Source organism: Strigops habroptila, chromosome 2 (assembly GCF_004027225.2).
Source record: "Strigops habroptila isolate Jane chromosome 2, bStrHab1.2.pri, whole genome shotgun sequence".
Lineage (NCBI taxonomy): Eukaryota > Metazoa > Chordata > Aves > Psittaciformes > Psittacidae > Strigops > Strigops habroptila.
This window is the reverse complement of record NC_044278.2, coordinates 113,941,334-114,220,520: the sequence shown is the minus strand read 5'-3', so window position 1 is coordinate 114,220,520 and position 279,187 is coordinate 113,941,334. Positions and strand designations below refer to the sequence as shown.

Genomic DNA, 279,187 nt, shown 5'->3' with positions numbered 1-279,187 from the left:
ACAAGAAAACATCAAGAGTTTTAGGGGTGCCTCTGCAGAATAATCTTCCAACATCTCACTATTCATGTTCCAGGGGGTTCCTTAGAGTCAATGAGTTTTTTAATCCTTGAGGTGTTTTCCCTTCCATTGATTGTCCATCACTTCAAGAAACGTAGACTTTCAGTGTCCACTACCACCACTGGTAAGAAATTCTACAGCTGAACTATAGATGAACAAATATTTTCTTCTCCTGCTTAAGACCACTTACTTACCAGTTTCATCTGACATCTCCTGTTTATTGTTTTAGACGTACAATTGTTCTGTGCTAATTTTTACCAAAGCAATCAGGATTTTGAAGACCTGTGTGTACCCTCCTCCCTAAAGGTATGTTTCTTTCTGTGCACTACCCCAGAATTAGTTATTTGTGAAACTTAAATCATTTTGGTTATCTTCTCTGTTGTCTCAGTCGTAGTATAACTGTTTGGAAAGGGATGGACACTGTGTAGCACTAGTTCAGCAGAGCTCTGACATTGCTTCTGGACTCTATAATTCGAATATACATAAGGAACAAAGGTTTACGTAGGAGAAACTGAGAATTTTAGAAGTGCAATAGATATGTATAAACAACAAAGGCGATTGTCAAGTTTGGTCAGACTAGGACCTATTAACAGCTTCATGAGCAAAACCAAGAAAAAACTAATGTAACATGTAAATCTTGTACTGCATATGCAGAGAAAAAAATTATTAGAAAACGTGGAAGTATAATGTCACACTGTATGTCAAATTTATGAAACGAACAATTGGAAATAGAAAAGAAAAGCCTGTTTGGCTTATTTTTTTTGTGTTGACTAAACTAGAAAAGATATACATTAACGTATAAGTAACATCAAAGAGCTGCAGGTGATGGAACAAATCGATTTGGAGTCATTAAAAGATGCAATGATCTAAGTTACAAACATTTTGGATTATACTGAGCCACTTAGCTACCTGCTAAATCCCATCCGGAGTCTTACTTATTAGTGATGGTACAGTGTGGCCTAACAGGAGAAAGTAAAGAAACTCTAAAGGAGATGAAGCCTTAGAAATAAAGAGCAATGTCAAAAAGTATTTGGAAGTAGAAACAACCTGCAAAAAGAGACATTATTGAAGAAGGATGGTACTTTGGGATGTCACAAAAGAGGCTGAAGAAATCATTTGTGAAAAGATGGTGAGGAGTGACATGTTATTGACAGCTTGGATGAAGCTGAAGTATGACAGCCTCCAATCACATAGTCGCACAGAAGAAAGATAACTAAACACAGACCTGGAAAGAGAGGAAAATGGATATGATTTAATTATCTCAACAGAGCTGTGGTTTTAGCCACATGTGAAGAAAAATAGAAGAAAGGTCATATGAAAGAATGTGAAACTGCTAAGAAACAAAAGAAAATGGTAAATAATGTTTTAAAAAATGAGAAATGGGAATAAGGAGAGGAAGAACTCCCAGTCCTTGTCCTTACTAAACAGGATTTTGTTGAGTTTACTTCTGTAAAACATTCAAACATAATAAACTCCACAGAAAACATAAAAATCAAGGATGATGCTGCTGCAGAAGTTCAAATAGTGAGTCATCAGGCCTGGCCCCTAAAATCAACCAAAAGTTGCAGGCAGGAGAAGGAAACTTTCAAAAGATTCAGCAAAGCCACCCTAAAGACTGCCTTGGATTTCTGTATCCATAACTTGGAATGAGGGTTCTTCTTGCAAAGCCAGAGACACATCAAGGATTGTAAGATTATTAAAGTCGACAGATAAATAATTTATGTTATGATCAGTTATTATGAAGCCATACAAAGTTTCACAGGGCAAATCACATTGGAACAGGAGAAAATCAGATCAGGCTGTAATGCAATTGACTTCATAGTAGGAAGGTCATCCTGAGGTAGAAAGCAATCCAAACCTCACTGCTTTTCAAAATGCAGTTCAGATCCAGACAAAAAGAGTGGATTTGTCCTCACAAAGAATAAATTTAATAGAAGTCATTGTATAATAAATCTCCATTGTTGTGGAGGAAGAACTGAGAGTTCCTTGGAACTGCTCTAAATTCTCATTTGCATTCAATACCATCTTATAACCCTCATGCACAGGTGGAAAATGGAGTGAGAGCAGCCTCCAGAGGCTCCTGGAGATGGAAACCTACAACTCTGAGACTGCAAGACATCAGTAATGTATTTCTGCAAATTATGCCTTCCTGTTCCTAGGGTTTTCTTTCAAAATGGTGTTTCTAATTTCATAGCCAAGAACTGAATCTCTTGCTTTGCTACAAATCAAACTTTCTGTTTGCATTTTGAGCTTTATTTAAAATGCATTTAGGTGAATCTTACCAGTAAAAGGCATCTTACTTTTGAAGTGGCAACCAATTGCAATAATATATTGCTATAGGTGTATTCTCCCTCTGCTTCATGTAATCCCCACTGGGTGGCACATCTTTATTGCAGTGGCAGAGGAAATGGTCGATACACAAATGGCAGGAATAGAGGTAGGACATGGCAGAAGGCAAGTGGCAACTTTAAAAAAAAAAAAGAATGCCTTAAAAGATGCAGCAGGAAGAAGAGAACAAGTGGTGTCCTTCATCATTTACTGTGTCCATAATGCTCACCTTAGGATATTGTAAAGCATTTCATGCTCACTAAATCTTGGCAGATAATGATACTGGCTACATATCAGCATCCTCAGCATCAACAGGAATTCCTACAAATCATTCTGCATAATTTTATTTCTTCCAACAACATGCATCTGAGGAAACACCTCTTCTGTCATTGTTTGTATAATTTGTGTAATATTTGTATTCACATTATTCAAAAAGATGAGTTTCAGTGGTCCTTTCCTACTCTATTTCCACAGCTAGCTCCATTCTTGTAGGAGTTGCTCTGAAGTATTGGAATTCTTTTCATTTGATTGGAAGGAGAGAAGGCTTAAATCACAGTCCCCAAAAGCAGATGCCGTTCGTTGGCCAATCATGATTTACAGAGGTCTGATTGAGAAATTCTTTCAAACCTGATGTATGAGAGAGTAGGGATTTCAACAGCAAGTACTTCTCAAAAAGCATTTGAAAAGCAATATACACTTAAGTTCACCCTGCCTTACTTTCAGAGTATCACAGGTTAAAGAACTTTATTCCTACAGTGAGTATACAGAAGAAATATTAGATGCCAAAGCTATATTTCTTAAAGATACCCACTCTCATTTAAACACTCAAGTGGTAAATAAAAAGTCTTCCACAGCCATTGGTAATATTTCTTAGCAATTTACTAACATTCCTGTTCAAATATTTCACTCCATTCTCAATCTGAATTGATATGTCATCAATTTCTAGAGACTGCATCTCAGGCATATCTTGTTCTCCTAGATCTAAAATCATGTACTTTCAGGTTTCTTCTGTTGGTGCAGTCAAAAGGTACCTTCATCAGCTTTGTAATATTTCTATTTTTTGAGAAGTTAGGTCAGTTATCACACTTGAAACAAGACTTCAGTTCTCTATTCCAGTAGTGGTCTTCTTTGTTCTGCGCTTGACTAAAACACCTGATTGTTCTAGCTGAAGTTCCTGTGGTGGTAGATTCAAGTACTGTGTTCGCCTTCAGCTACACCACCATACTTGAAATTTGCACTTGATTTGCTATGGGTCATACCCCAGCTCCTACCTCAGAATCACTTTTTCAGGACACAGTTCCTCACCATATGTATATGTCCTTTTTCCATGGTATTCCCTATAACTTTATTAAAAAGCCAATTATTCACAGGTACGTTCCATATCAAGCTGTAGAAACTTACTGGTACAATTGACCTGTCCTCCAACTTGCATGTTATTTGCAAACTGGATGTGTGTTCATTTTATGTTTTATTTCGAGTCATAATAACCAGCTCTGAAGCACTGAGCCAAGACTATCATGCGAAAAAATCAGATGTTTGCTGTTTTGTTTAAGGAAAATAAGAATAATATTTTTATCATTCAATATGTGCTATGCTTGTGCACGAGTGCAGTTTCTTAACAAGTCCTCAAGTGGTTAAAATTTATTAATACATTAAACTTAATGTATTAATTGGTATCATTGCTTCCTTGGAGACAGTCTTAGCAAGTTAATAAACTTGCCCACTGAGCAATTTTGAAGACTAAGCTAAGTGTCTTGAGTATTTGTACTTCAAGATTTAGGATGTTTAGCTATTCCTATTGCTTGAAGTTCAAATATTGTTATGAAGTTTTTTAAACTCAAGTTGGAAAAGAGGAAACAGCCAAAGAGCAGAAGAAAAACACTCATCAGTCATTCCAACTGAGATAAACAAAGACTGAATAACCAAGTTTTAATATCTTTTTTTCCCGGCAAGATTGTCTGGTTTTAATTTGCTTGACCAACTTGCTGATTTTTATTTTTTTATTTTTTTATTTTTTAAATATTTGCCTGTCTGGAGAGAGATGCACATGAACCTTAGGGAAAAGATGTACTCAAAACAGTAGCACAGCATAAAATGTTCAGACACTAGGAAGAGATGACTTCATCCTATTTTTGCCTGAGTCGGCTGGTTGTAAGAAATGAGCTGGCCATGAACTTGTTCTTTGGAGAACTCAGGTTCACCATTAAGAGGGTAATGCAATTCATCTTCCTCCATATTAATGCAGTCAGTATTTTTGAACTTTAAAATGCACAAAAATTAAGGGAAACTGAAAGGTTAGTTCTACCACATAAATATTAAGGAGGAATCATGATTAACATCATAAAGGAATATATTGCAGTATGTACTGTAAACAGTAAGAGAAACTAACTGAGATATTTTTTGCAATAGGGAAAATTATGAACAAATCAGAGCAAGTCAATTCAGTCCTGAATGCCTATACTCTTCTTAGGACACCATTTAACAAGAGCACTGCTTTTATTTTCTCTTCTAAGAAAAATAAAGGAAAAATCTGCTTTCACTTAAAAAATGAAACTAAAAATGAAAAGGATCTAATTTAAAATTAATTTTGTAGTCAGGGTGTCTCTGCAAGTTTATCTTGTGCTGTTCCTATTCTTGTTTCCTTTCCTCCAGCATACTTAGGTAAGTATCCCAAACCCGTGAAGCTCCACACAGCATACAGCTTTATTGATTATCTCTCATGACAGAGTCATGCCATGCTGGTCCAAGCCTTAACTTACATCTCAATCTGTTTTCCTCTTAGCTCTTTCTTCAGCTTCAGCAAACAAGCGACATCCTTCATCTGCTTCCCAATAAAAACCTTCTCAGAGTAACCAGGATTACCTTTCTAGCAAACTTGGAGAAGGCCATACAATATACTAGCCAAAACAGACTTAGTTGTAGTTACACACTATGTCATCTGCTCACACGTACTGATTCCAGACCAAAGCTATTTCCCCACCAAGCTGGGACATAGATTTCTTCTTTTTTAAAGGAAATGAGAAACATAGGGGTTCCAGACCTCAATGAGGCTACATGTCTTTCTCCTTGTTGCAGTGAGGTGTAGGTGCACATACACACAAAGATAACCTCTCTCCAATGTTTTGACAGAACACGATAGTGAAACTTATTTCCCCAAAATATTTTAGGTTTGCAATTTGTATTTTCTGTGAAAGGAAAAAGTGAAAAGTTAGTTCTATTCCTGGAGGGGTTTATTTGGGGGCTTTGGGTTGTGGTGGCTTTTTATAATCAAGACAACATTGTGTGGCCTATAAATGTTTTCTTCTTGGCAGCCCTTTATACATGAAAAAAAAAAAAAATGTTGGAGATTTAGGGAAAAGATCTGTAAGTTTGGAGCTAAATTCTGTTACATTTTTTTAAGTCTAATCCAAAACAATTTCATTAAACTCAGTCTCATTTCTTTAGATTACAGCAGTGCAAATGAAATTCAGTTTGGTTTCAAACGTCTAACTGATGTTTGCAGTGTACACAGCCACTTGTGCAACCAAATCTCTTTCCTCTTGCCATAAGGGTTTACACTCACAGCAAGATAGTACCTGAGGTGAAGGTAAAGGCTGCATATTCTCATCCAAAGTGTGTGTGACAACTTCTCACTGTTTGCATAATAGCTAATAAATTTTGATCTTTTTTGTTTCCCCTGAGAGTTTTAAGTACCTCATTCAGCACATCCGTATCACTAATAGTGAAAACTGGTCTTCAGCCATGCGATGCTGCATGTAATGGAAGAGGTTTACACTACACATAAGGTTTCTAGGTTACACGAGCTCAGTAATGACAGTGAATCACCTTCTAGACCATAAAGCAGAAAGCACGATGGTTTCCTCCAGAGGAAAGAGAGAACATTTTATGCACAATGCGTAGCCTTGTTAAACTGTTTCTCCCAAGGGGGCAATAAAAGAGTTCTGAGAAGTCACAGAAGGAAGGAAAATGTTGCATTCCCTTTTTGCCTTTTCTTCAGAAATAGCAGCTATGCCAAAGACATGAAGGGGTAAGAAGTGTTCAGAAGTGGAAAAATGAGCAGATTTAGGCTGCTTTAATTCAAACTGTAATAGAGAACATCATAGCTACCTTATAGAGACACAAGAATTATGAATATGAATGAGTGAATTTTATATATAATTAATTCTACTGAGAAGCATAATTACTTAATTGTATGATGGGAGGGAGATTGCTCTTTCCTATACACTCCTGTGCAGCAGGGTGCCAGACACCTTGATACACCCTTACAGGAATTTCTGTATTATAAGCAACTCAGTTGCTTTACAGAGATGCTACCCTCTCATCCTAATCTTACAATGGTGTAATAGCAGGCATGGCATCTTTTCCACCTCTTTTCCTCTCACAGGAGGAGGTATCATACCTCAATTTAGAGGTGGCAGAGCCTTGCTGAGGACCCTTTGTGCCTTCAGTCTCTGTACCAATCACATATACCAAAAGAGACTTTTGCACTGACCTGAATATATCTCTTCTCTATATTATTAAGTTTCCCTGGGAGTTCAAGCTACATTTTCTTAGCTTTGGGAGAACTGTAAGATCCTCTGCATTTGCAAAAGTTGTCTTGGCCTACAATGCACATTTTCATGGAAATTCATGGGGTACTTTACTGTGCTTCAATTTGCTTTTGTTACATTTTCCAGTTTAAGTGACTACAAATAAGGTTCTACCTTCCCTTCAGCAAACAAAACCTCAGCTTGTTAATATTGGACATTTAATAGATCCATTCTTGGCAACTCTTTGGAGTTTTATATTTGCTTTTAAGGGCTTATCAACAAAAAGATACTTCAGTGAGCAGCAATATTCCTGTGGTATCCTCTGTACCACTGGCTTGTTGGCTGAGTTCAAGTACAGACAAAAAAATGCAAGTGGAAGATCTCAAATGTCTTTTAAAGTTTCTTTACAGTCGTTCAGAAGCAGAAAGTTCTGTTGATAAGTAAAAATTCCTCAAGCACAAGACTTGACTTAGCAGTCAAACCCCTGTGTACACACTGATGTTACTTCTTGGTCTGACTGTAAAACAAATTATTTCAGTTTTGTGGACTTTAATTGGTTCATTTCATGGAAATAAGGAAAAATATTTTTGCCTTTGATTTTAAAGAAATGTCAGGTCCTTGAGCAGAAAAACTGCAACTACTTAGCAGGTCATTCATGGTTTGAGAAATTTTAACTGTCCCATCATGGTTTGTTTATGATACACTTCTTCATCGTAGCTCATGTTAGTACTCAAAGAGATGTTGTTCTCTTTAGCAGAGAATGATAAGTTTAATGTTTTTTCTTTGCCTTTGTATTAGAAGGAGACACTTGGGCCAGTTAGCATTTTGCTCTTAGTAAATCTTTATCTTGGCTGTATACTGCTGCTTTTATTCTTCAAATGTTGCAAGAAGGCACCAGAAATTGTAACCTTCTGGGAGGCTGGCAGACAGGAAAGGGTTTTTAAGATAGGTTTCTGTGAAAATAGGTACAATCGTCTATTTGGAGCAGAGAACATAATTTTGCATTGTGTTGACTTTCTGTATATCACAGTGGACAGTCTTGCCACAACTCAATAATGGAAAAAGATCTGTCTTCACAAGCCATCTATTAGCCAACTAATTCAGCATAACATAAACATTTGTCATTATTCAGGGGAACATTAAATAGTCTGAAATGTTCTGTGAGAAACCAAAGGACACAGTAGAAAACAATAGACCATATACAAGTATGAATTGGAAGCAATACTTGTTAGAGTTTCTGAATAGTCTTGTTCTCTGTCAAAATCAATCCATTCTTGGTCCATTAAAAAACCCAATATGACTGGGAGGAACCCCTTCAGTCAATGTACTCAGACCTTTGAGGAACCACTCAGGGAAGTTTATTTCATAAACTAATTAAACTCTGTCTTAAATGCAATTCTAATTTCAGTTCTGCTCCTCTTGTTACTACTGAATGATTATCACACATCTTCATTCTTCAGATACCTAGATACTTATGTTATCCAACTTAAATGTATTTATATTCTCTGAATTCCATCCTGAATTTGTTCCAAAAGTCTCTTTTAGTTTAATTTCTCTTTATCTCAGTTGTTCCTTCCCAACACCATGACCTGTCCACTTAAGCTCTGCTTTCCTAAGCCAAACACGGAACAGGGATATTCTCTGGGGTAGTTTCAAGTCTTGCATCCCAGATGTGTATGAAGGCTGGGTTATGACTCCTTGCTGGGAAGAGACCACAAACACAGGCAGGTTTCCAGAGCCATGGTTAATGATATTAATACTTCCTTCTTTCTGGTGGAAATATGTTGTCCAATATATCACAGCATTATGTTTGTTGTTTTAAAGTTCTTTACTGAAGCCAAGATAAGGGAAATTTACTGCATCTCCTTTATATAGCAAAAACGAGAAATCTTATCAGGGCAGATGGTTGGGTTACTGAATATTGTTTGCTCTTAGGAAATTCATGTTGCTTTTTCTCCATTTCCCATACAAGGATAAGGATACAAGGTAAAGGATTTTCTTCTTCAAATTACATGGTAAAGTCTTTCATATAACTAACTCAGTCTAACATATTCAACTTCTGTTTTGTTCTCCCTAAAAGACTCACATCTACCCTTCTTTCCTGACCATTTGGCAATAATCCTCATGTTTAATGCAGTCAGAACATCAGAATTCGGGAATGAAATATATCTCATTCTCCCCATACAAACGCTCTCTCCCTTAGATGCTAAGCATCTTGAGATTAGCTTCCACTTCAGTTCCTGAAATTTTAATTTTCATAACTAGTTCAATCAAGATATTGATTGAATGGAACTTGAGCTCTGTCTGTTTGTAAAGTAATACCTAAGCTTATACTTTGAATTTCTGCAAAAAGGAAAACAAATGTTTCCCATGCCAGGAAGCAGCAAGAGACAGGCTGGGGACAGGACTAGAGACAAGTCAACAAGATAGATAGGTCCAAATTCAGACAAGAGACAGGGCTAGGAATGTATACATACGGTATAGCTCAGGCAAGGCATAAAGACGCAGCTTGAGCTTAAACAGAGCTCCTGGAGAAATGGATAGAGGGTGCATGGAGCAGAGGCCCAAAGGTGAGATCAGTCAGGATAATTAAGACCTGCTGGTGCACTTAAACATCATGATGGTACTGAAAAGCAGTACCTGCCCTACTTACAATCATTGCATGGATTTGACAAAAAGAAGTCCTAGAAAGGGAAAGGATAAACAACATAAACTCGAGCAAGAGCCTGAAAATAGTGTATCTACACAAATAATTCCTTGACTTTGACCCTTTCACAGACACCCATTTCTGCAGGCAACCAGCAGACAGAAGGATTCCTTTACTGTTTTTACTAGTCTTAGAGGCTTTTAGGACTCTCACTAGGAAAATATCATGACAATAATTTGTAAAATGACGATAGCAAACCTGTAGCCTCAGACAAGAACTTAGTATTTTCATTAGACTATAACTCCCCTGCCTCCAAATAAAACAAAGCTGTGATTTATCAAAGCTTTACTTCATTTTTGCACCAGCTTGACCAATTTGAGTTTCCATTAAGCTCAGGTACAACCTGCAAAGAACTCTACTATCCTATTAGGGACTTGCTGCACAGCAATGCATCTTGATAAAATAAAAGTTTTAAAACCTCAAGATCAATGACAATTTCTAAGAGTCACCTCAGTCTTCTGCCACTTTCTCTTTTTAAATTTGCAAGCACGTTTGATGCCATTTCTCAATTTCCAGTAAACGTAGGGGCTGGCTTAAGTTCTTACTGTCAGGAGAATCTCACCAAAGGTAGTACAAGGTGAAAATATTGTGACAATATTTTCTAGTTTGATAATGCAGCAGAAGATAGACAGAGGCTGTAATGACAAGGGTTGCATATTTGTGTTTTGAAAGATTCTGGGATTTACAGGTGGAAAAGCACCTAACAAGTAGGTAGATATTCAATTCCCAGCCAGGGAAGGCCATTGGCAACTGCTGAAGTATGTTTAGAAGAGAGGGTGACTGCGACTGTAGTCCTGTCAGGTAATCGTATCTCCAAAGAGTATCTTTTTTCCCTTATTAGCTTATACAGTAACATTGATGGGTTTTGGTTGGTGCCTCCAAATCTCTCTACGTCTTTTTCTCTGTTTCATAATCCCTCTTTCCCATTTTCTGTTGACTGTGCTGACACAAGTCACTGAGAAGTGTTACTATAAATTTCATCACTGAAGTATTTTACATGAAGTACAAAATCTGATGACACAAACCTAAAGCAGGACTGCAGTCGCAGTGCTTTACACATTAAGACAAGGTTGATGAGGGAACAGTTTTCTCTCAGCTCACAGACTGCACAAAGTCTACGTTTTGTAGCTGGCTACAGCTTCTGACAAGAGAAAGCAGTTGGGGATTCATGATATTTTCATAGTGAGAGTCCTAAAACACTCTAATAGTAATAAAAACAAAAAAACCCCTAATGATATACAGACTGCTAATACTTCCCCTGCTGTGAGACACAGCTTTAATTAAATATATTCACAGTTAACTAACTGCAGATTGGAAGGAGTACTGGGACTGAGAGGTCACCAGTGAAAGATAAACAATGACAGCCAACAGCCACATTAAAAAAGAAAACAAAACAATAAACCTGCCTCTTGGGCAGTGCCTGGGAAAAAACACAATTTCTCATAGATAATCTGCAAAGTACTCTCCATTTCTGAAACTTAAAGCATAAAATATCACTCAAATATAAATTAATGCCACCAGCAGCACCCAAGGATGCCAAATTTCATATGATGGAGGCTTCATCTGCAGGGTAGAAAAGGTTCCCAAGACAGTCTGGCCCTACTTTGAACTGTTGCCTCGCTATTTTTATTTAGCTTTCTTTGGGACCTGCCAAGCCCAGTAGCATTCCTCCTGAAGAATTTTTGATATGCCAAGGAGTTATTCCCAAACGGAATGAGCCTTCATTAGGGACCAAAAAGGGCATCTGGTGCAAATCAAATCCTGGATCAGAGAGCAGCAATATTTTGCCTTTACTGATACTAGACTTGTGCAGTTTCCAGGGAACAGAATGGGGCACTGAATGCCAATTCAATTAAGCAGCACTGTTGTTTCCTTTAACTCCAGCAGGGAAGTTCGCTGTTGCAAGGCAAAGACTCCTGGGAGCCACTAGTTCCTTTCTATGTGACCTTGGGCAAGATTCTTCATATTCTCATACCTCAGTCAACTGGCAAAAGTGTTGAAGTCTTAATTAACATGGGAGAAACATGGAGGCTACCGTAGAAAAAGTGCAGTTTTGCCATTATTACGTTCACATTTGCACTAGCTGATGCATCTCTGCTCCTATTGATCACCTACCAGACTGTTTCAGTTTTAAAGAAAACAGAGTGGCTGTTTGAATATGCTCATTTATAAAGTAAGAGTTATACTACAGCTAATCTAGTCAAATCCAGAGTAGTGCTGAAAGAAGCAGTTTGGACTCCCATCTCCTTCTATGCTCAGGTGCTGCCTTGTGCTCATCCTTCTCTGAGTGCTCCATGAATACGTAGTGCTTACTAAAGGCAGGGAAAAAGACATCTACATACATGAAATGTTGGAGTTAGAGTACAGACCTGGCTCAGTCACATCAGATGAGCTCTTGAGACAGCACATAGGGAATAGCAGGAGCACGTTTCCAGAGAGGTGGTGTGGGGTGGAACAGGGAATGGCACCTCCAGCCTGACAGCAGTGACCTCTCCTTGTCCCACCTCAGCCTTGTCCACCAAACTAGGAGCGCGAGGCCAGTAAATGTGAGTCTCTAGAAACAAGGGGAACCTTCAGAAGTTATGAGGCCTTAAAAGTCAGGAAGAGTTTTAAAAACAAGCTCACATATGCCTGCTTGGCACCCCGTGGTCCTGGAAGACATTTCTCATGCTTTCCTTTGCTTACTTCTTTCAGAGCTCTGTCCAGAGAGACATGCAGGAGACTGCAGGAGTTGTACGGGAAAGTATAAGATTAAATTTAAAGTCTCTAATAAATATTTAGACCATTCCTTCATACTATGGCATCAAGAAAGCTTGCATGTTGACTAGAGCAGATGAAGGGTAAAGGAGAAGGAAGGAATTCAGTGGCATGTTTCAGAGGGAAAAAAGTTCACATTTTGCTCAATTTTCATCTGTCCATGTTTTTCCAGTGACAATTGTTAAGGAAAAAGAAATATAAAGTGGAAGAAAAATGTTTGCTTTTTCTTTCAAAATAGAATTCCAGCTGGGTAGTTTTCTTCCTTGATTATTCTCCCATTTTTTTAATATTGATCAATCCTTTTCCAGCAAAGGTTTCAGGGCAAAGTAAAAGGAAGATATAAATTTCCAGTTCACTACAAAAATAAAAAAATTGTCTTCCATCTGTTGATCATTTCAAGAGTTGGATTTTTTTTTTTTATTTAAAGTTATTTCACAAAATCTGGATATTGTTAGTATTGCAAAGTCACCTAGTAGAAGGGACTAGAAAGAAAAACTGCTTCAGTAGTTGTTTTGACCCAAGGCATATTCGTACTCTGTTATCATATTTGTAAAGACTTCCCAGTAAAGGAGAAAAAAATCCTACCTCATCCAAGCCTTCTCTGATCTTACTTGTTACCTGGAACTCAAACTAGCTCCTACAACTACTGACGAATCAGATTAATAAACCTACAGTGTGCAGGCATACTATCACATGAATCTCTTTCTTTAGCTCCAGATTAAGAGTTATGATTTGTTATCCTGTGATATTTAAAAATTAGAAATGGTTCCTTCTCATGCTCTCCCTTGCTGTTAGAGGAAGCCTGATGAGAACCTAACTATATTTCCTTGAATTTTTTTATTTTTCTTCTTGTTTATTCTTTCTTCTTGTTCCCACCCTTTTTGGAATCCTCTGAAGTTGGAACTTGTCATACTTGTTATATAATAATTGAGTAATCTTCTATTTTTACTACCCTTAATCCTTATTTTTAAGGTTCAGCCACTAAGTGCCGTAAAGAAAAAAACCAACAAAGCTCTCACTTCAGAATAGGCACTTCAGAATAGAGTTGATAAGTTGAAAGGGCCTGTCAGGCAACACTGCAAAGACAATTCTATGCTTCACCTTAAAATAGCAGATCTAGGACGTATTACCAAAAAGCCAGTTAACATGCATTCACACTAATTGAGGGAACAGAAGGAATGTGTCCTTCAGAGATCTGGCCTGTCATCTTCAAACCTCTGTTTGAAATTAAGTTTAATTAACCCCAGAGGATAAATCAAGACATTTAGCATTGTACTAAATCCATCATTAATCCCTTGGAATGGAGGAGCTAGCAAACATATCCCAAAATTATGTACTTTTGTCTTTCAGCTGGGACAAAGGGAGCAGACATTGCCTGACCCATATGAACAATAGTGTAACCTCATCCTCAGAAACAAATATGGTATGTTATCCAATTATGTGTGCAATGGCTCAGGTCCATTGGATGCTGACCAGTTGTCCTACAGTGAACGTAAGGATGTACCCGCTCTGTTTCTGGTGAAGCAGGTATATTTTCTTTCCATGCTGCGCATCCACCCCAACCCAGATGGTGCTGCATTGCTTTTCAACTGCTATAAAGTCCTTGTTCTGAACTGGGGAAAACCAGAAGCAGAGCTAATCAGTGTAGTCATTACTCAGGAGAAATGCTTTAAGGCTACTGTTCACATAGGTATTAGTAAAGACCTTTCTCATAGAAAAAGGGAATAGGCTATTGATCTGTTTCTGCAGCAGATTCTCAGCAGGAATACAGAATCATAAAATCATAAAACGGTGTGGGTTGGAAAGAACCTTAAGATTATCTAGTTCTACGCACCCTGCCACTAGACCAGGTTGCTGAAAACCGCTGGATGGAGCATTCACAACTCTCTTATGCAGCCTATTCCAGTGTCTCACCACCGTCACAGTAAAGAACTTCTTCCTTATATCAAACCTAAGTCTCCAATATCAACTAGTCAAGTGTCAATCTGTCCTTATGCCTTTTCCTGCTCTTTTCTGAGTGCTAGTTGCACAGACTTCTGGAATCTGAAACTTTTATGAGACAGAATTCATTCAGGACAGAATGGAAGCAGGGGCTGTTACCCTTAATGACTAATCCAAGCCACCATAATAACTGGGACTTTGAACTCCAGCTCAACTGTGTGTAAACTATAGAATTTTTAGGCATATGTGTATTTATTTTTTAGTTTTTTTCCCCCTTTTCCCTTCTTAAAATTATACAATCTCTAAAATTCCAGTGGTAAATCAAAGTAAAAACAAAACCAAACACAAAAATGACACTGAACCTATTAGCATGCACTTTGTAACACAGAATGAGGACAGTTTTTAAAAGATATGGAAGATGTTTCTAAATTTTAATCACAGTGTCAGGCTTGCTTGGGCCTGACAATGGTTATGAGATCAGCAAGGTTACAGTCTCAACCATGAAGCAGGACAAAGACTGAAGTTGTTTGCTTGTACAGTGATGAGCCCCCTGCTGCTCTGGTAAATTGTTCTTTGTACTTCAGCTAATTAGGTGAAAGCAGGAACAACAGCATTGACTAGGTCAGTGCTTCCATCTTCACTGTCCCTTCCATCAGTGAGGTGGCCCAATAACTCATTAGCCTCATGCATTAAGAAGACAATTTACCTTTAATGTACTTAGAGTGATAGAGAGAATCCATGAATAGCCCCGTCCCCTGTGGGTCAGGGACAGAAGGATAACTGGAGGCAGTAATTTCATTACTGTCTCAAGCTTTGCCACACTGCACTCAGCTCTGGGACCCCCAGCATAAGAAGGACATTGGCATATTGGAGTGAATCCAGAGGAGGCCACAAAGATGCTGCAAGGGCTGGAGCACCTCTGCTATGAAGATGGGCAGAGAGAGCTGGGCTTGTTCACCCTGGAGAAGAGAAGGCTCCAGGGAGACCTTAGAGAAGCTTCCAGTGCCTAAAGCTTTGGGGCTGACAAGAAATCTGGAGAAGGGCTTTTTATGAGGACATGTAGGGACAGGACAAGGAGGAATGGCCTTAAACTGAAAGAGGGTGGATTTAGATTAGACATTAGGAAGAAGTTCTTCCCTGCGAGGGTGCTGAGGCGCTGGCACAGGGTGCCCAGAGAAGCTGTGGCTGCCCCATCCCTGGCAGTGTTCAAGGCCGGGTTGGACACAGGGGCTTGGAGCAACCTGCTCTAGTGGAAGGTGTCCCTGCCTGTGACAGGGGGTTGGAACTGGATGATCTTTAAGGTCCCTTCCAACCCAAACCAGTCTGGGATTCTATGATACTCACTCACTCTCTTTGGGACTGTATCACTGTATGTGATTTTCAGTAGGTCCATGGACAGCCAAGGGAATCCACACACAGAAATGTCCAAGACACCTGAATTTCATTAATATGTTTTCTGTGTATAAAGCAATTCACAGAATTGCAGAACCAAATGTATCTTTCTAACACATGGCTTTTAAAATGTGGGAAGCTTTATAGTGTTTTAATGCAATTTTACATTGAGATTTTATTTATAAGGTGACTGGAACACTGTGATTGCAATCAGAAGGGCTTCTTTCTTTTTAAGCAGGCATATTTGGAATAAAAAATGCTTAACATTCATTTAATCATAGTCTTGGTTACTATGACCTTGAATGACTCATGTTTACAAGTATCTGTTATTCTCTAGGCCACCAATTAGCTTTTTTGCAGTTTTTGAAAGGTGCCACAATTTGCAAATTTTACTCCAATATGAAGTAAGAAACCAAATCTCCCCTAACTACAGACAACACCACTTTAAAATGCCATTAACATTACAGTAATGTTTTCTTGGATTCACAATATGATGAAGCATAGGTCAGGAGTTTACAGCCTCTGGCCACCCAGGATGGGTCAAAGCTTCCTTTTAATTTTTAAAAACCTATCAATAATTCATATTAATGTACTGACCATTCATTTGTTGTAATAAACTTCAAAATCAGAGTAAATTTAGCAGATGCTCAGATAAACATCTGTAGCTCTTGCTAAAATAATAAAAACAAAATTTGTTTTCTGGGAAGGTCAGCATAAATGTCGTCTTCTGTATGCCTTACTCTGGAAGTAGAATTTCTTTAGAGAAACAATTCATGTGAAACTGTTTTGTGCCATAAATTCCCAGTCCCAAAACTACCAAGAGTGTCTCCTGGCTGAATATCATACCTGGCTCGCTTACTGATATTCTGATGTCTCATGCTTTAGGAAAAGCTTTGCAATTATTACCTTTGTATTTAACATTAAAAGAAACATGCATCAATACTTTTTTAAAAAAATGAGAAGGACGGGTGCTACTGTGAAAAATAAGCACTTATATTGTGCTCTGCTTAAACATATTTCGTATATTGAAAAAAATACAATGTGCAAAAAGAACAGCCTTGGTAAGGCTGTATATACAAAAGTGATTTTATTCCTGCAGCAGAACAACTTATTGCTTGTTAGTCATAAAACTGAGGTAATTCACTTCTCAGTTGCAGACATTTAACGCTGGTTATCCAGCCTATCACCAGCCTTCAGCAGCCAGGTAGAAACCACAATAGAACCAATCATTTTTAATTGTACGTCCAGACTTTCAAGAACCTTGGCACAAATTTTGAGGCAAGCATTCCTGTGGTCTCAGCAGCACATCTACCCTGCACTCTGCCAGTGAGTGTACAGAAAACAAGTTAGCTTGCCTGCAAGAAGCAATGTAGTCATAGTAAGTCAGAGCTTGACACAAGCTAATTTCTCCTGCTGAGAATCTGAATACAGCCTTAGAAACAAAACAAGCTGTGTTAGTTCAGATCTCTTATCTAAATTACTTTGGATAGTTTGAGGTTCCAGACACCTAGAGTAGGTCTAGACAAATGAATCAATACATAGGATACTCATAACTCTCCAGATGCCAGCAAGTCTTTTTTTACTTTGATTCTTTATTTTATTGTTTTAATTATCCCAGCCAGACTATGATGTTAAAACCTGTTTGATTTATAAGGGTTTTTAAATTTTTTGGCATATACAATAGTTTAAAATATTTCAGATTATACCAATGGGACAGTATAAAAGGGCAATATTTTTCTATTTTTGTTCTTATTTAGGTTGTCAGCTTACTGGTGAAGAAGGAAGTATAATATCAAGCCCATGGGGATCCTGATCTAATCAGAGCTTTGTAAGCATTATTGTTGTACAAATAATGAAATAATGTATGAATCTCTTTGGAATTTTGGAATTGCTATTAGTTATTTTATTTAAATAATAAAAGTCTTAGAAGGCCTAACTGACCAGACTCAGTTATTTTAGTGTCATTAGTAAATGGATGAAAGCATCCACAGATCCATTACCAATTCTGCGTAGTTCATTGCTGCAGTATTCCTCTTGTACTCCACAACTGTTCAAACACCCCAAATATACATCCCATTTCTGTCATAGTGTATAAACCAATATATTTCTAGCAGTTTCATGTTTCTTTTTGAAGAGAGCTACCAAAAAGAAATGCAGTTTCAAAGCCATCTTTTGTCCCCAGTGCAGAATACATGTTTGGGGAACACCTTCAGGATTCATTTTAAGCAGTCTTTTTAAACACATGCTGCCAGCAACAACTAATACCATGATGGTAGCAAAGTTGTCAGTGCAAAGCATTTTGGGATGATGAGTGAACTAAATAGTTCAGTTTTATTACAGAAAAGGGCTTTAATAACTATTCATATCAAACAGTAATGCATAAATTGGGACATTAGTGCAAAGGTCTTATCAGCATTAGAAATACACAACATAAAATACCATCTCAGTGTTTGTCAGTTAGGATAACACTTAATGAAATAAGCAGAGAAAACAGAAATAAGGATATTTACCAATATAAAGTAAGTGAACCAAAGAGAAGTTCTTTATTGACTTAATTTCTTAGCTCATTGCAACCTACTAACCACCTTCTCAATTGCTATGTATTAAAAACACACATTAAAGTCAGGAGTGCGACTAAGAATTGAAGCTGGATTTTAAGGCTAGATAGTGCTATGCTCCTTTGTTTTGTGCCTTCTGTGCCTTCTGCAATATTTTACTTGGCTCTAACATCAAATAACTAAAAATTAGCCACCTGGATTGGAATGCAAGCATCATCAACAGCAGTGCTAGTATTTAGTTTGCAGAAAAAGAAGTAGAGATCGAAGTGAAAAGTGGTAAGAAGTACAAAATTGATTTTACGGTAATGCGGCACACTTACTGCATACCCTTCACAATTCTTACTACAGAAAAGAGCCAACACAAAGCATTCTCAGGGTATAATTCAGCAGTGGCTTTTATTGCTGTCCATGTCTGGCAAGGTAGGTTGAGGCAGTATATCCAACTATCTAGCTGCAGTTCAGTTCTATGGGCTCTGGGTGATAAATTATCACCCACTGGTATTATTCCAACTCAGTGGGAACAACTTTGGCCAGAACGTCTGCTCCCCTTTGCCCACAAATGCATCCTAAATCATTATCAGATTATCTATCCTTAATGGGCAATCTGTTGCCCTGAGCAGGCAGCATGTAATTTGTCTGCATAATATTCTGAGGCCATCTGTGTGACTGATAACATGAGCTCTTCAGATTTTTCCAGTCTTTTCCTGGGCTGTTCCATTAAAAAGATACAACGATTACAAAGATGTATGATTTAGGACAAGTAGACCATCTTGCTGCCTTTGTGAGGTACAGTTAATTTAGATAAACTAAAGTTTAGGAGGTTTATCTGTCAAGTATATAAATATTTTTTACCTGGGATATAAAATATAATGCAAGTTTGTAAATGGAGTAAAAATATTTATAATCATATTAACAGGGGGTGGTGATATTCAGTGGCCAGGCAGTCACTTACTCTTTTTAAGTTCTTATTCAATTGGCATCTTTCAGTCAACAGCTTCCGAAGCACATTAGAAAGAATAAATCCAACATAAAATCATATAAGTAGTTTGTGCTTCCCTGGAGACACGGGATTGGCACTGAATCTTGAAAATCTCAAGAAAAGAACCATATAAAACTAATGATTAATGTTCTGCTTGTCTTTTGATTTTCTTTCATTGATCAAAGTCAGTCCTTGTTGCAACTCCAAATGCCATGGATTTTGACAGATTCACAACAGAACATTTGATCCGTGAGGTTTTCATAAGCTTTGCTGGATGTGACCTGGGGAAATAATCTTTTTTAAGTGTGGTGCCACTAATCAAATGTAGAAATAAAAAGATAGTTGTTGATGCAGTTACAGTTTAAATAAGCTGGATTCAAACCAAATATCTGAGATCTGAAATAGAATAGGAACTAAGTAGTACAGCTGAATTCATGGAAGTACTTACATTCATGCTCTCCCCCAAATCTTTATAGAATTCTAGTTTCACCTCTTGTACATACTGCAGACCACTCCCTGTGCGATCAGAATCACCAAACAGATATATTAGTTCTAGCACCAACTTCGAATTCCTTAATTCTAGCTCTAATTATTAAATGGTTTGGCCTTTTTTGCATAGGATATTCTTGGTTCAGTCTCTGCGATGTCAGTGTATATCATGGTAGTCACACATTCATGAAAATGGAAAATGAAGTTTAGGCCAAATAGAATAGCTCTGTAGTAGCTGTTTTAATTAACTCAGAGAAGACAAGTTTAAAAAGGGCCCCAGTGTTAAACAGCTAACCTTCCAGAGCATGGCTGCTTATCCAGTTTTGTTTTGACGGTGATTTATGGCTGTGATTCTTGCATAGCGAAATAACAGCAATACTGCCCTAGGCCATATGTTACGAGACTTAAAGAAAACAAGGCTGTCCATGAGTTGTATTCCGCTATGTTCCACCACAGATGTGAATTCAATAGCAAGATAAAATACATATTAAGTCATACATACCTAGCTACCTCACCTCCTCACCTCCTTTTCAGCCTGATACTCTTGTTTCCACTCTGACACTCCTTTTATTACCTTAAAATGTGGAAGATGCTCAGCATTCAGAATAGGCAAGGATCAATCCTAGCATAAAAGGTATCTCTTTCATACTCTGTGCCTTTTTCTTGAAATATAACTCCTTGCACACTTGCAAATGAGAAACTAGTTTGCCATTACCATGGGAAAAAGGGCGATGCCCAGCTTGCATCAGAGCAGACCATATCCTGAAGAGATACCATCAGTGTGTAATACTTTGACTGAATATGCAAAAATTTATATATTTATCCATTAATATTATTTGATCCCAATTTCACTTCCTTACAACATTCACTAGTTATGATATGTAATAATGACTGAAATATTATACACTTCCCTGTTCATCGCAGAAGGATGCCTGGGTTACATGCTATAAATCAAGGGCATGTTGAAGTGGTAAGTGGGAGAAAAACACAGCAGGTTCAGAAGAGAGCAGAGCAATAGGTCTAGGACTAAAGAAAGCTGTCCTTGTCCAGAGAAAGGAAGCAATTATCTTCAGCACTCTGCAGGCAGACAGACAGAGCACTGTTATTCACTCAAACTCTGCCTGTGCTGGTAAGGCTTGTTTCCAGTTCCCTGGAGATCAACATTCATTGCTCAGTAGAGACATGCCTATTGAAACTGTTTTATTTGTAAAAGTAACACTTTTGCAACTGGAAACAGTAGAAAGAGTTAGGTAGCTAAAATACACTCAGTATAATAGAAAACAGATGTTATATGAAGTAGACATATCACAAGACCCAGCTGTAAGATCAGGGGACATTGCCTACCTTCTGCATTGCCAAGTTCATATAGTTTCGTAGATTATCTTTAAATTGAGCAGTCATCCAGTTATCGCTATTGTGCTTAGCTTTCTAAAAAATATAATTTTGTAGATAATATTAATTATAACAATAATAATTCCCCTTGGAACTATTTGTATGTCCATGACATGGGGCTGAAATAACAATGATGAAGGAAAATACGAAAAGACACTGTTCTGTGTTTTTAGTCTTATTGCTGGACTGCCTTGCTGCTAGGGAGAGAAATTCAGTGAATGCTTTCCAGGTGTCTAAGCTCCACAATCTTGGCTACTTTCAGTACACAGTTAGTTTGTTCTTCCTCCAGTCCATTGCCCTAAAATATGACGATGTATACACTCTGAAGAGAGGTTCCCTTTTTTTTAAGTAAATGGCCAAGTTCTGTCCTCACCTACCACAATATAAATCAGTCAAGTACCTGTAGACTGATAAAGTCTAAATGAATAGGGTTGTTTCTATCTGCCGCCACTGTGTTTAATTAGGATTTACGTAGTGCATAGACTTCATTATTGTTTTCAGCTGAGAAATAGATTTCCAAATATATCACTATGAACCATTGTTCAGACTTGTAATTTCATTTTAATTATTCTAAACAGACAAACACAATGTAGGAAGGATGTTTATTTTCTTCTAAAATACTTATAGAAGATCTTTAATGTATCAATTGTCTAATTTTGAGACAGCAGCTGAACATTGTTAGAGCAATAAGCCATCTATTTCCGATGCACTGTTGATTTTGCAGTACATGCATACATCACCTTCGCATTTAATGGGTTTCAGAAAGCTAGGAATGATCCCAGCGCTATGAATCTATGGACACAGGTTTGTGTCAGTTCAGGTAATAACTTCCTTCTCTCAGACTGAGGGGAATAATCAAGTTCTGCCTTCAAAGGAAGAGACTTTCAGCTTTGGAAAGCAAGAGCAACACACATGAGGAGATAAAACCAGATTCCCTGTCCCCAGGCAGCCTTTTTCCAGTAACCAAGTATGCTTTGGAAAGCAGGCAGTTCTGGTAAAGGGCCCACCTCACTACTCTGAACCATACTCTCCCTCATTGTTCTGGGTTTGGGAGGTATCCTTTGGAGTGATATTCCATGCACAACCCAAGGTGTTTTTTTCTCCCCAAGCACATGATCCAAGTGGCAAGTTGCATTTAATAGATTCCAGCCCTTTGACATTTCATTCAAAGATACATGGGAGTTAAGAATGCAAGCCCTTTTTTAAATTAATTGTTTTGGACTACAGCAACACTGAGGAACTGCAACTTGGAATCATATTCTTTTTGTTACTGTACTTCACATGTACAGAGGTATCATCACTCACATTGCAGTATTTTATGGAGTGTAATCCATAGGTATCTTCACAAAACTTAAACTTGAAGGAAATTTTATAGTCTCCATTTCTTCTAAACCAGTAATCCCTCAGAGACAACAGTTTAGTTATTTTAGAGGGAAAAAGAAAGTTCACCTTCCCCATCAGTTCCCCTTTAACCTAACTTTGCTTCAACTTAGGCTCCTTCCTAAGAGCAGTCACCCTGGGGGCTGTTACTCCTCTGAAGAAAGGTGACAGCTCTGAGGGTTCTGAGGTACTTCACACAAAACCTCAGCAGCAGAAGCACATCTAGCAGCACAAGTGGCTGCTAGAGAAGGAACTTGGAAACTGCCATGTCTGTCCTTTGTCACACCCAATTGTTTCTTGCATCATTTCTCCAAGAATGTCTTCCAACCAAGGAGAATAGGAAACTACATATCCCAAATAGTAAAATCAGCCCCCAGCAGAGGAACTCTGACTTTCTCAGGAGAGTGTGTTATAAACTGAACTTCAGAGCTAAAACTAGTATTCAGTCTACTGCATCCAGAAATTCAGTAGCTGCTCAGGTTTTCTTGTTAAATCAAACATATTAATGAGTAATTTTTTAAATCAAAGAGCCGTCCCCAGGATGCATCTCAGACCGGGGAACTGCTGAGATAAATCAGGTTAAGAAAACTAATTGTTTCTCTTTTTACCACATATCAAAATAGTCTAGCTTTGCACCAGGGACTAATTCCACAGTAGTTAACTTATGACCACGTCAAAAGTGGTTTCAAACTCTGCCAAGAAATTTCAGAAATGAGTGACATCCAACTCTCTATCCCATTTAGCAAGAGATCAGTTTTAAACCTGTTTTGATGTATAAAATGTTCTTTTCCTGGTTTAAACATTATAATATTATTTTGATTTTACCTTTTGATGACAATTCTGCTAGTAGAAGATTGCCAAACTTGAGCATTAAAAATACATCTATGAGTCAGCTCCAAAGAATGCAACTGGGGGAAAAAAAAAGTAATTAAAAAGGACAGATTTTCACATTTAAATATGTAGGCTACTTTGAACATGGTTTTGAGAATTAATCTATAAACAAGAGGTACAGTCTCTTTTTTCTTTTGAAGGGAAAAATGCACCAGAATTGAGACTTTTACACTGAGCAAAATGTGATCTGTTTAATCAAATTCAGAGCTGACAAAAGGTTAGTATCGAATTCCATATAGACTTTCCATGGCTAACCATTTCTACCATCGAGTTCATTTAAGCCTTAATATATTTATCCTCACGTAGTTATCCCTCTGAGGCAGGGCAGTAATTACATCTGAGTTTCCCAATGTCTCACAACAAGTCTCAGAACAGAACTCTGGCATTGTTTGCTCTGTGATAGCAATTTCTTCACCAGGACACTTTTTCACATTATACAGTTATTTTGTTTTCAGCCCCACAGCACTGATTGAGCCAGACTTTGTTTACAGTTTATTCATCAGAACTGCTGAAACCAAGGCACAGGAATAACCACTCAGACAGAACTGAAGATGTACATCAGTCAGAACTAGATCTCAGGAATCTTGCCTTCCATACATACACTTTATCTTCAAAGCAAGCATCCTTCTTGTCGTAAGAGGTAATAAAAATCATCTACAACAAGGTATGTCCTACTAACATGCCTGTTCATGAATAATATCACTGAGTAAACAAGATGATTTCCAGCTGAAGAGTGTGTCAATATTACTGTGTATAGAAATAATTGAGAAAATCAAGAGTATTTAGGGAGACAAATTGATATCTAAAGACATTGGCTCTAGTTGTATGTCCTGCACAAGTGTAGCAAGGCATGCTGTCTGCTTGCAAACTTCAGTTGTCTCTCCCAAAACAACAGGAATTGTGAAACTTGTCTGGCATTGAGGAGTTCTTTGGCAGCTGAAATTGGGAAATGCTACACAAGGAAGAGCAATGTGTTCAGTTATGAAGCTTTTTTTCATAACCGAAATGAGTGTACTCACCTGGGAGATAGGAAATACATACTCTAAATGAGGTCTTGCGTGGACTTGGATTTCCCCACATCTCAGACAACTGGCCTAATCTCCAGATGAACAGCTTTATCTGTAATATTATTATTTAAATTCAATTCTGGAAATGAGAAAAGACAGCTTTATTGAAACTATTATTTCAGGAAAGATACTGGTTTCAGACAATAAATATTTATGGCTCTCTGCCTTCCTACTCTTCCATTACCTTTTCCCTCAACAAACCTTACCCTATTCTTTAGCAACAGCAAGAGCCTAATTTCCAGTTATGACAAGGGAAAATGACTATTCTGAGAAGGCCATTTAGGCAGATGCCAAAGTTTTAAGTTAAATAATGCTAACAATAACAGACATAGACATCTGGAAGGGTTTGATTCCATCCTCGTGAAGTTTTCTTAACAACTATTTTTCTAAGAATATTTAAGGATGAAACTTTAGAGCTAAGCTTCAAAAGCAAAAACCACAAAACTGCAGTTTCATTGTAAACAGATGCTTTCAAGAGCAAGCTATCAAATTCATCAGTTAAGAGAACTCCCAAATCACATCTACACACCTTGAAAGCCTTTCACGGTCCACTTCAGTAACTCAAACACATGCAGAGTCCAAAGCAGAGATGGCTGCCCAGATTTCAAAGCATAAATGTGTTCAGAACAGATGTGTAGGGGACGTGTCCCCAACTTCTGCTGGGCCACAGTAGTCTATGCGTTATCTGTGTGCTTTCACCTCAGAAACACCTAGGCAATGCAGAAAGGTAGGGAACTATTGAGTCACGTCGGCCTCTGCTGATACACAAGCTAGCGCATGTCTGCACCATTAATATGAGTTTTCTTCAGCACAGAGAAACTGTAGCATCACTAATCAGCTGCTAGCATTGCTCCTTGAAGAATAGAGTTAAGGCTGAAGAAACAATGTGTTTGCACTAAGATTTTTCAGCTTGTGTGATGCTTTTTTCAAGCTTTCACATTCATCCTCTCACTCTAAATCACCAAGCATGCCACCAAATCAAGAAGAAAAGCAGAACAGCAGAGTAAACGTAAATTCATGACTGCAGCAGTATTTTATGTAAAAGAAACCCAAATCTCAGGAGAACATGAGAGAACCCTAAAGTTTTGTCTTCTGTTCTGCAACCTTCCTTGTCACTGTTGAAATAACAAACCTGTATAAGAAAAAGGGTTTCAGGAGATGGTGATTTGGTTGCCCCAAAATAAAACAAAGAAATGATGAATACCTACTTAGGATCAAGGAGTAACTAAAATAAATCCCTTTCTTTGCAAAACAGATAGCCCAGATATGAGGAAATATGTCTAGATTATTCTTGACTGTTGAACCAATAAAGAAATGAAAGGAAGAACACAAGAGCACTGAGATTTTAAAGAGAAAGGTCAGAACAACTAGTGAACAAGCATGAGTTCCTAGAATCCTTAAATCTGCTGGAAAACAAAGAAGAAAAATCAATAATAATAATAGAATCCAATGAATCAGAAAGTCTAATATTAGAAAAAAGTAGGGAAATGCTATAAGGAAACTGAAAAACATCAGGAAAATTATATAAAAAAGAAATCTACCTACAGTCACTAGCAGCTTCTAGAGCTTGTGCAAATAAAAACAAATATTAGAATGCTATCATCTAAATCACAGATGAGTGGCCTACCCTTAGCAAAGAACTTGGTAATATCAAAAAGAAAAGGTAAAGAGAAATGCAGCACGAATTGAACAAATGCACTTCTGGAGAGGAACTGAGAATATAAAAGTGAATCACAGGAAAGAGAACAAACTAACAGAATCACAGAATCACAGAATAGTTTGGGTCAGAAGGTACCTTTAAAGATCATTTTGCCCAATCCCCCTGCAATAAGCAGGCACATCTTCAACCAGAGAAGGTTGCTCAGAGCCCGTCTAACCTGACCTTGAATGCTTCCGGAGTGGATATCTACCACCTCTCTGGGCAATCTGTTCCTGAGTTTCACTACTCTCATTGTACAAAATTACTTCCTTACTTCTAATCTGAATCTACTCTCTTTTTAAAAAAAATAAAAATAAAAAAAAGCCATTCCTCCTTGTCCTATCACTACATGCTCTTGTATAAAGCCCCTCTCCAGCTTTCTTTTTAAGCCCCTTTAGGCACTGGGAGCTGCTCTAAGGTCTCCCCAGAACCTTCTCTTCTCCAGGCTGAACTAGCTCAGCTCTCCCAGCCCGTCTCCAATAGGAGAGGTGCTCCAGCCCTCTGATAATCTTTGTGACTCTGCCTTGGCCTTGCTCCAACAGGTCCATGTCTTTCCTGTACTGACTCCAGAGCTAGACACAGTGGTCCAAGTGGGGTCCCACGAGAGCAGAGTAGAGGGGCAGAATCACCTCTATTGACCTGCTGACCACTACTGGCCACAACCTCATGAGGTTGCTCAGTAGAGCAAATTTCTTCAAGGTAATTGAAGTACACAGGAACCAGTGCTCAAACCAGCTACAAAACAAAGGAATGCTTATCCACAGCTGATCTCACCCAAGGCAGAAAAATGCTACCACTATTAGTAAAATATCCTTGACAGTGCAGTTCACCTGCTCCAAAAATCAATAGCACTCATATTCATCTTGCCACATTTAAGCTACCCAGCCATTCTCTGCTAAGTGAGGTGCATGGGGTGGAATGCAGTAAAAATAGAAACTCTGCCCAATTTCACCAAAGTCACACTTGTAGTGGAGGGTTGAACAGTGTTCAACACTAACACATCTCTATGCATTCTGTGAAGCTGCTTTCTGGGGAGAACAGCAGAGGTTGTCCACATCACTTCCCTGTTTAAAAGCTTGGTGGCTGGTTTGGACTGAGTGACAGCTCTGGACCCGGCTGAGGGAGAGTGATTGACAGAATGTTTCCTCGCAGAATGTGAAACTCAGCCTGGAAACAGAATATAGGAGTCAGTCATGCTGTCACTAACAAAGAAAATCCCATCTATGACCCTAGCCACATCAAGACAACTGGAAGTGATGGAAAAAAGTGCCTAAATAGGGATACACATTATATCCAATGGACAGAAAATGCTACAAAAATAGTTCTCGACTTTAACCAAATTTTTTGCCTAAAAACGCCAAGTGACAGCTCAGGAATTTTTCTATCACATTCATTGTGGTTTTTGTCGATTATTTCTAAGAAGTAAAGCCTGTTCTTTCCTCTAGGTCAACACTGGCAAATAAGATATGTATCCAGATACTTCAGCTCTTTCTAAAGCTGTTAACAACAGACATTCAACACCACAAACATCCAAATTCCTCTCTCTCTCATCTTGTAAAAAGAACTTGTGATCTAATTGATACCAGTTCTATGAAGCAAAGAAGAAAACTTTGAGTTTTCATTGTGGTCTTCATTAATTCATTTGCAGTAAGTGCATCATGTTACCATGAAGACGTTTGTAAGGGCTTTTAGAGCAAGACAGGACAGTGCATTTTAAACTGATTGTTGGAAAATAATATCTTTAACGCTGCCCTAAGAATGCCTTAACTGTGGCAGAAGGGCTGGATCTCATATAGAGTTCTATATATGATTCATCAATGTTGAGTAGTGTTCTACGGTCTTAATATTCACTGAACAGCTGAAAGGATTGATTACATAGAAGCCTCTTGTATTTGGTGTTTGAACTGAAGAACAACCATCAACCAGAGTTGCTCTAGCCACTCCACAGCAGACTGGGCTAATGGAAAGACAGCATCATTAAAAGGCATCTGAACAGAAACACAGTGAGGAACAGGCCTAGGCAGAATATTTCTTTTGCTGTTAACCTAGACGACCAACAAGAAGGTGCCTGTGTCAACACTGCTCAGCCTCTAGCCAAGCGCAGCTTATATTTACACTAGATTTATACCAGCCAAAGAGGATAATATGGCTCATATTTCCAAGCAATATTCACAGCCCCCAGATTGGAACTGGCTCAGATTCACTCTCATAGATTAGGTTCCTACTGCAGTTGATACAAACATTATCAGTGTAGTCATACCAATGTAATCAGTTATAAATTTAGACTTCCAACCCAAGATTTCCTTGGATTATTTAAGGCGGTGCTTAGTTGACAGGCTGTGGTACCCCAGGTAGTTCTGTGTATTTGAACAGGGCTCATTAAAAGAAATAAAAAGGGTATCACAGTAAGCCCCATAATAAACAGACTACTAAAATCCTATTTCAGCAGCAAGAAGCAGAGTGTCCCTTCACACAAGTACCCTGTGTTCTAATAATCTGGAATATTCATTGGCAAATCAAATTAAAGCAGATTGAGTCCTAAGATAAACAAGTAAGAACTGAATTTCGTTGTATTCCCTTCAAATCTCTGAATCTGGATCTCCAGATCTCTGCAAAAAGTCTTTACATCACGATAAACAAGAGAGGAGGCATGAAAGAGAAAAATTTGGCTCTGGATGAGACACGTATCTGTGATGAAAAATTTAGTCCATCCTCCTGTATGTGTAAGCAGAATTCATTTTCGATTTTTTGCTGTCCTCAAAAAAAGGACAATGTAGGGTCATATTTTGTTTTATTTTTAGATTGCCTGCAATAAGGATGGTTTAGTTGTGGCCATTCTCAGCAGAAACAGCTTTTTGTTGAGGCCATAATGTGTTCTATCAGTCCTCACAGCAGCCTTTCTTTCCACACCTTTAGGAATGCACATCCCATTAGAGCTAGAGAGCTCTCAGCTACAGTTCTGGAGTCCTGCAGTTCCCTCTGCTCTCCCCATTGATTTGCAGGACCAAGAAGGCATTGCACTGCCCAGGTCCAAGGTACTAGCCCCCTCAGTGGTAGCAAGGTGGCTCCCTTCTTTAATGATACAACAGAGATAACACCAGCTACAGAACCTAAGGAGCTAAGAAGAAATGAACTGCTTAACAAAATTAGCGTTTGAGAAGACACATGCTGAGATGAGGATTGACCTGGGGATCTTCACTCCATCCTTCGCTCTGCACCACAACATTTGGAATCTAAGGCATCTCAGATTGCTAGCAGTGGGAATCACTTGCGTACATGCCAGTCAAGCATGGATTTAACACTGTTTTCCCTTTCGTAATACTGTGTAGGACAAGGCAGCATCATATCACTCTAGCAAAGTACTGCACTGCAGATAAATTTTGTCCCAGCTTGACATTCTGCTAACTATCTGATCTTCCAAAAACATAACTTTCTGAATTCCTGAACTATGAAATTTGACAATCAAGAGATTAACAACTTGTGACTGTATTTCCTGAAAGAATAAAATTAATGAAAGCAAAACCGTCCATGTCATTTCTGGGTTTGAGGGTTTCTTTGGGTTTTGTTTGGTTTTTTTATACAATCATGCAGGGGAAAAACTTCAGTTAGACAGAAAACAGCCGTTGAAATTTCTGGATTATCTGAAAGTTGGGAATCTAAACAGCAGCAAATATATCATGAAGATGACTGAGCAATATACTTTTGCATGGTCCTCATTTAACTGTTAGCAGTTGGACAGAACATCTGGTGCTGGGAATTCATCAGCTATTCTTCATCAGCATGCTTTCTAACAGACTGGTCCAGGGGTGATTGTGAATGCTGATCGGTTTTCCCTAGATTCCAAGGAAATCACAATGTGTAAGTGGAATATAAAGAAGGAAGAGAAATAAGGCAGGGCTCTAAACAACATTAAAAAACTCCCAAACAAACAGTAAAAGGATTGTTGGAGGCAGGAAGAGGCCAGGTAAAAACATAAATCAATTTGACATATTTTAATATCAGAAACCCTAAACTGATACGAAAATGTGCAAACTCACTCTATTAGCTGCTTTTAGCAAATAAAAGCTCCACAAAGAGTAGTATAGAACCATCTACATTATAGAAAACTTGGGTATGCATGTAATATTACTCCTGCAAAACTTTCATTACTGCAGTCTATTCTGGCAGCTTTGCAATCAGTGTCTCAGCACCACTTGCACCTCTGCAAAATATGGATAAAAAGCAAGTGACAACTCTCATGCTGAGTATGCTCATATCCTTGAGAAATGAATTCCTTTCTTTTCTACTTAAGCCTTAAAGAAGATGTAGGAGTTACCATGCTTGTGCCTACACTCACTTTTGACTGGAAGAGCAGCATTACAGTTTCATCAACCATTTGGCAAATCACTCTGCAAAATCCTAAGGATTTGATACAAGGGGCTCCACTCACAAGGCTCTTCGTGCACACAACTGCTGACTGAAGAGTTCATTTCTAATCGCTAATCATTTCTAGGAATTCAGCAGCCTGGTTCAATGTTTCTGCTCATGGGAATTTGGACTTTTAAGTTGCAAGTAATTTCTTTGTTTAATAATTCATATTCCTGCATCAAGACTTCCTCCCAACTTAATAGCACGTGCACTGCCTAACGTGAAAAGGCTCTTGAAATACATCTGGCCCAGAACAGAAACAGTAGGCACAGACCTCAGACCTGAAAATGCTCTGTAACATCAGGTCGGTTGCTGCAGTGATTTGCTCAGTCCATGCAGCAGTGTAGGAATAACAACAAAACTGCCAAAAAGAAAAACAAGTTTCAAAATGTCCAAACCATTTTTAATAGGAGAGCTGTGAAATTCTGATACTGTAAGCTTATGGAGAGCTGTGGTGCATGCAGCCTTAAATCTCTTTGTTAGCAAAAGCATCTATCTTCTTTCTCCTAACTTTGGACCCAGTTTTATTTTTTGGGATTCTAGTTCATGTTGTCAGCTTTCAACACCACACACAATCTACAAATGTACCAGTTTTTTCGCAAAAGCTTTATACTGTTCTAGGATAAACATCTTGGGGAAACATGACATGTGGGTTAACCCTTCCACTTGTAGCAGTGAAGTACTAGCTTTAGTGATCTATGCTGTGTTGAGTCAAAGGGCATTCCACTAATTTCTGAAAGGCTTGCAATAAAATTGTGCATGCACAGGAGATCAGCTAAGTCAGACTTACCCCTTTAGACCTGTCAATGTTAGTAGATCTGGAAGAGGCCATCAGCCCACCACAGAGCACTGCTACAAAGCCTCAGATCAGACCAGTGTACAGCCCCAAATTAATCTCCAAGTGATCTGCTATGAAAACAATTGTTGTCCAACATCTTTGACATCTTCTTATACTTCTGGATGCTCAATTTTAACATTGTGTGTCAGACATCAGGATGACCTGCTAAATCCTCCAGGGTACCATCTATTTTACAGTCTAGAAGCATTTGAAATTACTTCATCTCATACTGTGCAGAGTCTGGTGCTCCTGTCCTTTTTCTTAACCGGAACTATGAACTAAAACCTCGCTGAAATCTACGTGATGTTTTCTTAAGTGAAATAGAATTCCTCATTCGTACCAACAAAATCATGAGTTCATTTAATGAGTTGGCATATTCAGTATCAGTTTTATGTCAGACCAGAAGTGTTAACACAGATCCTTGAGTCAAAATTGTAAATCCCAAGTAGAAATTCTGATGGCTTTTCTGTCCCTTGTTTAATCATATGGCTTTTCACGGAAAGAAATTCCCAGCAGACCTTTAGAACTTTACTTTCATCCTCCCCCCTTCCTATTTTCCTCTCTATCAGTGTTCAACAGATGTATAGGTGTTTCCAAAATCTGTATTCTATAAACAGATTTTTTTCCTATCTGTTGTTGCTCAAACATTCAACCAGAGATCTGTGACTTCTCACTGTTTCATCACTTCGACATCTTGATCCCTTTTTTTCTTTTACTGCAGAAAACACACTGAATGTAGAGGTTCTAATAATGTCTTTCCCCTGAAGTAGAGTAGTTCCTGAAATCCAACTGCCTACAACCCATTGCAACAACCTGTGCCAGATTTAAAAAGTAGCTTCAGCAGACCTCTTTTGTCAATACTTACCATAGGACTGACTCTCTAGTTATTATCCATGCTAAAATACAGATCAGTTTTTCCATGACCCAAACTTCTTTCTTGGATTTTAGAGTAGGCATATACCATTTTTCAATGACTACATATTCCTGGATCATGAACTTGATTTAGAGCAGTTCTGCTCTCAACAACCCCCTGCCCACATTTATTTTAGAATGCCTTTTCCAAGAGTTTCCCTTGGGGTTTGTTACTTCCTTTTAGCATTTCAAAAACTAAATACTATTATTCCACTGCAGACGTAATGAATTCCTTGCACTGCCAAATCTATCTATTTAACTATGCAGTTTTTCAATCCAGGAAAGAGATTTTCCTTGGACATGTGTAATGCTCTCTGCTAACCAGTTTTGCACTTATAATAATCCTTCATATATGTAGTATATATTTATTTCTATTTTTATTTATATGTATATTATTTTTTTAACCACCAGTACTTAATTGAACTGCTTCCCTTAATTTTTGCATTATTGTCAATTTCCTTTATGTTTGAATAGTTCAATAATGGTATGAACCAGGATAGAATCTTCTTTTCCCTTGACATGCAGCTGTACTTATGACCAGCTTTTACCTTCTGTCACTCTCATTTTTAGAACCATAGCGAATTCCCTACTTTCTGAGTATCACAGATTCACAGAATCATAGAATGGTTGAGGTTAGAAAGGGACCTTTGGAGCTCATCTGGTCCAATATCCCTGCTCAAGCAGGGTCACCTAGACCTGGTTGCCCAGGAGTAAGTCCAAACAGATTCTGAATATCTCCAAGGATGGAGACCTCATAAAGTTTTCCAGCAGGACCGTATACATATGAACTCAAAATAGGTGCTGTGTTTCCCACAAAAAAAGAAATGTGAGGGAACCAAGGAATGTAAGGGAACCCATGATAAAAATGGTATATCACCAATCACTCCACCTGGGATATCTTTCTGTTAGAATGGCTACCTCCGTCAAGCGCACCAAAGCCCAGTGATCAGCTGATTGATGCGAACAGCCTGCTCAAAAGAAATGACAGCTACTTCATACTTTGCTGCATACCTTCTAAAGCACAGAAGTCTCAGCTTCACAGGCGTGCGGTGCAGCAGAACCTGACTCCAGCTAAATTGAATTCATAATGCAATTGATATATCATCTGGGAATGCCTGACAACCTTATCTGAAGCATCAGATTTTGATGAAGTTCAATGACAGTTGGTTTGACTGATTAAGCACAGCTTCACCTATGTCTGCATTTCAATTTTCCATATGCATAAATCTGGGAGCATTCCATTCTGTCACACTAACGGCTATCATCTACCATCCTTATCTTTGCCAGGACACCTCTTTACATGTCTGGTATGTAGAGTCACTTAATTTTCCACATGGCAATCCAGAAAAAATGTGGTTAAACTGGAGAAAGTTTGGGGACAGGGCTAGTAAAAAGACAATCAGCATTAACCAAAAAAAAAAAAAAAAAAAGAGCTGCTTTATTTAGAGAAGGACAGCTAGAGAGATGTGTATTAACTTTTCAAATATGTAAGAGGTAACCATAAAAAGATAAAGGGAATAAACTCTTCTCTATGCCTACAATGAGTAAAACCAGTATCAGTGTTTTAAATTACAGCAGTAAAGATTTTGTTCAACATTGGAAAAGAAAAGCTTCCTGGTATTAAGGACAATGAAGCACACGAATAAGCTGTCAATCAAAGTTGGCGGAACCTCCAACACAGGAAATTTTAGGGATTTGTTGGATAGGCACCTTTCAGAAATTAAATCCATTTCATGTACACCTAGCCATGTATACCTTCGTGTATACTGTCCTTTCTTCATTTGTGCTCCTTTCTAACCTTATTTTCTATGATCAACTCTTCCTTTTAAGTCGTGTTCAGAGAGGTTTTTCAGGCAGGCCTATCTACTTGAGAAGACACTTAGACATCTGTCTATGACTTTTCATGTACTTCCAGCTTCAGCATTTTCAGATAACACAAAAAAGCATTTCTGTTGAAGATTCATTGTTTGATGTTTAAGTTATGGATTTTTCTATGGCTCTGAAATACAATTGCAGCCTCTCCAATATATGCCATTTTTTTTCTCTAGATATTTCCATTGATTGGCTAAAAAAAGATAGCTATGGAGATGCAGCTAATGACTCTATTTTGCTACACAGATAAAAAATCTAGGAGGGGTTGTGTGATAAGTGGATTTTAGCACTCTTTATTAGTGTCAGGCTACAGAATTTTGATTATGCCCATTTTATTTCTTATACTTATCTTGCTTGCCAGATTTTTTTGCTGCACAAGATTCAAATATATCTCTACTGAAAGCCTTATGAGAGAGAATACTGATAGAAAATTAAATAACTGTTTATGGACTTTTCTGATATGAAAATCCCAAGCTGCGAAGATTCATCTGAATCAGTTCTGGGAAAAGAGAAAGGCTGCAATAGTAGTATATTTTTCTAGTCCACTTGGTGACTTATTTCATTAACAAAACAATTTGCTCTAGACCCTTGAATGATGATGGTAAAGTACAATCAGCCAATGTTGTAGTTCAACTCCAGCTGGAACCTGTGCACTATGCAGTCATGTGCTCACTCCCCCCTGGTACGATGGGGGAGAAAATCAGAGGAGTAAAAGTGAGAAAATTCATGGGCTGAGAAAAGACACTTTGATAGGTAAAGCGAAAGCCATATGCCCAAGCAAAGCAAAGCAAGATATTAATTCACCACTTGGTGTTTAGCCATCTCCAGGAAAGCAGGGCTCCATCATGCTTAATGGTTATTTGGGAAGACAAACACCATCACTCTGAATGTCCCCCCCTCCCTTTCCTTTTTCTTCCCCCAGCTCTACATGTTGAGCATGATACCATATGGTCTGGAATATCTCTTTGGTCAGTTGGGGTCAGCTGTCCTGGCTGTGTCCCCTCGCAACTCCTTTTGTATCCCCAGCCCACTCGCTGGGAGGGTGGCATGAGGAGCAGAAAAGGCCTTGACTTTATGTAATAGCAACAGCCAAAACATCCCTGAATTAGCAACACTGTTTTCAGCACAAATCCGAAACGTAACCCAAATTAACTCTATTCCAGCCAAAACCAGGACAACCACCAGCTCTATCAAGATAAGTTGAACTGTATTTTCGCTGAAGGGTAGAAGAATGCTCTCTTATAGAAAGGAAAGTATTCTGCAGTACCTTATATAGCTTATTAAAATGTTTCATTCTGTATACAATTTAAAAATTATCCTAATGCTCAGCTTCGCTCTTCACCACTGGAATTCATCTGCAATTCTCTGCTCCTTATGGCATGCTGGAAATACAGTGGAAGTTTACTGACTTAAGCTCCATTTTCTTCCCAACTCTGAGAAAATCTGAGAAACTTAATCTGAAGTCATTGAAGATCTGAGAAAAGGGTGTTAGTACAATTTTTTAACACTAAACAGTGAGCTTGGAACAACTGTTTAAGCATCTTCTATAAAAAAACACAAGATACCCAGCTGAAAGTACAGAACGTGAAATGCAAGTCATATAAGACTTATTGTAGATTCTGCTTCTACAAAATGCACCAGTTAGTTAGTCAAAGATTGATTTTCCAGGGCAAGCAGCTCTACAGGAGATGTTTTCTGAAGGATCAATATATTATTGCTTATCCAGTGACTGATGAAGCTTGCCTGCCTGGCAGAGTGTTATCGGCTCACCTGGAAACACATCTTCCCTGATCTTTAATGTGGAGGAGGGCCATGAACAGTGGACATCTATGACACAAGTGCAATCCACATTGGCATTGCCATTATCACATCATCCCTAGTGGTTCATGTATGTCACTGGCACAGATGACTGGAAAAAATACTTCAGATTAAGCTCTTTTCTAATAATGCCCTCTTTGCTTCTCCTGGCACGTTTACCTGACTTTTGACATTGTAGTAACGAAATACAATTGAAGGACAGAGCCCATCTCCCTGCTTAGTCATTCCCTGACCCCTCAAAAGCCACATACATTTATGTCATCTGCCTTTAAAAGCCTCCAGAGAAGGAGATTATGCCCTCACTGTGGGTAGTCTCTTCCTATTTTTCATTCATGAGTGAATTAATTATACTGCCTAAGAACAACTGTATCAGGTCAATTCAAGGATCCTCGTAGTCCAGAATTTTATCTCCAACAGCTATAAACAGATGAGTGCAATAACAGGACAAATACCTAGTAGTGCTTCGTCTTCAGACTATACTCACTGGCTGTAATGAATTCTGGCTTGGGAAATCACTGAGCCAGAATTGCTCAATGTTTTTTCATAATACACAACCTAAAACTCAGCTGCAAAGGGTAGATTCATGTGGAATAAGGAAAATCTATACTGGAGAATTGTAGAGCCTCAGAGTTCATTCAAGATTCAGTGTTGCAATTTATATTGTAGTGAATATCACTTGAAGTGCTTCAAAGGGGTTCAATTAAGTTTCAGATTTTATATCCCATTTCACCTATCTCCACCACTACCACTTGCTGCCACAGCTCTTAATAGACTTCAGTGTGCTCTGAATTGGGCTCAGAAAATCATTCAAGTCCTGACTTTTGGAAATTGCTGCCTACAGTATGCCAAGGGACAATTAAGTTTTTACAATAGGATTGATCAGGCATTGGAACAGGCTGCCCAGGGAAGTGGTGGAGTCACCATCCCTGGAAGTGTTCACAAACCGTGTAGATGAGGCCCTCAGTGACATGGTTTAGTGGTGGACTTGGCAGCCCTGGGGTAATGATTGGAACTGCTGATCTTAAAGGTGTTTTCCAACCTGGTTCATTCTGATTCTTTTCCCTCCTCTGCTTGAAGAAGTTTCTATTCCTCAGGGGTTTTTTCCCCCAAATGATTATCTAAATCTATTGACTTCGCTTCAGGAACATATTCATTTTCAAGTAGGCAAAAAGATTCCGTAAAACAAAGAAAATTGGAAAATTATGATAATTACAACTTCAACAAAGAAACTCTTGCAAAAATTATAACTGTGCTTTGTCTAAGCTTTTGAAAGAAAAGCATTTTAAAATCCTTTCTTCCCCCCCCCCCCCTTCCTGTCCTGCTTTCTTTCATATATTGCTTTCTGTTTCAAGCAATATACAAAGGATAAAAAAGCCGGCAGTGTTTGCCGCATGCAAGATGACAAGGATTGTTAATGAAAGAAATATAGGCAAATATGATGGGTATTAAAGATAAGAAAAAACATGTTGCACTTATTAAAATTATTGCTCATGTGCCTTTTAAAAATCGTTATTAATTAACATAGATCTCATACCCTCATTTTGCTGATGCACTTCATCATACTTGTGATCTTCTTTACTTTGATTTGTCTGATTAATCTCTGCCTCTTGTAAAGATTAACCACTTTAAATGGCTATATTCTGCAGCAAACATGAAGCTAGGAATATCTCAGATAGATTAGGTGACACAGCAGACTAATACTTTCTCTAGCTTCAATATAGAGATTCCTCACATGCTAAGAACAATTCTTAGATTTTCAAGCATCTCTGCAGCATACCCTTAAGGTATTAAAATGATATCACACAGTTTTGCTTGTTAGTTAGTGGATAGACAGTTGAAGCAGCTAAGGAGATAGTAACATGGAATAGTGTCTGTTTAGTACAACTGGCCTGTCGTTAATGTACTAGGCATATTACCTTGCATGAAAAATGTTAGATGCAATGGAGACAATACAGATATTCATTAATTTTTGGATGGGGGCTTATGATGTCTGAAACCTTTGAGTAGTGATATACTTCATATAGTTAAAGAACTGCATAAATTACTAGTTCACTTAGACTGACAAAAGACAAATTGAAAAAACCCTCAAGTTCCCCTTGTCGTAAAATACCAAAGTGAGTGAAACACGAGCACAGATTTGGAATGCTTTGGGCTGAGAGCTGGTAACGAAGCCAAGTTATGAGGTGTTTTCAGCAAAGTTATTTTAATCTTCTCTGGATGATTTCTGTTTCTTCCTCTCCTAGCATGGCTCCCCTTGAAGGGATTTAATTAAAAACCTGGGATTTTAGATTTGAGGAAAGAAATTATAACAGGGAAATTAATAAGGATTTTTTAATATTTATTGCTTAAGAATTTCCCAGCAAATATTTGAAGAAGGAATACTGGGATGTAACTTACATCCTTAAGACCTCTTTGTTTAGATGCAGATGTGTTGTGCTGAAGAACCAACTTGGGAAGTTTCTCTTATTCTTTTTTCATTAATTAAAACATGGAAAAATAGGTTATCATTTCACATTGGATACACAAAAGTAGAACATACATACAATACACAAATATAACCACATATATATTATTTCTAAAAAATAAACTGAAATTGTGAAAGGGCCTTTGAATTACACAGGAACCTATGTCAAATTAAAACCTGGCTGAATGTCTCCACTGAAATCAGTGTTCTTAAAGGGTAAGGACATAAATACTATGTATAACTGGAGCTAAAGAGAACAGCTTGAGAATACAAACCTGCTTAGCTTTCCCATCCTGGAATACCCAGAGGCTTCACTAACTGTAAGGTGGCGTATCCAGGGGGGAAAAAAAACTCTTACATTTTTAGGGCTCCAGACAGGAAATAAAGAGTACATGCCTCTGCAAAGCTTCAATAATGCTATTTTGATTAGAGGAAAGTTTCTTTCTAAGGAAGCTATTAACTACAGGAGTTTAAAAATGCTATTTTAAGATAGAGGAGTAAAGCAGTTGCACTTCAGTGAGCATTAGCAAGTTATTTTTGGCTGCTTTTAAAGGGGTGCAGAGGGGTTAATTGGCTTCCTGCAAAAATGCAGAAGGATATGCTGACATACCTAAGTATTATTTTGAGGACCAAATAAGGAAATACACACGCAGACACACAGTTTGTGGAAGTACTGTCAGCTAAACCGACAAGCATTGCAACTTGTACATTGACAAGGTGTCTAAAATCGTGTAAAAGCATCATACAATCTTTAGAGGAGGAAAAGACAGACTGACGACTGTGGTTGGCTCATTTTACAGCAACATTGAAGAGAGAACTGGGATCCTCCTCCAAAGAAAGCTTGGAAGAGCATTAAAGGTTGCTTCTGACCAACTCAAAGAGCAATATAAAGAGAAAAGCAGCTACTCCATGCATTTTTACAGGTTTGGCACTTTGCAGGAAATACCTGGGGTGAGGGCTTCTGAGCTCTAGTGAGTATCAAGCTTTCTCAGTCAGACTGGATGCTTGAGCATACAAGAGTTAGGAAGTCTGTCAGAGCTATTTTCAGTCATGGATCATGTCAGTCCTAGATCCATCACATGAAAGAGGCCCAGCACAAAACAGCCCTAACAGCAGCTGTGCAAGACCTACTGAGTGGATGGTGAATGTGCAGCACATCTGGTGACTTTCTGTGCATGCAAGTTTTCTGCACCAGGCTCTAAAAGCTCCATAAGCCTCACTGACAGTGTTGGCCCCACCACCAGTTTGTCATTTCAGAAGATTCACCCAGATATATATGTACTAAGGATACGATGTCTGCTCCTTTTTCCACATTGAGGTGGAAAAAAGGGCAATGTCACAGAATCATAGAATCATAGAATAGTTTGGGTTGGGAGGGCCCTTCAAAGGTCATCTAGTCCAATCCTCCTGCAATGAGCAGGGACATCTTCAACTACATCAGGTTGCCCAGAAGCACGTCCAGCCTGGCCCTGAATGTCTTCAGGGATGGTGCACCCACCACCTCTCTGGGCAACCTGTGCCAGTGTTATACCACCTTCATTGTAAAAAATTCCTTCCTCATGTCCAGCCTGAATCTCCCCTCTTTTAGTTTAAAACCATGTCAGTGATGGATTATCTTTCCCACAAGAACAGGCAGATCATGACAGCATCCTTGGCATTCCAATAACAGAAAGAGCACATAGTATATCACACTGATACTCCAGTCCAATAAGCATCTCTTTCTCGGGTTTATCCAAGTTTATCATCGGTTCTGCTCTCTGCACTTCTATAAGCTCATTGCTTTCATACTGGCACTGCTTTTCATATTGGCACTCTGTCTGATGTCATCAATCAAACGTGCAACAGAGGGGTTTTCTTGTTTTTAAGTCTTTCCCTTACACACATTTTAAGCCCAGGAAGGGATGGCCAGGCCTCAGTATTTCAGCTTCAAATTATACAGCTTACTTCAAATAAGCTGGCAGTAAAGTCCTGGACATGCCCTTCAGCAACAGACATTGCTGCAGAAAGGACTGTGCCCATTCCAAAGTGTGAGTGAAAACAGATCCCAGACACTTGGTCTCTCATGAACAAAATCATCGTGTATTGTCTCCTGACACTGTTGAGTCCATGTGCATAGCTGAACGCTAGAGATGCATGAGGACAGATGATGGCACTTGATTAGGGTTACAAGAATGTAACTCAACCGTTTGATACCAAAGCAGGCTTAAAAAATTGGAAAGCAAAAAAAATGCATTTAGTTAGACTACTGAGAGAAAATCGCAGAACGAAGATGCTGGTTTAAATGCTCTAAGACTCACTGAGTCAAACCTTAATTTCTATTTAATTTTTGTAGAAATTGTGCTGACTAGTGAACAGAAACTACTTTAAAAGTGGTATAAAATGGCAGTTGTTTAGTGTGACACTCAAAGCAAAAAAAGCAGAATAACAGAAGAAAGCAGAAATACAAACAGGTAAATCGAGAGTCTGACCCTATTAGAGAAACTGACTGATAGTTTACACCCCTGTTTTGGCAGGAAAAAGGTCTTTTCGTTATTCATGGCAACACTGGCACTTTACTGTCCCTAAATTCTTACCAACCAGTGTGGCCCACTGCCCAGAGAAGAAAAAACCCTAATTAAAACCCAAACTCAGTCCAGTAAGAACTTCTTTTCACTCCTGCTACCCTTTCTAAAGGAGGGCAGTACCACATCTTTGCAAAGTTCACAAAGGACAGATATCACTACTGCTATTCATTTCAGACAGCTACTGTGATGACAAGTACAAATGTTCAGCAAGAAAAGGATGTTGGCAGCATGATACATTATATTTGAAAACCTTTTTGAGATTGACCTGGCTTTCAGTTGGTGACAACTTTAATCATAATGGAGACTTTGTGACAGGGTCTTCAAACTTAAACTACTCATGGGACACACACATTAATCCTGGTGAGTAAAGGCCATTAGTCTTGCTCTTCAAAAAAGCTATCAAATCTGATCAAAGTCTTAGCTAACTTAGAACCAAGAACCTAGTGAACCCTGATAATGGGAAGGATAACCCCACCCAGGCTATGACTTACAGAAAAACATGTGAATTACCTAACGTAGAGCTCTAATCCCACACAAAATTCCAGCTTCTTAGTTTGTCAAGAACAAACTGATTTCACTCCAATTATCCAATTCTACATCTGAAGCAGCATTGCTGTTACAAATGAATTGCGCATTTGTTCCTTAGTCATTTCACTTTTTGGCTCCCATCCTAACACAGAACTGCAGTTTGCAGGCTACAAACACTGCGTATGGAAGTTTCATTCTAAATGAAACAAAGTGTTTCACCATTATTGTTTAAAAGACACCTAAGAAAATGTATTCAGGTAATGTATATAGCAAAATTTAAGACCTGAATTTACATTGTGGCATCAGACCATGCCAAAGTTTTCTTCTTATCATCTGTGGGGGTCTGGCAGCTATCCTAAATTAAGTCCTAAACAAAGAGGTGTAACTTTACTTTCAACACAGTTTGAGATCTGTCACTTTAATAAAAGCAGGACTCAAGAGTATAAACACTATTCAAATACAATACAAGACAGACATCTAACCATGTAACTGACTCTTGTCAAATAAATGCTACATGATTTAGAAACAAAGCATCATCTGCCTTCACACCCTTACTTCAAAATATTTCAGTTCAAAGGGGTTTTATCCAAATATCGCTATGCTGAAAATCATAATGAAAAGTCTTAAAACATGACATCAGAATACCCATACAAAGGTCAACAGAAATCTTCTATCGAAGATATACCAAGCAGCAGTTTTGAGGACAGGTTTATCATTTCATAGTTGCCCATTAAATGTAAAGGACCAGATCCAGACAAGAATGCTAGGAACAAAAAGGTAAAAAAGGTTTTAATGCAACAGTGCTACAATACTATTAGACATTATCAAGGTAATGTGTGAAGAAAGATTAAATTCAGGAATACTATTGCTGCCCTAATGGTTCAATGAATAGGATATACAGCTCTAAATTCCTCTAAGCAGAGAAAATCAGGAGCCTCATGGACATTGGGTGTTAGTCTTACTTTCACCTAAAAGGAGTTCACACTCTATAGGGACAAGGATAGCACATGAATATACACAGAATTAAAAGTCAAATGTTGGGGGGTTTTGCCTGAACCATTTGAAAAATGATAAAAATATTGACAGCTCTTATAAATAGGGCACAATTTTTGGTGAGGAAGGGAGTAAGTTCTCATGCTCCTGATGTAAGGTTTTATGACAATGACTTTTACAGGAGCGCAAAGCAACTGGAAGGCAATTGCCACAGCCTAGGCAGATTTACTGACCTAAAATAGAATATAATCTCATTTATAAAATAGAGTGATGTCTGAGTACCTGTCAACGATCTGCAGAGACAACCAAGTCACATTGATGCATATTGCTGAATGATGGGTAGAAAGAGAAAAGAAAGGGTGAAGGTAGGGGGAACTTTGTTGCTTGAGCAGGGTAGTGGTGGAGATGGGATAGGGTGGACTGCGTAGTAGAAGGAAAGGATGCCATGCCACCGTGTAGTGGGCAATATTCTGGTTTGATGCTCCTTTGCCTTCTACTGAACTCTGTTATATTTCATACACAGAGGAGTCTATGGGTAATAGCACCCTAGGGTATGTTAGAAACCAAACACGCACATTAGTGAGAAAACAGGTACAGGCAACAGCACAACATTCCTTGACCTAATGTGATTACAGTGCTCATCTCTAACCTTTCACGTCCTCCAGCCCATTGGCCTGGACCACTGCAATGTTTTCTTTATGAGGACTGCTTTATAAGTTTGTGTGAATGAAATTAAAAATTGCATAAAAATGTGTTTTATTCTATAGAATGAATCCCCTAAATAACACAGGGGATCTTTTTCCAATTGACACAGCAAGTCAGAGCCAGACTAAAGACAGCATCTCAGATGCAGACTCACACAACTCAGAGACTAATTTTCCAAAAGTAGCTTCTTATGCCTGCCTGCAAAATCAAATGAACAATAGCAACAAAAAGATAAGATCTTTTGCTTTCTCTCAAATTGAATTCTTGCAATAACTAGCCATTTTTCAAAGTCTTAACACAGGTTTCTATTGCAGTTGTTAGATAACACTCTCCCCACCAAAACATGCATTCCATTGTGGCATATGAGAAGCAGAAAAAGGAAATTGGAAAGGATACAGCTGATGAGGATGTAAAGGCAGAGGCATTTTCATGTGATCTCAGGAGCAGCACCAACATTGCTCACTGTAATATAAACAGATATCTTCTGTAGTAATAATAAAAGTTCAAGATGTTTCTATTCTAAAAAAACCAAATATTCAAGATGGAATTTCCTCATGTATAACATCTGGTAAAAACAACCACTGAGCTCTTCTGTTGCCATGCCATCCACAGAACACATCAAAAAGGTCCAAGAGTAGAGTACTTGCACAACCAGCTCCTTGAAGCAGTGGGATCAAGGAGAGGACCAACAGTCAAACTGAGCTTCACCAACATTTCTCCTGTTAAAATGACTGGCTGGCGAAGCGCCACAACATCCCCCTCAGTGATGACTCCATTCACAAAATGATGAAGTATCCCAACAGCCCAGCAAAATAGCAGATAAAGAAGTTTGCAGGAGTATACTTTATCTAGCATAAAAAAAAATGTCTCCCACTTTCAACCAAAGCACTTAGCAATCTTGTGGATCTTTCATAATGTAAATATTCCATAGACAGTACGATTGCAAATGCATTTTTAAAGAATAATATAACTCTGAGTTTGCAGCAAAGAAGACTCTGGCAAGTAATTTACAGTTCCTGCAGTGCTCTATAGCCTGTTCGCCTCTTAAGTAATAGCAACATGTTCATTCTTTCCTATGTATCTGTCTACTGAAAGTGAAGAAGTCTATAATATAGCAGCTACTAGAGATCTGTAAATTATACAATATATAGTCTAGAAGGTCAGGTTTTACCACTGCTCTAGTGCAATACTAAGTTGAATGAAAACAAGTTTTTTATTATGAATCATGATATTGTTTCACAGGAGTGAGGGTCAGTTTTATACTCTCAGCTGTGTGAAATTGCTTTTTTTTTTTCTTTTTTATTTTTATTAAAGACATTAGGATGTCTCAAAAGCTCTAATAGAAATGAACAGTAGCTTCACTGTTCAAGACTGACCATCTGATTTTCAAGAGTGGAAACAGAAAAGCACCAGTAGCTCAGGGTATTCACACTGGACTCAAAACATCCTGGAATTATAAGGATGCAGCATGTTTTATTTTAGTGATGGATTGGCAGTTAATATTCAAAGCAAAAGCTCTAATAAGCATGTTCTTTCACATTACCTCAACCGAAGGCAAATGATGACCTTGCCTTAGGATGTGAGTAACATTCTCTTTTTCTAAAATGAAAACAAAATAGTACTGCCAGCTTTTCTTTCCAGAAGAGAATGAACAGTAACTGCTGAAATCCTTCCCGGTCTACACATGTGAAATAAAGTAGGTCAGGAAGCAGTCAATGGTAAAGCCTTTCAGAAAAGCTACCAGAAAATGAAATATGTGGGAAGGAAAGAAGTGGGCCTGTGATTTCTCATCCTTGCAGAATTCCAAACGTGTAGGCTGCTGTTTAAGGTAGAACTGAGACAAGCGGCTACTTAGGAATCAAATACACAACCACGTCCCTTTTGAAGACCAGTGCTCAGATCAAAACCAAGGACAAGAAAATAGAAAAAGCTGCTCACAGAACCAAGACTGCACCCTGCTTCAGCTTCTTGCACTCCCTTCAGCCAGCGAGTAAGAGAGAGGGCGTAAGTGCAAGGGACCCACGCAAGTGGCTCTCACTTCATGCTCTCTCCTAGGCACATCAAGGTACACCATCATAGCTTCCTTCCTGCTAACTGATGTAGTGTGAGGGCTGCAACTAGCTGACATGAGCTGCACCCGACCATCATGCTGCACCTTTCCATCAGGCAAACAGAGCAGGAGAACCTGTGGCACTGCACTTCAGCTACAGGTTTACAATCCAACAGGATCATGTTAAAGAACACACTGTCCTACCGTAAGACGCTGCAATCCCTATACTTTAATACAATTTTCCATTTGATTCAATTTCCATCAGCCTGGAGTAACCTCAAAGTGGCACTAGAGCCTGCTGAGGCAGGAGCTTGCTGGTGGCCAGGATGTCATCCTGGACAACGATGAGATTTACCTATAGAAAACCAGTTCTGCAGCAAGGAGGAAACCCTCCCTTTGTTCGTACATATCACATGGTGACTGAAGAAAATTATGTTACTTGGCTTGTCACTTCCTCAGCCTACACAAGTGAAAGATTCCCCAGTTATTATCACATCCTGAATCCCCAACCATGTAAAAAGTTTCTATTTTTTTTTCGATAGAGGAAAAACACATTCCTCCTCCCCTGCACCATTCTATATTACCATGCAGTTTTGGGGAAGTTCTAGCACCATTTCTTGTCATCCATTCAGCCATGCAACTTTTTATTTTGGATTTAAACTTCTTTTGAAGGCTTCTTTTTTTTTTTTTTTCTATTTTCTTCTTCTTTTAAGCATAAAAGATGTTTAAAGAACAAATAAAAATCCCATAGTCCTTTTAGATCAGTACTCTCAAGGCTGGCCAAAGTCCAACTAGATTTAGAGAGCGATTTGGTACCCTTCTCGTCCAGGAAATACAGAGGAACTACACTAATATCATGAGATTTCCTCTGGAAATAAACAAATGTCGTTTAGTCACTAGGCCTCATTTTGTTCAGTGCATAGCTCTGTTATGTGTAGCTCCTCCCAGGCTGCCTACTCAAATTATCTATTGGAGCAGCAAGGGTGTTAAAATGCTGAGGTTTTGTATGATCCCCAAACCCTGCCAGCTCAGAAAAACTCACAGCACATAGGCAAAATAAGAACCAAATACAAAGCACGCATCTGGCAGCTCACTGGAAAATTCAGCTTCTTCTGTTACTATTCTTGGGTCCTCCTTGGACAGCAATTTCTAAATTAAGTAGCCACTACACCGAAATTGAAACCAGTTCCAAGAGCTCAGGAAAACAATAGGCGGAAGTGATACTGTTTGTTAAGTGAACGCTATAGTGGTAGTAACCAGAATACCTGGGATCTCTCTTGATTCTGTCTTGATAAACTCAAGAGTGGAAGGCTGGGCTGAAACAAAGAGATAGCCTCCTAGCAGGCTCCCTGTATAGGAGTTATACTCCAAGCAAACTATAGTACTGCCATATCTGCCACTCAGTAAGTGTGATGGGGCATGCAAGAAGGCATAAGAAGGAAGGAAAGAATGAGTTGGGGTGAAGAAAGTTGAACAGTCTCTTGAATCTATGTCTGTGTAGTTGGTAGGCTGTATAACACCAGATCCTGTAAAACTAGGACCATTGTTTTCCCTAGCTTAAGCCAATATAACTCGACTGAATGTGTATCGTCTCTATCTACAAGCTGAAGACCTGACCTGACCTTACCTAACCAGACCAGAAGAAGAACTGTGAGAAGAATGTAACTCTTAATGAATAAATTTAGAGATATAAATGTATTACATAGGCACATTTTTTGCACACATGTAAATTCAGCGGGCCCGATTCCTCACTTTCCCAAATTGTAAATGTCGTATCTGCACTTATACAAATCAAGTATAAAGTCAAAATCAGAAGAACCAAACCCATGATGTTCATTTTACGGTTTTATTTCTTTTCTGCTGGCTGACTTCAAAGCAAAGCAGCTCTGTGAGACCGCGGTCTCTGGTCACATAAGTTACATAAATAGCGGAGAATGTGCTCGGATTGGTGGGCAGTCTGTGGTTGCCATCTGGTGGCACAATGTAAATAGTACAGGAAAATAAGAATGCTCCCACCTCTCGATCATGCTTCCTTAACAGCATTTTTACAGAACGTTCAGTATTTATCGCTACTTTCTTTTATTCCAGGGTTGGTAACATGTAGAAGATATTCCAAAATTCATTACTTATGCAAGTTCTCAGAAATGTAGTTCTCGTCTTTTTTCTTTCAGAAATCATCAATTATTTTGTTCTCCCTCACCCTCTCTCATGTAACTTACCCTCTGCAGACTAGCTCTAAAAAAACCTTACAAGTAGTTGTGTGTAGAAGAGCAAGAGACTATTCTGCGGTCCTCATCCCCTGCCTAGTAGAACATCAACCCCACAGAAATTGCCACAACCCTACAGGTACTGCCACCCCCATCACCCCTGTACCAGCACATCACTAGATCCTGTAGAATCTAGACAATAGTTAGACAATAACATATGGTGTTGATTGGTTTGGATGTCCAGGAAGCTGATATTGAGGAGGCCAAGAGCATCAGAAGAGAGCCTGATGATATGGATAGTGAGGAACGCTAGTGACCACGATGTGATGCTACTCAGGATACAGTTCTTTAAAATTTATATAGCGTAGATTGTTCACTCTAATTTTCCTGTCAAAACTCTGTATATACAAACTTTACATTCATTCTCCCCAGCTTCCCTATGCTTATGCTGTCTTTTCAAGTAATTTTGGCTTGTTCCAGCAGAAGAAGTCGCTATTGGCAACATTTCTTTTTTTAATTCCCCTCTGCAGATCTGTCTAAAGGATTCACCCTGTGGTTCAGAATGTAGAACACAATTTCTCCAAGGACTCAATGAAATGCTGTAGTCAGACTGCCTTTATTTAAGCTCTTCAGGTGAGGAAGAAACCATTACACATTCCATCTAAGTCTGTAGGTGCTCCTGTAACACAAATTAATAATAGAATGTTTGAAATGTCACATATGTTCTACAGAAAACGAATGTAATTTTATTTAGATGATCACATTTACAGGTTTGGATACAAATACAACCAACCTTTGCAGCTTCTACTTAGCATCCAAGAAAGATCCAGTACATTCTCATCAATTTGTTTGTTTTAGTAGTCTTTTAGCAACAAAACCTAAAGCTTGCATCAATTTCACCGACCATCAGCAGCTGCTGAAGGGCAAGAACCTGCAAGTTAAATGCTGTAACACTAAATACTTTAACAGAGCTAAAGTCTGTGTCACCAATAAGATTCAGGAAGGACATACTCAGCTGATCCCCAATACATACCTATCACCATACATCCTTTCACTTCAGTCTTCCACTATGAAGGTGCAGGAAATGTGTTTGGTTTGCACTTCTTGCATACTGGTTGAAGAATGTGTGAGGAGATCTTTTTTTGTGATCATGATATTCAGCAACAAAAATAGACCAAGACACGGATGGGACCTGCCCTCTCATGCTTGCTGTTCACATAAGAATAACAGAAAAGCAGAGATGGCAGGTCTCCTCAGAGTCACTAATTTCATTGAAGGTTGAGTGGTAGATGTAATTTTAACTGAACCACAGAGGTGTTGGAATTATTAAGGTATATCTTAACAAGAGAAGGAAAGACATTTACAACTGAAGTAATTAATCTTGCGACTGAGAGAAGAAGTGGACCTCACAGATCCAATTTCATTCACCCTGCAATCTGCCAAACTCTCATTTCAATCAATTTAGTTTAGTGCTTGTTTCAAGCTTCATCAGAAAGCTGCATTTTGAACATAAAAAGGCTCAGCATAGGAGAGCCTTCCTTACACTGCTAGGAAGGACAGCCAATGTGACTGAATTCTTAAAGTGAATTTCTTTCTTCAAACAATGTCAAATTCACTGACTGAAAATGAGGAAACAGATGTTAGCACTTCCTTTTCACATAGAGATTCAGAGAACCGATGACCTCTTTAGAGGTCAGGGCAGGAGAAAGCATTTTTCCCCTTACACTGCAGGACTCTCACAAGAGTTATTTTAAAGAGTTGTTTATTTCTTGCCTTGCCTTTCGTCAGCTTCTGTCTTTAATCTGAACTCTGTCCTTTGATCATATTTTTTTCTACAGCTGCATAGCCTTTTATTGCTCTCTCAATTGCTTTTTTTATCAGGAGGTTGAGTGTACTTCAATTTGTCCTTCACATGGTGATCACACAAAGTTCAGGAGTCTGATTTACTTGTGTATCATTCCAATTTCACACCAGTGCAGTTTCTTCGTAAAGAGACCAGAGTGTAAGAAAGGCTGCTGTGGTTCAGGCCAATACTACGGATTTGTATGCAATACTGAAAGTCAATGAAATATTTAAGTGTCAATTGGGGGACAGTTCATTTGAGCCACAAGGAGATTTTTCAAGGAAAGACAATGCTTGAAATAAGCAGACAAATGGGGGGAAAAAAACCCTCCCTGTTTTTTACTGACAGCAGAAATTATGATACAGCAAGTGGAACTCTGCCTGGTAGCATTTTTTTCTACATGCACACAGTGCATAACTTGATCTTTGTCAAAACAATTTGCCTTTGGAGTAAGAGCAGTCGCACAGACCAAGAACTAGTTAGCTCATCATCTGAAAGTCAAGTGCAGACTTAAGGAATACTTAAGGCTTTGGATTCAGGGAAGTTATTGTAGTCTTGTGGTCAGGACACAGGGCTGAGAAATCAGAGACCTTCCTGTCTACTACGGTGACCTCAAATAAGTCAGGAAGACTCTGTACTCCAGACTCAGTGAGGATTAAAGTAAGTACTTTGCAAAAAGTGCTTCAAACTACCCAGGAGAAATGGTTCTGTCTAAGGCCAAGATTTCTAATTTCTCTGTATAATGAAAGAAATAAAAAGAAATAAAAGAGAATGAAATCTCCATCCACAGAATTATCCTGAGTAGGACAAAAATTGAAACAGACATTGTAAACTTTTGAAGCAAACATTTATTTCTTACATCTGACCACAAAAAACCAAAACCTAAAATCCCACTGAGAATTATCAGCGTCTCATTTCTGAGAAAATGAAATTCACAACAGGAAGCTATTAAAAAAATAAGTTTCATACTTTGCATTACGATAGAATCACACAACAAACACAAGTGTCTGTAACAGAGGTGCCTATTTTTAACTTGTTTTTAAAATTTAAAGCCAGTGTGTCATGTTCACCAACAGAATGGAAATGGTGACCTGCTTCTGACTACGAATACTAAATCTCTTCCAGCTGCAATAAAAGATCTTAAAGAATAAACAGCTAGGAGCAGACAAAATTGCCAAAAAGCATAGAACAGCGATAACCACAGCAACACCACTATTCTGTAAAATTCAAAGAATACATATTTGCTAACTGTGACTCACCATCAGTAAAGAGGGGTATTTGACAGACAATACAATTTAAGTCTGTGAAGGTAAGCACAGAAAAAGTCCTTCTCATCCTTTGCTCCTATAGCATGCAAAAACTAGGATACTAGTAGGCTTCAGAGTACTCCAGTGCAGCTATGAGGAAAGCACAAATGGTCAGGATGCTCATCTTACGACAGCTGCAATATGACTAAATTGCAATTTATTGAGACAGAAAGGCATGTATTTTGACATAAGCTATGCCCTAACACCACAGAAGATTTCCATGTGTACATCATTAATTCTGCTTCATTCTCCTTGATTTCCACATTGTCATCCCAGTCTTTGCTAGAACCACCACCAGAAGAATCTGTGCCTGCTATATGTGACAGATCAATGCCCTGGGTAGGCAAAAGCTGAAAAGAGCCACAGAAGAAATTGCTTTTCAGTAAAAACTTGTGCTTCATCCATAGGAAGATTCAAGGCAGTTCAGCCATGGTGGGGTTATTTTTGCAGTAATACAGGACTTTAATGTTCTCATGGTGACACTAACACAGGGCAGCTTGAGTTGATCTAACATTCTGCTGCCACAGAAGAGGCAAATACTCCCTGGATCATCTTTTGCCATGTTTGTAGCTTGTCTGACTCCTCCACGGACCAATTCAAATCCAGCAGCAAACTGTAGTTGAGAGAAGTAAATACTCTTCTGTGCCATACTGATGAAGCCTAACGAATCAGTTCATGAGTAGTCAGTCCAGTGAACACCACATTTGGGAGAACTGACTTGTGAAGCCAAGACCATGAGTAACAGCAAAGCTCCCTCATTCAGTACGACAAGCTGTTAAACCAGTGCAGGCATTTCTACTTTGCTATATCTTTCTGCATCTTGCAACACTGGGGCTGAGCATTGCAATTGTTACAACTCAGAATTACCTCTGGTCTTTCCATGCGTAGCATAGATCCTCAGAGGCCTTCACACTAACTCACAGTACCTTCCTCTTCCTTTTTTTACAATGTAAAAGTTCTGGAGAGGGACTTTTTACAAGTAGGGATAGTACAAGGGGGAATGACTTTAAGCTGAAAGAGGATAGATTTAGATTAGACATAAGTAAGAAGTTCTTCCCTGTGAGGGTGCTGAGGCACTGGCACAGGGTGCCCAGAGAAGCTGTGGCTGCCCCATCCCTGGCAGTGTTCAAGGACAGGTTGGACACGTCTTGAAGCAACCTGCTTTAGTGGAAGGTGTCCCTGCCCATGGCAAGGGGAGTTGGAACTGGATGATCTTTAAGGTCCCTTCCAACCCAAACGACTCTATGATTCTATAATTCTATGAACGTACTACCCCAAAATGCTGCACTATTTGAATAACCAGTCTCCTTTCTATAAATAGAAGGATATTTACTTCTATGACTTCTGTAGAAACGAAAGTGTTCCAGGCTTTGATTAGCAAACCACAGAAGATGGAAGCATAATTATTTCTGATAGAGTAACTAATGTCACCGCTTAAGATAAAAGGAAGTCAACAGAAGAACACACCTGGGCAAGCAGTTACTATGGCCAATTCATTACCATTTTCACTAGGGTGCAAGAATTGGTTCCCTTGCAGAGTTTTAAAAGCTGGGAAAAGAGAAAAGAAACAAAAGGAACTTAGAAGAGAGAAGGAGGACGAAATGAGTGAGCCATTATAGAATATTATCTGAGTAATGAATACAACTAGGTTCCTCAATGCCTTGCAGGTACAGATCCTACCTAAAATAGCCCCAAGAAACTGGTTTCAGTTGGACCTAAGGAAAACTGTATCATGATAAATGATATGAAAAAGGATAATCCTAACGAAAACATTGTCTAAGATTTGCATCTCAAAAGAACAGTGAGTTTGCTTCTTCAGGTGGATGAATTGGGAAATAAAATAATCATACTTTCCTCACAGCTCAGAAATAAGAAAAATAACTTACAAGACTTTGATAAGTAGATTTTCCACTAAAGCACAGAGAGAGGAGAAACATTCACTTTTCCTACTTTTGGTTTACTGAACATTTTTGGTTTAGTGAAATAGCTTTGCCTGCAAAGTGACCTATACAATTCTGTATATGAAAAAGCATAACATTTTATGCATTTATCATAACTGTAATTTGCTCTTGAATAAAGCTTTTCTACGCCCTTTGGCTACTGCTGTTGTGTATTTAAGGGTCATAATGGCCTGTCCAAGCTGCAGGCACACTGGAAGACTATATATAAAATGTCTCAAGGCAGTAATTCAGAACTTCTAAGTGGTGTGGGCAGGTCAATTAGTTTCAGAGTACTGAACAGCTCCAAACTTTCTACAATATTCCCATCTGTTTCCTCACTGTTCCTATTTTATTTTAATTGAAGAAGTGGGCCATAAACCTCTGGGATTCATCAAATCCCTCTGGAATATTAATTGAGATATATGCTTTTGCCCAGCACTAAGTCCCGTGGTGCTTCATTAACTTAATTTCCAAGTGTTTCAAACAGAAATTAGCTGATCCAGGAGCTCCTCCAAGTTCCTATGCCCAAAGGTGCCCTGGCTACATTAATCTTTTTAGGAATACCAGAAGACATATCCATTCCTCAGCCCACTTAAACACCACATTGATTTCAGCTTCCATGTGTATGGACAGAATGCGGAAGGAAAGTAGACTGCTGGATAGGGGTACAACGTTCCACTGTGCTCATTTCCATATTTAGGTTCCGTGTATATTACAGGAAAGAGTTGGGCATTCCAGAATGATATTGACAACAGCCAGCATGCTGAGGGCAACTCGGCAGGCACCAGGTTTAGCTTGACAATGTGGCAGAGTACCTCACTCAGAGTATCATTAAATAGGATACAGGACTAATATCACAAATACCGGCCTTTTCTATGATATCTGTCTGGTCATTTGGAAATTTTTTGTCTTATAAGATTTTGAAGAATCCTACTGTCATTGGTGTATTGCTCTCTGCGCCCAGCATTTCTGCTGTCCATCGAGTGGTCTTGTACTAAGATTTCCCAGTGCAATGGGCTCTGCAAAGTCCAGTGCCTGGAATTATCTTAGACTTAGGTTTTGTCTGGATCAGCAAGTAGTGTGGTGCAATAGAAGCAGTCCTGCAGAGTGCTTGCACCTGCTGTTGAGAATGGGCTGTCCATGCTAAATGTGGACATGAGCACCACACAGCTACAGACTTTATGTCTTAAACATCAGCTAGTCTCCCTAGCCGGCACCTGAGCAAGGGTTCTGAGGATGATAATCTGTGCAGACCTCAGCAGATCACTTCTGCGTGCAAAGTTCCTCTCTGTTCATGGCCCTAAAGCCTCCGTCTAAATGAGATGACTGAACTGAATGGAGACGTTCTTCCCAAAACCACACTGTGGACATCTTAAGACTTAAAAAAAAGACTCCAGCAAAGTCAAGTGTGTACAAGGGCACAGGATTGTCTTCATAGTGTCAGCTGGGGTGCGCCTGCACTCTTTGGGGTTGTACCTCCGTAAAATGGAAAGAAACACAGAGCAGAGATGCGTGGCAGTCAACCCACCTCCACGGGGGCATGTATTTCTCTGATAAGTCTTTAGAGCCTTTCAGAGAGTGTTGGGTATTAGTTTGCAATATTTCTTTAAATAAATCGCTTAAATTAATGGCTTTTACCTTTGTTTCCTCCCTCACGTTTGCCTGGCTGCTGCTGCCCATCATGGCATGTGCCTGGTGGAAGAGGGAATGGCACAGCGACTGCGAGCCAGTATTGAAACCATCGCTTTGCCTTCTCAGCGCACTTAGCGGCAAGTTAACAGCAACTTAAGGGGTGTCAGGGTACCCAAGACATGCAGGGAGCAAGGGGCAAGGCACAGCGGGTGCGTGTGAACCCTCCGGGCTGAGCCAGGAGCGCTGACGGGCCAAGACCAATAGCGGCCGCCCCCGGGGCGGGCCGGACCGCGCTGTGCCGGGACTTCGGCCGGCGAGGCGGGTACTACCGGGAGCAGCGCGGCCGGAGCGGGCTGGCAGCGATGTGGACGTCGCTCCGCACCGACACGGAGCCGGCCGGGCCAAGGGCAGCCGGCGGCCGCTGCCGGGTTGTCGTGTTGGGCGCAGCGGCGGGGCTCCTCTTCCTCGGGTTCCTCATCGGTACAGTGCAGGCGAACTCTCTTCCGGGCCAGGGACTCTCCCGGCTGCGGGCGGAGATGGCGCGGAGCCGGGCCGAGGAAGGGCCGGGTTGGGGAAGGAGCGGGCGGGTTTCCAGCCCCGCGGCTTTGTGCTTGCGGTACCGGAGATGAGGTTGTGCTCGGCCGGCCGACGCCTCCCTCGCCTAACTTCACACCAGCAGTCGCCGACCTCTCCTGAGGCTTCCAGCTCCTCCGCAGGAAGAGGGATCTGTGCCTGTTTGACAGGCAAGAGACGAGGCGTTAGGTTTGTGAGGAGGGTCCCTCGACCTTTCTGCCTGAAACCTTACCAGCCCAAGGCAGAAAGGCCCCATTTGAGGCTGGAGGAGCGGGTTAAATAGCCTTAATTTAATGTCCCACCTCCCTCTCTGCCCAAACAGGCATATCTGCAGGCTGCTGCTACAAGAGATTTCCCCTCCCTGCCTCTCCTTTGGTTCACAGATGGTTCAGGTTCAGTTTGGGGGAGAAAGGAAAACAAAAGAGCCACTTGTATTTTGAAATGCCTTTGGTATGTAACTTGGGGTTCGTGCCATCGGGAAGCAGTGACTGAATTTCTCTCTTGTGTGGAAAGAGCCTTTTGCTGTGCCAGGGACCAGTGCATCACGGATGCCAGCTCGTTACGCTTTCTGCTCCCCACCGGTTCTATCATTCACATTGCTGCTGCATTTGCACTGAATGTGTCCAGTCTCCGACTTAAAGATAAAAACAGATGTCAGAAACACTTTCTTTCTAGCCAGGAGTTCTCCTCGTCACTTACTCTGGTAATGCCTGCACTGTAAGGGAAGGATTCCACAATAAGAGCCAGACAGACCAGAGAGTGAAAAAGGAGTTACAAGACATCTGCTCCTTACAAAGGGTGTCTGTGTTTCTGTGCATTTTTGTAAAGATACTGCCTTATTACTGCGGTGGCTGATATGACTGACATGACAGACAGCATGATGTTCTGGTGCTAAAGGAAGATAGATAAATCTCCTTAGCATCTACAATAAAATAACTGATGCATAAATATAATCTAATATTTTATTTCCCTCAATATCTACCGAGGTAAATAAGTTCTCTTACTGTGTGGTAGACTACCACTGCTGTTGGTTGTGCAGTGGGTATCGGGTTGTGGCTGCTTGTCTGAGCTAAGATAAAACCGGTTGTAAAATGCACAATGAAAATCTTTTGGTGGTACCAAAGAGAAATGGTGTGTGTCATGGGAATATTGCTCTGGTGGTTTTACTGTTGTATTTTGGTGTGTTGTACAGGCTGGTTTGCAAAACCTGCAGAAAAGAAGACACCTGTGAGTCCTCATCAGCACATGAAGGCGGCATTTATGGCTGAAATGAAAGCTGAAAACATCAAGCAGTTTCTTTAGTAAGCAATGTGTAGACTAATCAGTCTGAAAAAAAAACCCGAAGTAATTCAACCAGGAACCCGTCCAGGGATGCCACCAGGCAGAGGATGCTGTGCAGGTTCTCAGCTGTAGGTTTTATCTTATGTGTCCCAGTGAGCTGTGATTGATAAACAGTCCATCTTAGCTCCTCTCAAACACAATGTTTGTGTTGGAAACACTTGAGGAGTTGTCAGTAATCTCAGTACTTAAAGTAGTTAAAAATTGGCCAAGCTCTTGCTCAGCATTTGGTGAATGCTTCTACAGTTATGTAGAGGTTCAGCCTACAAAAATGTTTATTGCACATTTGTTTTTATGTAAAAATCATTCACTTCAAATTAGGCTATAGAGTGAACTTAAATGGAAAATAGTGGAGTACATCAATGTAAAAGAGAAGAAAATCATGCCAGTGTTTGAGCCTTTAGCTCTTCCTACAGCTTAGGCCTCAATACCTTATTGCTACTCTCCCTTCACAATTTGTCATTCTGTGACCAAATTTATGTCTTATCTGTCACCATTCCGACCTTGTACTCACTTTGTACTCATTGTATTTGGAAACATATCATAAAGCAAGATACATTTCCAAGCTCTCTCCTGCTGCACAGTGAATAGCTAGAACAGACATAGTAGATAACAGGTAGTCATCTGATGGTACGATAGACTGTTCATAATAAATCTAATAGTCTTAAAGCTTTAAAGTCTTTTTGAAGACCATGGGTTTTTTCCCATTATGTTTCGAATTTCATCTACCCTTTAAATTATGTGATTTTAAATATACTCTGTTTCTTTTATTGAATCCTAGAAGCAAAGCTGTTAGCATTTGTTCCTGAAAATGCAAACAATGGAAGATGGCAATATAGATAATTACTCAATTTCTGTAACTTAGAAGCTTTAATTACAAGGAAGCTGATGTCCTGTTTGCTTATTTTAGGGATCTTGTAAACAGGTTTGGTTTTTTTTCTCTTAAGAGAGTGTGATATTTGTTAAAAACGTGTATTTATTCTAGTCAGTAATAGACCAGGAGTCATAGATTATTGATAGATATTTACTTTCTGTGTAAAGAAAGTGTTATAGTATCAGTTATTTTAGGAGTAATCAACAGCTTTGGGTTTGCCTTAAATTCCCAGCCTGATTACTTAGCATAAAGTTGTATCTTGCTACAAAAATTACTAAAACCATTTTGGTTTACAAGATTGTGGCGATCCCACTGATTTCATTTTAAGTGCACTTGCCACAAACTATTGCAGATAAATTAGCTGGAAAGTACGTTCTCTTCACTACTTAACAGTCATGTACTGGACTATATAAACGTTGAAAACTGAAGACATGGGATTTTTTTACAGTCTTAACCTGTGTTTTGACTCCTAGAAAGTTAAACAGCTCTGTCAAAGGACTGGTTTCTGCCTTCTGAACTCCCTATGCCTCTATGCCAGCAGGAAACGTTGCACCTCATTTACTGTCATGCAGCCATGTCTGTGGCAGATACTTAGTCACTGCTCAGAAATTCCAGTACAGGCCGTCAACAGATTAGAAGAGCAAATGAAGAAAAACAATATTCAGTTAAATGGGAATATAATGCGGGGGTATGTTATTGCATAAGTCAAATTTTAATGAGACCATGAGACTTGAACATTCCCAACTCGTACAGAAAACAGCCATTGGCTCTAACAATAACACATAACTGCTCTTAGTTCAGTATGTCATCCAGAAAATGGACCTGTCACTGTAAGAGGGGCTTTTAGTACAGTGTTGGTACTAGATGTTGACATTATCAGAAGAACATGATTTTACCTAGCAGCACTTGGCTGCTAAGGACTTTGGGTTTGTCTGGTTTGGAGAGAAAGAGGCTGAGGGATGACCTCGTTGCTCTTTACAGCCTTCTGAGGAGGGGAGATGGAGAGGAAGGTGCTAATCTCTTCTCCTTTTTATCCAGTGAGGGGCAGTGTAGGAATGGTTCAAATCTTCATCAGGGGAGGTTCAGACTGGACATTAGGAAGCATTTCTTTACTGAGAGGGTGGTCAAATCCTGGAACAGGCTTCTAAAAAAGGTGGTTGATTCCCCAGGCCTGTCAGTGTTTAAAAGAATTTGAACAATGCCTCTAAGAGCATACTTTAACTTTTGGTCAGCCCTGAACTTGTCAGGCAGTTGGACTAGATGATCCTTTTAGGCCCCTTTCAACTGATATTACTCCACTCCACTCCAGCCCACTCCACTCCTGTTCTGTCCCGTCCCACCCTATTCCTATTCCTATTCCTATTCCTATTCCTATTCCTATTCCTATTCCTATTCCTATTCCTATTCCTATTCCTATTCCTATCCTATCCTATCCTGAGTGTATAGAACCCAGTGCTTTGTTCTCACTCAAACTCAAGAATTAATTTTTTTCCCAACCTTAGACCCCTTCCTTAACAAAGATCCAATTTCCTTCATTAACGCCAGCTGGTGCGACACGTGTTTCTGTGGCATGTTGATGGCAGAGTCATATGACAGGATGAGAACATCATGATAACAGCCTCATTCAGCTGGAGTTCCTACAGCTCACTTCAATACTGTGCTTTCTCAATGGTCTGGGCAATCTTTTTTTTAACAATGGGTTGCTCACTGTTTATGTTGTCTTTCACGGTTTGTTACTCATGCTGCATGACTTTTAAGTCACAAGCTGTTGAGTTTTTCTGTTCCTTCTTTGTAAGCCACTGTGAATTCTCTTTTATTTGCCAACAAGACACACCCAGAGCAAGCTTTTAGATAAATCAGTATTTGTGCCAAAATTAATTGAAATAGTGGAATCCAGGGAGAATATCCACTTAATTAAAAATAATAGAATCATAGAATACCAAGTTGGAAGGAACCTCGAGGATCATCTGGTCCAACCTTCGAGGCAACGCATGACCTAGACTGGATGTCCCAGCACCCTGTCCAGCTGAATCTTAAGAGTGTCTAACATTGGGGAATCCACTACTTCCCTGGGAGATTATTCCAATGGCTGATTCTTCTCACTGGGAAAATTTTTTCTTTTGTGTCCCGTCAGAATCTCCCCAGGAGTAGCTTATGCCCATCACCCCTCGTCTTTTCCATGTGATTCCTTGTAAAAAGAGAGTCTCTGTCTCCAACTTCTTTGTAGCCACTCTTTAACTACTGGAATGTGGTGATAAGGTCTCCCCTGAGCCTTTTTTTCTCCAAGCTGAACAAACCCAGTTCTGTCAGCCTTTCCTCATATGGCTTCCCAGTCCATGGATCATCTCTGTGGCCCTTCTCTGGATCCTCTCCAGCCTGTCCACATCTTTTTTGGATAGTGGGGACCAAAACTAAACACAAAAGTAGGGATCAGAGTAATTATGCACCTTTCTAAATTGAATACAAGATTGTAGTTATACTCAATTCTTTTATCACTTCAGAATGAAGGTCAGTCTCATTATGCATGGCAGTGATTGGCCTAAAATCACCCAGAAGATAAGGAGTAAAGCAAGGACAAGACCCCACCGCTGATGTCCTCACTCCATTCTTGCTAAGCCACACTGCGAGGAAGATACAAACACCTGTGATAGCTCAGGACAGACTGAAACCCTTTACCTGAACGTATGTATGGGACAGGCAGAAGCATTTATGCAGTCCTGATTTAGGCTGGGCACATCTGGTCATCTCTACAGGGTTTCTTTCCAGCTAGGCTAAGAGGAATACTGATTATGAGCTGCAGTGCCTGATCCTGACTCGTTGCTTCTTTTTCTCTAGCAATTTTACACAGGTTCCTCACCTAGCAGGAACAAAGGAGAACCTGCATCTGGCACAGCAAATCCAAGCTGAGTGGAAGGAGTTTGGTTTGGATTCTGTTGAGCTCATTCATTATGATGTCTTGCTCTCTTATCCTGATGACTCTAAGCCCAACTACATCTCAATAATTGATGAGCATGGAAATGAGGTATGGAAAACACCAGTATTTGAAACTAGGGGACCAAATCACCTTCATACACCTGGGAAGACTGGGAGAGAAAGCTATCCACTGCTGTGCCAGTGGTGGTGGGCCGGATCTGAAGTGCACAGAAGTCAGGGGTTTGCTTTTATATTTTTATCTTTGTTTCATAATGTATGTGCTAGAAATAGTAATAATTGCACTGATTCATATAGCATACTGACATATAGGGATTAAAGGAGAATTATATAAGAGAATTGCTTTATGTAACTCAGTTGTTTTAAAATCATTCTGTTATTTAATAAAAGGAAAGCAACCATGGTCACCATCATTATTTTCATTGATTCATTATACAGTGTTGGTGATTGTGCTGATTTCAGTTTCTTGAAGATTAGAGTTTAGGCCTTGAGATGTACTATCACAAGTAACATCAGCTCATTACAGAGCAGCTCTAGTGCTTGTAAAAGCTCCAGGGATGAGCAGAATGCAAGAGTGTTTTACTGTTATGATCTAACCTGCTCTTATCTGCTGTGCTAAGACCACCTTAAGGGACCCTGTGTTCATTTAAGCAGGATTCTGTGTGAAGAGTGAAGTGGGATTTGCAAGATCAAATGTTGAACCTGTATACTGAAAAGGATGACCAGTAAAGTTTTGGCCGCTCCTTAGAGTTCTAATGAGTTCTAGAGTCCTTTAAACTGCAAATGCATGTAAAATGTGCCTGAATAGACAGTACTTCTTTTCCATGTTGCTTGGTTTACTTTTTTTTGTTTTCCTTTTTCCCACTAGATTTTCAACACATCATTATCTGAGCCTCCCCCTCCAGGATATGAGGCTGTTAGAGATGTGGTGCCACCCTACAGTGCATTTTCAGCCCAAGGAATGCCTGAGGTAACATAGTAGAATAGTAATAGAAACAGAGATAGAAACGGAAAGAGAAATAGAACTAAGAACTGAAGTAGAAATAGAAATAATAGAAAAGATGGAATACCATACTGTAGTGTAGCACAGCATAGCACAGAATAGCATAGAGCAATACAGAATGATGTGAAATTCTGCCTGTCTTAGGGTTTAGTTCAAAACCTGGCATACCACCAGTAGGAAAGATGTCCTAGCTCTGATGTTCTTGGGAGTTTTGCAATGGAGCAATGTTCAAATTGAGCAGTCATACATATATGTGTGGGGTTTTTTTCTCTAGTTTGAGTCAGAACTGGATTTTATTTTAACCTTTTCCTTAAAAAATATGGCAGTAAATCTTTAATGTTGTCAGCTGCTATAAGCTTATCTGGGTATTTCTGTGACCATGCACCATTGTTTCCCATCTTGGTGAACAAATAAGACTGTTACATTTACATAGCCAAATGAATAATCTAATTTTCAAAATGCTGCCTGCCCAAGGCTCACGCTGACAGGTATAAACTGCACAGTGTACAGTATGCTTGAAAATGGCTTTTGCTGGCGTTTCTAGCTGGTGGTAAAAGTGTTGCTGTGATCTGAGCTTAACACTAATCCTTTCTATCTTGTACAGATGGTACCACCTGATGGGCTTTCTTTTATAAAGCTGGGCTGCTTAACAGGGGTTTGCTATCCTATCATCACTAGTGGTTTCCACTAATATTTTGTGAGATTAGAAAAGATAGGAAAGTTACTATTGTTCTCAGTATCTTTCCTGTCTATACATAGAATAATTCGGGTTCACAGGGCCCTCTGGAGGTCGTCTGGTCCAAGCTCTGCTTTAAAGTTGGATCTGACTTCAAAACCTGCTAACAATGCTTTTACTCACAGAGTCCAGTATTAGAGTCCTGTATTTTAGGGTTTGTTAATAAGCTGTGCAAGTCCAGTAAAGGTATTCTATATTCATAGGTATCCTGTATTTATTTGCCTCAGATACTCAAAGGCAGCTGGAGAATCAGGCAGATAGTCTGTATACCCTGTGATATGAGAGCTTTGAGTGTTTCAAGAATTGCAGTGGGAATTTTGGAACGTAATGTAAGTTCTGACTTTGTATCATAAACATAATATTCCCGAAGAAAGACAAAATAACCTCACTGCTTTATTTGGACTGGGGAGAGGTACAGTAAGTGATGGGATATGAGAAATAATAAAAACAAGTTTAAAAAAGCTGCAGTCTCCTTCTTTAGAAAATGATTTAATTAAATATAGGAACTTTCTTTTGGGAAAAAAAAAAACCCAAAAAACCCAAAACCAAGAAAACCTAACACCTAAAAGACAGATTGTCTTTTCAAAATATGATGCTTTTGTTCACCTAACTACATTATACTTTGACAAAAGCTCCAGGTACCTAGCTAGCGCTTTTAGCAGTAACACTTTCCAGTGAGCATTGTCTGCACCTGTACTGCAAACATCGCAGGAGGGAGCATGTATGCAGCTCAACAATGGGAATACTCAGTGGGTTCAGGGCTCTTCTGAGTTCTCCAAGGCCTTTACATATTTTGTGTTAAAACCATTCTACTAAAAACTAGAACCAAACTGTGGAGAGAGATATTTGGAACTTGCCAAGTGCAATCATCAGTCATAGATTTTCTTTCTGCTCATTATTTTTTTTGAACGATTTTTGTGTAAAGCCCCAAGTTCAATGAAGAGAAAAAGCCTTAAAGTAGGGAAAGACTATAGTCTCACAAGTAGGCCACCTTCCTGGAAAGTGGGAGAAATGGTCGAAGTTCTTCATACTGAGAAAGGCCAAGAAGGTGGCTCACACATTTTCAGGGTGAGTGCTATAATCAGGGAGTTGTGGAAATACAGTTCAGTGCTGCTAGTACTGTTACATTTTCATGAAGCTGGTTTTTAAAAATAAGTGACTGTGCTTTGAAGGTTAAATGCTGTCAGAGTGGGATAGTAGCTGCTTGTCTGCTAGAGACCCTTCAGAGATTTAGATGGAGTTCCCACTCATTTCAGGTTCTCAGTAGATGGAAGATGGAATATATCCTTGCCTGTTACACAGATAGTCAGAAAAGGTATGTTTCTTCTGTGTGGTGTATTTTAGCTAAATCCCAATAGAAGTTGGATGAAAAAAGTGAAGTTTTGAGGAAAAACTTCTTTTAGCAGAAATATTCAGCAGAAAGCAAGCAAAATAGCAAAGTCACATCCTGTCAGACAGCAAGTACTAGTTTGGAACATGAGCATCATAAATAATGGTAAAATTCTGCTCTTCACTTCCTTTTTAATTTACTGCAAAAGTACTCCCATCTAGTTAATGATGGTCATAAGTCAGAGGTGTGCTTGAGATGTCTAACTACGCTAAAAGAGCCCAGACAAGACATTTGATGAATCCATGCTACATTCTCAAAACTTGTATTATGATAGAAAGCTGTCACAATGTTCTCATGAGAAATTTATTACATCAATGTAGTTCTTAGTCCTTTTAATCAAAGATGAAGAATTTTCAGAGATGCTAAAATAATTTAATGAAGGAAACCTGATTTACTATGTAATATATCAAGTATTGACAGAATCTTCAAATAAGTACCTTTTAATATAATTTCAGAAATCTAGAGATTGAATAATTATGAATTATTCTGCAATACCAGGAAAAAGGCTATGAATACAGATTATATACTTTATATCAGATATAGTTATGAGAACTTCTGCTAAAGATCACAACTGTTCTTTTCTTTATATGATAGCATCTACTTAATCAAAGACATTATTTAAAAAGCCCTGTAAAGTGTGAAGTTTTCACCATAAAATGTTACTTTCATGTTAACTTGTTTTGCACTTCATTGTAGAACAAGGGCCCTGAACGTGAAAACCCTACTGGTTGCTATTACTAGTTATAATTATAGTTATGCGATTATATAAACCAAATTACTGAAATTGTCATTTTTTGTATTTGTCATAAAAATACAACAGCCTACAAATGTAGGTATTCTGTACAAGATAGATATTCTAAAGAAATTGTGTTAAAATGGAGGACCACATTCCCCTTCTGCTTAATCTAAATAGACTGGAAGAACTGTCTTTGACTTCAGATTTTACTGAGAGGCAAAGCTACACCATAAATTCAGAAAAGCCTCCCCAAGAATAGTCTTTGCTTATGAATTAACCTCTGAACAGAGAGAACCAGAGTCTTACTAGGTGTGAAACTCTTTGCCTTACTTAAATACAGCCCCCTTTATTACAGGAATTTATCCTGAGTTCATTTTGCTTAATTTAAAAATAAATTGCAACTTGGGCAAATTACTGATGAAACCAGTACAGTCAAAATGACTGTCTTATCAGGACATACTGTATGCTGTTATATGAGACCAGCTGAATGTCTAGTAAGTAATTTTTATCAGTATAAGAGATTAAACATTATAGCTTTTTGAAATTAAATTTAGGGTCTCTCTGGAGGTATGCGGTAATATGGAGAAAGGCACTAAGGAAGAGTTTCCTGTGTCCTAATTTTGGTTGTTTAGATGTCTAGTTGTAGGCATCTTCCCTAAATCAATCTTTGATTTGAGGCTTTTTATAGGCATTTACTGTAAAACAGTCTTTGACATATAGATAATCAATGAGAGTTATATCCAGAGGACCTAAAATAGGTGTTTAAAACAAGTTTTGGATGAATTCTCCTGGAAAGGGTGAGTTCTTGGAGAACCTTCCGGCTCTTCACTGGCTATGGAGTACACTACAGGACCTTCTTAGACAATGCACACAACTTTAGGTAGCTGACGTTAAGGAAGATAAATCATGCACCAGATATTGAATAACATGGTTGAAATACAATCATGAAGAATATTTTATTCATATGCAAGATGTACTTACTTTGACAGTCAACCACCTTTAGCTTCTGCTTTATTAAGTACATTGTGAGAATTTCATAGGATATTGGCACCATTCACTCTACTCATAAAACACAGTGGATACTTACTGTGGTGCTGGGGTCCAAAGTACCTCCAGGTGGCCAAGACTGACTACAGCTTAAGCAGACTAAGAAGAGAAGTAACTGCTGCATTCTGAGCACTTACTCTAAGTTTCTGATTCAGAAGTCACACTTGACATTCTCCATTGTGGACAAAGTCTGGCAGCTTTGGGTGGTAGGATTCTAAATTCATTAGAAGTCACTTGCCTACCATTGTCTCATGATCAAAAAAGTGTTCATACTGGAACCAGTCCCAGAGCTCGTTGTTCCCAGCTTGTTCTCTTACTAGATCACATGCTCTTTGCGACAGCTCATTGACATTCTTGTTTCAAATTCTACCTCTTTTTATCAGGGTGAGTTAGTGTATGTGAATTATGGCCGCACCGAGGACTTCTTTAAGCTAGAGCGTGAAATGGGAATTAACTGTACAGGAAAGATTGTCATTGCCAGATATGGGAAGATCTTCAGAGGAAATAAGGTAATGCCTCTGTACAAAAATGTTATGTGTGCAGTCCTTCAGCCAATTTCAGGAGCCTGAAATACTTACCTAAAGTGTTCTGGAGATTTTTGTGGGAGTTTTCATAGAGCTGTGTTCAAAGATGATTCTTTAGTAGAAGATATAAAATATATATTTGCTCTGTATATAATACATCTATAGGACAAAAGTAAATAAGTTGGAAAACGTATTTTTATATTCATGTTCATATTATCAATGTCCCTGTCCTATAAATATTTTTAAACTACAGATTTCTGTAGGTATCCATGGTCTGACAGGAAAGGACATAATCATGTGCATACTTCAGGCATACACTCAAGTTATTTCTGCAGTAGGGATATAAGAAGACAGTCTATTTTAAGAGTGTTTGACTCTTATACAAAAATTATTTTGACCCTAATTTGGGCAGGACTGTAATTTCTATTTGTCAGTTACCACAGTGTATCAAACACTGAATATCCTCGCTGGAATGGTTAGGGTTGAAAAGGACCTTAAGATCATCTAGTTCCAACGCCTCTGCCATGAGCTGGGACACCTCGCGCTAAACCATGTCGCGCAAGGCTCTGTCCTGGCCTTGAACACTGCCAAGGATGGAGCATTTACCACTTCTTTGGGCAGCCTGTGCCAGTGCCTCACCACCCTCACTGTAAAGATCTTCTTCCTTATGTATGTCTAACCTGAACTTTCCCTGTTTAAACCCATTATTACCCCTTGTCCTATCACTACAGTCCCTGATGAAGAGTCCCTCTCCAGCATCCTTACATGCTGTTGACTAATCTTCTCTGAACTTTTAAGTGAGTAACTTACCGGTTTACATACATACAATTTCCACGAGTGAAAAGTGACATGCAACTCATATTCTGAGTCAGGTAATATTTTCACTACATTGTTTACTTCTCCTAAAGATACCATCTGAATGGAAAATACTTAAAAATTGAAGAAGATATTGCTGTCTATGAATCTTTTCTTAAAGTGAAAGACAAGCACCTCAGAGTTGCTGAGGGGCAGTTGTCCTGTGGTTTGGAAATTACATGCCCTCTTTGGCACAAAGGAATGATACATTTATTCTTATGATAGTATTTCTAACGTCTGTTTATATACTGAAGAATTTGGTAGCCTGTATAAAACTTGTAGAACTGTCCTGTCATTTGCTGACTTCCTAATGGTGTGCAAGAATAGGATAGCAGATGAAGGCAAGTACTGTATTTCCTAAAAAAGCTGTGATATTTCTGGATTAAAATACCCAAATTTAAAACTGTTGAGGATTAGTTGTTAGTCACTATACGTCACTGTCATATCTAGTAGCAAAACAGATTGGGATGTCAGAATGTCATATATTTTCTCTCACTCTCTAGCAACTAGTATTATACAATAAAAAAGTTGCACGAGAACACTTTTTAAGATGAAAACGGCATGCAGGTCAGTCCTTATGCCAAAGTAAGCAGAAGAAGCATACTCTTTGGAGTTAGTCTTGTTCACAACCAAAGACAGTTTCAACAGTAATAATTTTCCGGAGTACTCTGTACACTGACATACATACAGGAGATTATTAAGGTAACTAATGTAAGTAACAACTATGACTAACTTAAAGATAAGATTGCATCGATGTGATACAGTTTTTTTCCATCCACGATGTGTATATCTCAATAGCCAGTTGATTGTATTGATCTGGACAACACAATACAAACACAGGTTATGTAGTAATACTCTGAAGGATGTTTTCCTTGCCACTCCAGATATCTCCTAACTAAAATTCAAAGCAGCAGAAAACCTCTTACATTCATATGGAACCTAATATCGGCATATATATATTCAGGAAATTTTACGGTATGAGACAGTTGTGGGCCCTTTACTTAGCCCAAGCACTGTAAAAGGCCCTGAGGAATGATTGTAATTTATAATAATTTCTTTTGCCCTCCCTGAACATTGGTGTCAAGCTATAAAGGACTGGATAGGGACCAGAGATGTACTTTTCAGGTGAAGAATGCTGAATTGGCAGGTGCCAAGGGAGTTATTCTGTACTCTGACCCTGCTGACTACTGCGCCCCAGGAACAGATCCCTATCCAAATGGCTGGAACCTTCCAGGTGGAGGAGCCCAGCGTGGAAATATATTAAACCTGAATGGGGCAGGGGATCCTCTGACACCAGGTTATCCTGCAAAAGGTGAGTGACGCTAGAGAAGTAATTTTCTGAGGGTCTGGTTTCAGGACAGGGAGGAGGAAGGTAATGGGGATGTTCTTTCCCTTGCAACAAAACACATATTTTCTTGGTCCTTCTGTTGCTCAAAAGAGGCAGATTTGAGTTTCACATCAGTAGGCCACTTCTGTGAATGGTGCAGGAGAGAAAGTGAGGGGGATGTTAAAGCAGCCACATAGTGCAGTGCTTGGCTTAACTTCAAATATCCAAGTTAGCTCAGAGGTCATGACACCAGTATTCAACAGCTGAAGCCATAGTCTTTTCTTTCTGCTTTCATCAGTAGGTCAGCAAGGAGCCAGCCTGCACAGCCCACCAGTTTCTTTACTTTTGCAGTTCTCCTTTCTGCAGGATTTGAGCTGTTTTCCCTCCGCAAGAGGGAAACAAAAGCCCCTGCTGGCAACGCTGAGATCTTTCATGCCAGGGCTCATCCTATGGTTGCTGCCGAGGCCAGCTCTAAATGCATGACTGCAGACAGAATGGGAGAACTTCATTAGTGTCTCTCTGAAAACATGTTGCTAAAGCATAAAGAATGAAATCACTGAAGAAATGTCAGCCTGAATTTGAGGAAAGCAAAATGATTATCTCTGACTCCAGTGTTAGGACTGTGCTATGAACTGTGCAGATTCCTTCTGAGAGTTGTAAATATGAAAGTATCTGTCTCTTGCTTTCAGAATACACCTACCGATTAGACAAAGCCAGTGGTGTAGGTCTCCCAAAAATTCCAGTTCATCCCATTGGCTATGATGATGCTGAGTCACTACTGCGGTAAGTGTATGGGAATGGGAGACATGAGGAATTTTAAGCAGCTTTTTGAAAGTTGTGAGAGTATTTGAAAAGAAAGGGAAAAGACTTTTGTGCTCTGCTTCTACTGTAGCTGTTGAAATAGTATATGTTTATCATTTGGTTCTTTGGAGCAGGTAAACATGTTGTCTGCTACTACATATCAGGAACATGCAGAGTGATCTGGAAAGGATCATTTGTTATATATCATGATCAGTCAAGTATACTGATATAAAGTGCCTCTTAGTTTGAATAAAGGCAGAAATTTTTGAGGATGGCATGATACCTGTCTTGTGAAAAAGACCACAAATGAAGTCAGTCATTTGTCCAGGGAAATGCTTGCCATGCATGTTTAATGGGACTGTATCCGTACTGTCCTCTATTAAATGGAAGCGTGTGCTTTCTCTCATCAGATGTATTATGTTGCATAAATATGAAATTATGCTAGTGAACTAATACAAGGAAACTGAGGAAACTCTTTCCTCTAATGTGAGGCGTCCCTGCCCATGGCAGGGGGGTTGGAACTAGATGATCTTAAGGTCCTTTCCAATCCTAACCATTCTATAATTTGTAGCAGCTGATGTCATCTACCTAGACTTGTACAAAGTATCCAACACTGTCCTGCACAACATCCTTGTCTCTAAACTGGAGAGACATCAATTTGGTGGATGGACCACCCAAAGGATAAAGAACTGGCTGGATGGCTGCACGCAGAGAGCTGTGGTCAATGGTTCAATGTCCAACTGGAGACCAGTAACGAGTGGTGTCCTTCTGGGGTCGGTGTTAGGACTGATCCTGTTCAACATCTTTGTCGGCGACATGGACAGTGGGATTGAATGCGCCCTCAGCAAGCCGACGACACCAAGCTGTGTGGTTCGGTTGATACGCTGGAGGGAAGGGATGCCATCCAGAGGGACCTTGACACGCTTGTGAAGCGGCCAATGCCAACCTCATGAAGTTCAACCAAGCCAAGTGCAAGGTCCTACACCTGAGTCTGGACAATCCCAGGCACAGCTACAGGCTGGTGATTTAGAGCAGCCCTGCAGAGAAGGACTTGGGGGTGTTGGTTGATGAGAAACTTAACATGAGCCGGCAGTGTGCGCTTGCAGCCCAGAAAGCCAACCGTATCCTGGGCTGCATCAAAAGAATTGTGACCAGCGGATTGAAGGAGGTGGTCCTGCCCCTCTACTCTGCTCTTGTGAGACCTCACTTGGAGTATTGTGTACAGTTCTGGTGTCCTCAACATAAAAAGGACATGGAGCTGTTGGAGCGAGTCCAGAGGAGGCCACGAGGATGATCGGGGGCTGGAGCACCTCCCGTTTGAAGACAGGCTGAGAGAGTTGGGGCTGTTCAGCCTGGAGAAGAGAAGACTGTGTGAAGACCTCATAGCAGCCTTCCGGTATCTGAAGGAGGCCTACAAGAATGCTGGGGAGGGACTCTTCATCAGGGACTGTAGTGATAGGACAAGGGGTGATGGACTTAAACTAAACTGGAACAGGTTGCCCAAAGAAGTGGTAAGTGCTCCATCCCCGGCGGTGTTCAAGGCCAGGTTGGACAGAGCCTTGGGTGACATGATCTAGTGTGAGGCGTCCCTGCCCATGACAGGGGAGTTGGAACTAGATGATCTTAAGGTCCTTTCCAACCCAAACCATTCTGTGATCCTATGTAGCTAGATATTTCTCTTCAAGAAGTTTTAAATAATTCTAGAACTTGGCTTTAATAATTATGAATGAATTCTAAATCCTCTAAAATACTGGGTCCTTGCTTTCACTTTTGTCTTGAGAAGTCATAACTTCTAGTTATTCCTACTATCATATTTTTATATAAAAAATTTACTGAGAACTTGAAGACATGCTGAAGTGTTCTGCAGAATAAAGCTTGATTGAAATATTCATTTACAGTAAAGGACATGCTTTCATTTATAATAAATATATTTTGCCTAATAAGAATCAGAACATCCAGCATACTCTAAAATATTTTCTAAATGTTTCTCCCAAGTTCATGTCAAAAATATAAATCCTTTAGAATAGGTGAATAATTACAGGCGATTGCAAGCCACTGAATTACTGCTTTTCCAGTTGTGTTAAATGAGAAAAAACATCTCAATTTTGACAATGGAACAGGAAAACGTGGCTTGGACTGGCCGTATTTCTCCAATTTCAGACCTCTCTGAAACACATCAACTCTGTCTATGCTACCAGATTAAATAGTGTTCAAGGACAGGCACTGGATAACTTGCCTGTGCTGTTAAACTGTTAGAATGGTCCAAGTTACTCCCTGTTAATTCAAATGCAAATGAAGTTCACGGCACTAGAAAGTTCCAGGGACCATTTACAAGAGACAGTTTGTATGCAAAAGCTTTGGAGGCCAGCACTGTTTTCCAGGATAGCTGTAGGTTATTCCAAGCTAATCTCAGTGCCCAGGACTATTCCTCTATGTTAATTTACTAGTATTAATGTAGCTGGAAGGACAGATTATTCTCCTGTGGAAGCTTGTAGTATAAGACAAACACTATCACTGTGGACTCTGGGTGCGTGGGACCTAACAAAGTGCAGCTCATGATTTCTCATTTGTTTTTGGTGCTATTGTAAGATGTCTGTAATAATGATTTTTATTTTTTTTTCCCATAATAGTAATATGGGAGGATATGCACCACCACATAGTAGCTGGAAAGGAAATTTGAATGTATCTTACAACGTTGGTCCTGGTTTCACAAAAGATTATTCTACAAGGTCAGTTTTGTTTCATAAGGAAAGCGTGCTTGGGATCAGGAAAGACAAGTGAAGCAATAGAATTTGACCAAAGGTAGAGCAGTTGGGGTTGTTTGTATCATTCCTCTGATTATGACCATTTCCTAGGCTGAAATGCGCTCAGTGCAAAGCCTCAATAGATTGACATCTCGATTGGATGGATATGACAGAATTGCTTTATTTTCCAGCCGGTCGTGAACCAGTTTCCTTTGAAAAGCCTTTGGCAAACTATTTGATGAGACTGATTATTTTTTTGAGAACTGCATTTGTTTGTTGTCTGTTTTAAATTTGTGCGGGTCCAGCTTCTGGTCTTACCTATTACCTTATGTAAAGAGTATTAACCTAAAATTCAAGTTTTCCAGAAAAAAAGCTTTACCTACAATGTCATTTTTTATTGCTTCAGATTGTTTTAAAACTGATTTAGTAATTACAGTTGAGGACAAAAGTCCAGGTGTTTCAATATTGGCTGAGCTATTGTACTGACTTCATATGAACCAATGGATCTTTTCTCTATGTCTTAGTTATACCACATGAAAAAATCTTTCTGAAAAATGCATAAAGACCCTTGAGGATGAATTGTTGCACCTCCAGCTGTGCTACAGATAAACAAATAAAGTCTCTTGATGCAACTTGGTCTGATTTTCTGCTGCCTGAGGTGCCACGTCAGTATTGACTGTGCTGGAGTCAGTTCTGATTTAAACCAACCTCTAAAACTATTTACCTTTATAACATTAGATGGTTTTCATTTCTCTTTCACTCTTCCATGTTTAAAAATTAGCTGCTAGCAAAATATCTTTGCTTCAGAGTTCTGAGCCTGTTACCAATATAAATCTTGGCATAAGTAACAGTACTTTCAAGGGCTAAATGCTGTTCTCAATTGCACGAAGATAAATCCAGGAAAAAAATATATATACTGAAATATTTTCAGACTTACTTTGGCTTAATGAAGGGTAAAATAGCCCCGTTACAATTTATATTGTACACTTTTGAAAGGTTTTGAGATGTTTTGTTGTCTAATCTGGTAGATTTTCTCTTTGGATTTTCTTCCCAATACACTAGAAAGGTGAAAATGCACATTCATAGCAACAATGAAGTAAGAAGGATTTACAACGTGATCGGTATCATCAGAGGCGCAGTGGAACCAGGTAAAGTCGTTTGTCATCAGTGTAATGCGAGCGTGCAGTGACCTTTACATGCACTTTATAGTTACAAGGGAGAAATGAGGAATATAGTTTTCTCTGAAATATTGCACTACATGATCACTGGTATTGAAATATTTATTGCACCAGCTTTCATACAGTTCAGGGTATGTCAGCAGTTTCACTGTAAGTGCTGATTTTAAGTGGGAGTCATAACCAAGACAAGTATTTGTCTTCAGGCAAATAATTTTGCAATTGAAAGAATATTCTTAAGTGATATTCTTCCCTACTAACATAGGATTTTGTATTCCATCTGAAGACATCATATCCACCACTATTGACTTTTTGTCTGTCTTGATTGCTTGTAACCAGTGGAATTTTACACTCTAAATCCAGATATGTAGACATCCTAGCATGATGGTAACATCATTTAACCTGCAACTGCAGGACTTCCCTGTTGCCTGAAGCACAACTGTTAACTATATTATAGTAGCACAGAGATCTAGTCTGATATTAATAATCACATCACTGTCATGATTTGGACAACCCTTTTTGTGATTGACTATAGGTATATTCAGAGAAATACTGCATTCAGCACACCTAAATGTTGCAAGTTGGCGTGCTGTACAAATATAATTAGTGGATCAGCTTTACCATGAAACACACTATTGTAAAATATGGAAAGATGCTTCTATCTTTAGAGGAAAGCTGCAGTATTTCTAATAATATAGATAACATTCTGGAATTTAAGAGGGTTTAAGTCTTATGGGATCAAGTTACTGTGACAAATTCTTTAGCACTGATGGAAAATGCAGAAAAATGTCTTTGGAGATTTAAAAGATTTAATGTTTTTTGCCTTTCTATCATGTATATTATAAACTATTAAGCTTTGCTGCCTGATACCTGCATGGAAAATTAGAAATTATTTCAAATTAATATCTCTATGGCAGGAAAAAAGTTTTTCTAAGTAAACCTCCATAATGAATTTCTCTAGACAGATATGTCATCCTGGGAGGCCACCGCGACTCATGGGTATTTGGTGGCATTGATCCTCAGAGTGGGGCAGCTGTGGTTCACGAGATTGTGAGGAGCTTTGGAAAACTGAAAAGGAAAGGTAATGTAATGAAAGAGTAAAGCACACCAAAGCCACTGCTCTTAGCAGTGCCCATTGGTTTCTCTGGTATTAAGCATATGCTTAAAATTAAACGTGTATCTTACTGATCTCTCAAATAAGCACACTGCTTTCCAGCTGTTAACAAGTTCCAGTTACAGCCTTGGTGTGTGTGAGGTACTTCTGCTCAAGAGAAAGTACACCTACACCTAAAGGAAAACAAAACACAAAATGAGGGTACTGAAGTAAATAAGACATTTAGGTACAAATGGTTACTTTGTCTTTGAGACTGGTCAGATCGGATGTTTCAGTGGTCCTATAAAATTGATACCATGGTGGACTAATCAGAGCTTCATCAGGGCAACATCAAGAGCCTTCTCAGCACTTGACCATAGTCTGGAGACAGACCCAAGAATAAATAAAGCATCTGTGTAATCATAGAATCCCAGACTGGTTTGGGATGAAGGGACCTTAAAGCTCATCCAGTTCCAACCACCTGCCACGGGCAGGGACATCTTCCACTAGATCAGGTTACTCCAGGCCCCATCTCTGAACACCGCCAGGGATGTGGCAGCCACAGCTTCTCTGGGCACCCTGTGCCAGTGTCTCACCACCCTCACAGGGAAGAATTTCTTCCAAATATCTAATCTAGATCTACTCCCTTTCAGGTTAAAGCCATTTCCCCTTGTCCTGTCCCTACATTCCCTTGTCAAAAGTCCCTCTCCAGATTTCTTGTTGGCCCGTTCAGGCACTGGAAGCTGCTCTAAGGCAGCCTTTTCTTCTCCAGGCTGAACAACCAAAGCTCCCTCAGCCTGCCTCCATAGCAGAGGTGCTCCAGACCTCTGAGCATCTTCGTGGCCTCTGGATTCGCTCAAGCAGGTCCACATACTTCTTATGTTGAATGCAGGACTGCAGGTGGGGTCTCATGAGAGCGGAGTAAAGGGGGAAAATAACCTCCCACGACCTGCTTCTCACACTCCTTTTGATGCAGTCAGGATATGGTTGGCTTACTGGTTTGCAGAGAATGAGCTATGCAAACACAGTAGGAGGTAATGGTTAAAAATACCTCATGCCTAGTTGCATTAGAATAGGAACAAATGTCAACTGTACCGAGTTTCTGCTGCTGTCAGAGCAAATGCTGTCTCCCTATATGACATCCCATGGAAAGAAGCTCTGACATAACTCAAATGCAGTGCTAGAGGAGCTTCTTTGCTTACCCATTACACTTAAAACCTATTGACATTTAGTTTCCTTTCCATTCCCCCTGATTATTGGGTATCAGGGGTATCAAGGGAAACTGATAAAGAGGGAGCAAAAGATGAAAGGGTTCCAATAGCCTCAGAGAAAACTTTGGGCAGAAATATAGAGGTAGGCATTTCCATTTGGCCTGGCTTGAAATCAGATGCAGAACTTCAAGTGAAAGATCTTTGTTTTGAAGTCAAAGTTACATGGAATTCCTTAGGTTTTGAAATCTGGCATTTGGGAGACAGAAATTCAGTAATAGATATGAAGACATGCCAAACACTTTCCTTTCAAGATAGTCACTGGTATACAACGTGTACTAAATTGAACAGAACAAAAAGAGAAGAAAAGCTTTCTTTCAAGAATTTGTGCACAAGCACAGTATTTTTCCCTGTTCAGAGGTTTAAATTCTAGAAAATTTTCTTGCAGTTACAACTGAGGGAAGAGAAAGAATACATTTGGCACAATATTGAAGTAGAACTAAGATTGCTATGAAATTAGAAAACAATTATTAGATTAGGTTAGTGAAGAAGTTGGTGTTAAAATTCTTTAAACATACATCTTTCCCCACAGATCAGGATAAAATATGAGACCCCCAAAAATGACCTTTGTTTTCAGGTTAGTTGCCACATATCAAGCAGTCTTTATTTCTTTAATACGGTTTTCACGGTCTTTTATTGCAGGTTGGAGGCCAAGAAGAACAGTGATATTTGCAAGCTGGGATGCAGAGGAATTTGGTTTGTTTGGATCGACAGAATGGGCTGAGGTAAACCAATAGTGTTCAAAGAGGAATATGCACAGTGTCAGATTTTGGAGAAATCTCTACTAGAAAGCAGCACTTCTCCCCTCCTTCCCTCTCTTCTCTCCCTCTCCTTTTCTGTCTCTCCCTCTCCCTTGAGTCTTAAGTTTCCTTTTGAACTACTAAGAATATATGACTCCTTGCAGTATATTATGTCTTTCCCTGAAATAGCTGTTACTTCTGTGGATGGGAATATTGTTCTGAGAAAAAGAAGTTCATCAGCTTTTTCTTCCTCTTTTCCTTCTCATAGGAGAATGCCAAAGTATTGCAAGCACGGGGAGTGGCTTATATCAATGCAGATTCGTCCATCGAAGGTACATAGCTTTTAGTTGTCTTCTGCAGGAATAGTGATGGTATGTATGGATGACTAGGAGGCATTTTAGCTTGGAGACAGATCCAGAAGAGCTTCAATGTGGTAATATTTTTGCATTAGTTTGGTAGTAGATACAGCGGGAAACTGTGACCCAGAGTCATAAAGTATCCTTCAGATATTCCTGTCACTTCAGGGAAGAAGTCTATTGCAGTAGCTACACTATTTGGGAAGCCATGGGAAGGGACAAGAAGTGTTGTGCCCCATCAGCAGTTCTGTGGCAACTCTTTAGAGTCAGCTTCTCCTATTATAATGTGTGTAATAAACATAGGGATGAAGAAAAGCTCTTAAGGGTTGTTTCAAAAGCTGGGCTGTAATTCATGCTAACCAATAGAAATGCATTGAGAAGATCACAGGAGAACTCTTCAACAGGTAGAATCAGTTTGTTTGTTCTAGAGAATGTAGCTCTCTAGTCCCTTTCTTATTAACAAATAATGGCACAAGGTTTCAGCTGAGTAGAACTTGTTTCCAACCCCCAAGGGGCAGGGGCACCTTTCACTAGACCAGGTTGCTCAAAGCCCCATCCAGCCTGGCCTTGAACAGTTCCAGGGAATAAGCAAATATATTTGAATATATATATCCCTTTGAATAGAAATATCTTTGAATAAATAGTTTTTCCTGTTTTTCAGGAAACTACACACTGCGAGTGGATTGCACACCACTGATGTACAGACTGGTGTACAGTTTGACTAAAGAGGTAATAGCACTTGAAATTTTTAGCCAGCATGTTCTGTGCTCTCTTACTGGATGTGGCTCTGTGTATAACATATGGTGTCAGGTGTTTCTTTCTTTTCTGACTGCAGTACCCCTTTTAAGTCAATAACCAACTAACAGGAGCTTTTTCCTAGGAGTGGCAAAGGGATTTCAAGCTTATACCTTTACATTATTCAGGATTAGGTGATTTTTTCCACTCCCCTTGTGAAAGTATTCTGTATGAGAAAAAAAGAATAAAACCAAGTCATGAGCTAGAGTACAGAAACAAACCTAAACCTGGCTGCCCAGTTCAACCACTTGGGTGCCCATGGTAGGGAGAGAGACTGACTCCGTTTAGGCAGGGGACAGTTTAGGCTTGCTCCAGTGTTGTTTTTAGCATGATGTGACAGGTTTGGTCAGTGCTCTCAGCTTCAGTGTACACTGTTCAATATTCGGTGGCTCTGACCATGATGCTCACATACATATTTCTGTGGCAAACAAAATTAAAAGGTAGGGACCTTTCTCAGGAAATAGCCTCACCATCTTATGTGTCAGATGTTCCTTGCTTTGAGAGTAGGTCTTAGAGCACTAAGGCTTTTTATTAATTTATTTTTTCTTCTGTTCATTCTGTATTAAAGAATGAACATTTAATTAGTCTTCTTTGTGTATATTTTATATACATCTATAATGTACCTTCATCTACTGTATATATTCCATGATTGTACTATATCTGTCTTCATCTGCTGTGTATATATTCAGTCACGTGTCTTTTCCAGGGTTGATAATTTGTTATCTTCTGGAAGGTGGCATTAGACTGGTACAAAAGTCAAGGAAATGTAGTAATTCAGTATAATCATTTTCTGGCAACTGAAAGACAACAAATAAATTTTAACTCTTAAAATAATTAAATAAAAAAAATAAAAGATAAAGCTATTTCTGTCCTGAACTGCAGAAGAGCTGATCACCTGCAGCTCCCATGCTGAGAGCAGGTGTTCAGAACAGTCACAAAATCAGGTCAGGAGAGTCTCAGTTTGGACACCAAAAGCCATCCTTAAAATGTTGACCTAAATACCAGTAAACACAGTTGTGTAACCCTTTCTGGAGCTGGGAAGCGGCAACAAAGGCTGATGAATGCATGTTGGTAGCTGATGTCTGAAAAGAATGCTGATCAGGAAGCAAGTCCTGTGAGATAACATCCAAAATTAATCTGTGGCAAAAAGACTTAACACTATTAACTCTGTCCTATGAACAGTTAACTTCATGACCAAAACTCGAAATGTATTAGTTTTACTTTGATTCCTATTGTGGAATTCTTAGATAGTAGATATAAATATTAATAGTAGAATAGATATTAATAAGCTTTAGTAGAGTGAAGATAGTAGTACCTCAGCAGCCCCCCAGTGTAATGGAAAGATGAAAAAATAATGTTTAAGCTGCTCAGTAATCTGCAAAGTAGTCAGAGTGATAGGAATGAACTTCAGGATGATCATGATTTGTATACCTCTGTAGCAGCTATGATGACTTAAACACCCAGTACACTTTGCCCTTCTAAGATTACTTCTGCATCCATAAAAATAATTTTTGTGAACTAAAACAACATAGGAACAATTTTGAATTAAGCCAATACAAAACTGAAATTTCCTGCCAAAGTGAAAGTAAGTTTTGGTTTTGTGCGGGATTTCTATGTTGAATATTGAATTAACTTGGTTAAAATCTCATAAAGAAATAATCAGATCGCAAATATTGACTCTAAATGTTTTGCTTTCACTGTATTTTCTTCCATCTAAAATGTCCTATTTTCAGCAAATAAACAAATGCTAAGCATTTGAAATATTAAAGTGGAAGTGCAGGAAGGTTGAAGGACTTAACACCGTGACTTATTCATTGCCCTAAGCCATAGGCTTTACGTGATGGCAGCTTGTGTATTTGTTGCTTGGTAACATTTAAAATTCTATCCTTTGTCTTTTTTTACCATATGTTTTTCTAGATACCAAGTCCTGATGAGGGGTTTGAAGGAAAATCTCTTTATGAGAGCTGGTATAAAAAAAATCCATCAAGAGAATATAAAGAGGTCCCCAGGTTAGTGGCAAAAGAAAATAAATATATCAAAAGTTATTATAGCTTGTAGAGTTGGGTTTTATAGAAATATCCACTTCAAAGACTGAGCACCTGAAAGAAATGGTGTGATTCTCAGCTGATATAAATTTCAAAGTTTAATTGATTGCAGCTGATACAATTGTACAACAGGTTTGTGAACCTTTGTAGCATTACTGCTTTATATAAGAAAAGTGTTCCTGTAGTTTCTAGACATTTAGATAAATAAGGGTAGTACACACAAGCCAGCGGCAGGCACACAAGATGCTGACAGCAGCTTTCCCTTGCACTTAATTCCAGTCTCCTGGAAGGCTGCTGAGTTTGGGTGGCTGGGGACCACGCCAGACAGGAATTTACAACACTGTCCTTCGAATTTACCAGAGTTTCTCTATAGAATCTCAAAAACTGATTGTATTCCATGAAGCCACACTAGTACTGTTGTGAACTCTCTGAGCTGGGAATTTGGGATAGTGGAAGTTCAGCAGGAGGAAGGTCATTGAGTCATCTCAATGATTCAAGGCAGTGAGTTAAATTCTCCTCTTGAGAGTTTGATTTCTCTGACCCTGAGAGTGATGACTCTGCTCCTCTGAGGATGCAATTGATGAGGTGTATATAATGTAGGAGGTCACAGGCAATTAATGGTATATTGACAGGAAGAGTGTACTAGCAAAGACTGCATGGTGACTGCCACTGCAGGATAAATAATTGCCACAGTACTTGGAAGCAAACTAAAATTATACTTTAAATATTGTCACTCAAGGCATTTTCCTCTTTCTTCTTAACAGAATAAATAAACTGGGTTCTGGCAATGACTTTGAAGTCTTCTTTCAACGTCTGGGCATCGCTTCAGGCAGAGCACGTTACAGTAAAAATTGGGTAAGTCTGGTCTGTAATGTCTCCCTGTAACTGCCTGAATAATATCACCTGTAATTAAGCCACTTAGACTGCCAGCATTTTGGAGTAGTTCAGTTTAGTGTGTCAGAGTGGAGTCCCAGTTCATTATGAGAATGCTATGTGCTTCTATAACACAAATATTTGATAAATAGGAATGGTCAGTTTGGTGTCAGTCAAACAGAAAAACCTTTCCTAAGGGTAAATGGATGTGCTCAAAATTACCTGTGATTGATGAAGGCTCATGAGTGGCTTGTGATGACTTTTGAATGATTTGTAATTAATTATGAAGTTTTGAATTCAAAATTATTTATATTTTATGGAAAAATATGGGTTTGACTCAGGAACATACTGTGAGATTAGGCTAACTGAGAAATGTTCAAGGAGGACTCTATGTAATGTGGTCTTTTCCTTTGAAAACCAGGACTATGCCTTTTCAATGCCTTCCACAGCTGCGTAATGGTTTTGTTTGGGTTTGTTTGTTTCAGAATGTTGAAAAATACAGCAGCTATCCAGTTTACCACAGTGTCTATGAAACCTATGAAATCGTTGAAAGGTTTTATGATCCCACTTTCAAGAATCACCTGACAGTTGCACAGGTACGGGGAGGGCTGGTGTTTGAATTGGCCAACTCCGCTGTGCTTCCTTTCGACTGTAGAGATTATGCATCAGCTGTGAGCAACTATGCTCACATCATCTATAATTTATCAAGGAATCATGAAGAGGAACTGGCAACATACAATGTGTCCTTTGGTATGTATAGTCTTTCTTCACACTCCTCCTCTGTTAATGGTAGCAGTGTCTTATGTTAATCTCTTAGTCATGACCTGGTATTTACCTTGTGCTGTATGGGCAGTAAATAAAACAAGAGCCTCACACTCCAATAATTTGAAATTTCAGTATTTTATCACTAGTATGCCTGCATAAGGATCATGCGACTGTCAAGTAGAGATATCACTTACAGTCTCATGTTCTTTGACCTGTGCATGGTTGACTGATGTTGGCAACAAGATATCTTTGTCTGTGTCCTTGAAAAAAAAATCACACTGCTTTGCAGTTTATGGTGTTGGATAATTCTCTGTCCAATACTGATCATAGGATCACAGGATATTTCAGGTTAGAAGGAACCTCAGGAGGTCTCTAGGTCAACCTGCCCAAAGCAGGGTCAGCTCTGAGGTGACACGAGGTTGCTCAGGGCTTTATCCCATCTGGTTTTGAAAACCACCAAGGACAGACAGAACCCCGCTGAACCACAATGCTTGACTGTCCTTAGGGTAAAAAGATTCTCCTTATATCCAGTCAGAACTTGTCTTGTTTCAGTTTATAAACATATGATGGCAAGTGTAAGCACCATGAGAAGTTTGCCTTGAGGCTTAATCAGGCAGAAATGTTCATCTCTATGCCACAGTAGGGATTTTGTGCTGGCATGTGAAATTTTATTTCATATTGCAGGGATTCACAAGATGCCTCCTGCCTGAGAAGCCCTTATTTTATTGGCAACATTATATAGTATTCAGTTTAGGACTTGGCTGCTAATGACCAATATCAAGAACATGTGCACACATACATACATACGCATATACTCTCAGTCTGTCTCAAAACTCAGTATGTGTGGAGGGACATACCAGTAAAACACAGGTTGCTGGAATTTATAAAATTCTGGGCCTACCTGAACAGTCTGGTTCTGGAAATCGTGTTACAGTTTTTGATATTTCTGTACGGTCTTCAAGTAGCAAATAATAAACAATAGTCACAAAAATACTGATTTCTATTGTCTCCGAGGCAATTTTTCACACAGAATTACATCATTTTTGACAAACAAATTTGATTTGTTTCATGATGCCTTCAGTATTTAAAGTTAAATACTTCCTTCCTGCTCCCTCCAGATGCTCTCTTTTCAGCTGTGAAGAATTTTACAGAAGTTGCTGCTAGCTTTCATGAGAGACTGCAACAAATAGATAGCAATAAGTAAGTTTAATTCTTTTTTTCTTTCTTCCAGTCAGATACTCCACATAGTCCTCTGGGCTCAAGGGCATAGTCTTCACTTGCATTTAGTCCCTTAAATAACCTTGGTGACAAATAACTGTCAGTCATTTGTTTCTTTATAAGTAAGTCCTTATGGACTCTTGTATTTAAGAATGTGGTTACTCTAGGAAGCAAAGTATAGAAATGTTGAATTAGTGGACATCAGAGAGACTGCAGAGCCTGGGAGTCCACCCATGTTAGTTTTAAAAAGCATCCAAGCTAATTAGTGTCAATTCTTGATAGGTTTGAGTTGAGGAGCAGTACAGGATGATACATAGATGTGACTAGAATGCTGGTTAGCATAAGCAGAGCCAGCTCAGGTGTGTCAATCTGTCTAACTAGAGACATGTCCTAAGATTTTGTCACAATGTATGTGACATTTTCAAAAAGATTTCATTGGTGGATGGCCTACATCTAAGCTTTAATTCAACCAACGAATTTCAGTTTCTGTTTACACCAATGTAAACTTGAAACAATTTCATTGACAGTAGTAGAGTTACTCTAACTTACTGTGATGTAAATTTTACCTTTTTTTTTAATCAGTATATGCCTTTGAAGCTCTAGAATAAGTTACTTTGGATGTAAATTACCAAACCCACATAAATTGAGTAAAATCTTCACAGTTCTTTTATTTGTTAAGCATCATATTATGCTCAGGGCTATTCAGAGCACACACACACAGATGGTCTCTGCTCTAGGGAATTAAAAATCTATCATCAGAAAAACACAATTCTTGGATGGCTCAAAAGATGATTCTAACATGACAAGGTTCCTGTTTCTCAGATGTTGTGGTTTTACATAAAAAGAAATGTGATTTTATTGAATAAATCACAATAAATGTGATTTATTGCAGCTGGCTGGCTTTCTGGAAAATAGGGTCTTCAGAAAACTGTTGTACAGAAGAAAATGGTCTGCCTAAGCATCCTAATGAAAAGAAGATAAAAGAATAGATGCAACATGAAAAAAAACCACCTGAAAATCTCTGTCTTCTTTGACACTATTCCTTGGGCTTTAAAAACACCTTTAAGAGACTGCCAGGTTAAGAGGCAGACTGTCTCATAGTACATATCAGCATAATTCTGTTGTGCAGGTTAGCTGACATGGGTTGTTTTTTGTGGGCTACGCTTGAAATTCAATATTTTGGATCTAATGTCCTTCATAAATCCAGAGCTGTGTACACTGGGGCATGGGCCAAGCACCCTGTAGCTAACAGACACCTGTTTTCTTTTTAGCCCACTTGCTGTCAGATCACTAAATGATCAGCTCATGTTTCTAGAAAGGGCTTTCATCGATCCTTTTGGATTACCTGGCAGGCCCTTCTATAGGTAAGAAAGGCTTGTTTTTCACTTTCTGCCTGGAGTACCCTATGAGAGTTCCTTTAAGATTCACAGGTCTCTAAATGGAATTGTAATGATTCTATTCAACATGGTAAAAGTAAACAGGATAAATAAGATTGAAAAGGGAGAACAACATTAGGGAAAACTTCAGGAAGATACACTATACAGACAAGTCTTGTTGGAAGCCTATTCAGATCAGTAAATCCACTTCCATTGATTTCATTGGGCTTCTAAACAGACCTAAAAGTTTGGCCCTTGTCTCTGTTCAGGTAATTTCAGTGGTAAATGATCTTAGCAAGTTAGTATTATTTGAAAGTGAAATAAGGTATAATTGAAGTATCTACAATTTGATTATAACACAACAGTCATGCTAGCAAATACAGTGAAGAGGGCTGTACTTCAACAGCAATGAGTTCAGTAGTCCTCTCATCCAGCTCAAGAAGTAAATCTTGTTTAAGAGGCAGAATAGTCAAGTCTGGCTTTTCGATCCTTCTGCATAATTCAGAAAAGTAATCTTTCCACTGAAAACTGTTGAAGGATAGCTTAAGATCTACAGTTCTCTCAATACCTACAGTATCTACCTCTCACAGGTTGTGATTAAAAATTGGTTAAGAACAGTCTCTTGCTAAAGCATCAACTTAACTGCTTCAAAGCATGCTTGTTTATGTTGGAGTTTGTATGTATCTGTGAGAAAAAGAAGCTGGCTTTTTTTTATCTTTCATCTAAAATAAGGAACAAGGAAATACTTTGGTCAACTTTATCTTCAGTCATCTTAGCTATAAAGTTCAAGAATTCACATGGAATAACATAGCTTATGTTATTTTCTTGCTTTGTGGATTATAGGTACTATTGCTGTAATAATTTTATTTATTTACATCTTCAGTGACAAGAATTTAACAGATGATATAGAAACAGATGAGTTTTATCCAGGAAATAAAACTGGATAAAAAAAAAAAAATTTCCTAATGCAGAATATTGTTCTTTTTTTCCCCCAACTTCTCTACAGACATATTATCTTTGCTCCAAGCAGCCATAATAAGTATGCAGGAGAATCGTTCCCAGGAATCTATGATGCCATGTTTGATATTGAAAGCAAAGTGGATCAGCATGAGGCCTGGGAAGAAGTAAAGAAGCAGATTTCCATTGCAGCCTTCACTGTGCAGGCAGCAGCAGAAACACTGAAAGAAGTAGGATAAATATCAACAATATAATCATCAATGAGGACTACATCTGACTCTGCAGAAGCCTTAAAAACAGAGTATTTAAAAACACTAGGAGGATTATTACAAAGAACACAAAATCCAAAAGGTCTTGTTCTTTGCAAATAATATACCCGAGTGGAATGCATTTAGCAATGATAACAAGGTAATGATGTACTCCATTCAGAGAGCTCAGGCTTTAGATATTTCCTGAAGTGAGAGTGAAAAATTGTCATGTTTTCTCTCAGCTTCATATTTTAAGAATTGCTAACCACTGGATTTATTTTCAGAGCTTTGAATTTTGCTAGCTTGATTACTCTAGCAGCCTTCATAATGCATCAGGAAGCCAGAAGTCATTTCATGTTTCTATCATTGTCTGGTTTTGTTTCTTTTTATTATTTACCTTGGGGTTACATAATTGTACTCCATCATAGCCCTTTGAGCACCTCCTTTACACAAAGATTCATGTATGAAGATGGGAAAACTGTCACATACCGTGTGCGGGATGTATAATGATTATAACAAGTTTTGGGCAGCCAGCCCAGAATACTCATCCATGACATTCTTTTCTTCACATGCTGAGTCTCGCAGCTGTTTGCAAATAAAATTAAGCAAGAAGCCTTCTAGTCATTGGAGTAAAAACAAGGTAATCCATCTTGTCAGATGTATAGTCATCTCACAAAACATGTCTCTTGAGCATAGCATTGTTTCAGTTAAGTTTCATTAGGGCCCTTTTTAACAATAGCTAGCAGATAATATACAATGTCAGGTCCCAAGACTTCACAAAATAAAGATAGTTACACTCTTAAACTACAGCGATATCCATTAAAGAGGAAAAAAATTCAAATATATTGTGGATTCAAAAAAACCTCAACAACTAACCACTGCAGGAAATAGGATATAGGAACAGAAATTCTGTCTCTCCTATTGACTATTCCCCTTCATACAAAAAATACAAGGCTAAGTGGTCCAGAGAGAGGAAACACCCATAAGGCTGGTTGTAACACCATGGTTTATGGGATGTTTTGGTAAGGTGGTATGCAAACTGTCTACTGCCTTCTCCCAGATTTGGGTCTGCTTTGTGAATCATCTTTGTTCAGTGCAAACCGCAACCCGTAGCAATGGAATTTTTAAAGCAAATGGAGCTTTGCTTATTTTTTTTAAGAGAGGAGTGTCTGTAGATGAACTTTAGCTTCTGGCAAACTTCCTAGCTGCACTGAGAAACATTTCCAGTCCTTTGGTTCTTAGAGCTCAAAAAGCTGTCTGAAGCAGCCACATGAGCAAGGAGGTGTATGCTATGAAGCTATTTACTAAGGAAAGGCAGACAATGAGAAGCCAGATACAGGAATAACTACTTTTTAAGCATCTGTATATTCTGTTAGATTGGTCAGGGTATCTCATGAGCATAGCTATTACCTAACTCAAGCTCTGAGTGTGAAATCCTTTTCTATACAAGAAGTCAAGATAATGTCTGTGTGCCAATTCTTCTTCAGTGAAGTAGAATATAAAAAGTTGTTTGCTTTTTTTCCTAGACCTCTACAGTAAGCTGAAATCCACTCTAAACACATCTAAGTGCTGTTGACCAGATTAGCTGTTTTGGCTTTCAAGCTTTGATATTCTTCCATAGTAATTGGTCAACAAAGACTATTGAATTAAGCGGAAAAAAAAAAGTCAGTTGTTAACAGGAACAAAACCTAAAATCAGCTATGTTGTACTTACAGTTTATTGATCATCTAACATGAGCCAGTAGTTCATGTAACTACAGATGTTTTCAGCTAGAGATTGCCACTAGCAGAGTTGTTTACTATAATGAACTTTCAGTTCTTTTATTTTCTAAATATGCTGTAATTAATGTTTGGAAATGTAGGATCCTAATTCCAGACAGATCTTTGCAAACACTCATTTGGCTTTTACAGTTACTGCAGACAAACTCGCCAAGTCATTGATTTATATACAGCAGTAGATGACTTAATTATAAGACAAGAGCATTTGAAGTATTTAGTAAGCAGAGGGAGGAAACTAGCTGGCATTGTGGCATTGTCGAGAGCATCCTTTGCAATTTGATCAATTACATTAAAGAATCTAGAGGGGGAATGAAAAAGGAACAGTATTGTTTGAAGAAAGTACTTCCTAGTGTATGATCTCAAATTGGATCCTGTCAGAATTTGCCAAACGACTCCATACAATGACCATCCTATGCATTAAGAGTCTAAATCAAATGAAATGAAAGCATACCCATATGTGGAAAAGGTGGAAACTATGCTTGAATTAGAATGAATCCTTGCTTTCATGAAACCAGCAATGTAGATGTTACTTTGACAGGATAATCTGTTGATGAGTCCAGAGGAGGCCCTGAAGATGTTCCAAGGGCTGGAGCACCTCTCCTATGAAGAGAGGCTGAGAGAGCTGGGCTTGCTCAGCCTGGAGAAGAGAAGGCTCTGGGGAGACCTTAGAACAGCTTCCAGTACCTAAAGGGGCTACAAGAAAGCTGGCTTTTTACAAGGGCATATATGGATACGACAAGGGGAATGGCTTTAAGCTTAAAGATTAGATACCAGGAAGAGATTCTTCACTATGAGGTAGTGAGGCCCTGGCACAGGTTGCCCAGAGAAACTGTGGCTGCCCTGTCCCTGGCAGTGTTTGAGGCCAGGTTGGATGCGGCTTTGAGCAACCTGGTCTACTGGAAGATGTCCCTGTCTGTGGCAGGGGGTTGGAACTGGGTGAGCTGTAAGGTCCCTTCCAACACAAACCATCCTGTGATTCTATGACCTGCTGGTATAATTTCTAAATGAAGATGCTAGCAGCACAGATCTTACTTCAAGTGTTGGTTTAGCTGCCACAAAGCAACCACTGGTAGTCTAAGACCTTTGAGATGTGCTTATCTCTGCTTATATGAGCAGTTTCAAATGTGCTGCTGGACTACAGACAATACCATGGCAGAGCAGAGCAGCCAGCCCTCACAGCTGGAGTCAGAGTAAATTGTATTCTTTCACTTGATGGACAGCAGCTCCCTGTGGCAGAGATTGTAATGAATGGAGGCATATCACACAATTATAGGATCACAGGGTTGGAAGAGAATTCAGGAGGTCTCTAGTCTAAACTTCTCAAAGCAGGGTGAGCTCCAAGGTCAGAACAGGCTGTGGAGAGTTTCATCATGTCTTGAAAATCTCCGAGGATGGAGACCACATAACCTCTCTGCAACATATTCTAGTGCTTCACTGCCCTTGTGGTGGAAAAACTTTTCCTTATACCCAGATAGAACCGTTTGTTACTTCAGTTTATGGTGGTTGTTTCTCATCCTTCTGTCATGCGCCACTGAAGAGGCTGGGTCTGTCTTCTTGAGAAACTTCTTGTACATGCTGGAAGGTATCATTTGGTTTATGTTCAATGCACAGCCGTTTACTCTCTGCCTCAGTGGGTACGTTCCTCCTGTAGAAGAAAGGGTCAAAGTCAGCGAGCTGAACTTGTCGGCTGCCAGCAGTGTAAACTTTCTTTTAGCTGGAATCTGATAATGGACTTCTGAAGTTCAAGATAACAGAGGCTCCGGCTCAAAGCATCAAAATCTGCTACCCTTTTAATCTGCTAGTCAGCTGCAGAGGCCATGAATTCTGAGGGACTGTGCAACTGGCAGAGTCAGAAGGAAACCACTGATTTGAAATTGTGGTTGAGCATTCCTCAGTTACCATTTTTCTTGCAAGAGCTGCTTTTTCCACAAACCAGACCCCTCTGATGTCTCAAAGCACAAGTTCAACCTTTAGTCAAACAGTAGGTCAAGCAGCACAACAGTGGCATATTTTTCTTGCAGCAGATATTAACCTTTGGGACTCAGTTGCTGAGCAGCTACAACCTACAGTGTACAAACCCTGGCATTTGTTGTACGTATTATGTATTTTTATGTACTGTTGTTGGTTTTGCTAGTTGGCTGCATAGCATAATTATGCATTCAACACAGAAATACATGCTAGTTTTGCATTGAGCATATGCACCCTGGCCATTTTTGGAGCTTTTCTAGTCTATGAGGGATATATATAAAAATATATATGTGGTTTTTTTAAACTAAGTAGAATATATGTAGCTATCTGCAAGTTCTGCTAGCTTCAGCTGAATTTCACTCGTTTTCACTCTCAAAACGAGCATTTCTCACCTGAGCTCAATGAGGCCTATGCAGTAACTGTTTTCTTGCTAGTTTTAAAATGATATTAATTTGAAGAAGGACTGTGTGTTCAGGGAGTTGTGTTTTGGATCTTTTTTTTGCAGTTTTGTCACCTGGTCTAAGAAAAGAAGTCCCTTTTCCTAGTAAACTTATCACAGGGCTTTTTTTGCATAGTTTTTGTGACTAAGGATTGATTTTATCATCAGTCTCAAGTCTTAACTTTGATTAAACTTAGACTAAAGTGGGCATTTTCAATATCGAATGAAATACCTGACTATTATCAGAGAAGCAGTCTTGACAGTATCTCATAGTGGTAATATCTTAGATCTAGCAGGAAAAGCCGCATGTAAAAGAGTAAGGTGACCAATGGATGTGTTTTTGATTTGGTCAGAAAGCAACTCAAAGAGAGATGAGTCTTATGGGAGACATTGTCTTAACAGCTCTGAGCTCTCCCTATGGCTGCTAAGTGAGATGCTCAGTAACAGCTAAGAGTGAGATGAGGTTTGTCTTGGAGCAGCTTCTTCCACCTCCTCACAGATGTGATCTGCATTCCAGGCACACTGTACTTCAGATCTCACCGTGTCAGGCTCATTTTTCTCTGGCTCCAGTTATTCCGAGGAGCATTTGTCAGACATGATACTACAACTTTGGCTTTGAGATTTAGTAATGTGGCCATGTCCCAGGACTCAGGAAACCATAACATGCAGGATAGAAACAGCATTCCTTATGCTGCATATCTTGGAACTGTTAGAACCAGCAAAGGGCAGAAATAAAGGGGGTACAGAAACAAAAAGAGGGGGAAAAGAAAAAAATGTTAAAGAGGACCCCATTTTCCAGCCCAGGCACTGAGGAATGTGGAAGCTGGTATAGAGGAGGTAGATTTATTCTCCTTCCCTTCTTTCGGAAAACTTAGTTCTAGCTGCTATTTGCTCTATTCCACATTCTTTAAGAAGCATCTGGATTGTCGCACCCTGTTTCCCCTTCCAAGAGGGAAACTAGCAGCATTTATAAACACTGTTACCAAGTCAAAACTTATATTTTTTCTGGATGAATGGTATTTATATAGGCTTTATATGCTGTTTTTCTCCTTTCTCCCCAAGAACCATGTTGATGAGATAGCTCAGGGATAATTTAGAACATATCAGCAAGCAGTTTCAAAAATCTGTGTGTAAAATACGTATGATCCAAGAGGGACAACAAAAATTCTTGTGTAGTAACGTCACTCCTTACACTGGCCTCCAGAGCGTACCAAACTGATTCATAGAATAGAACACAATAGTTTGGGTCAAAAGACATCACCAAAGGTCATCTCGTGCAGCCCTCCTGCGGTGAGCATGGACATCTTCAACTAGATCAGGTTGCCCAGAACCACATCCAGATCTTAAATGTCTCCAGGGACTGGGCATCTATCATGTCTCTGGGTAACCTGTGCCAGTGTTTCATTGTGAAAAATTTCTACCTTGTATCTAATCTGAATCTATCCTCTTTTAGTTTAAAACCATTACCTCTTGTCCTGTTGAAAAAGGGCCTACTAAAAGTCTACCCCTTTAGGCACTGGAAGCTGCTCTAAGGTCTCCCCAGAGCCTTCTCTTCTCCAGCTGAACAAGCCCAGGTCTCTCAGCCTGTCTTCGTAGGAGAGGTGCTCCAGCCCTCTCTGATCGTCTTTGTGGCCTCTTCTGGACTCGCTCCAACAGGTCCGTGGAAGAAGCACTAAATAATCCCTTATTAAACTAAGAGAGAAGAATAAATGTTTCAAGAACTTAGGGCTGGAAAGAAGACAAAAATTCCAGTTTATGAAAACACAAGGCTTCATAATGTGGCTTTATTCAACACTGGAGTAGGACTACAGCAATTTGTGAGAAAGAGACCAACTTGCTTTAAGACAGTTGATGGCACAGTTGCTAGGTAATCTGTTCAAGCAATACATACGCAAAGTTCATTAATTTTATATGCTGGATGAAGAGCATGGACTTGAATATGACAGGATGAATCTGCAGAATTGGTTTATGAAGACTGTCACTTTCTTTCCCAGTGAATATAACCCTGAAGGTGTTTAGGAGACAAAAGATCAGCCCAGATCAGCCAATAAATTGAGCACCTCAGCCTAGCCAGAATGAGGATTTTTTTATAAGGACTTCATTTTCTGATTGAAATGTTGTAACTCTGGGGCTCTTCCGAGTAACAAACTTCTCTGCCATTGATATCAAACTCCTGCTCTTGGTCTGGTGTGTCTGAGCCACCAGACAGCCCAGGAAACACAAAGAAACTGCTCTAACGTTTCCATCAATGCATGGATCAGTCCAGGGCACCCGAGATCTCTGTTCTTTTTCACACAATCAATACTGCCAGTTCCAAACTTTAAAAAAATGGTAGTTATTGTCATCAGCCTAAAACAGGATCCAAAAGCACAAAATTGATAGGTCTGGCACCAGAGCAGGGCAGGCCTGGTATAAATACTTCCCTGTGCTGGTTTACTTTGTCTAGAGGTCTTGGACACTCCACGAGCTCACAAATGGCACTGCATATTCATTTGTTAGGAACTGAACACTCTGTACAGAATAGTTCAAGTGTTTAAAGGTAGGTGCTCAGTGCACTTTAGATATCCTATGGTGTCTGTCCTGATCCCAGGAGCCCTGTTGTGTGTATATGGCAGCTCTGCGGCAGAGGAGTTGGGAGTGAAGTAAAGTTAAGCTGGAAAAAGGGTGGAGTGTGGGAGAAGATGCTTTAATTTTTGTCTTTGTTTCTCACTATCCAAGTCTATTTTAATTTGTAACAAATTAAATTGTTTTCCCCTAATTTGAGCCTATTTTGCCTATGATGGTGTTGGCAAGTGATGTCCCTGCCTTTACCTCAACCCATGAGCTTTTTCATCTTATTTCCTGCTTCTGTCCCGTTGTGGAGTGTGTGTTATTCAAGGCATGCTGTGTGTTAAACTTGCATTTAAATGGAATATAACATACTCCAGCAATGGTCCATCCATGGAATGTAAGAACATGCCAGAACTAATAACCCGTAGTACCAGAACTGTATTTTAAGTGGTAGAAGCCTCTTGGTTGCTGCTGTTGTTCAACCTCAGCACTGCTGATGCCCTTATCACTTTAAAAAACCATAGGCATAGAAATAAATATATTTCATACTTTTTCACTGTTGCTATTCTTACCTTCTTCCTCCACTGATGTTATTATCATGTGAGGTCTAATTTAAATAGTAATCTCCAAAAGCCCTGTCACTTTACTGTCTATTATGTGCCAGTCCTACACCTGTAGTGCTATATAAATGTTAATAATACATCAATATGCTCACTCTTTGTAAGTTTTGTAGGTGGAATTCCATCTGGTTTGTAGATGTCAAGTGAGATAATGGTGTGAAAAGTCCTTGCTGTTCAGAATTTGTGATGGCTTATGAACAGTTGGGAAATGACAGAAACTGGATGTGCTTATCATTTGAACATGGACATCCAGCCGTAAGCTTAAGACCGTGGCTGTGACTGGTGCCGAATACCTGAGTGGTATAATTCATCTCTAACCTCTGAAAAGCCTTACTGAAGTAATTAGGACATTAACCAGTCTTTTCAGCTGTTTCTGAATATTTTCAGCTCAACTGAATGTATCTAAGAAAATTTTGAGATACCTGGAGTGCTGCCATTTCGTTCACAAAATGCATCTACTTTGGACTCCTTTGGGAGTGAGTGGCAAGAGCTCAGAGAATGTCCAGGCTCCCAGAAAAGTGCTCCTGTCATCAGCCAGATAACTGGTTGCAGATGGGCAGGTCCTCAGTTCCAGAAAGGTCAGTCTTGGCTTCTGCATAGCCATGCAGGAGCTCACCACGAGGGAGTGTTGTGCAGGGCTGGGCTAAATTTGAACAAAGCACAACGATTCTATGATTCTATGAAAATATCTTGACTCTTCCCTGGGCTGAAGTTGTGCCTTTCCCTATGAGATGCTGATGGATTTAGCTGAATTAGACTAGGAAAATGTGATCCTAACAACCTTGTAATCCAAAATATAAAAGCTAGAGAATACAGGATATAATTTTGCAGTTTTTCCCAGCTGCAAATTGGATGGTGTCTGAAAGTGTCCCCATTGGCTAATCTAAATTGTATTCTGAGCTGCTGTAAGTATTCATCACTTGCCAAGGATTAATGTAACCATGGATTACAAAGGGGAGCAATTCAGTACTTCCTTGGTAAAGAGAAAAGAAGTTTTCCCTTCCTCCATTTCATTTCTTGGCTGCTTTCACTGGAACAAATACTGATTGTCATTAAGCCTAAAATAGGAACTTTCAAAACCGGAAAATCTTGATAACTAATAGGAATTAGCCTTTAAAATAGTTCTTTTGCATTGCTTGCTGCACAGTCTAAATGCATATTTGATGCAGAGATACACAAAGAGCTACACACAAGCTGTCTTGTGAGGCGAGACTAAGAAACTCAAGTGGTTTATTGCACTCAGAAACATAACATTATCATTCCGTGATTAAGGCAGGTTAGGCAGAATGAGAGCTGAGAAACACAGAAGCCAGGGGCAGCCCTGGGGCTGAGGGCGGGAAGAGGAGGAGGAAAAGGAGGAGGAAGAAGGCTGCTGTTTGCCTGCCCTCCTCTCAGCCTGCAAAGCAGCCGGCCACCGGAGCCCACATGCCCAGAAGCAAGCCTACCCTATGCACATGGCTCGGCTGCCTTGGGCTGCTGGGCTGTTTCTTGCTGGGCTTTCTTGCAGGTGAGTACAGGGACACAGGGGCTCAGCCCACAGCTGTTGCCCTCTAACAGATACTTACGTGCAACGTGATTAACTCCCCATCAGGGAACTTTTACTGCTTGTTAGGGATGTTGTAAAATACTCATCACACTGTTTTCTAAGAGGTTATTCTCTCGCGCAGTTTGGTTGTTAGGAGTGAGGAATATACTGGCTGCACGCTCCAGCCCAAGATGAAGCCTCGTGAACTGACAGCTTCCCGTAACGGGCAGCCAGACGTTCAAAGAGGAGAGATTGATACAAGAGTTTGAGACTTGTGTGATTGCAAAACTTCCAGGGTTTTCTTTTTAAATTTGTATTTCCTGTTTTTTACTGAAGATCTATTTAAATGCTCTTATTCAGATGCTATTTTAGCAATAGAGGAGGAGGAGTTTTGACTGACAGCCAAGAGCAGAGTTGCTGAATCTTTCATCATGTACAATGAACTTTACTAGAACATTAGACTCTTTTCTGCAGTCACTTGCAGTATCTGATTTTATGTCTGCATCTGTCCTTTTTAAACTTGTGTTGTAGCACACACCAAAGGCTAAAGCATGAAATAAAAATCCATGAGGTCTATTAAGTACAAAAAAACATTAGTTTGACTTAGGAGGTCCCTGAGCTGCAAATTTCTGGTGCTTGTGCTGTTCTTATATATTTCATAGAATCATAGAACATTATCTTCTAGCCATGCTCCAAAACAGGATACTGGGCAAGATGGACCTTCAGTCTGATCCAGTATCACTGGTATGGTCAGAGTGTTACTACAATTGCATTTAAGCCTAACAGGTCATATATATTGTGCATGTGATGGCATACATACTTGGCTTTATTAGGATGACTTTTCCAGTTGGGGATTTTCTAGCTATAATAATAAAAGGATTTGTTGTTGTTTTTTTTTAAAAAGGACAAATTAATAAGTTAATCTACTCTCTTCTTTAAGATATATGGCTTCTGAAAAATCTTTAACAACTGACTTGGGTCACAGTTAACTTTATTCCTCTAATTATTAAATAGATTAACCCCACCCTCCCCCAAATCTGTAACTGTTATAATGCTGTCAGGGTGGCTGTTGAGTCCTAGACCTTCACTTTAAATATGCTTACACACATGTTTTTAAATATATGTATAAATTTAAAGATGGGAATTTCATTATGAGTGTCAGGAGTTCAATCCTCACACTGCGAACAGTTAATTGAGAATTTAAACTATAGCTTTAAAGTAGTGAGAGATGAATCTGCCTTAAAAAGGGGACTGCATTTACCAGAGATGTATGGTGTGCTCTTTTAATTATGTCACTGTTTTTGCAATTCCATCAGTGGTGTATATTTTACTTTTCTGCTTCACTTCTCTGTTTGAGCCAGCAAACACTGGCCGAGGGTGCTCTAAGCCCTGTGCATCCTCGTGGCTTTACTGAGGCTGTTCAGTACTTCGGGTGGCACATGGACTCAAATATATGAGGACTGGGGGATCTTGCTAAGCAGGAAGCTTTCCAAATGTGTTTCAGGATGGTTCACAAAACCGACCGAAAAAAGCCCCAACTCCTCAGATGTCTATCAAAATGTGAGAAAGAAGCTTGTGGCTGAAATGAAAGTAGAAAACATCCAGCAATTCCTTCGGTAAGCCCTGTGCGTCTTGTTTTTTGAATAGTTTTAGCAGTCACAAAAGCCAGAAAGTGATAGCATCAGCTCCAAGGAAGAGTATCTGAAAGCAGAGCTGTCCACGTGCTTTGGAAATATTTGGTTTGTACAGAATGTCTGGGGTGAGGAGAAGAGAGAGACTCACAACCCTTTTGCTCCGCCCCATTTTTGAAGTTACCTTTTCGGAGTGGTTGTACTGCTCACTGTGCTCCCCTCAAGTTGCATGACTGCCAGTGCTTATCCTTTGTTTTTACTGGCTTTCCATAGTCTTTATTTAATGCAGTACACGTCTCTGTTTTCCTCACAAGTGACTGAAACTCTAGATAACTGCTTTCTCTCAGACTGAGATGATTTTACTGTATTTGGGGTACACTGATTTCTATTAATACATTTAATTGATAATCGGTCCAGTGTCACCTTAAACCTTCAGTTTGAGCGGCTAGTCTAAGTAGAAAATGACTACATTAAAATTGTAACATAAAAATTGCTGCAAAGTTTGCATGGTGCTGAGTTGCATGTATACTTACAACTGATAATTCCTTTAGTGTGTCTGTATTGGATGATGTGCTGTTAATTGGGTGCTCAAGATCCCAGTATACCCTGTCTTCTACAAAGGAAAAAATATATTAACATAAAAAGTAAATGAATATAAACTCTGGATAGTAACATTTTGGTATTCAGCATGTAAGTCAGCAGCTGCATCATAAACATCAAAGAATTACTGACAAATTTGATTGCTGTACATTTATTCTAAACCCAGAAGGTTTCATTTCTAATAATTAACTTTTTAACAATTAACTTTTCAAGTCTACAGGCGTTATCTTATTTTGTATTTGTTGCTCTCAGTAGATTGGAGAATTCCTGAAAATTATGTTTGAGTGACAGTTTAGGCAACATAGAGATTGATGACAGCATGAAATAGCTCTGCAATTATGCTAGTTTCTTGGCCATAGGGTATTAATGCTATCTGTTTTTTCTGCTTGCTTTGACGCTAGGCCAAATGCTTCATACTCTGGGGGTTTTATCCTAAATTCAAATAAAAAAGCAGGAACTGCAGAAAAATTATATTAACACACTATCCAAAAAGTTTGTTAAAAGCATAAAAAATTGTGAACTTGAGATTTTTGATCCATATTCTTAGCTTTTCAGGCTACTAAATCTGCTTTTATCAAGTGAGGAAAACAAATTATGAGTCTCAGAAAATGTAGACACTTTGACCTTAGTATTGAATCATAGCTCAGGAAAGGATGAAACTGTTTGGAAGTGAAAAATGGAAAAAAAGCATCATGTGTTGTTTAGTGTGTTTTTCCTGATGGCATATATAACATTTAAACTAGAGTACTTCAGGAATTAAAAGGTACTTAAATACTCTAGTGAGTTGAAGTGCAAGAAGAAGACAAGCAACGAGCTCTGGCAAGGTTGTTTCCAGACCTAGATATATACCTGCAAAGGTTAAACAGAGGGAAAGACAACAGCAGAGCAGAAGGTTGTGGTCTGCTTAGATAATCTAGATGCACTCAAATCCAGGGGACTGGGTGAAAGGACCTGGGTGTCTGGTCCAAGGCTGCTGTCTGTGAGAGGTTCTAGTGATTAAAGAGGTCCCTGGTACTGAAAAAGGTTCATATTTTGCCCCTCTTTAAACAAGGCAAGAAAGACAACCTGGGGGGACTGTGGGCTGGTCAGCTTCTTAGTCCCTGAAAGGGTGACCAAACACCCTCTGGAATCTGTTTCCAACACATGAAGGATAGTTAGGAACAGTCAGCACTTATTTACTATTTGTTTATGTGATCGGCATGAACACCTTTAAGGAAATGTCTGGCCACATGGATGAGCAGAGATATTACAGTGGCTGTAACGTCCTTAACTGTAACAGGGCTTTGGACATTGTGTCCTGCAACAATCTCATTTGGAAGCTGAGGAAGTGCATGTTGAAGAACAAGCTATTACATAGGTTGAAAATAGACAGGTTGAGGTGGTACTAATCACAGTATTCAGTACCACTAATTGATGGTAATTAGTGGTAACTGGCATCCCTGGGGCAGCCATTAACAAGTAGGCTTCTGGAAATTCAAAGCTGATGCTTAGTATCTGGCTGACTGATCAGCGTTCATCACAACTCATGTTCAGTGGGCGAAACAAAATGCAGACAGATTTCTGCAGGGTTGCCCAGAGGGGTTGAGTATTGTTTCTGTCTATTTATCACCATTATGTGTTATATCTGATCTGGATGTAAATGTTGCTAAGAAGGCTTTTATTATTTAGGCTTTTGGTTGGGAAGAAAAAAGAACAAATCTGTGAAGATAATTTGACATAATGATTTTCAAGTTAAACTTATTAGTGCATGTTATGCCAGCGATGTACAAACCCATCGTCAGATACCAGAATTATTTGGAGGGCTCCTTTCTAAATGTGTAGCTTTCCTGTATCTATTTGTGCTCATTGCATACTGGTCATATTCTTTTGCTGATTGTCCTTGATGCTGATTTTCAATGCTTGTGTGGATGTGGCTATTTCTGTTATGCACAGAAGAGTTCATCTGGCTTACCTGAAGGCCTCAGGAAAGAAACCTATGCTCTGACTTCATTTTGTGCTGATCCTGATGCAGACTCTGATAAGCAATCATGTTATACAGCTCAGAGCTCAACTAGGAGACCTTACTGTCCATTCATGTTGCTTGAAGATAGGCTTTATACACGCTGATCCCAGTTCACTGTTGTGCCTCTCTGCATTTGCTGCTTACTAGCAATTTTCTGTTTTATTCTAGCTCCTTTACCAAGTTGCCTCACCTCGCAGGAACTGAACAGAATCTTCTTCTTGCCAAACAAATTCAAGGCCAGTGGAAGGAATTTGGCCTGGATTCAGCAGAACTCGTTCATTATGATGTGCTTCTTTCGTACCCAAATGAAAAGCAGCCAAACTACATCTCAGTAATTGATGATCAAGGGAATGAGGTGATCTTTTTAATGATTAAACTATATTTATGTAAGACTTCTTTAAAGAAGCAGTGTCCTCTGTTTTCCCATGCACTCATCTCAGCATGTGCTTCATAATATGATAAAAAATCTGATGCAAAGGGAACTCCTATTTAGAAATGGTTTTCCAGATTGCGCAGCAGGACAGCAGAGTGGCTGAAGTCTCGGTGCTTCATACATTAAAGAGTGGATGTGTGGCGAGGCTGCGATTGACACCGATAAACCATAAGGTGTAAGAATGGCCACACTGGTTCAGCTTAAGGATATATCTAGGCCAATATCCTGTTTCTATACACAGCCTTAAGTGGATGCACTGGGAAGTTTAAGAACACGGAAATGTATTGAAGGCATGCAATTCTTCCAGTGTCTGACTGTTTTCAGCTCAAGGGTTCTATAAGCCTGGTGCAATTAGTCTCTTTACAAATCCTCATTAGACCTCTTTTCCAAGTATTTAACCAGTTAGTGTCCCTTGCAGACCTCTCTTCAAGTACCTATCCAAACCCTACTTGAACAATTTTTGCTCCCACTGTATGCTGAGGTAAGGAATATTACATTTTATAGACAAAGTAAGGTTTTTTAGTATTTTTTTCATTTATATTTTTATATTACTTTTTATTTATTACAAAAAATATATTTTATTATAATATTATGAAGATACTATCCATTGTATAAAGTACCGCCTTCTTCCATTGGCTCTAAACCTGACCCTTCTGTCTTCCTATGGTGTCTCCTAAGTACATGCTGGAAGCAATAACAAACAGTCAGTCTATAGTCACCTTCTCCATTTTGTACACCCAAGGGAATAAAGTAGATGTAAAATCTGACAAGGATCCTGAGCAACGAGAGGAGATGAGGCTGCTAGAGAAACATCATAGTACGTAGGTGGGGATGAAGAGCCCTGGCTGCAACTAAGGAATATGTGCTTGGGTTTGACATGAACTTAGAGGTGAAAGAATAGAGAAGTTCTTCCAGAATATCAGTGTCTCAGCTATAATCTCTCAAAATGACAAAGAATGGACATGAACTTTGAGGCAGCAAGGAGTGTTACAATAAATAGTGATAAAAGGCAGCACGTTTAACTGGAGCATAACTAGCAAAGAGGTGAAGAGTAACAACACAAATGAGAGTAATCACGAAAAATACCTGTGAGGCGTGGATGAACTAAATGTTATTGTATTGTCACCACCTCTTGGCAATTTTCAGCTGCCTCCTTACCTAGGTTCAGGCAGTGACTGATGAACATTTCCTGACAAGTGATCTAACCCCCTGTATTCATATCTGCATTCTATTGCAAAAATTCAGCTATATATCCTTAGCTGGTTTTTTTGTTTGAACTTAGGTGTGCTAGTTGGAATTGTATTTTTTGTGAACAATTTATGGAAACTAGCATGTCATTTGCAATAACCAAGCTTAGTGTACAAACTTGTGCCTGGAAGTAGAGTGTTTGGCCAAAGACTTCTGTTCTTTATTGATAGATTTTCAATACATCGTTGTTTGAACCACCTCCACAAGGGTATGAAAACGTTACTGATATACTACCACCATATAATGCCTTTTCAGCACAAGGAGTGCCAGAGGTAAGAAAAAAAGCTATGTAGGAATATTGTCAGCTGAAGTCGTATTTTGTGAAACACTTGCTGGGATAGATTGATCCAACTTCTCAAAGTGTTTGTTGTAGTAGCTTTAATTAACCATTAGTATAAAAAAACACTTAAGGACAGCTAGGCCACATATTGTGCTAAGGTTAGAAGTATCCTATTACAAAAAAAGCTTTCTCAAATTACTAGAACTCTGAATCACAGAAGTGAAAAGCTTTTATCTTTATAGAAAATGTTGGGTACATCTCAGATTACTCCACATTACTCAATGATACGGAGAGGACTTGCGCAAGTCTTACATAGAAATAGCAGTATATAAATCCACCTGGAAGGTATTTTGTATTAAATGAATGTCTTCAAAGGCTACAAAAGTCCCTCTGTCAGATAATTCATTATGGAGGAACATGTCAGGGACAACATAGCATAAATGAATAACATTATATAATAGTGTTTGTGTATGCAAAGAATACCACTATTTTTTCATGGCCACAGAAGTTTGTCAGTTTAGCAAAGTACGTTGGTTTAGTTTCCAGCCTCAGTATATAGGGCTGCTGTGAAGTGCAGGATAAGAGGGCTGGAGCACCTCCCATATGAAGACAGGCTGAGAAAGTTGGGGCTGTTCAGCCTGGAGAAGAGAAGGCTGCGTGGTGACCTCATAGCAGCCTTCCAGTATCTGAAGGTGGTCTACAAGGATGCTGGGGAGGGACTCTTCCTTAGGGACTGTAGTGGTAGGACAAGGGGTAATGGGTTCAAACTTAAACAGAGGAAGTTTAGATTAGATATAAGGAAGAAGTTCTTTACAGTGAGGGTGGTGAAGCACTGGAATGGGTTGCCCAGGGAGGTTGTGGATGCTCCATCCCTGGCGGTGTTCAAGGCCAGGTTGGACAGAGCCTTGAGCCACATGGTTTAGGGCAAGGTGTCCCTGCCCATGGCAGGGGGGTTGGAACTAGATGATCTTAAGGTCCATTCCAACCCTTACGATTCTATGATTCTATGATTCTATGATAATACAGAAAAGTGGGGAGTCTGAGTCGTGGCTTCCTATAGATCACAGATATCTTTTGCTATTGTTTTTATGGGCATTGAATCTGATTTGTAGAAATGCAAAAAACCCCAAAACACTATGTCATACATAGTGAATCAAAGTGTGTATTCCTGAAAACAGATACTTTGGGTTTTTTTTTTTTTTTGAATGACCAGTTGCCGTGAAACTGCTTCTCTTTTCTGTGCAGGCAGATCTGGTGTATGTGAATTATGGTCGTACTGAAGATTTTTTTAAGCTGGAGCGTGAAATGGGAATTAACTGTACAGGAAAGATTGTCATTGCCAGATATGGGAAGATCTTCAGAGGGAACAAAGTAAGGGTTGTGCTTTATTTTTCCCTCTCTGAGTCAGACACTGCTCATGGTAGAGCCGGCGGGAGTTAATGAGGGCTTTAAGTTGGAACATAGGAGCAGGAGAAGGCCTGCAATGTGTCCATCGTGACTGCATTCTAAGAATAACTTCCCAAACAATAAAAGCAGCTGAATGTATTAATCTCCTGAGGCTGAGATGACTGGAAACTCCTTAGGCAGTTCTTGCAAGAGATTAGTTTAGGGAACTAAGTAGTGTACAGAGCCAAGGCTTTGAATACTCTTCATCCATAGAACTGCAGTATTTTGAAGAAGTAAGTGTTTGACAAGGAGTCAGATGCACAGATATTAAATAACTAATTCTTCCACCTTTAGACAACAACTTTGACACAATTGCTGACAGTGGGACAGTGGGAATAGTGGTCAAGTTTTTGCCTCAGTTTATGTCCTGTGCTTAATTTCATAGCCTGGAGCTATGACTAAAGATGTGACACAAGTAATTAAATACTGTGTTTCACTGTGGTTTGTTCTTCTGCTGAGTCTGTGCTCATTTTCACTCTTCCACGTATACAACTCATAAAGCTACATCCCCATGGAAATAAATTGGCACGTTCAGATTTATTACTGCATTAAAAGCAAATAATTTCACAGGTTAAAAATGCCATGTTAGCAGGAGCCCAAGGGATCATACTTTATTCAGACCCTGCTGACTACTGTGCCCCAGAAGTCGATGCTTATCCAGATGGCTGGAATCTTCCAGCTGGAGGAGCCCAGCGTGGGAATGTGTTAAACCTGAACGGAGCTGGGGACCCTTTAACACCAGGTTATCCTGCAAAAGGTGAGTGAAAGATCTGTTCCCTGGGCCACCACTTTATAAAGTGGTGCTGACAGTTATTGTGGCACAAGAAATTCATCGATTTTCATAACCATATGTCATTTCAACTGGTCGCTTTTTCAGGGGAAGTAAGTTTTAAAGAAATCTCTTTGTATGATCCAAGCCTTCTAACTTGTGGAAAATCAGGACATGTGGGTTTACACACTGATGTAGCAGAAAATGGGTGAGAATTTATAGCCATTTTTAAATATTTGTGTTTCTCAAGAGGACTAGTTTAAACTGTATTATAGTCTACCATCAAAGAAGAGTAATAGCTTTGCTTGGAGGTACGTTTCCTTGCTGATCCTAAATTCCAAGCAGGAAAACAGTTTGAAATCTTCTTTACAGGGAGTAAAATTTCTGTGGTAAAAATAACAGTAGCCTAGAATCTTTCAAAACTTGGCACTGTGTGCTTGTTTTGTCCTTGTGGGCATCCTGACTTCAGTCTGAACTAGGATGACCACCAGTCCTGCCTGCTGGTGGGATAGGAATATAGGAGCGCTTCTGGAAAGCTCACTGGCTTCTGTGACCATTGCTTAAACCCATCACCCCTTGTCCTATCACTACAGTCCCTGATGAATAGGCCCTCTCCAGCATCCTTGTAGACCCCCTTCAGATACTGGAAGGCTGCTATGAGTTTTCCATGCAGCTTCTCTTCTCCAGGCTGAACAGCCCCAATTTTCTCAGCCTGTCTTTGTATGGGAGATGCTCCAGCCCCCTTTTCATCCTCGTGGCCCTCCTCTAATATGTTACAATATGGATGGGCAGCAAATCTAACCTTGCATCAAATGTGGGAGTTCTGTTACACAGTTGTGCAGATGCTCTATTGGTTTTGTGGTTTTGTCATTACATTTTGGTTCCTAGAAGCAATATCTAAGAAATGATGTAGGAATTTAAAAAACAAAATTGATGTACGCTTGTGGCTACTGTGTGGTTACACTGTTCAAAAGTATTTATTTCCAGTATGGTGAAAGTTGCTAATAACGCTGTAAACTTAACATTTTCTTCTGGTTTCTCAGAGTACACTTTCAGGTATGAAGTTAATGAAGGTGTAGGGATCCCCAAAATCCCAGTTCATCCCATTGGATATCATGATGCAGAAGTATTATTACGGTGAGTATACGTCAGTCCTCCTCACCAGAAGTCAGTGTTCACAAATGCACAGCAATTCTTATTTCTTTTTATACTAAGACAGTAAAATCTATGCCGTTATTGTATTTCTTGCTCTTTTGTAGTAGTGTGTGCTTCAGAAAATGTGGGAAATTCAAAGCAATCTGTTTCTGGCATAATGTTTTTAAGAATTTTGTAAATGTACCTTAAGAGCAGTAATCATTAAGGAAATTTAAGGGTTTAGCCTCCTCGTCAACTATATTTCTCTTGTTTTCCACTTGCATTCACAGTGCAATGGGAGGACCTGCAGCTCCCGACAGCAGCTGGAAGGGAAGTCTCCATGTGTCTTATAACATAGGGCCAGGATTTGCAGGCAACTCTTCTACAAGGTCTGGTTTAACATTTGCCTATTTATACAGTATTGCAAAAGAAATCTCAATGAGAAAAAGACTGTGAAACAATACGTCCAGAGAAATTTACTTCCTTCTGAGTGGGCAAGACTTGCTGGTAATTATTAGAATTTGAAAATAAATTATCAAAACTATCATTTTGCTCAGTGTCCCCAATGTCAATGGATAAACAGACTCAGAGGGTATAGGTCCAGTCCAGCCATCCAACTTTAATCCTCACTTTAAAGGTGCAAATATTGTTTCACTGGTCCTTTTCAAAATGGCTATATAACAGTAAGTTAACTTTTTTCTATACTGCTGCATTAACCCGAAACACCCTCCTCACTTCAAGTTTGGTTTTTCTTTTCCGATTCTGATGACCAAGGGGACAGTAGGACAGACAGCTTGTACCAGTCTAATGCAGAAGGACTGACAATTCAGCAATCTATGTATGTTCCCTTGTCCACTGGAAGTCTCCCAGGGTTTCTGTGAACTTAGACCTGTGAAGTGTGGCAATGATTTGGGAGTCCAGCAACTGTTCCCCAAAGCTGGTAGGCCCCATGATTGAGAGACCTGAACAATAACAGGACAGAAGAGCCCAAAGTACATATATCTGGCTATTTTGTCTGGGAGGAAGTGGCCTTTGGATTAGCAATAGAATATTTACAGTTTAAATTTTTTCAGCTCTGACAGAGAAATGCAATTGTCTAGGTCTCCAGCACTAATGGAGTCACTCTCCGGTGGACCAACCCACATAACAATTACATTTGGTGAAGGAGGATTTGACTAGGCGCCAGGGACTGTCATAGCATTCTTCCTCGTTTATAACTGATAAGATGTAATAGATAAAGCAAAAGATCACTTTTCAGAGAATCACAGAATGGCTTGGGTTGGAAGGGACCTTAAAGATTATCCAGTTCCAACCCCTCTGCTGTGGAAAGGGACATCTTCCACTAGACCAGGTTGCTGAAAGCCCCGTCGAACCTGGCTTTGACATTTCTATCAATTTTTCACATAAAAATACTTTTAATTTACATGAGATAATATTCTATGAGGACTTGTAGTGGACCACAGTGAATGGTGTGTAAATATGGTATGTCATTGTCACTGCTACACCTCCTGTAAAATGAGAGTATGCCTGAATATATGATTTTATAAAGACTTCATTATTCTTTTCTGCTCTGCTTTAACACTAGATGAAAATGGATAAAGTAGGAATAAATAAATAAGAAAGCATAAGAAAGCATATTTGACATAATTAAAGTGCTGTTTGGAATGGCTTGAAGAGCAACAGTGAGAAAAGAAACAATATGACTCATCCACAAAACATACACATCAGAAATATTTTTGAATGTTCTTTTAACGTCTTCCTACTTGATAGGGTGACAGTTTTTGTAAACATGGGCTAATCCTACATACGCTTCTTTCTCAGAGCATCTCCATAACAAAATGAACCTTTTGAGTCTAGGTAGAAAGTCACTTGCACATGGAAAGGGTGCAAGTATATGCATGCTCAAGGCACTGGTGTCAGTTATTTTCTGGGCAAAGATCCAGTAGCTGTCCTAAAGTAGGTTTTGATTTTGACAGCTATGCAGATTTGCTGCTGAAAAGATAACTTCAAATTTAAAACTCTTGGGGTTTCGCCAGACACAAAACGAGCATTGTTTGGTGCTTTGTTTCTTCTAAGGTTAAGAGGGGCTGAATTATACATTATTTTTAGCTCTCCTAATACTTGAATTTCCTTCCTTTTTATAAAATTTCACAAGTGGATTTTACTGGGAGGAAAGGATGGAAGATTGACAAATTTCACTTAAATCTGCTGTCCTAAATAGACATTTCAATTTATTTCTGGATGAATATTTCCAATGACTTTCTCTCAGTGTTCTATCTTATTACACAGAATTGTGCTAGAAAACCAAAGTGATGCTTTATAAAGACATATACATCCACAATTATAATTTTAGTAAAAATGTATATGTATTTTTAATCACTCTATATGCTTTTCAGCTTACTCCTCTAATACACAATTGTCCAGTTGACTCTCCTAAATAACAGTTCAGTGAATGCTGTAAATGTTTGAAAGTTTATAGATTGGCCCATTTCATAGGGTAGTTTCTAAGGCATCTTTCTGTCAGCAGATTAACCTGAAGTAAAAAATGGGGCATGGTCCAGCATGGATCCAGCATGACAGGTTAGATTAGTGCTAAACACACAAAGCAAAACAAAAGCAGAAGCGTTCTGGCTTATAAGTTATTAATGTTGACTTTTTATTGCCTTGTCAGTCAGAAATGGTTACTCCATACTGCTTTTCATTTCAGAAAAGTCAGGATGCATGTTCATACAGACAATAAAATAACACGAATTTACAACGTCATTGGCGTCCTCAGAGGAGCTGTGGAGCCAGGTGAGTATTGGGTGCTTGGTGATTTTAATTGCTTTATTTTGTGTTGGGTGAAGTCATTCTCATGTTGCAAGAAACTTCAAGTGTTATAGATAGCCAGATAATATGGAACCTGAGAACTCCTTAATAGTTGTCCTGTCCCTCCCATCACAGTGCTTTCATTGTCATTCCTGAGGATATATTTGAATGGGAATGCTAGAATGATAGATATCAGAGAATTTTTTTATACTGCCTGTCATTTTACAGTGGGTTTCCCCTTACAAAAGTGATACATTTTGCCTTTGCAAAAATTAACACAATGCAAAGTACAGAAAACTAATGATGATTTGGGACCTCAATATATTGTTGATTCTTAGTAGCAGGTCATATACATGAAAAACTTTTAAATGGAAATGTAGGTATAAAATATTTCTTGTCTTCATTTCTATACTTCAGTAGAGTAAGTGAATGTTTGCGGATTACCTTAAAAACAAATTTGTAGCACTGGTACCAGTCTTCTTATTTTGTTCGACAAGTAGAGATGCAATTAAAGAAAATACAGGTAACCTAAATGCATTTTTAATTCAGGATCACAGAATCACAGAACTGTTAAGGTTGGAAGGGACCTCTGGAGATCATCTAGTCCAACCCCCTGCCAAGTCAGGGCCACCCAGAGCAGGTCACACAGGAACGTGTCCAGGCAGGTTTTGAATGTCTCCAGAGAGGGAGACTTCATGACCCCCCTGGGCAGCCTGTTCCAGGGCTCTGCCACCTTCAATGTAAAGAAGTTCTTCCTCATGTTGAGGTGAAACTTGTGTTTTAGTTTATGGCCACTGCTCCACGTCCTGTCGCCTGGCACCATCCTCCTGAAACCCACCTTTGAGATATTTATATGCATTAATGTGATCCCCTCTCAATCTTTTCTTCTCCCGACTAAACAGGATTGATATTGTGTTTTTGTTTCCAGACAGATATATTATTTTAGGAGGTCATAGAGATGCTTGGGTGTTCGGTGGTATTGATCCAACTACGGGTGCAGCTGTTCTGCAAGAGGTTGTACGGAGTTTTGGTAAAATGAAGATGGAAGGTAACTTAATTATTATAGACTTAGTATGATGAATATGGAAAGCATCAGCTTTGAGGAACTGCGTTGGATGTTCCCATAAGCAGTTGTGTTGATTTAACTTTTCACCTCCACAGGAAGTTGTATTTCTCATTATGAAAGATACAAATCAACTGAAGATGTGCATATGTAGCATTGCATTTTAGTTGGCTGAATTTATTCCCTCTTGTCTCTCATCAGTGTAATAGTATGCTCTTAGTTGCGTGGAATGAAAATACCGCATTAAGAAGAAATGCCTCTGCAATAATACGTTCCTCTAAGGAGTCCAGAGAGGATTTTTGCTAAATCATTAAGTGCTATTTTGTAAAGTGATTTCAATTAATTACCTGTGGTGATCTTTCACTAGCCTTTCTAACTTTAAATTGAACTTTTGAGTTTAATTATGTGATTGCAGGTTGGAGACCTAAGAGAACCATTATTTTTGCTAGCTGGGATGCAGAAGAATTTGGATTATTGGGATCCACAGAATGGGCTGAGGTAAATGAAAAAAATAGTGTAAAGAAAGTAAAACTTTAAAGTCTGTTGCAGGCAGCTGCAGTACCCAGTGGCATCTATTCCTAGACTGCAATCAATAGCTTCACAGTAAAGTTGGAGCACAACAGACTCCTTCAGGGGCTGTAATTGTAATTGTAATTTATACAAATTACCCACTTAATGTTTTACAACATAAGTGCACTAACTCTTCTAAGATTTAAAAATCTACTTTGATTCAAAGCTAATGTCCTTCAGGGGTCCCTGTGTGGAAATCTGGCCCTTTATTTAACAGAACAGTAGCATTTTATATAACCTAAATTGATTTATTTTCTAACTTTCTATTTGAGAAATACCTGTGTTTCTATAAACTAAGGTCCATGCACCTGTGATCCGTAAGCACACCAAGACCATTGTGTGGAAATTAATCCTCCAAGGCAAATAAAAGGGTGGGTAATCTAGGAGTGAATAGTTCCATATTCCTGTGAAAATTCCAGTATCACAGAGTCTCAGGGGAAGGACAATCGATTAATCCTGTAGTAAGATCCCTAACTAAATTCCTGCCTGATAGAAGGGTGTTGGGAAATTCAGAAGTGAGGTTCTGAATGTTTTTCTCTTCCTTTCCCTGTTGGGCATGTTCAGTTCTTAAGCCTGCGAGTGGATTTGTTCAGCTCGAGTAAGAAATATAGGTCTTTTACAAGTGTTTTCATTGCTTTATCTGTAAAATCCAAATTAGAAATGCAGCAGGCAGAAAATTACCTGATGAAACACATTTGTGCTGAACTATGTATTAGTACTGGATGGTTGAACAGAAATATATCGTCTTGATCTGTTAGAATTTTGTTTACAAGGTTACATTTAGGTAAGTGGATAGAGATTTCAGGATCTATAAAACAACATATTTTAATTTTTTTGCTTTAGTTTATTGGCATGCATTTCAATAAAACACAAAATTGCACAGCAAAATTACATGTGTCAGAGGAGGGAGCAAACCCAGAAATATGCTCCCAAACACCAAAGGGATTCCATCATTCTTCTGTAAACAAAGCTGAGACTTCCATTTCTTTAGATTTGCACTAATTCTTTCTCTCATGAACTGCTTGGCTTTCAGCTGCAATAGACTCTCCGCATCTTACTGGTGGCTTATGGGACATCAGATGAAGAAAGCATAATCTCAGTTATCTTTAAAGTGATTTACTGAGAGATTTTAAAGAGCTGACATTAAAGTTTCATCCCATCTGAACTCCACTGGTAACAAAAGTATACTGTATATAAAACTTTATTTGTGCTTTCTTTGACGATGTATCTATACACATATTTAGATGCTGTCAAGAAAAAAACACGTATTTGTTTTAACTATAAGGAATATGAAACAATCATACTTAAATCAATTTTTCTTGAGCAAGTCATGAATAAATTAGGAGTTCTTTTTATGTTTGATTTCTCCACATATTGCTGCTGCTGTTCTGTAAAGTTTTTTGTTTAATAATTTAATACCTGGTAATCTATCATTCATTATTTCAAGAAATAGCAGCTGTACTAGGTTAGAAAGCCATAACCACAAATCATATTTGAACCTCAATGGTTTTGTATTATTGTTTTATTGCTTTATCTTCCTACTCTTTTACACCTAGATTAGATTCGGTTTCTCTAGAGACATTCCTCATGGTTTACATTCATGCTTTTCTGTAAAGCTGCCTGTAAATCTTGAGGAAAATTAACCCATGATATTCACCATCTTCTGTGTAATAAAAAGACTCTGCAACTGTGGCAACATCCTTTTGTTACATAGGCAATCATCTCCACTGCTCATAAATGAAGGCATTTCCTTGTGTTGCAAATAAGCTTTTGCACATTGCAAGGCCTTATGTATGCATATACAGGCTTGTTCCCTCTCTTCATAATCTTTTTGCAGAATCTCCTCTACCATTTGTTTTAAATACATTAATTTCACCATGAAGTTATCAACAGTTCAATTTTTAGTTCACATGACTTACTTACAAATGATTAGTTGGGTTATAAATTGAATGAATCAAGTAACAATTACTAACTTAATTAGAATATCAATCACAAAGCCAAGACTTAGAAAAATACCACTTACTGATTAGACTATCAATTTCAAACACAATTACCAGTTTGCAAAAAATTCAACAAGTGTGTGCATATATTTAGCATGAAATCAACGCTTGGTTGACTCGAAACAATCAGTCAAATTCACTTTAATAGAAAATGTCAGTGCTTTGACTTATCCCTTTTTGAAATGGAAGGGTGTAGAAATGACAGCAGCACTTGGTTTATCAGTGTTAAAATTGAGTTCACTGCTGGGAGCTCACATGAGTAATTATGGATTAAAAGCATGGAGGAATTCTGGCTGACCTCATGGGCGCATGTTGTATGTTCAGAAAAGCACTGCAAGTGCAGAGATAAAACACATATATAACCTTAATTTACCTTGTTACAATTCTGTTCAGTAGTTTTCCTGTTCCATCTTGCTCCTGTGTGATGCATCCTACATTTTGTGGGTGTTTTCCACAGCAAATTAAGCAGGAATGAATTTCGTATGGCCAGATCACTGACCCATCCTCAAACATTAATATAATTAGAAAGAGATATAGTGCCACTTATCCTGATGGGGCTCTTAAAGGTAGTGCTGTAAAATCCAGTGTGCTTAACACTAAATTTCACTAGTTGCAAGTAATATTTACACTTCTACAACCCCAGGAAAATGCCAGAGTCCTCCAGGAACGGGCAGTTGCTTACATCAACTCGGATTCATCTATAGAAGGTGGGTCTTTTTTTTTTTACTTTATTTCACAGATGTCAATTTTAATAGTTTCCTGTGTATTATTTATTGCACCCAGAGCTGTCAAATATGACAGATAATGTAATGTTCAGAGTAAGTGTAGCAAATCCAGAGTTAAGTGGAGGAAGAGAACAATTTGAATTCTCACGTTGCTTTCTTTTGCAGATAGTCCAGAATGTCTCCCCTGGAAAAGTTTAGTATTCTGTGCTAATGAACTGAATGTTTGAATGTTAAACTCTCTCGTAACCACATTAGCTTTACTTTTCAATTACAGTTTTAATGTATGACAGACTGCTCCTTGTTGTGCTTGGAGTTCCGTGTCTTTTCCCTGTGGAATTATATTTGGGACACTATTATGATCTCAGAACAATTTGTTTTGAGTCCTTAGAGTTATATTTTGTGGCGGTAGGACCCATTTTGGTGCTTTGGGCCAGTGTGGTCACCTTTGTTCATTGCTATGAGCAGGGAGAATATGCAGGGAGTTACATATGTTTTATGGCAGGACTCTTCTAGAAAAATAAGTGCTAAAGAGTGTTTTACAGAAAAATGATCCACCATCATCCAATTTACTATGCCCTTCAGATTATGAGATGAATCTGTCATATAGGAATACTGCTTAGAAACTGGACTTTGAATTTTGGGCCCAAAACTATGACCTAAATCAAAAAATCCTTCTTAAGTTATATTGAGCTTTATTACAGAAAGACTTCATTTACTGTTGTCTGTGCTGAAATAACAGTAGAGTCCTGTGAAGGTGTCCTGCATCATAACATCAGTTATTTAGGCCATTGCCCTTCCCATGTTAGACCCAACTGCTTTGGGCTTACTGTGTGTGAATAAAATGGGTATCAACAGGCATATTTAAGAACTCTTTTTATTCCTGTCAGCTGAAAATTTTGTCTGTCACAAAAGGATCAAAAAGAAAGAAAAGCCAAACCCAGTTTCTCAGTTGGAATTGGGATATAGGGAGGGTTACAGCAGTTCCTTCAATTATGCAGCCTACATGCTGTGTAAAAAGTAGAGCAGAATTTCACGCCTAGAAGATCTCACGAATGAAATAATAGCTTTACAACTGCTTCATATTCTCTGCATGGATTGTAACACATATTTTTTAGTTGGTTTGCAGCCAACATGCTGCTGTCTTTACAATTTTCTTCTAAATCTTGATTATTCAAACATGTCTCTTGCTTTATGCATTAAACAAAATGTGAAAGTAAAACCACTGGAAAAGAAATATGTAATAAGGAAAAGAAGACCATATTCGGTGTACTGTTTCAAGTATCTTGGAGATCTTTGACCTGGCTGAGCATTAAAATCCGCCATAGAGCCATAGCATCCATGCATTCTGCTGATTATTTTGTTTATCATCATACATTCTCCACAGTGCTTTTTACACCACGTTTTGGACAGCAGATTATTTCTATACATTGTCCTTTAGCAATGAAAAAAAGAATAGTGTGTCATGCTTTCGAGCACTTTTATGACTTTAATTTCCAGTTCTCAAATACAGACTCTCCTTGGAAACATCATGAACATTATCTAGTATTTTTGCCATCATCATGAGGTTTTCTGTAATTGTCAGTGTAGTTCTCTTGTGAGTACACACTCTGATGACCCAAATGTCTAAAGCTGTATCAAAAATCTGTGTCATCTGAGAGCTTATGTTTTATCATGTCCCAGCCTTCTCATCCCTCTGCTCCTCTTTGTTGTTGTCTGTATTTGAGGGCAGAGGTGTTTGTCCAGCTGCTGTCTGGTGGCTGTAGTACATAGAGAAAATTCTTTACACTCCTGCCTGCCTCAAAAGTGGCCATAGTTTCTTTTTGGTGGGGCTGTTGTTGCTCTAACTGACAGCTTCCATATGAGACACTTCTCTAGCTCAACATAGCCTGCAGGCAGTGTGGAAACCTTATGGGTGTAAAGTGTAGAAGCCACATCATGGTGGTAAGAGGGGAGGTTTAGGAGACAGTAGATGAAAACATTACTCTTCATCTATGTTGCCTTCTGTTTGGGTGAGACTAAGTTTTGAAATATAAAATGCCAAATGTCTTGCAAGTCTTTTACTCAAAAGACGAGCCGTCTCTCAGATACAGGCTGCAAAAACATTGAATGAGTACTCTTTATGGTAAAAGAAGCAGCAGCTGCATTGAAAGACTTCTTCAAATGTCTTGCAGGGAATATGCCTTTCCTCCTGCACAGCTCCTGAATGCACTAAGTTTGTTTTTAACATCCTGCAAAAAGTTACCATCGCCTTCTGTATAACACAAGCTTAAGGGACTGTGTGAGTGACAAAGCTGATGAGGGATAGTTAGGCATAATTTAGAACTATGGAAGTGCTTAGTTACATTACTGTGTATGTACTGTAACCAGTGCATCATTGTCATGGAGTAGCAGTAGCTTATACAATGTGACCATGTAGTGTCTTTCTGTATATCTTCTGAGGCAAAAATCTAAATTCTTGCTTTGGAGTCAAGAAGTTTGCCTAAGAAGGGACTGCAAGGTTTAATCCATTAAGAAGATAATGCCACTGGTATATGAAGGAAAATTTCCACGTCTTTGTTTCATTTTCAGGTAACTACACACTAAGAGTTGACTGCACCCCTCTTCTCTACAAACTGGTGTATAATGTGACAAAAGAGGTACAGAATCAGTGTGACTAGTGTTTGTGACTTTCTAAGAATGTAAAAGTGTAAGTTTACTGGATGAAATTGGATAATTCAATAATATTGGATTTGTCTTACCACTTTGCTGGAAGAATCTTGATCCCACCAAAATCTATGGCAAAAAAACCCATCACTGGTACACAGTCCAGGCTCACAGTTCCTCAGTATTCTTAGAAAGGTTGAAATGTGTCACCGACTTCAGTGGAACATTATTTGCAATATATAGTAAAAATAATAATAATGAAAACAAGATAATAAAAAAATTGACCAAGATCAGTTCTCTAAAGTTATAAGCATTGAAGGAAATAAATTGCATTTTAAATTTCCCTTTGATGTGCAAAAGAGCATTTGTTCATTTTCACATTGGCTAGCTACCATTTTTCATCTTGTCTGTTCCCTCTGAGTCTCCTTCATATCTTACTGAGCTCCTGAAATCCTGTAATAAATACTGAGGGATTGAGTGGGTTTTGCAACTGGCCAGATGTATGGATTTGCATGGTTACAAGTGGTCTGATCATGTCTCCTTTGCTTTCACCTCTCGGTGAATTATCATGAGGTTGAAAGACTGTGATCCATTAAAGCATGAGTCTTCAGTGACCATGTGAGGAGTTAACCAGATTAGTCACCTAGCATGAGCCTCTGTCACTATCCTCAGATCTGGAATCAGCTCAATTAACAGAAGACACCTCTGTCTGACTTAAGCAATGTAGGCTCCTTTTAAAGGCAACCGTAGAAATAGATACCTTTAGGATTAGATTCATTTGACCAAATGTGGTTCTCTGCTCTTGTACATACAGAGCTCTCAAACTATTTCCCCCCCAGATATTAAGGGAGCCCAGGTGACTTGGTCCCGTGTAGAAACATACACTGTAATGGCAGTGACGACTCTAGCTACTAGTGTCATCCCAATAGAAGCATTGATCCTAAGTTATTTTCAAATACATTGCACTTTCTTTCAACACTGGAAATGCCGTGGTTTGAATCTGGGGAATTTTATCTATGCTATTGCCATGTTTTTCTTTTCTTTCCTACTTTTCTTTTCTTATTGACTCTATCTTACTCTTTCTTCCCTGTGTGGGAAGAAGCTATGCTTCTTCAGACATTAGCTGTGACATTTCGCACACTGAAGGGCATTCTCTTTCACCTATAAACATTTCCATGTCTCTAGTGCTGTAGAGCCCTGGACATAACAATTTACTTCTTGTCTGCAGCAAGCCAGTTACCCAGGGATATGTCTTTGTGCAAAAGACAAAGTGAAAAAGTGCTCTGGGCTAAAAATAGTACCTCATCTTAGTCTGGAGGAAACTATTTAACTGTTGCTGGATTTGAGTAGAAAACTTTCATCAAGGTACCATTCGAAGTACTTGAAACTGGCTTTTTTGAAACTTTTCCTATTCAGTGTTATTTAAGCTTTTAACAGTAGAAGAATAATGTAAACAATAGAAAACCTGACAGCTATTCTGTAATTCCATGCTGTCTCCCTGACAAAAAGCTCCCAGAAGTACATTATATTCATCCATATTCTTCATAGCTGCATTTATAAAGGGGATTATTTTATGGCGGTGAGCTGTCAGTGACCATTTCTTAAAGCCGCTGTTGGAACATCTTATTTTTGTTAGCTGGTTATAGACAAAATCCACAACAACATTTTCTTTTCTTTTATTCCACAAAGCAGGATTCTGCAGCAGCATTCTGATTCTCTGCTGTTCTCTACTTTATGTACACAGTCAAATCTTTACAGTGATTGTAGTTTTCATTTCTGAACCATCTTTCATTAAGCAGTGTTGGTGTGCCACCAGGGACCTCCAGTGATCCATAAATCACAGGCTGTGAACCTTTCTCTAGAACATTTACACTCTTTGAGCTTTTCTGTAAGATCATTCATAGAGATCATTGGAATTTTTCCAAGGAAAAAGATGTTTTGATGGACTCTTGGACAGAAGTCAGGGATACCAAAGGGCGTTTGCTGAAGGACCACTTCTAGCCAGGACACCATTCGTTGGCATAGAAACATATATACAAATGATTGATAGACCCTGGAGAAATGTGGCACATCTTCGACTTGGCTCCCTGCTTCTAGCATCATAGAATAAAATTCTTGTAAGCGTTCAAACATCTTTATTCTTCAGGTCTCTAAAAATTCCAGTGAATAGGATTAGGAAAAGGTGGAGAGAAAATAAAGCTTGAACAGGGGAGTTCTGTTTTACAGAGGAATCTGCTTAATTTTCTTTTCCCTTTTTTCACTTTCATGTAAGTAGCCTCTTACAAAGATAACCAAAGACTACAATCTGTACCTTTGCTAATCAGCTGTGTCTTTTCCACTAATCTGAAAAAAAGCCCCTAATTTCTGTAAGGGCTAGAAGGACCAAAGCAGAGTGATTATATTCTTAGTTTTGCTATTTCGACTGCACTGCATTTGGTTTTGGATGACACTGGGAAGCTAGATATATGCATTATCACAGCCTCAGCCCATTAAGTCTTTGCATATCCTGGTTGTTAGTTCCTTCCATAGGAATAATGAGAGGTTCTCTGCACCTCAGGAGTCCTTGTTAATTCTTGGAAACTGCATAAATGGGACTAAAATGGTCACTGTGCTTTGCATGAGGCTTTTGCATAGGACTTAATTTCATTCAGGAAGCCCACTCTGTGAGATGCTTTTCATGGTTGGGATCCCTAAATGTACATAACAAATGTAAATAGTGTATGTGTACTTCCCTGCATGCAGCAATGCTGTTGATTAAGAATGATGCAGATAGATAGCTGTAAAGGTCTCCTTTGATAATGAGTTGAGTTAGAGGTACTTCCATTGAGATTATAATATTCTCCTCTCCAGATTTTAAGCCCTGACGAGGGTTATGAAAATAAGTCTCTTTATGAGACCTGGCTTGAGAAAGATCCTGCAAGTGAGAATAATAGCTATCCCAGGTAAGCTGTTAATCTTTCTTCTCTTTCCCAATATTTTCATAATATCATAGCATGGCTACTCGCCAGAATTTTTCAGGATGTGCTATTGATGACAGCAATACAAAACCTTTCTGTACAAGGTGACTTTCTAGCAATATCTTTTAAAGAAGTAAAATAAAATCAAATTTTATGACTTTTTTAAAATGAAAGTGACATCTATGCTTGCTGTAAAATGAAACCTCACACTTTTTAAAAGCTTTTTATTAGCAGAACAGCAATTTGGAAAGCAATCAAAAAAGAGCAGGGTGAAGGAAGAATTGAAAATACAGTTTAGTCACACTACTAGGTGAGATAATATCAAAATTGTTAGGATAAGCAAATGCTCAGTTGAAAGAAACTGCCTAGAGTGGTAATTACTTGTTCTTTGTTTATACAATGTAAATATAATACATTACAAATCTGTATCTCAGGGTATTAAAACTTCATATTTGAAGGTATTAAAACTCCAAAACACTCTGAGCCTGTGACTCAGGGCTAAATCTTTTCACAACGTGGCATTACTCACAGAAGGTAAATAGAATTGCCCCTTTGTGGGATTTGACAAAATATTCTGCATGTATTACCCTACCTTTCAGGCCCTGGTAAGATGAGTTTCTAGATTCATCAGACTCACTGAGGTTTCTTCCTTTTGAAAAGCTACCAGATCTGATCTTTCTCAGTTGATACAAATAGCTCCTTGCAGAAATTTATACTGACAGAAGAATTCCAGCTGGAATAGAAAAACTTGTTTCATTTCTAGCTGAGAAACACCAATTACTCACCAGGCTAGACATATAAACCTAAAGCTTAGTATAAAACTTAAATAAATATTTGAAAATACTTAGAATATTACATCTGTCCTTTTTCTTTCCCCCTGTCTTGCCACCCTTACCCAGCAGATGGCAATATCTACTTGTAAGTAAGAAATGCTAATTGTCTGCAGTGGAAATTCTTTCTCGGTCTTTGATTCTACTGTGGAATATGCTAAGTATATAAACACATCTGTCTTTACATATATTGCTGCCCAATTCATATTAGTTTGGAAATAGATTATTAATGTTTTCAGATTGCAGAGACATGCCTGATTGATAGAATTTTATGTGTCTTGTACATAATGTGTACGGGGGGGTTTTAAGTGTGGTCAATGTCATAATGAGGATTGCTACCTTTAAAAGATCTTCTTAGCAATATTGGATACTGAATTAGTGTGGTGGAGTAAAATCAGTTAGAGTCATTAAGCTTGCCACTCATCTAGTCTCTGATCTTACGAATGTCCCTGATGCACCCTCCAGAAGAACTGACCTCAATTTCTTTGAAAAATCTGCGTTTTGCATAAATTACTACCGTAGCATAGAGGAAATGCTCTCACTCAGATGTTGTCTTTTCTATATGTAGAATAAACAAACTGGGATCAGGCAGTGATTTCGAAGCTTACTTTCAGCGACTGGGAATTGCATCAGGCAGAGTCCGTTATACCAAGAACAGGGTAAGTCTTCCAGATTGCTTGAAGAAGTCTCTAGTGCTGAGCAGTCATCTTTTAAAAGCATTTGTTCATGATTAATACAAAAGCTTCAAAGAATCTTTGATTAGTTTGTATATCAGTGCAGTTTCTTAATTTAGCAAGAAACCTAAATGTTTGGAGAATAAAACATGTTAGAGTGATGTGTATATTCTATTGGCAGTCAAGGTCACTGAAGGGTATTTAATAGAATCTGAGGGGAAGTGTATATTTACTTCCACCATGCTATTAGTAGGGCCCTTAATATACAAATATGCCTGGACTGTGGTCAGAAATACACAAGATAAAAAGGGGCCATGAGGGAGGACTTCTGCTACCCCAAACTGTTCTTGCTTTTACTGAAGGCAATCTCCGTACAATGGGAACTGAAGGCAGGTCTGTGTAGATAGGGAGCAGGTAGCCTGCTCTCTTCATCTTGTACGACAGTCCATGGATTCATGTTGATTTAGATTCTTAAAATGAATGCATCAAAATGGAAGGATAACAAATTGTGTTTTGTAGCAAATAGCTTTTTTTCATTTGGAATCTGTGCAAAACATTATAGTTAAGTGATCAATACATCCCTTAACTGCAGCTAGAATACAGGGCACTGACAAATTTGCTTGCTCTTTTTCAGAAAGCAGACAAATTCAGCAATTATCCTGTTTATCATACAGTGTATGAGACCTTTGAGTTAGTGGAAAAGTTTTATGACCCCACCTTCAAGAAACAGCTAACAATTGCCCAGCTACGAGGCAAACTGGTTTATGAACTGGCAGATTCCCAGGTCATTCCATTTGACTGCAGAGATTATGGAGAAGCCCTAAAAGAATATAGCAACAGAATTTATAAATTGGCCAAGAAACATGAAGAACAGCTGAAACTTTACAAAGTATCATTTGGTGAGTAATAGCCATAAAGCTATTTCTTAAGTGTGTTAATTAAAATCATGTAGGGACACGTTATATCTGTTATAGCTGTGAAACTGAGTTCCTTACTTTCCTGTTTTAATTCTGCCATCATAACAAAGAGCCTCTTTTTTCCTTTTTTTTTTTTCCTAAACATAACACAGGTTTAACACATTACTGTATAGGTGAGAAAATTATAACAGTTTTCATATTATTTATTATGGGCATTATTACAATCCTTATGAGAAATCATAGACCTCAAATGCAGAACAAAGATATATCAGCCTGCTTCTCACTTTCTTACTTAAAAAGACAAAGGTTTATGGCAACTGCCTGGAACTTGAGAAACACAGGTGCCCATTCCTCCTCAGCCAAAGACTCCATCTAACCCTGGGAAACTTGCTTTCCATCTGTCTCAGTGCCTGGCTACCACTTTTAGGCCACAAACCCACTTCTCTAACTCTTCTGCAGAAATACCTCCATTTGCTGAGCACTTGAACACATTGCAGTGAAGCATATAAACCAGATCTGAAGCAGCAGAGTGCTCTGGATCCCAGGCTAGGATAGCCTCCACCACCACCTTTTTCATCTCCCTCTGTCCCTTTTTCCTTCTTGCCTCATTCACCCTTTGTGTTTCTGTACCAAGGAGGATTTTTCAGGCAGTCCCAATTGACTTGCTATCTGATGGACCCATGGTGTAGAGACATAAACTACCTTTGAGAGATGCAGTGCTTTTTAGGGGTTGTGTGAAACACTAAAAGTAACTCAACTTGGATCCTCATTTGGGGAAAATTAAGAATTACATTTAAAACTTCATATAGTGGCTTAGGTGATAAATTCTTGACTAATTTGAAAAGACACCCTTTTTTGTAAAAAGGCCACTCGAGACAGAAGCAGCCTTTTATGATGGATCATCTGCTCTGAGACTTCTCGTAACACAAGGATTTATTTCAATACATTCATGTCTTTACTGCAGCATATCTTGTAAGGAAACATCAAATCTGGAATTAATTTTTCCAGCAGTAGAACATCTACCATAATTTTTGTTATATCATTATTTTCATTGTTTGAGTTTCTCATTTTGGATTAGAAGTTGCCCAAACTACCTTCTGACCAATGCATCAATATTTGTTCCTAGATTCTAGAAGCAATCTTCTTCTTTTCAATCACTTAACCCTCTCCTTAATAACTTTACACTTGTGCCATTTTGACCAGGTCTTTTACAAGGCATGTTTTTCAATCTTTTCATTATTTTCATTATTTTCTCTAATGCCTGATCAGTTTTAAAATATTTCTTGAATAAAACTATAATTTTTAATTCTTGTTTCTTCTATTGCACCAGAATATATTAAAATACATTGGCAGTTTTTGTAATACTGTGTAAATTAAAATTAACTCAGCAGTTTCATAGAATTGCCTTTTGACAACACTGAATGTCAGAAAATTGTTAATTAAGCCTGAATAAATCACATAATTGCCCTTCAAAATAATAGATTGAGGTTCTGTTTGCCTTTGGATTCCCATTTTAGCCGTTCCTCTGCAAAAATGAAGGCTGGAAACCTTCTTTTCATGAAATATGCACTTGCAGTCATATGTTATCGCATATTTTCTAAAATAACCAACACTGACAACACTGAATAGTGATCATGAGCACAAATTCTCTTATATATTTTCAGATTATCTTTCTTTTTTCCTCTTAAATCCCCTCCTACTGCTTCTGAAATATCATCTATTGCCATGATATAGCCATGATGTCAGCAGGGCAGAACTCTGTCCTCCAGCACACTGGAAGCTATTGCCTTGGCTGTGGGCAAGTGTAAATTCTCAGCCTCACAAGGTGACATAGGTCTGCCTATACTTCGGTCCGTAAAGAGCTTGCATACATAAAATCTGTGCCTGTAATTGTGTAAACTAAACAAAAATGTGAATACAAGAACAAGCAAGTGTAGGCTGGTGATAATTAAATAAGTTTCCTAGAAATAGAAGAGCAAATGAGACGGCAGAACAGCTTTCAAAAGGAGTCCTGGGAACAGAAAGCCTATCACACCAACTAGTGTGATAAATCTGGCTACAGAAGGCCTGTCACACTAAAATAGTGTGATAAATTTATAAACAGCGAAGGGCTAGACTTGTCAACAGGGGACTGGATTTAGGAGATGACCTAATCTTATGCCCCATATTCCAGTATGATCAAAGAGAGGATACTCTCATTTATCTAAAGTTTTCTGACACTTGGGGGCAAAATGTACAAGTTGTAAGCCTTCCTTCTTTGTAATTGAGTTGATTTTTGGCAAGGCCAGAAGTTCTCCTCATAACACCCACCTGGTACTTATTCTACCAAAATTAGTTGTATAAATTGGTAGTTTTCCCAGGTTTGTAGCAAACAGACATTTCACAGGAAAATCACCAGAGCTGATATTGTCATTAAAAGAAAGGCCTGCTGCTTCTTTGGTGAAGTTATTCCACATGGCTTGGATGTGCTGCCAGGGACAGAGCTGGAAAAAGCACTGACTTATCTGCACATAGACAGGCATAGCAGGCAAAATCCCAGGGTCTGAGCAGCACCACTGTGGGGTGGTATGGGGGAATATGGCAGAGACTCCAGTGCTGAAACTCTAGTTCATGCATGGAGCAAGCACGTGCCTTGGCTACTTTAATCTACCCTGTCTATCACTGCGTTCCATGAGTTGTATCTTTTACACTTCACCCAATATTGTTCAATATCCATATCACACTCTTCTGTTATGATATGAATCGGATATAATGTTCCAAGAGGGAAATCTTGCTGTTCTTCAACAGCCTGCTAGTAGAGACGGTATATTTGATGCAAGTCAGGCTATTTATACCTAAATGCTGCAGTGCATCCCTTTGTTAAAAAGGAAACTTCAGAGTTCTCGATTTGCAATGCCAGCCCATCGTCTCCTTGCCAGGCAGAGGGAAGATGTATACTTTTGAAAGCTTTATCAAGCATTCTGCTTTGTTGTTGGCCTTGTTGCACGAGGTCTTTATCTATTACTGCTAGTAGTGCAGCTCTTCAAAGTCTGCAATAGTGAAACGAATGAATGATGGAAAGATAACAAAATTAATGCAATTGTATCAGCAAAACAAATGTATTTTTTCTCCCACTGGGTAACTGAAAGGTATATTGGGCTCAGTAGATACTCTGAAGTTGTTCACAAAGTCCTTCCTTTTCTAGATCCTCTTTTTTCTGCTGTGGTGAACTTCTCAAAGGCTGCTGATGAATTTCACAGGAGACTTGAACAAGTTGACAAGAAAGAGTAAGTTTGAAAAAAAATGTTTTATATATAAATATATAAAATATAAAAAATGTTTTATATATAAATATATCAATATATATAAATATATCAATATATAGATATATGCCTTAGGTACCCAGAGTGGCAGTTTTTTCTTTCCAATAACTGTAGAAGGAGTCTCTCTGATTAGTGTAAGATGGAGCCCTCCAACTCTGAGAAAGGCAATATCTGCTAAGATGAATTCTGCTTCCTGGGATGAACAGTACCAGCTGTAGAGCTTATTACTAGTATCAGGTTGTCATTAAGATGATTTTAATACACAGAAAGGCAGGCAGCACTAAAAGTTAAAGTTGGACTGAGCTCTTCACCTTCTGTTCAGTAAAAATGAAGTCATGTTTCCTCATGAAATGAAATGTTTCCTCACTCCGTGAAATCTCTCTGTCTCCATTTCCTGCAGTCCATTGACAGTGCGAATCATGAACGATCAGCTGATGTTTATAGAAAGAGCTTTCATTGATCCTCTTGGCTTACCAGGAAGGAAGTTTTACAGGTGAGGAATGAGGTTTCCTGCTCAGCTGCCTAAGGCACTGTGTTTGAAGGTGAACCCCACACTAGCTGGTCAGCTGAACTGCTCTATAGGCTTCATATAGGAATTACAGCTCCACAGAGCTGTTTTAGGTAATATCCAGTGAGTAGCAGATTTTGTTAATAGCCCCCGAGAAGAACTCCATGGCTGCACCAGTCTTGTGGTGCCTAATTCCTCTCTTTGGGTCTGGCACTCTGTTTTTTCTCCATCATACTCTGTGACTTTTCCTTGCAGGTGTGTAGCACTACTTCTCTTACCACTTGCTCTTTCAAAGCTGTACAAAGTGAAGATTGAGTGGAGAATCAACTGTACTGAAAAGAAAGGAGAAAAGAGGGTAAAAGGGAGAAGACGATGAAAACAGATGTGTAGCAAGGATCAAGAGAAGTCCAGAATACAGAATTTGGAGAGAGACCTTTGAGCTCAGGATAGGTGAAGTCCCATGAGCTGTAGAGTTCCAGCTGTCCCAGCTTTGGCTGCTTCTATAGATGCACCTATTAGCTTAAATAATTTACTAGTTATTCTTGAAGTTTTCTCTCTACATAGGCCTGGAGAAAGACAATGTTTAGTGCACCACAACACCCTTTATAGAAACCCAGTGCATTCATTAGTAACACTTGACAAGAAGCTAACTGCCACTGTCAAGTGTGTGACTGCCTCACTTTACTATTAGCACCCGCCTTTTCCTAATGACTGGATATATCTGACTCACTGATGGAAGGCTTTCACACCAAGCCAGAAGTCCTTCAGATAGGTAGAATTTGAGAATCACTCATCCATCCTCCTAGGATAAACTGTCATTCACACTTCTGGAAGAATGAAATGGTTGTTTCCTACAGTTCTTGTTGGGTATTAGGAATCACTTAGAGCTGTCTGGATTTTTTAACTTGTTTTTTACTTGCTTGCATTTATTAATCTAGTTTGTTTTGATTTGGGAAGACTCCCATGTACTACAGATATGCTTTCATATTTCATATGAACAAAATCGATTTAAAAGCAGATACGCAACTATTCATTATTTAAGAAAAAAAATCCCACCAACAAATAAAAATTGATACTTTTGCTCAGTTCTGCTCCAATATGATCATTTCTTCTCTGGAGAATTCATGCTTTTATCAAGAATTCTCCCACACATATTTTTCCCCTCTTTTTTGCATTCCTTTCCCAGACCTTGCTGACCATCATACAGCTGCTTCATTGGTTTTGAGGTTTCTGTTCCACTTCTCACTGTACACCCAGAACTAGTTTTATTCCCTAGTTCAACAGGTTTGTTAAGCTCCCATTTTCAAAAAAATTAATATTAGTTCCTAATTAGACAAATGTACCATCTCTTCCGAGGAGAAGGCTCCCTGTCCTAAATCTGTGCCATAGATTTTGCCCTTAGGGCTGCTTCCTCCTGTCATTTTAAAGATAGGTCCAGCTAGATGTCCTGTGTATTTGGTAAGTTCTGATTTTCAGGAGGTTCATAGCTGCTTTATGTAACATATAGAGTTCCCTACAATGAACACACACACCGTTAACGATTAATTATTTAGTATAGTTCTATTTTTCTTCTTTCCCCCCAGGCATGTCATCTTTGCTCCAAGCAGTCACAACAAGTATGCTGCAGAGTCCTTCCCAGGGATCTATGATGCCCTGTTTGATATTGAAAGCAAAGCGGATCAGCGTGAGGCCTGGGAAGAAGTAAAGAGGCAGATTTCCATTGCAGCCTTCACTGTGCAGGCAGCAGCAGGGACACTGAAAGAAGTAGCATAGGATGATGGCTTCGATAAGCTCAGTCAAACAGCTAAGTTACAAGTGCAGCACAGTCAGGCTGCTGCAGTGACCCAGTCACAACTGACTGCCTGCTGTACTGGAGTTCCCAGCCTTCTGAATGCGTGCGAGTGTACTGGTGGGGTGAACAGGAGCTTTGCATATCAAAGAACTCTGGAGTTAGAAGATATTGCTTCTCTGATACTGACAATACTCTTGCTTTAAGAACAATCCTAGATGGAGTCAAATTTGGGGGTAGGGAGAAGGAAGAATTAGTTCCCAATTAGAGTTTTCTGAAAGATCTGCCAATTTTGAGGACCCTTTAGTTTAGACGTACAACAAGAAATGCTGGTATTTGCCAAGCTGCCTGTAAATATTGCCCGTAGCAGTGATCAACAGCACACATATAGAATTCTATGATTCTATATGAAGAGAAAACATATAACACTCCTCAGCACCTGCATTTTTCTTGTTGGGGTAATTACTTTTATAACATAGGACACCAAAGGCATCTCTGTATTTGAGAATCTATTCTGCAGGGCTGGTGAGTGCTCATTTAGAATCACAGAATCATAGAATCATAAGGGTTGGAAAGGACCTTAAGATCATCTTGTTCCAACCCCCCTGCCATGGGCAGGGACACCTTGCCCTAAACCACGTGGTCCAAGGCTCTGTCCAACCTGGCCTTGAACACCGCCAGGGATGGAGCATCCACAACCTCCCTGGGCAACCCATTCCAGTGCTTCACCACCCTCACTGTAAAGAACTTCTTCCTTATATCTAATCTAAACTTCCCCTGTTTAAGTTTGAAGCCATTACCCCTTGTCCTACCACTACAGTCCCTAAGAGTCCCTCCCCAGCATCCTTGTAGACCCCCTTCAGATACTGGAAGGCTGCTATGAGGTCTCCACGCAGCCTTCTCTTCTCCAGGCTGAACAGCCCCAACTCTCTCAGCCTGTCTTCAAACGGGAGGTGCTCCAGCCCTCTTATCATCCTCGTGGCCCTCCTCTGGACTCGCTCCAACAGCTCCATGTCCTTTTTATGTTGAGGACACCAGAACTGTATGCAGTACTCCAAGTGAGGTCTCACAAGAGCAGAGTAGAGGGGCAGGATCACCTCCTTCGACCTGCTGGTCACGCTTCTTTTGATGCAGCCCAGGATACGGTTGGCTTTCTGGGCTGCAAGCGCACACTGCCGGCTCATGTTAAGCTTCTTGTCAACCAACACCCCCAAGTCCTTTTCTGCAGGGCTGCTCTGAATCTCTTCTCTGCCCAGCCTGTAGCAGTGCCTGGGGTTGCCCCGACCCAGGTGTAGGACCTTACTGATTTGCTTGCTTCTCCTGCAAAAGCAGTACCAGCCATTCTTGATAATGAGAGAAATAGCAGCTTAGATGCAGAAATCCAGAAGCATTTCTTCAGGGAGCCAGTGTCCATCCATCTCAAAGTCACTGTGTGCCTCCCTCCTCTACTGGCACTTTGGAAAATAAAGACTTTGTGGCATAACCAGACACTGACGTCCCTGCTCCTATTGACACTTTCATTAGTCCCAAACCCATTATGGCAGCTTTTGTTCCTATTTTTTGCTGGGAGATCTCTTTCATGCAGATGTGCTCTTCAAGTTGAGGAAGCTGGAGGCATTGACACTATTGGCATGGGGCTTGAGGTTATTCTGTTCTCATATAAGACCTGAAGGAAGTTTCCTGTCAGGAGCTGCTTTTGCTTTCAAAGAGAAACTGAAATGCATGAGAAAGGTAATTGTACAAAACTGTTTAATTTGTAAAAAAATATAATTCTTGCTTCATTTGCCCTTTAGCTGTACTTCTCATCTACATGCTTTACAAGTAATAAAAGTGGTAGAATTTTATCAAATCACATTTCAGTTTGTGGGAGCTAATAAAACCGCATTTCTTCTCTTATGTAAAATATTCTACAGTTTTTCTCACAACCATAAATTGCACCAGGTCGTGGGAATAAAATCCTTTTTGTTTTATGGGGAACAGAACAGAAGTTGTACTAAAAAAAGACGGAATTAGAGAAACAGGACAATTAGTAAGCTACAGAAGGAGTTGTTCTCATCTCAGACACTTGGAATTCAGGCAAGGCAACCAAACGTTACTGTAGTTCAGTCCTTTGGGAAGTCGTTTGGGGTGTATGCCACCAAGAGAGGCTTTCATTAGCATCACTTCCATTAAGCCTCCTGAAAGACAAAGGACTTGTGTACCTGTGGATGTTCTGCTCATAACTTACTGTTAAATTGCTTTCACAAATTAAGCCTTAGGCACATGAGGAGGAAATTACACTTCCATAGTCCATGCTTTACCTCTCCTGTTGGAGAAAGGAGTGCCTGACTGACCTCATCAGCATGCACGAGACACAAATAGTGCTGAGGACACCACAACAGTGACTACATAGAATCACAGAATAGTTTGGGTTGGAAGGGACATTTAAAGTTCATCTAGTTCCAACCCCCCTGCAATGAGCAGGGACATTTTCAACTAGATCAAGTTGCCCAGAACCGCACCCAGCCTGGCCTTGAATGTCTCCAGGGATGGTGCATCCACCACCTCTCTGGGCAACCTGTACCAGTGTTCTACCACTCTCATTGTGAAGAATTTCTTCTTTATGGTTGATGTTCTCTTGACTTCTACTTGACTGAGGCCGCTCACAGTTATTAAGCTGCTCATCCCCACATTTGTAGCGTAAGGTGTTGCCGAAGGATGTGTGATATCTTGCGAGCAGCAACTGGTACATAACTGCAACGTTTTTCTTTCCCTTCTGAATCACCCACTTTTCCTGCTCCATTGTAGCTTTATGTTAACTGCAATGGGCAGTAACTGAATGTGCTCCCGAGGAAGGGTTGGGATATCTGCATGGTGGAAAAAAGCCACTAGTGCCTCTTCCTCATGAACAGCAGCTAGCTTTGGAGCTGTCAGTGGTTGCTGCCACTGGATCATCAGAGGGCAAGGCAAACAAGGGATTTCCGCATGAAAAGGAAATATCTGTTGAAGAGTGCTTCCTGCCTAATTTACAGAAATCTGTTTAATAACATAAACCAGTGAATAAATGTTTCACCAGTAAACATACGTTTTCAGTGGTAGCTAACCTTTGAAGTTTTGTGCCATGCAAAAGAACATATTATATCTATCTTCTTGTTTCTATGTGCAGTTCAAAGATGTAAGAATAAATTACAGCTCACATCAGGCTGAATGCACAGCTGGCATTGATTGCTTTGATCCTTTTCTCAACTTAATCGATAGCTCTGCATGAATGTAGGATCCATCATGACACGATACACCCTGGGAAGTATACAAAATGGCTTAAATCTATTTCCATTCCTGCCTATAAAGTTCTACTGAGGGAGAGTGATATCCAAATCCTTATAAATAGGAAAACCAAATCACTTATAAATGTTTTATACTAGTTGTTTTCCATAAAGTCCCATATTCCCGGTATGAAAAGGATCAGTTACTCAGAGCTGAGATTGCCTCCCCTGCTTCAGCCAACCGTATCTTCTTTTCTGTAGGTGGGCAACCAGGCAACTGCTGCCGTCCCACAGCCCAAAGGCTGCTGTATTTGTGTAGCTCCTAATTTCAAAGCGTGTAGGGATTTTTCAGGCTCTCCTCATGGATGGATAACACTGTACTGCCTGCTCTGTCCTTCCCCAATTCCATCTGCACAGTTGACTCAGCCTGGCTGAAGCAATCTGTGAATCATAGAGCAGGAAGAAAGAGACCCATCATAGAATCATAGCACAGTTTGGGTTGGAAGGGACCTTAAAGCTCATCCAGTTCCAACTCCCTGCCATGGGCAGGGACACCTTCCACTAGACCAGGTTGCTCTAAGCCCCATCCAGCCTGGCCTTGGACACTGCCAGGCATGGGACACATTCAAGGCCAGGCTGGAGCTGGAAAACTATTTGGCAAAATTAAACTGAGTAAAGTTAAACAACATCACTTGGATATTTGGTTTGCTGATTGTCTCTTTAGAAAATCAGTTCCAAAGGGAAAATGTCAGGACGTTATTTTGGATTCTCTTCTGGTTGAAATACCTTTGGTTTGCCTTTGGAAAGGAAGCCGAAACACTTGGTCAATTTGGTGATGGCTGGAAAGTGGGGATAACCTACACATTCTGTTCTACACCAAGTAAGTGATAAACACAATCCAGTTACAATACTCATTCATTTGCACTGAAAATGGTAGCAACTTAGAATAGTTATTCTGCTGTGGTTTTCAATCAATCAATCAATCAATCAAAATAGAACCATCTCAAAAATGCTCTGTGGATCTTAAGCTTAATAAACTCAAACTAATTCAAAACCTTGGAAGATTAATTGTTTGGGATTAAGTGATGCCAGCGCTTCTCTCATCACCCTGTAATTTAGCAACCCTTCTCAAAGTTGACTCATGCATCAAGGGACTGTCTTTGCGGAGTGATGAAATTAAAACTTCCCTATCCCAGTATCCTGATGACTGAAGTACAAGTAACCAGCTGAAGAAGCTTCATAAGTCTTCTCAGTAACTACACAGTTCAGGTGTTAGAACAAGGCAGTGTTATCATTCAGCCAAAGCAAATTGTTAAATCTAGGTTCTGCTGATCTAAACCTGCATTCTTTTACAACAGTGATAAAACACAGTGTGTAACTCGGTGTATCTATTAAGCAAAAGACATTGCAAGAGAAAGGTCCTAAAGTCAATCAGCCCATTAAGCAGATGATCACAGTCAGCACTGGTGCTGTATAATGACTTTTTCACAGACCCAATTTCCATTGTTCTATCCTTCCTCTATAGATAACCTACAAAATCATCTTTACATGCTCATAAGGGCCAAGGCAATGTGAACTCTATAGGCTGCATGTTATTTTACAACAGAACAGGACCTGACCACCCAGCCATCTTCCCCCAGTGACCCCAAACCCTCTCCTTGTCTGGAGAAGCTATTGCTGGTCCTGTCCATGCTGCTTAAAAGAATATCAGGCAGCAGGTTTAAAACAAAGGGATTACTCACTCTACATGTCATTACATGGTGAAGCTTATTGCTACAGGAGCTTGTGAAAGGTGCAGTAGGTTAAAAAAGGATCAGACACATGCAAGGAATGCTCATGCCTAATGATGCAACTTTCATTCAGAAATGAAAGCACTTGGAAATTAAAGCATATGGGTGCATGAAGGGATTAAAACATACCTGCTTCATTCCTTGCTGTAAGCACTTCTCATGGAGAGATTATTGGGAAAGACGGTACCTTCACTCTCTCATTGTGGTGCATCCACTGAATAAACAGCCCCTTAAGTGCTGGTCCTCTATTCGCATGCAATTCCTGGAAGCCCAGGAAAATTGATAAATGTACCTTCAAAAGGTTCTCCTCTTCAGACCAAGATAATGATTAAACACATCAATCATGGCTCTTATTTAAAAAATGAAACAAACAACAAAATTGCTTGAAAGCAGAGGTAGTTTATCCTCCAGTGGTGTCATTCAAAAGGTAAGAGGTGTTGTGCAGCGTGTGCAGAGAAGAGCTACTGCAATGACCCCAAATAATACCTAAGGAAAACAGCAGCAGGATGAGATTCTGGAAGATACTAAAAGTCACTGAGGACTTTCTGCACCTCCCAGACAATGCTGTAGAGACACTCATGGAGGCAGAGCTGGAATCTAAGGAGACACAGCATGAAAAGCAGCTGGGGACCTCCTTTCTGCAGCTGGTAGGAATAGGATATATTCAGCATGGCCTGCTCTTTCTCTTTCTCTCCCTTACTCTAAATTCCTCTATTTTCATTCATTTTAGCATACAGTTACGACTGCCATTAAGAAAGCTGAATGACGGTGAACATCATGGACTTCCCTATGGCAGAGCAGAGAAGACAACACTAATTAGATGAAACACAGAAATCTTGCTTCTGCTTTGCTGTTCTCTTGTGAGCTGAAGCAAAGCGCTCCTCTGTTCCTCACTGAGCAACACCTGCTACACAGAAACTGTCCCTAGAGAAACCAGCAGGAGCTGAATTTAGTGAGCAGCCTTTTCTAAGGCAAAAGACTCTTTCCATTACACCACTGAGACTAAAAGTAGCTCCGGTAAAGCATGAGCGGCTACTGCTTCACCCTGTAGTTCAGCTGCAAGTCTATGATGCATCTGAGTTGAGCTCTCAGTCAAATTCTGCAGTTACTTCTCTTAATTGTTAATTCTCCTATTCAGTGTCAGCAGGAGAAAATTAGAAAGCCCCAATGGTTTGGGAGCTGTCTGTCCCATGGATTGCTTCTGTACTTGCTTGTGCCAATCATCTATGAAGTCAAGGCAGCTCCGGTTGGTGTCAACAGTTTTTGTCCTGATGGATCCTACACCTTTAAACTTCTTCATCATCCAAGAAAATCTATGAGCTATTCTGCAACCCAACCCCTGGGGCACATCCATCTTCTGGATGAGCTTGGGGAGCTCAAAGAATGGAGGAGGAAGAGCAGGACTGGTTTGTTAGGCACCTCATGCATGAGGGGCTGGACCTGGTTCAAGTAAACTGCAAACACGTTACAACTTTCCATAAAGGGAAAGAACAGGAGAGGCAATAATGGGAAAAGCAGGTCACAGGAGGGTATCAATCAGGTAAGAATAGACTTGCTGTGTTTACATGGCACCTTCCACAGATGTGCTTTGCTAGCTTGCTGACAGTAACTGCTAACGTGTTCCTGATGCTGCCATCCACACTATAGCCAACCTTGGCTGTATTTTCAGAAGGAAACCCAAGCCACAGTTGCTGGACACAGCGACTGTTGTGACAACACACCCTTACTTAACCCACAGGCAGCAGGATACCACAGCTGGGGAAGCACAGATTGCTGTAGACACTGAGCACCGAAACATTCGGTTCCGTCTGAGATCACTCATCCATGTTTCCTTACTCTTTCCACCTGAGCCTGCTCTGGCACCTCCTGCCTGCACCAAACCCCATCTTCATTCTGCAGCACAAGATATATCATCCTGGAACCTTGCCCTGCAGAATTGTGGGCACTTGCTTAGTGTTGCCCATCACCACAGCAGAGAGTGAAGCACAAACATCCTGCCTATTACAGGCAGAAATAAACACACTTGGTAAGCGAAGTTCATTGTTGGTATACTTGAAGTCTCACCTGTGTGATCAAAGAATGTTCAGTCTCTACTTATTACCAAAAAAAACTTGTTATTATATTATTATATAAAACTATATAGAAACAAAGGTAGAGCAAGTGAGGCAACAACCACCTGGTCATGAGAGAACTTGCAAAAGCCAAACAAGCTAAAACAAAGCTCCAGGCAGACAAAGAGAAGTTCAGACAATGCCAACCTGGCATGTCCTGAGACCCTGCTGGGCTAAACCAAAGCTGGTGCCCTGCTACCCACTGTGGCAATGCTGCATTTATTGAGCTGTCAGCAGAGATTGACACTTGGGGTATCCCGTTTTTGAAGCAACAGTGGTTAAGGGCAGCTACTTACATATAGTTGTATGCATACTTAGTATGCATTGTGTACAACTTAGTATGCAGTCCTGGCAAACCAGAGATGGATGAAACAGACCTGGCTTTTCTTTCATTCTCAAACCATCCCAGATCACATAATTCAGCCTGATTGGACTTTGGTTTTGCAAATATCAAATATCATTCTTCTCATCTGCAGTCTAATAGATGATAACCTGCCTAAGGACTAGATACCGACACAAGGTTCAGCGTGTAACTGCAGAACTCAGCAGTTGCCTTGCGGGCAGTATTACACTGCGGTTTGTACTCAAATGTAATTGCCAGAATATGGAGAGGCTCTGGCAAAATCTGTCAGCTCTTTCAGGGCTACTGCTCGTTCTGCAGACAAATATACTTACAATTCAGTGAAGAAGACCTACAGTGTATGGGGGAAATGGCAATGTTCAACACTGCAGATTACAATTATACCTTTGACAAGTTACGTTTACTTAAGTACCCCTATGGGACAGTTTAAGATTAAACATATGTGCATTATGCAATAAAACTGTGAAATGCAAAAACTCATTAGTTTTTAGAATGCCAGAGCGTCTCTCCTATGAAGACAGGCTGAGAGAGCAGGGCTTGTTCAGCCTGGAGAAGAGAAGGCTCTGGGGAGACTTAAAGCAGCTTCCAATGCCAGAAAAGGACGACAAGAAAGCTGGAGAGGGGCTTTTTACAAGGGCAGGTAGGGACAGGACAATGGGAATGGCTTTAAACTGACAGAGGGGAGATTGAGATTAGGTATTAGTAAAAAATTCTTCCCTGTGAGGGTGCTGAGGCGCTGGCACAGGTTGCCCAGAGAAGCTGTGGATGCCCCATCCCTGGCAGTGTTCAAGGCCAGGTTGGATGGGGCTTGGAGCAACCTGCTCTAGTGGAAGGTGTCCCTGCCGGTGGCAGGGGTTTAGAACTGGATGTACTTTAAGGTCCCTTCCAACCCAAAACGTTCTGTGATTCTATGATTAAAATGACACATGCTTTAGCTTAAGAACTGAGTGCTCAACATTCTGGTACGGACACTCAACCACATTGAAGTTTTTGGCCACTTTTAAGTGTACCAGTCCCAACCATGCTGCAGTCTTCAGGCAACAAGCATCAATATAGTTGTCAAAACAAATGTAGTAAACTTAATTGTCTGCATTCTAAAGTAAAATATTATTGAGGAGAAGTACAAAAGAAATGCTCAACAGTGCCACTGTGTTCACACAGGAACAAGGTGAACATTTATACAGATACAGGAGAATATTAATTACTGTGACTTGAAGTTTTAGTACTTTGGCTCATGCACAGTTGGAGCTGTTGCTTTGTGTTAACCTTCACTCTTAGCAGGTTTTCTGTGAACTATTCATTTTTCTATACACACATGAAAACCCTTCTCTTAAAAATTTATCTGCAACTACATTTTAATATCCTCCACTCATTTTACCAGCTTTATCTTCTTCGCTGCTGTTCTTTGCGCACTTGGAAAGCGTAAGGATCCCAGTTGAGTTATAAATCCATGTAAGTAAAAACTTTTTGTAACAGAAGTGCTGCCAGGCTTCCAATTTGCAGAGCTACAATGGAAGAGTAATTGTGCTCTGAACGCTTTAGCTGTAGGTTTTTCTTCATGAGCAGACACTCCAGCTGTTAACTGCTTTCACAGATGAAGGCAGAACATTTAAAGTTTGGGTTAATGTTTATGTACACAATATAGCTTGATTACAAGGCGTTCCCTTAAAAACAATGAAGTCCCTTAGGGTTTAGAAGCACACAGCATCAACTCTGCCTCGTATACATGAGTTTGATTTTCAATTAAGGAAGAACAAATTAGGTTAAGTGTATTAAGCCAGAGGCACATGAGGTTAGTTTTCTCCCAAGCACTGAATTCAGCAGCAATATCATAGCATCAGTATCTATCATGAATTTAAAACACATTTCAGAGAACAAGGTTTCTGGACTGGTTCGTAGCTGGTTGTAAGGTATTAGCTCTGCCTCCAGCTAGCTCTGAATGACTTCTGTTGCAGTGCAGCTTTTATTAATGTTTAACAAGGGACTCCTTTTTCCAAATACTTGTTTCCTGAAGGTAAAAACCATGTTTTATTCAAGAGGATGCTTCCTTCTCACACAAAGGTGCACTGGCTGCAGAAAGACAGTGCGTTTGCTGGACAGCCAGCATCAGTCACCATACTGACTGATGCTGGCTGACTGATGCAGTCACATACAGGCTGCTCAATTTAAATGCATTGGTGTATTTCATGTACCTCCAGGTTAGTGGTACCTGCTCCTGGACAGTTTTCCTTCTGGGCTCACACAACTACAGATGTGTTACCAGATACTGGTCATGTACAGTTCTTCTTTCCTGTTCATGCCAACACTGAGTCAGGAAAACAAAAGTTCAGAAGTTGGGCAGGAAATCATTGACTTTATGAACATGGGTTTAGATCTGTGCTGCCTACAGAGAACTCTTAAGGACCATACTCTGCCCCCTTACCGACGACATCCTGCCTACCCAACACCAAGCCTTCCTTCTGCAGACAAACTTGGAGAAACTGAATTTGCTTGACTAACACACGTGGCATAGTAACTCTGGATTAGTTTGTAATATTAATGACAGTACCTTGGTTATGTTTGGTTAAAACACGTACCCAAACTTTGAGAAAACACAAAGTTTTTATTACCATAGAGAATTCTTCCCTGTGAGGGTGCTGAGGCGCTGGCACAGGGTGCCCAGAGAAGCTGTGGCTGCCCCATCCCCGGCAGTGTTCAAGGCCAGGTTGGACACAGGAGCTTGGAGCAACCTGCTCTAGGGGAAGGTGTCCCTGCCCATGGCAGGGGGCTGGGACTGGACGAGCTTTAAGGTCCCTTCCAACCCAAACGATTCTGTTATTCATATGATTCTACAAATTTCAGGCCCCAAACTGCAAATCCTTTTTCTCTCCACTGTTCGAAGGCCAGAGGTTTGACAGGTAGCTTTTCCCTTTTCCCAAGAAAATAGAAAAAAAAGCAGCAAAACCATACTACCTTCAGCAATTTTAGAAGCAGCCCAAACACTGTATTTGAAATTATTCCAGTTCCACTAAGTTTGTGACAGCTCAAAATTCTTGGGCAGACCAACTCCTAGGAAAGAGACAGGCCCCCTCTGAGCAGTCACACTTACTCCAATCACTGCAGAACATAAGTGTCTCGACTAGGCTGTGGTGTGAGAGAGCAACAGGCAAAAAAATCAACTAAGGGGTGGAGGAGAAGCCCTCGGCCACAGAGTTTCCTCACATACAGGCTGACCTGTTGAAAACACTCACACTTCATTTCAACAACCATATGGCAAATCCAAAGGGAAGCTCTCTCCCATAACAAAAGAAGTCAAACCCCCCCAAATGCAATCAGCATGTAATAAGAATTTTATTGAATACATTTAGAAAAAAAAACTAGAGCATGAAGACATGAGATTAATTTCTGCATATAAGTTTTAAGAATGTGCAGAATCAACAATCATGCAAAAAGACATCTCCCCCCCTCCAACTGTAATTCAAGACTCTTGTAATGGCAATATCATTACCACCTTAAAACAGTGTTCCAGACACATAACTCATTGCTTTAAAAAGGATCTTGTTCCTGAACGGAGATAAAAAAAATTTAGTAGCAATTGGGCAAGACCAATGATGAACAGGTACAGTATTTAGCCAATACTCATGCCATGTGTAAAGAGTGCAAGCAAAAAATGCATCATTACGTAGAATAAGTAATTTTTTTTGTTCAAGGCAAAATTCCTAGTAAAACTAATCCCTAAACTACTGAAATGGTGACTTGATAATGTACATGTTCTGGAAGATCATCCAAGGGAAGATATTTTTTGTCAAGTTACATCAGTGCCATTTAAAATGTAAGGGTCAGAGTAGCTGGACAGGCAAGTGCTTAACAGTATATTAACATTAAATTCCAACTCCTCCAAGAAATACAGATATCAGATGTAATGCTAGGTAGGAAAATGGTCTTATACATGAAGGAGCAGATTAAGATTTCTGTCTGCATACTCATGCAATTTTTCGTATTATAAAGGGATTGTGGAGGAAACGTTTTATCTGCATCTGGACAGTCAGTTCTGAGACTCGCAATATGCTGTCTACATGTGTAACACATAAACCCACAATGAAACTCATCACAGCCTTTAAAGACTCATTCATTATAAAAATATAGCTATACCGTATCAATTTAACCAACTTCTTAAATACAGCACAACTTCTGAAAACATGAATAAAAGGGTACATTTAATAGCAAGCATTCTAGTACATACTTGTTTGCAATTTCATTTCACTATTATTAGACAGGTGAAAGCCTGTATGATCAAAAATCAGTTTTCAAGCCTTGCTTTTGAGACAGTCTTATGATTATTTTGGTGTGCAACAGTTTTCACCTTCTCTCCATGTTTACTATTAAAAGCTACAGCCAAAGCAATATTCCACTGAAGTGTCAGCAACCCCTATTCGTGTCGAGATGTCATTTCATGAAATACTGGGATCGAACATTGGTGTGTTGAAAGCTATTCTGAGCAACTGCTCAAGTCACTCAACTTAGGTAAATGATGCAGCTTTTGCAGCTTGATGATGGTTGCAGACACACAGTTATAAGCTGCTAAGAATGAATGCAGCTAAACAAGAGACTTGTGGCAGTCCATACCATCTGAAAGTTTATCCTTTCAGTCCGAAAAGCATCACAGGCCATTGAAAACTAGACTGTTTCTTGTAAAACCTGTACCTTCCTGCCTCATCAAAGCTGGGGATCTTTTGTATGTTTGCTTACTTTTTTAAACAGGTCAAATTTAAAAGCGGATGTAGTGGTACTGATACAAGAAGTCATTATGGGGCTCTGGAAGCATCTTTAAGCTTGAGCTGAGAGCATGAACAACAGGAAATGAGTAGGAGAACTGAATAAAAAGCAAAAGCGAGGACCATGATTACAGGAGCTTTCTTCTACTTACGGCCAAGCTGACTCAGCTACCAGCAGAATGCAGTTTGAAAGTATCAAACAGTTAGGGGATCCCAAAGTCTCAGCAGAAGGGGCCATTCATCCACATTGCTCTCTGTTTAGCGTTTGCTATACCAAGGGAGAATACAACTTGCCAGAAATACCATTTTCCCCCAAAATTCCATTTTCCTTGTAGCTCTTTAAAATGTATTTTACATAATGTAAACCTACTGCATGTGTGGATGCAAATAAATTGAAAATATGTTAAGAAATGTAGAAAACATTTATATAGGGTATTTATATATCCATATGGATAGACATATATTTGAACTTGCTTGTTAAATAAGATCTTTATCCTGGCATTTGAACGCTGCTCATTTTGCTGTCCAAGTTCAGAGTTCTGCATACAAAACCACAGATGGCACGCTAGTAGCTGCAGCTATCTAGAATATTTCATGCACTGAAATGACTATTCTCAGTATCACACCAATATAAGCTCTACTTGGTAGTTCAGAACACACCAGGGAACAACTGTTCAATTTTTAGAAGACCTTCTGCAGGCATACAGTTTTGTGAGCTTGCACCCCATCACTTCACAGCATTGATTTGACATTGTCAAATTTATATACAGGGGAAAAAAAAAAAAGAAGAAAAAAAGGCATTATTAGAAGTTAATAGAATCTTTTAAGCAGAACTTAGAGCTGGAACTTTTAATAGGGGCCCAAGGAAGTAAGCAACCACAGTCTGTCCAAGCCTGTGAGGAAACAGGATCTTGAAATGAAGGTAAAGAAGCACCAAAACAAATTCCATATATACAGCATTAGCCTGATTCTCTTGGTGTTTGGAGATGGTTTCTTTGGTAATGTATTTCCTACTACTTTAAGCATGAAGTAGGACTTCAAGTACTGCTAAAGACAGAACTCTGAGCTCATGTCAAATTATACCTGTTAGAGAACAGTAAGTTTCTTAGAAATTCATATTTAACTTCAGAAAGACTTTACTATGTTCTGCATTCCTCTTATAATTATTCCAGGCCCACCAAGGTAGGTAAATGAGCATCTGCACATTTCAAAGTCCACAGGACAGCTCGTTTACAAACAAAAGTTTTGGCACAATAAATAACGGTGTACAAGCTTCCATTTGCATTAATCTGCCCCATTCTTGGAAGTGCTCAAGGCCAGCCCGCACGGTGCAGAGGTGCCTCTGCATGTGGCAGAGGGGTTGAAACTAGATGAGCTTTCAGGTCCATTCTAACCCAAACCATTCTATGATGATATGATTCTATGATTTTGCATGACTTCATATACGAAACACTGTTTTCCATTCAGCTGCAACCCAAAATTAAGAAACTATTTGAAGCAAAATGAGAAATCAAGATTACTGCATGTGTTGCTGCTTGGATAAAAGTCTCATTTTTATCCTGTTTTCAGCCACAAATCGTTACTGATGGACAACTGAAAACAAAGATAAGGTCTTAATTTCATATTACAGTGTTTTGCTTATGCTGCTCAAAAGAAATAATATTTTTAATGTATTTTAACTCAAAGGTACAATTATGATTTGAGACAGACATTTTAAAGCTTGTTTTTTGTTTCTCCTAAGATTTATCCTGCAGATAAATTTAGTTTTTTAGATTACCATCCTCAGAAAAAAGAGCTATGCATATCTACATGGAAAAAAATTTCCTGGAACACCTACAGCATGTACTGGCTTCTCCTACTATACATATCCACCTACTTTGAAAAAAGACTCAATTTCAAGTATTGTAGAATTGGACAGAATATACCCTGTCAAATATATACAGCACCTTGGTAATTTTGCAATAGTCTGCTGTTTGTATAGTCTCCACAGATGAGATGCAAAGTTATTCAGTCATTTCACTGTCCATTTACTTTTTTATTTTAATCTGACCTCCTGCTTTTATACATGAAAGACAGCAAGAGTCAGCAAGTACTGAAATCCTTAGCAAAATATTGTTTATTCCAGCCCTCCACAGCGAACTGGTATTGAAACAGACCTTAGTTTCAGAAGACGGAATTGCAAGTCTACAGTTGTTTTTTGATATTTATGTGCCTTTTTATTCTAGATGTAGAACTGCGTGCTAATCACTTCATAAACTCAGATTTTTGTATCTGTATTACTGGATGCTTCACACTGAACAGTACTGAATCTAACATGTGCCACCCAGCAGATCCAGTCTAAACTGAATACTTGAAAAATCAGCACACACAGTGGACTGAGATCACATCTATTTGGATAGTCAGTACATGGTAGGTAAGGCTGTAAGCAAAGGGCAGTAGCTCTTTTTACTCTAGATCCCCATGGAGACACTTTAACTAGCATAAATATACTCATGGGAGCAAGAGCAGAAATAGCTATTACCCTTCAAGTTTACACCCCCATTTACTGTACATCAAATTTCTTTGTATAATGGAACATATGCTCTAGCATAAAAAAATGACTCTATATAAAAGTTAAAATATTTGATTACAGTAGCAAGTCACCACTTCATAATGGGAAATAACTTCTCTCTTGGAATCATTATTGATCTGAACTCTCTTTTTGTTGTTGTGTGTTGGATACTGGTAATTCAAGACTTGCCCATAATAGGGGCTCTGCTTTTCTCATAGTGAGCTCGATCTTTGTAGCCGTCATGTTCACATAACTCCTCTTTACATCGATTACCTAGAACAGAAAACGTATTTCACTCTTCAATTTAAGAAAACAGGCTGCTAGATACTTGGGAATTAAGTTTTTGGGAATTTATTGCTAAATTTCAGTTGATGTTTAGGTAGATGGAGTTCCCTCTTGTTATCTAGAAAAGTCATCCCTCTCCCATTCCCAAGCTATGAATATATATATGCCCATGCCTATGAAACATATACATTGGTCTAACACACACATAAGCATACAACTACATAGCGCCACGGGTTTTCTGCACCACCACTATCATGGAGTTGGGATCAGAAAGGACCTCAGGGGGTCACCTTCTGCTCAAAGCACTGTCAACTATGTTGTCACACCTGATCACCTGGGGCATTACATTCAGATTTAAATATAATTAATGAATGCAAGTAACTGAATTTCTTTCAATAAGCAGAGTAATGAGGGAAATCAAACTGTTTTGAAAGAGAGGAAGCTGAGGGTTGAGTTTCGTTGTGGGGTTGGTTTTTTTTTTTAATAGAAGAATTATTCTTATACTTACTCCCCATAATTTCACACTGCGATGAAATTCCTTATCTCCTTCAAATACGATATGGATATTTAACTTAACAGGAAAACAAGAGAAAATTTTGTCAGGCTAATAAAATGTTTGACACCTCAAGTATGTTTAAGTAAAATATATTGCATTAGGACACAGCTTCTACAATAAGCAAAGTGACCAAACTGTCCCTCAGAAGTGAAAATCTATTCTAACGGTTTCTGATACAGTACTGTAGCCAATAGTGGCCATATATACATCCTAGAAGCTGTGTCATTTTCTCCAAGTGCATGATGAAGAAATCAGTGAAGCATTTTAACACTTGCTTAATATTAGCAGCTGAGAAACTGCATACCGTGAAGAACACTATTAAATTACAATAAGCCAAATACAATTAAATTATGAATCTATAATTATTTACCCATCTGGTGATGCAAATCCATCATACTTGGGTTTTAACTGCAGAAGTCAAATTAAAGAGTTTGGGTACTTTTACATACTACATTGCATCTTAAACAAAAAACATTAAAGCACAGATGTCCAAACAGAAGGGAAAACTCCAAGCTATACATACTTGAACAAACACAAATGCCAAGAAAAAGCCATTACTCAAATAAGATTCTTATGCTCCCTCTGCCTTGTACATAAAGTAGAAGCCAGATTTTCCTAAGTTCAAGCTGCTGTAATAATTAAAAAAGAATTATATCTTAAGGCAGATGCTCACCATTGTGCTATTTGCTTCTACGTAGCTCAGATCAGGAACAGAGTTTTTAGCATATACAGAAATAGTCACTTCTCCTCCAGTCTGGTGCCAATCATGCCTGCATGGAACTACTTTCTTACCCTATGTAACGAAACAGGTATAGAAAGAAAAGACTTGAAATTGCATTCAGGAGTATTTTTACAAGATCAATCAGGATAAAAGCCCAGGACTATTTTAACAGCCAATAAGCATAGCTAATAACCTGTGTTTCATGTTCACAGAAGACTGCAAGACTCCACTTACATCTCTTTCCACTAAACATCTCAGCTGCTGGCTCCTGACAAACATTAGAAGTGAGGAAACCAATGCTCATGACAGAGACTGCAGTAAGAAACAGGGACATTCTGATAGCGAAAACAAACAAACAAAAAAGACAACAAACAAAAAAAACCCCCAAACAAATAACAGCAACAAAATGTTATTTGTTGGATTAACTTCCTTTCCAAGACTACAGTTATCCAGCAGGTTGTAGAAAGGAACTGAACAAAGGAAAAAGAGCCAGCCATGACTCCAAAAAACTTCCAAATTACTGCAAAAAATTATTGAATACTACCTTCTGATGCAGGAAAAATACAGGGTGACAAAAACCCCAAAATGACAAGAAAAACGTAAAGTAAAAAAACCCCCACCCTGTTAGCCAGAAGACCACTATCTCAATATGCACATATTTAATATACAGTTTCTTAAAATCTGGGTAAATTCTTTACAAGAACACTCTTCTGCTTCAGGCTCACAACTTCAGCTTTTTTTGTAATCCCTCCTTTCTGTATCAGAAAATAATTCTTAACCATAAACACATATCTTCAAAGGAAGCAGCAGTTCCATGACTCAGAGGAAGTAAAAGATTTGTGAAGTAATTGTTGTAGAATGAGGTAACAGAATTACACTTTCTACAATATATCTTTATTCTGTTAAATCACAGAACCATAGAATGGTAGCAATATCAAACCCATCTTATCTCAGCAATAGAAAATATATTCGTATCAAGAATTTTGTGTTCACCTGCACGCAACATGCGACCAGCTAATGTTTTTGAAGCGTTCAGTTCCATTATTACATTCTATAACATTCTGTGAAAATCTTTTAAGCCTTGAATGGAAATATTTTTCACCCTGTTATTCTGCAGTTTGTTCCCATCATTGCAGTGAAATACCTACTAACCAAACAGATGCTCTCTGTATTTGTTATACTGGTAGCCAAATCACTTAACTAGACTAGAAAAATATTCGGATGTGTAAACAGAACTGAAACTAGACAGAAAGAGACCCTTCCATTTCTCCGTTTTCATGCTGTGCGTATCATTCTCCATGTTATTTTAGAGGTAGTGACCTGTAACAGCTCAACTACAGTAACAATTCAAGCTACTAACTACATTTCAGTATTCAAACTTCAGAATGGCCAGCTACAGACAACGTTAAGGCTACTTACCTCATCCTTTTTAGTCCATACGTGTGTTCCTGTTGTGCAGCCTTCTTGAGCTAAAAATGTATTGAAGTCAGATGTTTTTCTTTTACAACAGCTCCAATACTTCATCCTTGAAAATTTGCAAAGTAATTAACAAAAAATAATTAGGACACTATTTACTGTGAATATTTAAGATATTTCCTTTATGCAGTATTACTGTTAATTTAGTATACCTTCTTCAAGCACTGCCATTTTTGACTGAAGAAGAAATACAGAATGAAAACAAGGCAACATCTACAAAGAAAGAAGTACAAAATAAGAGACTAATTAAAAAAACCAGAGTTAACTGAATACTAACCCTTCATGGAATATAGGTACACCAGAATGGTATATACATACTTCTTCTGTGCTCTGTGGTCCTTCGTACGTCTAGCAAAACAAAGCATTTAAAGTATATTACTGTTACAGCATGTGGACCAAAGGAAACAACAAAACATAACTCACAACAGAAACACTGAGCAAAGTACTACAAAGCTTTTGAGTAAATAATCTAGACCTAACGGCTTGCCCTAGCTTTTCAAAGTAACCATTCAACCTTCATTCACAGAAGGTTCCTTGGCACTCCTAAAAAGCTATACTTTGTGTTGACTCAACAGTGACATCATTGATGCTCCTAAAGGTCACTTTAGATCCTCAGAGATACCTATCTTTAAAAATACTCTGAATGTTCAGAGAAAAAAAGTACTTAAATGGAAAAGAACTTTAATTTATCATTCTTAAAACACATGGAATCTCAAAGGGAATTAAACAATATACAACTCTGCCACTGAATATCAGATCAGTTCTTCCTAACACAAAAAAGGGCTGCTGAGAGTTTTCCTCGCACCAGAGTTCCAGCAGAAAAATCAAAATCTGTCACAAATCTAGTGAAGTACCTATTCAAATTCTACCATCCCCTTCTGTACAACACAAGGGTGGTAGCGCAAAAAATTTTCAGTTTAAATGACTATTTAATATAAAGACTAATTTTGGTGCTAGTAGTGCTAAAACATTTTCTTTGTGGATTCTTCTTGCAGGAAGCATTAATGAATAAGATCTGCAGATGGTTCCGACAATACACAGGTTACCAAGAGCAATTCAAGTGTTATCAGTAAGCCACCTCTCATCAATATTATATTCAACATTTTAAGCTGAAACATGTCATGTCAATATCATGGGTTTGGCAAGCTTACTAATTAGAAATTCAGGTCAGGCTTAAGAGTCATTGTAAGTAATCTCTCAGAGCAATCTCAGTCCAAAGCAGCTCACATCTATCCATACTAAAGCATGTTATCAAATGTGCATTTGTTAAGCCTGATGGACTTTGTGCCTTTTCCAAATCAATTTATAGCACACAGAGAAAAAATACGCAAGAAAGAAAAGCGAAAGTGCACACTCAATAGTTTAGCAATTGGGTTTAAGACTGGAACACTTACTTTTGAACAGCCTGCATTTTTACATGGCGTCCCAATCTTGATTTCATCACTGTCTTCCTCTGTAAACAGAATCATATTATAGAAAATAGCAACTGAATTGTATAAAGTACTAAATATTTTGCTTTTGTTAAGAATTAAAACCAGCTAAGGAGTAGACTAGGAAAAAAAATCCCTTCTCAACCTATTTTCTGCCTGGCACTGAAGTCTGACAGAAAGGTACAAAGAAACAGAAATTACACAAACATTCTAAAACCTGCATTACCTATGCAGAAAGAAAGAGGAAAAACAGATGAGGGAGAACCAAACAGTCTTCACAGGAATTTCACCAGTTTATGAAAGGCTTTGTATGACATTGTGCTTGCAGTAACATATGATTAAAGTTCATTTCTTGGGAACATTTTCAGTCATATATTCAGAAATGGATGTTGCCATCATGTCCATTTAACCCAGAAATCTTACAAAACAGACAGTTCAAATAATTTTAATGGCAACATACTGCTCCTAAGACTCAAGTCTCCACATTGCTCACATTTAAACTTCGATCATCATTCCCTGGACTGGAAGGTATTTCCCAGATTATTAAGAATATAATTACATGAAATTATCACTTCAGAAACAGCAAAAAAATCAGCATTTATTTGCATGACAATTAACATCATATACCAACTTAACTACACTATATCCTTACCTTTTTTCTCTTCGTTTTCTGATGACAGCTTCAGTTTATCTAGTGCTTGCTTCAAGGAAGCTGACACTTTCAGCTGTAAATTTGTCATTGGCTCATCTGGGCTAAAAAAGTCCACGTACTTACGTCAGCTTCATACAAAATCATTTACAAAACACAGCGGAGTAGTAACTCTTCATCTTGCTATAAGGCTCTTCCTTTCTAACCCCCCTTACAACAACAAAGAAACAAACTAGCTTTGCAAATGCCAATTCTTACTGCTTATGGAAAAACAGCATAGAAATTTAGAAGGCAGTCTTGTCTTTCAATAGGAAATCCTAAAAAATCTACAGCAATAAAAATAAATCAGGGAGATTAAGGAACCTAAACACAAACACCCTAAAGTTATTTTTATGAGTGTTTATAAGACTAAACACAACCACTAGTGGCATTCTAAGCTACTGGCTGCAACTTTTATTTCCTGTGAAGCTAAATACTGAGAGATCCAGTACTACCTTGTTCTAACCTGAATTCTTTTATCTTATTTTGAAGCTTAAGATAACATCGTCACTGCTACCAGACTCTTTTAAAGTTAATTTGGGTATTTTTATACTACATGAAATGTGAGACATTGAATAACCAAACGAGCTTTAACTTCGCTAACTGGCCACAAACTTGGCAAAACTTAGTTTCATATACTCTACCTTGGCCTTTTAATTGTTTCCAACGGTTTTGGTGCCTGAATTATGTGTTCTTGAAATTTGGGTTTCAGTTCAGCTAGCTCCTTTCGTTCAGAGGTAGTTTTGACTTCTGGTTTAACAGGCTCAGGAGGCTTCTCACTGTTATGAAGACCCTTTGTACAGCCCTATTGAGGAAAGCAGGTGTTTATATATATGCAGTGTAGTTTGTGTGCACAATTCAAAATTATCAAGAACTGCAGGTTTTCTTGATTTATTTCTTCAGCCCCATCTTTAACTCACCATCCTTTAACCTACTGGAAACACTGGCTACAAAAGAAATCCTACAACTAAAATGGAAATTATCTTCATTTGGACATACATTAAAGAAAAATGCATGCTTTCCATAATCAAGCAACGGAACGAAAAAATATTGACCTTCTTTCATTATTAACAAGTATCTAGATAGGTTTTGATAGAACCAATTAACACCATTAAAGCTTGTAAATGAGACTCAGCTTCAACACTGTATCAAGAAAAACAGTGCATGCAAGATTTCAGAGTTTTAACAAAATTATGTCACCTCTCATGAATATTATGTTATTTGACAAGTATAAAAATGGTAAATAATCATGAGTACATACCACAATGCTTAAGAAGTCAGAAAAGTCTGTTGTTCTTCTCTTACAACATGACCAACCCTATAAACATTTTGGAATGAAAACAAAACAAGCATGACTACCTTACTTGGCAACAGCTTATAAAAAGCAAAAGACTAACTGTATTCCCTTAGAAGATGTGGCACGTCATGATTAGAGATTTTCTTTTTCCCTTCTTTGGACAATATCATCATCATCTGCATTTTTAAAACCCAAAGCAATGTGTTACAGTTGCCATTTCCAGTGTCGTCCGTCCCTCCCCCCCCCCCCCAAAAAAAAAGAAATTTGGTAAATGTGAGCCAGTATTTCCATTGACAACTTTGGTGCCAACTCTGTATGACAGAAGAAGAAATTTTACTTTATCTTATAAAGTCACATCTAAGTAAAACAAAGACTACAGCTGGGACTAGGCTCACCTGTGGCAGAACATACAGGCCCCCATCCTAAAACAATAAGAATTTTTTTCCTTCCTTGAGCTCTACTCAAGTTTTTCAACTGCTTATTTCCCCATCACAAAGCTGGATATCTGAATTGCACAGCCATCTATCCAACTACATCAACCAAGAATTTTTTATTATATAAACCAGAAATCCAGTTTTAGAGAAAATAATCTTGCCACTCTGAATAATGTACCTTAAAACTCAAGGAACCTTATTAAAGACAACAGTTTGACTAATAAATGCATCACTGCTTGGAGAGCTTAAGCAGTGCGACACAATGGAGTTTGGTAGGTGGCTCTACAACATCCTCAAAAAAAAAAAATCAACTATTTCCACAGGTGAGATGACAAAAGGTTCACCCTGCCCACTTACATTATCTACAATTCACAGCAGGAAGAAAAGCACTCATAATATGATAATTTTCTACTCATGCCAAGATACAGGACAAGGAAAGGGGGAAAAGTAGTATCTGTTTTAAAAATGGTGTGTATTAAGAGGGAGTAAGGACTAGGTCTTGAGGCAACTGTGTAATTTCTGTCTTTATAATTAGGTTGAAGTTTTATGTACTGTGTTATGAGTACAACTATAATGTACAAAACTGCCATAGTTAAGTAACTGCATCATATCATCACTGGAAACTAGATGATCTTAAGGTCCTTTCCAACCCTATTCTGTGATTCTATTTGACCTAACAGCATCCTTCCCAAGGGCACACAATGGCACATTCCAGAGTCATGTACTGCAATAAGAGCAGTAGCTTACAGGAAACATGCTTCCCAGCAGAGATGCACAAGCTTTCATGAGTCCCAAAGACACCACATTATGGGACAGACATGAGCTGCAGTGCCAGTAGAAGCAGTTCCTAAACACCAAGAAAAATTGCTGGCCCCAGAGCTCAGATTAAGGGCAGTTTGGTTTCCTAACAAAGGCTGCTTAGGCTGCAGCTGTATTAATACCCTAAACAGCACCAGGCTCCATTTCTGGGCACAAGATTTCTGGCCTTACACAATTAAACTGTTAAAATGATTTCCAGTACTGTTTTGGCAGTTGTGTCTAAATAATTCCATGTAGGCACTTGGGTGCATTCAGTAGATCTTGATGTAGGAAAACAGTTTAATATAACGAACATGGGCTGTGCAGTTGGCCTAAACACTAGAGACCAGTCACAGGTATATTTCATTCACTACTGAAGATGTAGACCAACAGTCCTGGACATCTGCGTAAGAGCCATGGGCGATCAGTTCCAATTTAATCAACATTCTCACTTGACCAATAAAGGGAACACAATTGTTTTTTACAGTAGGCAAATGTCACACACAACTTAACTGAAAGAGGGTAGATTTAGATTAGACACAAGGAAGTTTTTTACCGTGAGGATGGTGAGACATTGGCACAGGGTGCCCAGAGAAGCTGTGGATGCCCCATCCCTGGCACTGTTCAAGGCCAGGTTGGACACAGGGGCTTGGAGCAACCCGGTCTGGTGGAAGGTGTCCCTGCTCGTGGCAGAGGGTTGGAACTGGATGAGCTTTAGGGTCCCTTCCAACACAAACCAGTCTGTGATTCTGTGATTAGTGCTCCAGCCACGTAAGACCACAAGCAGCTGGTCTGAACTCCAAGCAGGCTAATTAACTGAAAGAATGACACCTCTCAATGCCTCCAAAGACCTATTCAGAGGATCTACATAAACTGTTGAGACACCTTATGTCAATCAACAGGAAACGTGTCATACAGACTTGCATGGCATTTAGATCATACGAGTACAGTTTTTAATGTCTTCTTCAGGGCTGAGTAAGTGTGCTTTTCTAATTTCATGGGATTGCTCAAACATGATAGCATGAACATCAGTTTCTACAACACTGGAAAATTTGGAATTAAAAAGGAAACAAGCATACTGTTTTACATATATGACAAAAAAAGACTTAAACAGATAGTTGCATACTTACTTTGAGAGCATCATGAAAGACTGGCACACCTGGATGGTATGTGCACGAACCTAGAAGGAAATGACTATTATTAATACTCAGGCATACCAAAAATCTTTATTCAGCCCATCACAAACCCAGCAAAAATTTCACATGGCAATTCACATATGCCATGAGCTGTCCCACTTCCCCAGGTGCACATTAATTATTAAGGAAAATGGAGACTTCACAGAACAAGCTTTCTGAGTGCATTAAAACTAAATAATCAGTATTTTTTTCTTCTGTATTATACAACACAAACCAGAAAGCAGGCATCTGAGACAAACTTCTACTTCCATATGAGCAAATAAACTTTCTATGGATCATCCCTTGCCTCCATCAATAATCAGTCGTTACTGGTAATTCAGCAGAAGTAAAAAGGTGGCCCTGTGGCCACCCGACAGACATAAAATACATCTATTTGCACCTGACCAAGGTGCAAATCCAGAAGCACTGTTAAAAACATCTCTTCACACAAATCCATTATTTTATCTGTGATAATTAGCTTGTTCTTTTTTCAGTGTCTGTAGTATCCCAGGTCACTTCAGGACATGAAGCCAAAGGCTAATCTTCCACATACACAATTTAGACATGTCAATACTATTAATTAATAGGTTCTGTAGAAAAACCACACTGAAACATAACTCCCATTAATGGAACTGTTTATGTTCAGAGATGTTTATCAACATTACAGCTTTTAATGTTTTTATTTAAGGTATGTATTTTTTCAAAGGTAATATAATTGCTTTGATATAACTTCTCTTTGACATATACTGCATAGATAATATTTTAATGGCCTGACTCTAAAAGCGATGGGAAATACTTGTTGTCTTTTAGCCAATAAAGCAAAATTTTTCTTGTTAGAAACAGCTAAAAGCAACATAAATAGTAACAACTTTATAACAAGCCTCCATAAACCAGAAGAGTGAAAAATACCACAATGCACATAACAGGAAGCAAAAGATAAAAGTGTTAAGTCCCTTTAGTAGTATTCTGCCTACAGATATTAAATAGGAAAGAAAAAACAACCAAACTTTGTAGTTTTCATTTTTTTATAAATATGTACATTTTTAAGAAACCTTTCTTATTATGATTTTAATTTTATATTCAGTGCTTAAGTCTAAGGCACTACCATGTCTGACAGGCATCAATTCCCACCTTAACTCAAAAGGCATGTATTTTGGGACATCCATGAACTTTTACCAATTCCTTCAGCTTCAGGATACAAAGCTAATGTTGGTAAACCTCACAGGAAAATAAAACAAAATGTGGCTATTTTGTAAGAAGAGCCCAGAACTTCACTGCTAAACCAAATAAAAACAAAAATTGAGGTTATTTTCCAACGTATGAAACTGTGTCATCACAAGCATCATGGTAGTAAAACATCCCATCAACCTTGGTGAAGTTTAGGGATGCCAAAAGTTATAACCGCTCTACTTCTGCAGGAAATTTAAACTTGATTTTTGGAAGTGGTCTGTGAATAACTACATTTACCTTTAGAACTGCTTAGTCTAGGAAACAGTAATTCCAGTAAGTGCTCCAGTCACTCACCAAAACAAACTTCATCTCAAGAAGTTGTTTCTCCCAAGCCAAGCACCACAGTTAGCACAGGGCCATGCCAACCACATCAGCCTACTAAAACTTGGTCACAGGAACACATGGTAAAGAACTGCTGTTTTAGTAACAATACAGGTCATGAAGCACCAGTGAGATTTTTAGTACAAAACCCCCTATCTGCTTTGTCTTTTGGGGCAAAGGCACACAGGGGATGGTGGGAGAAGTGATCACTCAATGGAATCATTCCACAACTGTGCCTGCTTTTGAAGTTACTAACATTAGTGAGTCTTACTCAAACCGCTGCCCCTCTCTTTGGCAACACTTAGCTCAGAAAAATAAATACACTTTATGCCATGTTTCTTAACCACAGAATTCACACACATGGTCGAACATGCTAGCCTACTTCTAACCTTGTGGGTCACTACAAATAAAGCTAATGCAAAGAGGCCATTCTAGTAATTCAGCCAAAAGAGTTACTTTACAAACTACTTGAGGGCAAGCCTACTGAAAACTCAGATCACCGTTTTGCAGCCTTTGTGGAATTATGAAAACTAAAATGTGAAAACTCTGCAGAAGGTTTTGTGAGACAGGCTGATAATGCTGTCTCTGCATTAAGGTTATTGCATGCAAATGGGAGGAACAAATAGGAGAAAAAAAAAATGTCTGATTTTTTTTGCCTTCCTCCTCTCTCCTCTCCCTCCCTTATTAAATATAAGGAAGAAGTTCTTTCCTGTGAGGGTGCTGAGATGCTGGCACAGACTTTTCCCAGAGAAGCTGTGGCTGCCCCATCCCTGGCAGTGTTCAAGGACAGGTTGGACACAGGGGCTTGGAGCAACCTGCTCTAGTGGAAGGTGTCCCTGCCCGTGGCAGGGGGTTGGAACTGGATGAGCTTTTAAGATCCATTTCAATCCAAACCAATCTATGTTTCACCAGGTACTGGATTCACAGTATACATAGGGGAAGCACTGCAAGAGCTCACAGCACTTGGCAAAGCAGACATACATATATCATAAGACACATTTAATTACCAGCTGCAAGTCCACACACTACAATTAAAAGAAAAGGCGCTGATAACTGCTATGTATGCAACACCCACAGAGGCCCTCAGAAGAAACACGTCTGTTGCTCAAGGCGTCCAGTTTCTACCTTTAACACAGATGACAGTAACGTACAGAGCAGGTCCTTAGTGCCTCTTTCCCCTCATTCTGCTGTGAAGAGTTTTGTTACTACAAAAGAACCCCGGAGCCAGGCTCACTGCCAGCCCCACGCTTCCGCACGGACAGGACACCTTCGTGCCCGGGCAGGATCTGCTGTGCAGCGGCCGCGGAGCCTGTAACAGAGCAGCCCACAGCATCGCTTCACCCTACCGAACCGCCTTTCCACCCCTAAAGCCACCGAAAGGACCACACGAAAACACAGACGAGAAGTGAGCCAGCCCGGTGCAGTGACAGAAGGGGATGGCGGCAAGGACACGGACACACCACACAGCCCGCAAGCCAGGGCTCTCCCTGACCCTTAGTGCTGCCGCCCACCCCCAGAGCCCACAGTGACAGCTCCCACCGCCGCACCGCGACGTGGCTCCAGCGGCCGGGGAGGACCCTGAAGGCGACCACCTCAGGGCGCCCCTCAGAGAGCTCGTAACCCCTCCGAGAGGCTGCCTCTCGCACTCTTAAGCCATGAGTGGAGCAATGAGAGAGGCACCCGGCGCCCGCCCTTCCCCTCCGCCGCCTCTCTCACCCTCTGTGTTGGTTTCGGGGTCGAAGCGCTGTCCGCAGCCCCGGTTGTAGCACAGCAACGACATGGCGGCGGAGCGCCCGGCGAGCCGCCCGGGACAGCGGGGACCGGCGGCGCGGCAGGCGGGCAGCGCCGGGGGGTGGGGTGAGCCGGCCCCACAGCGGAAAGAGCCGGCCGGAGCCTTCCGGAAGCTTCACGAAGCTTCGGGGGAAGGGGAGAGCGGGCAGCCGCGGCTGCGCAGACGGCAGGAGCGAGAGGAGAAGAGTGATGAGAAGCCGGGGCACGGAGCGCATGCGCAGGTGGGAAGCGAGCGGGGCGCATGCGCGGTGGGCCGGGGCTATGAGGGACGGAGGGGTGAGGATGGAGCTGGAGGTGGGGTTTTGTCGGTCCGGGGCGACCGTGTGGCTTCGCTGCCCGCGGCGAGGCGGGCGCCGGGCTCAGAAATCCCCGGGGAGCCCTTCAGCTGCAGCAGGAGGCGGACTGCCGCCGGCACCAGCGGTGATCCTCGGCCACAGGGGCCTGTTGTGCCGGGCCGGCCTCCTCAGGGTCACATCCGGCGGCTGAGTCTGGGGGGAGCTGAGAGAGGCTGGGCACTACTGGCCATAGCTTGCTTGCATGTGGAAGTGCGGCTCAGTGGCTGTGCTCTTCGGTCTGGGGTGGTCAGGAGCCGGCGAGCCAGCATGTGGCCGGGGCTGGGCTGGTGCGGGGATGCTCAGCCTCTGGCCGGTTTCTAACTCTTGGTGGGGAATGTGGGTTGTCTAAGTCAGTTAAAGAAATATTTGGCTATGTAAAAAGACTAATTAGGAAGTTTGATGCTTACATCTTAAATGTCTGTGGTACATGTGAGCTTACTTAAAAAAACCCCCACCTTTGGTATATGTATTAAAGAATTGTCTCATTTTCACAGAAGCAAAGTTACTCACATCACAAGTGACTCTGGAAAAGATTAATTTTTAATGTTCACACAGTTCCCTGAAAGTTGCCCTGAGTGATCCTGTCAGCTGACCAGCTTACGTGTCCTCTATTGCGTGCCAGCTCCTTTGATGTCTCATAATAGGTTGTATGTAATAATTACAGTGATCTACATTTCTGCAGGCAAATACAAATTGATTTCAGCTAATTAAATGTCTACTGCACAATTTTTAAACAAGGAGTGCTGAAGCGTTCATATGACATATGACAAATCCTGGAGCACATGTGCATAGAATGAGCAGGTTAACTGATGTCTACAAGTGCTTCTTTAAAGGGGATTTAAGGATGCAAAAAGGGTATTTGGGAGACTGTTTCTAACATAGCCCTAAACTTCTGCAGACTTGTAAGTTTATGTGAGATGTGCCCCACTTGCTTCATTACCCATATATCTTCTGTAAAGACACAGGTTTGCTTGAGCTATCAAATACTAAGTTCGTGCTTCTGATCTGAAGCTCCTGCTGAGGCCTATGGTAAGACTGGGAGAATAAGCTGCTCAGTTTCAAGTAGAAAAAAACACATTCTTTTGCTGTTTGCCAGGAGTGTTTTAATGTGTAAATCCGTGTGGTGATAGCAGTCTGGAAAGAAAGGGAAGAAGTAAGAATATGATTAAGTTTTATCCTTCTCTTTTGTATGGAAAACATTTATTTCTGTTTGTGGATGTCTTATAAGACTATTGATGGAAATAGAGTCAGCTAGGTTGGAAAAGATTTGTAAGATCATCAGGTCCAACCGTTACCCCAGGGTTGCCAAGGCCACCACTAATCCATATCACTGAGTTTTTAACTACTTCATATTTATTCTTGAATCAGAAGTTTTCAATCTTGCTCATTTCCCATTAAATTTACCAAAAAGCAAATAAAAAATAATCTGGACAACTGCAGAGTCTTTAAAACAGAGAAATGTTTCGTAATTAAAGTAGGTGTATTCACATTGTTATCATAGTGCCAAGAATTGTTCCTAAAACACATGAAATTCACTTATCTGCTGTCAAGTGAAAATGCCAGATAAGAATAGAAGTCTGGTTTCTGTCTATAAAATAAGTTTGTGCTATTCCTGGGACTGTGGTTGCATTTCATCTGTACTGAGCAAGCATACTTCCATTTTAGCAGGATCCAACATTTTTTGGCTTTGTGGAGTGCAAAGAAGTTATGTTTCTGTAGAGGTAGCATCAATTTCTGTTCTGATAGTATTGTGTATAAAATTAAAACCTGTTTTTTTACCTTCATGGTACTTACTGGCTTAAACAGTAGCATTCCTGTGACCTTTGTGATGAACATTGGTTCAAACACTCACTGAGAAAACTTCTGGTGAGAAAATGTTAAAACCCATATAGTTCCCCAGAAGTATCACATGGTGCCATTCCATACCTAATCGCTATCTCACTGATACAGAGACATGCCTTTAGATCCTCCTGAAACCAATCCATCGTGAAGGTATTTGTTTCATAGTTCAAAATTCTGTAGTTTATCACATTAGAGAAAATGAAAAACTAATCTGAAAACTCAATTTGTTGTTAATTTTAACATACACATAATTGGTTCTCTGAAGGTTACCGAGCTGTATCTGTTGTCTTTGTAGGTGATGTTAAATGGAATGAGGTTTTTGTTTTGCAGAACAGTGTACAAGCAAATAGTGGTTTGTAATTGAGTCTTTTGAAATCACATCTATTCTGCATGCACAAAACACTACAGTACACAAGAGTCATCTCACAGCAGTCTGCAGAGGTTCAAAAAGGCAGTTCCTGTGCTTGATAGGAAGGTGTAAGAGATTTCCAACTGAGTTTTGAAAATGTGGGGAGTACCTTGTTCACATAAGAATTAGGTAATCATCATCTTGTGTGTATAATAAACATTTAAGCCTCATGTTCCTGCATATTTTGTGTAGAGACCTCTCTTTTTAACTGGGATTCATAATGATAAGGAACAACTATCTAATGGTTGGTCACTGGATTTTGGGTCCCAGGAACTTAAAATGTGAAAACTACTTACTTAATTTTGGATGAGTTTTGTTGTTCATTTTCAATTGTAAAGTCTTCCAGAATGTTAGACAAACTTTTATGATGTCTTTAAGAACTGGGTCTTGTATTTGGTGTTCTGAGATACCTTATCTGAGAAATAATGAAAAATTTGTATGACTTTTTTATTCTTTTTATGGAAGCATAGAATGATTTGTGTTGGAAGGGACCTTAAGATTATCCAGTTCCAACCCTCTGCCACGGGCAGGGACACTTTCCACTAGACCAGGTTGCTTTAAAACCTGTCCAACCTGGCCTTGAACACTGCCAGGGATGGGGCAGCCACAGCTTCCCTGGGCAACCTGTGCTAGTGCCTCAGCACCCTCATAATAAAGAATTTTATTTACATATGTTCTGGTTTTCTCACATTAGAAATTCTACACTTAAAAAAGTGTGGAAGCAGTGTTCTACAACAGACAGACATATGCAGGAGAAGGTACTGCTGCTCTGAACTTGTATGTCTGCATTTGGATAGACTTAAATAGTTGGTGGGAAATAATCTGACAGTGCCAGTCATACTGATGGTAAAGATACAGGATTTTTCCTGATCGTAGGTGGTAGCAAAATGTCAGAAATGTTCTCATCAAGGGGAATTTTAAAGTAATTCTAGAGAAGGTTAAGACTTCATCATGATTTGTATAATTCCATGGGAAACTGCTATTTTTGATAAAAGGTCACTGAGCCCAGCAGAAAGGGATAGGGAAAATCAGTGGCTGGAAAGGGAGGCCGCAGATTTGCAATCCAGAAATCAGATCTATGTTCTTAAGAGTAGTGACGATTGATGGGATTATTATTATTATTCAATCACTGGAAGCTTTAAAAGGATGATTGGTTTTGTATGGTATCGGTCTTATGTGTTCATTTGTGTATACATGTATACATATGTGTGTGTGTATATATATACATAAGTATATATAAAATGGTGTCTTTGAAGCACAGATAATATATCCGAAGCAGGAATCGCACCAGGAAACTCCTGTGTCTTGTTATTCAGGGGGTCAAATTAGATGATCAGACAGTGAAAATGAGTTTCTCTTGTGGCGAAGGAGTTCAATTTCTTTTTCTCAGGGAAAATCCTTTTTAATTTGAGATTCATTACCCACAATCTGGACCAGAAGATTGAGGTGTCACAGCAACACATTCATTGTGACAGTATTTTTCTTCTCTTTCTAAATCCTCTCTGCTTCCCCCAGAGTAGTTGGACAGATTGAACTAGTACAACCAGGAAAGTGTGTTGCCTTCTAATGTATAGAGCTACTGCACATCCTGTGGTCTTGAGAACCCATGAAAAATGTTTGCTTATTACCCCGGAGATGATCACTATCATGCGAAGCTTTCTCATCTTCTACACCTGCATACCATGAAATATTATGTATTGTATTATAATTAACATTTATGTACCTAAAAACAATTCAATACTTCAGAGACTTGCTATGGAAGTTTTCAGTTCAAGGCACTCTGTACCCAGTAGGAAGCCTTTACCCAGAACTGTATTTGGTGGTTTGGACCAAACGGGAGGTAAAATAAGCAGATTGTGATGTCGAAGTGTGACAAAGGATAGATTGCATGGCAGTTACTTGTCATAAACAGCTATAGGCAGGTAGAAGTGGTGTCTTTGTTGTGCTCTAAGCTTGAAACTGTATTATCAGACCTGGAATGTCTTAGTAATATTATTTTCTGTCGGCTCTCACAGCTAAAGTAGCATGTCAGCACATCCTTTTCTCGGACACTGGATGTGTCCTGATGTGCTGTGTGCTGTGTCCTGTGTTTTTTTGGCTGATAGCAGAAGGGTTTATGTCCCGTCCCCCCCCCCCCCCCTTTTTTTTTTTGCACAGCACTAGGTTCAGTGCAAAGATTTCCTCTGCCAAAAACCATCCTGAGTTTTTACCAGTCAAAAGTCATCCCATCTTGTGCATGGTTAATGGAACTTACACATGAGATAGTCACAAATTTCCAAGCATTTGAAATGGCAAGGTTTCACTATAAAATCTGAATGTGTAAAGAAACAGCATGTTTCAGTTCACTTCTCAAACTGCACAATCTGCTGGTTTGCTTGGCAGTTTGTTTGGTGAGGAGGCTTTCATCTCGCTGCCTGCAAACCAGGACTTTGTTCATGCAGAACTGCTAGTCCTGGGATTGCAAAAAGAACCCCAAACTAAACCAGTTCCGAATAAAACTGACAGAGGGTGGAGAAAAGATTGTCAAGACTGTAGCTCCAGACTAGGGCTGTGGCGCCTGTTGTGGTGTGGTTTCTGATGTGATGGTTTCTCATCAGTGGCAAAGGAGATTTTGGGCTCCCTCAACTTCCTTGGAACAGACAGGGAGTCTTGAAATTTAAAGGAATTCTGGGGACTCGTTGAGAGTCAGGGCAGGTAGCTCTGTTTCAGATGTGGAAATACCAAAATGTGAATTAAATCCTTCCTTTAGGAAGCTTAGTGGAGGTTTAAAATACAAATGTAAATCCCTGTAAAGCTAAGAGAGTCAAAAGCCTGCAGAGTTTGCAAGAACCTGTGCAGTTACTTAATATGCTGAGGTCTGATGGGCAGAACATCTTAAAACTTCACATCTCATGGTGAAGCAGAACAAGTGGCTTTTTAGGAGAGAATTTTCTTTCCCCCTTCTGCAATTATTGTTGCTAACATTTTTCAAACGCCGCTTTTTCCCAGGAGGTAAGAGATTAAACAGCACCTGCTTCTAATAATCCACCTGAGCGCTTGCTGCTAAAACATGGCCTGAATTTGAATAGATGCTTCATTAGGGCTCGCCACCTGCCTTTGATATCTGGCTTGCTGTGTGATGGTAAGAATTCATTTAAGGCAGAATTTCCAAAGGTGTCATCTAAGTCACGTAGGTGCTTGCATTTCATTTTGAGAGAGGCTTAGTCACTTATGGCTGGATTCTCAAGGGGCCTTTGAAACCTAGAAAACATTTTAAGTTTTTAAGCAGTCTCCAGAAGTCTCTTTTCAGGTCCTACTTAAGGAGACTGGAAATGTCATTACCGAGTTCGATAGGGTATGAATTAAGACCAAATAATACATCGATGCCTCCCCATTTAACTTTTTCTATGCCTTTCACCGAGCTGCCGAGAGTAAAACCTCTTTGATGCAATCTGCTGTGGTATTTTGTAATAACTTGCAGTGATGCATGTATTATAATCATCTTTTTCATCCTTCTTGCAGCTCAACAGAATCTGTGAATAACTAAATAAATAATACATAAAACTAAATTAATAATAAATACTATGACAAAACTTAAAAAAATTCAGGTCTTTAGATGAGAGAAAATAGATAATTCATATAGGTACATACAGTGCACTAATGCTGTGACCCAAAGCAATTTGAAGATAAATTTGGTGGATTACGTGTATACTAATGGGAGCAGAACAAAAACGAGATATAGATCAGATACTTGAAAGTTACAGTGTAGTAACACGTTTCCTTTAATTTGGTGAATATTTTCATGGAGCTTCCATTTGCCCCATCTTCAGCTTTTTTCTCTTTTTGTTTTATCCTGGAGGTGACTAACACAACAAAATCTGGTTTTGTGCATGGCAAGAGGGAGTTCTCACCACCTGTTTCAGCAGCAGGAGGGACTTACATTAGAAGAAATGAGCTGATCTTAGTTGTGGAAAATAATGATGACCTTTATTTTACTCCTGTTCTCTTTGCTCGTGTGATTACTCCCACTTGCACCATATTGGCAAACTCATTCAAGGTGTTCTTTTGGACAGTTCCCCACATCAGACCTTGTTTTAAAAATATGAGTATTTAAAAAGTTTAAATACAGAGTTCTTTTTGTTTACCATCATGTTTCTGAACCTTTAATCCTACACCTTGAGGCTTTTCTTGAGCTGAAGTCTGGATAGTTACTTAAGGGCTAGATAAAGAAATGCTGATTCCGTTTTAAGAAGTTTCAAGAAAAATTTGTGGCAACAGTAGAAGAGGGCAAACCAGAGCTAACAAACAAGGGTGTGATCTGGTTATGATCTTTTTTCAGTCAATTTTCTGTAAGCAATTGTATTAAAATAAAAGCAGCAATCCAGCATGCCGATCATCTTTGCTTCTGGTGCTGTGAAGTTAGTGGGACTAAATCACACGTGCAATGGGAGTAGTGTGCAAAAGACTTTACAAGGCCACATATTTTATGAGTTATAGTGGTGTAAACAATGGATTTCTCTGTTCATTGATGACTAAATGGATAAGTTGGATTAACCTCAACACTTTTTTTTTGGGATGGATAAGAAGTGGAAAAATAAAACTTGGTTTTATGTCGAGAAGTTTAATTTTGATTATGATAAATTTATATCTTAATTACGAAAGAATGATTTTCAAATCCGTAAAAAAAATCAAATATTCAGGTTTACAATTTGTTTCTTCTTATCAGAAAGGTTTTCAAAATGAAGGTGTAACCTTTTTGTCTGTTTTACTTATTTCTGTATGAAAGAAAATGGGGCAGTACCTCGTGAAGAGCGCAGACTGAAAGAACAGCAAACACGTTACGAACTTAGTGTACACTGGTGAAATAAGTGCTGCATGTTTCTGTCAGCCAGAAGGTGGTAGCAGAATTCTCCTGTAACAGCTCTGAATTGTGTTCCAGCAGGCATTCTCAATACAAAGTGATTTCGAAATGCAGTTCAGAAAACATATTTTTTTGAGTAGCAAGAACAAATAGCATTGACATTCTTTTTTTATTTGGCAGCATCTTTGAGTAGAAAAGTGTCTGCACTTATGCCTGAGATGTCATGCGTTGGGAATGCATGTGGGATCTGTTACTTGGGTTTTGTCTCTGTTTTTTTGCAATTGTAATTATGGTTTTTGCAGACTTTTTAATGCCAAAGGGAGCCATTTATGGGCTGAGATGACAAGAGATTTGTTTTTCTCATAGCGTTGCAAGACTGGAAGATGTCAGTACCATGAGAAGACCAGATAACACGTTATTTCCATCCAGAGGAATTCTGTCATTTTTCACAGATATGAACACAAATGCAGAAAACATTATCCATCATCTGGGACTGATACAGCACCCCAGTCATACTCTTAACAAGTGTAACAACTTGAAGATGCGAGGGGATAAGGTTTATTACTCTGTTTTATTATTTTGTGATGGACTTGTGATACTCGTGTGACCCACTGATAAGTCAGTTCACTCTGCAAATGGCTGTTGCTATTTCAGCAGAGTCGCTCTTCATCGCTGCAAGAAACGTGTGATAAATTCAGGCTCTGGAGCACAGCCCATCCCTCATTTTCTTCGAACCATTGTATCACAGCTCTGATGATACCAGGTACTCCTCTGCAGACTGCTTTAAGAAATTGTTCTGTATCTTAGAGATAGTTTCTATGGTAACTATGATTGTGTGGGGTTTTTTTAAACTTTGTGGATAGTTTGGAAATAAAGGGAGCAGAGTTTTAATGTGACATTAGGAAGAGTCACCAGAACAAAATAAGCTAGAAAAATGAAGCATTCGGTGCTTGATCTATTTACCAGTAAACTGAAACAGCAGTTCAAGAGAGCATCAGTCTCAGTTCCTGGCTTATAAGGCGAGCAGGCTGGAGCTGCTGGAACTACACAGGAAAGCAGTAATAAAAAGAAGGAAGAGCCCAAACACAGCAAAAGATGGCAGGAAATAGAGATAACGGGTAGATGTAAGTATCAATACAAATGTAGAATATAGATGTTAGAATGCAGATATTGAAAGCATGGTTAAGACCCAATATGTATGTACTATGTCTAAAACATGCCAAGATATTGAGATAATTGCAAAGTGCAGATGTGGAGAGGGTTCAGGCTGGAGACGGTCCAGAGAAGAGCCACAAAGATGATCCAAGGACTGGGAAGCTGTGTGAGGAAAGGCTGAGAGGGCTGGGCTAGTTCAGCCTAGAGAAAAGAAGGCTCAGGGGAGACCTTATCACCAGGTTCCAGTATTTAAAGGGTGGCTACAAAGAAGATGAAGACTATTTTTGCAAGGAGTCACATGGAAAAGACGAGGGGTGATGGGCACAGGTTACTCCGGGGGATTCTGACTGGACTCAAGAGGAAAAATTTTCCCAATGAGAACAATCAGCCATTGGAATAACCTCCCAGGGAAGTGGTGGATTCCCCAGTGTTGGACACTTTTTAAGATTCAGCTGGGCAGGGTGTTGGGACATCTAGTCTAGGTCATGCTTTGCCTAGAAAGGGTGGACCAGGTGATCCTTGAGGTCCCTTCCAACCTGTTACTCTGTTTTGCACATATGCAGAGAAATCATATTCACAGTTAAGGTGTCTTTTAGACAAAAATATAGGTGTTGCAAACATGTCAGAGGTAAAATTGATCGTGGATTACATTGTAAAACCTGGGCATTTGAAAAGCCCCAGAGTAGTTTTGCCGACAGCCCTGTCTGCTGCTGAGGCAGAAGCTAAGAGAAGTTTAACCAAAAATGAACTCACTTAATGAAATACAAATGTTTGTGTAAAAAGTAATAAATATCCTAGGATTGTATTTAGGGGTAATAATGCTTACCGGTTCTCTGTTTTTAACTGTTTCATCTGAAAAGAAGCAGTCAAAATGTTTATTTTGAGGAACCAAAACAATGATATGAAGTCAAAGAGAGCTGATGAAGTAAAAGTTAGTGGAGTGCTCTGGTATTTTATCAGTGCTGTTACAAGATATACATTAACCTTCTGTTTCGTTGCAATATAGGGAGGAAGAAGGCCACATTGTTCAAAAATTCCTTGTAAACGTAGAGTTCAGTTCAGCAGAGTACTGAAGTGCACAGTGACTGCACTTTCAAATGCAGAGGGTACAAAAGAATAATTTCTAGATACGCACAAGTGAATATTTTAGAAAAAATATATAATTCCTTTATCTCCAAGTCTATGAGAAGATGTAATGAAATTCAAAGATGTTCGTGTCTGCTTTAAATTGATATTGGCATCTCCTTTGAGATTATCGAATGTTATGTTATCTTCATATAATGCTAAATTACTATTTGCTGAAAAATGGAGGTTCTTTTAAGACGCCTTATGTTGGGCACCAAATTAATTGGGGTATCTGAACTCTATTAGTCATCTGAAACAACTTGGTCTCTATTTCCTGCTCTTACTGACTTATTAGTGTGGTTGCGGCAGGAGAGTAAGAGGGCAGAGAAGAAAATGTCAGTGCAGTTATTTGTGGGTAATGCTTCCATCTGGACAGAAATGAGCACCACTCTCTTTGTGAAGAGGCTGGAGCGTACAAACCTTCTGAAGAGCCGCTTTCCTCAAATTGAAGAGAAAACCCTGTTGCAGTAGGGAGCACATTCTGGAGAGTGTCCTATGCTGACCCCTTTGAAATTTTCCATTGCTGGCAGCGAGAGACCAAGTAAGGAGTAAGGAGGCTTAACTGCTGCTTGTCCTCCACATAGCTCTTGTTCCCCTTAATCCTGTTGCACTGGTGGAAGTGAAATCTCTAGCCTGTGTCTGTTTAACTGTAAATAAATGGATGTGTCAGTCAATGAGAAGTTTTAAAAAGGAGGAAAGCTGTGCAATTGATCATATTCAACCAGTGTGAGAAACTAAGCACTGAAACGGCTGACACTGATCTTCTTGTCAGGCATGAGTAATTAGAAGTAGGACCAGCAAAACCAGGGCACTTGTAATTTAAGCTGCCTGCCTGGGCTCAGAATTCTCCAAAGCAGGATGCAAATAGTCCTGTGACCAGATGTTTAAGCCTAAAGCCATAATAAAAACAGTGAGTTATTGCATAAAGTATATGAGCAGGCAATCGGTTATTAAAGGTCTAAAACAAAAGTATTAATATATTTTTGTGTAAGAGAAGCTGGAGATACTTCTCTTTCAGGCACTTGTGGTTGGAGAATAGGCTCTGGTGGGTGCAAGTGCATTACACACTGAACTTTTGCTGGCAGTAGAAGACCACAGAGGCTTTGGAACAGCTCTTCTGAGTGGATGCTCAGCTGGAGAACAAGTGATGTGATGCCCAACTCTGCTTTAGGATGGACTGCACACCACAGATCAAGCCTTAAACAAGAACAGTGCCCTGCAGGAATATGTAGTGGCAGATACACTTCTGAGCAATGGGCACGTGTAAGCTACACAGTGCAGTCTGAGCATACAGCACCTGCCTGAGGATGGGTTCTTGGTCTAGAAAGGCTGACACTCAATGTGAAAGGTGAAGACATTACACAAGATTAGATTGACAATAGATTTTCTTAAGTTTGAGTTTATTTAGTGAAATTGCCTGGGGTTTTTTTCCCCCATATTGTTGCTCAGATGTCTACAGTTGATGGCAGTTTCCTTTCCATGTCATTTGCTTTTGTTGCAGTGTGCCATAATATGTTTAACATCCCCATAGAAAACTACAGCAGTGAGCAAAATATTTATCTGAACACTACAGCCTGTTTCTGAGCTTAAGGTGATGAGATGTGTATTTTCCTTACAACCTTCTAGTAATTTGAGTTACTATTCCACGTTGGAAAAACAATCTCATCAGTAAGAGCTGTGAGATTCCCCTGTTTTCACAGTTATGTGAATGCCACTCTTCCTGAAGTAATAATCACTTGTTAACCTTACATTTGCTGCTCTTTCAGATTTCACAGCCAGAACTGACACTGCTGACAGCTTGATAAACTGTTTGCCACTTACGATGGCTTTGCCTCTTCCAGGAACACTCTTTTCTGTGTATACTCACTTTGAAGAACCACTCTGATTTTAAGCTGAAGGTTCTGTGCAAATTAGGCAGCCTTTGCTGCTGCAAAATTACTAAGGGTGAAAAAATGTGAGATTTTGGCTCAAGAAAATGTTCCCTGCAGTAAACAACTGGTCTATGTGGAAGGACAGTTCTGCAGCACTAACACTATAGGTACCCCATGATGTGGGTCCTAAATTCACATACAGGTTTTGGCAGTAAGACGATACAGTTGAAGATACAGTTTGCAGGATATATCCTAGCATTTAATTTCATGGTCTGCTTCAATAATTTTCTGTTTGCTTTTTAGACAACAAATTTGCCAAGAGGTGGTGCTGCTGCTGCACTAAATCCCATGTATTAGTCTTGATTTGAGAAAGGAATGCTAGCACTTGTATTTCAACATCCCAGTAATTCCTCAGGCTCTAAAGAAAAATACTGTGAAATGTTACTCGGGTATAATTTTTTCCATGTATTCCTGGGAAGATATTTACAATAATTAATCAGGATCTTTTATTTTAACAATGTTATTGTGCTTGTATATAACACTTCTCAAAACGATTGGGCTTGGGAAGGATCTTGGACTATCTGACTTTTCTTGCCATAGCCTCTTGTGATATGTAATGAACATTTTCTTAATACTCATTGAAGTAACTATTTCCATACATAATGCTTGGAACAGAGAGACAGAAAAATGGCTTATCTGAGTCATGTGGGGAATCTTCATCAAGGCAAGGAATTAAATCTGGGTAACCTGTGTCATACCTAATTTACTCACTGTTGGTCAGGCGCTCCTTCCTTAGAGAATAATTTGGGAAAGGATGCCTGTCCTGCCTGGCAGCAACAAATACATCAGTGTAACATCACAGTGAACAGGAATGTGGTTATACTTCCTCTGTCCTCTTTTCCAAGAGCAATGAGGCATAGCTATTTTATTGCGTGTGTTGTCATTAGTCAGGGCTACTGCTTGTTTGTCTGAGGCTACCAACAAACACAATGTGATTCATGCAGAACTGCTCAAGGGATGGCTTGACTCCAAAAGCACAGTTTAGCCTTTATTTGGCAGTTGTTTGCTTAATGCAGAAAAATGTGTATGAAAGCTATGAAAAATGAATCTGTGCTGTAACACACAGCTTGTAAAATCCACTTGATTTATCCCGCAGAAGCTATTGCAGTACAAAGGAATAATGAAGACAATGCCTGCCTTCATTTTCCTTTATTTTTTAGTTATGCTGTCATCTTCCGTATTATTGCAATGGATTCTGGCCTACATGGAGTCATCATAACTAATAAAATGTCTTTATAATGAAAGATGATCTGTGATGCTGAGCTTTGAAAAGGACTTTTTTTTTTTTAATCTAATGGTAGCATATGTGGAATTTTCATTCCCTTGCATGATTACTCTGATTTAATCCTGAACCGTATGGGAGAGATGCAGTGGCTTGGAGTAGTAGAGCATTTGAAGAGGCACCGTTACCACTCCATAAGTAGGACATCGACTGTAAGTACTGTTGTAGGCTGAAATTGTCTCCGTCCTTTGTTCTATGGGTAATCTAAAGTAATGGTTTCCTTCTCAGTGCCTCTGAATCTCTGGAGATCTTTGGGCCATTTCCTTGAGGTTCTTGGCTTTGAAGAAGGTTATCAGAGAAAGGCAAGCTGATTGTTTAAATGTGGTATACACGGACTGCCATTTCCAAAGAAAAAATAAATATATTAGGGTTTTAAAATGTAGGAAAGTTTAAAAATCGTTGATCTGAATGATGCTCCCTGCAGAAACTGGAAGTGCAAGGGTGAGTAACACAAATGTGAAAGTACAGAAACAAAAGAGCTTCATGCTGGGAAGGAAGCCCAGATTCTCTGACCCAGCTGAATAGGGCTAAGAAGACAATTGCCTGGAAACAATTGGATTCATCTCCATTAGCATTTTAATTTGTATTGAGTGCACTTTTGAAGAGAATCTCCCAACTATAGCCAATTTCTCTGCTTTGGTTCAGAGTGGTCTCAGAGCACCTGAACTAAAACCATCTCAGAAGAAACCAGGCTGGAAGAGGTACTCCATGAGCATACGTCACCCATTTTAGTTCATAGCGAGCATGCAGGAGACAGGACTGGATTAGATGTAATCTGAAGGAAACCCCCTGAAATGCCCATGGTCTGAGCATCAGGTTCTCAGTGACAGGGCTTTTGGTCTGCGGGTATACTCCGGGTGGTCACCACTACTTGCTCACAGGTACAGCTTAGTGTGCAATGGGGTTCCACTGCTGACCATGGTCCAGCTATGGACAGTCTTCATGTGGAAATGTGTGACAGCCTGCATGCTTTCAAGGTAGCCTTCTCAGAAACAGGTTGGCTCTTGGAGGTGTTTCTGTTGTAGGTAAGACCTGGATAGGCACTAAGTAATCCCATCATTGCTGGGGAGAGAAGAGCACTGCGCTGAGCTGAGCTCCAGCCAACCACAGTGGCCAGCATGTAACGGGTGGGCCCTGCCATTGAGAAAAAGGATAGTTGAAGGGCCAGGGCCCAACTGGATGACCAGCAAGAGAGGAAAGGTCTCAAGAAACTTGAGGAATACAGCCTTCTCCCTGCTGCAGTCCCAGTTGTGCATTATTGTTCTCCTAAAACAAGCATACTGTCTTACCCAAATGTTTTATTTTTTAAATGTGCAGGTCCTGGTAAACACAAGTTGGTTTAGCTTTCCTACATAGTGTGAATAATTCTCTTCATTCCTTGATACTGCTTCCTTCAGGGTATTTAAACTGTTTTATCATCTCCCTTCAGGCTCCTTTTATCTGACAGTATATATTAGACTCCTGATTTCTCTATTTTTATGTCACAGTCTCCAATCTTGCTTTCATTTATTTGCCTCTGTCTTTAAATATGTGGGATAAGCTAGCATACGGAATAGAAAACTTCATATAATTCTAGCTAGATCATTACTGCATCATACGAAGTTTCTCAGGATTTATCTTGGATTGTTTTAAAGACACCTGCTGTTCCAGTTTCTTTCGCATACTCAGCTTTGTTAAATTATATATCTAACAGGGGTTTTTCATGGGCTTTTGTTTGTTTGTTTTTATTTCAAGCGAGATGTACAGAAAATGTTTTCATTTAAATGACAAGTTAAAATTGTCTGAAATATTTTGTTTCGTTTTAGCTTGGTATTTTTTCTCCATTGCTTACGAAGAAAGTCTGCAAAGTCTTCAGTCCTGCAACAGGACTGGTATGGATGCCTTTGCACTTGGGCATAATCTCATTAGTATCACCAGGACATTTTACAAGCATTAAGGTGCACCAATATAAATCCAATTAAGGGATTAAAACATGACTATGACAACACACGAACCAAGAAAATCCTTAGCTAAGGAAGGGATGCATGGTTGGAGGATGAAAGGCAGCAGGCTACGTGGAAATGAGACATTCACAGGATTTGGAGAGGTCGTGAAGCCTCTCTGTCCAGAGGTTTCCAAGATCAGACTGGATAAAGCTCTGCACGACCTGGTGTGACCTTATAGCTGACCCTGCTTTGGGCAGAAAGTTGGACTAGAGACCTCCTGAGGTCCCTTCTAAGCTGAATTTCCCTATGATCCTATGAAAAAGAATGGCTACAGATGTACATGGTTATGTATGGGAAAATATTAATAGCCCACAGGAGTAAATCAGTGTTTGCTGAGCTTCCTTCATAGTCAACATTACATTACAAGATCAACATTCATAAGGTTTGTACAACCTCATGAAAGAACAGATTTTCATTTCTGTTAACAGTTAGGATCAAGCAATTGCTCCCATAATACATTCTGCTTCACATCTTCAAATGACAGAACCAAATTTACAAATGTCTATAGATGTTTATGGTTGAAAATAGAGCCTGATTTTGGAACCACAGCACATTTTATAGGTAGCTTGCTGAAGCAAATATCCTTTTATGTGACAATTTGAATCAGTCAGGATGCATCACTGTGAAGGGGCTGGGGCCATAAAACGTAACAGGGCATAGACTCCCTACTAAAGAATCTTCTAGTCTGCTTTAAAATTGTATAGCATTTTATACTCCTGTAGCAAATTCTATAGAACCTTTCCATAACGGTGTGTTTTGCTTACTCAGAGAGAATAACCTCATGTCCTGAACCATCAAAACTACTGGGTTTTTTTTGTATAGATGTATTTTTCAGACCATTTTCCATCGAAGTATAAATTTAGTCGAAGGCTGCTTGGCATATAAAGTCGGAAGAGATCGTGACACTAGACAGCACAGAACAGACTGATGAGGTAATTCTTGCTTTAAATCAAGAAGGAGGGGATCAAGTATATTACACCATGGTAGAATGAGATGAAGGATGTCGATGTACTCAGGTTGAAGCCACTGGAAAAATAAACTTAGTTAAACAGGAATAAGGCACTGATTTATCAGAGAGAAAAGTTTTATATGTAAACGTGCATGTTATCCGCAAGGGTTTCCATAGAGGAAAACTGACTGAAGAAACCACCTCTTGACTTGTGCTTTGACCTGCAATTCACTCAGCTCCATTTTGCAGTGCAGTCAATCAGATGTGTTGATTCCTCTAGCCACAGGGTTGCTGCCCGTTTTCCTTCTTTCCTCCCTCCCTTCTCCCATTCAATTTTATTTTCCTTCCTTCCTGTCTTTCTGCCTTTTTCCCCTCCTTTCCCCTTCCCCTTCCCCTCTGTCTCACGTATCTGTAGAATAACAACCTAAGGATATGACTTTGCTGAACATCCGGTATGTTACTGCTATATTAATACAGAAGGAAAGGGAACGAACCATAATAGCATTGACAGATCAAGAAAAAAAATTGGTTATGTATCACATATAGGAGCACAGTACTCAGAATAACATGGGGGGTTTTTTTATTTCTAAGGAAGAATTGTAATAGTGTGTAAATTAAAGACAGAAGTACCAGAAGAATGGGGGCCTAGACTGCTGCATGAATAATACTTCTGTAGCTCTGAACAATGAATGTAAGAGTTTGTCAGATGGCTCGTACAGCCACCCCTATACCGGTCATATAGGAAACCATATCCAGTTCCAGACATTTAAAATGTCCATTTGGGGCTTTCTGTTCAGGAAGTGTTCCTGACAACCTAACACACTGGTGAAAGGAACGTCAGAAAATTGAACACAGACAACATTGTTGAGTCCACCTGGACGAGTGTGGGAGATGTAGTTCCTCACCTTTCACAGATGAGTCAACTGAGAACATAAAGTCTGATGTTCTTTAAATTATGAAAAAAATTATTAATTGTCTTATGGCTAGAGACCGTGGCAGGGCTTTCTGTTTTCTTTTCGTGTATGGTGCTGAAAATAATTGAGCAATGAAAAATCCTGCTTAGGACTATAATAACAATTAATCAAAATTGAGCATGTTATAAAATATGGCTTGGATGTTCATCCGATGCAAATCAGCTTTTGTTTGAAATCAATAGAGCTGTGGCAATTTATGCCAGCAAAGGGCTTGGCTCTTTTTCTTTTGAATGAATAATATACCCACGTATTCATTTTTCTTTCTTACACGAAGTGCCAGATTTCAACCTGTTCATTCATATAAAACTGTGGAACATGACCAGTTGTAATCCACCCAGTCTGCCATAATTCAGTGCTTTCTAGAATAGGGTTTGTCATTGTCCATTTTTCTTTTCAGTGTCACCCAGATGAAATAATGTAATTGTGCATTTAGTCATACTGCTAGTCTGAAATTAAAAGTTAATTTAAAGGACTGGAATTTTTCTTATCTGTGCCTCCAAAAATCTGGTGTAATGCTCATGAAGTCTTGTGTGTCACAGTAGTGTGAAATAACTCCTGCCCTTGGATACTTACTGACATGAAAGAAAACAGTGGATGAGGAGCTGGTTTTTGACAGAAGTGGAGAAGTACTTTGTGAGAAATAGTACTGCAGCACTTTAGCAGCAGCATAGCAGATCTCAGTGGGACACCTTAGAGGGGGGAAGATTATATTTTAAAACAAAGCTGATTTCATTCGTTCATCCACACATTCCCACAAGCCCATGCAACACCAAAACATGTATGTCCAAAGAGTCTTTGGAGCACCAAGATGCTGGTGTGCAGGCAGGCAGACTGAGATTCCTTGTGGTAACATAGAGGGCAAAAGAAGTAGGCCAGTTTCTCTTCACATCCTCTGGGTTCATCTTAGGTTGATGATTTTGGATATACCTTTTTGGTTCACCTTATAAACCGACAGAGATTACCAACCTGTGAGTCATCAGGATTTACTCACTGTATTTGTTTCCCAGTCTGGGTATCCTGAGAAGAAACACAGAATTGTGCTGGGATCTTAATGACCTCCTGATCTAAGTGACATCAACACATGTCATTCTTCCAGCCCTCCTCCTGCTGTGTGATCCTTGTGGTGCTCCCACACTCATACGGTTTTATCATACCAATCTAAACCTCTCTACTGCAATTCTGTACAACATGAGATAGATGCTGTTCTCCTAATGTTTAATGTAGACTTTTATGATGAACTGTGATGCTCAGAAATAATGTGAATTAGGGGCATTATAGAACTGATATCCAACTCTTGTCATAAATTGTCATATTATATATCAGTATATCATCACTGGTGTATTACTTCCCACTTGAAGGAATGTTGCAATAGCAGGACTGTTACAGACTTGAAGACAAAGGTACATTAAGCTTGTTTCTCACTTAATCCATGGTTGAGTAACATGGGTAATTGCTGTTAAGAAGCATTAACATAATCTTCATCTCTTCTTATGTTTGGGGCTGAATTAATCTCATCTAACTATAGACATCTGCAGTGCTGACATTACTTTTGAGCTAACCGAAGTTCTGTGTTAGTGGTGAAGAGAAGCGGGCACTTCTAAGGTGCAGTACTTTTGACTTTAGCATGAGAAAAATAACACCTAAAAATGTTTATTTTCCCCCACTGACTAAAGGCTTCTAAAAGAAGCCTGTAGAGAGTAGTTGAAATACAGAAATCTACATTTAGTTAGTAAATATCACCCCAAATATCTGCTTTGTGTCCTAATGGCCCCACAACTATTATTGTGACCAGGTGCGGACCAAATAAAATTTGCCTGTTGCCCCCAGAAGAGTCACATTAGCAATGGAAATATTTCTGGAATATAAAGAATTTGAATTAAAGTGTCTTTTCCATATGTATAGGATGCAGGGATTGACTTCCTTTGGGGTATAATTAAATGTATTTCCATTTAGTGTGGGGAGACAAAATACATTTCTGCAAGGGGAGGATTTGATCCAGAATCTCAGTTTTTCATCTGGCACATGATAAAAGTCAATGAAATGTCTCCTGCACATGAGAGTATTTTGTATTCAATTTGCTTCTTAATGTTAACTAAACTGATAACCCGTTTAGGTGCGAACTCCTTTTGCAGGTGGAGATCAGCACCCATCACAGTGATCAATGGCAACTGCATTGTAGCTGCTGTATCTTTAGTACTTTGGTTTTCAGTGGTGACTACTATAGTTTTGAACTACTGTTGCTCTGCTAGTTTTAAGGGTGAGATTTTAGTTTTTTCCAGATGATGGATGCTGATCTTTGTCATCACTGCTGCTAAATTGCAACGGCTGTGCAACTCCTGTTCAAGCATCCTGGCCAAGAATTGCAAATGTGGCTACTAATTTCCAGTGCTCACTGTGAAATACTTGTGTCCAGCCAGAATGGTGTGGGTCTTCCTGATGACATGGCTGACAGTTCCATACTGATGTTTGAATATCCTAGTGGGACCAAAATAGTGCTGCATGCCAAAGTGTAAGCAATTGAATCCTGCTCCAGCTGCTTTTGAAATTCTTGGACAAAAATACCAGACAGAGGTTTTTTTGAGCCCTGTTTCAGTAAGGTAAAGGAGAAAGTAAGTAATTTGTCATGAATGGGATTCCCTTTGAATGACTCAAGGCTCATTCCTCTACTGAAAGCCACCTTTCCCACCCCCTCAAAAGCCCAAACCGCAAGCTTTTTTCAACATGTGTAATTACTACTAAATCTGATCCAGATGTTAAGAAATAGCAAACTGGTATTAAAAGCTCAGTGGAAACATTTCAGTGAAATGCAGTGAAGATGATCACAAATGTCTATTGTCCAATGCTACACTGCAAATGCTGATTCAATTTTTGACTGTAGCACACATGTTAACAAACCAAGCCTGATTCTTTCTTTTTTTCTCTATCTTTTCTTCTGTTTTGCTTAATGTTAATTTTTTTTGTACAAAAGACCTTAGCAAGTCATCCGCTTGTGATGTTCAAAGAGCTTGCCTACAGGAAAGACTGAGTTCTTTGAAAAAGCATGTAGGATCAGGAACACTGGTTAATATTTACTGGCTTACAAGAACAGATGCTAAAGAATAATTGGTTGCACAGCAACATGAAAGTTATAATATTGCACAAAACTACAATTAGTCCTTAAGACATTCCACTGTTCCTAACATGTACTGCCAAAGTAGATAAAGAAGAGAGAGGATCAGAGACAAGTGCTCCTTCAAAATAAGAGTTGAGAGCAAAAGGAGCAATTGTACCATGTGCCATTTGAAATTGAGAGAAATTGTGTGAGAACAGTGAAACTTACAAAGCTCCTGGAAGCATGCTCAGTGCCAGAACTCTGCTGCAGAATGGACTCCTAGGAAGTGAAAATGGTCAGCAGCACAGGCATTCAAGGGCAGTGCCCTGTGTTGGTAGCAGTGTGAACAGTGTATTTCAGAGGCAAATCTAGAAAGACTACTCAGTTTCTGGGGCAAGCTCTTTTTTGTATAGAAGAGCTACTGATATCACTGCATGAAATAGGTTTGCTGACTGCTTACACAGCCTTTCTATAAAAGAATGAGCATATGCTATGGCTTTGCTCCTTGTATATCCCATCATCCCAAGTCAGTATCATGTAAAGATGCTGTATGTAAATGAAGAAACATGGTTTAACTTCCTTGTCAGGAAAGTCTACTGGATTTTTTCATTCTTCTCTTCATTCTTCTCTCTTTAGAGAAGAACTTACTATGTCTGCAGAGCGGTAGCCTTGACAAAAACTAAGAACCAATTTTTGGGTTCTCAATTTTTGGGAACCCAAAGGAAGTCCTTGAAGTAACATTCTCAGTAATGCTTCCCGTCATGTTGAATCTATTCTTCTAGTGCGCACCAAAATTGACAACACACTTTTTCTGTGCTGTCTTAGGCCCCTGTTCAGCACTATTGCTAAGTCGAATACTATGTTTTTAGCTGTATTGGAGAATGCTGATTGCAGGTTCTGTTACATTATGTCAGTACTCTTGTGTCATTAGTGCTACACTTTTATATTGCTTATCATAATTTCTCTCACCTACTGTAGTCCATGCTGAAACTTTGCACATCACTGAAGAGGTCTCGTTCTCCTTAAGTATGCACTGCATTAGAGCCAATGGCTCAATAGCAACTGGTTGCAATATCAAGCCCTGAAATTTGAAATAACCTTTGCCAAATTCATAGCCAATGAAATCACGATTATTATTCCTATAGTTTCTCCCATCTATAACCAGAAGTCTGAAGAGCACATTTGGAATACTACATTACTTAATGAAATCTGAATGTTATATGTGCTGTATACTGCTGCAAAATGAATAAGGCAGAACATATTCAGTATTCCTGGGCAGAACATGTGATTGATGCTAAGGACAAATCTTGCTTGACTTCAAGACATCTCTTTTAGAAGCTGTGTCACAGCCTCTCTTCCAAACCCCTATCATTCTTAATTAGATTACAGCAAATATTGATAGAGAACAGAATAGATAGCCACACGGTGGTGCTTTGTCAGGACCTCTCTGGATTTGTGCTTTCATTGCATTCTTATGTTTTCATGGGCCAGTGTGTAGAAAGAAAATGCCTAGATGCTGTTGTGCTGCATATTTCACGTCAGAAACGCTGGAAGAATATTCAGGGGTGGAGGGGGAATTCTTTCTGCAAAAGGCCAACATAAGCTGCGTATGTCATGTAAACTCTATCCCATGATACCAGCATGACTTAAATAACTGAAGGTCCTCTGATAGCTGTCTTCATAGAATAGCAATTTTTACCTGCCCTAACTGAAGCAGCTATAAATTTGAAGACCAAATCTCAGTGAATCATCACAGGCTCCTTCTATATTCGGGCTGTGATTCTGTGATTCATGTCATGCTAGCACAGAAACTTTTAAACCAGCTCCCAGGTCTCAGAAGTTTCAGAAGTCACCTGTTCACAGGCTTCTGCACTATGTTTCCAGGACCTTGTTATTACAGCCTTTTTAACAATTTCTTTCAAGTGCTCAAATATAGTTATTCCATAATACTAATGAGCAGACTTTCACTGCTGACAGATGTGGTAGTGATTTGAAGTTATTGCCAAGACTTCTGAATGCTCAAGAAGGTGGAAACCCGAAAGATAAGGTTTTTCAATATGTGAATTGGCACTAAAGTGATTTAGACAAAGGCATTAGGTGATGGAAGAAGGAGGGAGTCTAAGTTCAGTGCATGAATGTGATTCGCATTCATTGAACCCAGCTGTTTCGTACCTGATATAACTTGGTATCAATAGGAAGAACCAGCACCCGTGTTTACCACCCACCTCACCTTCCACAGGGATTTTCACATTAACAATTGTAATGATTTATTATTGACAAACATCACAAAGTCTCTTGGGGCTGTATTTTGACTGTTCCTAAGCTGCCTAAACAGTCCTATGTGCAAAGTCCATTGCAAGATAACTCTTGCATTGGGTGCTTTGCCTCAAAGGCACTGGGACTATTTTTCTCTTTCACTGTATATGAAGCCAAGACCTGGAAGTTGTGGACAATAACATAGGCTAGCCACCTGCCAGAGTGCCACCCACCGTAGTAGTTATGCCAAAGTTCAGCACCTATATTAAGTGGTTTGAATGTGGCCTGGAGTGCCTTTTCACTTGAAAATCAATTGCTAATAACAAAATCCCTAGGTGGGCTTTTCTTGCTCTGAGTAGTAAACTCTCTTACTTTAGAAAACTGGTTTCATGGTTTAGTTAGTAATTATTACTTAATTATTACTCTCTTTCCTGATAATGTGGTTTAGATCAACATTTCATTTCACAGTACCAAAGTGAGCAAATGCTGTTGTGCAACTCAGCCTTCCCATACAATAACAGTACCACCAACAGCCTTCTTTGGGATAAGTAGCTGAGACCAGTTTATGCTACAAATGAACATCAGAGCTATATATTTTTTCCTAGTAAACAGAGACATAGCAACCTCACAACTATAATTTGATTTCTTAATAGTAAATAAACCAATCTCTCACTTTGTCAGTCAGCAGTGGAACCTGATATTCCCTGGACTCCAACTCTGATAATAGTGTTTATTATATACCCCCAGAGGCTGTTCCCAGCCTGATCTAACAGGCATTAACATCAACCAATCTAGTTGGTAAATAGCTCTGAGATGCTCTATTGCCCAGCTCCCTGGTACTCTACTTTACTGATGTACTAACACCAACCACTTTTAACCTTCTACTGACAGAGGGAATAAGTCATGGAACATCTCTTTCCTAAAACAGGGAAGTACTGTTTTCATTTAATTTCTTTTGGAGGGTAGTTTGATCTCAGAAGTGCTAGTGGTGTTGGAAGCTAAGGGCTGGTGCTTGAATATGTCTAAACTGTGACAACTCTAGTAGATGCAGAGGAGCTATACTGACTTACACCAGCCAACGTGATAGCCCAGAGCTTAGGGAAGAGGTATTTGCTGGGCTGTAGCACTCCAGCCTTCCTCTGTGTGATCAGTGCAGTGCTGGTGGCAGCAACTCTCAGGAAGAGAAAACAGCTTACTCTGGTCTTCTCATTTCATGCTCTCCTTGCTGAGATCACACACAAAAAAGAGGTTTGGCAGGCTTTAGTTTGAATAATAGGGTTTGCAGAGTGAATCCTTGTTCCAGAGGTTTCCCAAGGCATTAGGGGAATGCAGCCTTCCTGCTCCCACACAGCAGTGCTGGGTAAAAAAATGCTCTACATCATGGGAAGAAGGGGATGTTATGCCAGGGTGTCATGGCTGTTTAATAGGAGGTCAGAATCCTAATCTAAAGGCAGATGGAGGCTTATGGATAGAAGATTTCAGTATAAGACTCGATGGCTATGCCAATACAGACACATCCCTTTTATGAGTGAGGCAAGGAGACAAAGTAAGACATCTTTGAGCTGTTATAAAAAGAATGTTTGGAGCAAGAAAAAAGTGGCCTTGCTAAAACCTGAACTAAAACTCCAATCTGTGCTAAGAAACATTTCTGTGGGGGCATAGATGGAAAGAGCCTTTGCCATTAATGCTGGAGTACATGTCCTGTTCAGGACCCAGCTATGATGGAAGAAGAGATTTACACCACCGTCGTTCCTCCTGCTAGTGACTGTTGTTCCTGTAGTTCTGCTTTTGTGACATAATTGCCTTTAACCAAAAGAAGCGGGGTTAGAATAAGCAGTGTTATACCCATAATCAGTGCTACTGTGAAGCAAATTGAAAAATGCCATGTAAACTACTCAAGTGGTGGATGGCAAGAGTAACATCCAGCAGCGGTGGCATCATCTGTGGGGCAGCTTGTCTGCTCTTGTCTTTGAGAGTCATAGAATCATAGAATCATAGAATCATAGAATCGTAAGGGTTGGAAAGGACCTTAAGATCATCTAGTTCCAACCCCCCTGCCATGGGCAGGGACACCTTGCCCTAAACCACGTGGTTCAAGGCTCTGTCCAACCTGGCCTTGAACACCGCCAGGGATGGAGCACCCACAACCTCCCTGGGCAACCCATTCCAGTGCTTCACCACCCTCACTGTAAAGAACTTCTTCCTTATATCTAGTCTAAACTTCCCCTGTTTAAGTTTGAACCCGTTACCCCTTGTCCTACCACTACAGTCCCTAAGGAAGAGTCCCTCCCCAGCATCCTTGTCAGTGAAGTTGCAAGATTAGCTGCAAAATGTTTCATGGGAGAAAGTCTGGTAGAGTGGACAGCTGGTTAAAAACATGGAATATCCCTGTTGTTTGGTCTTCTCACCTCTTCTCCCATGTTCTCTTTGTGTTTCCTTCCCTGCTCCTCTTTCTGATACACCCTCTCCTCTTCCTGCTTATCAATAAATGTCTCTATGCCTTGAAATCCCTAAGTTAATTTTCTTTTTCCACTTCTCCCTTTCTCCAAGTTTTTCTGCAAAGAAGGTAATCCCTTGTGTCCACAGAAGATACCTAAATTTCCTCTGCTGAAAGGAGCTATTACAGGCAAGACCTTTGTTTTTTTAATTATTTCTAATTTGTTTTTCAAAGCCAGTATGTAGCTTGAAAGGTCTTTATAAATCACAGCAGAGTACAAAGACAATCTTTGGTATCTGTTAACTGCATTCAAAACTAACCTGACTGGAGAATCCAGGTATATTGCTTGAGGAAAAAGAGGAGAAAAAGAGGGAAACTTGTTTTTGTCTAAATATGCCCTTTAATTAAATTAGGTTGTAGGTATATTGTAGACAGCATGTAATGTGCTTAAGCAAGTGCTACATATGTGGGCTTAGTACCTCTATATTTTTGGAAATCAGGTACTTGAGTTGCATTTGACCAGGAAATTTTCACTCATGGAATTGCTTGGTCACACCAATAGATGGCAATCCGTCTTCACGTCCCTTTGCTTCTTCAAAAGTGAGCTAAAAGGTGAGGAGGAAAGGAAGAAAACAATTTTTCTCAAAAGCTTTCTCTCTTTTATGTGTTAGAGTTTCCAAGCTAAATGTTCAAATGCCCTGGAAATGAGAAATTATCTGAAAACTAGTACACTGTATGCTACCACAGCACAAATTACCCCATGCTGTCCTGTCAGATTTAATCTGCCTGAATCGGTTTTGGAAGGGATGATATGGGATTTAGTTACCATGTGCGCTAGTAAACTGAGATTAGCAATGTTCTTGATATTATTGCGTATTTTAATCTATGATTCAGTTTATTGCCTGAGTTCTACATTGTGAAATCTTCAATAGATGTCAAAAAGATTAGGAAAAAAAAAAAAAAGAAAAGAGAAAGAAATCTCAAGTCATATAAAGGATCCTGATCTTCCCATCTGATTCTGTGCTACAGTACAGTAATTCAGCAGTAACAGCAAAGAAAATATCTCACTGTCAGATTAGCAGATGTGACGGTAAAATTAAACCCTGGCTGTTTCACTTGGTCACTCTTCTGTGACTGTGAGAGCAGTTGTGGAGCTTGGAGCTAGTTCGTCTGTTTCTGATGGCCTCAGTTTTGCTCAGAGAATCTGATTGTTGCATTAATGTAACCTTTTTACTCCCTTTATTTGCTCACACACTACCACTACATCCACAGAGCCATGGGCGTATGAGATTTGTTTTAGGAGATATTTCCTACAAGAACTAATTTCGTTGCTGCTGATTTGGTTAAAAAGTGAAAAATAAAACAAGTTGGATGTGTTTGCTCTGACTGTGCAGTTCCCTCCACCCGGGAGTGAGCTGGGGCCAGGAAGTTCATAGAATCATAGGATCACAGAGTGGTTTAGGTTGGAAGGGATTCTAAAGCTCATCTAGATCCAAACACCCTGCCACTGGCAGGGACACCTTCCACTAGACCAGATTGCTCAAAGCCTGGTCTGAACAGTGTTGTCTTGTTGATCCAGAGGGTTCCTCTTGCTGCCCTACACAAAGGATAAGGCTTTATGTGTAAAACCACTAAATGGGGATAGCAGTTTCTCCTTCTGGCTTGATAGAGCTGGGACAGAGCTGCATGGATGCCAGGAGGCAGGATCCTCACTGGAAAAACAGAGGCACGTCACAGGGAGCCAGCCAGCCATGCCGCAGCTGGCCACAAAGACTTGAGGCTTCAGCAACACTCAGCATCCACTGCACACTGCTGCCTGAAAGGCTGCCATGATGGCATCTGCCATGGGCTCTTCACCCACCGTCCTCCAGTTCATCCACAGCCCTTCCTCTGGATCTTCCCTCGCAGATCTGCTTCCTCCTGCAGCTTTTGCACTGGATTCTATCTTTCTGAAGAGCGGGTGTGTCTCATTTGGTTTGGCATTATCCTGAAGCCCCAGGCTATTTGGAAAGAAATTGTACACTTTGACACTATATAGAATCATTGAATGGTTTGGGTTGGAAGCAACCGTACGATCATCCAGTTCCAACCCACCTGCCATGGGCAGGGACACCTCACACTAGACCATACCGCCCAAGACTCTGTCCAGCCTGGCCTTGAACACAGCATACATACTTTTTGTTGTTAAATTCTCATCATCCTGTAATTTATTCTGTCCTTCCTTTCACCAGCAACAACAATATTGCAAATCAGTAAACAGACTTTAACCTAGAGCCATTGTTAACTGGGGAATGCAGGTAGTGCTGAAAATAAATTACATCTACTAGCAGTGCACAGCATGAAGCCAGAGGTTTCTTCTGTGACCCTCCTCTTTATGAAAAATAGTGCCTTGTATATAAAGAAGAGCTATCTTCTTTAAGTTGCAAGTATTTGTTTCTGTGGGGTGTTCATAGCTGGTGAATAGAGCTGAGGCTGGAGAGGATATTGCAGATGATGGCAGCAATAGGGCAGGTAGAAGAGCAAGCTAAAAGAAAACTAAGTTTCATTCACAGTTTACCCATTCTTCAGGTTTCCAGGAAACACGTTGTGTTTCCTGAAAATAAAATGGTATAGAAACTGGCATAAAGCACTTTGAACTGTTCTTTTCCTTTCACAGCATTTCTGCTCTGGACGTATGGTGTCATTTTATGTAGACATTTTGTGTACTGCATGCATGTCAGAGGGTAGGCGGTTTTTCGTAGTAGGCCATCCATTTACTTCCAGAAGAAACATTATTCCACCTCTTCGCATTTTGTGAAGCTTTTTCCTTTAAGAAAAAACCCAAAGCTCCCCCAAAAGCCCCCACCACAGTCAAGCATTATGTGAAGTGGGGAGAGAACACAGAAAGCCTGGCCTTCAGCTTCAGAGATGAATTGCCATAATGTGAAGCCAATACCAGATGAACTGCTGAAGGGTTGCTGCTTAAGCCTTGATACCATTACCTCTCATCTTTGACCTGAAGGGATTGATGACTTCCCTCTGGAGTGTTAATGAACTTGCTGAGATTTTCTGCAGCAAAACTGTGGGCATGAACTTCCTCTTGTCTGAAAGAATGGAGGAGAAATCTTGGGGCTTGTTTTCATGGCTCCAGTTAAATTGCTGATACAGGGGATTTTGCCATCTCTGTAATGAACGGCAGCAAAATGTACCAGTACAATAAAATGCAGGGCAAGGGGAAATGTAAGGAGGGAATGAGGAGAAGGGGAAAACACATTAGTATTGTTTTCCTGCTTTCAGAAACATATTTGCTAACACAATTAATAAATATTAACAAGGCACAAGTCTCCATGTGACCCCCAGCCAGTTCCCCAGTAGATCCATGGCACTCTGATCCAAGTGAAAGGGTGTCAGCTTCGTTAATGGCAGCATTCTCCAGGTACACACAAATTAATCAAGCATGTTATAAAAAGTTAACAGGTATAAAATTAATAGGTTATTTTCACTATCTTTTGTAGATATTTCTAAATAAACCAGAATGCTTGTTCCTGGAGCTAGAGAGCAAAGTCCAAAAACCACGGAGTCAATAGTTGTCTTTTTATTCATTTTCAGTGAACTTTTGAGCAGGATCTGGTGGTATAAGCAAAGGAGAGAAGTGTGGCCCTGGGTACAGCACCAGGCTTACAAGACTCAGCTTTAAAGCCAGACTGCTCATGTGCTGCACCTTTACAGGTCACTTCACTCGCCATGCCTCAGTTTCCCTCAGCAGCTCTTTCCATGTTTCTTCAGGGTGGGATTGACTCTGCTTAGTGGGGATTTGCTGAACCCCAGTTGTGAGGGGCATGCGGATTTTCTGGGAGACCATCAGGGGTACTGTAATGCAGAATGCCAGGCTCTGATTTGTAATCACAGGTTGGGAAATTCCTGGGCAGCAATCAAAGCCTAGGGTGCATTGCCAGCATCATCACACTCTGTTCTGTTTCATTGCAGGCCTTTGGCATTTCCAGTTTTGGTTCTGCATCCCTTCTGTGAAGAGATTGTCAGTCCCACCAAACAAGGGTAAAAGGACTTAATACAAGCAGTTTTCAAAGCAAATGTACAAAACATCAGTTCATGCAGCATTGACTGTATGAATGCTCTTTCAGTGTTGCTAGCTCAGCCACGCTGCATGTTCTGTTTGTTTCATAGTGTGCTTGCACATTTAATGTATGAGTTTGAAAAGGAAAAACTGTCTTAAAGAATGTAACTTCACCTGTCATCTGGGGAAAGTTACCTTGTTAATTTTCTATTGTTCAGCTTTCTGAGCTCTTGAGGAAAAGCATCAGGAGATTTATCCCTGCCAAAGAATATGGCCTTTGCTGAACTGAGAAACACAGCATGCAGTTTCTGTCTTAAACTGACTGTTGTATCAGTTGACATCTTAATGCAAATGTCCTCTGGCATAGTGCAAGAAACCAGAGGATTATGTTGGTTCATTCCCTAAAGAAATACATACTTCCACACAAGCACAGCTTTTCCTATAATGGAGGAATAGGAAGGATCCTTGCATTGGAATGACTGCTGTCAAATGGAAGCTACGTCTTCCACTGGCAGGGGCAGTGGGGCCATGACTGGTCTTGCAAGTGGAAGCAGGAATTATTCTGAGTCGTTACTTCTATTGAAGAGTCTCTGTTTAGCCAAGGATTTGTATAAGGGCGCAGGAACAATAAATAGATAGGTCGATAGATAGATAGGTAGATAGATAGATAGTCATATTAATTCTATCCTTATTCTAAGCTGAGACCACCAACATTAAAATGTTGCAGCACTTTCTCTGTAGCATCTTCCTTGGCAGAGCTAAGTTTCTGTGCATCCCCTAAATGTAGATTTCCATAATAGAGTACATAGTGATCTCTTTAACATGTTGCCTTGACCCTGATTTTTCTGGGTTTGTAGTATTGCTGGACTTAGGGAAAAAGTCCCTTTAAGGAAGAAAGCTCTATAAAGAAGCAATAAAACAATGATCCCTTAAGAACCAGAAGGGAGATACAGGATCCGTTGCAACCTCTAAGAAGAGATTATGCAAATCAACCTTTTTTTTCTGGGAAGGAGGAAGGGAGAGTTGCAAGCAAGCTGGTAAAATAGCTTCTGAGAAAGGAAGAATCCTTCTGTCATGCCAAGGGCAAGCACCTTTTCTTTCATTCTACCTCCTCGATGCTTTTCCCAGCTTCCTTCCTGATATCTCATGTCATCAGTAGATTAAAATTTATTGAGGGTTAGGACACAGTGAGTCCCTTCCTTTCCCCCACCGTTTTCATGTCTCAGTATAGTACATTCAGCCTTTAAATCCACTTCTGTTCCCCTTCAGGAAAACCTCCGGTACTTCCAGGGAATCTCTGGTGGATTTTCCCAATCTGCTTTGGCTGTTTTTCTCGAAAAGACTGTCTCTTGCATTAATAGCTCTGTCCCTAAGCTCCAGTGAGTAAACTTCGGATGGCAGTTTATGTCCAGATAATTTTGCAAAAGGGGCTTGTTTATGTAAACCTCTTCTGCCAAAGCAGCAGGACACTAAAGCATCCAGCAAGGATAGAAATATTCCAGTAATGGAGATGGGATGCACAATTTATTGTTGTTTCATGTTTTTATTTTACTAAGAACATCTGATACTTCCTGTAATAAGACTTTGCCTGTTAAGTGTAGCCCTGGCTGCTTGGGGACAGGGTGCACAGTGTGCCAGACATGAAAATAATGAATGTGTTTTTCCTGTACTCTTCCTAATGCTCTTTGTGCCTTAGCAGCCCTCAGAACAGCAGCTTCCATTAGAACTGGACTGTGATATGGAGAGTGGACACAGAGGGGGCACAATTACTGGGTCTGGGCAAGGAAGTGATGGAGAATGAGTGAAAACACAATCTGAAGGGTATGGATTGGAATTAGAGGGCAAGGAGCAGGTCTCTGATGCACTGGATGCAGGATGAGGATATCATGGATAAGGATCCAAGTTGGGATCTGGGACTGACTGGGCAAGGAGTCTGGAACAGAAGGAGCAGGGAGTTGAGAACTGGATACGGCTGATGACTGATGGCTGAGAAGCCTAAATGGAAACTGGTGTGGCCTGGATGAGGAAAAGGGATGAGGATGAACTATGTGGAGTGGGATGGAGAGCAAGAGGAGAGCGGGGTACTGTGGGTCAGGGTAATGTGAGTCAGGCTGTGGCGGGTGAAGGGAAGGGCAGACATTTCTGCATTCGCTTGCTGCTTGCTTGCCTGCACCAGGCAGGAGCACAGGCTGGGTTTTCCAGCCCGTTTCCTTGCTCTCTGCACATGTGAAGGCTTCCAGCAAAGACTCTTCTCCCCTATCCACACTGATTCACATCAAAGATGATGATCAGCTGTTGCTATCACTTACTCCATTAGTTTGAATTGGTTGAAAGCTATTTTGATATACTTACAGGATCTAGCCTGGCTTGAGCTCTATAATTGACAGCACATGATAGTAAAGCTTCTGGCTTTTTTTGATTGTGCAGTTTTGCCTGCACGTTGCAGCAAGAAATACTTTCATCAGATTCCATTCCTTCATTTGCACATTTCAAATTAATCTCTTGGATATTCTTACAAGCTGAATCTAGTCTGTTTATTTAGCTGGATAAATGTCTGATACAAAATCTCATTAGCCCAACAATTACCTTTGACACCACAGATGAACAACATCTCTTTGCCATGTAAATTAGGAAATCACACCAAGTCCCTTCCAGTTTCTAGAGGGCAGAGTTTTGAAAGACATTCAAAATGCAAAACCTAGTTAAAGTCATTAATATTTCTGTGGTGGGTACAGCCTGGATACCAGCAGACATAGGATTTTATTATAATTCCTCAGGATAAAGCTGTCCCTATGAATCATATGCAGACCAAAAGCCCAGTCGTGATATTAATCATTCCAGTTGATGATTCTTTCAGCTCTCCCATATGGCATTTCTTTGGAAAATAGCAAAAAAATTAAAAAAAAAAAGAGAAGAACAAGGACTGATCTTCAGAGGAATGGAAAATAGGAAGGCAAGCCCATTCTTTGCAGTACTTCTATTATCAGTCCCCATTATTAGCCAGCATTAAGCACTATTGATGCAAAAAATAATTTACTGTTCCAGAGATTTAGATTCAGGTCTTGATTCTTTCCTCCACTTATCCTGTATTGTCTCTGATATGGTGAAAAGACTCTCTGTTTAGTAAGTATGCATGAAGCTCAAGATGAGGGAGCTGGTGGAAGTGCTCACCCAGCCACTTCCCATTCCTGACTAACTAGGGAAGTCCTAGTTGACTGGAGGTTGGCAACTGCGATGCCCACCTACAAGAAGGGCTGGAAGGAGGATCTGGGGAGCTACAGGCCTGTCAGCCTGGCATCAGTGCTGGGGAAGGTTATGGAGCAGATTGTCTTGAGTGTCAACCAGGTGATCAGGTCTAGTCAACATGGGTTTGTGAAAGGCAGGTCCTGCTTGACTGACCTGACCTTCTATGACAAAATGACCCGTTTAGTGGATGAGGGATAGGATGTGGCGAATGGAGTTAAGTCTAGCTAGTGGCTATTCACAAGTGGTGTCCCCCAGGGCACAGCACTTGGACCAGTTCTGTTTAATATCTTTATCAGCGGTCTGGATGAGGGGATTGAGTGCACCCTCAGTAAGTTTGCGGATAACACCAAGGTGGGTGGGAGTGTTGATCTGCTGGAGGATAGGAAGGTTCTGCAGGGGCATCTGGACAGTCTAGATTGATGGGCCAAGGCCAATGGTATGAGGTTCAACAAGGCAAAGTACTGGGTCCTGCGTTTGGGTCACAACAACCCCATGCAATGTTGCCAGCTTGGGGAAGAGTGGCTGGAAAATTGCGCATGAAAATGGACCTGGGGGTGCTGATTGATGGCTGAACATGAGCCAGATTGTGCCCAGGCAGCCAAGGCGGCCAACAGCATCCTGGCCTGTGTCAGCAACAGTGTGTCCTGCAGGGCCAGGGCAGTGATTGTCCCCCTGAACCAGGCCCTGGTGAGGCTGTGCCTTGAATCCTGTATTCGGTTCTGGTCCCCTCACTACAAGAGAGACATTGAGGTGCTGGAGCGGGGCCAGAGAAGGGCAACGGAGCTGGTGCTGGGCCTGGAGCACAAGTGTGAGGAACGGCTGAGGGACCTGGGGGGGTTTAGTCTGGAGAAGAGAAGGCTCAGGGGGGACCTTATTGCTCTCTACAACTTCCTGAAAGGAGGATGTAGTGAGGTGGGGGTCAGTCTGTTCTCCCAAATTACAAGTGATAACATAAAGGAAATGGCCTCAAGCTGCACCAGGGAAGGTTTAGATTGGAGATTAGGAAAAATTTCTTCACTGAAAGAGTTGTCCAGCATTGGAACAGGCTGCCCAGGGATGTGTGGAGTCACCATCCCTGGAGGTATTTAAAGGATGTGTAGACATGGTGCTTAGGGACCTGGTTTATTGGTGCACTTGGCAGTATTATGTTTATGGTCAGACTCAATGATCTTATGGTCTTTTCCAACTTAATGATTCCATGATTGTAAGTCCCATTCATAGCCAGCACTGTTCTGGCTGTGACACTTGGTGGCTCTGACACTTTGCTGTTTTGAAAATGTAGTTGGAATCTTTTTGCAGTGACAGGCACTGGCATCTTCAGTGTTTGGTTTCCCAGTCCCTCAGCTCCTTGTACAAATATTATCCAAACAGAGCGCTTCTTGGAAGTGGGAGCTTTTTTAATGGGTTGTGTTTGTCCAGAGAACCTGTATAAGCTAACATGAAAGTGTGTGCGCACAGAAGAAAAAGAGCTTCGTATGAAGTTTTCCATTCATGTAGCAGTTTTGCTTCATTCTTTCTTAATAAGTGGAGCTATATAGTTTTTCCCACACAGTAGAAAAATAATTGGGTTTCAGACTGACATGCCAGGGCTTTGTTTATCCGGATGTTGCTCCTTTATGGTACAGCATCTCCTCTAATTCTGTAGGGCTGTTCTGGGCATCTGGGTCACCAGCAGCCTCATTGAAGTGTACAGGTACAGTATGCCCAGAGTGAAAACTGTGACTGGTAAAAAGAACACACTGTAATTAACTCTACAACAGATCTCAATCTGAGCTGATGTTTTTTAATATTTAAATTACATTTAACCACTCTTGTAAAGATGAGTAGAAAGCAGGAGAAGTAGAAAGAAGCCAAATAATGATGTGATTAATATTCACGCTATGAAGAATTCACTCTTCCCATCTGTCAGAGATCGCTGTATGTTCCATACCTATCTATCCATAAATCAGAAGAAGACTGTCAATTTGTAAAAAACTTAATTCTTTATTCAGAGAACTGCACCCTCTTCATGTTTTAGCTTGTTGTCTGTTATCTATGTTTCACAAACGTGGTTAATTGTCTGGAACTCTTTCTTGACTTTTTTGTGCAAATTTACTTTAAGCCTTGGTCAGAAAGTGTGTGTGCAAGATTGTCCTATTAAGTGTAGTAGATCTTGACTGTTAAGTGCAACTCTAATTTCTGCTGAAAGCAGTGGGATTTACAGCAATGGGCTTTAAAGATGGGCTTTTTGCTAGGCCTGGATCACTTGCTTAATCTCTACAAACTATATGGCTCTTGCTAAAGTAATTTCTTTGATCACTACACAAATCTTTTTGATTAAACAAATGTGGTCTGAGCCCAGAAGCCCTTTATTGTGAACATTTATACTGTTGTCCCCATGACCTGAGCAGTTAGTGTTTGGGGCCTGGCCAGGTTGTTTGCATTAGTGGAGAAATTGATGACAGGAATCAGACAGGTTTTTTGGTGCTGTCCTCCTTATTTACAATGAATATCCACTAAGTTATGCTTCCCTGAACATGGCAGAAACCGCTAGAGGCAGGTTTTGAACACAGTTTAGAAAACCAATACCTCAAATGCCTTTAACTTTGTGTATCTCTCAGGGTGACTGGCACAAAAACATTTCATTTGTTCACCACTGGCTTTTGTGTAGCTCCTTTGTCACCAAGATGTGTGTTCTTCCAAACACTGTCCTGCTGCTTTTGAGGTCGGACTCAGCCTACACATATTGGTCATGCTAAGGTTCACTCTTGCTTCTCTTGACCATCAGCTACTGCTGCCACCAGGTACCTTCTTCCTCAAAAAAATGCAGTTTCCTCCCCTGTAGGTGGAAGAACAGTATTTAACTAATGCCATGGTAATGGCAGCTGCTGATATCTTTCAATGACATAATATAAATTCACTATCACTCACGCAAAGTTATTTCATGCATAAAAATTGGTGGCAAAAGAAAAAGCTGTGAATCAAGACTGATGTTCTTTGTTTCTGTTTGAATTTGCAGGTAAAGGTGATAGCAATTATTTTAGGTGAAAAATCCTGTTTATACAATGTCAAAATGCCATGCTTTTCAAAAAAACCCCACATCTGTTTTAGAAAACAAACTCCCTTTCCCTGGCTAGGGTCTAGCAGGATTATTTGAGTTTGGGTTGGTTCAGCTCAGGTAAAAGTGTTTTATTCCATTGAGCTGCCTCAGAAGATTTAGCTTGCTCTGTTTAGCAAATTGCTATACTGCATTCCCGCTTTGTGCATTGGTCCATGAGATGGCAATTTGAGGTTAGTATCACCCCTGATGATCTAGAGGTCTCCAAAGGATGGTTTCCTTCTTTCACAAGACAAAATGGATTTCTTGCTGAGTATGCTCTGTGTTTCAAGGTAGAAATCATCTGACTTCCGTGCATCAGAAAAGAAGATAACGCAATCCAACTTGTGAAAGGGAACGTGGGCATCACTCTCCTAAGAGATAATGCCTGTGCAGTGAGGTGTTATAATGAAAAAGTCCCACGGGTGTATTAAACTAGTTCCAAACAAAGCATATGAGATCATATCAGTAATCAACAGTGAAACTGTTCAACTGAACTTCAGTCAAAATATTTTATTCCAGATGACAAAGGAAAAATTTGATTTTTTTGTACAAAATGTTCTTAATTCAGATTTTTTTTTGTCAGCATGTGGCAAAAAATAATGCTGGCATGACTGTTCTTCCTTCGAAATGAATTCCAAATTGTGTTCACCTGAGTGTAATCCTTTATTTACAGATACAGGCCCCTTAACTGTTTATATTGTAGCTTATTGTTATTTTAAGTGTTGACATAAGTTGACAGTAAAATACAGGTTTCAGATGAATCTAGGAGTTGTTACCCCATTTTTTTCATAGCCTGTGAGTTCTCAGATTGGAAGCCATCTTTCAGGAAGTGTATAAGGAGTATGGATACTAGTTTCTCTTTAAGACTTCTGAATATTATCAGTTCTGTAACTTATATTATCATGCATTCTGTCTCTTTTTCTCTTTCATGGGTCTCTCCACTCTTGTGGCTTTCAACTGCTTTCAGTTTTGAACTCAGAAGATTTTTTCTGTGGAAGTGTAGGCCTCTGTATACCATAGTGTAGCCCACTGACAAAAGCCTTTTATTTCTTAGTTACCCTCTGCAGATCCCTTAGAAATGACTAAGACTGAAAAACCACTGATCTGCTCTCAGACCCACATCCATTGGACTGTTCTTTTCTTTTTCCCTACTGCATACGCACGCTTTTACTTATAGCATATAGTCTTGACAAATGCAAAGTTCATCTCTGGCCAAGGGATTCCACAAGAAAAGCCTTTTCAGCTTTTATTGACTTTGAGTCTTGAGATATTTCCTGCTAAAGACTATTGAGGTCTTGTGCTAGTTAGTTTAGGGGTTTTTTTTAATCAAAAGAAGAAGCAACGTTGAAACAAACATCAGTTTCCCAAGGCAGTCTAAGCACCAGGAGACTAGTCATTGCTCAGAACCAGGAGGCTCAGTTTCAATTCTCCTTTACGCTATTGTCTTCAGTCCAAACACTCTTCCAGTACCATGATTGTTTTCTACATTGCTATAAGGTTTTTTATACCTTCATTTATATTAACTGGGATTCTCAAGCTCTTAAATCCTGTGTCTTACTGTGAGGACTCTGCTGAGACACCCGTCTGAATCAAGACCAAACTGAAGAAATATTGACCTCTCTTTTTGTGTCCATGTCAGGTATCTCAGCAGTAGAACTTCAAAGTGCTTGTGAGACTGGTGCACATGGTGTTACATATTAGAGAAATAACCAGAAATCAGACAAGAGAGGCTTAAAACAAATGTAGTTAGGAATAGCACGTTTGTGTATTTGTTGTAAAAAGTTATATGAGCTGTGGCTGTGCCCTTGTGTCTCCTTTGCCTTGATTTTTTACTGCGGAAACAGCAAAAGACCCAAAAGACCACAAATAACCTGCCTTTTGTGCACCTGTTTTATGAAGAATCCTTTGAAATTATGCAGTATATGGTGTGCAGGCTGTTTTTGTGGGGTTGTAAGGACTTCTATGATTCTATTATCTCCTTTGGGTCTCTCCTCACAGAAGGGTACTACCATACTGACTGACAAGAAAAGCACTTGAAACAAACTCCATATACCTGTTCCACCTATTTTAATATAGCAGAGGGGATACTCCTAACTGCAATTCCAGGCTCTGCCTGAACTCTCTGTATCCCTCATTCAGTTGCTATTGATGTCCGCCATAGCATGAGCTTATTGGTGATCTCAATGCTCCTTCTTTCTGAATATAAGAAAGTTACTACCTGAACTGTCAAACAATAGCAAGAAGCTTCAAAGCAATGGGTGCAATTCATTGATGGTGTTTGGAGCATTTTAATGAGCAGGAGGAATCGTGGTTCAGATGTATATGATTATGGAACAGGTTGCCCAAAGAAGTAGTAAATGCTCCGTCCCTGGCAGTGTTGAACACCAGGCTGGACAGAGCCTTGAGTGACATGGTCTAGTGTGACGTGTCCCTGCCCATGGCAGGGGGGTTGGAACTCGATGATCTTAAAGTCCTTTCCAACTCAACCATTCTATGATTCTATGATTCTGTGGTGGCTGTGACTCCTTGACACAATTCTTTTAATCAATCAGGGATGTTGCATGGAGCAGCCATCAGACCCTCAGGGCAGTGGCTACAAGGCAAATTTTGAGGAGAATACAGACTCTGTTTTTGCACTGGACCAGGAATCTTCAATTTTGCAAAATGGAAATACGAAAAATTGAATGGGAAGAAATCCAGTTTTGAAGCTCTCAGGAGGGAATTGCAAAAGAACTGATCTGTTTTTAAAAAGCCTTAAATCCCCTGAAGCTTCTGATTAATTTATTGAAAAAAAAGGTTCATAAAAGATGTAACCATACCCGAATCTGTTGCTTCTGTGAGGAACGCACTTAGGATGAAAAGCCCAGGGCTCTGCCCTGCCAGCAGAGAGTGTTTCAGCTGTCATCTGAGTAGGCATCTGTCACTCCCATCAGAGCAAGAACAGTGTGATTTCTGGCCGAATTTCTAGAACATCAGTGATATTGAATGGAGAGCTGGGTGCTCAGATACTATGCAAACCAGTATCCCAAAACTACAAACACTGCTTCTTTCTCTCTGCCTCTATGAAAGCCTCAAGAAATGTGAAGTCATCCTTAAGACTATTTCTGTTCCCCAGGCTTTTTTTTTTTTTCCACAGTGATGGGCTGATTCTCATATATTTGCATGATGGGCTGACCCACTTTGAACAAAGTTATATGCTGATCAGTGAAGAAAAGAATACTCTTCCCTGGCTTTTATATTATTATTCAGCACAGCGTGCTATGTTCACTGCTGCATTACAGCTCTTCTGAATCGCCAAAGCTGAAGTAAAGCAGACACATGGAGAAACAGGAGTCTGCTGTAAGGTACGAAAACTTTCTCCAGGCATCCAATTTAGTGCCATCCAGAGCACTGTTGTGACAGGAGCTGTGGGATGTGAGTTCTATGTATGAAAATGAAGTTTGCTCTTTAGTCATAATTGTGGTTTAGCTGGGTGTCAGGGCCATGCAAACCCAACAGACTTAAGACTTTAATTACTTGAGTGCTCCAGCATCTCCTCCTGACTTGTTACCTTCAGAGGCAAAACCGTGGACTGATTTGAGATAACAAACAATTTGGTGTAACAGCTTCAAGCTTCATGATCAACATGGGCAGCTTTTCTGCCTAGTGACTTATTTCTGCACTTTGGTTGCATGTAGGGACTGATCCAAGTCTGAGAACCTAAAACTCTGCCAGGTAAATTGCTGAGACAAACCAATTTCCTTGCTGGGAAATCAGAGCCAGGAAATAAGTTTGCTTCAGCACCAAGTTTAGGGCTTGGGGCAGCAGTGATGTGCATGGAGGTGAAAGCAGGTTGGACAACCCTCTGCTCCCCTGTCATGCCACCATGATGCCGCGGTTGGCGTCAGGCTGTACTACTGGGTGAGACTTGGACTCCTTCTTCTCATGGTAGTCAGTAAATTCACCTGGGACTGTCATGATAGGACAAGGGGCAATGGGATCAAAATTAAACATGGAAGATTTAGGTTAGATATAAGGAAGATGTTCTTGACTGTGAGATTGGTGAGACACTAGAACAGGTTGTCCAGAGAAGCTGTGGCTGCCCCATCCCTGGCAGTGTTCAAGGCCAGGTTAGACAGGGCCTGGAGCAACCTGGTCTAGTGGAAGGTGTCCCTGCCCATGGGAGGGGCTGGAACCAGATGATCTTTTGGTCCTTTCCAACCCAAACCATTCTGTGATTCTATGATATCTAAATAACAGAGTTAGAGGAACATGTTTCTTTCTTTCCGTATAAAACAGAGATGAAATATTTGTGGAAAGCTTTAGGCATCTCATAATAAGTATAACTGGATACTAAGAACATGAATACATGGATGATTCGGGAGTTTTGATTTTTTTACTCCCACATAAAATGAAGATTTTCTTATTAGGGAAAGCATATGCATTTCACAAAATTGTTCCTTCAATAAAACCCCTACTTTCCTATTTAAAAAGAACCTGTTTTGATGGGGATATTTTTGCCATCACTTCTAAGTATTCATGTGGGGGTTTAATGCTAGGTGAGCAAATGAAATAACAACAGAAAAAGGTAAGGTTTTTATCCTCTGTATTCCCACTCTTTCAGATTCCAGTTCCATTTAATCAAAGGTCATTATACCTTATCACCCTGGTGATGAAAGGAACAGCTGTACCAAGAAATCACACAATATGATTAGCAGTATTGCTGTGAATCACTATACACTGTGTTCAGGTAATCCCTGCCACCAGTTACAGCATTGCTCTACACTGAAAATCTCTTTCTAGTGACCTAGTCCAAACCTGCTGCTTGTCCTGTTGAGTCTTGCTGTCATGTACTGTTCTTTGTCCATACTTAGAATTCTATTCGGGGATTTAATATCTATTTTCTCTATGAAGTCCCTAAAGATTAAAGTACAATTTAATTGATAAGGAGTATTTTATCTTACCCTAAATTTAATGTAACTGGAAAGCAAATAGGGCTCAGTAAATGTTGTTTGTTTCTTTTCCCTGAACAGTGCTTAATATAGATTTAAAAGCAATACTCGTAAATTACCACTCTCTTTTATGTTTCAGGCAGATGATTTTGTGTTATGTTTATGTCACTGCTTTTATGGCCGTATATAATTGCAAAATGAGAAATGGACTCACAGAAGCTGTGATACCGTCCTGAGTGAACACGAATGCTTCGAGCCAGATAGTGAAGCAGGGAAGACAGGCAGAAGTAACTTCCTTTCTCTTTCTAGTAAGTACAGTCTTAGCCTTTACCATCTCTAAATCTTACTGGGTGTTCATTTTGCACCTAAATTTGGCAGATCTTAAGATTCTTAGAGATAAATAGCTTGGAATAGCACTTCCTCTTCCAGCTGTGTTTTTGAGATGAAATGTGGTGGCTACCATGCTTCATGCTGAAGTCAGGTCTGCCAGCGTGAGTGTGTGATCTGAGCACACCCACCAGATCAGATCTCCCAGGTTACTTTATACAAAAAGCCACCAAGATTTTGAATCCCAAATGGCCCTAAGCAAGAGACATGCTTGAACCTGAGCTGGGATGCAGGAGTCTAAGACATACAGCATCGCAGCTTTAAGCACTTGACTATAGGAGGGTAAGGCAGGGCTGGGGGGTTGCTCAGCTGAAATAATATGTCAACAGCCTGGCTCTATCTTGGGCTCTTGCTCCACATGCCCAGAAATGAAGAGTCGTCAATGTTTTTGCAAGAGGGTGGCAATGTTTCGTGGCCAAGCTGTAGTTACTGGCACACATCAGCGACCACACCTTCTTGTCATCGCTATGCAGGTAATGTCTTGTAAGTTCACAATGTCACAGCTGTGCACATCCTGTATGTTCTATACTTAAACGTATCAGAATTAACCCATTCTTCATGACAGTTCACTTACTTAAAAGAATCACTAAGACTAAAAGTGAAGATGACTAAGCAATGTTTTTGATAGTAATTAACTCATATGAATGACATTAATAAATAACATGGCAAAAAATATGGTAACAATAAATTTATTTTTTTTGTAGTTTGTGCAAAGAATACTCAGATCTCAACACTGCTGCTGTGACATAGGCAAATATTTATAGCCTCATTTATAATGTGCAATATATAGTGCAGAGATGGTATGTTCTTTACCAAGGTCAAGGAATCAGTAGGTAAGGAGGAAGTTGCATATAGGGCCAGACATCCTGACACCCATATGTGAGCATTTGTAACTTCCCCATGGTTTGGTATGTGCCTCTGTTGAGTGATTTAAGAATGAGATTTGCAAGCCTCTTTAAAACATTAGATGGATGCTTAGGAAACCTAAGGCATTTTATTTTTATTGGCATCGCAGTATCTGCAGTTATAGACTGGGGGAAAATCTATAAAAAACAAAACAAAACACCAAAAAACAAACATTAAAAAAAAGACAATGCCTTTTTCCATCAGCAGCGCAGAGCTAACCCTTGCACTGTGCTTTTGTCCAGGCTAGCTTTTAATAGCCAAAACAGTGAGGGCTTCCACATCTTTTAAAACTATTTTGCAACCTTTGCTGATTTCCAATGAGATAGATAGAATTAGCACCTTCTTTGTTTTCTAGGGGCTTCAGCTTAGCACTGGGGTTGTTGGAGAGTAGGTGAGAATGAAATCACGTAGCTGTACATGGGGAGAGGAGCAGCCTTTGGAGCTGCGCATGCCTGGCTGGAGTTCCCTGACCATAAGCCAGTTTTTGCGCCCACAGAGCGGTTCATTTCTTGGCAGTTGAATCAGAATAAAGCTCCAAGGCTACAGCATCCCACAGCCTGCTGTGACTCGGCGACCACAGAACCTAATTTGTGCTGGCTAAAGCCCTAAAGAGATTAACTGACGTATAACATATGCTACTTTACCTTCTAAAATGAACCTCAGATACACTGCCATGTTTCTCATCCCTCTCTAAATTTTGCAAATACTTAGTCACAGATACGGGGGAACCTGAAGAAGGAAAAAACCCACTCCCTCTAGTTTATGATTCATAAATTTTTTTGCAAGCACTTCAGAAGACTATGTGCTTTTTCTGCCAGGAATGTGACATTTCACATTCAGGAATCTATAAAGAATGCATACATTCATTTTAGGAAACTCAGGAACAACAGCGCAGGTGTGTTCCCTGCAGCACAGCCACACAGAAGAGGTAGGGACATCCACTGTGGACTTTAGCAGGGGATGGGCTACGTGTGAGTCTATAAAAGTGACTGAATCTCTTCAGTCTCCCCAGGGCCATTGGAGATGGCCAGCAGCATAAAAGAGGGACCATCAGGAGCAGGAGCCAACAGATTTGAGGTGTTTCTAAACCAGCCTGATGAGTGCCTGAGCTGTGAAGCCCTAACTTCCGAAAGGATTTGGAGAAAAGCAACCAGGATGGTCACAGGTATGGGTCATCATCCCCAAAAGCAATGACCTGGCATCATTGGTCTTAACGTTTCATAAATGCTTTTGAAAGCCCAACCCTGTTCTACACTGTTGAAGTGAAAGGCATTTATTATCATGATTTCAAACACAACTAACTTGATTAAATTCAACGTGTTGCATCCTATCAAAATAAAAACAAATACCAGCACAAACAGCCATTATAAATGAGCTAATAAACACTGAATCAGATGAATGTTGCTGATTAACAGCATTACATTTTTAGCCTATTTTACTCTCATAATTTAAAGCCAAATATATCTGCAGACTTCAGGAGCAGCATCCAGATGAGGCTTAAATAGGAACGATTCTGTGTTAAATGACATATTGGAAAAGGATTTGGCTTTTCTAAGGTAACTGAGACCTCCACTAAACCCATTATGTGTCTACTCAGAACTGGAAACTTCATTGGTTTAGAGTTACTAAATTAGATTCTTCCTGGTGTCCTTTTTTCCTGAGATTTTCCAAAGGCTCTTAAAAATATGGGCCTCCAAATCCAAGTGAGAACTGAAAACTTAACTCCCGTAGTGTCTTCTGAAAAGCATAATCTTTCTTATACTGCTGTTCTCAGCAGATATATGTCAAGAAATAGAATTATTGCAGTTTACCTTCTAGGCATATGCGCCAAAGACCAAGCAAAGTGTGTCGATTGCATTCACTATGCTTTTGGGATCATGGTCAGCGGCTGTGGGTGAGCTGACGAGCAGGAACTCATGCTGCAGTAGATCAATTGCCAGCCATTGTGTGAACACAGTCTAAAGTACAGCTTAGTGAAGTTTCCAGTATCAATGGATTCAAGGGGGCAAATTTGACATGATACCCCACCAGTGTGCCTTCAGGCTGATCCACACTCACAATAAATGTTCTCTCAGAGGCCAGACTTGTTTTTCAGCTCAAAGTGACAACCAGCCTGCACAGGCTGCACATTTTTATGCTTACAAAAGTGTTTGATCTTTGTGTCTGGAGTCTTCTTGATGTATATATTCATTAGTCTCCTAAAATACATTGTGGGCTGGGCTGCAGCCGATCAACTGAAGATCTTCTTCCTCCCTTTTTTCTTTCCAGATTTCTCCTGACAGTGAATCTAGATTTAAGTGCCACCAGAAAAACAAAGCTCAGAAGGTGTCAAGCCAGTAAGATGTGAAAAACAGAGTTAATTCTGCAAGTGAAACAAGCTCAGAAGCTTCAACACCTGAGCACAGACCCTCTTCTCCCCAGCATGTTAAATGCATGTATTGAAGCTATTCCCAGGTGAACAGTCCATTCCTTGGCATAGGTTCATTGCACTCAATGGTACTATGCAGTCAAGGATGCTTATTTAGCTCAAGGGGACTGCAATGATTTTAATCTAGGAGGATTTGAGTGTTATAACCTCTCTGGTAAAAACCTGGGGGGAAGAAAAAAGAAAAAGAAAAGAAAGACAAAAAATGAGAGAAATGCAGAAAGGGAGAGAGATTGTAAATACCATTGGCAGCAAGCAGACTAGAAGCAGCTGTCTTTGCAGACATGTTTCATTCAGATCAAACAGAGAGCTGTGGATATTTGGAAATAACCCACATTTACTATATATTTAACTACAAGCTTTCCGTTTGTTTGGAGGCAATAAGGGATTTATGCTCAAACAAGAACTTTTCTCACCCAGGTTTTGTTTAGAAAGCACCGTTTTCCTGTGGCACCAGTGTGTGAGTGCCAGGATGCCACATGGAGCACAGGCAATCCATGGTGGGAGGAGGTATCCTGATTCCATAGCTTTCGGAGGTAAATGGAGCTGTTTTCAGAATGTGCCTTTCTCCAGAAACCTAAATATTTTCATTAGCTGGGGGCAAAAAGGTGAAGATGACCTTGTGCTTTGGATGTGATGGTTGCTAAGACATGGCATCTGACAGCTATTACCACTGCTAACTCCTCAGGATGCCTGTGAGCGGTGTTTCCTGTGAGGGACTCCACCATCTGCCATATACTCACAGGGATGGCAATCAGTCTGGGGGCTCAGAGCCCATCACATATCATCTGCAGACATCCCTTGTCCTCCTTAATAGCAACCTTGAAAGGCTGTAATTTTTGCCTTATCAGCTCTGTCACATTTCCTCCCTGTTCAATTTCTTTTCTTTTCAGTTCTGCCCTATGTAAGTATGGTTTGTTTTGTTTGTTTCAGTTTTTTCCCCACACTCGCACTGTAGCATTTTAATTCTAGTGTTTAAGGCTTTAAATAATATAGTAGTGCTTCTGCCTACTTCCAGGACTGTCTATGGACTCTTGTCGCATCACAGCTATTAAGATCACTTGCAAGGAGAATATAAGATGATAGAACGTAATTACATGTGTTGGAAGCTTGCCTGGACTGCCAGCACCTGCATTGCCTAAAACGAGAAAAGTCTAAGTGGCACTAGGCAAGCTATTGTGTGCTTTTTGCTAGTGCTTGAGGCAGGTGTTGAACCTGCCTTAGGGTTTCGCTTTGCAAGCCGTGAGGCAGCTTCAAGGATGTTCAAGGCAAGGTTGAAGTGGGCTCTGAGCAATCTATTCTAGTTGGATATGTCCCTGCTTATTGCAGGAGGGTTGGACTAGATGACCTTTGAAGTTCACTTCCAACTCAGACTGTTCTATGATTCTATGATTTCTGTGCCATCTAGTCCGAGTATTGCTGGAAAGGGGTTGTGTGCACTTTGCAGAACTACTCTGTACCATGGATACAGTTAAGACTAGGAGAAAACTGGGAATGGTAAGTGGGAAAAAAGGACCAGTTTATCTTCTCACATTAGGAAAACCAGGGTGCTACTAGAGATTGTTTGTACAAAAATGTACAAGGTGTTTGCTTTCCAAAACAGATCACTTCACTGATCTGTATCAGGGTCTGCCTCCACCAGAGAGTATAGGGAACAGGCAACCAGGTGCAGGAAAAGTCAAACATCTTTTTTGCTGGTTTTGCCTTATGGGGAGGATTCAGCATGAAATTATGCCCTGAGATACCATAATGTGGAACTGCATTGTCAGTCTCCTGAAGATCACCTCGAGATGATATGAGACGTATTTTCCAAAAAGGACTGAAAACTTTCCCTCAGCAAAAATGACTCTTGTTTTTAAATTGCACAACAGAAAGATTGCTTCCCCCAGTGATTACACACACAGAAAACTCTGTTCGTGTTAAAAAAATCACAACTTTGTTTCTTATTCTAAGAATTACATGCAGATGGGCCTCTTCTTTATGTGTGTAGGCACCATGATAAATCCCCATGATAAATCCCCAGATGAAAGTAACAGTTCAGAATTTCCTAAAACACTGTGGTATTACAGAACACTTTCAAAAGCGTGGATTTGTTTACCACCTTTTTCCCCAGTCATAAATGTCAGACTCAGCAGTAAGGGCTTACAACAGAGCCACAGTAGTACTGTAAAATGTAGGATTTATGAGCCAGATCTGTAGAACATAAATTTTCCAACAAGGGCTGTAATTATATGAAATGCTACATGAATCCAACAACATGAAGAAATCTATTTTTAGGGCAAAAGTTTTCCAGTTATCAGGATTTCAGTCCTTGGCTGGGAATTAAAAACCCTGCAGGACTGAGATGCTCAACAGCCTCTTGGTACCGTCCCATGTCTTTTGCTAACTAGACGTAAATCCATCTCAAATCCTGGGAAAGACCCCCCCCCCTGCATTATCTGAACTAGTCAGTTCTGGAGTGTCTCTGGTACCAACACTGGTGTTACAGACAGTCCAGATTAGGGTGAGTAAAAAGATTAGATCTTGTGGAGGGATTCATAGGAAGAGGCCTGGCTGAAGTATTTTCATATCCTAATGGTTCTAAAGTGATGTTGTCTACCACAAGTCTTCACAACACCTAAATAGTGACAGATTGTCTCTCTCAATCAGATAGCTATTTAGCCTAAAACCAGGTCATACTTTTAGGTCAGCTCTAAGGAAATGCCAAGCCTCAATTCCTATTGAGTGCATCTCAATGAATGAAACTCTTCATGAAGTGCTGTTCTTCCCTTTCCATGAACTGACTTTGTGCTGACTTCACAGGGCACAGACAAATTTCACTGTTCTCTCCCCAGATCATTAGTGCCAATTGTTGTGAATATGAATATTGTGCTAGTGAGATCAGCTGGAAATAACCTCAGAACTGTATTTTATATATCCTCATTTGGTCCATGATCTCTATAAAAACAACAGTGTACTTTCACAGATTGTCCTGTTCATTTTTTCCATATGTGAGCCAATTAACTCCTAAAATTAATTGCTCTCAATCAATCCTGTTCCTTTCTCCCTTCACTGCCTTTTGGTTTGGCTACATCTCATCACATAACATTTGAAATTAGACCTACATGCTGCAGGCAGGTCCACGGAAGTGGAGCACTCAGCTAGTCAATGGTTTCTCCAGGTAGGTGCTGAATCTACCTTGGAAGACCCACTTACAGCTTTACAAGTCCATTTCCTTTAGTTCTCCAGCTATGTTCAAAGAGTGCATGAACATATAGTGCAGTATCGCAACCTACCATTTACACTTTTGTGATATTAAAAATGACTACATGGTGCTTTCCCCTTAAAGGCTGTGTTTTTTCCTCTGTAGATACTGTTTCCAAAGCCCATATTTGTCACTCTAGCAAAGCAGAGCTGAATGAGCTATTTAGCCATATAATAAAGTAACAATGAATGAAGCGAGAAGACCAATTGGACCAATTGAATTGGTGCTATTATTTCAGCAAAATCCTTTCAGCAATTGCCTCTCTCTTCATAGAGACTTTCATGGCATTATTTCACTAAATGACACCATGAATGTAATTACTTTGATTCAGAGTGCTGGAATCACACAGGTAACAAATTACACTGCCCCCTCATGAGTAATAATTCAATTATTCAGTGGCCTTATAACAGTTTGGAATAGCCTGTTCTCATTTCACAAACATCATATTTACTGCTGGAAATAAACCATTTCTACAAAGTGAAATATTAGATCTATATATCTTAGCACATGTAAGCACCCAAATGGATCACCACATAACTGCATACCTTTGGTGTTTTTAATATTAAAGAGACTGCAGAGATGCTGAGCTTCTTGGGTTTTATAGAATCATAGAATCATAGAATCGTAAGGGTTGGAAAGGACCTTAAGATCATCTAGTTCCAACCCCCCTGCCATGGGCAGGGACACCTTGCCCTAAACCATGTGGCTCAAGGCTCTGTCCAACCTGGCCTTGAACACCGCCAGGGATGGAGCATCCACAACCTCCCTGGGCAACCCATTCCAGTGCTTCACCACCCTCACTGTAAAGAACTTCTTCCTTATATCTAATCTAAACTTCCTCTGTTTAAGTTTGAACCCATTACCCCTTGTCCTACCACTACAGTCCCTAAGGAAGAGTCCCTCCCCAGCATCCTTGTAGACCCCCTTCAGATACTGGAAGGCTGCTATGAGGTCACCACGCAGCCTTCTCTTCTCCAGGCTGAACAGCCCCAACTTTCTCAGCCTGTCTTCATATGGGAGGTGCTCCAGCCCTCTTATCATCCTCGTGGCCCTCCTCTGGACTCGCTCCAACAGCTCCATGTCCTTTTTATGTTGAGGACACCAGAACTGTATGCAGTACTCCAAGTGGGGTCTCACAAGAGCAGAGTAGAGGGGCAGGATCACCTCCTTCGACCTGCTGGTCACGCTTCTTTTGATGCAGCCCAGGATACGGTTGGCTTTCTGGGCTGCGAGCGCACACTGCCGGCTCATGTTAAGCTTCTCGTCAACCAACACCCCCAAGTCCTTTTCTGCAGGGCTGCTCTGAATCTCTTCTCTGCCCAGCCTGTAGCAGTGCCTGGGATTGCCCCGACCCAGGTGTAGGACCTTGCACTTGGCTTGGTTAAACTTCATAAGGTTGGCATCGGCCCACCTCACAAGCGTGTCAAGGTCCCTCTGGATGGCATCCCTTCCCTCCAGCGTATCAACCGAACCACACAGCTTGGTGTCGTCGGCAAACTTGCTGAGGGTGCACTCAATCCCACTGTCCATGTCGCCGACAAAGATGTTGAACAGGACCGGTCCCAACACCGATCCCTGAGGGACACCACTCGTTACAGGTTTCCAACTGGACATCGAGCCATTTACCACAACTCTTTGCGTGCGGCCATCGAGCCAGTTTTTTATCCACCGAGTGGTCCATCTATCAAATTGATGTCTCTCCAATTTAGAGACAAGGATGTCATGTGGGACAGTGTCGAATGCTTTGCACAAGTCCAGGTAGATGACATCAACTGCTCTGCCGCTGTCCATCAGTTCCGTGGCTCCATCATAGAAGGCCACCAAATTGGTCAGGCAGGATTTCCCCTTAGTGAAGCCCTGTTGGCTGTCACCAACCACCTCGTTGTTTTTCATGTGCCTTAGCATGTTTTCCAGGAGAAACTGTTCCAAGATTTTGCCAGGCACAGAGGTGAGACTGACTGGTCTGTAGTTCCCCGGGTCTTCCACCTTCCCCTTCTTGAAAATGGGGGTTATATTACCCTTCTTCCAGTCATCGGGAACTTCACCTGACTGCCAGGATTTTTCGAATATGATGGACAGTGGCTTAGCAACTTCATTCGCCAGCTCCTTCAGGACCCGTGGATGGATTTCATCAGGTCCCATGGACTTGTGCACGTTCAGGTTCTTAAGATGGTCTCGAACCTGATCCTCTCCTACAGTGGGCCTAAGGTCTTCGTTCTCACAGTCCCTGCATTTGCTTTCCAAGACTTGGGTTGTGTGGTCAGAGCATTTGCTGGTGAAGACTGAGGCAAAGAAGTCATTAAGAACCTCAGCCTTCTCCAAATCCATGGTAGCCAGTTCTCCTGAGAGCTTCTGGAGAGGGCCTACATTGTCCCTAGCCTGTCTTTTATTTGCTACGTATCTATAGAATCCTTTCCTGTTATCTTTTACATCCCTTGCCAAACTTAATTCTAGCTGGGCCTTAGCTTTCCTAACCTGGTCCCTAGCTTCTCGGGCAATGCTCCTGTATTCTTCCCAGGCCGCCTGTCCTTGCTTCCACCTTCTATAAGCTTCTTTTTTCCTTCTAAGTTTCCTCAGCAGCTCCTTGTCCATCCATGGAGGTCTCCTGGCCCTCCTGCTGCACTTTCTTCTAGTGGGGATGCAACACTCTTGAGCACGTAGGAGGTGATCCTTGAATACCGACCAGCAGTCTTGGGCCCCCCTGCCCTCTAGGACTGTATCCCATGAAACCTTACTAAGGAGGTTCCTGAAGAGGCCAAAGTCTGCTTTCTTGAAGTCCAGGGCAGTGAGCTAGCTGCACGCTCTTCTCACTGTCCTGAGGATCTCAAACTCAACCATCTCGTGATCACTAGAGCCAAGGCTGCCCTGGAGCATTACATTTCCAACCAGTCCCTCCCTGTTGGTGAGCACAAGGTCCAGCATGGCGCACAAGGTCCAGCATGGGTTACTCCATGTCAGTAGATGTGTACATATGTTTTGCCTGTTTACTACTTGGTGAATCGAGACTTCATTACAAATATGAAGCAGGAATTATGCACAGAGTGAGGTTTGATTTCAGTGGCACCAGTGCTATTGGAATTCATCCCAAACTGGAAGCAGAATCTAAATGTGTGTCCAAGGAGGCATTCCTTGGACATGACTCTTCTCTTCTGTGCTCCAGCATAAATGAAGCATACAACACTGCTAAAGTCAAAATCGTATAAAATGGGGGTAAAGAAGGGAAGAAACAACCCTGCTTGCTGAAAGGTCAATTCAAATTTAGACTTTGAGGGTAAAAAACGAGTAAAGCTCAGTGAGATTTTCAAATGCGTTAAGTGCCCAGCTCCTAATTATGTGATCTCCAAATTATATTCAGACATCTAGGAACTTGTGAAAATCCTACAGATGGATATCTATTGTCACCTTTAAGTGCCTAAATACTTTTAAAAACTTTAGGTGTCTTAATCTACGGAGGTGTGATTTACAAGAGAGTATTCATCTTGAAAGTGCAGCATTCCTCCACGCTGGCTGCAGGAGGCATCAGTGAGGAATTTCCAGATTATAACTGATGGGTTTGGTCCTAAACAAAAGCAGCAGCAGATGCTGCAACACCCTTTTCATGTGATACTTGACAGCTTGGGATTTTTCTCCAGGATATTGCACATATAGATTCCCTTTCTGAATTTTCCTGAAGATGTCCAAACTTCTACTTCCTTGGGGACTGCCTTTACAGCTGGCTTATCAGTGATTTGATTGAGTAGCTTTCAGTCTTTCTGACGGAAGCTGTGGCATTATACATGACGTATTTAAAGGTGCCTTAATATCATAAAAGCAACACGTGCTCCACAAGTTCTCAGTGTACAACCACTGAGTTGTGAGAGTGTACACCACTGATAGTGAAGGGGGCAGAGGGCTGTCTGCCAGTCACTTCTATTAAATTATCATTACAACAAGAGGTGATTTTCCTCCCAGGTGAGGACTTAGTCCATTAGCAATGGAATCATTCTGTCTCTGTCAAAGAATTTCCTCAACCAGAACTAAAGTCTGGTATTGTAATATATTTTTCCCAGCTTTGTTTAAAAACAACGATCATTTAGGTGGTTTTGTAAAAGTCAGTATCACAAGGTGGATGTAAAAATATCGCTTTACAATTTACAATAACTGAATTCCACTAAGGAAATGTACCAAAACTTTGCAATAAGTGACCACAAAGTTGTAGTAGGATGAGGGATGAATCTCTCAAGGGAAAATGAGAAAAATAAAAACGTACGGAGAAGAAAATTAAGCTGATTATCTACCAAGACTCAGTGCTGCTTGCCAGTATTCAGACACACATCTCTGTAAGTCTAAAAAAATCTGCAAGATCATGAGCATGCATAAGCACTATGGATTACTGTGCACATATAGAAATTCAAACCCACAGGCAAGGAAAGGTAATCAAAGACCAAAACTTTTTCATGTGTTTTTCGGAGGAAGAAAGTTTCTGGTGACCTCAAGTTTCCCGTGATAATGCCTATCATCTTTAAAAATCTGACCATGTACTTTAATACCTAAAAGCCTGACAATCTTTTATTATGTGATAATTTCAAGGCAAAGATCTCAGTACAAGTTTAGCCTTAAACAAAATTTAGTTACCCTGATAATACAGCTATGAAGATCACAAATTCTGTTCACACTTTAAAATGAGGAAACTGAAAAATGAAGACTTCAGGAGAACAACTCATTGCAGTTAGCAGCATGGAAAAGAGTGGAAAACTCACTCTGAACTGAGCAGCACTTCTGTATCACTTCATATGCATTCCGATTGATCAGAAGCCAGAAAAGTCAAGATTAGCTTCTCTGGTGTTATCTGTCCTGGCCTGATTGCAGCTTAAGGATCCAAGTGTCCAATACTGAAGCAGGTTTGAAGTAGAATTCAATCCCAAAACTTCCTGCTGTGTTGCCACCCAATTCTGAAGGTGACTAATCCCAGCAGCTGTTGCAAATTTTACCTTTGATGTACCTCAGACAGATTCAGAGCAGCCTGGCCTCTCTGTCATGCTTAAGCTTGACTGTGATCCCTAGAGCAGACACTCCTGTGCCTGCCTCCCTTAAGGGATTTTCTCAGGAACAGAACAAGTCTGGCACACTTCTGTAAGACTGGCCTCCATTCAAAGAGGAACGATTGCTGCTGTCCTCTAAAAATCAGTTGAAAAAGAGTTTTTACTTCCTCTTGAACAATAGCAGTTGGAAGCAGAAGACCCCGATCTTGTTGACAGACGTCAGCCCCACACTTGCCATCGCTCCGGGAAATTCTTTGCCTACCCAAGCGCATATAGGAATTGAGGGGAAATCAGAAGAAGTGATTCAATCCCTTTTCTCAGTGCTTTTCAGAGAACAATTCTAGAATCGTTGCCTTGGTGAAGTAAAGGACATTGAACATGGCTGCGTAGCTTACTGAGTAGGGCAGTTGTTCAGGGTAAAAGAGATTGGGGTTCTCTCCCATAATTATTATAATGCTTTCTAAAATAATTGTTGGATAGATTGTTCAGATTGAATATAAGGAAGAAGTTCTTTGCTGTGAGGGAAAGGAGGCACTAAAACAGGTTGCCCAAAGAAGTGATAAATGCTCCATTCCTGGCACTGTTCAAGGCCAGGTTGGGCAGAGCCTTGGCCAACATGGTCTAGTGTGAGGTGCCCCAGCCCATGGCAGGGGTTTGGAACTAGATGGTCTTAAGGTCCTTTCCAACCCTAACTACTATTATGATTCCATGATACTAAATTCCACTCCAGATCCAAACACATAAAATTTAGAGGTCAGAACAGTCATTGACTAAGTTTAGTTTTGGAGCTAGTGCTAAATGTTTGCAACCTTGTTTTGGCTAGATGGAGAAATTTATGTACAATAATACATTTGTAAACGCACAGTTCTGTGGGAAAGAATTGCCACGCTGAATAACTTGGTTTAATCTAGGTGAGACTGCCTGCTACAAATTCTGCAAGGCTTGCCAGGATGCGTTTGACATTTCTCCTTATCAGCTTTTCCTCTTGATCAAATAAAATCACCCTGTGACTGGTACAGTGCTGATGACCTAAATTCCAGTTCTAGTGAGAGTTGTTGAAACTGAGGGGAATGGATTGAGGACTGAGAACTAGGTGTTTACAAAGAGACATTGCCTGGCAGCACACAGTACATTTTAAATACTGCTTTTTGCTTTGAAAACAGGGAATTCAATAGGGGTGCTCAGGCAGCTTTGTGGTTTATGGGAAATCAGTTGAGGGTTGCTCATTCATAATCCAAACAAAAAATAAAATGACGATAAACAAGAATGCTATATAACAAAATAAAAATAAATTCTGACAGACCTTTTCAAAACAAGAATCTCAGCTTTTCTCACCCATTATGCAGCTTTACTGTGTTTCAGATCAATATTTTATACGTGGTGTAACAGCCCTCTTATTTTCTTTAAACAGAGTTGATTTGAGAAGGGAAGGCAGAAAGGTTTTATTGCTGCCTAACTGGTATTGATTTCATAACTGCTGAATTTAGAGCAAAAGAGACATCAGTAAAGGAATACATTTGTATTTCACATGATATATTCCCTAAGGAGAGAACACAGCAAAAAGAAGGCAAAGAAGGATTTGGGGAAGCTCATTAACACAGATCCTAAAAATCAAAGGAATCACAGGGAGGAAATTCTGGAATGCTGTTGTGGCCACTCCAGAGGAAGGATCAGTCATATCTATGTCTTTCCTGACAGATGATTCTCTGAACTCTGGAAAATCCCCAGTGACAGAAAAACTAAGATCTCCCTAGGTGATCTGTTTCAATAACCTTATAGTCAGAAAGATTTCACTGACACCTGACTTGACTTAAATTTCTATGTCTTTAATTATGCATCTGTCTTTTCCCTTTGACTTGTTTCCCACTGTTATAATTCCCTGAGTTTGCTGGTTTTTTTGAAGTCTATTTTTTATTCTCCTTTTTTCCTTTCCGTAGGTAAGAATGCCATTATTCAGTGGTCAGTACCACCTTATCCTCCCTCTACCTTCACATCATCAATTCTCTATTGTTGCAATAAACTGAAGAAGACGTATTCCCTCACCTTCCTGTCTGCACTTTATTTCAAGAACTAGATAGTCTATGTTCTGCTGTATTAGCTGACATCATTTCAGGGTGTGATACAAAGCTTGGTAAAATAGAGTCCTGTCAACCACAGGTCGCTTTGGATCAAACTAAAATCAAAGTTGCATGTCCTCAGATATGCCAGTCTTATCCTGTGAAATACCCTACCTGTATTTCTTTCATTCCAAGATGCTTTGTAGATCCCTGATCCAGAGCCCACTGACCTAGAGTCGAGAAAAAATGGATATGATAAATCTGGGGGAATTTTCCTACTTTATGGATTGACCTGTCAGGCTAGAAATTCACTGTTAACCAAGCCAAGATAAGGAACAAAGCTAATGAGAAATATCCTCTCATATCTAAAATGAAAAGTTTCGCATCTTTCACATTCCCTTTTTCAGGGAGTCTGTGTTTATTGTGGTTTTTAGTCAGTCTGTGAAAATTGCTGTAAATCTGTCAGTTTTTAATCAACATTCATTGTGAATAACTAAAACGTCTTTGGATGTTGCAGTTTACCAAATGGAGAAGTATCTGGGGAAAGTGATAGATTTTGTGACTAATATTCATACTATTATTGTAACTTTTGCTATTGTAACTCTCCTAAATACAAACATTATGTGACAAACTAATATAACATTTAATTCTGTCTTGAAAATCAAAATTCTGTCCCAGAATAATTTGTGTGATTTTTGCAATTTTATTTCACTGTAAATTGAGAGTTGGGTTTTTTTAAAGATCACATGCTAAAATATTTCATTTGTACTCATCTGCTTTGTTCTAACTTTCATAATATGTTCTATAATAAATCTTCAATGTCAGAATGATACAGCTCAAAACATTCTAATTATGTCAAAGTGAAAATTAAGAAAATTACTATGATTGCTAAATGTTTTTATTGCATGGAATCAGCATTTTCAGATGGAAAATTGTGTCTTTGCAAGATGCTTTGATCATATTTTATTATTTTGACGTTATTATGGGGAAACTTTTTCCCTTGTACTGTTATAAAAACATTTCTGTAATTGGAATGCTAACTAATTATGGAGCTGTGTATACACACCGATATTCTGAAACTTTCTATTGTCATTCTAAAGAAATATACCTTGTGTATTCTTTAAGCAAAATTCACAGCTTTTAAAGATAAATATTGGTCCTGAAATTTATGGTTTGTCCAGTTGGGAGCCAGTCACAAACAACAAAATCTATCCAGGATTGTATTAATAAATTTTATATTGCTTTTTATCAGTTGATCTCAGAGTGTGCTGCTGTCACTTCTCCAATTTTAGAAATTGGGATACTAAGGCACATCTGAAGACTGAGTGACTTGTCTGTGTCATCTCTTCTTGAACCTTTCATTCCACCTGCATTCTGAAAGGTACTGGTGTGTGTTTGATAGAATATTTTTCCTTTCTTCCACCAGTACATATATACACATAAAAAAGAAAAATGTTCTTTCTCTTCTGTGGTGAAGGTGGAATTAAGCCAAGAGACATAATGCCACTGAGCTTTGTAGGTCCTGATGCAGACAAGTACTATTGCTATCACGCACTTTGAGGTAACCACACAATTAAATTTTGCACTGTCACAGGAGGGTATTTTTATCTTCCTGTCATAACTATTGAAAAGCCATCCAATCTTAATGAAAAAACACCTGAAGATGGAGATTTTTACCTCTCATTATTCTGTTGAAAGAGTATCTGGATCAAGAGAGATTTAGGCTTAAGACCAGGCAGATGCAGTATGTTATTTCTCAAAGTGCATAATATCACTATAGCACAATCTGTATAAAGAATACAAGTGGGAATAGATTTTTCTTTAGTACTGTATTTCAAAGCTGTATATGAGTATGATATTTACAGGTATGAGAGCTGAAATGTCAGGTGCCTCCATTACTAGCACTTCGAGCAAGATAAAGAGGAACTTGCCCTCGCATGTGGTCCAAAGAGGACTTGCTACAGCTCTGAACCTGATGTGCTTTCACAATCATCCACTCCAAGGTGTACCTGTGTAGCTCTGTAATACACCATTGCTAGTTACAGCTACTCTACAGAGTTTGCAGGTCCTTGGGAGGGAGGCTTGTCAGGCTTTCTCTGCATGAACTTTGTTTGACCTGCCTGCAGCTTTGTTTTACTTCATTTAGTTCTGACATCAATTTCTCTTATTGACCAGGTGTCAATGGCTAAATTGCATAATTTATTTATCTTTCTGTGGCACCACTGTACTTTTATGTAGATAGTAGTAATGAAATGTAAATAAATATTTCAAGTAGAATGAAATATTTATGACTCTAGCACAATGATGTTTTTTAGAGAAATACAGGCCTGGTATGAGAGCAAAGGCCTTGAGAAGTGTAGACAATCTGTGTGGTGCAGAGAAGTATAGGCACGATGAAAGATAGGGCACAGACTGACACTATAAACAACTCAACTCAGTAATGGTTGCTTAAAGTAATGCAGAGCAACAGCTGGACAGAGCAGACTTTAGGGGTTATGAAAAGTACAAAGCAATAGTATCTAACATATGTAAAAGGTACCAAATACTGTAAATTCAGCTGTAACACGGAGCTGGAAACCAGTGAATAAAAAACAAGGTGTAAATGTATGTTAGAAAACAGCTAAAAATGACCCCAAGTGGATCCTAAAAGGAAGAAGAAGAAACCATCTACTTGAACACCATATCCCTTCTGGCAATGGACTTGAGAGGCTGATGGCTCTGTCTTCACTCTTTAGCAGTCTGAGTCTACTGATTTTAAGACCAGAGGATGAGCAGAAGGGTGAGCATAACCTCAGGACAAAGGGATAAATACTAAGTGTGTTTGTTACAATTTAAATAGTAATATTGCCATTATTGAGATTTCTAACAGTATTAGAACTGAATTAGACTTTTAAGATTTCCTTTATACTAAGAATAATATTTTGGCTTTCTAAATAAAGTGTGTTTCTCTTTGCCCATAAACAAGATTCTAAGCATAACGGAAGGAACATCTGTGTGGTCAGTATGTGTATTAGAGTAGTATTTGTGTCATAGATTTTCAGGCTGTTTGCTTGTGATAGTACATAAATCTCAGTTTACTGCATCCTGCTGCTCTGACTTGGTTTTTAGCTATGATTTATCCCACTAATATACTGGCAGAAACATTTCTTTATTTTAGTTTATTTTTATAGGCATTTTTACAACCAATCCCTTTAATAATTCAGATCAATTGCTTATTCTCTTTCTAGGGTGTTGCCAAAATAAGAAAAAACATTTTTCCTGTAAGCATGATTGAAGACTGGAACAGGTTGCCCACAGATGTTGTGGAGTCCTCGTCCTTGGAGATACTCAAAACCGAATTGGACTTGGCCCTGAACAACCTGCTCTACTTGGCTTTAGAGAGGGGATTTTGGACAAGGTGATTTCCAGAGGTGGTGTCGTACCTCAGCCCTTCTGTGACTCTGTGATTTTGACTGGTGCTACAAGAAATACCAAAGTAACCTGTCATGATTTTGCTTCCTTGCTGGTTGTTTCTAGTCAGTGTAAACACAATCCTGAGTTAAGACATTTCAAATAATTGTATTTTCTGTGGCAGGCAAGTTTTGCAAAGAAGAAGGCTCCTAACAGCCTCTGGCTTCAGTCAGAGTACAGATTATTGAGCACCTTGATGGTTACCTGCAGGATAAACTAACCAGCAGATGACTGCATTCTTATTACATCTGGTGTGTGACCCTAGTCATTCCTTCATTTGTATAGATCTGTTACGTCTGATAGCATGAATTTTGTAGATAAGAGCTTGTAAAAATAGCACAGGGAACATATTATTTAGGGAAGCTGGGATTTTTTTCTCACAGAAGTCATTAGGAACAAGTTGGACAGATGTGTTCTGGTGGAACTCGGTAACCTCTTCAGAACCTTTCCTGCCTTTTGTGTAATTTGTCCACACAAGGAAGCTGAGGTATAGCACCTGGGGTCAAAATATGTCACTCATGTTCAAGGGGAGTTTCATTTTCCTGTAGGACTAGCCTCAGCTAACATTCACTAGCATGAATAATGGGTGTTTGATTTCTTCTGCTCAGTTATGGCATCAGCTATTACAGACCTAGTCCTAGCCTCACTGGCGGTGATATAGGAAAGTAGCAAATCCGGTGTGCAAGCACTTAATATTTTATGTGACTTCTCTTATATAGGAGAACACTTCTCAAATTTCTTTTGACCAGTGTTGCACTTGTGCAGCTACTTGTAACTTCAGAAGGCATTGACCATAGATTTCTGATGACAGCTTTTTTTCCTGCATACTTACAAGAACAGATCTTGGGACCTCTGAAGGGGCAGGTCTAGGCTTATCAGTAGTGGAAAAGTGGCCTGATCTCAAAGGGGCTAAGTAGTGTCAGTCCGACATGTAGTTAGTAGAAGAAAGCCTGGATGGCCTCTTCCACCCTGAACTGCCAGCGATGGTTATCAGCACAAAAAGAAGTGATGACCATCTGTTGAAGTGCCTTGGATTTGGTTGGTGGAAATAAAACTTACATCCCTTCATTTCTGTTTTACTCTCTATAACAGGTACAAGGAATCATGGCAGAAATGATGACAGGGTAAGCACTGTGGGATATTGGTGATCGGGAACTTTGGTGTTCACTAAAGCTTCTTTCTTATAACCAATGGCCCTTTCTTTTTTCTAGATAGTATGAAGACATATGCTAACATGTGGCTTGTCAAAATGTTAGAGAACTGTTTGGTCTTCAGTAAATATGTGGGTTGCCAGCTGTTAGAAGGAAAGCAGTAAAAGCACATAGTCTGCTGTGGAATATATGCCAGGAGCTCAGTGAGCCAAAACCTAGAGCTGGCTGTTGGGAGGAGGGGAGTGAATTTATGACTGTTGCAATATTTGAGTCCATGCTAAATACCCAGGGGCAGACACATAAAAAGGTAGAGAATAAAAAACCAACTTGCCTGAGTCTTAAAAACTTACTAAGGGAGGCCACACAAGGATGAGTTATGGATGCTGTTCTTTCCCATCATCTTCAGGAGCTGTGCCAACTTCTCCAAGGCAAGTTCACACTATCTTGAATTGCCATCTAGCTTTCATGTGGTCTGCGAAGAGAAAGAAATCCATCTGAAGGGTTAGTTCATAGGGGGTTTTGTGTTAGTATTCTCTCTGGAGAGTGTAAGAATGCTCTTTAACAACAGGGGGATATAAAGCTCAGCAAGACTAAACTGTTAAGTTAGAAGCCCTACAGGTAGACAGTGTGAAAGCCTCCACATTCTAGCCTCTAGAAATACATCATTACCTTTTGTTTGACATTTCTATTGACTGCCATTGTGATATATAAACCTTCTATAATGTTAACAATAAAAAAGCAGTGGCAGAAATAAACTGTATACTTTACAAAGACATATCTCTGGCTCCTGGAATCTGTCATTCCCTGCTGTGTTGGGCTTGACCCAAACCATTTTGGAGCCAATGGACACACTCGCACTGCCTTCAACAGACTTCAGGTGGTCTTGTGAAATCCAGCACACCTTTATATCTGTAAAATAAGTATCTATTAAAAAGGGAGGTAAAAAAGAAGCACTTCTGGGAGAACCAGAGCTAATGAGGCTTGACTGCCCTTGAATTTGCTGTTTGTGAGTTCTGTCTAATGCAACCCATGATTGGAGTATTTGGTAATGTTCTCCACTGTGTGCATATTCTTGGGATATCCTAAGATGTGAAACTCATGTTTCAGCCTTTGCCTTCACCTGAGCACTTAAAAGGCAAAATGTACATGAATTTAGTTATTTTAGGAAGTTCTAACCCTTTGTCACATTCAAACACATTAAAATGTGACTAGAGAAGGTCACAGAGAAAGAAAGAAAATAATGTGATCACAAGAGCCTCCTTTTTTAAAGAAACTAAACTAAGAAGTTTTCTCTCCCTTCCCTTGCCATCACACATGCAACGGACTGACTGGATGAGGCCTGGGGTAGTAGAAGCTATCCATGCTGATGCATGGGTATTTTCAATAGAATGCAATTGTAAGGGAAGAAACACACTGTCTGAAATCCCACAAGGCAGGTTTGATTAATACTTTTTTCTTACCCAGCCATGCCAGTGTTCTGATAAACGATATTTAAAACTAGCGACTATTTTTAAAATATGTTCTGCTATTGCTGTCTTGATTGCCTTTATAGATAGACCAATCTTAGTACCTCCCAGTCTTTGTGTTCTCAGTGTCTTTCCTAGATGAAGATTCTTCGCTCTTAGTTGCTGCAAACTTCTAGTAGTTCAAAGGTTTGAATTGCACCAGGCTAGTATAGTTCAAAACCTTCCCAGGTGTCATCTAGCAATGACTGTTTAGATTTAAACAATAAAACCAATGCCATGTAAAGCTCCAAGGTTCAATTCAATTTACAGTAATAGACTAGTAACAATCCCACAGCAATAAATATTTATTTGCAGGTAATGTGTTAACTCAGCTCTCCAACAATGTGCAGTAATCACATAAAGGTTACACATTAAGTTAACCAGTCATTAATTTCAACCTGTTTTCAGTTCATAGCCTCCCTTCAGACCAGGTCAAATGAGTGGTTGTAGCAACTCAGCAGAGTAGTCATGAAATGCTATTTTATCCCAAGGAGAGAAATCAGTTTGAATAACTACAACTGGCTCTATCCCCATTCCCTTTCTTTCTAAGAAGCTTCAACTTAAGTCCATCCTAGAAAAGCTTCTTGGCCTAAAATTACATGAAAGGAAAGACATCCTCCTACAGAGGTAACTTATCTCAGTTGATGGGAATTTCCAAGGGGTAAAAGGCAAACATAAAACGGGAAACAGGCATTAATTTTCTGGAGTTGAATTTCTATAAGTCATATACTGCCATGTTCTTTGAATGAGCTTTTCCCCTTTACCTCTGAGGTACCTATAGAAGCTTTTCGTGTTGCCATTGATGTCCCTCACAAAGGACTGTTCAAGATTTTCTAGGGAAAAGAAACCTTACTTGGGTAAAATTTGATCAGGATCTTAAGGCTCATGCGTGGTGAGCATAACTCTTGTCTAAACAACAATGAATACAAAATTTACGTGGTCCAAGTCTTCTTCCTAGCAGCTCATCCCTGGAGCAAAAGGGAAAAGTCCCTTCACCTGCTCCAACATCATGAAAACAAACATCCAGCCAGCTTTATCCTCTCAAAGGATATTGTGTTAGTTGAGAGAGGTCTCATTGCCGAAAATCACTCTGAATTCAGAGATGTAGAAGCTGGTCCAATTTCTATTATAAGTAAATTTGGCTTTTTCTGTTTCCGAACCATTTAGCATATGTTATCTCACACGAACTTGCTTGAGAAACATTCAGTTTGGAACTGAGCCTCTGAAACATGCAGATTCCTGCTTTTTGTGACAGCAAAGCAGCTGTATTCTTCTAGTGGCTTCAAGTACTGTATAGGGAAAAGTTGAGGATGTTTTTGATATCCTGGAAAAACTCTTTAGTCAGAAATTGCTGTTAGCAAGTAACACTCGCAAGTCCTCTGCTTCTGCTTATCTAGTATCTACAGGTAAATTTGTATATCTTTCATAGACTCTTCTCTCTTACACACATGGAGATTATATCATAGTAGCAATTCTGCATGCATCTGTCCTAGCTGTCATGAGCTTGTGAAACTTTTACCACAGTAGTACTTGATACTCATTGATTGATCTGAGCATATAAATAAATGTATTTTTATTGAGGCAAAGGCAATTGCCTTGTGTGTTGCAAATATCCACGGAGCAGCTGGATCCAGCCATTGGCTAAAATTATACATAGGAAAATAATGCCTCGTTATTCTTTTCTGGTAATAAAAAATATGAATGTTTAAAATCAAAAAGGACTTCTGATGGTGTGTTTCTAGAAGGTGGTGATGCAGAACCATTACTCCTATGTCCTAGTGACAAGGATGCCCTAAAGATTTACACTGAGTTTTTCAAAAGGCAGCAGTTTACACCATGATTAAAATAGTCTGTTTGCCTGGAACATCCATTTAAGCAGTGCAATATCCATTTCTGTCTCTGAAAGTGATTTCTAGCATGAGTCTTTTGTAATTTCTATTAATATTGCAGAATGGAGAAGATTGATGCTGATTCACTCACCAGCTCAGTTAATTTTTCTTCAAGTATGGATTCCTATTAGGAATGTGCCCGTGTAATGTAATAAAACTTGCTCATACCATTTGCAATCAGGTCTCACTGCATATATTTTCCCCAGCGTCTCCCATTTAATAATAATTGTCAGAAGAATTGGAGGACATAAATGAATTCTGGATGATTCACTGGCCTCCTGATAATTCCGTCCATTGTGAAACATGAAAGCCTGAAAGCTCAGGAAGAGCAATAGTTACTGGTAAGAGAGGAGTGAATTCATTAATATTTTAGGCTCAGTTTTGCTTTCTAATATGTAAAAAAGGAGAAGTAAGAAAGAAGAAGCTAAAAATTTCGCTTTTACTGCCTTGTAGATTTTCTCCTGTCAGCCCTGGCCACATGTCTCTTGCTTGCGGCACTGATCTCCATCTGTCTCCCCCAGTTGTTTAGAAACTTTAATTTGACTTTTTCTATGACAAATAATACACAGAACAATTTACCATAACCCCTCAAAAATGTAATGCTTTACTATTATAATGTCTTCTCTACTCTGAAAATAATTTTTCCCATGCTATTCTCTCATATTTATGGTAAAGACCTCAGTGTTCGGTCAACTCTGTGGAGCAAAAAAGAAAAAGAGGATCATAGCTGCTACTGTGTGATTGACATTGGCAAACATTGAGCTTTTGCCACTGTATCATTTTGCCTCTTTGGATTTATTTTAATAGCCACCTTATCTCTCCTGAAAGATTCATTCTGTGTTTACGGCTGCAGAAGCCAAATTTTCTGGTCTATTACTCTCATCCTCTTCATTCTTTAACATTGGCACCACACTTAGATTTCCTCTGGTCTTCTGGTGACATCTCTGATTTTAATGAGTTTTTGATCTATGCCAGAGAATATGCTGACTCCCAGTTTTGCATCCCATAGTGAATCCCATCAGGTCCTGCAGATGCTGATTTGATGTTTGCTTATTCCACTAATAAGCCTTGTAGTTTGGATGTGATCCTGAGCTTGTATTCCCATAGCAGTAGTTGCCTTCTGCTCTGTCTGATCTGTTATGCTAATGTAGCTTGCGAGTAGCACAAACCAAAAGAGTGGTGATTTTCCCTTCAGGGGTCATAATAGATTCATCAAGCCACTGTTCTGTGCTCAGCAGTGTCTGGTACAGATACATCTGTTCAATAAATCATATATCCATAACTATCAGTAGGACAGCATTTTTCCTGGAAGCATGAGATTTAATTACTTTAACACGTGTAATTCCAGGTTTTATTACCAGCAATAAAAAATGTATCACCTTAAAAACTGAACCTTACTTCAGCTTGACTCTGTGACTACCAAGAAGAGCAGACTCTGCCTTGCAAAAGTGCTTTACTTTGATTTTATTGAATACAGGAAAAATACAAGAGCATCATCAGATTAACAAAAGAAGTAGTTCAAAAGGACATCACTTCTCAGCTGAGATGTGATAATAAGTCATGAGTGTGTAGCTGACTAACCACAATGTGCAGCAGAGAGACTAACTTAAACCGGTGAATGTGGGAAGGCTGATTTGCTGCTGTTATAGGCATGTGTGAGAGCCCCAGGAGGTTTTTTCTTTAGTGCTTTGCATCCCATGGCCTTTCCAGGTCAATAGAAAGCCCTGGTGGGTATTCTGTCCATAAATGAATTAGCTCATAATGATATCTGCAGAGCCATGACGACATGTGGAAACCTTGTCTAATGGATTAAACAAGTTTTATTTTCCTGCTGGAAAGAGCAGAGATTCTCTTCCTGTGTCCTTGCAAGTAACGCTGTTGTCTCCATTGTAACCTTTGGCTGCCGTGGCCCTCAAGGCAAGGGTGGAATGACTGATGGGAAAAGCACCTCACTTACTTAGGAAAACTTTCTAATCATAGGAAATGCATGGTGTATGATACCCACTGAGAATTAGCCATTCTTCTGTGCGGTGTAAATACTGTCCATGAAATTTGAGTAGGGAGATGTGGGAGCAGCTGCCACTGTGCAAGACAGTAGTTCCTCTCCCTTAGGAACTTGATAGGAATTAAAAGCCATGAGACCCTTCTTCCCAGAGACTGTGGCCCATGGAACCTATTGGCCAAACAGCTTACCAGTGTGTTGCTTCTGTGGGAGGCAGTGGTGTTCCTAAGTTCCTGCAGATGTCCAAATTCAAACTCTTCTGCCATATGGTATTTCAGTGATCAAAATACAAGTGATGGTTTGTCAGCCTTTTGTGCCTACCTCTCCTTGGGCTTCACATATTTGTTCCACTCTCACCAATACAGCCTTTTATTGTTGACTTCTCTCTAGCACTTCTCTGGGCTAAGTCATTCATTTGGTTTAATCTGTCAGTTTATGGCCTTCTAGAAGGCATAAACAGTCTCGTCTCCCCTTATGATGTATCAGCCTCAAATAAAAAATGAATAGTGAAATAAGATGATAGACATCTATTCTTTGCAGATCATTCCTCATTGTAGGCTGTATGCTAAACAGAATTGCAGGTCCATGCAAGAAATCAGAACTAATAATCTCCCTTCTGTTCCTGCATGATCTATCTAGTCCAGTCAAATCATGGGGAAATAGACTACACTATTTCCTTATTTCTCAACCTCTAGCACGAACAGTGAGTGTATGTCTCATTCTGCCTTTTGTATTTACTGGCCAGCACAGTTTAGATTGTGGTGCACTGCAATGTCAGCTATTCCTGCTCAAATGGGGCAAGAAAGCAGAAATTGTTTGTACTGGCAACATGGCTGCTTTCTATCAAAATCAATGTCTGTTCAAAACTACCATGGTGATACATAGGAGTCACAGTATAAGGTATCACCTTGTATACTTTTCCACATTTAAGAATATCTTTTTTCTCCTCCTATAAGCTTTTAAGCATATTTCTAAGAAAAGATCATGCTGAGTACCCAGTTTTCACAGATTTTCTGCAAGGACTTTGGACTCTTCATTAGGGACTGTGGACTCTTCATTAGGGACTGTGGTGGTAGAACAAGAGGTAATGGCTTCAAACTTAAACAGGGGAAGTTTAGATTAGATAAAAGGAAGAAGTTCTTTACAGTGAGGGTGGTGAGGCACTGGAATGGGTTGCCCCAGGAAGTTAGGAATGCTCCATCCTTAGTGTTCAAGGCCAGGTTGGACAGAGCTTTGGGCGACATGGTTTGATGCGAGGTGTCCCTGCCCATGGCAGGGGGGTTGGAACTAGATGATCTTAAGGTTCTTTCCAACCCTAACTATTCTATGATTTCTATGATTCTATGACTTGACCTGCTTTCAGAATGGCCTATTGAAGTGCTGCCTTACAATGACCAAGGAATTTGAGCATACACGTTCTTCAGATAAATACTTTAACTCCTCATAATTCCAGCAAGAAACTGATAGCAAGGCTCAGATAGTAATCTGGAGTTCTGAAGCTGTCAACACTATAATTTTTGTCACTGTTACCTTCAACTTAATTGGTTTTAGTATGTAAATATATCATAGAATCATAGAATACCAGGTTGGAAGGGATCTCAAGGATCATCTGGTCCAACCTTTAATATAATTGACATGTTGATATTATATTTTAATAACATATAAATATATTAGTGTTAATTTAAGAGAAACGGAGTTCTAAAATGGTAGTGAGAATGACAGCTGGTCAGAAAGAGTTATCAGTGTACTCTGTGTTTTTTTCTTCTTAACTGCAACATGCTCCCCATCATGATCTCAACCAACAGCTTTGACATGCTGCTGGAAAGGAATTGCAGCAGAGAGGTGGTGATCTGAGAGACGAAAGAGGTGGAATCTCTTGCAGTTACAAACAACTCAGCAGCAATATTTCTAAATACAAAATTCAAGGTGAGGACATGTTTTTTTCATTAAAAATCAATACTTGCCATTGAATGCAAATACAAATATTTTTTTTTCATAAATATTAAAGGTCCTGGATATATGATTTAGGAGGAAAATTTGTTACACAGGTGCAGGATGGTAATCTGAATTCTCCAACAGGTGTGAGTTGTTCCTAACAGATGTAGTATTAATTTCAATAGAGGATTTTTTGTTTGGGAATTGTTTGTGAGGGAGGGTTAGTTATACCCTGACTCTGAACTTGGACCGCCGTTGTAAATATGAATGGACTCAGCCTACTTTAGTTCTGTTGCTTCTAACACTTTATCAGTCTGCCCATTCATTTCAGACTTTGCTAATTAGGTTGCAAGACATGTTAGGTCAGGTTCTATAACTGAACTTCTATAACTGAACTAGAGATTAATTATATCTGATTGGTTTGGAAAGTGAATCAAGGGATGATGGAGTTCATTTATTGTTGCCTGGAATGAACCAGGCAGACATTGTGTTAATGTCTTGTGTAAAGTGGAAGAACAAAAAGAGGTTGTAAAAATATTAGAATAAGTATTGTCCCGTGTAAGTAAATTTAAGAGCCCTTCCTCTGACTGTCTCAAATATTTGAACAGGAGAACATCCAGTGAAATGAAAGTTAGGAACAGTCGAAGCTGATAAAATACAAAATTATCTACAATTATAATTAGCTACAAAATGTACAATTAGCCTGAAGAACTCATTGCCACAGGAAATTATACATCCCCACTACAGAAGGAGAGGTGTACAAGGATTGCAATAATATACAGAGTTATTCTAATTGAGGCTAACAGTACAGCTAACATAATTAATGTCCCAGGCTACAAGACTAAAGCCAGTCACTAATACAAGGGGAGTGTGTTATCTAATGTGAAGAGTACTTTATTTTATAACTGCCTTAAAATTTTAATTTTTTCCAACATATTGACTCCTGATGTACGAGACAAGATACTAGAACATTACACATGATTAATAGGGCAGAAACCACACTCATGTAAGATCTCTGAAAACTTAGAAAAAACCCACCGAGGCTAATTTAGTACTTGATGATTAGAAAGGTGCATCACTGGCTTACCTTCAGCTTAGTATCCTCTGAGACGTCTATGTGGATAAGCCCTTTGGAGCTCCACCCTAGAAGGCTGGTCCCCAGCCTATACTGTTGCACAGCGATATTCCATCCTAGATGTAAGACCTTGCACTTTGCTCTTTTTGAACATCATGAAGTTCCTTCTAACCCATTTCTTGAGGCTGTCCAGGTCCCTCAGAGTAGCAGCCCTTACCTCTAGTATTCAGACTGGTCTCCCCAATTTGGAGTCATACCCAAATTTGCTTAGAGTGTACTTTGTCCCATCACCCAGGTCATTAATGAAGACATTAAACAGTGGTGATTCCAGTACTGATCCCTGCAGGACCCTGCTAGTTGCTCACCGAGGGGTGAACTTTACATTACCAATCATGACTTTTCAAACCCGGCCGTTCAGCTAATTTTCCACCTACCCTATTTTTCACTTAACCAGCCTCCATTCACCAATTTGATGTGGAGAGAATGGGGAACCTTTTCAAAGGCCCTGATAAAATCAGTGCATAGAAAATCCACTGCTCTCCCCTTGTCCATGGCACCAGTAACCTTGTCATAGAAAGAAATGAGGTTGGTCAGGTGTGATTTGCTGATGGTATATCTGTACTGGCTGCTCCCAATCACCTTCCTGTCTTCCATGAGCTTAGAAATAACTCCTAAGTGGATTTGTTCCATCACCTTCCTAGTGAACGAGGTGACGCTGATCAGCCTGTAGTCCCATGCTCTTTGAAGATGTGTACAATTTGCCTTGTCTGCAGCCCTCAAAAACCTCCTTTGATTGCCATGACCTTTAAAAGATGATGCAGAATGGCCCTGCAATAAATCTGCTGATTCCTTTAACACCCTTGGATACATCCTATCTGATTACATAGACTTGTGTACGTCTAACTGGCTTTTCATTTTCCTTATTCACTCTCTAGTTAATCTAGAATTTTTTTAGAACTATTGTTTTTTCATGGTATTGCCCAATATTTTAGTTATGGCATATTAGTCATTAGACCTACGAAGACATTTTTGTGTATCTCTTTTTTAGTCCAGGAACTGTCTTTACAAAGGACTCACAGACATCATTCAAAATTTATGTGATCAAAACAGTGAGTAAATAAGTACTATTTACCAGCATGGATATAATACCTTCTATTGCCTTCCATCAGCAGTTGTCTTGACTGATTTACTGTCTAGTATATTCTCATTAGTACCTACTTTTCCTGAAAGCAAATAAGGTCATGAAGCCATAGGTAAAAATGCTGAGGCTTTAAAAACATTATATATATTACATCACTTTGCAGACTATCATCCTTAATCACCTCTATCATTTGTGGCAATAAGCCAATAGAGCTGTTCAAGAATAGTGTTTTAATTTTAAAGACCTTCTTAGTGCTCAGAACTGCCAACTTATCTGGAACATACCTTTGAAGTATATAGAATCATAGAATCATAGAATAGTAAGGGTTGGAAAGGACCTTAAGATCATCTAGTTCCACTCCCCCTGCCATGGGCAGGGACACCTTGCCCTAAACCACGTGGCTCAAGGCTCTGTCCAACCTGGCCTTGAACACCGCCAGGGATGGAGCATCCACAACCTCCCTGGGCAACCCATTCCAGTGCTTCACCACCCTCACTGTAAAGAACTTCCTCCTTATATCTAATCTAAACTTCCCCTGTTTAAGTTTGAACCCATTACCCCTTGTCCTACCACTACAGTCCCTAAGGAAGAGGCCTTCCCCAGCATCCTTATAGACCCCGTTCAGATACTAGAAGTCTGCTATGAGGTCACCACGCAGCCTTCTCTTCTCCAGGCTGAACAGCCCCAACTCTTTCAGCCTGTCTTCATACAGGAGGTGCTCCAGCCCTCTTATCATCCTCGTGGCCCTCCTCTGGACTCGCTCCAACAGCTCCATGTCCTTTTTATGTTGAGGACACCAGAACTGTACACAGTGCTCCAAGTGAGGTCTCACAAGAGCAGAGTAGAGGGGCAGGATCACCTCCTTCAACCTGCTGGTCACGCTTCTTTTGATGCAGCCCAGGATACGGTTGGCTTTCTGGGCTGCAAGCGCACACTGCCGGCTCATGTTAAGCTTCTCATCAACCAACACCCCCAAGTCCTTTTCTGCAGGGCTGCTCTGAATCTCTTCTCTGCCCAACCTGTAGCAGTGCCTGGGATTGCCCCGACCCAGGTGTAGGACCTTACACTTGGCTTGGTTAAACTTCATAAGGTTGGCATCGGCCCACCTCGCAAGCGTGTCAAGGTCGCTCTGGATGGCATCCCTTCCCTCCAGCGTATCAACCGAACCATTTGTTCGGTTTCATATTTGTTTTTGTTCATAGAATAGGCCACTTAGCATTAAGTGAAGCGTGAAGACAACTGGAATTAGCGAACTGTAATGATTATGAAACAATTACACTTTTAGTTTGACCTCTCTATACATAACCAGCAATGACTGGGAGAAATAAAGTGGACATTAAAAAGGAACAACTAAGAAGTAGCAAAAAAGGCTTTGAATTAAACCAGTTGGAGGAAAGGTGCAACCACAAAAAGCAGATACATTGATCTGAGTTGATGTATCCTTGTTGTCTCTTCTTTGTCATCTTACTAGTCTAAGCAGATCTTCAGACCATTAAGGATAAATAACTGAAGCTTGAAGCACAGTGGATTGTTTATGCTCAAGACTATGGCTCTACTCTGATTTTACATGAGCAGAGAATCTAGCTACTTTCTATTTAGGGTCTGGTATACCTAAATTGTTCATTGAAAATTTGGGTTTATTCAGTAGAATTGAACATATCTTGGAGCATAAATCTGGAAACATCTTCCATCACCAGCTTGAAAAATCCTAACATGAGAAGACACAAAATGGCCTGTGATAGTATAAAGAATCACATGCTGGAGCTAAGATAAAATTCAATCAGAGCAGTCAAAACAAGACAATGTTCCTCTATGTCACAGTTCTTCCACCAAGAATGACTAATTGTCTCACAGTCTTATGTAATCCCAAACCGCAGTGTTACTTCCCTTTTCCAGGATATAATGTTTCTTGAAAAAATGACACAACAGACAGATCTAGGGACATTGTCACCTATGGAGGCCTTTACATACAAGATATAGACAACAATCCAGGCAATAAGGTCTGGAACACCTGAATCACCCCCATCTTGAGGCAGGGAGATGGACTTAGCAAATTTTGAGGGTTCTTTCTTTATGTGCTTCTTGCTCTCAGTAATATATTTTGGTTTTAAATTAATGTCTTTAGGATGCTGCACAGATTCACCAATTATGTTTGACAGTTCTTGATGAAATTGATAAATAGTTCTATAAAAAACCTATGTTTGGATTTTGGGATTTCTTATAGAGGTATTATTTTCAGGGGCAGTATGGTTTTACTATAATTCATCAGCTGTAGTGCTTCAGCTTTTCTTCTTAATGATTTTAATAATAGCATTAAAACCAATATTGACATATATAGGTACAATTTATTTGTGATAAAAATAGTGTTATACATTTTCTTCCAACGATCTGTGCCCTTTGGTGGCATTGGGATTACTGTGGGCAATTAGAAAGGTAAAGTTTATTGACTGATTACATTCACATTATTTGCTGAATTAATGACAAATCAGCATTGGAAAATTTGATGGAAAATTTCAGAGCAAGTAAAAGTACTCACAGAAGCATGACTAAAAGCTTAAGAAGACTTTCTAATAGGGTGAGTTTTGAATTCTTTTTTGGCCTCCAAATACGGTATTGTTGTTTAAATTGGTTTTGAGTATAGTCAATAGCTGTTCATCTAAAAGCAGAAATGGAAAAAAGAAAAGCTGAAATAAAGCCCTTTGTCGTCTGATTGAAGTGTGCAGAAAGGGAAAGGTATCATTTCTTCTAGAGCTCTGAGAAAACCCAATAGAAGCAAAACTTAAGTGAAAGCATTTAGGGGCAAAGTTAGTTTATGCCCCAGGAATGCCTCAGTAGTAACAATAAAAAGTAAAAATTTGGAGCTGGAAAACATAATGAATTAGTTGAGCCACAACTCCAAGCGTGATTTTGACCCTTTGAGCATTTATTAATTATGACTGATAATTTTACATATATAGAAGTAGCATCAGAGCACAACTGCGTGTAAGTGAACAATCCATTAATTCAATATCTGACTTTCTCTGTTTACAGGTAATTGCCAAAATTATTTATCCTAATGAATGAGAAGAAAAATATAAATGATTTGATTAATTTATAGATGATTTTATTTGGCATCTTAAATTCTATAAATGCTCTGCCTCTGTAAACTCAAAGAAAATGAAGACAAAATAATATGCTCTTAAATATTATATCAAAATTGTTAGTTTTGTGGTGATTTTTCTTCTGTAACAATAATTTTAATGATGTGGGGCTAACTTCTATGAGAGAAATGTTACTAGCCTCCTGAACAGAGCAAATTAGTTTGATCTCTTAAATGTAAGATAGAAATACCTGAAATACCTGAAATACAGAGCTCAAAATTTGGGGATTTTTTAAAATATATTGGTTTTTTTTAAAAAAATGTATTAAATTTATTTTAATGGTTCAGCTTATCTTTTTAGTTTGTAAAACTACTTAAAATGCAGGATAGATTACAAAACACTATAAACACAACTTCATTAGATTCTTATCAGAAAATGTCCAAATGCAATGATTTGACTTAGTTGAGATGCTCCATTTAAGTTTTCTTAAAAAAATAGAGGAACACTATTTTCTAGTGAAGAAGCACTCCATGAGAAAGTTATTTTCTTCTAAGTCTTTTGCTGATGGTAGTAGTCATTTGCAGTATTCCATTGGAACGTGGACATTTTGGGTGATCATGGGTATGGAGTGGAGAAGCCAAACAAGTCACAAGTCACATCCAGATCTCTGAAACTTGAGATTGAGTTTGAATTTAGGAATTGGTGCAGAGGGGTGTATCAGCAGTGTACTTGTCATGAGTTAAGCCGGCAGGTAGCTAAACACCACACAACTGCTTGCTGTGAGATTGAGACAATCAAGAAGGGGAAGAAATAAATGTAAAATTTGTTGGTTAAGGTAAAGAAAACTTAATAGAACAGAATAGGAAATTATAATACTACTACTACTAATAATAGTGACAAAAGAATTAGAATATACAAAACAAGTAATGCAATTGCCAACCCCCAATGACTGATGCCCAGCCAGTCCCTGAGCAGTGGCCTTCAGCCACCTTTCCCACAAGTTTATATGCTGAGCATGATGCCATACGGTATGGAACATCCCTTTGGTCATGGAGTGAGCTGTCCCAGCTGTGTCCCCTCCCAGCTTCTTGTGCCCCAGCCTACTCACTAGTGACGTGGTGTGAGGAGCAGAAGTCTTTGGCTTAGTGTTAACACTGCTTAACATCAGTGTCTTATCAGCATTATTTTTACCCAAAACACAGCAATGTACCAGCTACTTGGAAGAAAATTGACTCTATCCCAGCTGAAACCAGGACAGTATTTTATTCCAGACTGATTGCTGTTGCTAAGGGAAAGAACTGTGTTTAGAATCAATAGGAAATTTTTATGATACGTGATTTTGTGAACTGAAATAATACAGACTGTAGGTCGTTATTGTGTCCAGTATGTAGAACAGGATGGGCCTAATACCTTATTAGCTAGGATAAGAGTGAGCCTATTCAACATTTACAGCAGGACTGCTTTCATGTTGGCATGCTTTAGAAAAGTGGGGTAGAGATCATTTGTGTACTCTTTAATTTTCTTTGAAGTGATTTGGAGTGCTTTGTTACAAGGTACAAACAAATTGCATTTACAGTACATTTTAAATATTTTTTAAACAACAAAATAAGAAAATAGTGTATCTAAACCTAGGAATCTATTTAGGATGTTAAAGCTGAATTCTGGTTTTAATTGTCAAAGAAAGGTGATACTAACAGCCTTTGCGGTTTTTTTTATTCTTTCCACACATACCCAAATAGCATTCTGAGAGCAATTTACATGTCATACCAGGAGCCATGGAATGGACAAACAGAATCAAAAGAACAATAACGTTTCCTGGCATAGCTATATATTACCTAAAACAACACAAAACGAGGATTTCAGGCGTGGGTGCACAATACACATTCTACCTCAGAGGTTTGTCTGCTCCAGTCCAGCTTAAACCAGCACATCATCACTGAAGGAAAATAACCTCCTCTTTTCATATCTCTTGCTCTTCTTTCCTTTCAGTATACAGGCAATCCTTTTATATCTTTACAATACTCCTATGAACAATGATACTCATCATATATACTCAAGTCCTGATTCAGCAAAGCACTCAAGTATATGAAGACATGATTTATCTTGTTTAGTGTGATGCTTGAACCACAGAACTTTCTTTTTTTCCCAATTCCCATGTGAGAGAAGCAGAGCTCCTCAGTAAATTGTTACAACTCTAATGGGGTAACAACACATTTACCATAAACTGTGAATTACTATAACGTAGGTCTTTTTAAAATAAATACAATTGAAAGTGATGAAAATTCCAGAGTTCTCCTCTCAAAGGCTTGGTCCTGCAACTCCTATTTTAACTGGTGCTGAAGGAGTTTAACCGGGCATCCTCCTAGCTGAGGGACCCTGAGTGAAGCGTCTTGCAGACCTAACCTAAACCAGTGGTCTCATCTTTGTAGCTGATTGATTGAGAGAGAAGAGTGTTGGCCACCTCCATGGGAATGGGACAGGTGAGGCCAGGACATCAGGCCCAGTGAGGGGAACCAGGATCAGACACAGCCTTGTGATTGCCAAGCTGAGCTGTGGGGTTGGGGATGAGGACAGACCAAGGATAGGCTGGGACATCAGCCTACTCTAAAATACTTTATACCCATATTAATCTTTTAATTTGTACTACAGCTGAGTTTCTTTTACACAAAGTTCAGTTAAAAGTTCTATTCATTACAACAAAAATTAAGCAATTTAATTTTAGTTTTCCTTGCAGTGGTTTCATTCAAAGTTGTGGCAAACTGCAGTGAGGATGGTTATTGCTTAAGGTCTTGAGGTTCTGAGAGACTTCCCAGCTTGACCTTGGACACACCACCACAAGCTTGACTGGTGCTGGGGGCAGCCCCAGCCTGCTGTCATCCCTGTCTGGGGGTGGTGGAATGGGCCCTGGATGAAAGGCTCTGCCTTGCCAGCCCGCATGAGAAGGTCCCATTGCTCTCGACCCCAAGGTGCTCTGGTGCTCTCTTTCCGCTTAGTGAGAATTATCTCCATCGGCCTGGGGTGAAGTGGGAGCTTCCCACCTCCATGCTTAAGCTCTTGGATGTTTATGAGTGTCCTTCTGCAAGTCAGCAGGAGGTAATGAAAAAGTTTGCTGTGGTGGCACCCCTGACCAACTTCTTGTACTCAGATCTGCATCCAAATACAAGAAATTGTTGGGGAAGACACACTCTGTGACTGCTTTGAACTGTGAGTTTTGTCATTTACGAAATGCATGACTTCTTGAGGGAACTTATCTGTCCTTGGCTTGCTTTTCTCCTTGACTACACTGACAAAATAGCTAACCATTGAAATATTCTTGGCTGTGAACTATGCTCTTAGAAAACAGATTTGATGTTCATATATTGTCTCTTGGCTGCCTATACTTATGCCCATCTGCTAGGATGGCGTGATGCCGGCACACACAGTGAGACGCCAGTTTTTATGGGCAAGGAGCACCAACTATGACTGGTTTCACACAGGCAAGCTGCTGAGTGCTTCAAGCACCATCTCTTTTGGAAGAATCCTTTCTTTTGTTATAGGATTACCACACTGTTGCCATAGGGCTCTTTAAACCATTGGTAGCTTTGTGTCTTAATACAATACTTGACTGTTGAGGAGGAACATGAGAGGCTGAAACGCTCTTGAGACTAGCAAGTATCTTTTGAAATGTTGTCTGACTTAGATACATACCAGACACTGGTTATTTGAAATGAAATTTATGGATATGTTAAAGAGCACTGAGTAGTTCTGGTTTTATGTATCATCTTTTTACGTGGTGAAAACAGAAATCCCAGCCTTGTGAGGCACAGAAGAGCTTGCCAGCATGGGATACATGGTGTGATCAATTAATCACAAAGCTTCAGTGTTTCCACAACAGTCAGTTAAGTAATTCTGAGCACAGAGTTGGCTTAATAAAAGAGGAGGGCATATGGGGACAGGAATGAGAGGTCAAATAATAAAGAGAGAGGAAATTTGAAAGGATTTGAATTTGAAAACAAATCAGTGAACTGGAGAAAAATAGCTTCACTTACCAAAGAGTAGAACTTGGGACAAAATGGGAAGCTTCTGCAATGATTATCAGTTACTGATGGATGAGAATGTGATGCTGAGGGTGTAAAGAGAAGAAAACAGAATAGAATAAGGCAGTTTGGACTTAAATAATTTTATGAATTTAAATGCGAAAAAGCTTACTGTAAGCTGAAAAGAGCTCATTTTACATATGTTTTCCATGATTTCTAACTGGAGAAGAATTGGAGTTCCCCATCTGATTCAGGAATGTTATGCACTCTCAAGGCATATCTTGTTCTGCATTGGATGAGTGCCCCAAGCCCTAGGCTAGCTGCTCTTTGGGAGTGGTAGAGCTGTCTTTCATGAGAAAATTCACCCATGTCAGTTTTAGTATATTTATTCCTGAGGAAAAGTTCATATTTTTTTCAATAAGAAGTTCTTATTCAAAATCTCTCTTGTCAGAGAAAAAATGTAATTGATAGATTCTCCAAAGACAGATTCAAAGGAGTGACAATGCTAGAATCAGAGGAGTGACTAAAGTCTTATCCATGCAAAGGCCACCTAAGGGTAGTAATGAAGTCAATACAGCTGCTTCAGCTGCCTTTAAAATGCACTGAGGAATTCACCACGTAGGACTGAGGACATACCCCTTCTTTGTGGTCCTAGACTGTCCTAAAGAAAACACTTTTTGTAATTCTCTTTTTATTTGTCTAGTCTCTAAGTTCCCGTTCCCTTTTCAAAATGACAATCTAATTTTCTTTCTTACCAATTCACTCAACAAGTTTAGGAGTTTCTGATACATTGGAAGCTTTTTGCTGAACTTGGGCTCACAAATCCAATTGTTTCCTTCCCTCTGAACCCCCTCAAAGCCTAGCAGCTTAGTGGCTTGCTCACTCTCTGGGCAAACCACAGTGCATGGAAGACTTAGCTTCAAGCCCTCTGCTTTGCTTACGTAGACAATTCACAGTACCTTTAGCAAGAAACGTCATGGACAGCTACTACAGAATGTGTTTTTTCTTGACAAAGATTTTATTTCTTGATCCGGTTTCAATTTCTTCCTCTAACCTGACACTCACTAGACTTATGTAGAAGTGTAGAGACCTGGAGGATTACATGGAACTTTCAGTCTTCTAAATTTTGTATTTAAATACATATGACTCAAAATCATTTATCCATCTCATTCCCAGAAACTATATTGAGGAATGAGTACCACATTACCTTTGTGAATTTGGGGCATAAAGTGGTAGTTAGGTACCCTTCCTCTTCCTAAATCTCTTGCTTATAGGATCTAACAATATCTGATTCCTACTGGCCACAACAAAGCCAGTTAAGATGCAGCTATAGAGGTAATAATGATGCCTATTATAGCTGAGATTGTATAATAGTTTCTATTCCACAACTTTCTGAAGCTGAAATTGTCAAGGCTTGGTCCAAGAGTGGTCTTATTGCTGAAAATATATTCAGTAATGGCTCAGCAATTTTACAATATGAGGAGAAAAACCACTTTCCTATTATAAAAATATAGCTTTGTAACTTTTTGAACAGTTATGAAGCCAAAATATCCCGTAATAAAAGTTGGAGGTTGGCATGGAAACCACCCTCTGAGGAAAAGGGCATTTGGACTCATTTTTCTGGCCTTGTAACTTCTGTAGCAATTTACACTTCTGCAACTCTGAAAAAGCCCCACAGGTATTCAAACAATTTCGAGCCTCAACTTGAAGAGTTAAACATGTTCACTCATTACTTTGATAAGTGTTTTCATTATATTTATTTAATTGACATAACCACAAAAAGAGAAGCTGCTTCTATGCATCAAGGTGAAGCATCAAACAAAAATTTTCCAGGTATAATTATCTTATTCAAGGGAACTGAGAACTGAATGACTTAATATGGTGAGGGAGAAATGGGAAAGTAAGTTGTTAATGCTCCAGTAATAATTACTAAAAACAAAAAAAGCATTTTCGATACAGATTGTTGATTTAGTTGGTCGCAATCATCCCTTTAATGAATTTAGTTGCACTTTAAGACAAGACATAGAAAAGATGGTTGCTTTTGTACTCAGATGCAACATGCTAGCTTTCTGCTGATAGACTTAGTATAAATATACATAATTCCATCAAAGGTGATGAAAGTACATTGACTTACACTGGGAAACTGATCCTATGTGAACAGTTATGCCTTCAGCTCACACCTATTCTAGCACAGCATTGTTTTCCCTAAAGCTTACATGTGACACCCTTCATGCCTACATTTACAGGGTCATTTACAGGAAAAGGCACACACATTAGACTAGACCTTTTGAGAGACACTCAAGTTATTTCTGAAAGGTGGAAAGATTGTTGAGTGGACAGAATGAGAATGAAGCATTCACAGTATATTGACCTAGATGCCTACAACGCAACTCCTGGAACAAAACAAATAGCAAATGTATGGAAGCTGCATTGTTGGGAAGATTGAGGGTGATCCCAAGAAGCTTCCAAAGATTTACACGTAGAGGTAATCTGAGAACCTTAGCACTAGACGACTTGAATGTGGAAACTCCTATAGAAATAGAAATAGACTACTCTAAAAGCTGTTTTTTATTGTCTCAGGTCAGCAACTCATCAGCTAGGTGTTGGCAATCCTGCTGTCCAGTTATTGTTGTGAGCATCTGCAGTGTAACCCTTAAAGCTGATTGCTAGTGGTCTGCAGAAGAGGTCCTGAAATAATGACTGGCTTCAGCTGAGGCCACTGGTTCTGCAATCACCTTTTTAAATAAGAGAGGAAATACAGTAATCGAATAGAATAATCTTTGTTTCCTTTGCAAGGTACTGCACAGATGGGTTTATGAACACGACTGACATGTGCTATGGGAAAAGTGGATACTGGTACTTCTACAAAACTGTTTGTATGTCCGTGTTTCAAAAGTCTTCAGCATTACTGTGGATTGCCATTCTTTGGCCAGCTGCCTGTTAGCCAGGTATTTCACAGAGAGGACAAAAGAAAGTGATAGTTTCTGAAGCAAGTACAATCAAGGACTGTAAAGCAGAGTCAGAACTGCCCCTGCCTTTAACTCATTTTAAAGACAGATGGGAGACGCCAAATTCTTTCAAAAAGGCATTTCATCTGATGATTAAAGAATGATGTCGACCATCAGTCAGGGTGCCTTTGGGTACATAGATTTATATTTATTCATTCTCAACTTCATTCTCCTTTTAAGGATGGATATATCCACGGTACTGTGCTAACGAATCCTGGCAATGCATTCCAGAAGGCAGGAATGTTTTGAGTGGTAAATTTCCATTTAAACACACTATTTAAACCCCCAAATTTTGCATTCCCTCTTTGACTTGAAATGCATTAAAAACTTTGAAATTTATTTGGAAAAGCACTCACTGACTTTGTATTCCTAATTTGGTGATAAGTTTGGGGTCCAAGTGTTGAACAATGACATTAAGCAAGACAGACAGAAAGAGAAACAACAAGGGAGAGAGATGATAAAAATCTGTGAGAGAAATAGATAACCTGTAAATGAGCATTTTTACAATGCAAATATAATATACTTTTCTAGATATTTCAGTAATAATTGCCTCATTATCTTTCAGCAATTCATTCTTTATTCTTGATCCTTTTCATACCTGACACTACTTTTTGTAACTACAATAATGTAGAAATTACTGTATACACATTGTTACAGCTTCAGCCTGTTTGATTAGTTGCCTGGAAAAGAAAGATAATGTCATACTATTTGTCTGGGGATAGTCAACTTACCCTGTGTTTGGAGATAATCACCTTCACGCTGGAGTGGGAAATAGTCCTGCAATTGCCACAGAGAAAAAACAGTCCTTTCTTCTAGGGAAAGCAGTGAGTCCTGAAGGCAATGATACCTTCCAAGCCTCGACTACCATTGAAGTCTTTCAGACACTGTAAGACCCCATTTCATGGAAGTTGGTCTTTAACATATTTTCAGAACAGTAACGACTGCCTTCTCTGTTCGTTTGTTTCATAATGCAGTCTCAAAATTCCACTTGTCTGGAGGATTCATTAGTGATGTCTTTTTTATGTACACACACGTGCAGGCTTTGTGTATGTGTGGTCTCCTAGAACATATAAACCTCCTTCCTATCTGATTAAGAATCTGGCATGCTCAGCCTGTTAACTTCCATACTTCTCTGATAAAACCTTGTGCAGTGTTAAAGACACATCCACTGAGAAATATTGGACCCATTTCTTATCTGCTTATCTTTGAGAATAAATAACAGGTTAAAACATTGCCATTCAGCTTCCTTAACCTTTTCTCGTTACTATAGGACAGCCCTGCAGAACTGGACCTTTTCAACTGTAGGTCTGGACAAGTCACTCAGTGTGTTTCTTGCTATATTTCACTCCAGCCTTGTTGAGGCTGTACAGCACTGTCTTTATCTTAGCAACGCTATAGTAACATCTACGTATTCTAGTGGGCCTCCAATTATTGTTAATGAATGTGTATATGAGTAAACTTTTTTTTCTTAGAATGCTTAGGCCTGATTTTTTCAGTCACTTTTATGTCTGTATATTCTTGTACTTTGGAGAGATCAACTACTCTAAATAAGCTGCACCAGCTTTCTCAGAGTTGCAGCTGGAATACAGTAGCGAGTTGGAACATATAAAGCAAGGCGCTGTGGAGACACTGAGGCAAGGCTTCCAAGGTGGCACCACTCCATAGAGCAAAATGTCCATCCTGGTTGTTTCCTGATGCAACTCCTCGCCAGCATCTGGCAGTCATTATTGGTACAAAAGGCTATAATTCTATAAACAAGAATCCTGTTTCTGTCAGGAAAGGGGAATATCAAGGCCAGAGTTTGTCAAAGTAATCTAAAAATAAACCCTTTCAGGGAATAGTTGTAAGTCCATTACTGTTAGTAATGTAGCTAAAGATCCCTCCCAGCCATTTGATTCTGTGATTCTGTGAATCATAAAAAAGTATTCCTTATGTATTTCCTACTGGAATTTGTTCATTCATCAGAATTGAATTGCTTTGTGGAAACCATTTGGTTTTGAGCAGACGGGTCTTGTGAAGCCCTGCCTGCTAGGCAGTTATTGAAGCCTGTTTGGTTTTCTCTCTCATCTGGCCCTACACCAGCTGCATAATTTGCTGCTGGAAAACCTGTTTCCAGGCTTCAAGCTTCCCAGTAAATTAAGCTCCTATTTACTATAACCTCTGGGGAATTCCACCAGGCAGACCATCCTAGAGTTGGTGCTCCATTCCCTTTCAAAGTAAATTTCAAAATTCTATTTTTTCTTCTGCCTTAGGAAGCAAGCTAATAATGTAGTCTTGAGATTTTCTGTGAAGCAGAACTCTGTCTAATTCAGTCTTTACAAGTCATGGTCTATACTCTGTTTACGGCAAACATCTGAGGGCGTGCTTTACCTTGTGTTGTGCCCTGGCTCTGTCCACACAAAGTCCTTTTTACAGAGCACCAGTTTCATCCATAATACAACTCCTATGTATGTGCAACATGAGTCTTTTGACTCAGACCAGATTTCTTTGTTAACTATGGGAAGTCAAAACCAAAGCGCTTGGTGGTAGAGTGGATGAGGTGCAACAGACACAAGTTATAATAAGCGATATTCTCATTGGACATTAGAAAGCCCCACAAACGGGTTGTTTTGAACACTCCCAGACTCCTTGGAGATTTTCAAAGCTTGACTGAACAAGGTTCTGAGCAACCTGATCAATGAGGGTGCTGTTTTGGGCAGGGTCAGATTGGATGACCTTCACAGGTGATGGGACAAGAGGCAGTGGACATAAACTAAAGCACAGGAAGTTCCACCTAAGCATGAGGAAGAATGTCTTCACTGCGTGACTGAGCACTGGAAGAGGTTGCCCAGAAACTGTGGAGTCTCCTTCCCCAGAGATATTCAAGAGCTATCTGGACACAATGCTCTAGGTGACCCTGCCTAAGCAGGGAGATGGACCAGATGATCACCAGTAGTCCTTTCCAGCCTCAACCATTCTGTGATTCTGTGACCTTTCTGATCCAAATTATTCCATGATTCAATGAATTAACAACTATGGGTGGAGTACAATTGTCTCATGAAATCCTGAGTTCTCCAGTCAGGTTTAGAAGTGCCCAGGTTGGCTAAGGAGGAAGAACATATCATGTCACCACAGCATTTTCTCATCAACACTCACCTGTTATTGACTTTAGTCCTCGTTATGGACCAAAAGAGCTGCAAGATCCACTTTCAAATTCTGTGATTGACCCTGTGTGTACCCCTTAGAAAGATATTTAATTTCTCCATAAATCAGGACAAAATGTCACAGGAGGGATGGAGGAGCTTAGGCATGAATCATTCTTTGTAAAATCTTCTGCACAACTAAAGAAGTATTTCAAAGTAAAATAACGTGAAAAGTCATTCTGCCAAGCTCTGTTCCACTCCATGAAAATAGACAGGAGAATTTCTCTCTGTAAGTGGAAAGTATTACCCTTTTGCTTTGGTATGTGTATATGCAGTTGTAGATAGATAAATATAGTGAGGAGTATATTTACTCCATTTTCCGGAGTTAGTATGCTTATAACTTGGGTAGATCTGGCAGATTGCCACAAGTTCTCTTCCTGTATGTAAAAGCCCTGATAATGATAGGGGCATAAAAAGTTCGATGTATTTGTTGTTTCTAACTAGAGATCTTAATAATTGCAGTCCAGCTTTACTGCAAAAACATTAGCGGTGAATGATATTCATCAGAGATCTTGACCAAGGCACAGTACTAGCTCATTCCACTGACTTTATTTAAGTACTTTCCATGTAGAGAGGTTGAACACATTAACTGGAAAATAAATGATATTTTGGAACTTTAAATTTTAATACATGCCTGAAAACTCTACTGCAAATCTAGTAGGAAAAATGTTTATTGCTGCTGGAAATGGGCCATAGTGGGATACACTGCTACTTTACAGTTAAAGATAAGCAATCGTATTTTAGTTAATAATCCTGGGGACTCAGCCAACCTAATCCTTTTTTATTCAAAAACTTGATTCTCAGTAAGCCATATATGTTGTTATCGCAGCACTGTTGAAGGGTTTTTGGTTGTATATACAGCAAAAATTATTCCATCTGGGGAGCAAAGGTGTCTACATTCTAAGAATATATATAATGTTTTGAGGCTCTTCCCAAAAGATATCTTAGTTCTAAAATCAGCTCATTGTGCTATAATTCTTAGCTTTAACAATTGAGATAAACTATAATATGAAAGAGTTTAACACCTTAAGAAATCATGGGAGAATCACATGAATAGTGATTCTACAAAAAGTGCCTTTATGTGGCTCTGTCTTTGTTGAAAAGGCTTCTAGCATGTGCCTGCTTGATTTATGGTATTTATACATGCCAGGTTTGCAACGAACTGACTGACCTGTCTCTGGTATTGGAATCATCCTGAATATGTTTGTGCAGCAGTCCTCCTGATCTAGTTGCCCTGAGGGGATATCTGGAGTAATTAATCATAATGACTGTACTTCGATATGTGCATCTTTGATACATGTTAATGTGGCTGTTTAAAACTCTGGAGAGCCAGCATGTTCCAAATATCTGCAGGCGGCAAGGGTATGCTGCATGGCAAATTCCCAAGTGTAACGAAGATAGCTTTTGGGCTGGAGGCTTAGAAAGTAAGGAGGCTCCCAAAGACATGCTGAAATCCTGGATTAAAGAGGAAGGTTGTTTGGATATGAGAAGGGAAGAAATGGACAAGTTTCTGTTGCAGTAGTGGGCTAGCTGGACTTCACAAGATAAGCTATGGAAGACAGGAGAAGGAAAATCCACAATCCTGATCCCCAAACTTAGGTTTAATGAGAATTATAGGTTTGACTGGATTTTTTCTGTAGATTTATTTTACTAAATGAAAATAAAATAATGTTTCAAAATGCCATATGTAGTCATGTTTGTCTTAAGGTATAGGCAGAAGTGTTCTGGCAAATTGTACTAATACAGGTTAATATGTTGCTGCCACAAGTTGCCTATCTTGCCTCTAGGCTGCTTATCCTCCTTGTAGCAAAGGCCAGCAGAATGCAACCTGTGCCTGTGTTTTCAGTGATTCAACTTATCACACTCTTCAACTGTTCCAGATCTCAGATGAAAAATAGGCAGGAACATGCCTACATGTCTTGAAACAGGGCTCTTTTAAGAACACAGGATCTCCTGCTACATGTGGCCTGAGAAACACACGCACTCTCAGCAGTGCATACATGGAGAAGGAAGAACACTGATGATGCCAGAAATATGTGTACCACAAACTGGCTGCTCATTATCTGAATCTGCTTTTAGATGGGTTATTTGCCCCTTCCTCCAAGCATCCCGCACTGGCCAGTGTCAGAAGAAGGATCCAGAATAGTGAAACAAGATCAGATCCAATCTAAATGTGGCTATACTGAAATATGCTCTGAGAAAAAATGTCAGATGAGCTCAAGATCTTACTAGCTAAGGTTAATGATAGCATCTATTTAAACTGATAATTCCTGCATGCAGCTCTTACTTAAAATCAGCATAAAGCTTCTTGGTGGTTTGACTGAGGAATTGGCCAAATAAAAGCTATTCCCCAGTTAGTCTTAAATATTTGCTGAATATATACTTTTCCGTGTGCTTCAGACAGCCCAGCTCAACACTTTGAGGAACTGTGAAACTGTTGAGACCAAATCCAATTCATTTGATTGTGATCAGTGATCCAAGTGCTAAAAAAAGGGATTTTTAGGTGAGCAGGATTCGGCTCTCTGTTAATATCTGATTCCTTCAAATACATGTACATGTTTATCTCAGAGCCATAGCTTTTTCTCAGTATATCTGTCTGCCTTTCTGTCTGCTTAGTTCCTCTGATCTTTTACATGGTGCTCATCGCTGCATTATATGGGTTCGAACAGGGTGAAGTCTTAACAACTGAAAAAAACCTATATATTGCTCACTTACTATGAACTGTTTGTAAGAAATATTAGAAGAAAATATTTGATGGAGTGCACTTAAGTGACAGTAGGCAAATCATTGCACATATTTGGATTTATCTTCCATTCTGTTAATGCTTCTTGAGTGTTATGGACCTGAGAACACTATTGACTTTGTAGGAGAAGGTTTGTAGTCAGGTTTTTGCATCCTAAGAAATCTCAGGTAACAGTTTGAAAATGATTGGCCTGAGAAGTCTGTTGTGTTGAGCAGTCAAAGAAGGAATCATATTCCAATGTAATGATCCTTATATAGGATCATCACAGCTACATTGAAACTGGAGGAGCTGGGAAATGGGTTTCATATTATTCAGCAGTCACCTACTCCTTACAAAGGAATTAGCACCTATCTGCCACCTTTATTAAAATAACTTCCAGTAAAGCAAGCTTTTATATGTATATTGGAAATATGTCATGAAGGGCAGCGCAACTCTATAAGGAAATAGATGTCTTAAGAGACACACAGACAACACTGACCAAGGCGTGTCTGCCGTCACTCTGAAGAATCCAGTCATGGTTAACCCCTGCCCTAATTTTAGTTAGACACACTTTAGGTTCACTGTTTCAGTATGTATTTTTTTTTTTAAATTCTTGGGTTTACTTTAGTGAAAACAACTTTTTTCCACATAGGGTGGAAGCAATTATTATTTTTTATAATTATTTAGTATTTACTATTATTTTGAAGGAACATTGTTCTCTGCTCAATTTGACCGAAGGCAAAACTGCATTGAAAAAAATAAATTGTGTGCAGATATGTATGAGACAGTCCTGAGGTTTCATACCTCATGAGGGTCTCATGAAATGTGTAAAAGAGGTCAGTTTTATCAGAGGCCCTAGGGGTATAATCAGAGCAGCTCCTCTGGTACCTCAGGCCATCTGCTATGGCATCTAATAACCTCATGAGAGCAATGAACAGCTCAGGCTGTGATTTAGGGCTGTGGTCTGACTACCTATTCTGGCTGCTATATGAAATGAAACTCCAATTACAGTGTCTAAATTCAGAAGAGAAATGAGCAATTCAAACCTCTGGCTATTAAGGGTTGGCGTCCCGTACTGCCTGTGAAACAAGGTGGAAGCAATATTTAGACCACCAGCAAGAGCTGCATAAGTTAATCATTGTGACTGTTTCTTTCCTGTGATGCTATAGGGAATTAGGGCCTGACAGTCCCAGCACAGCAGAAGCTCTGAATTGCTCATTTTAAACTTAGGTGCTGTGATTATCTCTTAGTCCATCTTTAGTGTTGTAACAGGCAGGCTGAATACAGTCCTTCTCCTCCCCCTACTACTCTGCTGGGATTGTGGAAGGAGAGAGGGAGGGAGCAAAAGGAAAAGCCATCTGTGCATCCCATCAAGTGGTGAAACAGGGGGAGGAAAGATCCTGCTGCTTTCAGCTCTGTTTCCATGAGTCCTGAAGTGCTGACTGGGGTAAGACTGAGAAAGAGTGATGGGGAGTGAAATTGAAAAGGGGAGAGAGAGAGATCCATGGAAGTTTTGCTACCAGCCGTAATGGGATTATGATTTAGGCCAGCCTGTGGAGATTTTAATAAGTCAAATGAAGACAGCTAAAGAGTTTAAATGAGCTATGTGCAGATTCCTTTTTCAGTATCCAGCATGCTAAGTAAGCATACCAAATCACATCCAGTGTCCATTATCCAAACGATATCATTATCCTCCAAAGAGCACTTCTATTCTGGCAGGGCTATGTGACAGGCTGCCGCAGAAAGCACTCGTGGCAGAGGGGAGATTATGATTAGACTGAAGTACAGGAACTCTTACAATTCACTTGAAAAATTATATTAATACATATGCAAATGCATTTGGATGGTGTGAAAACCAGGCTGTACATTTCCAGTTTTAGCACATGACACTAGATTTCCTTCCTCAGTGACTCAGGCATTTGAGAGTTGTGCAAGATGGGAATGCAGGCTTTTCAGTTTATCACTGCACAGCTCTCACTGTGCTCATGCTTGAGCACATTCACAACTGGCATAAACATGTTGCCCAAACCGATAAGTTTTTCCAAGTGGGCCAGTGCAGTACTTTGTTGGAACACTGACCTGGGCCTTGAAACAGTATTGCAAAGTGCTGTATCCTGGCACAGATTCTCTCAGGGGAACTCTTTACTGATCCCATTGCACTGATGGGTTGAATCACTTGTGTAACATAGGTCAGACAGAGAGCACAGATCTCTGTTCAGTGACATGCATGAAGTCTTCAGTCCTAGGTTTTAGAAATCTTCAGTCCTCCTGATATGTTCCAAGATCCTGCCACGGCAATGTCCCTATTGTAGCCACACATACCTCATCAGTTTGGCTCAATCATTCCGGTCCCTTAAGTATCCGTATTATATACATGCTCTTGGATTCCCAGGGAACCCAGAAAGATCAAGGGAAAATAGGCATTGTTAAGGCAGCCTTATTAAGAGCACAAGGTCCCAGTAGTCTGAATAAGCATTATTGACCACTAACATAGGGGCCATAACGCTAACTTACTCCAGTAGTTAGACTTCTACGTCTGGTCTTGTCACTCTATAGTCAATGGAGAGAAGTAGACAAATTCAGAGAATGATTGCTTTCTTCTCTAAAACCAGTTTCTAATACATGATAGATGAATCGCCCTCTGAAGCTGCCTATTTCTCTGCCTTGATTATAAAGAGAACCTGTGATACTGATCTTATCAGCAAACGTTTAACTTCTATATGCCTTAATTAGGTGAGATGAGATGGGAGATGTTCAGAAGGTCTCTGACCCTGGCAGCCTCCTTTAAGGAGGGCTGCCCATACTGGAGGATTTGTCCCTCAAAACTGACTGTTTTTGAAAATAGAAGCCCCATGAGATTTGATCCGTAAGAAACAATAACAAACAGGAATGAATGAGCAAAAATTAATAAACTTCTACTTGTTATAAAGCTTATTTCCTCTGTACTTGCCAGGGAAGTCTAACATTCAGGATTCTGTACTTATTCTGCAAAAGCAGATGTCACAATCCCTGCATTGACAGACCATTCCTTACCTCGCTGTAGACAATTAGGAAATCATCCAACCGTGTAGTGGGAAAAATAGAGATGTGCTATCAGACAACACCTACAGCAAGGGGACAGAAAGCTTTCAGTGCTCTCTACCACAGTCCGCAGTCTTCAACATGCCTGGTATTCAGACCTACATAACCACCTCAGGGCTCTTTTCCTCACTTAAAATGTGTTTAAATCTTATGTGGGCACTAAAGTCTATGCTTTTACTCTGCCTTGGTGTAGGTCCTTCTCTCATTGCTTTATTAGTTTTTCTTCCCTCCATGCTAGGAAATACAGGGAGCTGGTACACATTATTCCAGAAAAAAATTCATCCCAGTGATGAATTATTCTTTAATAACATATTTTGAAATACCAACATCAGACCAACGCTGGGTCCATGAATACAACTGAAATCATTGATACATCAGTCTGAAAGGGAGAACAAGAGGCCCAACAGGGTCAGCTGCTCCCTGATACTTTTGAGGAAGAGGAGTGTCTCTTGCCAGTGCAACAGGAAAAAAGAAGTAGAACCTGAATAGCAGTTGGTGTTAAAACATACATGCACAGTGCTGACCTTGGATGTTGTCAACAAAAACAATTGGGAAGGGGGCCGTTAACAGCTACTCTGGCTCTTGAAGGCCGTTATATCTTTTTAAGTATGTACTTAGCCCTCTGACGACCCTAAAAGAAAATGCAGGTGATAATTGGACAATTTGTATTTGCCAGAAACAAAGATTTTAAACAAAAAGTTTGTTTGGCATTCTTTCTCCCTCCCATCACTTGATATATGTTGTGTGCATATTTATTAGGTAGCTTTTAAAATCCCTTTTCCTCTCCCAACAATTACACACATAATAAAAATGATAATCACAGTGAGTGGAGATTGAATTTCCTTTCGTTTTAACAGAAAGGAGAGCCTGGTAAAAAAATAAATAGAGTAAATTAGTTGAATATAATTGCAAATTCCTTGGAGTAAAAATGCGCTGAATACGGGCAGAAAATGCTATTTGCCATATGGTATTAGAACACTCTGGAACGATGTCTTTTCCTCCGTTTTCTGCAGACTGAGCATGGATGTGGATTATTTGTGGCTTCCCAAGTATGTGAGTTATGCAAGCCAGCTCACCGAGTGCCCCAAAGCAGCAGAGGACCATGCTTGCTCAGTTCATAATATGTACTACAAAATAAACAAATAAAAAACCTTGGTTTTGCAAAGGTTTTAATGAAACTCTAAAGTTTCACTTTTCAGTGGTTTTGGGAAACTTTCAGAAACTTTTTTCTTCTAAGACTCCAGTCAAGGTCCCCTAACTCAGTACTGAACAGTGTTATTAAGAGCAGTGGAAGAGTCTAGTAGGAAATAGTTGTGTACTTAACATGGAAATAATTTAGAATAAGAAAGATTAAAAAAAAAGAAAAACATTGACAGTTGAATCTTTATTTAGCATGGGTTTTAGATTGAAAAAAAAAATAATTTAAAATGGGAGTTTGCTATGCCACTATGCACATTTATTTACCTAAACTTTCTTATCAAAATTTCAAGTTTGTCCAACTTTGATATAAATTCCTCACCAGTGGACTTTGATACTGATCCTTACCAGTGATTTTCCAGTTAATTTTTAATTACACATCAACACCTACCCCCAAAAAACCACCCCAAACCTGCTAAGAAATACCCATTCTGCTCTAAGTCTCTGGAAAATTGCTCTCCAAGCTCCTAAGCTTCTTTTCTTATTGTGAAAGAGATACACATGGACTCACACTAGTGCTTACAAACTCTGACTTAGAAGTGAAATAAAAGTTCATTTTCAAGCTATAAAAATATACTTGTATCTTACAACAGCAACATTGCCTTAATTACACTTGTAGCTCAATTTTGGGGTCTTTTCTTCAGTTTTATGGCCCTGTTAATGTTATCAGGTCAATAAAGTTAGCAGCTTTAACTGAAAAATTGGCAGTGAATGTTTTCAAGCTTCATTGCTCAGATAGGATAATGATTGTGATGTGTGTATTTTCCGCTCTTGAAACTAAACACTTCTATCACACGAGTAAGTAGGCCATCGTTTTAGTTGCTAAATCTGTCAGATTTTTTTTGCCATACAGTGTGTAAACTGAAAGTGAATTATACATATGAATATAGCCAGGACTAGGAATCCTAAATTTCTCAAAAAAAGCCAACCCTAAAACAGATATGAGAGAATTCACAGAAGTACTGCTAGTAGCTTCATAGAATAGCTTGGTTTGAAAGGGACTTTTAAAGATCATCTTGTCCAACCCCCCTGCAATGAGTAGGGACATCTTCAACCAGATCAGGTTGCTCAGAGCCCCATCCAATCTGTTCTTGAATGATTCCAGCACCATGTCCACTTATCCTGTTCCTACATGCCCTTGTAAAAAGTCCCCCTCCAGATTTCTTGTAGCCTGTTTAGGCACTAGAAGCTGTTTAGAGCTCCTCAAAGCCTTCTCTTCTCCAGGCTGAACAAGCCCAGCTCTTTCAGCCTGTCTCCATAGGAGAGGTGCTCCAGCCATTGCAGCATCTTCATGGCCTCCTCTGGACTCACTGAAACAGCTCCACATCCCTCTTGTGTTGGGAACCTCAGAGCTGGATGCAGAACTGCAGGGGGGGTCTCACAAGACTGGAGCAGAGGAAAAGAATCACCTCCCTCAACCTGCTGGTCATGCTGCTTTGGATGCAGCCCAGCACACGGTTGATTTCTGGGCTGCAAGCACACACTGCCAGCTCACATCCAGCTTTTCATCCACCAGTACCCCCAAGTCCTTATTACCCTTCTTCTCTCAATCGCTTTATCCCCCAGTCTGTATTGATAGCAGGGTTTGCCCTGAACTAGATGCTGGACCTTGCACTTGGCGGCAGCCCCTAGAGTGAATCAGCTTCAGGGTCTTTATGATTCAGAACAGCTAGATTTTACATAGTATAAGTATATAGTACATATATACTTATATTTACATAATATATATGTAAATATATTGTATATTTACATATATAAGTAGATAGTATAAGTAAATACAGAATTTACAAATTAGGGCTGGCCATGCAGATTGGCTTATGCCACTCAAAACTTGGAAGTTTTATCACCTTTTTACTGAGGTTTTCAGTGATGTTCACAAAATGCTGTACATTTTTCCCCCGTAGTTCTAATATGTACTCCTCCAAACTTCAAGGCAAAATTGAACTGAAAGCAAATAAAACTGCTTACTAACATTAAAAGCATTTAATGTATTTTTCTCCTGTTTTATTTTGTGGGGCTTATCAGTGGCAGTTTTCCTTTAAAACAATGTGATTAAAAAATAAGGACAAAATACGTTGACATGCCTCTGTCATTCTGATTTCATTAGTCAGATTTTTGCTTATTATTAGAATGGTCAGTTCTGTCTTAGTGAACAAGTGGAATTATTTTTAGGATTTCTCTAAACTCTTTGAGAATTGAGAAATTATTGGAAGGTAGGACCTGTCTAAGAGGCTTTCCTAGCAGTAGCAGGCTTTAAAAATATGATCCTAATTTTCCATTTTCCCTTAAGAAAAGCACAGATGATTTCTCTCTGGCTGCCCCTTGAAGTTAGCAACCTAAAGATTAAGCTGTCAATTCCTGCTAAAGCAGACTTGCTCAGGAAGCATCAAAAATATTTGCATTTATTCCACAGAAGATGAAATTAAAACCAGACAACCCTCAACACTGTCCACAGTATAGAAACTTCCTTCTTGATTCCACACTTACCTAGCCTCTTATTCCATTCATTACAAAGTGTAAAACACCATCTTTTGATATCTCCATGCTACTTTATGTGACACTACGTAAAGGGATGCGCATCATATAATGAAAATGTCAGTTTCTAGAAGCATTATCCAGGAACTGGACTTAATACAGTTAGGTCTGCTTCTTAACTTTGCTTAGTAGGCAAAGTGCAGCTAAAATGCATTTGCTGTAGGAGCCAGTGTCTGGGGCAATTCCTTGGGGATTTTTTAATCTATCCATACTGCAAAGTGCGGACATGTGTTCTGATTCTTTCCTGTCTCCAGTCATGCTCTGCTCACCATTCAGCCACACTAGAGACCAGCCTGCTGAAATATTTTGATACCATCAGCCTGACTCTCAGTCATCTTTGTACACAAGATGTCATTGCTTTGTTAGATGTTGTTCTGACCTGTGCAAAATGGGTGTAATTTACTATAAAGCAGAGCAGTTAGTTGTCATTTCCAATAACTTTTGTATGAGCATCCTAAAGTGGGTACAAATGTATTTTTAAACTTATTTAAGACCTTTAGCATATCACAGTACTGTGTTGAGGTTATACCATCCTCTTCTTTGTACTATTTCTGCTAAGGATATTTTCTTCTTTCTTTTAACTCCCATAACGATGCTCCAGTTCTATCTATGTGAGAGAATTCTATATCAAACATTCTCACAAGAAGGAAAAGATTCCTTTTATGCCTCCTTAAGCAAAGGAAAATCCTGTGCCCTGGAGCAGTGGGTCTGTTGAAATAACCTGTTCAAGCACTGGAAATTCAGGAATCCACCCATGCTACTTATTCTGCTGGAATCTGTCAACTTGGAATATGTTTAGTTGCTATTACTATTATTATTGATTATTGCCTGAAACTCAGCAATTATAGAATTTCCCATCCCTGCCCACAGGATACTCATGAATTCAACTACAGTAATTCTACTATTAATTTACAGTTTCCTGAAGCCCCAAATCAGACTGCTGAACAGTCACTGAACAAAGGTACAGTAAAAGGCAAGTTTCTGAAGAAGTCTAATGTAATTTAAGGTAAAAGGAGAAGATCAGCATCACTTTGCGTCATGCAGAATTTACCCACTTGTCCCAGTTCAACCTTGAATACCAAACAGATGAGTTTACATGCTTATAGCCTTATCAACCAAAAAAGATGGGAGAAAAGTATTCATCATCGTTTAACAGATGGTGAATAAAAGCACAAAACATTGAGATCAGATTTGAAAAGCCATTTAGAAGCCTGAAGAGGCAGATGAAGATGCAATGTTATTTCTGAGGTTAAAGTTAGTGCTTATGTGCGTCATGAAGTGTCTGCACTCTTTTAGAAATACAGCTTTTTAGAAATTTACCCAAGGTCACTGAGAAAGCCTGTCACAGGGTATGTGGTAGGACCAGTTTGCACACATGACCTGTGGAGCACAAGAGTATTTTTGCTGCCTTGAAAAGCAAAAGACTTTTTCATTCTGCAGAAGTCCTGTAGTGGTTCGCCATCCTCATTTCAGCACTGCAGACAGGCCTGGCTTCATACGGCCTCTTTGCCCTGGGGAGAGATTTTTCCATTGTGCTCATATGGCAAAGATATGGGTTGCCACAGGCAAGTTATACTTTAAAGAATCATTTGTTGGAACTAGATGATCTTATGGTCCTTTCCAACCCTAACTATTCTATGATTTTATGATTTGATTACTGTATCTGTCCACCAGCAGTGGTAATGAAATCTCTCCTGAAGTTTTGTTCCAGCAATGAATAGAGCCATTACAGTGACAAAATAGGTAAAATCCATAGACTTTTTGGGAAACAAAGATGAATATTGGTTAAGCACTTTCAACATCTACAATCCTGCTGTATTGGGATTATAAAAGGAGATGAGCCAGACAATAATTTCACTGACTAGGTGTGCATTCCTGCTCATAAAGGCACCACAAATGCTTTTGAAAGGCCTAAATATTCCTGAGAGAGTACAGCATCATCCATGTCGTTGACATAGCTAACCCACCCATCACAAGAAGTGAGGATTGTTTGCCACAGGTTTTCTGCAGTGAAAGCAAATCTGGAGTCAGATAAAGGAAAATAATAGAAGATTTGAGGGCTTCTGTTCCAGCTTAGAGAGTTTTGCACAGATAGAGCAGCTCTTTCAGCTTTACTCAAGAGATCAAAAATAGATGGCAAATGAATGTCTAGTTCATGCATAAGTGAATTCTGCTGTGTCAGACCAGTGCATTGGAACAGATACATCAGACCTTGTTGCTCCCACAACAAAATAACCCTTTAAGGAGCCCCAAGACTATGCAGTTAGGGTTACCAAAAAACCCAGTTCAGCATTGTCACACTCCTGGCAGCTGCACAGACCACTTTCAAGGCTGGCAGTTCCTCTCTGGTGGGCTGACCTTGGCTGGCTGACATACTCTCATCCAGCCACTTTTTCACTCCCTCTCCACAACAGGACAGATGCAGGAAATAAGATGAAAAAGTGGCTGGGTTTATCTCATGGCTTTATCTCATGTGCTGAGCTAAAGGCAGGGGCATGACTTGCCAACCACCATCATAGGCAAACCAGACTTGAGTTAGGGAAAAATTATTTATTACAAATTAAAATAGACTTGGGTAGTGAGAAACAAAGACAAAAATTGAAACATCTTCTCCCACACCCCACCCAATTTTTCCAGCTTAACTTCACTTCTCCACTCCTGACTCCTCTATGCCACAGGGCTGTCATATACACACAGGAGGGTTCCTGGGATCAGGAAGGACATTGTAAAGCGCGCTAAGCACCTGACTTTAAACACTTGAATTATTCTATACAGTATTCAGTTCCTAACAGATAAATACCCATGGTGGTACAGGTCAGGTGAGACTTCTCGCAACGCCTGAAGTGACACTTGAAAGCCTATTTCCATAAAACTGAAATCTGCTCTGTGCAGCCAGGTGTGAGACAACTGTCCATAGATGGAGCCAGTGGAGTTACAGGCATTAAGGTAAGTATTTAGTGCAATTTCAGACACACCATTATCCATGGAATCCCTTATAGATTCATATATAGATGCATATGTCTGCTATTCTGAATTTCTTGATTGAAATATTATCACACATTACATCAAATACAGGACAGACTTTTATTGAAGATTTTTTCCAATCTTTCATTAGATAGATTTAAAAAACCCTTCAAATTCTCAGAAATTTATAAATCTAAGTCAGTATCAATAGTACAATATTGCTATCTTATTAATATCTTAGTAACTTCTCAAAATCATGGTAGAATCTAAGTTTTACCAAAGTATATAAACTAATTTTTGTGATTCAGATGTCATGGGGTCTGGCGTAGCATGCTTTCAATTCCTATGTAAGAGAATCTCATTTGCTGCCTTTTTGTGATTCTTTTATCACTATTTGAATCAATGAGATTGCTAATTACATAATATGACACCATTAATGTACACAGTTAGAATACTGTTCGGATGAGGCTCTGAGCCTCAAACTCATTGTCAATTTAACATCTGTGCTATTGTTTCCTTTCCTCCTGCTCTGATTTTCTGAGCCAGACCTGTCCTAGAAATGTCAATGGATGTAAAGGAAGTGCATAAAACTCATGCTTTGCAAAGTCGAGTGTGATCTTCTCATGTCAATCAGAAAGTGCTGAGAAAAGATACTGGTTTAAATAGGAAGAGTATTATAAAAAGATATATCATGATGAAAGTTAGTCCTGTGGCAACACATATCACTTGGAGGGGTTGAAGTAACACCAGGACAGGTACAGTGTAGGGCTCACTGGGTTACACTGGACTAGGCTAAATGGAAACCTGTCTTTTCCCAGTCTGTTATCCAATGATACAAAGAGTGCATCAGAAAGACTTTTGGATTCTGTTTAAAGCAAAGCCCTTCCTCACAGCTGAAACTTGATTCAAATCCATACAGTTCAAGATTAAGATACCTCTCATGAGTGATTATCTTCTGACCTATGATGCAAAACCACTAAAATCATATATTGAATCAACTTGGTTACTTTTCTATAACTGTGAATTGAAGTCACTTAATCCCACTAGGAATGCTTCACCATTCTGTTTCATTTCCAGCATGGTCTGTGAAGCTGAGGTCTCATATTTCTGTGGTACCAAGCCGAGGATTCACAGTCCTTGTATGACTTGTGACTATATTTTCCCCTATTGTTGATCAATATTTTCATTTTTTACTACCCTTACTACAGTACCTGTACTAAATACCTCAGTAGATGTGCAGGAATTCTTCACAGGGCATTGAGTATCATTCAAATGATAAGGTCTAAAGGGTGTCTTTTGTGCAAAACTTTTCAAAGGACCAAATATTTTGTGAGCTAGAGAGCTACATTTTGTGTGTTGTGCTAGAGACCCTGAATATATTGCATTATGTGCCTGCAAAAGTATTGCATGGAATGGACCAAGCAGGCATTAGAGGTGAGACTTGCCTCATCTCATTTAGGTATGTACAATGTCAATTTCTCCCCTTCTGAAGTAGGCTTCCTATTTCAGAAGTCAGAGGCTGAGAAAGAGGTCATTTTCAGTCACGATTAATTTGACCTGCTTCAGACACCGATTCAGGATGAAACAAGTTATACTTTAGAAGTGGGTTTTTTTTTCATTTTCTCTGCTCTCTATAGAGTGATTCTTGGGCATAACTTGGATATAAGCATAGAAGTTCAGTTAAACAAACCTTATTCTAGTGGATCGAGCAATTTAGGGGGCTCTATGTTGCACATGTTTAAGTCATATTAAGTTATTCTAACCATGTTTCTATTGTAGTTAAGATTAACACTTTGTTTTATGCTGATCTAGAGCCGATCTTCATGAATGCTGTTGACCAATGCAAAATGCTTAACTCCGTTAAAAGTGTCTGCTCAGAATTTGCCGTGATGTCTCTGCATACGCAGTCTTCAGAAAGTGATGCAGATATAAAATGTTGTGCTGCTGTAGATGATTTCTACGATAGTCATGATCAAGGTTTAGAAACCATGATCTATAATCACAGTTGTGGTGGTTTAACCATGGCTAAGGGCCACAGTCCCACCCTGCTACTCACTCACTCCCCTCCTAGTGGGCCAGAGGGATGAAAGAGCTTGTGGATCAAGATAAAGGCAGAAAGATTGCCACCCAGTTATCATCATGGGGAAAAAAGACTTGGTTTGGGGAAAAATAATTTAATGTATTGACAACTAAAATAGATTTGGATAGTAGGAAACAAAGACAAAAATTAAACCAAAATCCTCCCCTCCCTTTTTTCGCAGACTGAACTTCACTCTTTCACTCCTGATTCCTCTAACACTTCCACCCCACTGGACACAAGGGGATGGGGAATGAGACTTACAGCCAGTAACTACAGCTCTTTCCTTATCAAAGTGGGGATGGTCTTGAGATTACAGGAATACTGTAGAGGTAAAATGGCTCATCTGTTGCCATCGATAAATTCCTAAATTAAAGACTGCATGTAACATGCAAAGACTTTCATTAAGGTCATGATCTCAAACCCTCCCAAGCCAATTGGAAGCTGTCAGCTGACATCAGAGCCCTTCGTGTTTGTTTACTGCATTATTATGGTCACATACATAAAACAATTGAGGCTTAACAATGCTCTGAGGTTCAATTACACTTTTTTTTGTTTGTTTGGTTTGTTTTTTTTAACTTTTTATTCACTTCTGATTTATCTTAATTTAAATATTAACAGTACACCAACTCCATCCCGCAACAAATATGTTCCATATGCACAAAGAGTCTCTTAAGTAGTGTCTGCAGAAATTAAAATACTTTCTAAATAAAAACCTTACTGTTTGGTAGATCAGAAACAAAAGGTCCATGTTATACTGTGATTAGTAGCAGACACTGAGTCATTTACTTTCAGATATAATTATGTTCAGTTGGTAGCTCAAGAAAATAATGAAGCACATTATGAAATAAAATAATGACTGTAATTTTGAAGCTATCTCAGAAAAGTAGATAATCATAGAATCATAGAATCACAGAATCATAGAATAGTTAGGGTTGGATCATCTAGCTCCAACCCCTCTACCATAGGCAGGGATACCTCGCACTAAATGATAACTCAAGAAATCCAATTCCTGCATCAGAAACAGACAGTTCCTGCTTCTTGAGTCATGGCTGAAGAAGGAAGACCTTAATTGTCCAAGAAAGAAAATACTACTGAGTTATGTTCTTCCAATAGGTGGTGATTCTTACTCTGAATTTAATGCTTGTTAAATGATGAGCTCTTGACCAGGAGTTCAGTTTGTGTTCTCTCCTGTAAGCTCTTCAAATTGCTCTCACCAACACAGTGGCCCTCCCTATTCTACTTTTCCTGTAGGGTCACAGCAGAAAGTTTTTTGTATATCTCCTAACTTCGGAAAAGACAAGCTCAGAGGCAAGTCTGAGAGCCTTGTGAACTTTCCGCTCAGGTTAGCAAAGTTAGAGAATCTGAGACAGTAATTACTATCTATTTCAAAATATTCCAACTCACCTGTAACCTCCCTCTCCCTTTGCCTTTATTTTTATTTATTTTTTGGTGTGTGTTTTGCTTTCCCTTCTTCCTCTAGTATTGGTAAAACATGGTGAAAATGTTTGGATGATTGTGAGGAGCAAAACAAAGTGATTTGCATGTTAAAAACTGAAGAACTAACCATGTGTTGCCAGTCTGCCATCAGTTCTGCTGGGTTCGAATTAAGATATCAACAGAGAAGGAGTAACTGAAGCTCAGACTCCCCCGTATTTCTGTGTACAGGAAGTGGCTTCGATTTAACTTGATGTTTCCAAGCTTTTAATTTCACAGGAATGAAATCACAGATTTGTTTGGTAACTTCTGAACTTTACTTGAACATATTGTATTTTTGTTTATAAAGCTCAGTTTCACTGGTGTCGTCGAGGGTAGGAATTGAAGCATGAAAGTTAAGTGAAATTACAGAAAAATCAATTTGTGGTTTAAATGTGCAACACAATAGCAAGTTCTGCTTAAATTGAAATAAGCTCTAGATCAAGTGGAGATGTGGTACTTGCCAGAGGTATTTTGTACCAAGAGGTATTTTGAACAAGTTCACTAACAGTAGAAAGACCAAAGATACAGTAGGCTTGTGACCTCAATGACACATATACACATCAGATTACAAATAAGAATGAGGAAGTGCAGCCCAGAAAGCCAACCACATCCTGCACTGCAGCAACAGAAGCGTGACCAGCAGGTCAAAGGAGGTGATCCTGCCCCTCTACTCTGCTCTCATGCGACCTCACTTAGAGCACTGTGTGCAATTCTGGTGTCCTTAACATAAGAAGGACATGGAGCTGTTGGAGCAAGTCCAGAGGAGGGCCATGAGGATGATAAGGGGCTGGAGCACGTCCCGTATGAAGACAGGCTGAGAAAGTTGGGGCTGTTCAGCCTGGAGAAGAGAAGGCTGCGTGGTGACCTCATAGCAGCCTTCCAGTATCTGAAAGGGGTCTACAAGGATGCTGGAGAGGGATTCTTTGTTAGGGACTTTAGTGATAGGACAAGGGGTGATGGTTTTAAACTTAAACAAGGGAAGTTCAGGTTGGACATAAGGAAGAAGTTCTTTACTGTGAGGGTGGTGAGGCACTGGAATGGGTTGCCCGAAGAAGTGGTAAATGCTTCACCCCTGGCAGTGTTCAAGGCCAGGTTAGACAGGGCCTTGGATGACATGGTCGAGTGTGAGGCATCCCTGCCCATGGCAGGGGGGTTAGAACTAGATGATCTTAAGGTCCTTTCCAACCCAAACCATTCTATGATTCTATGATTCTATGGTGTGTCAATAATCTTCTGTTTAACACCTTAATGATCAAATCCAGACACTGAGGTAAAGTGCATACAGAGAGTGACAACAGAGAATTTCAAGGCATTCTTTCCAAGGTTACTTAAGAAAAAGACAAATATATTGAACAATATCGATTGTGCCAAGAGATACAAAATAGTGGCTTGGTTATGCAATGCTGTCAGGAATCTAAAATAAAAATTACATGTACTTGAAAATACCACACCAGATTTATATCTGATAGAAGCCATTGGAATAATACTGGGAATAATGAATTTGGCTCACACCCTAGATGAGACACTGTTCAAAATGACTGTCACCCATATTTCTTCAGCTTTTATGGTTCTAAATGAAAATTAAAGTCATGCTATGATGAACTACATCCCAAGGTATTTAAACTCTGTTGTTCAAGTTAAGTTCAATTTCAGAGTGTAATACCAGAAAAAATCCCACTGGGAGTTATTTAATTTTTTATACAGGTTCAACATGTATGAGAACACTTATACAGCCATTTAAAATCAATCAAGTGAATACAGTGCTCATCAGAGGTGAGCAATTTGCATTCCACATGCCTGAGCTTTCACTTACTTTCATGGGTTTTACACAACTAACTCTGTGGTGATGTTTCTGATTTACAGTGGGATATGTCGCTGGTAGAGTTGAGTGAATGGTTCATCACTTCTATCAGCTGTATTCAAACCTGATGTGAAAAGTTACATCATTGAGATGTTTAAAACATTGAGAGTTTAATATAATCCCTGGTAGTGGAAATCCTAGATCTCAGTCATTCCTAGTCCCTTTTCAGGGGGAACCCAAATACCGCTTTTATTTCTGCATCTCACCGGTTCCATTTTCATGAGATGGGTTGTGGAAATAAAGCTTATGGCAGGAAATCTGGCATGATATGAAAAATGGCAAGAGAGATATGCCTCCACAAGTCACATACTGAGCAAAGTGCATACATGCTGAAGGGGTGAGAAAGTGAGCATTAGGCTTTGCTTTGGCATTTCTCATATGTAAATGGACTGTACAGTTGCTAAGCAGGTAGCGTTTGTCATTCTCTGTACTGCAAGTACCATCAGCTCAACTCTGTTGCCAGTTCCAACAACAGACTCTGGGGAAGTTATTCTGATGGTAAAGCAGTGCAATGTTATTTCCCAGTCACAGATGGATTTCAGCTCCTCCCTAAACTAAAATATTTGCTTTATTCTTCTCCAAACTATAAAAATATAGAACAACTCATAATGTGAAAATTGAGCTTCTGAAATCTCTGCTCCCAGTATTTAGGCTATGACTTTGAAATAATAAAAATAAATGACAGCTGTCTTCACTCTGCACATGTGTTTACACATGCATTAGTTTAAACATATGAATAATTATGGTAGTTAGGGGATCATGTGCATGTTGTTAAATCTGTTGCATCTTGTGGGAGAAGACCCATCATCCTGTAATGCTAGATAACATGTGATTGTATCAACAATAAAAGATGATAATTTTTTTCAGGATAGTGGGTTCCAATACATATTTAGATTGTCTGACATACTCACATAGGTCAAAACCAAATGTTGTTTTGAGTTCTGTAGAAAATCTCTTCTCTCACTCCAACATGTACTATACTGTGGAAACTGCATATGTAGAAATGTGAACAGAATAGATGATTCCTAATGCAGGATGCAGTAATTAAGAAACAGTTATTCAGTCAAGCAGTTGAAAACATTTTCTGATCAGAAATGTTTCTTTTCTTTTCAAATATGTCTATTTATATGACTAGTTCCTTGGTCTTTTTTTAGCTTAGTGCTAATGGACTGTAGGTACCTTGGAGATTTTATAGCTCTTTAGCTATATAATCTTCATCTTGTGAAGAATGCTCAAGCAATTTTAACATCAAATGGCAAACGTATCTTCAGCAGAAACTAATAATCTCTGTAGCACTGTCCATGATCGGTGGAGTCTTCCTTCAAAATCCTACACCTAATGTGGCTCTGAATACAGGAACATCTTTACTGTAGCACAGCACTCGCAGAAAAACTACAGATAAGCCCATGTTGTTGGTTGAGGCCAACCTCAGTTTGTACCAGTAATCAATAGAGGATGCAGAAACAGTTTTGCTTTCTCATATCTTCTATTTCTAAACCTTTTAACTATGACCCTACGGAAAGGACTAACAACTAAGAACAGCTAGGGGACTAAACAGCCAGCTGACTAATATCTACAGAGTAAACCCAATTGAAATGAGATGCCTGAGCTAAAAGAAGTCACCAAGTCCTGTGAAATTAGATGCAACTATGCAAATACATTCATCTTCAATCTTTTTTTGAAACCTTAAGATTAAGCTGTAAATTTTAAGTGAGACTAGCCCTTATTCCAGGTTTATTTTTCACTTGGATACAGCTATTTTTAACTTATATCCTAAATTAAATAGAATCAACCTTTCAATATTTCTTGTTCAAAGTCTTGCTCAAATACTGACCTTTAAAAGTTCTAACTAGAACTACTTTTGCAAAGCCTGCACTTTCAAGAAAAAAAGACCTCTCTTCTCTCTGCTGGAGATAATGGATTCAGGCCTAAAATCAGCAACCTTTTCTTAAATCAGTTCCTTCTCTTATAAGCTTTAACTCTACTATTAACCACAGACAGATGTCCAATACCTATTGAAGAACCTCATATAAATTACGGACCTCAGAAGAAATCAATCTACAGTCTAGTCTGGTGGGCTGCACAGTATCCAAGAACAACAAAACAAACCCAGAACATGCTGGCAGGTAAGCTCTTCTTAATGTTTCATACCTCTTACAGGTGACTATAAAATCAATACAAAATATTTTTAGTTGCTATGACCTGAAATTATAGTGACGATATAGAAGTGACCTGTAAGAAATACAGGTCCTTGTTTTCCCAGACCTAACTCTATTCTTAACTTCAAAATTATCAGTAGTCAAAGGAGTACTATGCAGACATAAGTTGTTATCTCTGAGAAAACATATTCCATGACCTTGTCTTCTGAGCTGTACAGGAGACAGCTATAAATTGAGCTTCTTCATAGAGTAACTTGGCTCTTTCAGGAACTGCCTGCCTCCACACACACACCTAAGCCACTGCCCACAGATACTTAGAGCAGATTTAGCTATCATGCTAGGGTCCTGTACTTCAGTTCTGACATGTCAGGCTCTGTCTCTTGGTTGCTGTTTGAACTATCACTTCAGAGATGGAGGTAGATGAAGTAGCCTTACTTTGCAGTAATATGTGAATACCAGAGGGCACAAGAAAAAAGTCCCTGAAATCTTGCAAGGGTAATATGAATATCCAGGTTTCTGGCATTCCTACTTTTTCCTCAGAAAAACACATCAGCTTTTCATCTGATCTCTGGCCTGGGCTAAACCTATAACAGGTCTGGCTAATCCACACCCATTTGTTGGGAGCTTTATGATCTGGAGGGTCGGTCCACCAAAGGATGACCCTCCAAGTTCAAAGAAAAGGAATTGGTACAGTGTTGGAAGAGCTTCCTTCCATGGAAGAATCTCAGTTTGCTTTTCTGTGTTTGAAAGAAAAAAATCTAAGGTGGGAGATGTCTTCCGTTGCTGACATTTATTTGTTCTGATGGGTTGGTTTCCTGGCTGTTCTCAAGGGATGGATTAGATATAAGGTGTGCTAAAAGAAAAATGTTCTTTTTCTAACCTAGGTGATGCATCTGAAAAAATCACACTGCTTTGCCAATCCCCCCTAAACTGTCCATAAACTTAGCCGTAATTAACCATAGTCATCAAGACGGTAACACCATTAATTATCCAGTTGTGATGTCTCTGCACCATGACATCTGTAAATAACTGCCTGTTATCTAGATTATTTTACAAGAGATAGCTGACAATTAATTGCATGTTCTTCTTTCACTATCATCTAGTACAGCTCTGGCTGTGAAGGAATCACAGAGGCACTGCAGGATCAAAATAAGTAGGTTTACAAAAGTCCTGTGATCCTCATTCCAGAATTATCCTTTAATTTACATAGTTCCTTTCCTTTCCTAGAGTTTATCCCTCTCACAATACCCAAACATTGTGCTCCAGACAGCTAAGTATATCTAAAGGCACTCGTTATTTAAGTAGAGGTATGTTTTGCTTTTATTTGCTTTTATGAAAGCCTGAAGAGTTATTATGTTGCAATATAAAAAAGAGAGGATTTAGAGTAGTTTACCACAGTGAGAGGCTGAAATCAATATTGTTTATACAGGCATGAATGTTATTGACTGTATATTTACAATAACCTCCAGAAAGTAAGTCTTAAACCATTAAACCTCCTGGCAAAGTATACAATTTCATAAATCTTACTAAACATTTTGTAATAATAATTAAATTAATTTCTAGGAGAAAACAACACATTTAATGGATTTTATCCTTAGGAAAAAAAAGAGATATTTCACTACTGACTTAATTCAAAGTGCCGGTTATCTCCAGTCTGGTATTTGCAACAGGAGAAATACCTTTTCTTTGGAAGAAAAGACTTTACAGTGAAACATGACCCAAACAGGATTAGTCTGAAGACAATTGGTTTAACTTGCACAGAATATTGTTTACAATGTTGTTGATAGAGGGCAGCTCAGAAAAATGCACACAAATGTCATTATTTGGATGAAAAACATTTACATGTGACTAAGTAATTAATTATTCTATCCCCTTTAAAGCTTCACAGGGAAATTGGGGCTGAAAATGAGTATGCAAGAGCTCCCAGAAACCAGACAGCTGAGGAGCATGTTTCATTAGTTCATTATGTTACACATAAGTGCCCACTAGAGATCATTGTCTACATCCATAAGGCATTTTCAGTCAGTCACTGCTGCAGATGGTTTTTAGTTTTAGAGAGAAGACAGACTAATAAAAATGAAAAAGATATTCAGAGACATGAGAAGATAATTTTGAAGATTCAGTTTGTCAGTGCCAGAACTCGGGACTAGGACCCAAATCTGCTGAGTACTTAGTCCCATGTGTAAAAGAGGAGAATAGGTGATTTTATCTTATATTTTGTGTGAGAGTTGTTTCAGCACAAAATTGTCATTGGGAAAGATCTAAATCTATGAGAAGTGTCTATTGAGTTCTTTTTAGTTTGGGTTATTTATGAAATATTAAAGATTTCAATTTCAGTTGTAAACTGGCACCTAACCAATCTTCTCAATTTTCTTACACCACAGGGTTCCCATAATCTTCCTGTATTTGGTTGGCCAGATACCATTTGCTATCATTCAATGGACCTATGTATTTTCATGATACAAGGTGTCTGGAGAAGAAACTAGATCATGGGGGTTCATAGTAACCTAACTTTTTTATGAATAATTTCCTTCCCTTTCTTTTCATTTTTTTCCCAACCAACTGTACAACCAACAAAGTAATGAGATCAATTTAGCAGCAATATTTTGGACTCGAGAGCAGGAAAGATAAGGAACATGAAGCTAAAATAAGACACAAGAAGAATTTTGGTATTATCAGTGCAGAAAATTTATGTTTTGGGAAGTATTACACAGACAATTGCAGAGCGATTTAACTTAAGTTAGTAGGGCAAAAGAGAGAGACAAATTAAAGATTATCCCAAAAGTGAGGTTGTGGCTGAGCTCGTTTTAGTACTAAACTAGATAAAATGTTCTTTCTTTGTGTCTTAACCAGTCTTTTTCATTTCACCTTTCCTGATATGTTACACTGGGTAGGTTACTCTTATTTCCCTCCAGACACATCACCTGCAGCTATAGTTTCACCCTTCCTCCTTCATCCCTTTAACTTTTTGTAGTTGGCCCTAAACCAGGAAAAGACTATAATTCAGCTTCATAAGGGAAAACTGATCGGAAGAGCAGAGCCTAACTTGAGGCAATGTGAAGTTCCTGGCATTGATGCTCTCTAAAGACACAGACATCTAGACATCTTGTCTGCTATCACATGAGAGGGAACAAAAGTTATCCACGGTGTTAAGCTTTAGATAGCGAGTGACTCAATTGTAAGATTCCTGGTATTCAGGCTGGGTAAATCTCAGTCAAGAAAATACAAACACAACAGAGCAACAGTATCTTGCAAACCACAGCATTTTACTAAAGGGCAAACACGAGTGTGTCTTTTTCCAGTAAAGTCAGAGACAAAGCTTTTAATTACCAAGACTGTGGACAAATGTGAAATATATAATTTAACAAGAAATTGGTCTGATGCACAGTTTTTATCCCAAGAGCTTATATCTTGCCTTGTTGGAAAGCTGTGCATCCTTTACACTTTGTATTTGCAATTTTACTGTCCTGCTGAATAACTCAATATTCACCTTCACATCCTTGGCAGGCTTTAATGTGTTTGCTTACAGCATAATTAAATGCTCTGTATTCATAACTTCCCAGCTCTGACTTACATTTAGTCTCTTCAATGTAATTACTCCAGTGTGTACATTCAGTCAAATGTGCTATTCTATGCCTGTCCAAATTTTATTAAACAAGGGTAAATATCTGGTCAATTGCACTATTAGACATACAATTGTATCTGTCCTTAAGAGAAGCTCTTGAGCCTCTAGTGTGCTTTCAGTGACATGAATTACAAGCATATAAATCCCCTTTCACACTCTTTTCTATCAGTTCTTGTGTTCTGCCTGCTATTAGTGGCAAATTAATTGACTACAGGAAAAAAACAAACAAGCTCTGGGTTACGTCAGTGATTTCAGATGGCAATACAAGTAATAGAGAGAGGATCTGTAGTCTTCCTGAATCTATTGGATTGTCAGCGTTAATTATCCAACACAATATCACTTTCTCATTTTTCTATGCTGTAATATTCTAGCAAAACAAGAGAGAAGTACTGGGTGAATCCCCCAACATCTAGCTACTAGAAATGCTGAGGTTGGAAGCTGTTATCCTGTCAATCCCACATGTTAATCCTATTGAAAATACTCCTTTGAAAATCAAGCTCCAGAGAGAAAAACCAAGTTAACTGTAAGACTTAAAAATCTTAAGGCTTTTTAAAACATATTCTCATTTGTTTTCTCAAGTAAATTAACTGTAAGACTAACTTCGAAATCTTGAGAGTCTTTTTAAAGATCTTTTAATTTGACTTCTAGTGTCTGATCTTTGCAATAACATGCATGGCACTTGAAGTAGAGATAGTTTTGGGTTTTCTTCCAGGTGAATTTTGTGTTTCTGATGTAATCTCCATCTGCTGTGGACTGCAAGTTAAGGGAAAAAGGAAAACAAACCAAAAACCCAAACAGTTGGATTAATCTCACTTGACTTTAGTTAGATGTGTAGTCTGAACTAGTTGTCTAGGCACACAGTGGAGAAAAACACCTCTAAAAGGCAGTACAGCCCCTCCAAAACAATGACAAAAAGCATTTAAAGCAGAGTCAACCAGCATCTCTAGGAGATACCTGTCCCTCTCTCCCTGTTAAAGGAAGGGAGTTGAGAGCTGAGCTGTGTAGCAGTTCCATTCCTAGTCCAAAACTAGATCCAACCTCCAAAAAAGCGTATTTGACTTAATACAAGAGTTTAAGCTGAACTGAACAAAGAATAGATTATAATAACTTGGCATTTGGTACCATATTCTCAGAGAATGAATGAGCATTTATGCCATTTCTTGCTGTTTCTTAAACCTGCTTTGCAGAGTACCCTTTGCTGGAGTGTGACAGAAGACAGACATAACTTTCTTGTTTTGCTCTAAATGGGTAGTTTTTGGAGTAGCTATCCATACTAAAGTGAAAATTTCTAAAATAAGCAATAAAACACAAAGAGATAAAACCTAATTTATAAATAGTTCATATCAGGTTGAAATAGCATCTAATGAGTTTCATCCTGAAGTAAATTCATATTGTCAGGTTTAACAGCTTTTCATAAACTGGATTTACACTCAGTGGGCTAAATTCTCCTTTCAATTAATTTTCACAAATGGAGTTTGCTGTGGTGTAAATGAGAAGAGAATCTGTCTCCAAATGCCTAGAGGCCTTTACTGGGAGTTTGCTGATGATGCATACAAGGATACTAAAACAATGTTATCTTCACCTAAGCATAGCCTTAAAATTAGATAGCAGTTAAGATATGTCCTCTTTTATTCTGCTGATTTGGAAAATTGAATACATTTATTGGAAGAAAGGATGCAGATTAAAAGTCAATGAGATTTTATTGCATCATGGTTAATTATTTCCCATTGTTTTCCCATTATTTCTTCATTTAGAGAAAGAAGATGATTCAAATAATTTTATCAGCTCAGTGGTTTTATGTTCCACATATAATGCAAGAAACAAGAGGAAATACAGGATTTTCAATCATGGACCTTTCATTTCTAATTTATTTTTCTTAAAAAAAATGATGTTATATATATGATAGGAAGTACAGTATGTACCTACATCTATAGTAATGGTATATATATCTCAACATAAATATGATATTAATAGACCTCACCATTGATATCATGGCAGTAAATGAAAGTTGTTTGAAAGTTAGTTAGTTTCAAAGTTGTTTAAAAGTTATAAAACTCTAATTTTTTATTATTCAAAAAGGCACACATGCAGTCTAGAATACAAAGGAAATAAAGTAATAGACAATAAATATTAGCTAAAATGATCTAATGAAATGAAATTTCTCCATAAGGTTTCTCTGGTAGTTGCAGGATAAATGTGTAAAGGGATATGATTTTAAAATTATAGCTACCAATAATTACTTTGGGGCTAGGAAGAAATTTCCCTTGAACAGATCTGATTTATCTTCATATTCAAGGTGCTTGAACTAGACATTGGCTCAGGATAAAACATGGGAGATAAGTAATAATGTTATCCGCAATGTCATTTCCTGTGTTGTAAGACCCCAAACTTCATTCCACCCAGAAGCTTTTAGCCATCTATAAGTGATTATGAAAAGCTTTAATCATATTAATAAATATTTCCTTCTACTTTCCTGATCTCCCTTAAGCTTCTGACTAGAAAAAAAATCCTATCTGTATTTCCCTAATTAAGCTACATCCATTTCAACTTATATTACAATTGTTCTTCTCTAGAGGTGCAAGTAATATTTCCTAACAGATAAACCAATTCACATCAATCAAAAAAATAAAACCCATCAAAAAAGCCCATGATTTGTGACTGCCCCAGTTTTCCACACTCATTTATTCCAAAAGCTTTTTCTCATTATAATCTTTCTTGCCCTCTCTTGCTTCATATTCATGTCTATAACCAGTGACGATCCATGCCTATATGCATTTCTTTTTCTGGTGCCAGAAAGAAGACTTTAAATAAAATGAAACTGTTAGAGAAGCTCTATTTTGCAGTATTGAACTCTTCCATAGAATCATAAAGGCTTGCAAGAACTTGGGAAGACAGTTAAGCATTATCCATTTTGAAACAAAGAATGTAGAAAAAAATTGCAATTAACTTTTCATTTTCACAGTGTTATTTAACATCTCATTTTCTTAGCAATAGCTCAAAATAAGAGTAATACTTTTGCAGTAAGAGGAACAGTAGGAGAGCATAATATTCCCACACCCCCAATCAATGCACAGCTACAATGATAGTGAGAACAATATAAGAATTGAAGAGGGGAGTGTCTTCAATATTTCTCTTTTTTTTTCATGGATTCTGTTAAATGTATTAGCTTCTCAGTATTTTGTTGGAGCTAATTTATAGACCACTTGTATGCCTTTCTTTTTTTTTTTCAAATAGCCTGTCAAATAAGGATGCTTTTCTTAAGCAACAATTTACAGATAAAAGATCAAAAGATACACAATCCAATTTAGCTTACCAATGCAGCCGCAGTAGCATGGCATTTCATATCACTTCCTTGCTTCATGACTCAAGTGTTTCCTTCTTGGTAACCTCTTCATGGGACTCTTCATCAGGGATTGTAGTGATAGGACAAGAAGTAATTGCCGTATCCTATTCCCCAAACTGAAACAGGGGAAGTTCAGGTTATATATAAGGAGGAAGTTTTTTACTGTGAGGATGGTGAGGAGCTGGAACAGGCTGCCCGCAGAAGTAGTAAATGCTCCACCCTTGGCAGTGCTCAAGGCCAGGCTGGACAGAGCCTTGGGTGTCATGGTCTAGCGTGAGGCATCCCTGCTCATGGCAGGGGGGTTGGAACTCGATGATCTTTAGGACGTTTCCAGCCCAAACCATTCCGTGATTCTGTGATTCTGTGATTACAATTTTTGGCACAAAAACCTCAAGAGTTGGAAAAATTATTTCTCCAGTGACAAATAACATATGCAGGGTCAAGAACTGTATCTACCAGAACCTATTCTAGAATGTCTGATTAACATTACATCTCAGATTTCCTGTTCCCCAGCATCATGTGTATCTGAAAAACTGGTAACAACAGAGTGAAATACAGAAAAAAATCCTGTGATGCAGCATGCTTTGGATGTGTACATTGGTATGCATGACTAGTACTTTTATGTCCTAGTGAAACTGGCTGTATGGGAAATTGGCTAACCTTAAAGCAGCTTTCTCAGGGTTAGTATATAACCCAGAGTAGGTTGCATACAGAGGCTGTGGAGAGTGGTGGGTCGTTCTAGTGGATAATTCACTCTGGCTAAGAAAAGTGCTTAAAGACATGGATTCACAGGGAATTGAACCTGTCTAACAGCTCATCTTATTTCCTCTTCAACCAAAAAGTCTCAGTACCAGGTCCAGTACTTGCCATTTGTTTCCAATTTAATGAAAAAAATAAACATCCATTTAAGTGCAAGACCAGTGCAAAGAAAAAGACACAAACACATCTGGGATGGGAATGAAAAGCAATGGGAAAATGTAGTTTCTGCAGCAATGAGCTGCAGAAATACAATCATGCCCTTAAATGAAAGGCACTACGATATCAAAATGTCTCTTGCACTTTTCTGTTAATGAAGTTTATGTGTCTAGGTCAGGACACCACAGCTGGAGGGCTGGAATTAGCTGAGATTATTCCTCTCTCAGATGTTAATTGCTTAGTACACCACACATCAGGTATGCTGCTGAATGGGGCTAGCTGGTAACATGGGGTGACAGGCCAGTTAAGTCCCCATTCAGCAGAGCAATAACAAGAGTTTCTCAAAAGCCTCTGGGTTTATTTCCAGGCAAGTCTGCAAGTTTTGTTTAGTAGGAGTTTTCAGAATCCTAACATCCGTGCATAGGAAAGTTGTAAAGGATTCAGGTTTTCTCATTTCTGAATTTCACTCCAGGTAAAATGGGCACCCTGGAGAAGGAAGCACCTTGCCTTTTGTGATTGTTCCTCATCTGAAGGGTGTGTCTCAAACAAGCAACCTAAAAGCTGTTTCCAAACATTCTGAGATGTCCATATAGCTTTAAAGGCATGAGTTAAGACTGTCACTCCTGATGTGGTCACTCCATGGCTGTGCAAAAGGACTGGAGTGACATCAACGATGTCTACAGATTTGTCTGTACTGTCAGTTACATGTGGATCTGAGTAGGTTCTGAACGCTGCCTTTGAAAACTATCCATGGCATTTATGGGCAAAGACATAATCAGGGCTAGAGTTTGAGCTGTGAAACTTGTCAGGGAAAATCCTGAACACGCAGGATAAGTTCTTGTTCATACAATTTGGGTGGATCTTGGATGGGGAGGCCTGAATGCCCTACAGCTTTGCTTACAATCAGAAAACCAAAATTCACTTTTCCTTAACTGAAGCACTGGCAAGAAAAAACTCATCAGGAACTGGGTAAGCCATGTCTACAACAGGATCTCACCCCTTATCTCAAGTGTTTGCTAATGCTAGAAGTTGTAGACCTAGCAGAGAAGGACTCTGCCAATGCAGGCAGAGTCCTGCAAATATGTTTTGCAGCGTCCTTAAAAATATGTTTTGATGTGGAGGGTACTGCAGGAGAGCCTTAAATTATACTACTCTGCAACTTAGAAGTGATGTTCTGAAAGATGGCCTGGAGCCACTGCAGCTTTCTCAGCTGTGAGATTTGTGCTATACCTCTAAGACATCTCAGCTGTGATATTTAAGAAAAATGTAATAGAAAAGGACAGAGCTTTTCTTTTTTTTTCTTTCTTTTCTTAGACCTTTTCTGCAATAAACTGGGAGATAATACAAAGCCAGTGTGTCAGCACTCATCAGCCTCAGTTTGGTCTATAGATCATTCAAACACCTCATTTCAAATACCACGGATGCCCTGGCTCATATATACATTACATTATCTGAAAAAATAATCACTTTTTCCCCCCAAACACTCCGTATAATACTGAGATGCTTTGCACTGTAGCACCTAGACTATTTTTATCACCATTATTTATGACAAACCTATGAAATAAATAACTAGTACTATTGCTTGTTCACAGAGCTGGGGTGTTGTCCTTGACTGTGATTTCAGCTCAGATGATTTGAACCAGAGATAAGTATTGTGAAGGCCATGGCGGTTTAAAGCTACCTTTACCAAAGCGTAGGTTACAAACCTAGATATAATTCTGTCGTATCAGGGGACTGTAGACTAGCCTCGAGTGGAAACTTCCCTACAAAACCGTGTCCTTGTTAGGCCTTATGTGTTATGTCTCATCTGCTTACCTACACACTTTCTTTATTTTCCCCTCTCCCTTTTTGTAGCTTTTTTTTGTGCACTGTTGAGGTCAGTTGTACAAAGGGACCCAACTACAAATAGTCTGTCCACACTACTACAACAAAAAAAAGTTGAATGCAAATCCAGGTCAAGAAGAGGTCAAGGGGATTTATGTAAATAAATACAGTAGCCCTGTTTCTGACATCGTGCATACCAGGACAAAACTGAGGTAACTTAATTGCCTTAGAGGAGTTATTCTAGATTTGCATTTGAATGAGTAGACAGATAAGTGGGCCTGGTAAATCAGTATGACTCATTCTAATCCAGGAGGATTTAACCATGTGTTGAAGCCCACCACTACATAGCAATTCACTGGCCAGATTCTTAAAAAAGTAAAACCATCAAATGAAACAGTATTAGGATTTAAAACCCTCTGATTTCCAAATATGGATACTGCTATTTATTTTTAGACTATAAAGAAGCTGTAGTTCACACTTTGGTACAAAAAAGGTCTCAAGAATTAAGCTACTTTTAAATAAACTACATAAGTAAATGACACACAAATAAATGACACATAAATTGCACTACCGTATCTCAGAAAGAAAACTTCAGAGGGTTTAACAGTTCAGCTCAAGTAATATGTTGCTGAGCAAAACCTGTATTTCAAGCCCCAGTGATCGAGGGTATCATCATATGAAAACAGTTTATGCCTCTCTCTACTTATTATCATAAGATTAACTGTGGATAGCTAATAGAGATTACACAATACATTTTAACATCAGCATTTATACTTTCCTGGGTCAGTCTTATCCTTCTAAAGAGATACCATGGTGGAAGATGCAGCACTATATCAACCAGAAAGACTACAGATCTCAGTTATCAATGGGTCACATAAGCTGTTTGGAGATTGATGGCAGCTCCAGCAATTCAGAAGCTTTAAAAGTATATCCATAAGGTCAAAATATAATTTAGTACTTGTTTTCTTGCAGTGGTGCTGGTGGGAAATGCCATTTCTACCACTCTGATTTGATTCTTTAGTGAGCATGCCTTAATGCAGAAAATTTGTTGCTGTTGTTGCTGAAGCTTCTGGTAAAGCTTTTCTATAAAAATACGCTTAATCTGAAAGCTGCAGTATTTCATCTGCTTTCAGCTTTTAATAGAGTGGAGGAATTCATTAAGTCATCTGAAAGCAATTTTCAATTATGAAAATACAATTTCAATAAGGGGAAGAGGAGTCTTTGAAGATGACAAAAGTGGGAAGTGATTGACACACTCTGTTGTCAACTGGAATCAATTTCACACTTGGGGAAAAATACCTTCGCTAGGGAATGATCATCCATCAGCAGGAGGCAAACTGCAGGGAACCGGGAAAGGAGAGAGAAAGTAAATCCTGTCTTAAGCAAAATATTCAGCAGCCTGAACACCTTTCACCTTGACAAAATGAAACCTCTTTAATATAAGTACTGGACCTCATAGCATGGGCACTCAGGACAAACACTAAAGAATTATGGGAATATAACTGTCCAAATTTGGGTCTTATTCAGGCACAATGCCATTTGGCTTCAAAACCCTCTTTGTCTCAGCAAGTGAGACAAGATATCCCTAAAGTTGTAACAGCGGCTGAAGAACACAGTATTCTGTATAATAAAGTGGTGTTAGTACTTAAACATGTAAAGTCTCAAGCTATTTGCAGTCTGTTGTGGGTCTGAGAATCAGCTGTTACTTCCTTGCAGAGCCAGTGGTTCATATGGTGCCAGTTCTTTCTATTTTTAAGTTAAGATAAAAACATTATTAGAAATAGTCTACTTGATTCCCTGATATGCCATGCGTATTTTGCACAGCTGCCAAAGTGCTATTGGGGTATTAGTCAATAGGAAATATCCCTTAAGAAAAGCTGTGATGACAAGTTTGTGCTACATCAAATGAGGGGCCAGTTCATAGTAGAAATCAGCATAGGTCTGATATCTCAAAAAGAGCCCTGAAGTCAGTTTACAGAGGCAGTGACTGACAATAAGAGGTTCTAAAAGAAGGATTGCATTCCAAGTAAACACTGTGGAGTGGTGCATAGGGAAAATGACTGATAGCTACAGCAAGCAGATTACACACATGGGTAGATGGGGGACATTCCACTGATAGTACTGCTAACATATCTCTGCCTCTGCTGTGTTACCTTGACTTATCCATCTCTCTCAAACAGAGGCTGTTGCAAGTGGCACCAAGGCAGGGTAATATTTTTGAAGAATCATCAGGATTTTTACTACATTAAGGTGGAGAAACCAGAACTACTAAAACAACAATTGTACTGATTATAGCTGCTATTTAAGAGCACTGAGGCATGCATGATTCTTGGGAGACCCAAGTACTGGGAAAAAATAATACATTAAAATCTATGTAGCTTTGGAAGTATATAAATGCAATAGAGACAACCTAACAGTGGAGTTAATAATAATGAGGTAAGTCAGAACAGTCCCTCTCCCTTCCTCTGCTTTTTCTCCTCAAAATAACTCAGGCTACATGTCTGGTGCTTGGCTTTATACATGTTGTGCAACTATGCTTGTTTTCATCATAGGCTTGACATATGGTCTGGTTCTTATTTATTTAATTCAGTCTTATTTATTTATCTATCTCAGTCACCACCATTCAAAGCTGTGCTTAAACCCTGTGGCATGAACTTGCCCTGCCTGTTAAGGATTTAGCTTGAGGGAAACTATCACAAGGACTAGGACATCTGGACACAGAGCTTTCTGCATTTGTTCAAGTTTTTTTTAAAGACTGATATTTTTATATTTTCCCATATACTGAGAATACTGCCTATCAAACCTCATCTTTATGTGATGGCATTGAGAATATGTACTGCATGCAGAAGGGCCTGGGATAAAGCTATGTGAAGCTGCATACTATGCTAGGATAAAGTATGTCCATCAGGGAAAACGAGTGACAGCCTGTTCCATTTCTGTTGCCCACTACTGTGGTCTCCAACCAACCAGAAGACCCTGGTTTTGTGGGAAGATCCCTTCTTGTCCCACTCCAGAATGGACAGACCCTGGACTACAAGAGGAAGCACGACTCCCATTAAATCAGTGGTGTTTAGGTCCTCAAAGAACTTTGAAAAATCTCCCCTAAATTGTTCTTAACAAGAGAATTCAGATGTTTTTGGGCTTAAAATCTCATTTTGGTTTCTGTGGCAATACGAGTGATTTATACAAGAAATGTCACTGCTTTAGAAAGCATTTTTAAGGCTGCCTACTGTAATAGACTTTTGCAAAGATGAACTTCAAATATAAATCCTTATAATAGAGGGGTTAAGTATTTATATAAATTCTTTCCCAGATGTCTAGATGGTTAATAAATCTAACCCTGTGGTATTAACATCAGAATGTATTTATCGATCCTTCTACTTTGGAGAAGGCTATAGATTTGCATTGATTTTCCTTTTTGCCCTTTTTATTTGCTCGCTTGTGTCTCTAGGTGGGTGGGTCTGTTTGACTATCATATAGCAGTTTTCAAATAAAAAATTGAATCCAGAGTCTGTCCAAGTCACATAATGTTTTCATTTTAGAATATTAATTAGATCTTACACATTGTTCTTTCTTGTAGTGAAGAGAATTACCTGGCATAATTTATTAGTGAATTGTATTTGTTTCTTACTTGACTGCTGTAAATAACTGTGAGAAATTGCAGTAGAAACACCTTTTCTACTAAAAGGTAGGCAAAATTATGACCCAATCAGTAAACCATACCTTTCAGTCCATTTTTCCACCTAGATAACCATGTGCTATGTGATAATAGGTTTTTCTGGGAAATAATGGATCAATTAGACTTCCCCCCTCCCCAATTGAAACAGGTTTATATGTACCATATAAGCTCTGGGAATGATTATCACAGCAGTGAAAGTTATGCCACTTATGCAGATGATGTACTGCTACAATCCTAAGCATTGCCATTGTGTTATGTAGCTCTAGGCTAATATAAATGACTTTGAAATGATAAAATCACTGTTCTGGTTTGTTACAGGAACTAAAAGGAGACTCCACTGGTTTCCACGCAAATCATCTCTTGTGAGACATTTGTCAGTGTCGAAGCTGTCTGTTGAATTCAGTGTCCTCCAAATGAAAGTTTCATTAAATGCTTTTTATTACACATAATGGCCTATTTTACAAGTGTCTAATCTAAAGATATAAAGAGCACTAAGTTATGAGAAAATATTTCTAGTCATAAACAGCCTGCTGATAACCACAGCTTCTAAAATATTCATTTTTAAGAAAATCTAGACTAAAGGTTCTGTTCCCCTGTCACACATTGGGTTGCATTTCTAATATTCTGTCATTTTTACAAGCAGAGATCTGCCATTGCCTCAAGAGGTATTCCCCTGTACAAGCGAAAAGGATTTAGAAGATTCAACAGACAGACAAGGACAAAATTTTACGCTGATGCAGATCTTGTGTTAAGAAATGCAGTTAAGAGTGCTCCAGGATAGGAAGGTGAGATTTATGGGATGAGATTACAGATCTGTTGCCCCCCCATTTTCCCTGGCAATCACATTTACCTTATTCTGGAGTATATTTAACAGCAAACTATACAAACTGGCTAATTTATGTTGGGTTCATGCAGCTGGATTACAGTTAACTACGTGTAACATGAAGTGTGACTGACATTTATGGTACATAATTAAGGGACACAGTGAAGAATTACCTTGTGCTGCTAAGAGGCTGTGTGCTGTCTCACTCGACCTTCCCTCTCACATTAAACAATGAATACAAGCATTGTTTCTCTATGCTGTTCCTCTTCAGAACATTATTAACTTCCATAGGAGAAGATGTTACTCAAAATCTTCTGACTACTGATCACCTTCAGACAGCCCTTTTGGCTATAATGGGCTACGGCGTCCACATTAATTTTCATCTAGTCTCAAAGGCTTTCCAGACTTTGTAAGAGCTTCTCCACCCTATTAGCTGTCATTTAGATTCAGTATACCTTAACTGTTACCACATATGAAGTTTCTCATTTGATTTCACTTCCAGATCCTTCATTTCAGGGAAGTCCAGAGCACACCCCTTTCTTCTTGTCTCCTAGACTCCACTCCTGCCTTTCAGGATGATTCTTTGTTCCTATCTTCAGAATGACCCTTCTGTAACATGGCATCTGGGATTTTTTCATTTGTTTAGTTTAGAGGAAGCTATTCCTGGCATCCATCAGATGAACCCACAGCTGTTTTACAGGACCATTTGACTCAGTAAGAGGTAATCACTGATCTTGTGACAGAGAGAGAATGTAAAAGAAGATCAATAAGAATACACCAGCACAAATTTTAAAACCACTGCTAAGATTTGCACATGCCATTGATATTGGCTGGATATCTTTTTGACTGCTATGCGAAAATAACTTCTTGGATTCAGTAAAGGGTAACAGATTGAAATGATGCATCCTTTGATATCCTGAAGGCCAAATGGATGATGTAACTTCTAATAGTCAAGTCTTAAAATATACAAAAGGGGAAATCAACTTGATAAAACAGTCTGTTGTCTCCAAATGATGGTTTATATATATATGTTAGATATATATCATAACATATGAATATAATACCATCAATTTTATTTTTTAAATATTATATATCCCAAGTTTCACCTCAAAGAACAAGCTGAAAATAATGCACCTACCCATTTGTCCTCCTGGTTGCTATAGCTTATAATGCAGCTCTTCACCTGTGTCCACATCAGTAACTGAGATGCTAAAAACCATCTTTGTTCAGTGAGACACAGAGGGCTCATTAACCAAGGCACCATTTATATGTCGGGTGACATCCATTTCTTTTGACAGCCTTACCTCCTGCTCATTGAAAAAAAAAAGACTAAAACCCCAAAACATCACTTGCACTTGTTCTTTAAAAAATCCCGCTTCAGACAGCAAGAAGTATGCTAGGAATCAACTATGTAGTGCTTCCTCTGGTCCCAACACAATTCAAAACCAAGTACCTCTCTCTGATTTCCAAGGGTGTACAGAGCAGCTATTCCCCCATTCAATAAATTCAAGAGGAGCACTAACGTAAAACTTTACTGTGATCGTAACTAATGGCCCTTATTTCACCATTTCATTCAATCAGTTATACTATTCAAGTAATGTGAGCATTATCTTTTATGAGCAGTATTTATTAAATACAGATAAAAGTGGCACAGTAAATCTTACACGTTCACCTTTCCTATGCTTATGCTTACACTGATGTGTGAAAATGTCGAAAGCTGCTTTGTATCAACATTTTGTGCTTTTGAAACTTTAAGAAGAAAATAACTATTTCTTGAAGCCATATTCTTGAGAGGAAACACATGCACAGACCCAGATTGTTGTACAAAAATATGATACTATGGACAAACCCACCTGGCATGTAGGAAGAAGCTGGCTGAACAAGTGTATCAGATTGTATGAAGTTGTTGAGCAGTTACCAGGCACTGAGTGCTTTTTGGAAACTGTACATATACACAGTGTCACCCTGCCACTGGCTGCTACACAGCTGAGCCATAAGCCCCTTATCTCTTTTAAATTCCCTCTTTTGATTCATTCTTTGAGCCTTTACACCTACTAGCAAGCTAACAATAGGTCTGCATGACTCTGGACTTGGGGGGAACGTGTACTATCCTCAAGCACTTCCTTAAGTCAACACTTGAAGATGGCAACATTTCAAATGGCACTTTTTTATTCAGCTTGGCATTAAATGCTGTTCAGCTCTTAAAATGTAACCGCAGAAATGGCACTAAGGGATTCCATGTTTATCATCTCTTGATGGCTTCCATATCTAACGAGATCAGATGGTTGTTGTAAATGCCAATTCTGCAAACTCCACCTGGGAACCAAAAGTCAAGCTGTGTTTTGCATTTTTTCTTTGGCTCACTCATTATGATCGAAGCTACAGATTATGACAGAGTTTTCTTAGTAATTCTCTCAAAGGTAAGAACAAAGAGCTTGAAGGAGTGTCTACAACTACTGAGCCTGTCCTCTGGTGCTGACTGGAAGGAGTATCATGGAACCCCTTCCATAAATGGATTTTCCAGAATCCCACTGCTACGATCATGAGAAATATTTCAGAAGGCATTCCAGCCAAACGTAATTATGGCCAGGTTAAAACAGTTTGTTCTTGTGCTAACCTTGTCCTCGGCTTTATATAAGCATTTCATTTTCCGGGTGCTAAGCAGAGCAAGCATGACTTTCCTATATCATAGGCCAAGATCCAGTGCAAGGCTTTGGCTCTTCGTCCCTTCTTACCAATGCTTGTTGGGTCCAATTAGCGCACAGTCAAGTGCAGGCCCAGTTGGGAGGCAACAGCTAACAGCTGAGAAACAATAAGGAACAGATTTTTAAATTACCACATGGAACTCATTTACCTCCTCCCTGCTGAGATCAGCATCTGATTTGATGAGCATTTCTCTCTTACTGTTATAGCTTAAATTAACTCTGTGGCTTTGTCCTGAAACAAAGGAGAAATGCTCATGTTATCAGTTAATGGTATTAGCTGGAAGGAGGCAAAGCACAGCTCCACCCATTATACAGAATCCAGTTGTAACAGCAGGCATAGTAAGCAAATGAGGAATAAGGACACATCCATGCATGTAGTGAAGCCACCAAAAAAGAATTCCCTCAGAAGAAAGGATTTGCAGTGCTCTTAGTGTTGTCTTCAGCTTTCTGCACTCACCTTTGTTGTTCTTGTAAATGTAATTGCACATAGCACACAATGCAGTCGTATTAGAGCATTCCACAAAAAAATAGAGCTGTGTTTGAAATTAAGAGGGTGTTTTCCTTGCTGTATTACATTTGTGGATCACTGTCTTCGTGGAATTAGATAACGTACCCATTTTTTTTTCTATTTTGTATTTCCTACTGATAACAATCAACTTCTAGCAAAATGTTATATTTCTACACCTCTGTTTCCTTGTGCCATTTCTCTCTTACTCTAACCTACAGGTCTTCCTCCTTTTTCTGTTCTGCATCTTGATTATTCTTTTGTGGTGTAACTGTACAACCCTCTATGGACTTAGTCTAACCACAGTCTAACACAGCTGAATGTGACCCAGATCCTTTGCAAATGTCTTGTGGTTCTGCTCATGAGTAGAAGTCTCTCATTCCTTCATTTAGTATATCAAACTTGCAGTTATTTGCTTACATAGCTTTGGGCCAGATGTGGCTTACACCCTATGAGCCTGGACTGAGGGCAGGCCAAGTTCTCATTTTGCTTTAAATGATGATGCAGATAGACCCTGTGCTGTTCAGGTTTGTTGCATCAGGGAATTTTACCCGTACAACTGTTCCAAACTCATGTCTGGGAGTTCACAGGTAGCCTCTCTGGTAATTCCCTCTTGAAATAACCTATTAGCTTGTCTCCTTTATTCTAGCTATTTCCCACCTTCTAGTTCTTGCACTAATTTCAATTTTTTCTAGCCTAACTAATAATGTCCCATGTGGGACTATATTAAATGCTTTACTGAACTCCAGGTAGATTAGATCTACTGCATTTCTTTTGTCTGGAAGATCAGTTAGCTTATCAAGGGGAGCTATCATGTTAGGCTGGCACAGCCTATGTTTGCTAAACTGTCTTATTTATCTCATTTATCATTTTCCTTCATTGAACTGCTCTCTTGTTTGCTAGTATTTAAGAGCCTTGCAGCCCTGCAAGGCCCATTCGGGCCAGGCTAACAACCAGCAAATGTAGTTCAGCATTCACTCACATTCTTCATGAATTATACCTGTTTTGCTCCAGTCACAAAATTGTTCCCCAGACTCAACAAATCTAGTTAAAACTCCTTGCTACTAGGCTTGTAGCACTGGGTTAGATGCGGGTTATCTGGTCCTTTAAGATGTGATAGTTTTGCATTTTTTAAGTGTTGCTTCTACTTCTGACATGGTTATTTTTTATCACAGCCTCACTGGCCATCCTGCCTTTATCCTCTTCATTCAAGACCATTATCTTTATTGAAAATTGAAATGATTCAGTTTCAGTGCCATCACAAGTTTGAATCTCTACCAATTTAGACTGCAGATAGCTGCAAACCTTTTAGGACTGCTATCCTTTTATTCAGGAGGCTGAAGAAGTTTTCTTCCCATTTGTTCCAGTTTCATTATGGATAAATGAATCCAGATCTGCAAAGCAAGCAGGAGTTCACAGGGCTGAGGATGATATTCTTGTGAGGAAAAAAAAAAAGCTGAAATCTTGATACCTGCAGAGAGAAGATTCCTCACAGAAATTGTGCTACTTTTTCAGCCACATCTCATTATTACATTTAAGCTGATGTCTTTGAGCTGTGAGCAGATATAAAGCCAACTGCATATCAGAAACAGATACAGAGTCAGCAGCAGAATGAAGTTGATTAGAACATTATGAAACATCAGGGCAAAGGCATTTGAGAGAAAAGTAGCAAGCAAAGTTTGGATAAGAAACTGTTCATATAATTCTATATATGATCATAAAGTGAGCCCATGGCAGAACCTGCAACACAAGCTCAGGCTGCCAATACAAGTTCATGTTCACCACTTCACAGTACTGCTTCTTTTGACCCTGTTATGTTAGTCCTGGCTAAAACTTCTAATGGTCCTATGCATGAGGGCAGCGTATCTATAAAGTCCTGGCTGTCAGAGCACAATGATGTGTCCTGAGGGCTCTGGATGAGCCTGTGACACATGTGACAGTGGTGAAAGGGGACAATGCTTTCCTGAACAGAGCAGGACAGGAGAAAAATCTTTCCCTCCTTAGTTTCATAGTCATTGCCACTCACCTTACTGCCCCTGTCCTCTTCTTCACTGACACACAGACCACAAAGCCATGATCATTTGCTTTACGGACAGCTAATGCTCAGACCTTGCCAGGTTTTTTGCACATTGTCAAAGCTAACTGAAAGCACCTCTTTAAGTTCCAGGCTTTTGTTGTGGCTCTCAAATATAATTTGCAGATGTGCTTTTATTTGGGTTGTTTGTTTGCTATAAAGCTAATTGCTGCTGACCCGACCCTCTCCATACTGCCGGGAATCCCTCTGTGGCTTCAGCTCAGCGCAGCACTCTCTGATCTTTCTCAGAGGGCTTTTATTTCTCTTATGAAAAAATAAACATGAAACTTAATTTGAACTTCAAATACTAGGAAAAGAACCCAATTCCAGACTGTAAAAGCAAGAGGGGATTAAACAGGGCAGTATCCTAATGGAGCAGAGGCAGGCCTCAGTAATTAGAGAGATGCAAGGCCTCCGGTGTCACAGCACAACAGAACAGCATCTCCAGAGGTTGTTCCCCCATACGAAATAGGATACAGTGTTAATAATAAATGCGAGGCTTAATTAGGATCACAAATATGGGGAGAAGAAATCAACTCCCAGGCTGTATAATTATAAAAATAAGCTCAAATACTTAAAAGGTAACAGAAATTGAGGGTTTTTTCCCTGTCTCATATAGACACAACATACTCTGTCAGTGAGTGTGGGCGTCCTAATGATTTTTGGCTTATTTGACACTGTCTTGGCTGGGGTTAAATGAAGAGCTTTCAATTACAATCATGTTCCTCTTCAGCTCAAACGACAGCACTAGGCTCCTGTCACAGATGCTGTAACCAGCTCGTCAACATTTGCATGTCACTGGTGAGCTGTAACCTTTCTAGCAAGGTCAGCCTTTCCAAAGAGTGGAAAATAAGGTGTCTAAAAAGCCAAACCTCTCTAAACTTTGGGGTTTTATTGTAAAATATCTTCTCATATTCTCACCAATTTCTGACAGTCTGGCAGAAAATCAAAACAAATTTGCAGAGGTTTTTTGGTAGCCTGGGAAACTTCAAAGAAAAGAGTACATCACAAATTCAGAAGAGAAGAATTTATGAGGCCAATTTCAAGGCTGATACTTCCAATGAGCAAATGCATATATTAAATAACACAAGCATTGATCTACATGTTATGCTTGTTTCTGAGAAACAGAAATAGTTTGTTTCTGAGCAAGGACTTGTATTTCTACCTCACAAGCATATTCAAAGCAGTTCTAAAGCAATTCTACTGCTCTTCTCCATCTGCACCTGAACAGCCATGGGATGATAAGGAAGGCTTTTGTAAACAGAGGTAGCAAAAGCTGCATGCGTCACACACATACAAAGCAGTCACACTGAAGCTTCATCTGGCTTGTGTCTTTTTTCTGATACTAGATCTATTAAGATCATACAAAAGGAAAAAACACAAAAACATAGTAGGCAGAGGATGATCCTGCCTCAGAAAAGCCTACCAATCCTGATAATCATTAAACTAAGGACATTTTGAGCTGGTAGTAGTATATGCCTCATCATTTGTTTAAAAAAACCCAAACAAACATCAAACAAACCATGCTTGGAGCTCTGCTTGTCTATTATTTTTATAGCTATTTTGTTTTGGTTTTCACAATATCCCATTTTAACTGTACCTTATGAAGAAAAAAAATCACATTTTATTTAAACCTATTGTCTCACCACTTCTTTGGATGGCCTTTTACCTATACTCAAGGAAATAAACAATAATTTTTCCCTGTGACCAGATAAACAGCAACTTCTGCTTAGATGCTGACAATAGGTAAGGTTGGAAACCGAGTACCAGGCAAAAACTGAGGCTTTAAAAATGCTTAGTACGGCTATCCCATCTGAGATAAATAATGATTCCTTACTCCCTTTTGCATCAGCAAAGGGGAGGAATTGAGCCATAATACCTGAAAATCCAACTCCTCCCATAAGATTTTTATGAGAAGCCAATGAGAGGAATTAATCATCGCAAAGGTAGCCATAATTTTAATTTCTTACATGAGGCAGTTATTGAGTCTGAATGCATGGTTCATTGCCCATTCTAGTGCTAAGCTCACAGGATATTGAGGACATTTTCACACAAGGGGTAAATTTATTGCCTAGAGAGTTAAAAAGTTCTTGAACTGGAACTGGTTACCAAACAAGGGAAATACACTGAGCACATGGGAGAGTTCTGCAAGAAATCTCTGCAGGACACCTAATGCAATGCTGTCACAGTGGTATTTTTCAGAGGTGCTCAGATGGCTGCCATCAGAAGGGGCCATAAATACATGTTGTTGCCTGCTATAGGGCTTTAGCAACCCTAGGCACATTGGCGTGCTTCCTGAATGTAATTTTACGGCAATATCCGGCTGTGGATTCTTCAAAGTGATCAAATTTTTTGGCCAGGACTACACAGATTATTTTGTCACCCTGGTTATTCCACTGGGATAAATTCATGGTGGCCATCCAAAAGCATGGCAACGTATTAGCTATGTATGGCAAGCCAGCAGCCCACTGTTTCAAACATAAATGAAGAAAATGTTATTCTACAGCCCATCACTGGTTTCATAGTCGTCATTGCAAAGATGTCTGAGTCGATGCGACCAAAATCACAAGCCAGTGTTGTCATGAAGCACCATCATTGTAGGATCCTCCCAGAAAAAAAAGCAAGTAAAGGCAACAGCAGTCTGTCATGGAATTAGTCCTTATATTTCAGATTTGTCCTGAGATAAAAGTTCCAAAAGTGCCACATTTCAAAATTGTTGGGGCACCCAAATGTGCAGGCAGGAGCATGCTGGGCATGAACTGCGCATTTTTAAAGATTAATTATGGAAAAACTATGTTTAAAAATATGGACCTAAGTTATTTTGATTCTTAGATCTCTCCACACCCTGTCCTCTCTGTGGAAGTGAGGGAAAGGGTTGTGACTTTAACTTAGGTCCATTTGTTGATTCATGCAAAATATGGCCTTAGTGAGAACAAGGCACTTATGAAGTTTTAAAATAGTTTATTAGGTGAGGTAATCCTCCCTAGGGTTTACTTGACTATTTAATACATGTGAAAACTGCAGTCTGTTTTGTGTGCTCTGGAACTTTGTCTCAGATTAGTGCTAATTTTTCTGCGAAGTTATTAAGAATTTTTCCTTTAGTGAAAATACACCTAGACTCTGCTCTGAAAGGCAAAGATCCAAAAATAATTTGATGCTTGATGACCCTGATAAGCACCTAAATCCATTAAAAACTAGCCTTGAATGTGCTGAAACCTAAAATGATGTCAAGAGAGGTGTCTGCCAGCCTGGCTTGCCTCCAAGTATAATATCTTGTGTATATCTACTCACCAAAGGCCCTTACCAATATCTTCATGGTATAGAGAATGTGCATGGGATGCTCTGGTCTCTTTTCTGCTTGCAAGGAGTTGGCAAGCTTCTGGTTTTGTAGAGAGTGACCCAACATATGCCTGAAGTTCCCCAGCACTAGAGATGCCTATCTCCTTAGACAAATAAAAACTCTTCAGAGAAGGCAGTTCTTCTGCATACTTCTATTGTCACCTCATGTCTGGGTTGGTTTAACTCCCTCAGCTCTGCATAGGGTAGATGAGTGCTGTCACCTTGCATGCTAGCAGTGTTGGCTGACTATAGCAACTGCTTCCAGAAGGCTTGTGGCTATGAATCCAGATAGCAATGAATGCTTTCCTACACAGAGCTAAAAATGCCTTCAGAATACTAACATTAGCCTCAGGATGTTTGGTACCCTCATAGTCAAAAGGCTGGGGTTCTCTAGGAATATGATTGAAACCTAAAGTGTCCCCTGCACAGCACTCCACAACTTTAAAGGCAATCCAAAGCAATGATTCTCCTTATGCTCAAGCTGGTCTCTGTCTTTAGGTGGAGGTTAGGTTTGTTTATCAGAAATGTCAAGCCTCTTGTTAGTATGCAAGTGTGTTATTATGCTTCTCTGTCAGGAAAGGATCCCAGTCTAACAAGCTAGAGTCGAAGGAAATTCAAATTCTCTTTATTTCTGTTATTAATTCAATGTTTCAAACAGCAAAATGTGAAGAAATGTGAACAATTGATTCCTTTTCCCTTGAGATTAATACAGATCTGGATGTCATCGAACTATTAAAAGAGCTGTGCATAATTGATGCAAATTATATCAAGGGCAATACATTGTATTTACTTTTCTATTGCCCAGATATCACATGCACAGGCAAACATTAGCAGCTGGAGCTAAACATTTATGGTTGTGGATACTGTAACAAATAGAACCAACAAATGGAATTTGTCTTTTCAACCACTATCCATAAATATGCTGGCATAGATGCTCTAAATGGAAAATGTTTTACTATGTCACATTATGTGTACCCACTCCAGGGCCAAAACCTATGAAATTTAGTTTCTTTATCCAGAAAATTGTAGATGAAGAAGCAAAGTAGATGAAGAAGAGAAGACAGAATCATTAAGTAGATGAAGAAGCGAAGAAAAAAATCATTTTAACCAGGTGCTTTACAGCATGAAAAGCTGTGTGCAGAGCACCTTGGCAGAAGCCCTGGGATAGAAACAGAGTTTAATAAGACTGTCTGCTAGAGGCATATAATTACAACAGTACAGAGACTTGGAAAATAAGGAGGCCAAAACCTGAGCTCTACAATCATATCATAAAGCAGTTAAAAATAACAGCATGTTCACCTCTAAATATAGAAAGCAAAATTCTGTTTCTCTGGGACATCATAGCCATGCTTTTGACTTTTGGCTTTGGTATAGCAAAAACGATTTTGAAAAAGCCATGGACTTGGGAGACCATATGCACTGTGGATTATCTGTAATTCTATCTATCTTATTACAAAGAAAGGCAAAAGTGCTGTTTTTTCTTTTCTTTTTTTCTTTTTTTTTTTTTTTTAAACCATGCACTGTTGAAGTCAACAGGAGCTTCACCACTCATTTCTCTAGGAACCAAAAATGGTTAGGCCAACATCGAGCACTTTCAAAATCCCCCACTTGCTGTTTATGTTTTGAACAAAATGAATAACTTTTCAGATGTCTTTTTGTTGTATCCTTCCCTCCACACACACACCTTCAGCTGGGAGAGAACAAGAAGAATAAAACATGACATTATTTTCGTATAGCCACCAAACTATGCAGTTTCCCAGTATTCTACAGCCATAAAAGTCTAGATCCATCAAGGACATGTGATTTCTTTTATGCACTTCAGGGGTGTGAGCTGAGCATTTAGAAAGCAGGGCTGATTAAAATGAATAAAATAAAATTAAAACCTCCATTTTTTTTTCCTTAGCAGTCAATGAAAGAAATTCAGTTGTCACGTTAATGAACAGAAAAACTACACAGACTGTACTCATCAGCCACTGCAGATAAAAAAAAAAAAAGACAAAACATATTTAAATCTCACTTCTATCTCTCTTTTGCAATGTTGTACTAGTGCTTTCGACTGCTTTTCAAATGCTTAACCAGAGACTGCACTTTCAAATTTTCTGTAGAACAGTTTGCCATACCCTGCTCTATGTGCTTAAAGTGGGACATTGCACCCTAACAAGCCTGTTACTCGCTATGAGGTTAGAAGGGTGCCAGGGTGACTTTCTCAAATGCATCCCACCCACACTGGAATATGGCTCACACAGAAAGCAAAGAGAGAATGGAAAGTTATATGCAAGTGTATAAATAGTTCTAATTATAGTTACTAATATCCAACTATAAAGAAAGCTAGAAATGAAAATCTTAGTGCCTCAATCAGTCTTCATCAATGGCTATAAGACTGTTATATATACCAGATTTGCTCTCATCTCCTTTTGGTATGATTTTGTGCATTTTTTAAAAACTTCAATTACAGTCGCTGCAGGAAGCAGGCATCCAAAGTAAACAGTCTTCGGGTGTGACCTATTATAGTCATTTCCACACCAGGGGTGTGAAGACAAACGATCTCTGACTTGCCATTACTTTACTCCTAACAAGAAAAGTTCAAAGTGTAACTTCCTTGTATAAGCACAAAATAAGGAACATACTTTCATATTCACTGCAATACACAGAAATAAAACCCACCGTAACCTCCCTCTTCACACAGACACCTGCAAACAGACAATCCACAGCAGCTTGCAAATTCAGCCATCTGTTTAGGGGCTAGAGGATGCCTGTAGGCACCAGCAGCACAGGAGGCTGCATTGCACGAAGACTAGTTCCAGAAGGCAGCTGATCACAGAAGCAATTCATCTGTTTTCTTCTTGCCTCTGGAGTGGTTGTTTGCTGCTGACCTACAGCTGTAGTGAATTACCACCAAACATCATGCTGACTCAGTGGTCCTAATGGGCACAGGGAGAATATGAAGTCAATGTTTGACAGTTACACTTTTCTTTTGCTGTAGGGAAGGAAAGAAAGTAGGGAAGAGCAGCCAGAAGGTCTGGTTGTCACAAGTCACAGACAAGACATGGCAGAAGTTCCCACTGGTTGTTTTTTGGCTGAATTTGGGTTTGCTAAGACATTACATGCTGGACATCTGTTTGCATGGAAACCAGAAGGCTGATAATGACCTATGCACATGCTTTCAATTCATGTCTTACCAGTTTGAATTCTATTAGAGTTTGGGTCCCGAAGCTTTTCTTATTTGTATCTGAACTCTAGGCAAAGTCTAGTCTTTTCTGGTCCGAGTAACCATCTAAATTCCTAGCATTCAAAAAATTCTGTAAGCAGTGAGAAAAGTCAAGCTGATGTGTCTTTGGAGGACTGGGGGTGTAAGGTGAAAAAGTTCATATTTTTAGAGCCATTCTTCCCAGCCAGTACCCAAGTGTATTTGGGTTTTGTTGAAATGGGTGTGCGGGGGAAGCATGTAAATTTATTACTCATTAATATCCTAAGGAAAACAGTCCCTTTGTCATATGTTCTGTTTTGAAATATTTTCAGATTGTGACACTCTTCCCCACTGTTGTAACCAGTCTAAAGCATTCGCATTCAGCTGTGAATGGTATTTCACTCGAACCCTCTCCATTTACTGTGCCAGTTAATTTTTCCCAGCACAGTTGCCTACAGAGATGACCCTTGATTTCCAACACTGTTCCCAAAAGCAAACACAGCTGGATGTCAAAAGAAATCAGCCCAAAACAATATCTAACACATATTTGAAACCCCTACATAGTTTGACTTGCATTTTGATGCCAGTCTCCACATCAGACCCAACAATATTTTAAGAAAACAGCAGTACTGAAGGATGGAATCATATTTTACTCACAGTGGGACATGCTGGGCTTTTTTTATTCCTTTAAATATATTCTCTATCCCTCTGTATGTAGGATTTGCTAAACTGCTAAGAATATTTTCCAAGAGATAGGACTATTGTTTAATTCAAGAACTAAATGATACAGCTTCTCTCCAATTATTTCTTTGGGCAATTAACTTCAGCAAAGTCATTGAGTCAAGTCAACAAGTCATTTGCTTGTTTCATTCTCTTTTCAGTTTTAAAAGGATGGTTTTTACTCATTTTGCTTTCTTTTGAGTCGGTACCCAAACTCTACCCTAAGCCTTTTCAAGACAGATACTAGAAGATAAGGCTGCATAGTGAGTTAGACTGAGTAGATATCTCTCCAGAGAGAGATCTTACAGATCTTAAAAGCCACAAAAGCATTAGTTGGTTCCAGGGAAGCCTATATTTAATTTTCAAATTGTGCTCAGAACAGAGGATGAATAACAGGAATATAATAAGCAAGTATGTATTCCACCATCCATGGCGTGCATTCAGCTCCCCTGGCCTTACTCCCAAGAGTGAAGTGAGAAAGCCCCAAAGTCTCTTTGTTTTTGTTTTGCTGTGGGATTATGATACTTTAGTCTCTTCCAATTTATCACCTACCACTGGAGTTATCTGATGGCTGCCATTGTAACCTGACAAGTCTTTCCTTAACATTTTTCTATAGTTAAGAACATACAAAGAGCTCTTCTGAATCATCAGTGCCACCTCTGTGATGTGGTGAGCAGACACAGAATATGATCCCTGGGCAGGAGCCCTGTTTGCATTAAGGAAG

General features: G+C 39.5%; 3 protein-coding genes across 9 annotated transcripts; 2 read left to right on the top strand and 1 right to left on the bottom strand.

The window, feature by feature from the left end:
* The first annotated feature begins 54,552 nt into the window (after positions 1 to 54,552).
* LOC115604241 (putative N-acetylated-alpha-linked acidic dipeptidase) lies at positions 54,553 to 84,648 on the top strand. Of its 3 annotated transcripts, XM_030477156.1 has the most exons (19): positions 54,553 to 54,726; positions 56,012 to 56,120; positions 59,867 to 60,053; positions 60,831 to 60,932; positions 65,258 to 65,383; positions 67,379 to 67,565; positions 68,270 to 68,363; positions 71,012 to 71,110; positions 72,188 to 72,273; positions 73,262 to 73,381; positions 75,304 to 75,386; positions 75,670 to 75,733; positions 76,419 to 76,486; positions 78,470 to 78,561; positions 79,362 to 79,452; positions 79,956 to 80,220; positions 81,354 to 81,435; positions 82,725 to 82,817; positions 83,836 to 84,648. In XM_030477156.1, exons 1-19 carry the CDS (start codon positions 54,609 to 54,611, stop codon positions 84,023 to 84,025), a joined length of 2,256 nt encoding a protein of 751 aa, XP_030333016.1. In that variant the 5' UTR covers positions 54,553 to 54,608; the 3' UTR covers positions 84,026 to 84,648. The 3 variants fall into 3 exon arrangements, with proteins under 3 accessions (XP_030333016.1, XP_030333017.1, XP_030333018.1); XM_030477157.1 differs by lacking the exons at positions 54,553 to 54,726; positions 56,012 to 56,120; positions 59,867 to 60,053; ... (1 more) ...; positions 67,379 to 67,565; positions 68,270 to 68,363 and having other exon boundaries at positions 65,267 to 65,383; XM_030477158.1 differs by lacking the exons at positions 54,553 to 54,726; positions 56,012 to 56,120; positions 59,867 to 60,053; ... (2 more) ...; positions 67,379 to 67,565; positions 68,270 to 68,363 and adding an exon at positions 69,882 to 69,892.
* Positions 84,649 to 92,759: 8,111 nt separating this feature from the next.
* Positions 92,760 to 126,517, top strand: LOC115604215 (N-acetylated-alpha-linked acidic dipeptidase 2-like). 3 transcript variants are annotated; one of them, XM_030477105.1, is made up of 19 exons: positions 92,760 to 92,896; positions 94,419 to 94,530; positions 97,316 to 97,502; positions 98,999 to 99,100; positions 100,354 to 100,479; positions 101,125 to 101,311; positions 102,367 to 102,460; positions 102,748 to 102,846; positions 105,165 to 105,250; positions 106,194 to 106,313; positions 106,744 to 106,826; positions 109,542 to 109,605; positions 112,192 to 112,259; positions 115,117 to 115,208; positions 116,622 to 116,712; positions 117,362 to 117,626; positions 120,829 to 120,910; positions 121,347 to 121,439; positions 123,038 to 126,517. In XM_030477105.1, the coding sequence occupies exons 1-19, from the start codon at positions 92,815 to 92,817 to the stop codon at positions 123,225 to 123,227; spliced, it is 2,223 nt and encodes a 740-aa protein (XP_030332965.1). In that variant the 5' UTR covers positions 92,760 to 92,814; the 3' UTR covers positions 123,228 to 126,517. The 3 variants fall into 3 exon arrangements, with proteins under 3 accessions (XP_030332965.1, XP_030332966.1, XP_030332967.1); XM_030477106.1 differs by lacking the exon at positions 123,038 to 126,517 and adding an exon at positions 121,710 to 122,539; XM_030477107.1 differs by lacking the exon at positions 94,419 to 94,530 and having other exon boundaries at positions 92,831 to 92,896.
* Positions 126,518 to 134,053: 7,536 nt separating this feature from the next.
* Positions 134,054 to 150,436, bottom strand: CHORDC1 (cysteine and histidine rich domain containing 1). Of its 3 annotated transcripts, XM_030476704.1 has the most exons (11): positions 150,180 to 150,436; positions 146,868 to 146,917; positions 144,470 to 144,526; positions 143,853 to 144,013; positions 143,173 to 143,273; positions 142,485 to 142,543; positions 141,368 to 141,438; positions 141,034 to 141,139; positions 139,567 to 139,686; positions 138,846 to 138,908; positions 134,054 to 138,325 (listed from the first exon to the last, which is right to left on the bottom strand). In XM_030476704.1, exons 1-11 carry the CDS (start codon positions 150,241 to 150,243, stop codon positions 138,182 to 138,184), a joined length of 996 nt encoding a protein of 331 aa, XP_030332564.1. In that variant the 5' UTR covers positions 150,244 to 150,436; the 3' UTR covers positions 134,054 to 138,181. The 3 variants fall into 3 exon arrangements, with proteins under 3 accessions (XP_030332564.1, XP_030332565.1, XP_030332566.1); XM_030476705.1 differs by lacking the exon at positions 144,470 to 144,526; XM_030476706.1 differs by lacking the exons at positions 146,868 to 146,917; positions 150,180 to 150,436 and adding an exon at positions 146,658 to 146,792.
* Between the last annotated feature and the right edge of the window lie 128,751 nt (positions 150,437 to 279,187).

Bases quoted from the DNA above. Each gene is read 5' to 3' on its own strand.
- LOC115604215 (XM_030477105.1), top strand. From the start codon at position 92,815: ATGCCCAGAAGCAAGCCTACCCTATGCACATGGCTCGGCTGCCTTGGG. The intron at 102,461-102,747 runs GTGAGTATACGT...TTGCATTCACAG, and splicing joins GATGCAGAAGTATTATTACG to TGCAATGGGAGGACCTGCAG. The intron at 109,606-112,191 runs GTGGGTCTTTTT...TTTCATTTTCAG, and splicing joins CTCGGATTCATCTATAGAAG to GTAACTACACACTAAGAGTT.
- LOC115604241 (XM_030477156.1), top strand. From the start codon at position 54,609: ATGTGGACGTCGCTCCGCACCGACACGGAGCCGGCCGGGCCAAGGGCA. The intron at 75,734-76,418 runs GTACATAGCTTT...CCTGTTTTTCAG, and splicing joins TGCAGATTCGTCCATCGAAG to GAAACTACACACTGCGAGTG. The intron at 81,436-82,724 runs GTAAGTTTAATT...TTTTCTTTTTAG, and splicing joins CAACAAATAGATAGCAATAA to CCCACTTGCTGTCAGATCAC.
- CHORDC1 (XM_030476704.1), bottom strand. From the start codon at position 150,243: ATGTCGTTGCTGTGCTACAACCGGGGCTGCGGACAGCGCTTCGACCCC. The intron at 144,527-146,867 runs GTAAGTATGCAA...AAATGTTTATAG, and splicing joins TCTTTCATGATGCTCTCAAA to GGTTGGTCATGTTGTAAGAG. The intron at 144,014-144,469 runs GTATGTACTCAT...TTTCCTCAATAG, and splicing joins CTGACTTCTTAAGCATTGTG to GGCTGTACAAAGGGTCTTCA.